The 235,128-nt window shown below is 43.5% G+C and overlaps 1 protein-coding gene and 1 long non-coding RNA gene across 2 annotated transcripts; both read left to right on the top strand.

Annotated features, from left to right (window-relative positions):
• Positions 1-17,877: 17,877 nt before the first annotated feature.
• On the top strand, positions 17,878-187,182 carry ROR1 (receptor tyrosine kinase like orphan receptor 1). Its single transcript, XM_075759182.1, has 9 exons — positions 17,878-18,224; positions 131,970-132,041; positions 144,260-144,547; positions 145,890-145,920; positions 173,168-173,295; positions 174,465-174,782; positions 175,685-175,930; positions 180,224-180,435; positions 184,193-187,182. Exons 1-9 carry the CDS (start codon positions 18,125-18,127, stop codon positions 185,615-185,617), a joined length of 2,820 nt encoding a protein of 939 aa, XP_075615297.1. The 5' UTR covers positions 17,878-18,124; the 3' UTR covers positions 185,618-187,182.
• A 5,817-nt stretch (positions 187,183-192,999) lies between these two features.
• Positions 193,000-202,712, top strand: LOC142602714 (uncharacterized). The gene is made up of 6 exons (XR_012836476.1): positions 193,000-194,874; positions 196,311-196,437; positions 196,865-197,477; positions 197,588-197,669; positions 201,507-201,806; positions 202,312-202,712. It is a non-coding gene; the product is annotated as an uncharacterized LOC142602714 (long non-coding RNA).
• Positions 202,713-235,128: the final 32,416 nt, after the last annotated feature.

Genomic DNA, 235,128 nt, shown 5'->3' with positions numbered 1-235,128 from the left:
TGCACGGGGAAAGCTGCAGCTGCGCCACTTCCACCACAGCCCTGTCCACCCTGCGCTCCGGTTTTGGACTGGCCGTGGCCTCTGGCTTGGATTCAGGTCAGCAATGCAGAAGAATACCAGATTATCTGAATAAACCCTGCGTCACCTGTCTGAGGGAGCAACACTTGTGCTCATGGTCTGGCCACAAACTGTAGCAGCAAGGATTCCTGTTTAAAGTGAAAAAAGAGCAGTGGTAGCATTTGGGTTTCTTCCACTCCAAGCAAAAAGGAAAAACCAAACCCAAACAACCCATCTGCGTGGAGACAGACGGGAATTTCCACCGTAGCACGTGGTGGGGGAGAGGAGGTTTGGTGCTCAGGAGCCCGGGAGCCTCTCATGTGTAAATCCTTGCTTCCAGCCTTTCTCTGGGTGCCATCAACCACTCGTCCCCCTCGTGTGCTGTCTCGTGGGGCGCATCAGCCCAGCTCTGCTGTGGTGGTGCTTGGACCAGAGAAGCATCAGGGAGATGGGACCAAGCCCGGCTGCTTTTCACTGCTGTTGTTGGATCTCTGCTCCCTCCACTCTCCCTGGCCCGAGCGCACAGGGGACTCATCCACTCCTTTTTCTATTCAAGCAAATCACTGCTGTGAAACCCCTTTTCTGATCTTTTCCAGCATTTTTACTGTCAAATATGGATTTCAGTCCTCTTAGAGAAGCCCTTGTTCCCTGAGAGCCCTTAGTGCTGGGCCATGATAAAAACACCTCTCTGCTGCTCCTGTGCAGCACCGTGCTGGTTCTTGCTCCTCTTTTTAATTTGCAGAGGAGGTTTGTAATTGTTTTAGTGGAGAAAATGTGTGGAGTACGTGGGGCTGTAATGAAGGACTCCATTTCCATACCATGTGTCAGGCATCGTTAGCACAGACGCTGCTGTGACTTCGGCCAAATGAATCGGGCTGGAAGCGTGAGCCGCCCGGCCAGGAAAGGGCAGATGCAGTCAGCAAAGAAAGTTCCAAATTAATCTGGGGAGTCTCCTTTCTTCTGAGCGCTTGAAAGACCAAGTCTAAATCTACTTGACAACTGCTTCTGTAGGGACACGTATGGCACAGAAACGTTTGATCTCTCAGTCAGCTAATAACAAACTTGAAAACAATGTAAATTGGTGATTATAAAATATGCGAAGAGGCAAAAGAAGATTTTACATTTGCACCAGAGAGCTTCAGTCTGATTTGATTATAAAAACAAACTAGAATTGCAAATAATACATTCTGTAAATTGTGTCAGCACCCTAATAACTGCTCAATGAAATGATCTGGGTCAGTTTTAGAGAAAAAAGGAGATCTCAATAAACACTAAAAGCTAAAGCAGGAAACGCTGCTGCCCACGGGCAGGCTGGGCTAAGCTGCTGTTTGCGGGCTGTGTTCTGCGTTGGGCCATTGGTGAGTGTGCGAGCGTGAGCGTGTGCGTGCGAGCGTGTGTGTGTGTACACAGCATCATCACCCAGCAGCACGGCAGCTGCTGACACGGGGAAGCTTGTGCCCGAGGTTGGGAGAGCCGTGTGTTTTCTGTGGCTTGGTCCTGGGAGCCCAGCGCTTCCCCTGGCAGGGTCGCGTCCCGGAGGTTTTCCCCGCTGCTGCAGAGCACTAAACCAGAAAGCTGGGCTTAGTGGAGGAAAAACAATTTGGCTGTGCTAATTTGCCTTTTAAGCGTTGCGTGAACAAGTGACCCCATAGTTTATGGTTGGCCTCTTTTTAAAGCAGGTCAGTCCTGAGTTCCTTCTAATGAAACCACGGGCGCTTTTCAGTCAAACTCTGTGTATTAAAAACTGCTCTCTTGCCCTTAACGGTGGTAAGAGCCCAACGGCAGCACACAGCTGTCCTCTCCTGGGGCTCCCGACTTATTTCAGCATCTTCAGCATGAGACGCCAAGCTTCCTGCACTCTCGTGGCTTTATCCCAGCTACAGTTCCTCCAACCGGTCCTTTCCGCTGCGCCTACAAGTGCTGCAAAACGGAGTCCGAACTGTTCCCTCCTGCCCCCGTGACAAACAATTTGTGCCTGTGCGGGTTCAGCTCGTGGGATTTGGAGCCTCGCGTGGGAGAGGGGGACGGTGCAGCCAGGGATTGCTCTTGGGGGAGCCCAGGCAGATTTGCCCGCGGGGTGGCTGAGCGGGATGTAGCTCTCGGCAGCTGCCCGAGTGCCAGCACGTCTCTGAATATCCAGCAAAAGAAGGAAAAGTGGCTGGTGAAGGGTAACTGGTACAGCTCTGAATACGGGAGGCTTCCGTTCTACGTGCCAAGGTTCAGTTAGGCATAATTTTGTCAGGAAATTCACTTTTACTCCTGGGCTGTATTATAGCGGATTCTTTCCAAGTCAGTGATTGTGTGTGCAACAACAGAGAAACACGGTCAGCCCGTAGGGCTCTGAGTGGGCTACCCATGCCAAAGACAGGGCGATGGAGGTGTTTGCAGAGACTCAGCCCCTCTGCGCAGATGGGTATTCGCATGAAAAATTACTCCTGCTCGCTCTTTGCTTCTCTTCAGACTAAAGCTATAGCCTCCTGTCCTGGAGGAACCCAATTAGATCCAGATGTCTCACTAGCTGTACGCATTTTAATCTTTACCCTGAGTTTACGTAATGCAATATCTGATTTCTGCGTGCAGTTTCCACTGCACAAAAATGAAAATACATCACAAGAGCTCACCGACAAAAGCAAGTGCAGGCCATACACTGAGCAGAAATCAGCCCAGCCGCCGAAGTGCCGCTCAGTGATTTCTTGTCCCAGGCTGGTGGGTCTCGCAGAGCTGCCATTGCCAGAAGTAAGGCAGCGGCAGCAGCCGGGGTGACTCCCAGCACCTGGGGTGATGGTTTTACTGGCTGGTGTCAGCACCAGAGGCCGAACCCTTGTGCTAGAGGCAGAAAAGCTCTGAAATCCTGTTCTTCTGTAGGCTCTGCTAATGCTCCACCCATGGAAGATGGAATGTTTCTCTCTAGATGGCAGCATTGGTAAGGAGTCTCGGGGCAGGCTCCAAGGACCCAGGGTCTTGCTACACCTCACTTGAGCGTGATTTCATCTCTAATCTGGGCATTCATTCACAATTCAAAATTACTGCGTCCTTGAAGCCCTCAGTGAGTACGCAGACCGCCAAGCTGTTCCCTAAGCGTAGTCTCCGGGGCTAAGTATTGGCACAAAGCTGAAGCTCAGCCTGGTAAAGCAGTGGTTGCTTTGAGATTGGCTAAAACAAATCAGGAAAATGCTGCCCAATGCTGTCTTTTGTGGGGTATTTCCATGTGATAAATCCAAAGTCTAATTCCCACATCTTCAGCATGCAGAGTTTTGGGCAAAATTTCCATTGAAAAAAAAAATCCGTTCGTTCAGCTTTGCCATGAAGAGTGTATGTTATTCAGCGTGTTTCCATCACAGCACTGACAGCTATGCCCGCACTCAGGTGAGGAAAGTGGCTGCCAATGAAATAAGACAATTACCAAATCAAATAAACCAATTATCTTTTTTTTCCCCCCCTCAGTGTTTTCACATGCTCTCCTGGCACGTGGGACCACCAGAACGTCCCGGTGTCTCTGTGCACTTTCTCCACCGTCAGAAGAGTTTCTTCTCATCCCTTCCCTTAGTATTCCCTCGCCCTCCCCGGCTCTGGGAGTGAAACCAGGAGCTGGGAGCAGCGAGGAGCCGGGCCAGGCCGGGGCGAAGGAGCAGGGTCCGGGAAGCATGGCAAGAACGAGACGGGGTCAGGAGCTGGCGCTGGGGCGGAGGTGAGGGGAGTGGGGTGCTACGTATGGAGGCTGGAAGGGATAAAAGCTTCAAAACAGTGGCAGATTTGGGTTTACTGCCTTTGTTTTTACAGGGGGCGGTTACAAGCCAGAATTAACAGAGATAACGGCCCTATCTCCGGCATGGGAAATGGCGTTATATGCCAGCGCAGAACCTGCTGCGCACAGCATCCCCCTGCACTTCAGTTCTGTAAACGCAGATTTTCCTCTGTGGCTAAGTGCTCGAATACACTCCCATAGAGCTTGATTACAGGGACCAAATTAATTTTTAATCAGGAAGAGGAATCTTAGCGAGGAGCAACGGTCCAGATCTGAAATTCACCCAGGCTTTGTGGCAGTGTGTGAGAGGAGCCAAAGCTGCAGCCGTTAGGATGGATTCGTACGGCATCCGAAGTCATTATTAAATATCCATCCTCCCATTTCCCACAGCATGGGTGATAAATTGCATCATTTTGGTAAACGAAGCCCAGCACAACATCCCTCTGCGCACCGGGGCTGGGCACTGGTAACGTCTCCCGGCATCCCCACAGCTCCTGGACAAAGCAGCAACGCTGCCGCTCTTCACCAGCAAAAGTCCTTCACCAGGGAGTTCTCGGGGTGTTTCCGCCGGTCTTTCAGGTCCCGGTGCACCTCCTTGATCCACAGCAGAAAGGAAGGTTAAAAAAAAAGTTAGAGGGAATAAACAGGCAAAATCCTGTGTCACAGGAGTGAGTGTGCGAAGCTTTGAATCATTTGACTCCGTGTTTATCCATCGCTCCTGGGAGACGGGGGGAGCTGGAGGGAAGCGGAGGAGTTTAGGAAGTTCGCAAGCAGAGTGCTTGTGTTGTTTCTGGCACAAAATTACCAGTCATGTGTGTCCCTTCACAATGCCATTAACCTCCCACGGCGAGGCCGGGAGACCTTCAGAAACGCTCAGCTCCACCACTTCCACGAAGGATGACTTAGGCGGTTGTTCCTGGCAGCAGCACGGCTCGAACTGTGGATAGGAGCCACAGGCAAGGTGGGGTCGGATCCAGTTATGCAGAATAAATCTGATATGTGCGGGTTAAAACGCTGGAGACAGCCGCTATTGAAATGAGAAACAGCTTTTATTTATCTCTGAAGGGTGCTGAGAGCTGGGGGATGACTTGCTCGGAGATACGTACATAATCCAGCCATTCGTTTGGCATCACGGCAGCAGATGTTGAAGACTTGCCCTGGCCAGGGGATCCCTTGCGTGAGGAAGCGCTGACAAGGGGGAGCAGCACATGGGGCTTTGCCTTCTCCTTTGGGGTCACCTCCCCGCAAGGATCCTTGCCAAAAGAGAGGCTTTCCTCAGTTGTTTCAAGGCAACCATGTCTATAAGGTTAGATTGGATGTTAGGCAAATTTTCTTCCCCAAAAGGGTTGTCGAGCACTGGAACAGGCTGCCCAGGGAAGTGATGGAGCCACCACCCCTGGAGGTATTTAAAAGCCGTGGAGATGTGGTGCTTGGGGACATGGTTTGGTGGTGGCCTTGGCAGTGCTGGGTTAACAGTTGGACTCGGTGATCCCCAAGGTCCTTTCCAAGCTGAACGATTCTGTGATTCTATAAGCATTTTCCTGCTCAGGTCACAAATGTTGCTCCCTCCCCGAGCCGAGTGTATCACTGCAGCCTGGTTTTGGCTACGCTAATGCTACACACTCATCCAGAAAAAGGGGAAGGAGAGAGAAAGTTTTCTATATTTTTCCCTTCTGACCATGCAAAACTGGATGAAACAGGAGACAGACACTACAAACCTATCCTGTCCCACTGTAGCCCAAAGATAAAAGCATGAAAATGCTCTGTAATTATAGTCAGCCTCAAAGAAGAAATTTTATGATGGCAGTAATCAGATGCTCAGCTCTTACAATCCATGGTACTAAATGAAAGAACGTGATTTTTAAACAATGCTGAGGTTTAATTTGGCTCAGCAACAGTTTAGAGGTGTTTCTGCCTTCGGAAGAAATTTGAACTGTTTGAGGGTCTGAACACTTGGGTGACAGAGAAAAAATAATAATATTTAAATGACGGTCCTGTCTACATGCCTACATTTTTCAGGGTGAAGCAAAATGAAAGCATCGGTTATATGCAGCTTAGGCTGAAGAAGTTAATTAGTATGTAAGTGTTATTTTAAATAGCTAAATTGGAGTTTATTAGCATGCTAAAATGGATATGGCCCAGTTAGGTCCCGACTGCCTTGTTCAGGAATACATCAGCTCCTACCAATTTCAAGAGGTTTTTAACTTTGAGTGTCCTCCTGATAAAGTTGTTTTTGTGGAAGGTGGAACACTAGGTTATATGGAAAGTAGAGAAGTCAGTAAATTTAGACACTTTAAGGACAGATTTCCTAATGCAGGATGGCAGCATTCAGCCTGTATGATTTAACCAACTAGTCAAGCTTATTAAAAATTAAAAAACATTCTGTTAAACATTCTTAAAACGTTCTGGTTTTCAGTGTTCAGACAAAACCCCTATTATCAGAGATTCCCTCAGACTTCCTGCAATCAAAGGAAACTTATTTTCCTGAGTTTAACTTCTTAATGGGCACTGCGTGGGTATCACGCCTGCCTGCACATCGCTGCTGTGAATTGTTCAGCATGGTTTCCTACAGAGTCACCCCGCCTTTGCCTGTCTCTTCTAGGTGGCACCAGGAAATCTGTTGACATATTTCAAATTGGATATAAACATGGAGTTAGCAAAGATGTTCAATACTGTTGGTTCGATAGTACTTTGCAGCAGAATGGGAGAGAGAGAGAAACCCTGGTGAGACCTTTGCTGAAGAAGGGCAGCTCTGGGAGCTCAGCCCTTCCTAGACACCAGTGAAGCCACACAGGACTCAAAACCACACACCCATAGGAAACCGAGAACCGCCATCTCTCATACCAGTGGAACTACTTGTTTAATAATCGTTCAAAACAAAGGCGTGAGGTTCTGGTGCTTCTCCAGGGTCTTCTTTCCGCTGTTGGGCCCTTGGGGCGTGTGGTGCTGCACGGAGCCCCTGAACCTGAACGCGCTCCTCTCGCCCCTCCTCTCCCAGCAGGAGGGCAGAGCTCACAGAGGTCTGGCTCACGGCAGAGGCCTGACTCATCCTGTCTCTAGTGTTAATGCCAGTTCCTTCTCCATGATCCCTAACACTGAAGGAGCCCTCCACGCTCAGGACTCACACAAAAAGGGGTGCCATCACTCTCTAGCCCCAGAGCAACGGCAGCAGCAGCCCCACTCGGTCAGCTGTGGAAGGATTTGCTGGAAAGCTTTCAGGTTGTTTTTTTTGGTTGGTTTTTTTTTTTTTTTGTTTACTCCTTCTTCTGCTTATTTTCCAAAGAGAAAAGTTGTGCTGTGACCTCAGCCACACCAGCAGCTTTGGGACAAGGAGGGAGGTGGGAGCTCCCCAAGGAAGTGGGAAACTCAGTATATCGGAGTCATGACAGATGCTGGAAGGATCCAGCTGGTGGGAGATGCTTGAGGTGCAATTATAAAGGATGAAGGACACAAAACTGCTGGGTGTCACCACTTGTCCTGTTTGCATCTTGCTTAAACATATATTCGGGGATTCTGATATGGGTCATTAGAATCACAACACAGAAAGAAATACAGCAGCGTGTGGCCAAAGCTGCCCTGGCAGAAGTGAAGGGAATCTACAGGGCTTGAAAGCTGTGCTTGTGCTTTGTAACACACCCAGGTAGTCTATAACTCGCTCTGTTTATAGTAACACGCTGCTGGATGCAAGCTGATGACATTTTAGACTTTTGTGTGTGTGTGCGCTATTAAAATCTGTCTGTATTTAATGTAAATTGAAGGCATTTATTTTTTACTTTATTGCGAAGCAAAATTGCAAGCAAAAACGTTCTGCGTGTTCAGGGCAGTTAATTAGTATCTTACTTGCAGTAGCAGGTGGGACAGTAGAGCTGCTGGCAACATTTCAAGCATTTACAGTTGATAACATTTATGGCAGCACTAGCAATGTAAGACATTTTATTTTTCCGTTTTCACAGGAAAAAAAAAAAGAGATGGAATAGATCCATGCAAATTAAACAGCGGCAGAAACTAAACTAGACATTAGTGGTTTCAAATACCCAGGCTGTACTGGTAAGCTCTCTATCATAGAGGGAATCTAAGTCAATTTTTCAGCAGCTATTGTATGTTCCTCTTTGAACTGATCATTGTAAATGTCTTATAAAAAGCAGCTGAGCTGCATTTTTCAATGTTATATACAGGCTTTGAAAACCCACTAAGTAGCTGAATGCCCTCTTGCATGTATGTTAAACTTATTGTGCGGTAGAGAGAAGGTACAGAATATACCTCAGCTCGTATATAAATAATATACTACTAATTTTTTCTGCCATTACCAAGTGGGTTGATGCTGAGCAGCACAGCCGGTGGCTGTTTCATAGGAATCAGTTTTTAGATCCAGGGAAGTGCTACAGATTCCACTCACTGTGTACTAATTCCTGCAAAATCATGTGTAATGGTTTTGTAGCTTAATGCTTGCATTCTGGATCTTTCTTTCATCCTAACTTTTGAAGTTTCTTCTCCTGTCTTTTTTCCCCTTCTTTGTTTCCAGCTTTTCCATCACAGGTTTCCAACTTGCCACCATCTCTGTACATACTTTTTTCCCCTCTAAATTTCTTTACTCCTTTGTGGAACTGTGTGGGAACACAAGACTTCAAGATCAATGTTTAACTTCAACATCTGCAAACCTTTCTCTGGTCTGTGCCTTCAGCATTGACTAAAATTCCCTTTGTGGAACTCCAGCGTGGATGTCAGGAGTTACTGTAGGATGAGATGAGCTTGCAGAAAAGGCAGATGCAGTTTTTGTAGCATGCCTGGAGAGTGCCCATGGGAGAAGACCGAGACAGTGGCTCCTCCAGCTCCCCTTGGCTGTGGTGGCTCCTTCTGGGCTGGCTGAGGGTGGCTGAGGGCCTAGGAGTTTTGGCCACGTAGCCTGAGCTGTGTAGGTTTGCCCTAGTAAAAGATGTTGTAATGTGTAAGGCTGTGGTAAAGCAAAGAACATCTTCCATAGCAACTGTGGTGTTTGTGGTAGTGATAGCACTCAGGACTGCCTTGCTCCTGCACTTTACGGCACTGCAGTGATTGTCCATTGCAAGGAACGCTGAAGCCATGAAGCACTGACTGGAAAAAAAAAAAAAAGAAATTACATAAATCCCAATTTTCAGAGCTGGTATAAGCAATTTATGAATGAATCACACTGAGAAACGAAGGGAAAGAGGCTCATCGGTCACTGCATACCTGAGCTGGATGGATTAAACCATGTCCTGTCTGGCCACATGGCAGCTACCTGGCCACGATGCTGTGCACAAACCAGCGTGCTCTGCTGCAGAGCCCGGGTGAGCAGGCAGCGGTGTGATGCGAGCAGCTTGGCACTCGCCCAGGGCACCTGGGAATATTTAACGAAGAAGAAGTAGAAGCAGAAGTAGAAGCAAGGGTGTTTGTGCTCTGCACGTGGTCTATTCCCCGAGCTCCAGCACTCCTGCCAGCTGCGGGGCTCAGTCATACCTGGTACCAACGCAAACCCCACAGGTCTTCTTAAAAGTTAGTCTTGTTGTGGGACTCACCTCCCTCAAAACAATATTTAAAAGCATATGGGATGTCCTTCAAATACAAATTTTCTTTATTTTGACACTGTTCATTTTTCCCCCCGTTAATAATGGTTAGCGTTATTTTAAATCTGCGTAGAGACGTTGAGTCCAAATAGAAGACACGATGTGAATGCCAAAAGCAGAAAGGATGTATCAGTGGGAGGAGGAGGAGATGACATGGGGAGGTGCAGGCTACTTTATAAGAAAAATTTTTTAACAGTAAGAGATTTTGCTAAGGGTTATTTGATGCAATTTGTGATGGAACATGCTGGAAAACATCTCTAATTTTTTTTTAATGCATTTAAACTCTGTAGATTTTCAGTTTAATTTACTCCATAGAGTATGATAGAAATGTAAAGGATGCTTTAATAAGCATCTTTTAGCATAAGTGATACACTAGAAACGTTACAAAATACCAAGTATTCAGTTACATCCCAGGGCCCCATTGCTTTTATTCCGTACACAATGAAACGTATACAAGTCCTGAAGCAGTCTGAGAGGTAAAGGTTAAATTATGGATATGTATTCAGCATTTTAAAAGTCTAAGAAGCTGTCAAGCTCTGCAGTGCCTTTTACATGAAAGGCTTGTCAGCACGTGTGGCTGAGGTCGGCAGAAGATCTGTGTTGGCAACCCAGAGGAGACAAGCAGACATGGCATGAGCTGAAAGGATGAAGAAGAATAGAACTAGTAGTGGTCTATAAACGCAAGATAACTTGTATTTGTTCCTTTGGCATTGCAATACCGCTCCAAAACAGCGGCCAACTGTTAACAGAGGCAAAGCCAACTTCAGCTTTTGCAGGCTGACAAACGGTCATGTAAGTTACCAAATAACCCGAGACCTCAGGATTAAACTTCTCCAATTGTTTTCACATGATGCAACTTTAAATCTCTCTTTTGAACAGTATTAAATTTCCTTTCATTCCCATAAACTTCAGAAAAAGTTGACTGCTCTCACATTTCAGACTGTGACCCAGCTAACTTGCACTTTTCCCCTCTGCTAGTCTGGAGAACAGAATAATGGAATTCAGACAACAGTGACCAAATGTTGCTCCGTAGAACTTTCCTTTTACAAAACAGATGAATACTCCTGGGCTCCAAAACACTGCAGGGAACAAAACTTTCAGACCTTATGGAAATAAAATAGTAAGCCTATGCAGTGACTTCATCTCCTTTATCAGATCAGAGTAATTTTCACTGGAATTGAAATGGATTTTAAAAAAACCTCTAAGTAGAGCAAAAGAATTAAAAAATCCCACTGAAGCCATTACTGAAATACTGCTTTATTTAAAAAAACCCACACCCATGTGAGTGAAAGCTAAATTTCACAGAACTATAGAGAAACTCCCCCCCCCCTAATTTACATAATTCTTTGCTGCAGATAGAGGTGTGCTTTTATAAGAGCCAGGAAAATAAATATTTTAGCTTTTGTGTTTGTGATTAAAGAGATGATAAGCAAATGTATTGTGTACTCTGATTTGGACAAAGGGCTATAGAAAATGACCACAGACACGCTGTGTGGAGGTTCAGTTGCTGCGAGGTCTGGAATTTCTCCCTCGAGGTGCTGAGCACTCTCAGATCTCACAAAATCCGAACGAGTCAGTCCACTCAGCATCTTGCCAGATGAGGCCCTATATTTATATAACAAGAAATACCCACTGTGCTGCAGATTTGCTGCTGGTGTGAGTGGAATTGCATTCGCTTAAGCCCATTGCAAATTTAGCCACTAGAGTCAAAATAAAAGGAGCCAAAATATATAAATCCAGCAGACGAAGTTTATGGGGGAACTAAACCAAACATTCAACATCAAGATTTAGTGCAGCCAAATTGTTATAACTAAACATGGTACCTTACATCATTTTGTGTCCTAGGGGCATAGTCTCCATTTTAGTGGCGTGCTAAACTCACGCTGATATCAATAAAAGTTTTACATGCAAAATGAGTGGAAAATACGAGATGTTAGATAGTACGATACAAGTCTATAAACCTGATACCTAAAACCTGCTATCATGGCTTTGCCAACCCCCCGCTAACTTCCATGCAAATTCCACCGATGGATCTCTAGTTCAGTTCGTCTTAATTGAAAGTCTTAAAGGTAAATTGAAATGTTGTTGGAATAAAAACCTGTTTAAGATGCCAAATCCCTAACAAAAATCCCTGTGTAGACTTGCAAGTAAATAAATTGTAAAGGCAAATGTATGGGCCTTCTTATTAACCTGTCAAACCATGAATTCTGGAATCTGTTTTCTCCTGCAAAAATTGTGACACTCTTCTTCCTCTAATGACCAAAGTATTTTATTGCTTTGCATACCTGGCAACAGAGATGATATTGTCCAGGAAGGTGGTGAGATCTCCCTTGTTCATGCTGATGACTGCTGTGGCCTGTCTTGGCAGGACTACTTACTACACGTTGGTCTGGGGCTACCTGCAAATGGTGTGAAATCATGGATTAAGTCACTTGAGTGTAATATCAGTTGTTTTCTGAACTATTGTCTTAACAATCTTCTATTTAAATCAGGTTTTTGAGGATTAAGTGATTCCTTTCAGAAAACACAAACAAACTCTGCAAGAGGAATCATGGCCCCTTTGAAGTTAATGAGGAGTTTCACCTGAAATTACCTGAGATATTTTGCAAAAATACAACCCGGTCAGGCCTAACCTAAGTGGTAAATCCATTGCCGCCTTTTCAAGACTCACTTCTGGGGCTAATGAGAAAGTCAGAGACAAAACAATTGCAACCCTTTCCTCCCGAGGGATAATTACAACGCTCAGCATCTGAAATGTAAATAACTAGCCTGTGCAACTATTTGGAAGCATCGCTGTTACACATTTCTCCTGTTGCCCATCCTGCTCTGTACCATGTCTCGTTGTTAAATTAACACTTTGAAAGTGCCCAGCACAATGGATGTCAAATGTAATTAAATGCTGGGGTGCCAACACATGGTTACAAAAATAAAGTAATAACAACAACAAAAATAATGTATAATATGTGTGCCAATATTTGCATATGTTACTAAGTAGTTGCTGGTGTTTGTGTCCCATTATATCACCCTCCTTCTTCCAGAAGGGTAACATCTTATGGAGGTATGTAAGTCAAGGATATAAAGAACAGAGTCCTTCTGCTATATATATATAAAATTCCAGTGTAACACACATATGAAAGGGAGAGAATTGTGGTCTATTTCAAGGCTTTTGCTTTTATCTTTTCCACAGTCTCCTGCCAATTTTCAAAGTACTCCCAGATCACAGACTGAACTAGATTATCTGAACAAGATTGTACTGCACCTCCTGATACTCCCTCCATCATTCCCCAGGGCTACAACCTGTCCTCTGACCCCTGACGGTGCTCTCTTCCACTGCTCCCTACAGCTAGCCAGTCCTTCGCTTTTCTCTTAAGGCAAAGAAAAAAATTCAGCCTGAGAAGAAGGAGACAGAGCTGTTGCAAAGACTGGCCCAAATGCACCTACTCACTGGCCAAACCTGTTGCCTTTGGAATAAAAAGAGGTCTCCGGGGGCAGGGGGTGTGTATCCTGCGAGCTATGGATATACCTTGAGCTACTCCACCATCTCTGTAGCTGACCCGTCTGACTCAGGCAGAGAGAGGCAACTCAGGAAACATCCTGACAAGGACCAGCGCTGGATTTAACTCTTAACTAAAACAAGGCATCAAGTGCAATCCATTACCTCCCTGTCTTTGGTGTCTTTCCTCACCCCTGCTGAAAACACAAATCCTGAAACCAGCCTTAATTGCTTAACAGTGTTCTGTCACGATCACCAGGTTTATCAACCATTTTCTCAGGCAACAATGAACAAAAGGGAAAGCTTTTGCTACATGATTGCATAAAGTAATTTTTTTCACATGCATGTTGGCCAAGATCTGTATTTTTTAAACTGTCTGCAACAGACTTTTACAAGAAATCTAACTTGCTGGAAAAAATTGCCTAGTAAGATATATGTCTTTGTTGTACAGGCCTATTCTCTATAGAGTGGATGATTTTTTTTTTTAGAGAATTCAGAAAATTTACACTCATATCTCCCAGTCCTTTTAAAGAAACGTGCTATTATTTATACTGCACTTGCTCCTGAAAACTCAGCTAGAAAACGAAGGATGCATCAAGTGATACAATGTCTCTGTGTAAGTTAGAATTCCTGAAAAATTGCCAGTGTAAGAAAAGATGTATGTAAATCTCCAATCTTTAAGTACCAGCAACTGTTGTTTTCCATGTTATGTCAGCATTTAAAAATCAGCGGTGAAATCAGATTTACACACAGTCTTTCCATGGATGCACAGTTTCTAGGAATCTACGAGTACTTCTAGCCTTACCCCCAGGTTCCACTCTGGAAGCCTTAACACATCGTTGTAATTCTAGTTGAATTTCAAATGGGCAAAGGATGATTGATACGGCCTGAAATGGTTGAATGAAAAAAATCTGGTATAGATTAATAGGAGTATTAGTGAAAGATGGAAAGGAAAACAAAGATTCTTTTATAATGTGACATGATACTTAGGAACACACATTTTCAGTAACTACAAATATGTAATGTTTCTCTTTTATTTTGCTGTACTTCTGACACCATTCTCTTACAATATTTTGCTTATCATCCTCTTGTGAGGTTTATTGTACTTACAAATCATTCCCAGACAGTTACCCTCTTTGCTATCTTTTCATTAAAAAAAAAAAAAAAAGAATAAAGTTTTGTGTGCAATACATTTTCCCTGCTGGAACTAATTCCACAAAGATATTGACTACAAGCCTTTCGTTGTTTTAAAATATGGAGACATGCATCAAACAGTTGATTCTTCTCCCCCCAGAGTCACCTTCTCAAGCTTTATCTGTGCATTATATCTCTGAAGCATCCTGCAGACCATGGAGAAGAAACTCTAATTTTTCCTCCCAAGCCAGAGTTTATCCTTACCTCAACTACTTTTTGCCATCGGATCATTATGAATAATCTGTGCTATTCATTTTACAGTGTTTAGGGCTGCGTCCACTCTAGTTCCTTTGTTTAATATATTTTTAGTTCTTCCACTGTGGTATGGCAGACTGCAGCATGTTAAAGGAAAAGTAGGGAGAATATTTGTATTGATTTCAAAATGCTGCAGATTGAGAGCAGATGTACCATGTATTCCCAAAACGTATGCTTTAACTTTCATTTATGTGCTGTGCTGAACAGTCTTCAAGCCAGGAAGTGATTTATATTTGCTAATTGCATGCACTTTGGTAGATTTGCAGCTAAAAATAAGTGGCTTGTTTTTTAATTATAAATGATTTATCCTTTCACACTGCATGTATCTAACACTTAGAAGCTAACTTGGGGAATCTGCATTTCATTTCCCCATCTGCCATAGGCTTCTTCAGTATCCTTAGGAACTCACCGTGCGTTATCCCTGTGCCCAGCCCAGAGGTATCACCTCATGGACATCTTGCTTCATTACATAACAAACAGAGAGATTAAGGAAACAATTTTGTGTTGCAGCAAACAAGTCTAACAGAAGGCTGCTCCCAAAAGCAGTGGTTCAACTGCTCCTACCCCACCCCTGAACAAGGGTCCCACTCGCCTTTGCTGGATCTGACGCCCCAGCAGCTGCGGGGGGGAGCTGACCCAGCTGGCTGATCTGCAGGAACGCTGCTCTTCTTTTCTCTCATCAGAGGGTTAGTTTTCCACAGGACCAGCTGGCTGAATGGACTTGCCTGGACGAATGTACAGGAAACAAAAAATGTTTTTTTATTGTGGGCAGCTTGCTGTTAGATCAGCTTAGAAGTAACTTGAAATGCCACCTTAGAGGGTCAGGGCACACAAGTCTGGGCTGGTACTGCAGAAATCCTACCCCAACCATATGGCCCGACCTTCCCACCAGCATTAGCTCTAGTATTCCTGTATCTGGACAATAAGTGCCAGGACCCTGGAGGCACTCATATCTCTTAATGACTGACCAGCCTCATCTGGGGCCTCCAACCCCACCCTTGCCTTGGGGCTCTATTTAAGCTTAGCTCTGGCCACCCATTAGTTTCTGCCTGAGCTATGCTGGAGAACTAGTAGACTGTAACTCTATCATCCCTGTGCTGGACTGTGGACCCTGGTGAGCTCTGACTTCCTTGCTTGACCTCAGACCTGTCTTACCACTATGGACCTGACTGGCAATCACAGGGCTGTCTCCCAGTGACTGCTGCTGGAATGGACCCTGACCTGATATCTCAGCTTGATCTTGGACCTGCCTCACCACTGTGAGCTTGCCTGATGATTTAGACTCTTGGTTGGACCTGGGTCTGCCTTGTTCACCTGGCTTGGGGGTAGCAGGGCAGGCTCTGGCTGGTGAGGCTCTTCTCTGCTGGCTGTGGCACCTCTTCAAGTCCCTGTCCCTTGTGGTTCAAGGATCTAAATTGGCTGAAACATCTCTACTCTGAAGAGGTAACTTGACTATATCTGTCAGCTTAGCTCTTGAACTGTCTCAGCTCCTGGTTCTGTGTCAGAAACAATGTGCAGTACTGGGAAGACCAGGTAGCTGCCTGGGGAAGCCAACGGTGTGGGTCCTTCCAAACTTTGACTTTAATCATCTCTGGCTGGTACAGAGGAGCTTGGCTTTGTGGCTGGTTTGAGCTGGCCTAAGCTCACACTGCTGCTGAAAGGCCAGGTCCTGTGCGGCTGTGCAACTGCTAGAGCTGAGACAAAGAATGTACCGGGAAAGGGGGGAGGTGGCAGCATGGCTGCCTTCAGCCAGTTGTGAAACTGCATCTTAAGGCATCTTGGAGCAAGGTGGCAAAAAGTCCTGCACCTCAAACAAGGAGCTACTTCATCTAATGCTGTAGAAATTAAACCCCACTGTACTGCAGAGGCACCCAGGTCCCAGCAGCAGACAGTCCCTTCTATGTGTCACATCCAGATCCCGCAACAGCTCTGGCAGTATCAAGCTTGGTTTGCCCCTTCCATTTAATCCCTGTTTGTAAATTGGTCACTCTTCACTAGGGAGTGGGTGATCTCTTGTCATTGTCCTCCTTGGGCTGAGGCGGAATATGTGCATGTTTCTATGTGCGAGGAGAAGACGGTTTCAGCCCTCAATCTGCTTCCCTAACATGCAGCCAGATGCTTATCTGGGTTTGTTCCTCCTCTTGAAACTTTATTAGTGTCTGACAAGAAATACAAGATTCATATGGCAGAAGCAAATCTAAGAGGGGTGGGATCCGATCTAGCCGGAAGCGAGGAGGAAATTCCTTTAATCTTGTCCTTGTTTCCACTCTGCTTATGAACTTTTTATTAAACAGTTGCTGACTTTTGAAATCTTAAATGTAATCTAAGCATCCCAGGAATGTGATCATTATCCTGAATGCAAAGTAGCTATCACTTCTGGTAGCTTCAACCAGCTTTGGCAGCACCCTTCAACTCCAAGACAGTGATACCTGCTATCAAATCTGCCTGACCACAGTTACAGCTGTGATATAATGTATGGTTACATACATTATAGAATGTATGGTTACAGAGGGAAGTAAACTGCAACCCTCCTGTCCACAAAGCTCAGCTTCCTATCACCAGCCAGAGGGAAAATTGTGTTTGGGGTCCATTGTGGGTACCATGCCTTGGGCTGATCCTATAAAAGCTTAACTAGGAGAAATGAGTATGTTAAATGTTGATTTCACTAAGGCAGAGAGGCTTGAAAATGATTCCTAAGATGCACACTGGACTTCTGAGGTCCTGACTGACAGGAAAAGTAGGAGAGATCCAGTAAATTGGAAATGTTGTGAGGAGAAGATTATTAGGAGCTCTTGACTATCAACCCACATATGAAGAATGGTTGAGAAATCACTTTTCTACACTGCTAGTTCTGTTTCTTTGCTTTGTTTCAACAGAAATGGTCTAAAAAGTAGAACACTACATCCACAGAGCTCAGTGGGATAAACTGTAAATTATGCAATTTCACCACCTTTTAATGACATGGTATCCTTTACTTTTGTGACTGGGGAGCTTCCACAGTGGTTTGTCAACAGGGTATTCTGGCTCTCCTGCATGACAGGAGATGGCCAGGAAGAGACTTGGGAAGGTTAGGAATGGAGGTAGCAAGTAACAAAACTAGACTCTGCCTGGAAAAGTGGTGTCCCCCCCCTCAAGTGCAATAATCCCACAGATAGCATTTACTGTATGAGCTGCTAGACCCTTGAAAAATGAGGCAGGGAGAGGAAGGGATGGTAACCCCAACTAGTGCCCTCAGAAATCCACCTGCTCTGAAAGGGAAGGTGTGCGGTGGGCTGTGAGGAAGGGCACGGCGGCCAGGGCCTGCCCTTCGCATGGCCGCAGGCTCACGGGGCTGGGAGGCGGCAGCCACCCCTCGGGGCTGCCAGGTGAGAGCCGGCGGGCTGAGCGGGGGAAGATGGCGCCCGGCGGGGAGAGCGAGGCGAGCGCCCCCCTGCGGCGCGCGGCAGCCGGGTCCGGGAGGGGCGGCAAGAGGCGGCGGCGCGGGCGGGACAGTAGGGGGCGCTGCTCGGCCGGGCTGCGGCGGGGCCGGGGCGGGGTGGGGGGGGGGGAGCTCGGCCGGGGCCGGGCCGGTCTGTGAGCGGAGCTGGCGGAAAGTGACAAGTGAGGGGCTGAGGGCGGCAGAGGCGGCGGCCGCCCGCCCTCGCTTCCCCGCCCGCCAGGAGAGCGCAGCCCCGAGGGCGCGGCGTGGGACGGGTCGGCGGCGCGGGAGGAGACGCGGCCCCGCGGTGGTGCGCGGGCTCGGCCCGGGACGCCGGCGCTGCGCGGTGGATGTGGGAGTAGCGCGGCGCCGGCTCAGGAATGCAGCAGCCGGGCGGCGGGGACGGGAGCCTCTTGCTGCTCCCGCTGCTCCTGCTGCTGCGGGCGGGCAGCCGGGCGGAGCTGGGGGACGCCACGCAAGGTAAGGGGTGTGCGGGGCCGCGTCCGGGCTTTTGTCCCGCGGCGGGACGGGGGTGATACCGGGGACACACGCACGTCTGTGAGGGGGGGCCGGGACCGAGCCGCCGCTGGTGCCGCCTCACGGGCCGCCCGCGTGGGGTCCGTCGCGGCGGGGCCGGCCCTGAGGCGCGGCCGGGCGCCCTGCCCCGGCTGTGGGGGGGAGCGGAGCGGAGCGCGGCGCTGCCCGCCGGCGGGACGCCGCCCTGCTGAGGGGGGCTGCGCGGCCCCTCCACCCGCCGCAGAGCCGGCGGCTCCAGCGCCGCTGCCCCTTCTGCCGCCCCCGTTAACGAACTCCGAGTTTTATACTCGATCTGTGTTTAATTGCTTCGTAAAAAGCCCTTCCAAGTGCTCGGCCGAGTTATTAGCTAAGTGTAACCATTCCCAGGCAATCCCGCTTTTGATAGGTGATTCATGGTTCCCGAGGTGGTGTTATCAATGATGACTTGTCCTTCAGCTCCAGCTTTGGGGGATGTTTTGCCATCTCATCGCGCTTGCAGTCTTCCAAGAAGTTTTTAATTTTTTTTTGTTTTAAACAATAACCTTAAAGCCACTTTGATTTAGCTTTAACAAGTAATATTTATTTTGCGATCCTTCTGTTTTATTAGGGTTTTGATTTCAGCCTTTTGCAAATGATTTATGTTTAAAGCGTAGCACATGCATAAAGAGACCTAGATGGAATTAGGCAAGAAGGACTGATTTCTGAGGCCAAGTCAGTAAAAACTGAGCAGTGTTTTTGGACGCCTGCATGAGAATTTCAGTAAGAGGTGGATACTCATGAACTCCTTCTCCTTGAAGGTATTTTATGGTGGGTACTTAAATCACAAGCCACTTCTGAAAAGTCCTGGTTGATAATATGGCCATACTTAGTATTTAAAGAAGGGAGAAAAGTGAACGCTAAAGAGAGAAAGCTGATTGGGTTTAAACACTTAGCAGGTCAGAACTGAAAAAGCTGTGGTTATAAAACCTCTAAGCCAAATTACAGATATTGTAGGATAACTGCCTTGGAAAAAAAAATCAGTCGCAGCTAACAGATACAGCGCTCTTGTCGTATGCCTGTGCCTGAATTTCTCTCTGTGTCTCAGTGTGCCCCTAATGATGCCATTACCCGGGACTGTGTGTTAGGCAGTGGATCTGTTTGAATGACTGCCAGATATCAGAGTGCGACTCTGTGGGACACAGGAGTCTCCTGGTGCAGATTCAATGGCTGGATGATGTTCTAGCTTAGGGTAGGAATTCTCCATGACATCTCAGTGGGAAAATTTTCAAACGTCGTTCTGTAGTGTCTCCAGGGAATGCTGTATTGTGCGTAACAAATAGACGTACTTTTCAAAGGGGGGAGAAAAAGACAGGCCATCTTTTTTCCTATTTTTCAGTTAATTTCAAAACTTTAGGGTGGGTTTGTAGGAGCCTGGAGGGACCCCTCCTCCCTGGACATAAAGCAACTGGTCACATTGGGTCCAAAACTGGCTGGTTTTTATTTACTATGAATTCTGCTGGGAAGTACCTTTCATTATATTAATTCACCTTTATGTATAACTATTAATATAGTCATTATGCACAATTACTTTCCACGGTGAAATATTTCCTGTATTTTAACTAGTGTCTTTGGCAAAAACTTACAATGCTGATTTGCGGGCAGATGAAGTGATTTATTTATTTATTTTATAGGTAGACATGTGTCACATATGTTACAACCACATACTACATTTTCCACCAAACTTGTTTAAGATCTAGGTTCTGCAGAAGAATAAGGAAACCCGAACATCTAACATTCTAATTAAACAACAAACAAACAAACTCTATTAAAAAGTGTTTTACAAATTTCTTTAAGATAACTGTAGTGGCTGGGTGAATAGATTTTGCTCCATCAGAAACCCACCCAACCATACAGAGCCCTTCAATCCCTCCCCTCTTACCCTCATATTTGTCGAAAAGGTAGAATATGGACCACTAAATATGTAAAAGACCTTTTTTTTTTTTTTCCCCAGGCATGTCACATAAGGACTGCAATGAAAGTCCATCTCTGGTAGTAGCCTAACTTCTACTACCAGAAAAGATGGGCTGTGAGTCCAAGATCTGACGGTCTAACACGATGAAAATATTGGAGAGTAGTTTGGGCTGTTAGCTCCCTGAGGTCCAGAAGGATCAGAGCCTCATTGTGCTGTGCTTGGTCCAAACATCTGTGAGGACATGACTCCCACTCCCGAGACTTCCCAGTTTGACACTCTGATCCAGTAAACGTATACAGATGTGCACAAACAGCCTCATGTGAGTAGGCTGATACAGCTCAGTAGGACAAGTCAGATGTGTATCTGCTCGGTGGCCAGGAACCTGCGCAGCTATTGTCACATCTCTTCTGGGGGGATTATTACCAAATCGTCCATTTAGCTGAGATATTGTCAAGTAACCAAAACCGTTTTGCCGTGTTGCCTTCCAAAAGCTCTTTTTTTGGCTTTTCCTCTTCACTTTTCCCCCTGTCTCCTGCTGCTTCCTTTTTGTCAATGACCTTTCCTTGTAGAGAGCAAAACAAAAAGCGCATTTCCCTTTGTACATTCATGCTGTCTTTAATGCGCACTCTTCCCAAGGGTGCTCAATGGCTGGCCCAAATGTTCTGAATAAACCCACAAAGTTAACGTGAATATAAGCAACAGGAACTCTCTAACTTGGATATTTTTTCATTCTTTGCAGTATCTGACTATGAATATTACCATTTCAGCTTTATTGTTATTCTGTATCATGTATCTTTGTGAGGAGTCACAATGGAAGAAGCACAAATAGCATAAAAGCATATAGTAAAACCGCAGATCTCTAGATTATGTTTCAGATTATACTGTTGATTTCCTTGAAAGTTGCCTCTTGTGAGATAAAGTTCCGCAGCTCTTGATAAGTCCTTTTAATACCCCGGTGGTTAATTGTTTCGTCCCTGGGTCAACAGGCTGCTATTTCAGCCAGTATCCACTTATGAGTTTACAAACAAATGCTTTTGTTGCCATAATCCTATAAGAGGATGAGAGTAGATGTCACTGATTCACCGTGATTGCAGTCTCGCATTTCTTGACAAAAGTTCTTGAAGTATTAGCAAATTATCTTCAGGGCATCACTTCTTTGTTTCTATAATTAATGTCTATTGAAATTGCTGTGTTGATTACGTATGCACAGGAACTTTAAGTTAAAGCATTGCAAATAAGATTGGGCAGGGGAGCATTTTAAAGCTTGTGTATGGATTTTAAATACAAATACTTAAATCTAGGCAAAGGGGGTGGGGGTGGGGGGGGGAAGCTTCCCTGAGGTGTGACACTAGATACCGCTCTTTGGAAACACATGTAGAAATGCAGCAGTCTTCTGAGACTCAAAGGAGCACTTCAGAGTTGAAAACTCTTTAAAAAAGTCTCTAACTAAATGCAGCTGCTTTCCACATAGCGATTGTCTTGCATGCCAGAAATATCTAGAAAGTTAACAAATACAAAATAAAAAGTGTAAACCTTTTCTTCCCAAAGCCCTGGAAGAAAACCTGTCACCCTCAGTTGCAAATGTAATGTTCACACAATTGTGCATGTTTTTGATATTTTTCTATCTTAAGAAACAATTTTTAGTAATCTGGTAGATTGTGAGCTGCAGTTATTTTTGGCTGCAAAGTCATGTGTTTTTATCTACTGTTTCAGTGTGTCTTGCTGTAGGTACCCAGGTAATATGTGTTGGTACTTCACTGGTCAAGTTGTGCCCTCAACCAAAAACGCAGCCTGTATCGGGGCCGGCCTTGGCAAAGCTGCACAGTCTCACACCCAGCCTTGCGTAGGTAGAGGCTGACAGTGATAATGCGGCTTATGTTTTTGACAGTGACTCCTGTGTATTGAAATGCTGAAATGAATATAAAATGAAGTTATTTTATTGTTAAGATGCTATCTTTGATCCAAGTTTCTGCTTTTAAAAATTAGCAAACCGGGGCTGTTGTCTTAGAATAGTCTCTTGCACTTGAAAGCAGAGGGAAAGTTTATGTGAAATCGGGTAGGAAGCGGTTTCTAGAGGTAAGGGTAGTGCAGCACTTGGGAGGGCTGTGGAACCTACTCCCTAAAGCAGAGCTTAAAGAAATTTTGGGTTGATTGGCGTTGGGGCAGCAGTTCAATAGTTAAGTGACTTTTAGGGCTTCTTCTGTCCTGGTTGCTTTTTCATTTTAATTGTGGAGATATTGAAAGTCAATGAATCTGCTCATTTATAAATGAAACAATGGTGAAATGAATAAATGAGAGCAATTGTCTATGATTCTTTGGAAATAGTAACAAAATACTGGTGTTAGCTGAAGGATGCTTCTGTAGGCTTGGTAAGTGCAGTTTTACACACTTTGTGATGAATAAAAAGTACTCTAAAATTCCTGAAATTCTACATTTAGTGTAAAATTTCATTTGGTCAGGCGCTGCAGAAGGAGTTATAATTTTTTCTGTCTGTTTACAAGCAGAGTCACTGCACCCCCTCACCAGGAGTGTGGCATGTGAGAGGCTTGGTCATGTTTAATGTCCTTTAATTGGGCTGAAATGACAGAATGCATGGAAAGGCTGTGAAGTTTGCTAAGGTGAAAAAATGGAGTAATTTCAGCTTAAATAGATACTATTAGCATGTTATGTAATAATAAAGCTCTAAATATTACCATTATTTTGTAGTAAAGTTCTTTTAGATCCCTTTGGGAATATAACGTAAAAGAACTTGCATATATTTGGAATCTAATGCAATGTGCTATTGAAAATGGTGCTCTGCCAAAGTTAGACAGCTTGGGAAAAAGTAGATTTAGAAGGGAACCGTTTAGCGAGGGAAAGCAATAACGCAGGCTTCTCAACATACTTCCATGCCAGCATCCTGTAGTGAGGAAGATTGCTTTCCAGGATCTCCTCCTGAAGTGGAGACATTGGAGTGCCACTGTTTCCAAGTAAATCTGCAGAGCAGTATATGAAAGGAAATGGCTAGTGACTTGTGAAAAGAATCCCACGGTGCGTATTGCTGGGATGGACGCAAATTTGGAGGATGATTAGTTAGATAATGATTCCTGAAAAAATAATGCGGAACGTTCACCAACAGGAACAGAAAGCCACATCACTCCCGTTGAGGAGGAACCGAGAGGTGTAAATTAATTGTGGGGCCAGTACTGTGTTTCAGCAGTGCTGTGTACAATGCTAGGCTTTTTCTGATGTATTTCAACAAGTCATTAGCGGGAGTTCATGCTGGAGGCATGAAATAGGCTCTAAAGCAGAAGAAAGCCTAGGTCAAGTCTGCTTTGTTACTTCTACCAAGTTCCACGGGGTGATTGTACTTGATAGCCTCTTTTAACAAAATCCCTTCAGAGAGCTGCATCTCTATGCGCTGGTTGTGTTTGATCAGTGAGGTGCTGCAGAGCACCTTCACAGGAGATTGAAGAACAACAAAAAATTGTCTCTTGCAGGAAGTATTATCCTGTGTTGCTGACGGTGGCAAGATCTGGGCAGCATGTCCCTGTTACCTGGATCGGGACAATTACACGCCGGTTCAGTAGTGCTGGTCCAGGCATGGCTTAACCCACCTGGGACCTGCGTTGGAGGCAGGGAGCCTGGGCACGCTCATGGCGCTTTGGGAACGTTGAAGGGAAAGGAGATCTGTCTCGCCTTGGTGTCAGGGAATGTTAAAATATAATAGAGGCAAGTCACCACGTGTAGAGGCAAGACACACTCCTCCTAAAGAGTTCGAGCAAAAGTGCTGGTAACTTTGTGCAGATGTTGCGTGTTTTTTATAACTGCTGCTGATGTTCTGCGTTGTGTTGTACAAAGGCGTGCTTTCACTCTGCAACAGATATTTGGGACTAGGTTTACATTAAGGCTTAGCCATCCCGATATGCAATGGTAAAGTTTCATACCTAGATGAGTTCTTGCGAAAACAGTTAGTGGAGGCCCCAGTGGAAGCCTGCATTTTATTAAAAGTTTTTTTTCAAACTGGTCAGGTCATATGTTGAAACTGATACTCCACGATGGCTTCCTGTGACCTTCTGCTCCTTTCCTCCAAGGGGTGTCAGTTGTGCCTACTCCTGCCCCGTTCCCAGATGCTCTGCTCCGTCTGCAGCAGAGGTCTGAACATCTGCTCTGCGCGGAGCTGGGAAAGAGACGGGGTGGTGAAGCTCTGCGTCGGAGCACAGCAGCAGGCCATGGGAAATTGAAACATCAGAGATAAGCAAGGAAAAAATGCTCAGCAACTTTATAACCTCATCGCGCATTCCCTCCAGAGACTGGAAATGTATGAGGGTATGCTTTTCTTACCCTTAGAACTTGAGATTATCTTTGGAAGGATACGCACTTCCAGATTCACAGCGAGAGCATTCCTCTTAAGAGATATTTTGTCTTCCTCTGAAGGAGGTGGCACAGTCCCTCCTGAAGATGCTAGGCCATGCTTTAAGGGATTAATGGCGCAAGTGTCACGCGCTGCCTGAGAGAACATAATGGCTACTCATTCAGAGAAACTGTGTGCTGCAGTGCTGAGAATACATGCTGGAGAAGAAGGCATTTTATGATCTCTGTGGCCTTATTTTCAAAACTCACGAGGACCTTTAGCTCTTACCATGTTTACATGGGAGAGCCGAGCACTTCTCAAGATCTCATCAGAAAGGGCATAGGGGGCAGATCAGTCCAAAGGCTTCAGAAGCCTGCTCAGGAGAAATGAAGCTGCTTGAGATGATGCCATGAGTGAGAAGTTTTACTACAGCCCTTTCTAAATCTTGATGTTCTTCAAGGTGAGTCTGTTGGTTATGTCGAGGACTTCTCTTTATTCTTTGACTTGGTACCAGCTTTTGTTACACAACATTATGCACTGGGTATGTTTGGATAATATAAACCAGCTTGCCAGAGACATTTTATTGTGAATATGAACATGTTATGGAATGGCAATCACAGTCCTTGAGATAGATGTCTGGAAAAAGCCAGGAAGGATTAATCCAGACTCAGTACACCTGGTGAGGTCAGGCAGGTGTGTTCCTGTTCTTCTCTCGCTACAAATTGAAAGGGATTTGAATGTTTTCAGATGCTTCTTGTAGTTGATGAAGCTTTGAAGTTTTCATCCCACTTGCAGAAAAAATTATCTATGCCTGCACTTGTTATTGCTCTGAGCTACGAAGTCACCTTTTTGCCATCGTTGCAGGAAGAGAAATGCTGTGTCATAATGCTGTCGTTGTGTTTGTAGCAGCAGCCGAATAAAATACACGAGCCTGTCTCACCACCTCAGAATCCGTATCTTTGAACATTTGTGGAATATGTAACTTGGAGAGGGGGTTTGGTTTCTTTCTGTTGAATTCAGTTTCAGTAATTTTGTCCGCAAAGCTAAGTGTGATTGTGTACACAGAGTGGTCTCTAGGAGAAGCCAGAAGCTTGGCCAAATGATAAACCAAATCAGTGTTAGAACTAAGATTAGATCTGGTTTTGATCGAGTGAAGTCCTCTTTGCAAAACTTCTGATACCTCACCTTTCTCTTCCTGGAGAGGTATCATCTTTATTGTACGGTGAATATTGCTGTCATCTGTGACACCTTTATAGAGTTATTGAATAGCTCAGCGCTGTGGAGTCTACACTGTATTTACAACAGGTTTTGCCTCTCCCAGTTTTTCCTGTAAGAGGTCAGTTATCATGGTTGAACATCTCTTCTCCAAAATTAACTTGGCTTCAAATAAAAGGAAGCATCTTTGTAATTGTTTTGTTTACTCTGAAATATTTGATGTGCTGTATAAGTAACAAGCGTTCTGTACATTTTAGTTTTTAATTTTATTTTATATGTTAACTATTCATTCCATATGTTTTGATTATTGTTTTAAATACATTATCTCTCTCTGAATTTAGTGAAAATTTGTAGCATGATGGAGACATCTCTTTTTCTCCTGAGCAACCTGAGTGTAGAGAGCACTATGATGAGCTTTCAGTGTGTGTCCCCAGAATGACAAGAGGTCATTTAATTCCCAGTTGGTTGTCAGGGAAATGGATTTATGTCATTAAATGCTTTCAGAAGGTCACAGAATAGCACTAGGTGGCTCTTTGCTTCTGACCATTGACTTACTATTCTAGCATCTTGAGTCATTTTATCTCCCTATGTTTAAAGCTGTCTTCCAAATGAAAAGACTGGTTCCCAGTTTTGGTTTGTGTGCCCTTTGCTTTTTTTATGAAGAGTAGAAGCACAGAGCTCCCCCGAGAGCTGAGTAGCCCTGGAGGGCTAGTAATATCCCACAGCTGAGAAGCTGGCAGCAAGAGAAGAGCTGGTAATTAGAAGTGAGAATGTGGTAGTTCAGAAGTAACTATCAGCCAGCAATTAAATCTGAAATTCCACGTGGGTTCTTCTTTTGTTCAGGCCCTGTCTGGGCAGTTGGTGCATTTTGCTGCTGCTGGGCAGGAGAGTTGCATTTGCTCTAATTAGCAGTCCGTCAGAAGTCCTCCCAGAAACTCTGGCCATGCAAAGCCGGCCCCCTTCTATCTGATGTAGATGCTCATGAGGCTTGAGCCTCATCATCGATTTCCTTTTAATATCTGGGGCAACTTAGTAGCGTTGCTGATGTTTTTTACAGCTCTGAATGGTCCAGAGTTGTGGTTTGAGAGCATGGTCCCTTTGCCTGGTATCGCATGAAGCAGTTATGATTAACTTGGGAATGCCGTGTTGCTGGCATCTCTGAGGTTGAAACACTTCATGTTCACGATAGGACGTTTCTGAACTGAGGGCCCCTTACTTTGAAATTCACTTTTCTTGGCAGTCTGTCAGAGCCCAAGTCTGGCAACCTTTGTAAGTGAGATGCAACAAGCCTCGCTTATTTTAGCTATTGGTCTGTCACTGTGTTTTTAATTTACTGTAATTTAATAACTGACACAATGCTGGAATAAATAAATGGGCTGTGAACATTCTCATAGACTTTGGAAGTCCAGCTCAGGGCAAGATTTAGCTTTTAATTAACACTGTCCATGAGATTTATTGTTAAAATTTTATCCTTTTAAATAAGTAAATCTGAAGTTGAGTAAGAGATGAATAATTGAAACCTGGTGTGGGGTAACAGAATGCCTTCTAGTGCATGCAGTAGTGGAGCGCACTGCCTTCCCCAGCAGAGGCCCATCATAGCTCTGGACTCTGTTTCTCATAAGTTATGGGTCATTCCACTGCCGGGCCATAAGTTGGATGTTGTCGTTATTTATCCTCTCCCTTTATTTTTCCTGTGTACGATATGTTGCTTTATGTTGAAAAACACATGTCTTCGTGACATTAAGGACAGTAGTATTTTACATGTGTATAAACCAGATTTTTAGTACAGCAAAGAGCTTTAGGAAGGCCTTTGGATGCCCAGCTAAAAAGAACTGTTGAAGGGGTTTTGCTTCTTTTAGCCCATACTGCTACCCCTACATAAATTCTCCAAAAAGAGGCCCAGGCAAGGGAAGAAGCTGTAAAGGCATCCTCTCACTGTAGAGGAATCTTTCTCATTAGCAAAATTCTCATTTATCAGGGATCAGAAGAAGATGTTCTCCTGATTTTCTTCTGTTATGTAGGGGGAGATGGTATCTGATTTACCATTTTTCCTTTGAGAGTCTGTTTGTAGAATGTGATTTATGTTCTTGCATTCTGGTTTTGTGATTTATTTATTAATGCACAATCTTCTTTTAAATCATAATGAGTGTTTCTGACTCTTACGACTGGTTGTGTAGTGAACCCTGAGCAGTAGTAAAAGGTTCACAAAACTTGAGAATATTTTATGTGCAGAAATTTGACATTCCATATGGATTCCTCTTAAGATCTTTGGTCTCCTGCTTTTCATAGCAGCAAATACGGTCCAGATATGAGGAGCTCTGTGATCAACCCTTTTCACTTCAGGCTGAAAATCTACAGGGAATGTCAAAGACAGACTGATTTGTTCTTGGTTTACTTTGTTGGTTGTGCTATTCGGGGCAAGACAGATTAGGTTGGACATTAAGCTAACTGTCCCATTCCTTTCTTCCTGAGCTGGTTTTTATGGGGAGCCAGATTTGGCAGTGGTCACACTTGTCTCTCTGGTTTCAAAATCTATTTATCTGTGAAGGTCCTAATAGTTCTGGGGAAGTTCTTTGATCTGTCTTGAAAATTTAAAAAGTTGGTAGTGGGGGAAGGAGAAAAAGGTTTTCTCAATATAGATAGCAGATAATTTTTAGTGAATCTGTTCAGTCAAGATGTCTTAACCGGCATCGTTCTTCCTGTTGTGTCAGTAAATGACTGAAGCTGTTGCCTCGGGCATCACAGACCATCCAGCACGGGTCATAGCAGGGAGGAATGCTACCACTGCCTTTGGTTTGGGAAAATTGCAGTGTGTAGGGTTCAGCACGGTTGTGTACATTAGGTAATTTTTTTTTGTCAGCTCTACAGAAATCCCCTACCCAAACCCTGTAATTGTCGGATGTTCTGTTATACTATTCCCCCTGCCAGTTATTATCTCCTAAGATTATCAAGGGTAACTTCACATGGACTAATTGTAATAACTGAAAAGGCCTAAGGGGAAGAATTTTGTCTCGACATTGCGAGTAGGGGATTAAGTGTGTATATATTCAATGTAATTTGCTGAGAGGTGTCTATGTACGTATCTGTCAGAAGAACTGTAAAATCATTTAAAATATTGCAAAGGATAGATATGTGGTGATATGGAGGCTCAACTTTCTTTTGCTTTTGTTGCGTTATCCCATTGAAGCTAATTTTATGCACTTTATTCTCCTCTTGCCTGTATAAGCTCGTGTCAGGCTCCTTGAGGAAGCACTTATGTTCTTGAAGGATTATTGTGCTAATTTAGCTTTCATTTCATCAGGTATCAAGGGCTGATATTATCCTCCTATTTGTTACTGTACTTTTACTGTAAATTACTGACATCAGAGATGGTCGGTGATCACAGTGAAGATGACTGAGTTGCAGGAAGGAAACACTAGTTTTTAATCTCTACTCGCTTTGCTGTCTTAAAGGTCCTACAAGTGGTTATGATCCTCTGGGGCTCAGTCATTCAGTAATGCTGATTAAAATAGTCAATCTGAGCAACAGACCCTGACAGATTTTCTGCCAGAGTCCTTTAAAGAATACATGTAATGCATCTTTTAGGAAATTTAGCGGGCAATTGCTTTCAGTCAGCCGAAATATTTCCCAAATAAAAGAATGCCTCCAATGCTGGACTTGCAATGGGAAGTACTGCCGTATCAGAAATAACAGGCTGGATTCATTGCATCTTTTCCTTATAAATACATTTTTTTTTTCCTAATGATCAATGTTTTTTGTTAAAAATAATGTTAAGAGTACTAGAACTGTATTTGTACTATAGTATTCTAAGTTGTTTCTTCTGAACTGGAGCATATTAAGTAATACAGGCATCTGAAGCTATTCAGGATATGTGTTTTATTTAAATAAGGGGTAAAAAGCGAATTATCTAAATGTTCAAAAAAGATTTACCTGTCTTAATTTTGGCCTCAGTGGAATCACTTGAAGTTTTTCTTAGGACTTCTGGGTAAAATAGAGCTGCTTTCAACGTGAAAGTGATGACGTGCAGTGCAAGCCCACCCCGCGAGTGTGACGTTATCACCCTAAAAGATGCATCTTTAAACAGTTAGCATGAACTCATTCCTGTTAATGATGGTACTTGTCTACGACTAGACTTAGAGAGTAAATGGAAAAGGTACTTTGACATATTTTCCTTAATTTTAAAATAAAATAATATTTTTTTTTATAGAAAATAATTTTGCTACTTTGTTTCCAGGCACGCTTCATCTAGCTGTGAACAAGGGGAAACCTTTTACAGAAAGCAATTTTAATGCTGAATGCCCTACAGTATCTTATCCTGAAGAACAGAGGAGTGCAATTCTTCTCATTGACTTCACTGGGACTTAAAGAAACAAGAGAAGTGTTTTGGTTTGTTTTGCCACATTGCTCTGTTACGCTGGTACAAGTCCTGAGTATTTCCCATCAAGTTCAGTGTTGTTCAAATGTACGGTGGTAGCACTGAGATGGTTATTCTTCAGCAGGGTTGCGCAGCAAAGTAACACTAATGGACAAATAATGTGGAGTTCTGCTAGTGCCCCTTTTCCCATGGATTTTAAGTGTCCACTGCAGAACGTGTGAAATCTGAATACTTTGGGTTTTGTCTTCAAGCAGAATATAGTGTTGCTTTTGCTTCCTGCACCAAATGCCATGGGAGAAAGGATAGTTTTGATCTGTGCTGTCCGTACTGTGATGTGTAGCTGTCTCAGCTTTCAGGGATGAAAGACGACTGTCATTTAAAGTGCTTGCCATATGAGAAAACAGTGTCTATCCTTGCATAGCTGTTTGGGGGAAGGGAGGAAGCAAATGCTTTGCATACAGGAAAATATCTGCTCAGGGGGTATTTGATTTCACTAAACAAAATATTATGCAGCCTCCTTTGCATGACTTTCATACCTTAATGGGGTTAAGAGGAACAGCCAAATGCAAATGGTTACACTTCTTGTTCCATATATGTTCTCATGCCCTCTACCAACCTTAACCATAATATCCTGTCTTTTCTCTTAAAGAAATATATACTAGGAAATTAAAAGTCATCTCATTTGCCTAGTAATAAATAGTGTAGAATTTAGTCAAATCCTAGTGAAAAGGTACTGTTTGTTTCTACTAGAAAGATTTCTCAGACTGAATGTATGACTTGAAATAAGTGGTTTCATTTCCAAATTTTAAATCCATTTGTATGTCAGGAAAGCATTTACAGTATTTGATGAAAGCCGTTGCTACTTGAGACAATATTTTTTCTTGAAGCCTATATTTAGTAATTGCATGTGCAATTCAAGGAGAGTAATAGGAGTTCTCTGAGCATGAACATACTTTTCACATTTTGGAGGAATATAAAGATATAAAAAAGGAAATGTTTAATGCTGTGCATTTAAATTAGCTCTCTTGATTGGGAAACAAGTCCTGGTTTTAGTCTCCTATGTGGTTTCTTTGGCTTTTATTAGTTTTCTCATTGCTTTATAGAGTTCTGAAATGGGTGATTTTTGTGTATATAGAAAAAGGATTTTGTAAGCTTCGGGATTTTTCTGTTTTGCCTGAATCGATCAAACATTTGTTCAGATGAAGTGAAAGGGAAGACAGCTTAAAGTGTCTTTTTCCTGTTGCACAAGATTTGATCCTTGCTTGAGTTCTGCAGAATTTACTAGTTTGAGCCAAACTAGGAAACACTTTGGATATTTTATGTTCATTTATCTTTGATGTTTGGGATTTGGGACTTCAGTGGTTTATTTTGGCTATAAGCCCAGGTGAAAATGTGCTGGAAAAGGGGTGCACCTGGCAGATGAGGTTCTGGCAGCCCTTTTCTGGCCTGCACCAACAGGTTCTGTCCTGGGCCAATTTTAATCCGAGGCATTTCTAGGGTTTCCATCTCCCTTGTATCTGGATAGTGGCATGTCTGAAGATACAATATTCAGGAGGGTCAGCCCTGCAGAGCACAAACACTGAAGGTTTGGAAATTCAGGGTTAGTGCCTGCTTTCCAGGGTGGGGTGTTTTGTTTTTTTTTTTTTTTGTCTGTGTTTTTTAATGATGAACTTGCCCTCTGTGGAACTCTGTTGAGATTTGGAGGTGAAATGGCGTACACTGAACTTTGTGATTTATATTGTCTTTGGTAGAAGGCTTATTCAAAGATGCCAGGAGTATTTGGAAACATCATCTGATCCAGAATGCAGCTGCATTTTCCCTCACATTCTTTTATGAGGAGCAGAGCGCACTTTGGGGCTCTACTCTGACAAATCATTTCTATTGGCAATTCGAAGTCCTGGAGTTTTGTTTGGGTTTGAGTGTATTCCTGTGTCAGCCACCATCTGCTTAGATGTTTTCTGTTAACATCTCTTTAATTTTGGGATATGCTTTGCTTAATTGAAACTTTGAAGTCACAGGAAGATATTTTGACCAAACCTGTTCTGCCTTACACTAATGTAAATGCAGAAGAAATGCATAGTGTGACCAGTGCTGTTAAGAAGTTGTTTTTGTTGAAGAGTCCATGATTTGAAAGTTTCCAGTTCCTTTGGTTCGGCAAGACTCCAAATTTCTTGCCTTGCCAAGCATGCTGCAAAGCTTACCTGCACATCTGAGCTGCTTAATAAAAAGTAGATGGAAGGAAGGATAGCTCTTAGAAAACATGAATGGGCAGCGGTAGTCACTGAGCAGTGCTCCATGACATCCTTTGTATGCATTGTTTTAAAAAATGTATTTAAATGCATTTTTTGGTACATGTGCCAAAGGCATAGGGCAGATATAGTTTTAAATGAACAGCCTGATAGGGTGTTAGAAATGTGCTGTGGTTCAATTCTTACGTGCACATGATGAACACCAGAGAGATACAACATACATGAAGTTATGCAGCAGTGCCAGCTCTTCGGTTGTTTTGTATTTATAAGCAGATGCTTATTTTTTAATCTAGGGAATGATTGATATATTATCCACAGTATGACTGATTTACCAAGAGATTCAATCACTTTGTTTCCAAGCAGACACATGTCTGGTCTAATACAATACAGGCACGCTAATGACAATGCAATCACCAGTGCTTTTTCTTATTTTCCAGTTTTTAGTGAGTAGGGTTATTAAAAAAAATCCATCTGTACCAATTTACTTCTTCAGGGGAGAATGTACTGGGGACCACAATTACAGGTGTTCGTATGCCCGAACCCCGGGATGGTATTAACAAATGACAGAGCTGCAATGCTATTTGGCATGGCAGCTAAAATGATCAACCTATTTTTCTTTCAGAAACTTTGTTTACATTAGAAGCTTTATATCTCATATAAAATTAGCTTTATATGAATGAGAACTATACTTGTAATGGTTTAGTTTAGAAAAGTAATGTCAACACCCCAAAGGATTTCTGGCCTTTGATTTTTCCAGTGTCCAATGGAAGCCTTGCATAGGGGCTGGAAAATGTCTCATTTTGACTTCTGTGGCAGCACACAGAGAGAAGTGTCTTGACAGCTTCCAAGCCAATAATATCTTACTGATGTTTCAATACATGAATAACAGCACAGGCTTTCTAGAGATTATCTTTTTGTAATGTCTTTAGTTCTGTAACATGCTGTAGCCAGATGAATGTAAATCCTTCAGCATTTTGAAGAACAGGAATGTATCCCTGTTAAAAATGTGTGTTATAGCAAGGATGTGCAGTAACATTAATTCACTGAGCCACAGTTGTATTCTTTTAATTAAGAGGTGCAGTTAGCAGAGCACATGATACTTCTTCCTCCTCATGCTGTTTCTTTCCTCTTTTCTAATCTCTGTTCTCCAGTGTGTTTTTTTCACAGTCCTTGGGAGTCTTGTTTTTTCAAAGTGATCCCCTGCTGATGATTTTGAGGTCTGTCTAAGCAGTTTCTTCAGCTCTGATTTAAAAGGAGTTGTTTCCTTTGATTACTTAAATAATTCCATTGCTGCCTGTGTGATTAGTTTCTTTGTGGTGGAAGAGCCAGGAGAAGAGGCCGAAGAGCTGCCCCTGCTTTTTGGTCCATCTGCTGCGATGATGTCTCATCCAACCAGGATGCATCTTTGTGCATCCCTGGTTCGTCACCCTAGGCTGGGGACTTTGTAAACGAGTCTTTGCATCAGAACGTGCAAGGAGAGACCGGTGGAGAAGCCATTCTGTGCAAACTGGTGCTGGAAATGCGCTGCTTCTGTTGAAAAAGCTGTTCCGCGCGGCGTTGCTGCAGATGTCTCTGATCTTTCTCAGCAGGCAAGTCCTATGGCGAGTTCTGGTGCTTTATCAGCTTCAGTGAGAAGTGAGAACTCCTGCTAATCTTCTTACAGAGGCAATTGCTGTGGTGAGGAAAAACGCCTCAAGCTGTTACCTCCTCCGCAGGGCTGGTTTGTTTTCCCCTTTTCTGTCATCTCCCTTTGCCCCATGGCATAGGCACCACTGCCTGTGTTTGCCTTTTTTCTTCTGTTGACAGTGAATGTTGCTTATTTATTCTAGTCTTGAGGAAAACTTTGAGAATAGTCTTTTAATTTAATATCTGCCGGTTCCTAGATTACTGTGGTGGCAGAATCTGAAGCGTTCAGACTGGGGACATCTGTGTTTGTTCAAGAAACAACAGGAGATGCAGTGGATGGAAAATCGATGAAGTTTGTTGAGGCACAAGAAACTGGCAAGATACCTTGAAGAAAGTGTTAAATAACAATCTCTGCTTAAGGCCCCAATCCAGCAAAGCACTTAAACATATATTGTAACTGTAAACAGTCGAGATGTCCAGTTGATTTAAATGGGACTAGTTTTGTGTTTAAAGTTAGATACGCGCTTGAGTGCCTTTCTGGATCAGGGCCTAAGTGAGTGAGAGTTTGAGTTGTTTTTCATTTACAAGAGTGAGACTTGAAAGTGAGACCTGACCAGTGGTTAGTGGTGTCCTGGGGCATCTGAGATCTTAGAGACGCTTTTTAAGGCTGCTTCTACTTTTCCTGCCACTTGCAAATAGGCTTCTTTTTCCTTGCTTATTTTTCTGTTCACAAGTCAAATGAGTTATGCAAAATGTGAACCTAAAAGATGCAAATAATTCATTGCATGCCAGGGTCATGGTGTCACTGATCACATTTTTCAAGGGCCTCAACCCATCTTGTGTGGTGGAAGAGAAAGAAGGGAAGGAGCAATAAAAGTAGTGATGTAGAGGTATCTTTCTACTTCACTGGCATTATGTACATGTAAAACTGTAAGTTTTAGCTAAGTACACATAAAACTACAGGTGACGTTTTAAAATATAAAGATCCTCTGTAGATAATCTGCATCTTTCTCTGAATCTTTAGTCTATCCAGGAAGTGTTTCTTAGGGAAACAGGATTTTTTTTCAAGCAATTATTCCCATATGACTTTCATTACTGGGAGGAACTTGCTTAGTGGGCTTGATCCCACAAACTGTTTCTCTTGCAAGTTGTCTTTACTCCAGAGAGCTGACTGCTGACTCGAGAGGAGACTGCTGTGCAGAGAACGCTGTTCTGCTTCAGGTTAGCCGTTGACTTACTCTGCAACAATTTGTCTCCTTCCCGATCTGGGTGAAGTAGGATAATAATGTTTACCCACCTGTGTAATACAAGTTCAGATGCTTGAATGAAAGGCTCTACTGTGCAGAAATACTAGGTAGCACTATTGGGGGGGGGAAGTATTCTATCCCTGCAACTGTAGACTATTTACAGTGAATGTAGTGAAGCTTTCATTAACAAATAAGTAAGGTGTACTTGGTTTGCACTAGTGCAAGGTGTCGCTTTAAAAAGAAATAATATTAGGAAATAATGCTACATTGTCACTATCTTAGTATTGGCAAAAATGTGAAGGACAACGTTCTAATCCTTTAGGTGTGGAAATTCTGCTGCTGCTATTCCTGGTTATTGATCTATTCTGCTTCTGGCTAACATGCTGCCTACCTCCTATTAGTCTCCTGGCTTGCGTGTCCATGTGGTTTCTGACCCTAAATGTCATAGTGCTTTGCAGGAGTTGGTGGAGGAAAAAGGTTGCAATAGCAGGGTGATGAAGAGGAATGAAGAGGAGAATCAAATTTGCTAAAGAATAATACTTAAAGAATAGTATTGTTTTTACTGTGTATTGCACCTGCAGGGCCTGGACAAGATTTATGCCACAGTTCAGGTTGTGTACAAATGCCTGGTAAGGAACAGGCTCCTTTTGCTGGTACTTTTATACTCTGGGTCGCAGTGGTGGTGATGTTGGTGATAAAACTCCATTGACTTCAGCGAGGACTGGGGTATGCCTCTCCCTTCGATATATAATGAAGTGCGAGAGGAGGAACAGTAGCCCAGAGCAGAGATTAGACCAAAAGTCATACAACAGGTTAAAAATGAAGCACAGACTCTCCCAAGTCTCCAGCCAGCAGTTTATAAGCTGCCCAAAACACTTCTCAAGAAGTAAATTGAAAGAATATAGAAAATTGTGAAATAAGCAACTCTTCTGTTAATCTTCAGTCATCGGCCATGGGTGTGGGGTTGTGTGTACAGTGTGTGGGGGGGTGTGTACAGCATACTCGGTGAAGACCCTTCTAATTGTTCCTACATAAGCCTTAGGTCAGGAAATACACCTGACAAAGCTATAATTTGTAGACCTGCGCAAAACACCTTTTCATAAGGCTTTGTTTCATATTCATTTGGCTAAATCTTACCAATTTTCCTAGCGTTTTATGTGCACAAACTATATCATTGTTTTGGAAAATGCAAGTCTGACCACTGTAAATGGGTTTATATTTCCAACAGGGCAGTTATTTAATTTCCTGTTGGAAGTCTGCAAATGTTGGCACTGTTCATTTGTTGGCAGGAAGCCAAAAGAGAGTATGGTATCATTAACGTGCTACAGTCCATTCCAGATTTCACTTGGTTTCATCCAAATTTTAAGACTGGGCTACATCACAATATATTTTTTTGATTAAACTTCATAAAAGCAGTCAGAGGTGAAAGGAGGGTGATAGGGTATACTCTAGCACAAGAACAGCTTTTGTTCTTCCTTACCTAGTCTTGCACCGGAGGAATCCTCATTTTGCTGCAGACTTAACTTCACTTTGTAGCTTTCCATTAAAGCAATGCAAAATGAAGGCTGAGGTCTGATCCTGACATCGGCTTTTTCAGTAAAACCACGTTCCCTGATGCACTTACCTTCCTTGGGATCCATCTGCACGGTCCCTGCAGAAGGACGGGTGCCAAGGTTTGAACGTCTGATGGTCACGGTGACGTGACTGAAGGTCCTGAAGTCACCCAGGTGGATTTCCAAAGGATTCAGCAGCATCCAGAGGACTGAGCTGTTTGGAAAATGCTATCTTTAGAAGCAAGTGCTTAGAAATTATTTGGAAGGCATACTCTTATAAACAAGAAAGATATTTTTGTTCAGAGTTTGTTTTAAATACAGAGACTTAACTCTGCAAAAATGAATCAGACTAGTTTAGTGTAAAAACACATAATTTACCTTAGGTGCCTGGCATAGGCTATCTATAGCTGCATGATGCTTCAGGCAAGGCAGTTTCCTCTGTGTAGCAGTTAACAGCTCATGTGGACCTTCTGATGCACCATTTCTGGTGCCCAACTTGCTCACGGAATTCTCCATTTTACAGTGGTTTGCAATGGAGATATACTGTTAACAACATCTACAGCTTGAAATAAAGGGAGCCAACTTCAATTTTCTTCTGCAAGTTTTTTTACTTTGAAAGGAACTCTGTGTTGAAAACAAATGATCAAATGATGTGGCAGACTCTTCATCACTTGGAAGCCTTTAAATCAAGGCCGACTTTCTGAACAATATGCTCACAGTCGCGGTGGACTATGTACAAGAATTGCTGGATGTAGGAAATTGTGGCATGTGTTGTGCAGGGAATCAGACTTATGATTATTGTGGTCTCTACTAAATCTCGCATAAGGCAGTACTTCAGTGTAATCTGTTTGGATTTACCCTGTTCTGAACTGCAGCAGCTGCTTTTTCTCAGTGGTTTGGATGTGGAAGAGGAGGCGCTCGTAGAGAAACGTGCACAATTTCTGTATTATAGTTAATATTGCACTCACTTTTTCTGGCTTATCTGAAGCTGTAGTAGGTAAAGCTATATGATGGAAAGCAGGAGGAGAATAAAAAGCATGTTTTGAACACCTGTCATACTTTGATATTGTTTCTTGAATGATATTCTTGGCTGCTGCTAATATGTAGCTGAGGCCATTGATATGTATTCAATTAGAATGGGGAGTACCTGAATAACTTGTGTGTGTCAGAAGATCATGTTCTTTTTTTCATTGGGTCCTGAGAAATAACACAGTGCAGCTAACGGAAAATGCACATAAACCCCAAAGCATATAAAGCCTGTTAAAAATGATATGCCTGAACTTATGTACTGCAATAATGTATCTCTGCCACTTTCATATTTTTTGTGATAACTTATTTAATAAGATCTGTAGGTTTTCTCTCCCTGCTCCTTTTTTTTTTGAAGCATACAGATGAATGCACTTATCTGTATTTACATCCCAAAAGGCAAACTAGAGTGTGTTCTTTCCATATGCTCATGGAGCTTAGAGCAGTAATAAGTGTATAGGGACAGGAGACCCTCTGGTCCTTTACAGTTTCTTCTGGGTGTTAAATTTCATGCAGAAAATATGGTTCTTATTGCAGTTTGGCAGGCTTTAGAAAAAAGCAAATCTTTTCAATGTCCCATCTAAAAGAAATAGTGTACTCAATTTTTATTTCTTTGCTGTCTCATAGTGATAGTATCCAGAAGTTATCAATCTTTTTATAGTAGGTTTGAGCATGGGATCTCAGAACTGTTTATAAACAATTTTTAATTTTTCACTGTGTCTTCCTACAAGTTATTTATGTATTTTCTCTTTTAAATACATGTAGAGGAGCACAGGTGAAATAGCTTGTTTTAGAACCCAAAAGAGACCCCGTAGCACATCTGGGAATAAAAGCCAGGGATCTTCTCTTCCACATGCTTCTGTTTTACCAAAATTTTAAGATTTCCCCCCGCCCCTTTCTTTTTTTTCTCAGTAGTCTGGAATCTTGCCTATGTGTGCCTCTCTTTCACACTGTACGTATGCACCATCTTACATACATTAATCTTTATTCTTGGGCTTGCCCAAACTCCTCAATCACTGCCTCCTACCCATGCATCTCCCAAATCCTGCAGAAGTCTTCTGCTGTTCCCAGCTGTCTGCCTCCCAGGTTTGTAGATTTGGGGAGTGGGATGTTGACAGAAAGAAATCATTGCCAGTTCGGTTTGGGAGTTGCTAATGATTTCAAAAGTTGTTACCTTCATGAAATATATTTGCTAGCATTTCTTGAAATTGCGTGACTTTGGGTTGAAATACTCTTTTCTACACCACGTTGCATGCAGGTTCGTTAACTCCAGTTGCAATCAAAGGCTTGCTCTGCTGCTGGTGGAGATAGTCCCAGAGTTCTGACTGCCACCTCAGCATCAAGAAAAAGCGTGAAGTGGTCATGGTGTGCAGCAATCTGACGAGAATGAGGTCCTGTGTGGTGCTTTGTGCATTTCAAATCAATATAAGATGTCACCTGTTTTAAATGCAAATTTAGACTAAGAAATAAATCTATATTTAGCATCTAAAAAAATCACGTTGATGTGGCAAAGGGAGAATAAAAGAACACCAATCAGCCACACAACAAACAGTGATATCTTACCTATGTGCTAATATATCCTGCTAAAAAAATGAAAGCACACCATGTAAGTAGCATGAAACGCTTTTCAAGTGTAACAGCTAAGATGCTGTGTAAAAAAACAACCCTCCAAAACAGCAGTCCTTCCCCCAAACCCCAACTTGACATATACCTACATGATAAATAACTTGATGCTGAATATATTTTTCCAAGGACCAGTTCCATTTGTCATGCAATGTTAAAATTTTAGCTGAATGTATAGCTATCAAATATAAAATGACAAAGTGCTTTTAAATTTGCCATCTTGACTTTGAAAAGTATTTTGATTAACAGTCTTGAATGATGGAGTTCAAAATCCTTAGGAAATAGAGATGATATAAAAAAATACTGTGATTTGGTAGACTAAGGACTGAAGTTCATAAGTAAGATCCTGTGGGAAGCAAATCTAAAAAGTATTTTTAGGGAATACTTGGATAAATTAGACGTTTTCAGATTGTTCCTGTCAATTCTTTAACCTCTGAGGAAGTTGTTCAGTCCCGGTCACTCTCAGGAGCAAGAGCTGCTTTGTCTTCTGATGGGGGCAGGCCTAGAAAATTAGGAAGAAAAGGGAAGGAAAAAAAGAAGGACTTATGTAAAGCCTGTTCAGAAGAGAAGTGCCAAGGAATTATACATCAATCTGCGTGACAACAGGTAAATTACTTGCAAGCAGCTGGGAGATAACAAGGAGATAAATAGCAAGCTAAAATGGTTTTGTCAAGAACAAATCCTGTCACACCAGTCACCTTTCCTGAGTCCTGTGGAGAACACAAGATGACGTATCTTGAGTTCATGTAAACTTTTGATGTCACATCTCACGTGCCGTTCCTACAAGTCATCTATAGACAGAGGGTCTTAGCGGCAGTGGTACAGCGTAAAAGCAGAACAGGAGCAATTGCACGCCAAGGATAGCTCTCGGGGGTTAGCAGGGAAGGTGAGGAGCCTCTAAATAAATGGAAAGCCCAGTGGTTTGGTGCTTCTGGTAGCAACCTGGGAAACGGAACAGCAGTCGTGCTGGAGCACACGCAGGCAGGAGGGACTGCGAGGGTATGGGCGGGCAGGTTTTGAAATGATCTTGCTAAACGGGAGAAATAGAAGAAATATGATGAAATGGAGTAAGTGCAATACATTAAACTTCTAAAGGAGTCATCGGCTGTATAAATTACAGAATAGGAATGTGGTTAGGTTGCAGCTCTTCTAAAATGATTTGGGAGTTTTCACGGAACAGAAATGGAGCAGAGTCAACAGCGGCGTACTGTGAGGAGAAGGCAAACATTGTGTTTGGCTGCGTCAACAGCAATAGAACCAGCGGGGTACAAGAAGTCGTCTGTCCCTCTGCTCAGCATGGGCGAGACCTCAACTGGAGCAATACTGTGCCTAGTTTTGGGAAGCGTATCTTGGGAAAGGTATGGATCAGCTGGAGAAAGGCCAGTGAGAACAGCAAGAATCATCATGGAGCTAATAAAACGTGACCTGTGAGGATGAACTGCTGTATCGCCAAGAAGGGGGAATAAAAAAAAAAAAAAAAAGCAGATATTATGCGTTGTTAGTACATAAGCTGTTACAGGGAGGAAGAGAACAGCTTATTCCTAATGGCAGTGATTGCTAGGACAAAAGATATTTAGCTTAATTTACAGCAGAATAGATTTAATTTAGATATGAGGAAAAAACTTCCCAGGGTAAGGAGAATAAAGTCCTTCACAGTCCTGGGAGGCTGTGAAGTCTGTGCAGCTAGAGGTCTTTAACAAGAGATTAGGTTTACATTTACATTTAGGTTAGGACTGGGTTTGGAGAGGGAGATGGCAAGAGGACTCCGCCACATCTCTTTTACCCTGGTTAACGTAGTGACTCGAAAGGTATCCTAGAGAAACTAGCCTCCCTAGGCTCCATTTAGGCTTTGTGAATACTTCCCTCCCCTATTCTTCAGGCTTTTACAAATATACACATTAATTAAAGCAATAGTAGTATCACACCTAAATTGTTTCTCACCTAAGACCTAAGGGAATATAAAATGTTTTTTGATTGTAGTACATGATCCTGGAACCCTCTTCTGTACTTGCTCACGGGACTTCTTGGAAAGGGAAGGGTGCTTCTGCACCGCATGTCTCTCGCACGTTGGGGAGGACAGCAGTGCTGTAGGTGGTATTCACCTGTGGCATTTCTCTAAAAGCCTGTTAGTCTTTCCTGGTAACAAAGTACATTTTTAGGTCTGTCCAAGGAGATGATAAATATTTCTGCTTTATTAATCACGAGTCACTTGAGAACAGCAAAACATCAAACATTTTGAAAGGATTGAGTATGTCAGAATCTCTAATGCTTTTTTTCTGTATCTGTGCAATAGTCTTTGATTCACTTCTGACTTCCCAAGTAGTTCAAGTCTGCCAAGAAGCCTAATCACTCAACACCAACCCACAAAACTGAATAGACTTAGGTTCGCTGTCGTTTTGAGTTAATACATCAGTGATGAGTTTAGTCCAAGAGCAGAAAAAAAAAAAAAATCCGTTTTCCAAAGTTGTGTGAGCCATTAAGAGGGGTAGCTCTGCTGGGACTAGTTTACATATAAGTTAAATACCAGATATGAGGGGTTGTCTGTACTGAAAAATAAGTAGTCTGTCGTTATACAGAAAACAGAGGCCCATTTCTCTGTGTACATGTGTCCAACTCACAATTTAGGCCCCAAAGGATGTGTCTGTTGAAAAGAGAAGGCAGAGATTGCCAAGAAAAAAAGGCATGCCCTGCTCAAATAACAAGTATTACTTTCCCCTTTCTCCTTCTCCCCAAAATACATATATACACATACTGCCCCCTCTCTTTTTTTAATACTCAGTGGACTGAACTGTAATCTCACGAGTGCTATGTTTAGCTTTTCTTACTTCCATTGGAAACCCCAGCATGTTTTTTTGCCACAGTAACTTCCATCTAACATCACCCTCTTTGTGAAGTCTGCTGCTGCTCACTGTTCTGTAAGGATCAAACTCTGCCTTTTAATATTTATTAATTAGACTTCAGGTAAGAAGTTTTGTGTCGTGTGTAATAGTGCCAGAATCATGCTATTTTCCAGGATGCAGAATGTCTGAATTTTATAGAATCATGGAATCCTCATAATGGCGCTCAAAGGGACTTGGGGTCACCTAGTCCAACCTCCCGCTTGGAGTGGGACTGTTTTCCCTTCTGTTACATTATGCACATGTGCTCTACTTCTCTCGGTGGGTTTTGCTATTTTTCTTACAGTAATTCCTCAAGGCCTTGTTAAGCTGCACATGATGCAAAGACATTTTCTGTAGGCCAGTGCTCCTGGTAAGCTCATGACCTGGGTAATAAAGCAGAGAGAAAGGAAACATCCAAGAGTAAGTTGTCTGAACAGAGCTGCAGTTTAACCTCTCCTGGTTCTCTGTGCCAGCCTCATCTCTTGCCCTAACTGCTCATTAACATGGTGGCTGCTAACATGAAACTTGCACGTCGTTTAGTCAAGTGTGTTTGCATATAGATGCTACACTGGGGAGCATTGCAGAGGTGTTTGGGTTTTTCTCCTAATTCTGAACGTTTTTTGTTCTTCTGTGCATGGAAGGAACCAGCTCATCAGGGAGGCACTGCTAAAAATGTTTAGTTTTTTCTTCCCCTTTTATTATTAGTCTATAATGTATCCAGGTTTTCAAATATTGCTTAAATATAGTTCATTCACACGCTGTGTCCCATGAAGGCAACGCACTTTTAATGCAGTCTGACCGGCTGCAGTTCCGTTGAGTACTTAACTGTAACCTTTGGGGGAAACTCTACAGGGTATTGTGGAAGGAAAAGGGACTTGGTCAACAATAAATAGACACTTATTTGTGTGTAAAACCCACACCCAAACCTGATTTCTGATACTCACCTGAAAGGAATCTGAAAATGAATATAGGAGCACACCTATAATATTTTATGCAACAGTGGGAAAGTTAATACTAGAAAAGTTTCCAACAAACTGAGGTGAAACCTTAGAAGAAAAAAATAATTCTGTGGTTTGTTTTTATTTGGGGGAAACGAAAACATGTTGAAGTTAAGAGGGATGATCTTTTGTGCGCATGTATTTGATTCACGTTACCAGCAGGGAAAAGGACATTATTTAGAGCAATGCGAAGGAAGACATGCTTAAAATTAGAGGAAGGAAAAGCAGACAAGGAAGCCTCAGCTAAATTTCGGAGGCAGTTACCTAAGAGTAAAATCTGTTGAACTGAATAATATTGCAAGGGAGGTTATTGAAGCTACGTTGCTTGAGATGTTTAAATTGGACTGGGCAGAACTCCGGGGGAATATATTTCTGGCAGCAAGTCCTCCTTGGCAGTGGATTGGATGTACGGGTTGGTCCAGCACCTTGGGAAGTCAATGGGAGTCTTTCAGCTTGCTCTGGATCAGACCTCTACTGACTGAAGATGTCGCTTCTGTTTCTGTGATCTTAGTCGTGTTTAAATGTCTGTGCAGATTTTCACGTTTCCTAGGCTGGAGGAGGGGACGAGTGGTGGGACCACGTTTGCTGTCGTTCTTTAATTATCTCAGACTGCTGCCTGTAAACGCTGCCTCAGAGAGTATTTTTTTTTAATACGAGATTAGAAGAGGTTCCCCTTTTGAGGTGGGAATGTATCTTTTTTCCCCTCCTGGATTTTCATAAGCATGTTTTTAAGTTGCATCCATTTCATTAATATTAACATTGCGAGATTTTTCTGGTTTTCATGTTTCTCTACTGAATGTGAAGTGCCTGTAATATGAGCCTTGTTGGTGGTCTTGAAAGAACCCCAAATATAGATTTGGTTGATAATGTGTAATGTAAATACAATTAGTAGCATGTGCTTGCTTGCTTGTTTGTTTGTTTTACTAAGGGAAAAAGGTCTGCAGAAAAATAATGCATACGAAATTCAGGTCACAGGAAGGAACCACGATATATCCTTAGGTTTGTTACCTCCCATCATGTAACTGCTTGTAGTCTTTAAATTCCAGAGCAATAAAGAACAGTATTTTTAGTCTCACAAATTTAAATAACACAGTATGATCCCTTGATATTGCTAAGTCTCAGTGGGAAAGAGCTGTGGCATATTGTGTTTTTCCTCCCTCATTTCCCTGCCATATGTAGTTAATAGAGCAATAGTTGGTGCTACGCCTATGCCTAGATGCGGCTACCACGCTGGAGGAAAGTTGCAGGGCCTTTGGCTTTCGCACTTTGCCTATCTCAGCAAATCAGTTGCTTAAACAATGGAGCAGGTTCTTCACAGAGACGTGAACCTCTTATACTGGCACGTGGCAGCCTGCCTGCCGCTTAGCTTGTTGGCATAAAAATCTGTTGCTTAGGTATTTAAAGCTTTCCTCTTTGAAATTAGCTTTTGTTGAAGTTTATAGAAGTCTTTGGTATCAGAGCACTCTTTTTTTTCCATTAAGAAAAATTACTTAAGTCTATGAAACCATAATTGTATTCCTAGAATTGTTTGGGAAAATAGCAACTGATTTTTGTTGTTGTTGTTGGATTTTGTTGGTTTCTTTGTCATCCTCTTGAGTTTTGGCACCATTGACACTTTACTACTTATTTCTGTGGTAAATGGGACAACACTTTTTCAGTCATTGCACAGCATGCTGCAGCTCCACAGAAACAGAGACAGCCTGAACTCTTCTTCTGCCTTGCCCGAAATCCACAGGGCAGATTTGTGGCCACCATTTTGGATCGTCTCCTGAAGGCAAATTCTTTCCCACAGCCATTTAAGCCTTTCTAAATGTGGGTTTTTTTTCCATTGGAAAGACACATTTGGGCATTAAAACATGTGCTTAGAGTGTAGTTTTAACTGAGTATAAAGGAGAGGAAGAAAGTATTTTAAATGGGTGCAGCAGACTCATTTCTTCTTTCCCTCAGGGAGCATCCCCTGAGGACGCTGTGTGTGTGCATCCCCTCAGCTGGCACCCGGGGGGGAAGCAAAAAACTCTGCAGGGGACCATGCATCACTGTGTTGGGATGCCAAAATCTTACTAAAGTGAGGGGTTGTTCTGAGTTTCAGCCTAGAAAGGCGTTGTTCAGAAGCAGTTCGCTTTCTGTGCAGGTATTTGTTTGCTGACAGTGCAAGGAGGGATGAAGAAGGTTAGTAATCATCCATTTTGTTAAATACTTCTGCTGAAATGAACCTGTGCTCCCCTTCAAAGCACTGTTCAGTGATTTCTGTATTGATTTTTGGCTGAGACGCAGTTTTTTCCCATCCTCTGGTACTTTCACGGTTCTTATGGCCTGAAGCTGCAGGAGGGGAGATGGAGATGAGATGTGAGGCAGAAATCCTTCCCTGTGAGGGTGCTGAGGCCCTGGCACAGGGTGCCCCGAGAAGCTGTGGCTGCCCCTGGCTCCCTGGCAGTGTTCAAGGGCAGGTTGGATGGGGCTTTGGGCAACCTGGGCTAGTGGAGGGTGTCCCTGCCCATGGCAGGGGGTTGGAACTGGATGGGCTTTGAGGTTCCTTCCAACCCAAACCAGTCTGTGATTCTATGAAATACCCAAAGCCCTACAATCTTTGACATAATTTTCCTTGTTACGTTTCTTCTGAGGCAGGCAAAACCTGCTATTCCCATTGTACAGTTGGGAAATGCAGACATAGATAGGCTAAATAACTTTGTCTAGGGTGACACTGGACAGAGAGATGATTAGTCAAGATTCAAACCTTGAGCTCTCCTTGCTCAGATGGCTACTGTCACCTCCAGGCCGCTCGCATGGAACCTGCTGGTCACACTGGTATCTGAGAGTACCATTGTCATTTGAGATATTGAATCCTGGTTTTCTACTCAGGGTGCCAATGCACCAAAGACCACCCAGACTGCCTACCACCCTCCTTCTCTACCCAAGTTCTGTACTTCCACCTCCTTATTTTTGCCTTGTAACATGATTTTGCTGTGTGTGGCGTGTCATTGTCAAAATATTTGAAGCCATGAAATATTTCTGGCACTGTAGAAAAATGTAAGGGGGCACAAAACCCCAAAGGTCCAGAGCACGTGCAGTTCTCCAGGTCCAGTCTGGCCCATGGAAATGTCTGTATTCCCAGTACCACCAGCTCCAGCTTAACCACTCCTTGGCTCTGCCAGTCTGGTGTGTCTCTTTCTAGCTTGTTACTCCCACCCGGTATGCTCTGGTTGATGATCAAGGCATCTTTTTCTGTGTTCCTCTAAGATAGTTCCCAGGGGTTTCTTCCGTTTATTTTCCAAGCTGTTAACTCGGCAATGGACGGCAGTTTGTCAGGTTGTGGTGGCGAGGTATTGGCGATGGATGCAGATGAGGAGGATGAAGGAGTCTTTTGCCTCCGGCTGTCTCTTCTCCAGGTGAAACTGCCTCATCCTGCTGTCATCTTACTCCAAACTGTGCTAAACTAAAACCATAAGCATGACTTAGTGTTTATGAAATGCTGCATTTTACATTTTTTAAGCAGCTGCGCAATACTTAACATGCAGCACGAACACCCCATTCCTCCATCAGGTGTGCTTGAAGCAATTTTGTCGTGTACTTTGGGCTAACTGTTCCTGTTTTGAGCACTTTGTGTTTTACATGTTCTGTTCTGCAATGAAAAAACAATGAATTATTTCCAATAAGTTATAAGCTGCTCTTACTCTGTCAACACGGAGTAGAAATCCTGGTCATCTTTCTGTGTGACACAAATTTTCTCACTTTCTACAGTTAATGTAATGACAAACGGTGCCAGATAATGGCCTGCTTTCTGGGCATGGGACTGAGAATTATCTCATATTTTAAAATAATTGGCCTGTACAAGTTACAGAGTTTGGAGCTTAATTTTGGAAAGCAGCATTGCTTCTTGGCACCAAGCAGTGTGCATTTTTGTCCGCAGCAGCTCTGTTGAGCGGCGTGAAGAGGGTTAATGCTGATAACGCTGGAAAAGTCTCCTGGCTGCGTGGTGGGGAATTGACCTCGCCTGGCTGAAACAGCGGGGAACTAATAGAAGTTTTCTACTCTATTCAGAGCAGGGTAGTCAAGCATCTGAACTTCCCACCAAACTCTGTTTTCTATTGTACTTTTGATGCCAGTTTTTTGTAGCACTCGGCACTAAAAGACAAACATTTGCAACTCTGTTGGTCCAATTCTAACTATATGGCATTTAGTCTTAAAAAAAAAAAAATTAAATCTGTAACAGTGTTAGTCTTATTTAAACAGACTGTTTGGGAGAAAGGAACTTTGCTATTTACAACTAAGAACATTCAATAGGTTTCAGGATAGAGTATGTAAATAAATAGAGCGCACTTACGCTTGTGTGCTGAGATAATGCTACTGAGTTAATCTTATCTCGAGTTTTCTTTAGAAGTCAAGCTTCTAAGTTTTGATTAGGGTGAATGTCATCTTTATCTCTCTTTAAAGCACCTATTGGATTGCAGGGGTCTATGTAAACAGCAAAGGCAGAGGACCTAATTTCTGCTGTCAGCTTCTCACTGTAGTCTGAGCACTGCTGTTCACTTAGTTCAGCTATTTTAGATGAACATCCCAATAAAACAGAAAATAGTTCACTTTCAAGTTAATGAAGCCCCAAGCTCATTTTCCTTTGTGACATTTCCCTTCCTTATTTTTTTCTCAGTACATGCTTTGCTTTTGCACATAATTTTTATTTTTAAACGAGTACCCAAAGAAATTTGTTATAAATTGTTATAAATTTTGTATAGATGTAGAGATGAGGATGAATTGTCTGTATACTGGAAGTCCACCATTGGGTGGATTGCTAAACTTGTATATTGCAAAAATTTTGTAATCCGTGCCTGGATACGGACCAGTGTGTAGCACATTTTGCCTCTGTGAGCAGGGCAAGACGACAGCCGCTCTGTAAAATGTATATTGCATCTGGATCTATGAGTAACTCTTGACCTAGCCCAGACAACTGATTGACATAACGAACAGGGGGGATCTGAGCTCAAATACTTGGCAGAAACAAAACTGCCTTGTCCTGACTTTCTGTGATCCCTCAGTTGGAGTCTTTTCGAGAATCATAAGGATGGAGACCCTGTGTTGAAAGACTGTCTGGTAAGATACTGTTGAAAAGAGGCAGGGGGAAAACAGTTTCTGAAGAATTTAGAGCCCTGTTGATCTACTAACCCCATTGAACAGACTAGCTGAAGCAGAAAGTCCCAAAAGGGTTAAGTGGAGGCAGGTGTTCAGTGGACATGATAAACTATATCCCTTTCAGCTCCCAAGAAATATCTCATTTCTGCTGTGGGATGGAGACAGCAATGACTCTATGCACCTCTTTATACCTAAATACTTTCTAAGGACTGATTAAGTTTCCCTGATACCTGTTAGAAATATTCTCATTAAAAAAAAAAAAAAAAGAAAAGCTTTCTTCCAAGGGACAAATGCTTACTAATTAGATAGCGAAGGATTTTTTTTTTAATATAAGGAAAACTTAATTTGTTTGATAGCAGCAGATATTTGTGTACAGCTGCCCCCAAGCAATTCTTGTGTGTGTCTCGCTGTAACGAAGGCAGTTCGGGTCTCCTGCTGCAAGCCAGCACAGCCATGCAGCATTCTGTGAAACGTTTCGTGTGAAGTGCGGCCCTACATCCACGACAAGACTGTATCCCTTCCGGATGAGCAATATCAGTATACTAGTTTGCAGTGTGTTTGAACGCACGTCAACAGGAATGGTTATTTTAGGCTACGGAAAGTTTATCTTGAAATAAGCATGATAAAAAAAATATCCTTTTTGTTCTTTTTTTCCCTCCTGCCTATACAAGCTCTGATTCCTGTGCTATCCTTCTCTCCTAGAGCAAAGTGCAGGGTCTGGGCTGCGTTCACTCTTCCTGTGCTTATTTTACATGCAAGCTGTTTTCCTTTGTCTCCTTGTTCTCCTTCCCCTGTTCCAGGCATGGCAAAATGAAGGAGTCGAATCCAGGCTTGTGAGGGCTTCTCCCTTGTTCCTCCCTGCCGTTAACACGTGTCTCCTAGTTTTACTGGACCTGAGAAGGTTGCCAGATGACACGTATGGAAATACTGAGGAGGTTAACGGGACATCAGGAGAAATATTAAAAATCCTGATTTATATTGGGACATCTGGCAAATCTTATTTCCAGAACCTTATTTGGTCTGTAGGTGAATCCTGAAAACTCTTAAAACTTCATATGATGTGCTTGTACGCTACAAGATCTACGCTGTCCTTCACAGCATTGTCCCCACATGGCAAGTATTTGGTGCTGTGTACCCAGAGACAGAGCTGAGTTTGGACAGAGCGTGTTCGGACTTCATCTGGCACAGGACATTAGCTTATTTCTGTTCTTTTCCTCTCCCTTTCCATTTCTCCAGCACTTTTAGGGTTGGTTGCATTTAGTTTTCCTTTCTTATAGTAGGCTCAGTAAAAAGTAATAGAACATCTTAAACTTTTAAAAAATGAGAGGTTTGTGCAATTTTTGGAAGGACCGACTCATTTTTAAACTTGTTTTTGTGTAATTTATTTAAATTTGAAATATTACTGCACATGTTAGCATGAACAAAAGATTCCAGGAATTTTTCATTTACCAAAATGAATTTTAATTTATCAAAAGCTCCTGACTTCTTGAGGCAAGCACGATGCGTTCTTTGTGTTTCAGTCTAATGCTGGCTCCCAGCCATGAGGCTGTGAAGGATCGTTTACACCCGAGGCCTCTTGTAGTTGGAGGAAATCAATCTTGTGTGATACAAAACGTCTGAGCATCGGAGGCATGTCCATCTTCAGGAACTTCAAACTCATTCCCTTCCTTTCAGGGACTTGGCTTGAAGGCAAAGGCTGAACTCCCTTCTTGTCCAAGAAAAATGAACAAGCCTTGTAAAGATGCTTTCTCCTCTGACTGGATGTCTATTGAGCTGGAAGATTTTGACTTCTCTCTGGAGTAGGGAAGATGTGGGTGGCCTTCAGCAGAGATGAGGCCGCTGAACAATGCAGCCATTGTTCGAGCTCCTCCAGGAGGTAGTGGAGTGTTGCTTTAACATGGTGGTTCTGTTTCTGGTGGGCTGGTAATACTGAGGCGTTGCTTTTTGTCTTGTAATTATAACAGTATTAGCTAAAGTTTTCTCCCTTGCTAATACTAATTAATCAGTAATGTTGATGGGATAGTATTTGGGTGACTCTTTTTTTCATGTTCGAGGGAAGAAATCTGTAAGAAATAAGTGTGGAATAAGAAAACAAGCGTTTTCCTAGGGAATACACTCTCTGCGATATGATTAAAAAGGAATAATAACAACAACAACAACAACAAAAATCAACCTGCCATCTTAATAGCCCATTGCACCATCATGACTGAGGCACTGGTTTCTGTGCTGTGTCCTAGTGACGAGTTACTCCATCCACAACAGGGGCTGGAGTAAGGATTCAGCTGGTCTTTGCAAAGTGGATTGGCTTAGTAGTTACTCCCTTTTCTCTTTTTTTTTTTATTACAATATGTTTCATTTGGGAAATGATTTGACACAGACTTCTGTTTTCTAGTCGTAATGTCTCTCTGCTGTTATTTGGGGAAGAGTGTTGTGTTCTCTGCTCAGGAGATAGGAAGACACCTGACTGAAGGCCTCCATGATTGAAGTCTTTATTTTTGTGAGATATTCTGCAGTTTGTTCTGTTTCCCCACAGCTGCTTTTTGGAAAAAGTGTAATTCCTTCAAGTTGGTATTAAAATGAGTGAATACGAAGTCTGTTTTCTCTTTGTTGGCTTACATGGCATTTTACCTTATAAATCTTCTGTTTGAAGCATGTGGAATCTGGACCAATATTCATGGTGACACATTGTGCACACATTGCACAGCTGTAAGTCTACGAGAGGTGAAATCTGGATGTCACTGAAGTGCATGCAAAAGTCCGGTATGCAGTGGGTCTGAGATTTCACGCTGCCTCTCCAAAGCTCTGCTGGATGAATTTTTCAGTGCTGGGTTTTGGGGGTGTTGGGGTGGGCTTTGTTTGTTTGTTTGGGTTTTGCTTTTCAAATAAGGTAAGACCAGGCAGCTGCTGCTGCTGGAGTAATTCAGAATGAGTCATAAGGGGATAGAGATGGAAAATATTTTTAAATAATTGCAATTTGATTAAGAAAAACATACACATAATTTTGGGGTGATTCAGGGCATAATGAATGTGTGGCCCTGTTTTCTCAGATGTACAGAGCCTGTACCTTTCTCTAGAGTGTGTATCATTAAAGATGCTCTGCACTTCTGCGAAGTATTCAACCCCTGCACCCCTTCACAGAGAATGCTGTGCACGTGATGCTATGTTCAGTGGGAGGAAAGGAAGATTTGCCTGAGGATTATCCTGCAGGAGGGCTGAAATCAGAGCGAAGGGCTTACAGCTGAAGGTGGGATGCATTGCTTTCCTGGGAGGGTAACGGGCTACAGGCGTTGGAATGGTGCTGCTAGTGTTACTAGCTACGATTCTTGGTCTTGCAGAATTATCTGGACTTTGCTTCAGCTCTAGTGACTAGTCTAGTGCTTCTAATCTCTGTGACTGGGGGCAAAATTAAGAGAACTGAACAGCAAAGCAGTTGTTATTAAATTTAATTTATTACACGCAGACGTGAGAGGGCAGACTTGATAATGTGCTTCCAATATGTTAAGGAGCTGCCACAAAAAGGAAGGCAGTAGTTGTTCTTGTCCACTGAAAATTAGGACTAGCTATGGTCTGAAAGAACAGCAAGGCATATATAGACCAAACCATTAGTTAGATGGTGGAATAGCTTTCACAGAATTGCTGTTATTCATGGTCTTTAAGCATGTTCAGCCACTTGTGGTACGGCTGATCCTGCTTTGAGCTGAAGGGAGGGAAGAGGCGATGTCTCCAGCATAACCTCAGCTCTGCTCTGGGCAGCACCCTTGTGAAGATCTACAGAATGGGAGTTGCCATACTTAGAATGGTGGAAATAAGGTTGCAGAAAGTATAGGTTTGTTAGGTTTCCCTTAGCAAAAAGGTGAGGGTCCTCATTGCTTCTCCGGTGACTCTCCTGCTCGTTTTTGTTGGACCCACTGTTGAAGACCATATCTGCAGGGTAACTGTTGTTTTTTCTTTGCTTTGAGTGGGAAGTCACTCAAGTGCCAACTCATTTCTCTTTGTTCACTGAAGTGGTCCTCTGCATTGTTACAGTGGAGGTTGTGTCACTGCCTGTCTACCACAGCTTTTTCTTCTGCCATTTATTTTCCAGAAGAAAATAAAGGATATAGTGGATAAATGAGCAAGAGCATGAACATCAGCATTGAGTTAAATGAACAGAGAGATGGTTTTTTCGCTGTGCTTGTGTCAGATAAGTTGGGCAAAATGTCATGGCACTTGGATCCATTCTTTTCTTTCTGCCATTGGCAAATGTCACAGTCACGTGCCTGTCTGCAGTGCTGGTTTGATAACAATAATTCAAAGAACTTGCATGGTGAGACTGCAGCTTCTAAAGCATGTTGCAAATATTAGTTGAAGCACACAGCCTCTGAACGGTAGGTAAGCCCTGGCCTCTTCTCGCTGCGGCACAAGTGGAGCAATGACTTGGCAAGGGCAACAAAAGAAGTTATTGTTAAAAGCAGCACAAGAAACTAGAGGCTCCTGACTCAGAAGCCAGTGCCCAGACTGCCAGGCACAATTTACCAACATGCAGCCTGGTTTTAGCAGTTTTAATGTCAAGCATATATCATCATTAGTCTCACTCCAGCAGCCTATGTATTTTCCTTTTCTTTATTTTCTTCCTGAGAGCTGTGAGCAGCTCCAGTAATTCTTGAGAATAAATCTTATTTCATCAAAGTGAGTGGCTCGTCAAAAGCACTGTTTATCTTTGCAGCTCTGTCTGGGCTTTAATGCTTGCAAGGAGTCAGGAGTGGCTGTATTGTGCTTCCTGACCAGATGTACAAATAGCAATCGTGCGGGCACTCGGATGAGGCGCATTCCTATCATTATTTTGCAATGATAAGATCTATTAAGCTACTAGGACAGTCGTTGTTTGTTATGTTGATTCATAACTTTATTCATTCCCAAGGAGCTCGTTGATTTGATAAATTCTGTCAGGAGCACAGCGCTGTGAAAAGAACTAGCAAGCACATGTAGTTCAAATGACTTTCACATGAAAACTAAGTGTGTGCTCATAGCCTCTTTGGTGATTTTTTTCCAATGGACTTTTAACTATGAAGCTTTAAGTGATAAAAATGCCGTAATTATCTGCATGTCTATATAAAGATGAAAATATGCAAATGATATTAAATGTCATTGCAGTGTGGCTTTTGCTGGTGGTGTGTCAATGGAAAAAACCTAGTGTTTTGTAAAGGCAGTATTTTAAAGCAAGCTTTAAAGGAAAAGAATGACATTGTTTTGAACCTTTTTACCTAATATTGCTATGAATAATGCTGAAGACGATGATCGCAGGGTTACTACCTGTACTTTTCCTTATTTTTTCAATTTAAAAAAAGTGATAAGAATGATGAAGTTAGCGTAACTTGGACATGCCTCTCTTGAAATAAAACAATGGAGACTTTCAGATGGAGAGTTTTTCTTTACAGTGTTCAAACTGAGATTTCGATTTATAAGAATGTGATTTTGTTCATATCACTTGATCAATTTGTTATTACAGATGCTTACATTTAATTAACCATTGTGCATGGTTTGCTTGCAGTCTGTTTGTGTACGTAAGCATAACTAAATCCAGATCTGTTGTTAATTACAGATAAGCTCTGTGTAACACACACAGCTTTGTATGACCCAACAGTCACAAAATCTGAGTGTGTTATGTTCGGCTTGATGGGGTTTTCCTCACTTACGGATTGTTTCTTTCCATTTGTATAAAAAGGAAAATGAATGAAGTCAGTTAATGCCCAACTTTAGTGTTCAGGTTAAGTGACTTGCTGTAGATGGTTTAAATGGAATGTTAAATGTTCAGGGGTTTTTATGCCAGGAAAGTACCTCTTTATTGTAAAATAAGACATGATGGGATGGAATACTAGTTCATCTTTTGTAATTTGCACAGTGGTACAGAAATTGTTGCTTAGTTTTCTTTTGAGGTCAGACTGAAGTACAGCGGTGAGGTGTTATTACTGATTGCAAAGAGTGTTTTCATAAAAATAAAGATATACCTAGATGAATTCATGCTTTTGTGTTCACTTTAAAAATAGTACTGCAATGGAAATATCAGGGCCATGGTTTAAATTAATTAATGTAATTTAGAAGCATATAGAGGATAAACTGAAATCCTATGTTATTTGTGTGGTTGTCTTTTGTCATGTAAGGCAATGCTGGTTATATGCCTAAATAATTTTAATACTTTGAGTTTTGTAAATGTGCCTTTTGTTCCTGCGTAGTTTTGAAGTAGTCCATGTTATGATTAAGAAATTAACTCTGAATAAATACTAGACAATGGAGGTGTCTCAGTACATTCAGGGAAGAGCAAAGTGCATGTTGCTCTCAGCGGTTGGTTGCATTGATTGAAACAGAGGAGTGAGTGCTTTAGATCCTTCCCAGCCACTGCTTCTGTCTGTACACGTGCGCCTTTGTTACTGTAGGATATGAAAACTCAGTTTGTGTAGGTTCCTGTGCTTGGGATGGTGATGAGCAGTCACTGCTGGCATCAAGTCTAGATGCCCAAATAAAGGGAGGGCATGTGGATTATATGGGTAAACCCCCCACCCCCCCAATTCTTTGCAATTCAGATACATAAAGCAAAAATTACCCAGCAGGAAACAATAGTTTGTCTAGATTTATTAGCCTGGGTCTTTGGGTGCTGTTACAACAAAAAGGACACCAAAGAACCGTATGGATGCTGATGGTCCCAGCGGAAGTGGTGGCATCCAGAAGCAGCTTGCGATAGCACTTTCCATTTTAGCAATCCGTCTTGCAATTAAAATAGGCTCAGTCCTTCTCTCAGATTTGAAGTAATTAAGTGATACAAGCAGCCTACTAATTGGAGGATGTAGTTAGTAATATTTAAAATCCTTTTCAGTTCTGCTGGTTTTATTAGCTCTAAAATACAGGGAGGCAGAAATCACAATTCCTTTGAAGTTTGTGGCAAAACTGTTGATTTCAGCAGAGCTGGAATTAAGCTTCAGGTTTTTGTCTAGAAATTTCTTTTCCCTTCTATCTGTAATATTTTGAAATAGTGATGGCATTCAGGTGCAGCTGTGGTATTACACCAGGTGTGATCACTTTCTACCCTGATCCTACCTGCTTTCAGAGACAGGAATCACACGATCATCAACTTTGCTTGAATTTCTTTAGGATACAGGAGAAAAAAATTTTGAAATATCGGAGGATTTTTTTTTTAATATTGCTGGGTTTTTGTGATTCTCTTTAAAACAAGAATTAAAATTCTTACATGATCTCATGACCCCTGGTGCACAGCACAGCTGGCAGTCTTTAGCACAAATTTCCTTCTGTAAGGACTGGCATGACATCACCCTTTTCACCATTAACAGCAAGGTGGTTTTGCAGATGGAATAACTGAAGCTGAACTCTCTGGTGGACTTGCCCTAAATTTCTCTGCCAGTAAACTCGAGAAGATGCTTCTCTGTGAACATGGTGGTTGTGCAGGCAGAGTGCTGTCCTGAACTGAGTCTGATCGAAGCGTATAAATGATTTTTCCTGAGTTTATGAGAGTCTCTTGGGCACAACAACTTAATAAATATTTGACCTACCCTGGGGGAGGTTTATCGTAGCTTAGACTGTCTTAACTCAGTGACTCGGGAGACACCAGTCCAACAAACTGTTGATACTTTTAATGTAGCCTTTTCTGAATTTCTATCAGTGGTCTGAACCTAGCCAGAATGGCTGCCTACCTCCTCCCTTGACAGATTATTTAATTGTGGTCAGTTCTGGATAGTTACGATTTATGATCTGTTGGTTGTGTTCATGAATGCTTTGGGAATGGTGCTCTTTTCTTGGACTGAGTTTGTCCAGATGTATCAATATTTTGGTTTGGATGATATAAAATAAATGGTCAAGATTAACTGTCTGCGACATTCTCTTTTTAACAACGAAGTAGAACCATTTTTCACATCAGGAGATGTCTTTAAAACAAATATTGAGGTTTGCAAAATGGTTATAGCAGCCCATGCACAAGTGGTTTTCCATTAGCCTTTGCTGCGTCTTCTTGGCGTCTCTGTTAGACTGTGAGAAGGTGGTGGGGAATCCACTTGTGATGCTCCGTGATAAAGACTTCAACCTGTGTAACAATGACCTAAGTGTGAAAGGATAGGTGAAATCTTTTCAGTGCGTGCTCTCAGGCGACTGGTACTGCTCTAATAGGAGATGAGCTGGGAAACGGTTTGGAGAATTTTGTGATGAGAATGGAATAGCTGTAGTGTGAATTATTTTTTTATTTTATTTTATTTTATTTTATTTTATTTTATTTTATTTTATTTTATTTTATTTTATTTTATTTTATTTTATTTTATTTCTCTGATCAAGCGGAGCAGGTCAGACCTCCAAATGCTGATGTAACCTTGAGCTCCTCACAGCCTGCTCCTTTGTTGCTGCTGTTACTTAGGGTAATGCCGCTCTGTTATGTGCAAGGGGCTTCTGAACAGAGAAGTGTGAAGGTGATTGCATTACAAAAACGTGAAGCTGACAGCTGTTAATGGGAATAGAAGAGCCCATTTCCCCTTAGTACCCGTCTCTGCCGTGGGTGTGAACAGCACAGCAGAAATGGGTCGTTCAGAGCTTCCAAAAAAAGGGTGAAAACTCAGCTGGGTAGTGTCTGGCAACGGAAGACATGCAGATACCCATCAGTGGGTGTGAACTGCCAATTCCCTGCTAAAGATCTGTTCTTCAGTGTGTATTTGTTGTTTGTGGAACCAGGGTAGTTTACTTGATTTCCATGGGATGCTTGATCACTTAATATTCCTTGGGTTCGGAAGACTAGGCTGGACCAAAGACCCCTGTAACCCATGTCTCTCTCTGGTGATGGATAGCCAGTAGACGACACTTGGGAAACAGGGTAAGAAACAGGGCAGGCATAGGATCCTCCCACGTTCAGATAGGGAACTTCTTGAGCTGGAAGCAGGGTATTAGTTTTGTAATTTGATGTAATAAAATCTGGTACAACAGAAATGAATGTAGGATACAGAGATATAATAAACCTATTGTAACGGAGTTAGTATAAAAGAGGACACATGGTTTCGTTTGGGGAACAGTAAGAGCTGTAAGCTTTTTGATACATTAATTTGTGTGTTTAAAATGATTCCAACTAGGTAGGAAGGATTTTCTGCATAAGGCATTAACTGGGTCAGGCTGGCCTCCAAAGGCGACATTTGACAACACGCCTTGAGTTTGACGTGGAGGATACTGGAAACGAGGTGATGTAAGTATAAGTTAGCCAGACTGGGCTATAGAAAGTCCTGACTTGTGCTGTACTTTACAAATGTATAAGTAAATTGGCTACTGTAGGGTTGAAAACAGATTTTTCAAAGAAAAGAGCTGTTTCCACAGGATTAGGTCTTTGATATTTCTCAATTAATTTGTTTTTCTAAGCTACAGAAACCTTTGAGTATGTAATACCTGCAGAGCTGGGGTTTTTTTTGTAGAAAGCCAATCTGATAGTAATAAAACAACAAATGCAGCAAAAGACACTTTATTTTCTTGTGCAAGTATATAATATTTCATATAACTTTCATGTGCACTTCCAGTAGGATGGAGGTAATTGAAGACCAAACACTTGTTTTGTCTCTGTCTAATAATCAACACTGATAAACCAGCCTCAACTCTTAAATTGTGGGGGAAAAAAAAAAAGTAGTTTTCTGTAGGAAACATGCATATCTCATTCTGAACTCTTGAGGCTGATGTAGCTACAGCCAATGAATTTGCTTCTAAAGTGGATTTTCACCTTTTTAAAGAATTTTTAAAGAGAAAAACTGGTTAACCTAATCTTTCATTGTGTAAGCTTTCTGGTGTATTACCCATACCCTTGGTGTGTTGTAGTGTTTTGGTGGCAATGCCTTGTCTAAATCAGGGTGTTTTATTGCTCATTTTTAAAAATAAAATGTTGCTTGAGTTACTAAAGGTATGGCTGTAGTGAGAAGTTGCATATTTCATTTGAAGCTGATTACTTTGACTTTGAAAATATTTGCGTAAGCTTTCATTTGGTTTGCTAACTCATTATATAGAAGTGACAGTAGTTTAATTAGAAAACACAGTTTGTATTTATGGAAAGTGTTCACATGCTGTCTTTTGTGAAAGCTGAAGAATTCAAGAAGGAACACAATGTTTCCCACAAACCATACATCTCCGCAATTCCACAGTCTCTCAGCAGCTGGACTAAAAAGGCTTTTAATACAAGTTATGTGTTTAATTAGGGAAGGGAGCCTTGGCAGATCTTCTGACTTATAGTTCATTTTAAAGTCTTCCAAAAAAAAAAAAAAAAAAAAATCAATCCAATTTGGTTTAATTGTCATATATAAATTAAGAACTCATTTTTTTCCACTTCACAAAGATATCTTCTCTGGCCCCTCCTGATGGATTGCACAGGGCAATTACTTCCAAATGAGGAACGCCGGGCTGGAGCTGAGCGGTGAGTTCTCATGGTCTCCCAGAAAGCCCCGCGCTGTCCTGGCCCCGCTGCAGATCCCTCCGTCGCAGCCCTGCGGTTTCGTGGTGCTCTGCAAGAATTTGCCTCTGCAGTTCCTCCCACAAGACAGTTGCCCAGCCCAGAGAGAAGGGCTTCTTCCAAAAGCTCAAACCCTCTTGAGAGTGGACTGCGGGTAAGAAAATATCTTGCAGGAGATTCCCGCCTGGAGTGTCCATCCTGCCTGTTCAGCAGGAGGCAAGGGCAGGCTCTTCCAGGCTCTGGCTGTGGGGTTTTCCACCACTCCCTCTTCCCTTTTCAAACTGGTAAATCATTTTGGGTAATAGAAGCAATTGTAGCAGTTCTGCATGGGAGAAGATTAGTGTGACAAGATCAAAATAAATGGGTTTAAACCACAATAATTTAATGCGAGAGTACAAATTGCCTACCGGTTCCTTCTGTTAGGTTTAAACTCTTGGTAAGAAAGCTAAAACAAATTGGAAAGGGAAGAGTTGCCTCAAGCTGACAGAAATTTCTTTAGTGTCTTCATGGGGAAATACGCCGTGGATTTGAGCTCTGGGATTATTACATGGCAAGCTGGACTTAAAAAAAATATTTATATTTCTATATCTATCTCTTAGCAGCTCTCATTTTCAGGATATAGGGTTGAATACAGCTAAGGATGGACGATTTTTTTTTTTTTTTTTTAAAATCTAAAATAGGAAAGTTTCAGGGGTTGCAGAGGTTAGTAGCCTCATTCATTAACTTCCTTTTAAGAACAGCCATGTGTCCCTGGGCTGCTGCAAGGCACCGTTGCTGTCTCACTGTCTCCTCCTTGCCCTCAAGAAGCCAAAATGTTAAACTGGTGGAGTTTACTAGATCTGACAGAGAAATTCTTCACGTCTGGCCTAGATGTCTAACTAAATTTGGTATGTATCTTGTGGGCTGGGGCAAGTGCTGGAAGCTATTAGAACGCTGAACAAAAAGCTCTATTCAAGGACTATCGCCTTCCTGCCGGGGTAATCCAAGTATCAAAAATTTAAAAATATGGGGTAGGAGACTGTGGCTGCCACAGACAAGAACTTTTAAAGGTGTCAAGAACATCCACTCACTTTAAAATGTTGCTTCTATGATATATGATTAATTTGAAAAATGCAACAAAGCTGCCCAATATAACATATATATCCAATTAAATAAAATTGAACACTTTTAATAAAGTGGGGTTGCAAGCTGGTAAAAATTTTCTCTTGTCACTCAAAGTTAGGACAGGAAAACATTTTTCTTTCCCTTGAAATAGCTGTATTTATTATATCTGACCTGTTTAACATTGCTGGTTTTACTTAAGAACTGGAAAGAAACAAATGCTTTTCATTGTTTGATGCCCTTTTGTAGCATGAAATTGTGTTACCAAGAAAAATAAGGTAGAAATGGTTTCTAAAACACAGCCCAGAATAATCAAACATTCTTTTAAAAAATAGAAAATGAAGCTGGTTAATCCTAATTGAATCTATTATAAATTATTTACTTTCTGAACAGCAGCTTGTTCTCATTTTTAAGCTTTGAAAGAGCTATACGTGGTTTTTAGTTTTCAGTAGTTTCTTCAGGAAAGGTGAAAATGCGGTGAAAATACTTGCAGTGCTTAGAGAAAACCAGACCATATAAACTGATTCAGCTTCGAGCAGAGTTATCCTGTCTGTTAGTTGCTTTTAGTTGTTTCCTAATGAAGAAGTTCTAGACGGCAGGAGAGCCGCTGAAGTCCATTCTGCGCTCAGTTTACTTTTAGTTTATACTTTTGGCTATATTTTTTAGATATTTATACAGAAATATTTTTTTTGGTGTTGTACTGTAATGGATTTGCCTGAAGAGCAGACCTGCTCCATGCTTGGCTGGGCTAAACATCTTTAGTCATTCCACAGCCAGAAGCGTGGGTTATTTATATTATTTGTCTTTCATTTTACTTTAACATTTTTTCATGCTAGCCAACGAACTGTGCAGCCAGTACCGGGCAAATCAAGGGAAAAATCAGCAATGTTGTGGCTCCAGCAGGCAGATGCTGAGGGTGTTGGAGTAAAGAGGGAGTATTTCTGTTGGAATCACAGAAAATGGGCAAAGATAAAGGAGTCAAAGCCCTCGATGGGATGGGGTTGTGCACACTGAGTTGCAGCACATCATTTCACAGGAAAATCCAGTTGTAGCAGACTCCCAAGGATGTTCCCAGGAGGGCCGGATTCTCTCCTTTCTGTCTTTTTCCCCAGTCCGTCGTCCAAACAAACCTTGAATGAACATTGCATTAATTGCTTATTTCCCTCCCTGTTTTTCCAGTTTACTTTAAATGTGAGAGACTTTGCTTATCTCCCTGGGGATTTTGAAGTGAGAAATCGCATTTATTCCACATTGCTACGCCATTCTCATTGCACAGAATTTGTTCCTGTGTTTACATTTCGCATTATGCTTGTGCACACAAGAAAAAAAAATCTTCCTTTTTAGTAAAAGTCAGATCTAATGTATTTACTACCTCTGGCCGCTGACTTGTCTGTCTTGCTGCCCTTTAAGGTTCAAAGGCAGCTGAAACAGCATAAACTCTGCTCGTAGGGCAGTGCCTTTACACTCACCCTGTCTTCTCTAGGAGGAAGGTGAGCAGAAGCCTGTTCAAGTCAATAGGTGGTGGATTAGGTCTGTAGCGTGACTATTGAGATTGGCTGAGACAGAAGGCTTTAGTATATAAATTTCTTTTGTTTTTCTTCCATAAATGGCCATGAGCTGTGTTACAAATAAAATAGTAATAGACTTGCGTTACTGAGCTCCTTTCATCTGCTGAGCTCAAAGTACTTTCAAGTTTGCATGGAATTCCCAGCTTTCTTGTTGGAGAAACTGAGACACGTGGAAATCAAATTCAAAATAACACGGTGCAATAGCAAGATTGAGAATAGCGCTTGGCCTAGTTTTCATTCATATAAAGTATCCTTAGTTTTCATTAGTTTTCAGATGAATCAAACCCTAAGTATTTCTTGCCAACTCGATGCCCGAGTACAGCATTAGTGAAAGACAGTAAGTGAAAGCCCTGGCTAGAGACTTCGTAAACGTACAAAGGGTGATGGTCTCCTATTTCCGTTGTATTTGTGTTCAATGTCGGAACATAAAAATATTCTATAAACCATAGCAAAAGCTATGAAAAGCAGTAATGTATTAAGCTGTTCCTTTCCAATTTTCCTTCTTTACTGCCTGCTTTTCTCTTTGTCCTTAGTAGCTTCCTTGAAGCATATTTCTTATTTCTGTTCTCCGGAATTTGCAACTGTACTGATGCAGACTGACAAATGCATTTTAGGCTCTCTGTTGTGAGAGGGTTAAAATCGAGGTGATTTCCTGACCTGAACTTGGGGTGCCATGTAGTGGGAAGAGCATCAACATGGTCTCAGTTCCAAGCGGTTTCTCCTTAGTTACAAATTGGAGATTCTGAATTCTTTAAAAAAAAAATTAAAGTTATATATGAAATTATATTTGTCATTTAAAATTCCTATATAATGGATATTAATACTTGTTCAGCTTTGTGCTTCTGCATCAGTGGACCCATACAGTATTTCTCTTTCCTGCCTAAACATGGGGAGTTTTTTTGCTTTGTTTTTCCTTCTTTAGCTCCTGTCTTGGTAGCCGGGTTTGAGAGGTGATTGCCGTATTGCTCTGATCTCTCCGTTGGGTCTCGGCAGTTGCACGTTTTTCTGTGCATGAAACTGTTGGAAAACTTCTCTTTTGTAAAAGTCTTTATTTAGTACTTCTGTGATATCAACGTAAGTAGGAAGATTGAAAGTCTAATTTGATCCTAGTAATTTTTAAGTAGAAAACTGTAAGGATTCACTTTCAAACCAGATGCCAAAAAATGTGACTGCTTGGCACTGATTTTATATTGAAAAATATAATATGTGAGAAAAAGGAAGAGTTGTAATAATTCGCTGTTTGCTGTGGCAATCTGTTGTAGCTGAAGGGAATAATTTTTCTCATGGGACAAGCAGTATGATTTCTGGGTCTGTGACCTAGTTGCTAGGTACTTGGTACGTGAACAGTGGGAACTGACTTTAACTTTTATCAGTTTTGTTCTTGCAATTCTTGTCTTTGAGACTGTGTTTGCTCTGATAGGGTCACATTTGCTCTAGCTGTAAGTTGGTAAATCTTTATGGCCTCCAGTAATTTGTACGTGGCTCCACACTGTTTCTGTAGAACAGACATGGGATAGTTTGGCAATTTTGATCATCTTCAGTGTAGTGTTAGGGCAGGTGGTGCTTTTTGTGTTACATTCTACTTCCATCTTTTGTGGAAATAATGAAAAAATAGTATCAGAAAGCACCCCCCCTGCTTAAGAGAAATGTGGTTTTAATTTCTTTACAAGTTAATATTTCATTACTTTGTTTCTGTCTGTACAACTATTAGTGAAATGTGCTGTAAAGATCTACCTGATGGCCTGAAGAAAGCTGTTATATGTAACCATGCATAAAGAAATGAAAAGCACCTGCCACGTCTTACGTAATGCAGGCCTGGCTTTAAACTCCAAAACAAGGAGAGCAAATGGTATTAAAGTGCTTCACTGGGACCAGCTGATAATCCAGTGCCGAATCAAATTTCCAGATTTCACTTCTCACGACAATGATATTGTAGGATTGCTTTATGCTTTTTCCATTCCACAATAAATGTATATTTTCCTTACTGGTTTTGTTCTCAGTTTTAAATCCGTAGTGTGACTGAGTCAAACAGGGAGATTCCACCAAGCATCAGAAATTTGGTATTTTCATCCTGAAAACTTAGGCACTCTGAATGCCAAGGTTGAAATTAAGTAACTGCTTAAAAGCTTGACCCAAGGTCTGTTGGGTCAACATAAAGACTCGCGTTGAATTTTAGTGGGCTTTGATCAGGCTTTAAGTAACGTACAATTTATCAAGTTATTTCCATGCTATTCTTTTTCTTTTCTGTAAGCTTCACAGAGGAAATAGGTTTTGTTAGTGACAAGAATAAATCTGAAAGATGAATGGAGGGGGGAAAAAGGTATGCGTACGCTGAGGGCTTGCTCCTGCTTTCAGCAGTGCAGGTGTGGGTCTTGGTATCTTGTAAGATCAGCTGCACCGCTGATTTTACAAGAGATCTGATGATTTACATCGGGTGCTTTTGTGAAGGGGGTCGGCCTTAGTGATGCACACCTGTGTACCTGGGACCGGGGTGGGCTGCCGTTGATTGGAAGCGCAGGTATTTTTCGTGTATCTGTCATTTGCTAGTGTTAAGCTGATTTGAAGAACGTTTAGGAAGAGTTTGCTATTTGGCAAGCACTTAAACCCCAACCAACCAAATACAGAAAATACACCTTTCCACTGCCAGTCGTCTTGCACTGTCTTTCAGTCCTTGGCTCGCACGCTGGAACCTCTTGCCAAAGTCGTGTGCAGGGGCAGGTTCTGGCGTAACTAAGAATACACAGTGGAAATCTGTCTGTATACAGGGTAAAACTAACCAGAAGAACTCCTTTCTTTTGACTTCTGTTAACCAGAGCTCCCTGTGTATCTGTTGTGGAGTAGTGCTTTCATGTAGACACCATTTTTGTGTTTCAAAACCTGTCTGTGTAGATGCCTTATTTACAAAATAAACTAAGGCAACTGCTACAGAGTAAAAGCTTGAGCTAGTGGTTGGGAAAAGTGTGGAAAGTCTTATTACTTAGGAAGTTCTCATGGATTTTGTGTCCTGTTTCAGGGTAACTCCCTATTTATTCCTGCAAATATTAATAGTGACATCATCTGTTTTTGTGGCGTTCAGGGAAGAACTACAATGGCTGGGTTAGGTGATACACGGCAGTGTGGACTGCTGGTGGATGCCCAGAGATGTCCATTTATACCAGTACCTACGCTGCACGCAAAGTTGTTTATGAGAAAGAATCCACAGTAGCGGTGTTGGCACGCAAGGGTAAGGTATTTTTCCTTTTTCCAAGCTGGCAGCCTTTAGTAACTCACTTCAAAAGTAAAACCAAGTCTTTATTCCTGTTTTCATCCCTCTGCTAATCCATAGGTTTGGGAGACTTATCCCATGACTACAACACACAAACTGCTATATGATACAGAAAAAAGTAAAAAAAAAAAAAAAACCAAACAAACCAAAAACAAAACCAAACAACAAAAAAAGAACTTGAAGGGCACAGTTCTATAGGTGGATTTTATTTCTGCCTTGAGATAGCTTTCTCCTCATTTTGATTGAAGAATGGAGCTGGAAAGCATCATGAAAACTTCCTTTGTCCTGCAGAGCCTGCAGCACAGATAACACCCCCTTTGATCTGAGCCCCCGTTGATGTTTAGAGCTCAGGCTGGAGAGGTGACGTTACAAGTGAACCCATCATTTTGGGGGAGCTGCCAGATAAGAGTATAAGCAGCAGCAGTTACTGTTCGAGAGTGATACGCTCTTTGCTTACCTTGCAGCAACTTGCTTTCATGTCCGTTTCCTGAAGTGGTTTTCCTTGTTTCTGCTGCTTTCTCATAGCTGTTTTTCCTGAGGGTTTCTTAGGTTTTGTGTTTTTGTTTGTTCTGCTTAATTATTTTTTGAGTTTGGTTTTTTGTTTTGAATGAATCACTCCGTTTCACTGGAGTTAATAACTCTTTTCTTTTTGAATAACCACAAGTGGTTAAGACCTGTCTCCTCTGGTAAGCAGCACATGCAAAACCACAGTAACTTACGCCGCTGTTGACTTGCTTTTTCCGCTGCCTCCTGGAGTCATGAACCTCTGCAGTGCTGCTCGGAGGGCTGCATGTCACCTTCGGGGAATCGCCCTCAATATTCCCTGCAGCATTTTGCCTTCTCTTGGAGGTCTCACATCAAGGTACTGACCTGATCTGACCTCTGTCACCTTCTTTGACCCAAAAGCATCACAGCCTGAGGTGGTATTATTGCAGGAACACCTGCGACATGCATTTTTTTCCAACTGGAAAAAAAAAGGTTGAGGTTTTTTTCCACACTAATTCCATCTAAGCACCATATTTTCATCATTCCAGAGGTAATGATTTGAAATGACTTAATTTTGCTTCCAAGGTTAGCAATCAGGATTTAACAACGACTAACTTGACAGAATTTACTGCCTCATCATATGGTATTTTTTGGATTGTGGAGAAAAATAGAGAAGTGTAAGTCCCTGTGTACTCTTAAGTAGCACAAGGCCTGTGTAAGGTCATGGCATGTTTTATCCTTGTTTGAACTTGTTAGGAAACTCATGATTTTAAAGCCCACTTAGATGTTTTCTTATTGTTCTTGCCTCTTGATGTTTGCTAGCCAGTGGGAGATCATTATCCTTTGGGTATAATATATATGTATGCGATGCACAATTGCAAGTCATTATTAACCCTGGCAGCTTATTTACAATTCCACGTTTTGCTCTTTTTTTTTTTCTCTCCTCCCCCTGTACTAAAAGCAAGTTAAACCGATGAGCAGTGTTTGGAAGGTTTGTTTTTAAAGGCCTGTGATTTGCATATCTGATATATTCAACGTCTTTAAAGATTTCTGGTGGATAAACATAAAATCACAGAGCAGCTTAGGCTGAAAGGTAGGTCATCTCATCTAAGCCCCTGCTCAAAGCAATGCCTGCTTTGAAGTTAGATCCAGCTTTGGCGTTAGATCACGTTGCTCATAGGTTGAATGGACTTTGAGGGGTTAAAATCTATTTGCTAAATGATAATACTTGAGGTTAATAATATTTCTTGAACACTTAGTACCTTGAAGTAAAACTTCTGGATGTGTCCCGTGTTTCAGTACGAGTCTATATTGTCACTAATAGGCTTTCAATAATACAGCATTTTCTCCTAACAATGGATTAGAGAGAAAGAAGGCTGCTTCTCAGTGATTAAATGACACTTATTCTTGTGCTCTTTATTCAGCTATTCCCCAGCTGCTGACAAAAGGTGCTTTCTCTGAATACAGAGCAGCAAGCCATCTCCTCTGCATTAGTAAAATACTGTAAATTCCAAATGCCTTACAAATAAGCTTGGCTGAAACATTGCATTCAGGAAAAAAGTCAAGCAAAGTTTTGTAGGAAATGATACATTTCAGAGGGTTTTTTCCATTTTTCCTTAAAAGTATGTTGTTTTGATTTTAAATTCTAGTGAAATACTGAAAACTCTTATGGAAAGATTTCCATCATTAAAGATGATACATAGGAAGAAAAATGTTTCCCGCCCTGTTATGATTTTAACCTGTGCTCCCCCAATTCCCAAGGCTAGTGTTTCTCTGTAGTCCTTGTTCCCTGAGAATTTTCACAGAGCTAATTTTTTTTAATTAGCCATTTGCAAGCACACATATGTTTGCATCAGCGAGTGCGTTTTTATCCGCTTCACGCGCGTGCCCTTGAACACAAATTTTTGTGGGTCTGTATATTTAACGCGTGTTTGAAAACTCTTGCTCTTACCGGAGCTGCTTTTCGAGCGCTGGCGCCGTAATTTCCTAAGGGAGATGTGCTGCGGCACTCGCTCCGATCTGATCACCGGGACGGTGATTGCGGTTAGAGATAACTGGCAATCTCTTTAATTAAAAGGCTTGCTGGAGAGCAAAGGGCGCTCTGCCAGTCACCGTAACAACTGTTGCTGCTGAGAAATTATAACTGCGTGCTTTGGCACAAATGGCGTGTGCCCGCCCACCCCCATGCTTTCAGGTATGGGGCTTTATCTCCTCATGACTTAATTGTTTGTGTTCACAAAGGATGTGGCAATTTTTTTGTTTTTCTTTCACTGTCATGTGGTTTTCATTCTGCTGTTCCCATTGTGTCTAGGGATTTTTTTAGCCTTTTGCAGCAGGCAGCAAGAATTTTTGCTTTAGTTTCTAATGCTCTGTCAGGCTTGTGGCCATAAATAATCCATGGTGGAGCAGCGATTACGCTGCATTTCCCCCGGAGCTGCAGGCTACTTTTGCACTGGACATACACCCACTGCGTTGCTTTAGGCATTTGAGTGATTCTTATTTTCACTTTGTTTTAAAAAGTTGCAAATGGACAATTTTTTAAATGGTTTGTTATTGTTATTTAAGTTGATTTAGTATTTAGACTTTTGCGTTTGTGCTTTAAAGGGACTGCAAATTAAAACCAGTTTGAGTCAGGAATGTATATTCACTACAGCTTTGGAACATGTATGGAATCTGAAGTTTATGGCTTTGAAAGCACTTGCCCTCTTTCAAATGTTTCTAATAAGACCGAGCGTGGTGATTTACACCTCTTGAGATATTGAACTGCTATCCAGGAATGTTGTTTGGCTCTTAAAGAAAGCAAGCATTGGTGGGCCTGATTTTTGGGAAAAAGAAAAAAGCTGATGTGATTTCATTGAGACTTAAGCATTACGTGTGTAAAAGAATTAATTATTTAACACTTTCTCTGCACACCACGAAAACATTTGGGATCCATCAGCTGATAGTTTCTGGAGAGGACAGAGGAGAGCAGAGCCCTCGCATGACCTGCTTTTCCTCCCGCTCCAAAAGGCGTTGTTGTACCAGGAAAAGAAAATTTGCCTCGTCTCCCAAAGGCGACTCTTTGTCTCTCCGTTCCTGGGCTCTGCTAGCCGGTAGCACGCAGACTCCGGGGCCGAGGCTGTGCCTTGGTTATACAGCACGGCGTAACGCGGGTGGATCCCGACGGGGCTCCTGGCACTGCTGTATCGCAGTGCTAGGAGAGAAGACATTTGGAAACAGTGAGCTGGGATTTTTTTTATTTATTTAATATCTGTATATATTTTAATATAAAACAGGGTGTGTAGCTCTCAAGTGTTCAAGGGTGTGTTTCAGGCTAGATGCAAAAAATGAAGCATGGGTAGGGAACGCGAAGGGAGAGAGGGAGCAGGGTGAGATCTCTCATCGCTTGTCGGGAGAGGAAGGACTTGTAAAAGGGCGTTTTGGAAGAGGTTCTAGGAATAAGAAATAGAGTCTTAACTTGGGAACCTGTAATGTGTTTCTCAAGGTGATTTTTTTCTTCTAATGTTACAATGATTTTTAAGGTGTTGTTTTCTTACATAAAATTGAGACTGTTGTGATTTTTATAATTACCTGCTCTCACCCCATCCTTGTGGGCCAGCACCGCTTCCACCCACGCTCTCCCTGACTTTCATTAGAGGTTATCAAATTACATTTGCCAATCCCGAGATGAGTTACAAACGATGTTTGCCCATTCATTTGAAAAGAACAACTGGGGAGGAGGTTCGAGTCTGTCCTGGCGAGCATGGTTCAAGTTTTAATCAGCATGGTATTTCCTCTTCCTGCGGGCCAGAAGAACACCTGTGTTTTTCTTTACGTATCACAAGGGACAGTTGATGGGTTCTGTCGTTTTGAAGGGAAAGGTATTAGAGCCCATCTGCACACGTTGGCTTCAAAGGGTGTGCACAGTGCTCTGGCTGATAATTAAAAAAAATGGGAGCGAGATGTCTTGAGGGAGCTAATAGGGCTCCAGTTGAACTGCTTTAACAAAGCAGCCATGCTGGAGAGCAGACCTCGGGGTTGATATAAAAAGGTCAGGGAGGTTTTGTGTGAGGAAGTTTTAAAGCATTTCTTAACCTTCAGGGCTGGTCTCTTGTTTTGAGGTTATCTTGTATTTCAAAGGACAAACACTATTCTTAATTTCATTCTTTGTTTCATATAAACCTATTTTAGAAAGCTGTAAAATTACATAGACTCTTTTTTTCTGTCCTGGATCTTTTTTCCATTCCCGAGAACTTTAATGGGAATTGTCACTCCCAGGGCCATTTTGCAGCTTGGCTGGTGTGTAGCAGTGCAGCATTGCCCGGACGTCTCTGGCACCTTTACTGGCACACGTCGGGAGTTTGGCAGGTGAGCGCAAGAAAAGCGTAGCAGGCAGTGCTGTAATCACGTTCTGGAGGCAGCTCCGTGAAAGCTACAGGGCCACAAATGTGCAAGCAGAGAATCTCTCTAATCTACAAAATTGGGAACTGTTTGCTCCTGTTCTCCCCTCATGAATTAACTTGTTTGTGTTGTGAAAGAATTAAAATTTGAGTTGTGTGGAGAAAGACGATTACCACTCGCGGAGCACTAGAGCATTTAAAAGCTGTGGTTTTGTTCAGTGTTGCACTGAAAGCCAAACCTGTGAAATTCTCGGTAAAGGGAATGTGGGGCCCTAACTCAGGGCAAGCTGCCTGGGGGGTGCGTGGAGCCATTGGCCTGGAGAGCCGGGGCTCCTTACGAGACACCGTCCTGGGAACGATGTTTCCAAGCTCTGGGCTGCCCTTTAATCTGCCAGGTGGGCTGAAGGGAAGCCAGGAAACTGGAAGTCTTAGGAGCCACGGCTCCAAAGTGTCTGGCTGGGCTATGGTTGCAGGCTCTGGCTCCACGTCAGCTACTGATGGGGAGCCAGAGAGCCCTGCTTCCCAGCAGCCCCCCAAGGGAGCTGCACTGGAGGGGGGGGCATGCCGGCAACTGGGAGCTGTGGGAACTGGAAGGCACGTTGCCAAAGGGCTGGGAGCTGGAAGGGTGAACTCCCCATTAAGCTAGCAAGGCTGCTTGGTGGGGTTGTCGTCAGCAGTGAGGGTCCCATCATAACGCTGGTGGGGCTCCGCAGCAAATATTTCAGAACTGAACCATCTCCAGGTAATGTTTTGATTGTGCAGGACATTCTCCAGTGGAAGCTCACTCTCTGAAAGGATTTCTGACCAGCATTTGTAAAATCCAAGGATTTTCTCCTTTTTAAACATAGATTTATTTTTTTGATTAAAATCTTGCTTTTGTAGCAGTAAGGTCACCTGGGTTTGGGGTTTTTTTTGTTTGGTTTTTTTGTGTGCCTTTGTTGCTGTTTGTTATTCAGGATTTCTGGTTAGCTTTCTATATCAGCTGTCCAGCGGGGGTGATCAATACATCTTTCACATGGTAGAGTATAAATTCAGTCACGTACAACATGGGGAAAATCTGGTTTCCACAGAAGTCAGTACAAATTTGAGACAAATGAACTTTACTGCAGCATGCCAGGACTAGAACTTTAGGCCCTGGTCATGTCATCAGATTGACTTATGTGGCATTGTAATGAAATTTAGTCCTTTTAAAGTGTGTTGATTGGATCTTAGAGAAGATGCATCTTCAGTTGGACCGTGTATTGGAAACACTGATTGTAATCATCTGCTATTATATTAAGAAATTGCATATTACACCTGAATTGAGGAGAGCAAAACAAAAACAACAACCCCAAAACCAAAAAAACAAACCCCAAGGATCCAGGGAAAACCACTACCTTTACAAACCTCTATAAACTCATATTCAAAGACCTCCTTACATTATTTGCTGTTATTGCATAAACATGTTGCACAACAGCTATACTGTTAGCAAAATACATAAACACATACTTACAATATTTCTCAGAGCAGATCATACCACAGGGGCTCCTAACGTTCTCTGGGACTTTGCTAGCTCAGCCAGCCAGCCCGTTCACAGCTCTGAAGGGAGGAGAAAGACAAGGAGCTAGGAAACCCCCAATGTGCAGCCACGTAGAAAGTGCGTGCTGCGATTTCTTGGATAGGCAGTCTTCCCAGGGTTGCAGATTTCCTTTCCCAGCATCATGATGATGATCTTGGCTTTTTTCTTCAGCTGCTGCTGTTGTGCCTCTGTCCAGCCCATCTCACGTGTTCTCATTTAGCAATATGGTCCCCCTCTTCATTTCACGCTGTTCTTTCTAGTACCCATCCTGATTTTCTTTTTCTCGTAACCAAGCTCTAAATCTCATTTGTGTCCACCATGTAAGTTGGTGTTTCTTGATGGAAATTCTTGGTCCAGCCCAAGTTCTGTCCCCTTGAAAGAAGCTTTTTATATCTCACATTTGGTTTTCCGAGGAACCCTTTTCCTTTGCCTGCTTATTGTCACAGGTAAATAGGAATTTTGTGCCCACTTTCTCTAAGGTAAGATTCTATCCTCTGTGTTTTTTCCATTTTGGAACATGTGGAGAACTTGGAAGGAAGCAGAACAGAAAGGGGAGTGTGTCAACCAACAGGATATTGACTGGGAATCATCAGTGTGGGGAGGCAGCTGAAAAGGCAGATGTTGTCCTAGGCTGTATCAGGTAACTGATATGAACAGTGGAGCTAGGGAAGTTTCAGTGTAAAAGGAACAGGTTCTGGAAAGACCTCGTCTGGAATTCTTTGCTTTATGGCTCTGAGGACCATCACTGATACGGACAGGCTCCTTGGTGAGGCTGCAGATGCGGCTTGTTCAGTCACGCCGAGCGCTTGTACAGTGAATGTTACTGCTCTGTATGAATAACGCATTTATCCTCATAAATGCCAGAAAGGCAGGGAATGTAACTGACGCAGAGATTAATGCTGATGCAAAATTAAATTTGTCTAAACTGGCCATCAGTAAATGTAAGTTAATGTTTTCGAAGTGGAAAAGCTGTGAGGCACTGGAATAGCTTTCCAGCAGGAGCAGTTTGGGCAAGAAACTTAATTAGCTCAAAGATGGCACTCATTCAGTTCAGAAGTAGTACAGCGTGCCTGCAACAAAAGGAGGCTGCACCACATCACCCTACGTGTCACTTTAAGCCACTCTTGCTGGAGGTTATCCCGCACCCCTGGAACCCCCTGGCATTCCCCGCAGCGGCCGTCGACTCCTCGGCCCGTTCTGGTGCTGCTCAATGAAAGGATGTTTTGTGGAGCTGATTCACTGCTGTGTTTTCACTCTTTGCTCCCTTGTATAATCCTTGCTCTTTCAAGCTAACAGCTTCCCGTCAGATGGCTTGCCAATAGCAATTGTGATCTTAATATTTCATGCCAGGTTCATCTCGCTGTCCTTGCAGGATAAATGAGGTTTATGAGTACTCCAGAGAGCGCATCTTTCCTTTTGTAAGGCCACAGTTAATTGCAATTAAACAGTCGGCCTTTGTAAAATTAATATTATTATTGCTGTGCTATGCATGTGCTATAACTTTTGGAATGGCTAACAAATGTCAAGCGAATACAAACGTAGCCCTTTGCGTACTGGGGTTTTTAATATATTTTAATCACCTGTTTGCCTTGGCAAAAATGTACATTTTAGATATTCAAATCAGTGGGAAAATAAACTAGTAACTTTGCTTTAAGTATAATCTGACATCTGTTCCTTTCTTCTTTTCTGCTCAGCTTCCTTCATTATGCTTTTTCACAGGTCTCTTTGTTCTCAAATATGTTAATTTCTTGGGTTGTTTATACCACATACCTAAAACATGGATTCTAAAGAGTCCTTTAAAGTTGCTCTCATTATCCCAAACCCCAGTTCTACCACTGCTTGGACATGTCCAAACCGAGCTTGTGGGAGTAACCCACACAGCAGAGTTACCAACCTTGAGCGTTTCCAGGCCGGTGGAAGTTTGTGTTGTGTGTTGGATGTGACAGGGCTGACCATCCGAATGAGCTCTGCGTGCTTCTGCTTGCGAGCGCAAACCGAGCAGCTGATGTTCCCGGGCTGGGCTCCCTTTTCTCAGCATCTGCTGCTGCTGCACGGGGCCGTGGTTGGACTGCGCCAAGCAGACGCCCTTGTGATGGCGGGATCCTAATATTGAGATTAATTTCCCGCAGTCGTGGTCTTCAGCAGAGCCAGCGTGAGCACAGGTAGGCCATAGGAGGTAGATCTCTGTGGATTACCCTGTGGATTATTTGATCTGTTCTCTGGCACAAGTGATGAGACAGTGTGATTTTTCCCTAATAAATACAGGTACGATGTAATCTTGCTTAATGAATTGTGAGCAATTCTGCTTACTGAAAGACCTGTTTGGAACAGAAGGAAATTCTTTTTATCATTACTGCTTTAATTGCGGCTGCAGTCTCTCACCTTTGAGCAAGGGGTCTCCCAAGATACTTAAATTGTTCGTAATTATTAGCACCCCATGTGAAACAAAGTGGGTGTTGCTGCCTCGGTCGCAAATGGCCTATTGTGTCCCTCTGAATTAGTGCCTGATGTAGTTCCCCACGTGTGCCCCCATTGGAAATGAGCATTGCTTAGAAAGAAAAAGCCAGAAATACCCTTCTGACTGCAGGCCCTCTCATCTCAATTGTACATGTGGTTAGGTTGGAGGTCACGGATGCGTTGCAGAAGGAGCAGGGCTCTTTGCCGAGGCTGGAGATAGAAAGGATTTCAGTTCTTCTCATGACTGGTTCCTAATGTTTCACAAGTACACGTTTCTTTCAAAATTTAAGAGAAGAAAAACTGTATTTTGACTCAGGAATGTAATTCCCTCTCCCCCAAAAGAGATATTTATTCAAAAGCTGGAGCAGGTCCAGTTCAAATGTTGAATACTGAGCCAGTACAGAGACATATAGCACATGTTCATCACCATGCAGGTGCGAGGGGAAAGGGAGTTTAGGCTTGAGCCATTTTGAAATATTACTTTTACCTACATGTTTGACATTTTCTAGCCCTTTTATAAGGAGTGATGGAAATATACGTTTTTCCTCCCTTAATAAAACGAACTTCTTGCTCGTTAAAGGTGCTAGATTGACAACCGTGGAGACTGAAGTCTTCTGTTTACCCAGGGAATGAGCGCAGCATGGGAAAGCTGCAGTACAGACTTCCTTCAGGTGCTGCCTAAACTAATGCTCCTCAGCCTTGACCTGGTGAGAAATTCATCCACTCGCGTTACAGCTCTAGCTTTTGTGATCACACTTTGCAAGGGAGGAGTCAGTTCAGGCTGGTTCTAATGATGCTGTTATTCCTTTAAGAAATTTTTTGGACCTAAACAGACCACCCCACAAGCTACCTCCGGAGCGTGTGCAGTAAGCAGAATAACCTCATCATCTTCTCTTTCGCTTTGTACACACAAAACTGAACACGTCTTTGATGAACCCTGGGTGAAAATTCAGAGCTTGCCATGAAAAATATGTAGCAGGAAAAGATGACTAACTGAACACATACATTGAGAAAACCTCAAACGACTCCTCATTTTCCTCTTCAAGTCTTAATCACTGGTGTATTTGTCCTTCACAATTAGGGAATGTCTGAACATGTGTGTTTCGGGACAATAATAAATAGTGGCTTTGCATTAAGAGAGGTTTGGTCTACATGTCCCAGAAAAAGTGAAGGAGAGAAACCGAAAGTTAAGTACAAAAATCATTGCACTTCTCTTGTTTTTATGGCTAGCAAAATTCAGACAATTTAGCTTTGGAAAAATATATTACATATTACCTAATAGGTCTTCTTCAAAAACGGTTTGTAATGATTGACTAGCTTCCAAGAAGAGAAGTATACAAACACTCCAATTCAACAAATTACTTAAGGATATAAATTTATGCGTAATGGTAATACTACTGACCTCAAAAACGTAACTTGCCACTTAATGTTCATGTAGACAACATTTTCATTACTGTCCTGTCCTATAACCCATTTTTCTTTTTTTCATATTACCAGTTCTGTGGAGAAATAAACTTTGGTAAACTCACTTGTGATGAAACTGGTAACAGTGAGATAGTAGCATGTTAAATAGCAGATTCTTTACACACAGGTTTAGATTTTAATGTAGTGCTGGAAATGATTATTTTAGTGGGTTTGCAATAAATAGTGGAATCACTAGGTGCTTTTCTTACTGGAAAACACTCTTTTCTTCTGAAAACACACCTGCGCTGTGCTGTTGGTCTCTGCGAGCACACTTGTTCTGATAATCTCAAGCACTGTCCTGCTATCTTCCCAATAAGGAGACAACTGGACTGTAAAACCAGATCTTCTTTGCTTTATGTTAGTAAATGTTGTCTTTGAGGAAGAGCGATTAGTTCTTTGGATGTACTACAACTAGATCAGCTCTATGGGTGTAACCCCAATAGAAATGCCATTGGGGAAAACATTTGTGCCAACGTGACCCTGAAGGACAGGAGTCCTGTGAATGACCTGACACACTTTTTTAGGTTTCTCCAGTGGAAGAAAGTCAAGCAGGATAATTTACTTCTGTGAAAAGGTTAAAGCATCAAATTGGGACACAGAGGAGGTGGAGATAATGGCAAAGTATGAAGATGGTTTCCTATCAAGTATTAAGCAATTTAGGGGTGGGAAAAAAGTTTAAAAACCCCAAGATGTATAAAGGACACTGCTAGAGGATAGTGAAGATCTGTTTGAGGAGACAAACAGGGGAAAATGAGCCTCTTGACGGTAGTTATGTACCTGTTAATGTGGGAGCTCAGAAGCAACCTGAAGTCTTTTGGGAGCTGTGCTACTTGGAGTTGGCTACCGTGTAGTTTTCTGTGCTCCTGTGAAAGAGGGGTAATGTCCCTTAGAGTTTCCCATCTTGGCTCGAGCCTGTAACTCTCCAACGGTGCATCTTTTCATTTGTAGTGCAGTTAGGTTTCCTTTCAGCCTGTTGATATCCTCAGACTGTAGGTAAGTAACACACTGACCTACAATCTCACCTGGGCAATTGCAATCCAGTTTCACTGAACTCAGCGTAAGTCTTGATCTTTTTAAATCAAAAGAAAAGCTTGTGTTCCTATAACGTTATTTGGGGAGTTTATCAAGAGTCAAGATTTGGTGCCCGCGTGCTGTGACAGTGTGGTTGAAGAACCCTGCAAAGCTGTTCTTCGCTTGGAGTACGTGTACTCAGAATGCTTAACTCAGGCTTTTAATGGTGGAACACGATATTGCGCTATTGGGGCAGTAATTTTCAGATAAGGTTTCCAGACATGATTTCTGTGTCAGGCTTTGCCAGTACTAACATTAAACAAGCTTAAGTATACGTCTATTTTTTTTAATATCATCTAGATATGTGGTGTTATTAACATAACTTTCAATTTACATGTCAGAGTAGAGATAAAACCCATTTGGATTAGTATCACCATGAAACTGCTGAGATGGCGAATTTTAGGTGGGTGACTGTGTCACACTAGGGAAGGGGAAAAGCAATCAAATGTAAGAGGGCTAAAACACTTCAGGGTTGTTACAGATTCCATATGGTGAGAAATAACTTTTTTGGCAATTTTCAAAAGATAGTGATATGATTTCTTCCCTTCGTGTCTGTCACCACATCATCTAGTGTGGAGAACAGCACAGAGGAATGTGAGACAGAGTTAGCATTAATTTAACTCTTCTGAATTTAGTGTGTTCGTGCAAATTGAGTTAATATTATACTTTGAAAACTGCCTTTTATTGAAATGTTTAAGGTCATTTTGGTTTGAAAGTATGTGTTACATGCTTTTAAGAAACCCTTCGGTGATTACTTAGGAAAAACGTATTTCATTGTTTTATTTTTGTTATCTTTCAGTGCGTGGTAGTCATTACTGGTTCAGTTTTGTTGAAGCTCTGAAGGAACGATGCATTCATTTCTTTTCATGACACCTGGTTATTTTTTCTTCTTATTACTCTTGGAGTACAAGAAAGTAATTTGCACAGATCCACAAGTCTCTCAAATTCTTCTGCATCAAAACATTCCCCATAGAAACTATTCACGCTGCTGCTGAACCGGGAAGGAAGGAGTTCCTTTTAATTAGAGTAGACCTGAAGCCATAAGGATTTTTGAAGTCACTTGGCTCTCTAGAGTCCACATATTTTGGTAGAGCACTGGAAGTCCTTGTCAGTGCCTAGACCGATTTCCTGCAGGCTTCGAAGGAGCTGTTGGCAGCACCGGGGCAGCACTGAGCAGTGTGTGATATTGGATGGCACCAGTGCTGCTTTCAAACCAGCAAAATGCTAACAAACAGGACCAGTAGGAACTGATTCATTACTACAGATGAAGTTTACCTTCTGTGGACGGCTGCATAAGGCAGGATCGCCACTCAAATCCCAAGTAGACCCATTTGAGAATGGGGAGGAAAGGGTGTCCTCCTGTGAGAAAATTTACTTCCCAGTAATTCCTACTAGTACAGCATGTACTAGTAACTGTTTGTGTTTATATGATGACACACAGAGATGGAATTGAAACACTAATTAAGTTTGCGGATTGCCAGTGATGTGGTAATCCGGTGACTTTTACATCATACTTCATTTAATAGCGTCGTCAACAAACTTGTGTTCAATCTCAGTCATCAAGTTGCTTTGTTGGTCTTCCCTTATTCTACCCACCTTATTTTACTATGCTATAATAGTTAGCTTTAGTAAGTGGTATTGGATTAAAGGTAGTCAAAAAAAGGCAAGAATGTTAAAAGTTATAAAAATGGGATTGTCTGTTTCTTAATTTGTACAGAAGTAGAACATCTATTATTTCTTACACATATGTGCATCATTTTATATCACCTAGGGAGTAAAATGCAGCATCGTATTGTCCTTAACCTTCAGAAATCCTGTTTTGATTAATCAGAGCTAAGCATCTAAAACTCTACAGTCTGCTGTGAAATTCTTTAGAGAAAATTGTGTTTTACATAGCGTTTCTCCAGTGAGGTACTAGTGACTTCTTTTTAGTATTTGGGAATATGCGGTTCAGGATCAGGCATTCAGCTTTGGCTAACTGGAGCTATTTTCTTAATTCTCTGTGCAATATGTTGATAATTTGTACTTTGGTGCCTGAGGTGATTTCTACAAAAGATAACTTTTAATGAAAGTATTTATTATGAATTGGAGTTACTATTGCTAGTGGGCTGTAGATTTTTAGCTTTTATGCTCTTGGCTCGGTTGTCTGTGTGGTACAGACGATTACCTTTTTTTTTTCCTTCATAGAATGATATTTAGTACATATTATCTCCTCTCACTATTTATCCCCCAAGTCCTCCTTTTGCTTTATAAACAAGTGCTTACACATGTAATGGTACCTGCAACCATGAACCCACTGACCATATATATTTACATAATATTTAATGTGGCTGTGGTATTACCAGGGATCATTTTGCTGGGACTGGATAGCAATTTAAATAGCTCAGCATGCTGAAGAAGAGAAAATGAATGTCCTTCAATGTGGTTCTTTATTGTACGTCCCTAAGGAGCAAGATTTTATGTTAGCAATTCATACTGTGCAGGAGAGTACCATTTAACATAGTATAAATAATAGCACAGTAGACTTGGGATTGCCCGATTTAGCTTAAAATCGAAGTGATTGAGCATTTTCTCTCTAAGCACCGTGGGAGTTAGTGAGCCCAAGATCAATGCCTAAGTCGGTAGTTTATATTCTGCACCCAGGTCTGTGAGTATATTAATATCGATAAAGTTTCCTTCACTGGCACCAGTTTATTCAGCAATGCAAAAAGTCCGTTTTGTGACTTGTCCAAACATTCGACTGTTACTTGCTCTGGGCAAATGAGTATTCAGCAAACCAGCTGGTTGTTCCGAGTGCAAGTCTGAAGTTCCCAAGTTGCACAAACCGGTGTCCTGTCACTTACCAATTATCCTCTAGGTCAGCAGATTGATGCTCAAGAGTTTGTACAAAAATATACGAAAGAAAATTCATAATATTTTTTGTAAAGCACTCTGCTGCTTCTTACAGAAGAAATGAATATTTTAAAAATTTCCTCATACTTGTCTAGTGACTTTATTCAGATTTGATTTCCTGAAGGTTTCTAACTCCACTTTTATGCTTTATCCATTGATAGCTTCTTTCTTGTTCCTTCCTGCTCTTCCTTATACATTTTTTTGAGAATTAATCAGAATGCAGCGCTCAGAATGAGCTCACTTGTGTTTTCCTTGGGAGGAAACGTGTACTGCGGAGTATGGAGCAGTCTGGTTATTTGTACTCTGCATGTTGACTTGTTAGTGGTCTGATTATGTTGAGCACTTTCTTAGATATATTCTCCTTCTCTAGTATAGTGGAGAATTTAAGCATCTACTTAAGTACTGTGTTGAATCCATAGTATGCTTGTTGTTAAACTTCCACGGGTCCTTATGCAGATGATATAGATAATATGAAATATATGCATAGGTGAAAAACACTGACTCAGGAATCTAAATATGTAGAGGATGCAAAGGAATGTCCTACCTTTAGGACACCAACCCCCCCATATCTTTTTTGTTATAATTTTGCTTAAGGGAATGCACAGAGTAAAGGAGCTATTAGAAATATGCCGCAGTGTATGCACAGTGTGTATTTGTGTGATGCTGTGAAACACATAAGGGCCCTGGACGTTGAGAAGACTGGAGGAAGCGAACAAAGGAAAGGACCTAAGCCTGAAGTCATAGTTCCCACCGCGCGGTCGTTTACCCTGAATTGCTTCTACAGACCGTGACTGACTGTTGGGGCTGAGTCTCCCCTTGTGCACTTGTTGCAGGAGTTCCTCTGTGCTTTTCAGCCCCGTTGGGTTTTCCTTGAGCAAGAGTCATCAGAAGTTTTTAGGATGCGGCTCTTTATTATTCGATGAAGAGATGCTGGAAACCACAAGTATCCATCCAGTATCAGACAATGCAAAGAACAGTAAAATAGAGTATTTGGCTATTTCTTATGCTTGTAAACCAGTTGGTAACTATTCCTTTGCTCGTAGATGAATCGCTTAATTTATGAAACAGGCTTTCTTATTTTAGTAGGGGTGTAGGGAGCTCAGAAATCTTTGCACGCTGGGAGCAGTGAAGTCTCTTGAAACAAATGCGTGCAGGCAAAGTGTTTAGATACATTTTGCCTTAGAGTGACCTTGCAAAGAATTTCACACAGGTTCTGAGCACTGGGTTTCTTTCCATGGGTTCACCCTTAAGTGCAAAGCCATATGTTTTAGGTAAGGTTAAGCAATCAACAGTTTGTACACTTAACCCTTAAGTACCGTATCTGGGAATAGACATTTTTATTACATTGCTTCAGTATCTGTATTACTCTACTACCAAGTGAGAATTTAAAAGGTTGATACAAGTGCCTCTTGAATAGTATGGGTTTTTTTAGCTCGTTGATTGATATTTATTCCAGATGTAGGTTGTGAATTATTTATTTATTTATTCAATGTATTTCATAACTGAGAATCAGTACCCGATTCTGGAAGGTGGTCCTCCTGGGGGGGCTTGAATACATTTCAGCCTGTTGAAGTAAATGGCAAGTGAAAGTGCCTGCGCTGTGTGATTAGGCCCTCGTTTCATGGGACAGATGCTATCCAGCTTTTATTTACCAGAGTTGTCTTAGCGGTTACTCTACAGCCTGCCAGCTGCTAGCAGGATGCTAGCTGAGGAGCTGTGTAGTGTCCTTAGGAAAATATGTCGATACTTCCCTGTTGCTTCTCCGACAAGGAAGTGTCAGAGTTTAGCAAACCAGTTGTAACAGCATTGAGAGCTGCCCCAAACCTCCCGACTGCTCGGGGGGGGCACATCTCCCAGGTTTTTGTGGTTGTACTTCACGGACTTCAAAAAAGACAGGTCTTATCCCCACACGGTGGCTGGTGTTACCACCTCAATTAAGGTCACAGTATGCTTTGATTTCTAGCAGTACTCAGATGGAGAATATTTGTAATAAAATGTGGCAAACTTTATGGCTTTTTGTTGGCAGTATGAAAGTCATGGCCTCTTCCCCTGCCTCTGAAAGAGAAGTGCCCGCTCTGTACCTTCCAAGAGTATTTTGATTTTACAACGGCTGTAAAGCAGTGGCATAAGTTGATTAATGGCAAGGCTCACCAGAACTGACGTTTGGTGTTACATTTTTGAAAGACACTTCTGAAATTGAGCCGCTAATGTTATTTTACAGCCTTTTTTATGCTTTGAAATTCCTCTAGCAATACAGAATGTTATTTTTCCTTTTTATCAAAGTTTAAGGGTATTTCAGCAATTAAATTTAGTGTGCTTCAGCCAAAAAGCATACTACAGATAGCTTCTTTGACTTGATAAATAACAATTCTTCCTGTATTAGCAACAGACTGAATACTGCTTTGTTTGGCGTCTTGTGAAAATAAAATTTCAGAAGATGATGGGAAAAATATGCAAGATTGCTTGGGAGAATTTTTAACATGTAAGTGGATGGTGAATACAAATTGTTACAGTCCTACTAAATTTAGCAGAGGCTATCTCAGCGTACAGTTGGTGAGGATCCATCTTGTACTTCCAAACACATCCTGGAAGATACATTCTGCCAAGTGCCCGCTTTTGAATTAATTGTTAATCCTGGACTTGCAGGTTTGTTGTTCATGATCAGAAAAAGGAAAGATGGAAATGGAAAACACTGGCAGTAGTTATCCAGTATTGCCCACAGAGCCAACCTGCGCAAGGATAAGCCTTCTCCTGGAGATGCTTCTATCTGCCGAGGCACGATGAATGTTAGCCATCCTAGGGAGATTCTGCTCTACCTGAAAGGGCTGGGCAGTTTTACACCACCATTTTTATTTTTACGTTTACTTCAGTAACATAAGATTTAGTAGAAAGCCAAGAAGACACCTCCGTATGTAGGTCAGAAGCTCATCTGGATTTGTTTCATTTACTGAACCATCAGGCAGAGCACCGCAGAGATATCAGAGAGGGATTTGGGTGGTGAGTGTCATTAAGCCCTTTCTGCACCTTGCCACGTGTATTGTTTTCTAAGCTTGCTGACACTTCTTCTACTATTTTGAAAGAAATAATTTCATTTAGGGGCATGTTTGGGACGATGTGAAGAATGTGATGTTCTGTTAAATTTGACTTGCAGTGCGCTTTTTGAAGGCGATATTAGCTATCTGGCAAAGTGATGCTTTCATTTGTCTTCCATATAATGAAATCACATTTCATTGTATTCATTTCACGGTAATGGGCCCATCAGATGCTCTGTCAGGTGCTATACTCAAAGAGATGCATTGTCGGTTATTCTTTAAGCATAGTAAGACTGTGTGATTATTTAGCTAATTTAGCAGTTTTCATTTAAGTTTTTAAATGTATCTTAATTTTTTTCCTGCTGCAGTGAAAGGAGTAGGTAAGGATGGTGCTTTTCCACTTAGCACGTGGCTTTCTTTTTGTATAGACATTTTCTGCTAAATTCCTGTCAGCTTTTCCAGTTTAAATGCTATTTTCAGAGATTCTTGTGTTACGTGTGTGGCAAAAGCAGAAATTATTTCCTAGTTTTATGAGGGATTGTCTTTTTAAAAAAAGTTTTGTAAATCCTATAAAAATGAGTTTGTGTTTAGCGAGTTTGAAGCTTTCCAGGCAGTTAGCTCACCATATGGACCGATGCCTTTTGAATAATTTGGACAAGGAAAACAATTTGAGACTTAAGATGCTCTCTTCTTTTTTTGGGGGAGTCACATGGTCTTCCTGCTTTTCAGCAAACATTTAATCAGGCTTTGTGAGTCTTGGGAGTTGTGTGCGTGCACAACAGCCAAATAGTCTCTGGATTTAAAACTCCCTAAATACTCATTGGCATGATAGACTGTAACTATTTAAGTGCTGCAAAACCTGAAGGTCAAAAACTGCCTTCATAAAAATCCCCAAAATACAGGTTTAAAATTCAGTGTTTGTAATGTCTGCTGGGTAAATACTACCTGTTAGGAAAGATCTCCTAATACAGCTGGGCCAGACAGGTTTTTTTTTTTGTGTCGGCCCTGAGTTCCTGGTGAGCAGTCGCCTAAGTGCTTTCCCTGCAGAGCAGCCTTGGGAAGGAGCTGACTTGGAGGAGCCACGGTTCATTGCCTGACCCCGTCTCGCTTAGACGTAAGAGGGAACAGCCCAGGAAAAGGCATTACTGCTGTCTTCTCTCTCTTCTCTTCCATCTCTCAAGAGCCTGCTCAGCTGCCTCTTACCCCTTTCCCCCCTCCCCTTAATCACAGTTTTTCTGTGCAGAAGATGTAAAGCTGCTTTGAACCACAGCCAAGATCTGCATGGGGTGGGAAATCCTTTTTGCCCAGATCCAAAGACGACAAGGGCATGGCTGATCTATGTCTAACAACTGTTGGTAGAAAGACTGTTTCTTTTCTAGCATTCTTCTCCATCAGCAGGTTCAGTATTACATTTGCTTAATCATATTTTAAAATTTAAAGACATATGAAAGGTTGAACTTATTTGAGCTCAACAAAACCACTGTAGCACTGAAAAAGGAAATTGTATTTCTTCATAGCTCCTTGCCTTGTTCACAGAACTACAGAATCAGTTCCAGTTCTAGCATTGCCTCTTCCAACTCCATTCTTTTCAGGTTATGCCCTCAGCTGTAATTGTGCATCCTCACGCGTAGCAAGAGGTTTACTATTTTAAGGCTGAAGGATGAATGAAGTCAAGGTCAGCGTTTGACCTGTAGGCTCTTCAGAACAGGCATGAAGCAAAGCTAAAGCACATTCCTGGGAAGTTAATGATACAGTTTTAGTTTGGAGTAGAAATTCTCTGGCTTGTTTAGCTTCTTGGAGTCCTGCAGCAATGCTCTAACACTGTATTTAAATGTGGGTTCAGTACGAAATTTCAGCATCTCAGCATGTGCTTGCTATTGTAGTACTGAGCTATAAAAATCTTTTATGATCTCATTTAAAAGGCTCCATCTTATATGTAGTTCTTAAAAGCCCCTAAATTGTCTTAAAAAAGCTATTTTTAATTATTGCTTTTAATAACCATGTTATCCATGTTAAGCTCTATAGACGAAAACCTAACCTTATTGAGGAACTTCAGCAAGGCAAAGCTTTCACTCTGCGTTTATAAGTGTATTTTAAAAGTGTTGTTAAAGGCGAGCGGCCAAGCGAGCTATCCCCGAGTGATAGCCATGTTAGAGGTGCTGCGATGATCTTTTGGAAAGCAACTGTTGAGTCTAGTTCAGAGCTATTAGTAAATCGGAGTTCCTTCAGATGACTGATGATACATCTAAAGTAAGTTTGGGGTTGTCTTAATTCAGTGTCTTCGTTAAACAGCTCCCATGGCCACGTGGCATTGAACAGACTACCTTCTTGAGAAGGTCTGGAACTGAAGCTACCTTTCATCTTCCCCAAGCGCTCCTCTGGGTAAACGATGAGGATATTAATGGGGTAGTACTTGAGAAAGCAGAACTGCTGCAACTTGTGCTGTTAATGTATCATGGATAAAAACATGCCCTTTTTGGTCAGGACTGAACATTTTCCCAAAATCAAACTTCAAAAAAGTTTAGCTGTCTAGAAAACAACATATGTATGTTGTTATACAAATATAGAGAGAGACTGTTATATGTAACGTATAAAAATACATATAACTGTTGAATAACTTCACTGAATATATGAACATTTATATCTCTGCTTTAACGGAACTTCAGCAGAAGGGGAATCATGAGTTCTACTTAAAAATCCCACAGGCAGAGGTTTTTATGGGTGGATTTTATGTTGCCTGATATATTTGATGATATAATAACAAATTGAAAGATGTCACATGTAACATTTCAAGTAGAAATCCTAACTAATCGACAGTGAGCCACTAGAGAATCTTTTACAGTCTTGTCCACAAATTAAACAGTTTGCTCCTGTGATTTTTTTTTTTTTTTAATATATATTATTTTTAAATTCAGGCTGTAGTTAGAGATTTTCCGTGATGCTGTCACCAGCACGCTTTGCGTAGGTAGACCTCTACAGAGCTCTCAATAAACAAACTGTCAGGACTGTTTGGATAAGAGCTAGGGAAAGGACAATAATAAACCAAATGTACAAGAAGGTTTGAAAAGCCAAGTTATCTCAGACTGTTTATTTTTAATGGGCTTCCACAAATAGAAGGTACTTTATTGTCTGCGATACAAATAAATATTAAGAAGTGTGCAGGTCTTTAGTCACTGCTGAACTTTGGAAGCTGAGTAATTTGCAAAATACAATGAAATATCTGATATTCCTTCAAAAGATCCTGCCTGGTGCAGGAGAAAATGACTTGTACACTCTTTCATTTAAAAGATAAATAAAGATAGGAATTCCCTGTGGTTGCTTGAGAAAGCGCAGGTAAATACGATGTTGTAGAGGGGGAAAGGGGTTGTGGCATCTGCAGCTGCCCTTTTTTAAAATGAGGTGAAGTCCGCTCTTAACTCAAAGGTTGTCAGGTCTGTTTCTTATCATTTCCCTGCATAGACTAAATAGCACGAAATCCAAAATGAATGCCACGTTAATCAAAAGAAACAGTAAGATGTTTGCCGTGTTATTAAAACCAGGCTTTCCTGTTGTGACAAATCACCTGTATTCCCCGGTCCGAGGCCTGAAGTCCTGCCGCTTCCACGAGCCCCGAGCTGCAGATGTGGGCTGGAAATCCCCGCAACACCTTTTGCGGATTGAGGCTTGCCGTTCCAGACCAGCTTTGCAGACCATCTCAAGAAGATGTGTTTTAAAACTCCAGCCTCTGCCCTTGGCAATGACCCTTCTGGAGTTGGCCCTTAGGAGTCGGTCCCGTAGCCGTCGCCTGCTGCCTGCGTTTTGTGTGGGTCGTCTTGTATCCCTGTCTTCTCCATAACGTACGGTGGAGATTTTTGGCGGCTGAGTTAGGAATGAACTCAGCTGGACCAAGTCTGATACACGCAATGCGACTCCTGGGTGACTTCTATTTGAATTTGACTGTATGATTTTTCTATTCTTTGGTTGCATGTGAACGAGGGACTTACAACTGTGTTGGGGGTAGTGCAGTTACACAAGTACTTGCCTGTTGCTTTCATTTTTCTTTGAGAGAGACTCAAATAGCCACATGTGAGGTGCTTCTTTTTGTTTTGAGATGCCTGATTTCTTCTTGAGAAGGAGGAGTGTGGTCTTGGGGAGCACAAGGGGAAATTACAGGGACCGGATCTGGTGGACGTGGCCCGGGTGTTCATCACACAAAACCAGCTAATGAATCTGAGTATTCCTCAAGTGCAAAAGTTTATGTCCTCAATTAAACCCTTTCAGAGTAGCTGTTCTCTTGCTGCTAGACCTTTACCTGGCTTCTCCCCGGTCTGCTCCCCATTCCCTCTGTCTTGCTTCTCTCCATTCCCGTTGGTTCCTCTGCCCTTTCTCAGCCATAGCTAGAAGGGATGCAAGTGGGATACAGCTACAATAACAAATCACTTGTGGAGTTTGAGGTTTGGAGCTGAACTTGGATTGCTCAGTTTTTTCTTTGAGCAAAGTACGTGGCTGAGAATTGGCATATAGTAGATTTTTTTGAGAAGTAAAGCGTTTAGTGTGGAGCAGACGGAAAATTTATAAATAATCGTTAAAACATTGGAAAAAAGATTCACTTTGTATCAAAGTATTTTATTAGAGAAAAACAAACCATCTTGCTTGGTTTCAACTGTTTTAAGTTTTCAATTGTATTCAGCAACAATTTGAAATGAAAGGTCATTTCAAATTAAATAATTGCTCTTTCCCTGAAGTCATCTAAAGAGGATTCAGAATGGTATGAAGCTTTTGTTTTTACATAAACAATTCATTAAGATCAACATGAACCTGCAAAAAAATTGTGTCATCAATCAACATGTGTTTTTGCTTTTTAAAAAAAAAAAAAAAGAGCCTGTTCTAACCAAGAGATCTGGGTTGATTATTTTGCACCAGTGCAGATTTATGGGTGGCTGTAAATCAGCTGCCCCCTCCCAAGTTGTAAAGTAGTGATAATACTGCTCTTGTTCAAATTTTTTATTTAGATAGTAAACCCTGTTGGGGGGGGGGGGGGTGGTATATATGAGAGGCCGTGCTGAAGTCTGCTCGGGCAGGTATCGGACATGGATGATGTAAGAAAGTAATGCGGTTTAGTTCCCTTTGGAGATGGCGTAACATGGAGATGTCTGCCATAATCCAAAAGAGGACTGTTGTAGATTTTTAGCTTTATTTAATGAAAACAGTGCAAATGGTGAGAAACGCGGTATCTTTTGATTCATTGCCTCTGCAGCCTTCTGCTGGGAATTAATTAATAACTCTTGTAGGTTATTTTTCTAGGTCTTAAGTAGCAGGATATTATCTAGTCTGTCTCGGGACTTCACCTCCTTGGAGTGGTAGCCAGGATGTCTGAGAGGGTTTTGAGGGCTTTTTCCCCCCTTGCAGCCCATCTGGTCCCTTGAGGAGCTGTACTGGGAGTGGGTTAGTCTTTGAAGTTTGTTTGGAGTCCTGTCTAGACTCCCCCAAAAATTCCCTCCTCCCTAGCTTTGCTTTTGTAATTTTTTAAAACTTTTGTCTGTGAAAAAAATCTTTTCTCATGCCAGGACCAGCTAAACTTGTCTGAAAGCTGTGTGGTTACATCGGAGAGGTACTGGACTCATTTTAGGTGACTAAAGCTTTTGAAATTCATGTGGTGGCCTCTAAACTGCTTTCTCCCTCGAAGTTTCATATACCCACCCTGAATGACTTTCTTTGCAGGCAGAAATAAAATCACTATATCTGTACGAAGGCAATCTGTTATATTTGGATGGCATATCCAAGTTAGTAATCTGTCAAAGAAACACCACATTTTAATCTATATAGTTTTGCTTATTTTTATTTTAGGTAACGCTCATGGTTAATCTAATGCACAGATGCTGTGGGAAGATATGCTTTACTGCTTGAAAAATGTGCGTAGTAACACACTATACATTTTTTTCTCAATCATTGCTCATTTTTCTGGCATTTGTTCACATTGCCAAAGAGATTTTGGCTTTTTTTTATGATAATGAACTGGAGATTTCAGAGGCAAGTATAGTATTTTCTTTTATTGATGACTACTCTTGATTTTCCTTTTAATGTTTTTTACCTTTTACGTGCAGTCGTGTCCTTGAGCTTAATGTTCCTAGTGTTCATTCTAGATTTATGTTTAATCCTAGTTTCAAATAATCCTACAAATTAGGAATACATTTCTTTCAACCAAGTTTTCATTGCTAGGAAACACTGTGCTTATTGGATCTGATATACAAAATAACACTCATTGTTCCAGTGCCTATCTTCTTTTAAAAGAAGAGACTTTGTTAAGAAGCTGTGCGGGTTTTGCACACTTAAAGAAACGCAGAGACCATGAGGGATTGTGGTATAGCTTTTTATCAGACTGAGACAGATATTCCCAGAAGCTCTCTTTTACTCCTCGGATGTGCAGAAATCATGGTAAATTTTTGAAGTGAATTCTGTTTTGTATCTTAAAAAAAAAAAAAAAAAAAAGCTGTGAACTTTTCCTGACCCTTCACATAGACCATACTTGAAACTGGCACAAATTTCATCTCATAAATCTCGTAAGAGAGTAAAATGTCTTTACTTTTCCCCTCCCCTCTCCTTCTTCTCCCCAGCCAAAACTTGTCACAGGTCCAAGGACAATGTTACTCGAGTCGAACATATGCGCCAGGTTAGGGGACAGAGGATCCTGAAAGCCAAAAGCACGTACAAGAGCATTAGCAGCTCAGCATTAGTTTTGGGTTAATGTGCAAAGGTCTAAAAGGCAGCAAAGGAATTGATTCTCATCTCTACTAATCAAGTAGAATCAACGATTATGTGATCACCTCTATGCCTACGTTATTTGGAGAGTAAAAAGTACTTTGTGGGGCTCTCCTTTGGTGGAAACCTGATGGACGCTCCTATCCTGGCCAAAGCCAAATGGTGGGAAAGGAGTTTGTCTGCAGTGTGACTCGGGGAGATTTTTGAGAGTGTTTTGTACCTGAGCTCTCTCCCCTTCTTGGGAATGTAATACTGCCTGGGAATAAAACTCCGCTTAAGGTTTTTCAAAATTTCTCCTTCAATGAAACTAGTTTTATTTTCCCCAGCTGAGTACTTTTCTCCAGCTGCTCACTCATGCAGGTTTCCCAGGTGGCAAAAGCTTACTCTCCATTGAATCTCTAAGGTCAGAATAAAAATAAGGCTACTTTTTAGTTTGGTAGATGAATCGGTAATTAGAGAATTTGTGCAGATGTATCTAAACCTTGCCAATGAAAAGCATTTCCAGTTCCTTAGCTTTAGAAAGGCATTTTTTGTCATGAACAATGGCATAGGTGGGGCTGACGTACCGCATGCCAAGTGGGAAATAAGTTTTGCTGGAGGGAAAAATCTACTCGGTCTCCTAAACGTGGGGCTCCCGTTGCAGCTCAGGCAGGCTGTTTGCTTCTGTAGATCGGATGAGAGACCGGGTGAACTCAGGGGAGTATGTTTTAATAGCCAGATATGTCAGAGCAACTGTCACCCTGAATAGCAGGAATTTCCCAGTTCCTTCCCATATTTCCAGGTACCTCTTTCCTTGGTGACACCAGTGGGCTCTCTTTTTGTATCTTTACAGGGGAAAGTACACGGAGTCATGTTTTACAGCAAAAAAACCAGTCCCAAGAGCCGTCCGGGGGCAGACCAGCTGGGCTGGGGCTTACGCCTTGTGAAGAAACTCCTTTTAGTGCTGAAAGATGTAGGGAAAAAGGGAGCCTGGCAAAACCGCAGCAGGACAGTAGAAGGGAAGAGAAAGTGTTGGATAAATCCCTACACATAAGGATAAATAATTAAAACTTTTTTTTTTTTTTTGCAAAGTAGGACCATTTAAATGAGTGTATTTCCTTCTTGAAAAATTTAAAAATATAAATTTATGAAAAAGATTGATTTGGTTTATATTTTTTTTTAAAGTCATATAGGTTTTTAGTCTGGATCCAAGTACTATGTTTTTAAAAAAATAAATGTAATAGTAGGATGCATTCTTAGTTAAACCAACTGACTTATGCCTTGCTCTTGGGTAAAGCAGAGAGCTTATTATATACGTTCTATTTTTCTGTCATTTGTAAGTCAGAGGCAAGCAGTTGTAATTCTTGGTGCATATATAGCACGTATTTTCCTTAGGATAGTTTTCGGAATCTCTTATAAAAGGATGTTGGCGAGGTAAAATGAGGGCTCCAGCTTTAGCGTCAACTTTCACAGAAGTGGGATTTGGCCTCCTGGTTTATTGCCGATGTTTAGTTCGATGTCTCAGCTTGCAGCATGCTGACTGGGAAAGGACGAGATCTTCCTGCGCAGGCTGTTGAGTCAGGGAGTAGCGGCTTGGTAACCTGCTTGCAGTGTTCTGCTGATCTGGTGTTACAGTAATTAAACACAAAGGGTTCGGGATAGCAAACATATGGACTGAAATCTTCCCTGGGTGTCAAATGCAATCTGTCTTACATCAATCGCTCTGGGCTGTTTCAGTCATGTGATGTCATAACCCCGATGACATGATCTGGTGTGACAGCCAACCTGATTGAGGCACATGCTAGAGAAAGATGTTTGGGGGGGGGGAGGTAGATGGATCGCTTCTCCCCCGCAACTGGACTGTGCATGGAAAAGTTTTGGCCAGCTTTTTCTGTTGAAAGCTGTGTGGGATCTTAGCCCTGGAGCTCTCTGGAAGCTGATGTTCTGACACGTTGCCAGAGCAACATTGCTCACTACAATGTATTTTTGGACATATTTTCATCTCAAAAACCAGTACTTCTGGAAGAGATATGTGGGATGGGGATAACTTTTTTGCATGAACACACAGCAAAAATCTGTTGCGAGTAGTGCCTTTGCCTAGGAACTTGCCATTTTGTGCGGTGCCCGAGACACAACAAACTGAAACCTTGACCACTGCTTTGTGAAAGTGTTAGGGGATTAAGAACAAACGACAGCAGAAGTGTCACGTTGCTCATGGACCTGCCTTTCACACATACTTTGCTTCTGCTACCTGTGTAAGCAAAGTAAAATGATGTGTAGAAGTTAGAAATTATAGAAAAGGGTAGGTGGGAAGGAGCTGCTGGAGGTCAGCTCGTCCAACCTCCTAACAAGCCAAGGCTGCCTTCAAACTGGTCTCAAGTTGCTCAGGACCTTGTCCAGTCTGATGTTGAAAGTATCCAAAGGCGGAGGTGCACCAGCCTCTCTGGGCCCCTGTTCAGGGCTGAGCCATTCTCATCAAGGATTTTATTTCCAACTGGCATGACTCTTTCTGCAACTTGTGGGAGTTATCTCCTGTCCTTTTGCAGTTGCACTTCCAAGAGGAGCCTGGTTCTGTCTCCTTTGCTCTGTGATCTCTCCTGCGCTTTCTCTTCTCCAGGTGACACAAGTCCACATCCCTGGGACTCCCCTCCTACATCATGGAACTCGATCCTCTGACCACCTTGGCTGCTAAACCCTCTCCCGTCTGCTGTTCTCTCTCACATGAAAGGTGTGTGGGAAGGCAAAATGGGGCTCCAGATGTGGAGCCTCACAGGTTCCAAGTCACAGGGAACGATGGCTTCCCGTAGCCAGCTGGCTAATAGCCTGCTGCTAATGGCAGTCCCGTAGGTGAGTGGTCTGCAAGGATGTGCTGCTGCCATGTGCTCAGCTCGTTGTCCGGGTCCGGGTGAGAAGAAAAATTATCAGCTTGTTTAGCTGGCAAGGAAAAGTGGCTTTATGGTTCAAGTGCTGGACTACAACTACAAGAACATCATATCATTCCTCATGGGAACCTGTACGCTATATGACCTGGGTAAAATGCTGAATTTTAGTGTGCTTCTCTCGCGCATCTGCAAAACTGATGATAACACTTCATTCCTTTTTTTTTGTACTGCCCATTAAACTGCAAGCCTGTGAGATTGGGAACTGTCTCTTAATATGTTTAGACAGTACCCACGGCTTCACTGGGGATCTTCAGGTATGACTCTGATCTGAAATGACAGCACGGAAGAGACCACAAGACAAAATATTGTGCAAATATTTCTAAAATGATCTGAAAATACCCTCATTTTTTAGCAAAGTAAAAGTCAAATGCCTTAACTGCATACCTTCTAATTGAACCAAGCAATTGGTCCAGCTATGTACATTTAAAGCTTTTTTTAATATGGGCAGATCTAAGAATTTTCATCTCTTTAGTAATTGTTAGGAATGTTTTAACCCTTCTTACTTCCCCTTTCAGTTTTCCAAGGAAAATGAGTTGGAAGCTAGTATTTAGGCAAGGAAGGGAAAAGATGCAGTCTGCTTCAGGTTATTACGAATACAATAGTACGGAACTGGTTTTCCTTTATATAGGGAACTGCTAATTGGATGTTAGAGGCTGTTAACTTTATAGTCTTGTAAAACTGCAATGACTGAAGCTGACACTTGTATAAAGTCTCTGGGGAGAAAAGAAGGTTTTCACGTCACTAAAGAAAAGGTTGGGAAACAAACTGAAAGAACAGTTGTTTTGGTGTTTGTGTTTCAGTAATTCTCAGTTCTGGAATTTAAACAAGATTTCAGACATCCTCATGGTGTTTGCAAAATAGTTGTAAGTGCTCATGCTGAAAACAGTGGAACAAATTTTTAAATGGCGTAGATTTAATTTGCATATGGCCAGAGCCCATATCTAAGTTCCCATTCCCTCTCTTGTTTTCAGGCTCAGCAAGTTGAAATACATCTCCTGCAAGTTTGTACCAGTGGAACGCAGGTGGCTGCACAATCCACTGTTTGTGTCTTGCACACAAAACCAGATTAATTTCTTGCATCTACAAAACACAGTGTGTACTGGTCTGAAAAGCAAACCAAAAATATTTACTGTAGATGTTTTCCAGAAGCAGCTAGCTCTATGGGTGTCCGTCTGCAGCACCTGTTTTCGTTGTTAGTTGAATCCCAATGAACCATCATTCCCAGGAGAGGGCACAGTGGAAGTTCTGCTTGGAGGTGCTGTTCCCCATCCTGCCCGGGTCCAAGTGATAACGTAAAATACAGTGTCAATATTTTCTACCCACAGAGGCGAAAAGAACCTGTTGTTTTAAATATAGGCCACTCGTAGTTTGTACCTTTTTTCTGGCATAAATAACAGAAATGACAGTGAAAGGGTCTTTAGGATTTTTAGAAATCAAATCCCTCCGAAAGAAAAATGCATCATTTCCTTAACTTTTAAGATGTGTTAAGAGTGTATAAATCTGTGTATTGGGCCTTGAGGGACTGCACTCCTAGACTTCTGCAGGTGCACACAGTAGTAAAAGCAATAAAACACGCTAAGTGGTCGGTACGCTGTTGTTTCACTCGAATCAATTACTGTGTTTTCATGTAGGGAAACTGCCGTGCCAAAGATGACCTAGTTCCTTTTAAACGATATAACAAAGTGCAGTGTTTCTGAAGGCTGCGTGCGAAAAACTCAACGTGGTGAGGTTAGAATAATCGGGCATTTCTAGGTGCCTGATTTAACCTTCAGGTTTTTCTGAGATAGCCCCTGAAGGCGTCAGTTTTATAAATAAAGTCTCGTTGTTAGAGGTATTGCGTACTTCCCTCCCTCTCCACTTACAGAGGTGCTGCGAAAGGGACATGGTCAGCTCTGGTTTTAAATGGAGTGCCTGATCCTTTGCAGCAGCACGTGGCGATTTATGGTCTTGAAGTGACACGGTCAAGTATCTTGAGCTCAGAAAGAAAGAGAGTGCCATTAGAAAATGAGCGTGAGGTGACGAGTGTTCTCTAGATGACGCATATCTCTGTGTTCCCTTCTATCAGTCCCTTTGTATTTGAGAAATTAGAAACAACTAACTGATGCGTTGTACGGTGGAAAAGTGGTTTTGTACACATTTGCGGGGGGGACGCCCCAAACCATGTCCTGCTTCTGGGCAGTGCAAATCCTGGATTCTGCTTCAGCTATAAAGCCCCTGCTATGTAGCTATGGAGAAATGGTGTCAGCAGCAGAAGCATAACTACAAATACAACTCCAGATTTATCATGGTTATGAGGAAGGGTCTTTCCAGCACCCCACATCTGTCTGGCACGAGAAGGCTGGCCGGCTGTGTGTGCAAGAGCCGGTGGTGGTCCAGGCTGAGCATGGGAGAGGAAGATCATCACCCAGCTGATGCTGACACACTTCTTCCTAGCAAAATCCCCTCCGGCAGGGGAGGGAGGGATGAGGTTTCCTGGCCAAGCTGGAGGTGAAAGTGCTCTTTTTCCCCATTCCCTGCTATGAGGTTATCCAAATTCTGCAAGGATTCAAATGGGACTGTGAATTAGGCTCTGCATAGCTTAGATTAATAGAGGCAGGCTGCTTGCAGCAGAATGTGGAGACAGTGCCTTGGCTAGCTCCAGAGGGGTCAGGCAGTCTTGGTCATGCAGAGTTCTCTGAGTCTCCCGAGCTCTGAAATACCTCTGTAGCTGAAGGAGATTTTCTTTCCATCAGTTATGCAGGCAACAGTAATCTTCTCATCAGTTACGTAGCCTTCAGACCTCCTTCCCCATCCCTCAAAGCCTCACCGTGGTCCTTCTGCTTCAGAAGTGCCACTCCCTGGATGTGTGCCAGATGTCTTGGAAGAAATAGGGGGTAAAGCGCCGTAAATTATGCCGGTATTATTCTTAGTCATTGAAGGAAATGAGTGATTAAGTGTACATGGGACCCACGAGTGTCCAACATACTATCAGCGCTGGTATTTAAACTATGTACGGCGTATCAGAGAGAAGTCAAAGTATTTCCTTATATCTGTGTCTGCCTTTCTTCTTAACTTTGATACAAAGATAAGGCCTGTGCTCTAATGAATCGCTATTGTGGGAGATAGTAAGATTGATTAGGCCTATTACTGAGTGAATAGGTCAGATACTTGCGGTACAAAGCTAAATTTCAACTTTGATAGCTCTCAAGCTATGCTTTTATGTTCCCCCCTCCCCCCCCCCCCCCCCCCCCCCCCCCCAAAATATAGCTTTTCTATCTACAAAGAGATATTGAACTTCTTAAGAAAAGTCTGTTTGCAAAATCAAGACGGACTAAATAAAACAGTGCCTGTGCTGACGGTTTACCTACTAATCTTCATAGCTTTTGTAATTACATTTAGTCTACTTTTGAAAGTCAGCTAGCTTACCAAGGTGATGAGCATCTTACATAGATCTCCTTTTAATTGTGGAATTAAACAAGAATATAGAGGAAATATTTAACTCAGACATTAAACAGAGATAATTACGGTGTTTAAATAACTTGAAGATGTCTGCAGTTGTATTTTTAAGGTTTTTTCTTAAAGGGCTGCTCTCTTTTGAAAGCGTTAGGGCTGCACTGTGACGAGCTGCTCTGAAAACACCGAGGGGACAGCCGGGAGGGCATGAGTAGCCTTCTGCACGGGAGCTGTTTGTCCCCCGAGGGTCAGATCGTGCAGGAGTTAACCCCATCACACAGGGTTAGACCCTTGGTACGCTGCACACCCACCTAATTATGACACCCTTGATCTTTGCATTGCTGAAAAGGACAGTTACCCAGTTTTCAGTATGTCCCAGTGCAGGAACATTTAGCTGGCACCTACCTTGGAAATATTTCTTACTTGTCTTTCAGGGGCAGAAGTTTTACTGGGGAGGGTCTGAGGACACCAGGCTTTGAGCACTGCATGAGCATTGCCACCAGTGCGTTCCTGCCCTCCTCTTCCCCGCCATTCAGGCTGAGGCCATATCCATTAGTTTTTAAAATCCTTACATATGGACTCTTCAAAAATAAAATTAGGAGGACCTGTTTAAGGATGGAAATATTACCCTTTCAGGACAATCCTGCAAGTCTTGGGCAGTAAAGTGAGTAGATAATTAGTGAACTCTATTAAGGAATTAATGTGTTTGGTGGAGATCAGAGTTCCTGAGCATTCCCTCAGGATTTCTGTCAATAGATATGTGTCTTGTTCAATTCATTATGAACTGTTCATGGCGTAGCCCGGCAGCTTACCGAGTGATTTTTAGCTGACTTTAAGGTTTGTGTCCCACTCCAACTGAATTCACGATTCCAAATATAGTTTTGGAGAGTGGAGGAGATTTCGTAAGTTGTTGACCAGTGCTTCACTGAGAGCCAGCGGAAGCCCACTCTCAGCACTGTCCGGACGGTATCTTTGGGCTTGCTTTTATAGGTTTTCCAACACTGAGTATATTGAACTGGTTTGTGATTCCTCAAGACGTACCCTGTGGTGCCAACATGTCTTGCAGGAATAGTTGTCCTTGATGCAGCTGCTTTGGCTAAATCTCAGACTACAGTTCTTCTGAAACTTTAAAAGCACTGTCAGAATTTACAAGAACCTTTACTTTGATTCTTAGCAACTGAATGGCAGCACCTCTTATCAGCAAATGGTTCTTGTAGTACACAGGGAGACTATGAGCTGAATTCAGGAACCACATTGCTGTTTGATGAAGAGGATCCAAGGAAGCCTATTGAAAGGTAGCAAGGAGTCCGCAAGCTAACAAGGTTTGGAATCCACAGCTTTCACTGTCTGTATTCAGTGATGGGAAATGCCTTTTGTGAACCAGCGTGGCTGGTAAAGTCATTTTCTTTATTACCAGTGAGAATAATTTACTGCTGTGCTGCTTATTATCATACTGGGGAATATGGGGGCGAGTGCTCTGCTGTCCCTAAAAAGTAACGGGATTTCAGAACATTTCTGTGTAAATGGAGTTGAGTTTACATGGCACAGATGGTGATAATTAAAGTACTTTGAGCAAGTCTCATTTTTGTTAACTCTGAAGGCTACTGTGGTAATGATAGAGTTCCCTTTGTAATACCTGTTTTGGCAGTTCTGGGAATGCCTTCGTAGCTTGCTTTGGCATACTTTGGTCTTTTGTGGTTTTGTTTGCTTTCCATCTCACGTGCCTGTTTCTGAAAGATGCGTAGTTGTTTATCTTGATGATCAGGGAATATCAAATCCGTTGACATATAAATAAAGGAAGCTATTATTTGTAGAGCTGTTGTGGTCGGTGATCTACAAATTATTATGCAGTTAGCATCTTTGCTGTTGTATTTCAGTGCTGCGTTCTTCACTTCTTTTGAAAACTAGATTTATGTGATTTTAATATTTCCTATACATATATAAAAAAAAAGCAGTAGTGAAAAGTAATCAAATTATGCAATTAAAAAAGGCATTTCACAACTGATCAGATCTCTAACCTAATACTACCTTGGAGCTGTCCTCACAAAAAAAGTGTTATCCATGAATATGGTATCTGTGAATATATATATCGTTCTGCTGTGCAGCAGTCATCGTTTGGGTAGCTTTCTCCAACCCTGAACCCCAGCCAGCCTTCCTGGAGTGGTGGCTGCAACCACCAAAAGGATGTGGCTCTCCCTGGCTTCTCTGGAGAGATGCATGGAAGAGGGAAATTACTCTGACAGAATTTACTGAGAGTTGCTTTTTGGTGTCCTACAGCAGTCTTTGAAAGCATGGAGACAGATGGAAACGGATGAGAAATGCTCAAGTTGCTGTTGAGATTAGGCATTACTTTTAGCCGCTGTGGAGTAAGAACCTAGCTGCTGAATTGCACTGCCGAAGCCAAGTTTTGTAACCAGCTCCTCAGTTTTTCCCTTTCATCCATTATCTTCACCTCAAGGAGACATGTAGGTAAATGTTACTGATGTGAATCAGGTTTGTAGGGCCAGGTCCGTAGACCCCATGTTTGTGTTGCTCTTAGATTGCAGTTCCATTTCACGGGGCAGCGTTAAATACGACGCTGTTGCAACATGTTAAATTGCTTTAAATATAATCAACCTTCACATCATGCTCTGGGTTGATCATTGCCATATTTGTAAAAGTAAGGCTGAAGACATTTTCTTGGCATGTTCCAAGCTACGTTATACAATCCGTAATGCAATCGTGTATTGGAAGGGCTTTAGTACTTTTAGGGAAATGATTCCGGGCCTGGGAGCCTCAGCGTGGAGATGCTGTCACGCGGAACACTGAAATCAACGATGATGTAAAGGCTTTTAAACCAAGCTCATGCCGTAATTTTAACTTTGAACTAGATTTAGACTAGATTCTAAGATCTTTTAGGTTACATTCTAACTATTTCCAACGCCCGGTGTGAGACAACGGGGATAACACTAAGTGGTTGTAGTTTACTTTTGCTGTTAGACTCTGCATTTAAAGAGAGCTCGCAGGTATATGTTTGTTTTCCTTGACACTTGGCGTAGCCAGAAATGCAGAGTCTTGATAAAGACAGGATGGCTGAGGCGGCTGTTAACTGGAGAGGTTTCTATATTTGTTTTCCATACATCCCTAGCAGATTCTGCAAGGGGAGAGCTCCAGCTGGCTTGCGAAGTTCAAGCCGTAAAAGAGAAGCTCTGAAGTGGTACTTATCCTGTAAACCTCAAATCTCATTTGTCAACTCAGGTTTTTAAACACGTTATCAAAATTGAACTGTGAGCAAGAGATTTCTAGGTAAAATTCTAGCTTTCTTCAGATTTTGTTGTACAATAAATATTTCAAAAAATCACTCCACTGAGCTGAACAGCAACTTTTCAAATCTCTGCACTGTCGAACACCACCAATATGTATTTATAAAACTTCACGTAGATTTGAACAATGAAGTCGGTCATTCCGTGAGCAGCTTCTGAAATACCATTGTTCCCAACCATGGCGTTATTTTGTAGGTAGCTATCACGTTTCAAAGTTACTAAACGTTATTCAGCCCTCCTCTTACTTCCCCCCTCGAAATTCTCTCGGCGAGCATGTGCCACTCTGCAGTCCCACTTGATTAAACTCTGTTGAGAAATGTGTAGGTGAATGATCTTTTTGTATTCTTGCCCACTGCCATGCAGTATTTGAGAAACTAGGAATGAAGGCTGATATTGCCCCAGCGGGTTGTTGTTAACTCTCTGAATTCCTGGGTTATAACAACATGAGTTCAGCGTATCCTTTTGTGTTTGCTTCTCTACAAAACATTGCGATGGAGTCTCTTCTCTGCTAGGGTGAGAGGGCAGTTCTGTAGGAAAATTTATTCTGGCTGCTTGGACTTCAGCCACTTGGGCAGGAGAGTTTCAGATTCCAACCAGTTTAATAATTTTTTGGTTTTTTTCCTCCTGAAACACAGAGCAAAGGGACGGGGCGTTAAAGAGCAGCCTCTCAATAAGGTTTCAGGCCTTGATTTGGGAATTGTGTTAGCAGGTAGGTGATGAGCGCGGGGGTTTGTAACGCAGGATGGCACAAAGATTCCCCAACTGGATTAGAAAGGAGGGAAGGAGAAAGCAGATTACACTGTAGTCTTTCTAATGCCTTTAGAAGTGCCTAAAAGCGATACATATAAACTATAGGTAAGATATCATGCAACCGGCTGCAGAAAACATCTTTTCCTCTTTTTCCTTAAAATCACTTAAGAGACTTCACAAAACGGTCTAGAAGCCCTGAGAAACTCATTTGACTGGAGAAAGTAAAAAAACCCAAACCCAAACCAACACCTATCACTCAGCCTCAAGTACACGCAGTTTGCCTAAACAGCAAGGACTCGGAGAGAGGGAAGGAATGTATTATCTCAAAGTACATTTGTAATTATTACAATTCAGCCTTTGCTAATAGTTACCACACAATGTCATTTCAGATGCCACGTTCTCCCCTCCAAGTTTAGAACGGCAAATAGCTCTGTGGGAAACGCTGACTCCCTTGAAGTGGGCGGTATTGGATGGTAAAGGGAAAAACCAAGAAAAGAGAACTGTTTTAACGTAGTCCAAGGGAATGATGGGTGAAACTGAGAAATGGAAAATACAGAGCAAACGGCAGGAATGAAGTCCTTATTGCAGAATGTTTTAGCCTCGAGGATTAACTATGAAAGCAAGTGGTGGGAACTCTGGTGATTGGGTCAGCTGCGGTACCGTGAAATAAGGTTTTAGAGAGTGCAATAGGGAATAATATCGCAGAGGTAAGAGACAAGAGTAGATGAAAATGTTAATGTGATTTCCCATCATAGAGGGGAAAGTTACACTCAGAATGCTCTGTTGAAGTCCCAACATGATTTATCTTCATGAGTGTTGCCAGGTTAACTTGGCAGTTGTTGATCAAACAAAATAAAAAGCATTCTTCTGGCCCAGTCTGACCATGTCACAATTTTGGGGGCTTTTTATAAGCTGTTAAATGAGATGCAGACACCCTGTGTCTAGTATCTACAGATAGGCTGATCTGAAAGCCTTGGAGACCCCGAGGGTCTGACCTACATTACTGGTACTGTCAGTACACCAGGCTCATATGTCTTTCAAGCTTTTTGACAATTTTAAGGGCAGCCAGCCTAGCCCAAATAGTTAATATCTCTCTCTCTGTCTCTCTTTTTCTCTCTCTTCCCCCTGCCTAAGATTCAAAGAGAAGGGAGAGTGCCAAGGAAAAATTTATTAGAGCACAGCATGCCCGTTTCTTTTTTTAAGTTAAATAAAAGAGTGTTGGATTTAGTTAAAATATGTTTTTGTTAAAATGGAAAGGAATTTAACCTCTTACTTTCCAAGAGTGAAGAGGGAAGAATCTACACAATGCCTGTGCCAACGAGAGCCAATTTGTTGGTTTTAGGTTAAAAAACGCACATTGTCATCTGAAGGTAGAGTGGCTTCACCCTGAGAATCGCCATTCAAAAGGAGATGAGCTCCTTAGCCAGCAAAAAAAAAAAAAAAAAAAAAAAAAAAAATCATTAAAGGCTCTGGAAGCCAAACTGTGGAGCATCGAAACCCATGTGGGGTGTGGGGGCCAGAGAGCCTCCTGACCTGCAGATGAAAGGCTGATTGAACCCTTTCTCCATGCCCCCTTGGGAAATCAAAAGTCAGCACCTACACCGTGACTCCTCCAAAAACATCAGTAAGAAAGCATGATGCGCGCTCTCTTCCTCCCCCATTTTTTTGTGGAACAGCATGTCCGTTGTAGGGAAACGAAACAAACATCCATCACTAAATCTGCATCCCGTTGTTCTTCTACCTGTTTCCTTTGATCAAAGCGTTTGATCATTATACATGCCTCTATGGTTTTCCATCCAAAGATGACACCAAGGCACGTTTTTCATCATTCCTCTCTTTACTGTGAGACAAGAAAAGCGTATAAGAATCTATTACATGTAAGAAGTCTATAAATAGCTGAACAGAAGAATTGTTGCATGAAGGTTTGTGGCTTGCTCCTGATGTGCACTGAACCAGGCTGACAGACAACTTCAGAATTACCATGGTTTGGAAGAAGAGGCAACCTCTGTGAAAATCAAAACCGCCCAGCCCCTGCTGTGCGCCGGCTCTCTGGGAAGCAGCCTCGTGCGAAGGCAGGTATTAGTGATAAGGACATCGGTGCTATCTGGCGTCCTTCAGAGGCAGCGTCCCCCAGCTCTTGCTGGGTTTCAGCTGGAGCCACGCAGCCGGTGGGAATCACCGGAACACGCCGCTCTTCCCTTGCAGTTTCTGGCCAGATTTAGCTGTTTTCTTCCCCCAGGAACTGTATAGCACGAGCAATGTGAAATAGAACTGAGTTATGAGCGCATGAACTAGGGAAACCTGGTTTCCTGGGGATTTATGCCTTACGGCATTGACTGCAAGCTCAAATGGAAAGATCTTTTCACAGCTGGAGCGTTTATAAAGCGCTCTTTGCCATGGAGACTCTGTGGTGGTTGTAAGGGCTGAGCTCGTAGTTCTGCCTCTCCTCCGTCAGGGCGTGGAGGATTTATTGCCTTTATCCACCCATTTATATTAACGCACAGGAATTTAATTCTAAAGCCCTTATGCTCATAGGGGAATACACACTCGACTAAGAGCCAGCCCAAAAGGGGTTAAATGGGACTTGTGTTCTGTGGTATAGTAAAAATAAGTTCTTTAGCCCGTCGCTTTGCCTAGCTCCATTTTCTCCATGTGCTTTCAACTGCCTCTTCTTCCTCTGCCATATCAAATGCAAGCTGCTGCCCTTCATTTTCAAAGTCCATCCCAGCCTGTTCTGTTCTCTATCACATTTCCTCGGGCTGAGAAGGGGAGCGCCTGCCTTTTGCTGGCTCAGCCTTCATCATCTACTCATTAAATTTTCAAACAAATGACTTTGTGTTTTCTCGTACCTCTCCCCTCATGCGTGGAAGGAGCTCCCCATCAGTATCTGCAAAGCTATTTCATTATACTGCTTCAGAAATCCTTCCTTAAAGCTTTCCTTTGCTGAGATGCTGACAAAAAAAGCCTTGTTATCAGTGGGGCTGCGAAGGCGCTGAGCCTGCCGCCGGTCACACTGACCCTACTGTTTCCTTGAGTCTCCCTCTGTCCGGGTCGCAGAGGCTTTCTAATTCTTGCTGGCAGAGAATGCAATGAAAATGCAAGCTGCTTAACCCCATCCCCCTTTTGATAAGGCATGAGAGGCGAGAGCAGCGATGCTAGAGGTAGATTGTAATGTCCCGAGATATTCGTGGTGGGGAGGAAGGAGGATGGGAAAGCAGATGCCTCGTTTGGATGTATGTTACCTCGTTAGTCTGAATAAATGGGGAATTTAAATCAGGCGATAAAGGAGTATTCAGTGTCTGGGATGCTTCATGGGGAAATCACGCTATACGGATCCAATCCCAAAGTCTCAGTGTGAAACATCTTTCTTTTTTTTTTTTTTTTTTTTTGTTTTGGTCGACTCAAGATATTTGAAGACTAAGCATTTGTTTTTAAAATTATATAAAATCATTTAAAAAAAAAAAGTTTTAAAAAATATCCAGGCCAAATCATTTGGGCAGGTAGTATGAACAGCCTGCAAGACAAGTGACATTTCCTAAGGACTTCTCAAAACCCAACCCAAATGCGAAAGGGATGAATTGTTATCAATTGCTGTGACTTCTTGTTCTCGTTGACTTGACTCCCTCACCAGCGTAGCCGTGCTCCCTAAAATCCAGCAAGTTGGAGCAGAGGAAGCAGCTGCAGGATAGTTTTCACAATCCAGGAAACAAGTTCAAATAGTCTGGATAGTTATCAGTCAATGTCAGGATAAATTTATTTGCGAGTTTAACGTAAATTATGATAGATCCATTCTATTCCTGTTGTTTCTCTTCCTGCACTGTGTGCTTTTTTCATTCCTGAAGGTATTAAATTGCTACATAAATCCTGGTAATCCTTCATTCATGGGATTTAAGGAAGAAATCCAGGAAGAAAGTTGTCAGGAGAATGGACAGTTAAGCAGATATTTTCAGAGTACGTGCTGCCAAAAAGCTAATTGTTCTAGTGTTAGAATAGCTTCTGTCACATTACGGAATTAGCTAAATAAGGTGGTTTCTTGTAACAACTTTTGCTAAAACATTTGACCACTTGAATCAGGTCTCCCAACAAACTTTTCAGATGGAAAAATACACATCCTCCTTAGTTAAGGAGATTTTTTTCCTAAATGTTTTAGACAGCCTGGAAATCTCTTTTAGGGTGGGAATGAACGGCCTCACTAATTTTAGTGATTCTTGACTTTTAAAAAATTATTATACCACTTTTTCCAGAAGTTTTGCACATTGCTTGGGTTAACACTAGGACTCTTCTTTGGCTGTGCGATTACTGCAAATCTGGGTGATGACCAGGTGTTACGATAGTGAAATTCCTAAGAATGCCTTGCATCAATACGGCCATTAAAAAAACCAAATCTGAATAATTACATAAAGCCTATAATCTACTTTATGAGCTATGTTTCTTGTATTGCCGTAAGTGTGAGCTAGGCAGAGCAACCTGGCACTCTAATATTACAGCCCAATCAACAAGCTTAATTAAAAATGTGATCTTTAGTTTAATCATAGTTCTGAATTATTTTTACCTTTATGATTCTTTCCCAGATTTGTATCCCCAAAATCAGTGTAATTAAAATGAAGGGTTCTTTATCTCTGTGATGATGGTTAAAGAGTATAGAAAGTCCAATTGGACCCTGGTATTTACTTTTATTCAAAGAAGCTGCAGGTAGTACTTCCGAAGCCTAACCTGTCATCTAAAGCTGTAGCTAAGCTGTCTTTTCCCCTCTCTGTTACAATATCAGTTAAAATGGATGCTATAAATAAAGTCATAGCACTAAACGCCAAAAAGTGTGAAAATAATTCTTCTCGTCTCTATCCTCTGCTACGCACATTTCTCAAGGATATTTTTTATTTTGTATGCAGAAGGTTTTTTTTCCCCCCATAAATCTTTCATTTCCTTGAATCTTGTTGCGCGTAATTCTTTAGAGCTTGTGTAGGATATGTGAGGGAAACCGTGAATGTGATCCCAGAGAACAGTGGAATCGAGGAGCTCTGAGCTGTGTGTTGGAAGCAGCCTGGCCGGAGCGATCCTGATTCAAAGCCAGTCGTAGTCCATGGAAAAGCTCCTGTGCCTTCAATGATTTTTGGATCTTGGCCCATGGTTCTGGCTTCCCACCTTGTTTCCAGCTGCTAAAGTGCATTAAAAGAGGCTAAAAATACATCAAATAGTTTTCTAACATTATTTTTTCTATGTAAGCAACTGCAGTAGTTGCCATTTTGTCTTGTGGGTGGTCCATGACCCTGTCTATTGATACTACAGTTAATGCTGTAAAGAAACTAGAAGACTCTGGAGTGGATACTTTTCCAGTTAGCAAGTATAATTTAGAGATAGAGGAACTGTATCAAAAAAAAAAAAAAGAAAAGAAAAAAGGAAAAAGTGAGTTTCAGCAGCTGTTACTGGTCTCGTTGTGCTCATGCAGATGTCTAAAGGGATGGTGTAGAAAGGAAAGAAAGAAAAAGATAAAAAGGTTTATGTTTTAAGATGTAATTTTTATTACCTTCACTGTATGATAATGTATGCAGGGTCTGATTGATTGAACATGTGTAATGCTACATGGGTGTCTCTGAGCTTTTGTATCTAACATCCTTTTCTCCAGGGTATTTCTCTTTCTGAGTGATAGAGGCATAAAGACTTTATTTCTCCCTATCCAAACAAAAGATGTTGATATGGGCATTAGCATCCAAAGCGTGAATTTCAGTTTCAATGAATCTGTTTAACTCAGTAGCGAATTCCCTGATTTCAACAGAACTTGGGTAAGGCTTCAGATTCTCTTTGTTTTTGAGGAAGATAAGTGACCAGCCTCTCTCTGCTCTGCTCTCCCTTGGAGAGCACAGGTCGGCAGGGCTAATGCGGTACAGCGGGTAGCACCCTCTGCTTTGGGGCAGTGGTTACCTCCATCATTTTGCTTGAGTGCTGCTCCATCCTTTCCCCTTCCTGTGTTTTACCTATTCAGACCATGAATTCTTTTAAGCAGGGGTGAATCCTACTCTGTATCAACATGATTTTTTAAACTTGCAATAACTGTCGGTAGCAGCGGTAGTGATATTTTTCTCGAGCATTGTCCAAGGAAATGCTTGACCAAAGCCAGCTGTATCAGTTTGCAGCTCACAGGATTTCAGATTCGTTTTAGTAATGTATCAGAACAAAACCCAAGGATTTGGGATAACTCTGAGCTTTGGAAAAAGTTTGATTCTGCTCTAAACTTGAGCACTGATGCTTTACTTTCTGGAATAAAAGCCCTGCCTGTGAGCATCTGTGAACTCTGTACAAGTTCAAAAACCAGAACCAGACTCACATTTTGTGGCTTCAGCCCATCTTTCATTCATTAATTTCTAAAGTATTTTATGGTCTTGGTTATCTGGCTGCTTCCTGATGCCTTTTACAGCTTCCTCATAGCAAGTGAAGCTAATAAATTTACAGTCACCATTCTTATGGAAGTCTTAAGTGGAGTCACTTTCTTTAAAAAAAAAAAAAAAAAAAAAGGGGAGGGGGGCTTCATTGTTTGAAGTCTCTAATGTCTGGCAGTTGGTAGGGAAACAATGCAAATAATAATTATGACTGATGAAATGTATAGGAAGAAAATTTCATAATTGGGCGTGCAGGAAAATGTATGACCTGGAAGATGCTGGATCAGTCCCTGGAACTCACGGCGCGGCTTAGGAAGCGATATTCCCAGCAGCATTCCCAGCTCAGGGCCCTCTATGGCAGCACAACTTGTTAATCATCACACCATCAGGCTGGCCAGAATGCAGCTATATAACTTAGGCTTTTGTGTTGCCGTGGATGCTATCTAAGCATTCCTGGAACAGTAATTTCCTTTTTGACCTCCATGGAAACAGTCATAAAACAATTCTTAAAATGTCAGGAGAAACTGCATCTAATGGTGGTGTTTTAGCCAAAGAAAACATACTTCAGTTTTGAAGCATTCCCACCAAAACACTGAAATCTTAAAGCTACTAATAGGCTGTGCATCAGTGCCTGAGCACTTTACCATGACATTTAATAAAATGTAACTCATATACCAGCTTTACTGAAATCACAGTATTCACCAAGGTACACTAAAAACTTTCCAAAAGAAATCAGACGAAGAGAGAAGGGCACTGGCGACAGCCGAGCTGGAGGCAGAGAAGGACCAGCTGGCTTGCATGCTCCAACCCTATTGCACCATCATAACTGGTAAATATTTAAAACCATGACCTGCTCCTTAAATATCTGTTCACTAGTGGAAGGACTGTTGGTGCTATTAATAAATGTATCACACAGTCGATTTCAGAACAAGAAAGATGTGACATCTCTGGGCAAGTCAATAGGAGCAGTGGTGCTTTCTTAGAATTATTTGAATTTTTTTCTGATACTGCTGTTTGGCAGCAGTGAAAAGGAGAAGATTCCTCATGCATTTTTATGGCTAAGTTGCCTCTTGAATGGCAGGTCTCTTGTGCTTTAGTGAATCTGAGGAAGGGAGGGACGATCGAATGTGTCAGGTGAGCAGTTGCACCTCACTTTGTACCTTACCGAAATCATTCGTTGCAATCAACGGTCGATGGCTGAGAAACCTTTGATGGTTGTTGCCTTGTGTCAGATTGGATCCAGCACTCAGTTCTCTGTTTCCTCTGAAGTGGGATTACCATGCTTAATTTAATTTGGTACCAGTGCCAGGAGCAGAGTCATCCCTGGCCTTATGCTGGGCGGTATGACCAGGAGAGCTGGCACGGTAATGCCAGGCACTGCCCTGTGCTGGGAGGTGCTGGGCTTCCGCCGCTTCTGTAGAAGTTGCATGTTGGGCTTATTACTGGACTTTCAGTTCTGGAGATGCTTGTTCCCTTTACACTAGGAAAATATGTCAGCTATTTCAGAGATCCTGACACCACGGTGAGCAGCTGGCTGGCCTTCCTCCTCTCTAACGTTGATGTACATCAATAATCTGGTAAGACAAACTTCAAAAGATTCCGTGAGTGAGTTCATGCCAGCACACAAAGTTCAACTGCTTATGGGAAGCCTATCCAAACATGTCAAATGCTTTTGGGCTGGAATTTGGACTGTGGATCTTACAGGATTAGGCTCTCTCTCGTCTGCTGGGGGACAGTAATTCCTGGTTCCAGGAAGGCTGGAATACCATGAGAGCAGGCGCCTTTGAAATTTTCTGAGACTTGAGTTTCCATCCCGAAGATTATTGCCTGAAATCAAGTTGTGCTGATAGATATGGGAAAGAAGAGAAAAGAGCACTTAACCAAATTTCTTCGATGTTGGGTATGGCTTGGGCGTATTTCAAGTTTTTGATGAAAGCCAAAGTCAGCTCTTTATTAAAACTGGCTCACGCATCCCCAGCTTGTGAGTGGCTGTCATGTGGATTCCTGCTCATGCCCCATGTTTCTTTAATTCACGGGTGTTTTCAGATTGCCTTCAGCTTTTCACCCTGGAATATTTTATTTTAATACACTATTTTAATCAAACCAAAGTGTGGAAAGCTTTGAAAAATTCTACATGAAACTATTTGTACAATATTTTAAACTCCACTTTAAAACCTTCCAAATTTCTTTAAATATTTCTTCCTTCCTAAGCCTTTCTGCACTTTGGAACGTACCACAGTTTTGAAAGATGCTGCCTGTTCATTCTGGTTTTATAGTTTTATTTTGCTAATTTTTTCTTTTAGTTAGGACTGAGCTAAGCTCATTCTCTGTAAGTGATACGGATATCATTTAACTGATGTGGGTGTAAACTTTCACCCTTAAGACAATTTTAAAATTATATTTCTAATCCTCTTATCTCTTCCGTGAATCATCAGTCTTGCTTGTAGGTTTTCTGGAGAGAATGATTTAATTATGAATGAATTCTTTCCATTTGGATTTGTTTATTTTTAAGAAAGATAAGTTATCTTTCTTTCCATGGGAGAGAGAGATTAAAATATTTCTAATTATAAATTTGAGAGTGGTGCAATTCAAAGTACTTCACTGACTGTTTGCTAGTGTAGCAGAAATATCACTAATGAAAATGTATCAGAAAATTGATAAGCCTGTGAATTTGAACAACGATACGAAAGGGAAAAGTAACCGAAAATTGCAGGAATAGTGAAATAAACAGAGATATGTAATCAGTGCATCTTTCCTCTTCAGTTACCATTTAATTTGTGGTATTTATAGTGGTATTTACTTTTCGGCCAAGCCACTTGCTTGGTGTAGACAGGCGAGTTCTTTAGAAACCTACCTGGAGAATGTCTTTTACTTGGTTCTTGCTGCTTTGCGTCTGAGAATAAAAGCTTTAGGATATATGAGATCCAATAAGGAATAAAGTGCTAAACGCCCACCTGGGGCTGGACGTGTGTCAGAAGTAAGCCTGAAGGGAGAGGGAGTGCTGTGGGATGCAATTTTGGTATCTGAAGGGGAGGAGGTATCTGTCGCAGAGGACCGGTGGAGTATTTACTGGGTGGTGATAACGTGGAGGAGCTGGGGTGGTTGGGAAGTCAGGCCAGAGCAAAGAGGTAGTAACTCCTGATAAATGTTGTTACGATCCTGTGTGATCGTCAGCTCGTGGAAGCGGGAATCTAAATATTCTTTTTGTCCGCATGGATAGAGACTCGGTGTCCATAAAGAGTGATGCGCAGTGTCCCAGAGGTGGAAAATTTCTTCCTGCAAAGGATGAGCCAAGGCAATACGGTGAGGGGCCCCACGTCAACCTTCTCCCACACTTCCCTGCTTTAAGAGCTGTGATTTCACCATCGAGGGCCTCTTTCTAGTGGAGAAAAGGTTTCTGCATCTGTGCTGCCTTCTCTGTGCTCCTGGATGGGGCTAAGCCGTGGCAGCTATGAAGAAATCCCAGTTTTCCACATTTGCCCTGTGTTCACAGGGAACCAACATCCCAGCAGCAGCATTTACAACCAAGAGGTCTGAAATGAAGTGGGTGATCTGATTCCCAACCAAGTATAGCACGTCCCAAGGCTTTCCCTGTGAAATCGTCTGTGATAACGCATTTCACCTGATGGTGCTGTTTCCCTTTTATTTTTGCAAGTTATTTTTCAACTGAAGACACTGTTTTTGCTTGTGCCATCATTTCATGAATTCACCGGACACGTTCTGATAATCCCTACGTTCAAAGCTCGGGGAGGGAAGCCGATGGCAGGGACCGTCCAGCAAAAAGTCTTCCAAGTTTCCATGTTGGCTTCACTTGAAAAGGAGGATCAACAAGACTGCACTGGCATTTGGGATTTACTGCAATGCAAATTTCAGGCCATCTTCTGGAAAAATAACTAAGGGATGTTTTGTCTGCTTTTTCTGATACACTTTGAGCCTTTTCAAGGTGGTGATGTATTAATTACATGGTGAAAACCTTCCTTAGATACACATGGTTTCTTTCTCCAAAAAAGAAAAAGTGGTCAGTATTTGCATTGTTAATGGAAAAGGAATTTAAATTGGAACTTTTTGGACAAACTGTCTCTAAGTTCTTCTATAATCAATATTTTTTTACATAAACAAGAACCTGGAAACACCCCAACGTTATAAATAACAGAAGTTTTGGAAGAAATGCGTTCACCATTTGTGTCACTGCAGACAGTTACAAATCGAGAAGGTCCATGAATACTCAGAAACAACGCTCCTGCATTCACACATGGGCTTAATAAAAAATCAGTGTGTGGGTAAAACCAGAAAATATTAGTGTGCTATTTCAGTATGTTAGGGTTTAATGATACTCAAAATAAATCATGTCTTTTGCCATCCTTTGGAAGTAATCACTTGATGGGATCAGATTACAATGTGCTTTTAAAAATTGATGCAGAATTTTGCCTTTTCTCACCAGCAGTTATTTTGATGGATGAGCAGTACGTTTTTATCAGATAGGGAAAAGGACTGTATATTAACATTTTCAATTAACGTCGTACATTTTCATAACAAATATACTGTGAGATGTTCATAAAACAGATACAGAGAGGCAGTAATTTGCGATAACTCTTTCTCTAGAGCTCAGGGACTCAGGATCACCTGGTATCCTTGGTGTTTTGGACTGGTTCTTGACTGGTTCTAGTCCCTGTATGGTATGGACCATGAGCCCCTCTTACAGCAGAGTATTTAAGCACATGCTTAAGTCTAGTTAAACTTGCTGGGCCCTGAGACGCGTTCAGGAAAAATGGATTTGAGGCTTTTTTGTGAAAGTTTTACCGGGCACTTGGCACGTTGAGCGTATATCATGCGCAACTCCGAGTAATTAACATTCCTGTTAAGGTTCCTTTAAAAGTTCAGCAGTATGGGACTCTGCAAAGAATTGGCTTTAAACCTTTGACCTTTCAGAGTATTTCTAAGGAATTACAAGGATGGATACTTTTAAACTGATTGGAGATGTTCCTTCAAGAGTAGAATGTGTTATATTGATCAGAGTGGCCCAGAAGGTCTGCTTTTGGGGAGAAGAAGTATACAAAGGGACTTTGGTGACTGGTAAAAGGCCCTGGGCAGGTTCTTTATGGCGAACGTCTAACTGCTGGAGGAGAGACAGCAGAGGTGGGCTCCTTGCCTTCACAGTGGAATACCTTCCTCTTCTCCTGGCTCAGGTCTGTATTTCAGGGAATACACAACATTAGGCTAGGGCTGCTATTCTTCTGGAAAAAAACCTCGCACCTCCAGAAGAACTAACTCTAGGTGACACGAGAGGAAGAACAGCATTTCTGTGCAGCATAAAGCATTTTAAATTGTTATCAAAGCCTGGCTTGTAGCTATCACAATGAGTTACGAGCTGTGGGCTTGCAGGAGTGGGGACGCTCCACGGCAGAGCTGAGCAGCTTTGTCAAGGCAGCATTGTCCTTTGAAAAACAAGAACCAGCTTCTCCAGCACTTCCAATCTCACACGCTTCTCCCAGAGAGCGGTGCTGGAAGGGGCGTTAATGTGGTATCTGATGGACTCAAACACATAAAGAGCAACGGGGTGAAATTTTACTATATTTGGATAATCCTCTAGCACTGAGGCAATCCAATATTTTGTTTCAGATGGCTGAATTTTTTTTCCCTTTCCTATGCAAGCGAATTGGTGCTTTCTTAAATATTGACATTAATCTCCTCAGTTGGAAGGAAACCAAGCTTCTGTATTTCTTATCCTCCCAAATCGTCTGTACTTCAGATCTGTTTACCAAACGGACTATATTGCATTCCCATAAATCCTGTAATTCAAGTTTGCTGTGATATTAATTTATTAGTACGCATGCATTTTCAACATCAATTACGCTCTATCTCAACAGACATAATTCTCTCTTCAAAGGAGGTAGAAAGCTCTGCAGCTCTTGGGTTTCCACATCCCCTGCACCGCTACGGAGCGGCTGAGCTCAACCAGGCTTTGAGGCACCGGGATCCTGCATCTGTACAGCATCTAATAAATGACCGAGAAGAATCACTACTGCAGCGTTATTTTGGGTTTCCTGATATTTTGCTTAAATGCTGTGCTTGCACAGAAGGCGGTTTTCCCTGAAAGCGAAAGCACCACGGCTGTGTTTGTAGGAAGGTGCTTGAAATTCTGATGGGAGTGCAAATTTCTGAGTCGGAGAGCTGAAGAGAGCATTAGCTTTCAAAATACTGTAATTTGAAATCAGTTTTGAGAATTTTAGAGAGAAGGAAGAACGGCAACTTTTTTTTTTAGTGGAACAGCTGGAATAAATGTCCAGAGATGTACACATCTTCATTTATACCCAGAGCTTCCCACTGCACCAAACATTGCCTGTTAAGGGAAAACAATACCCAATGTTTATTTCTTAAAAAGAAAAATGACAAAAGACAATTATTTGAAAAGACCTTCTCATCACATCTACTCTCCCTGTCCTAATATTGCAGTATTTGAGGGCAAATGGCAATGGAAAGGAAAAACTGCTTTAGTGAAGAAGAGTTAAGTGCTTTCATTTTCTTCCTTAGATTGGGCTGGAATGTAAGCGCTGCCTTGTAAATGAAAAATAACTTCTCTTTTAGGTGACCTGTTTAAAACTGGAAGGACTGTTACAGTTTTAAGAAATGCTTGTCAGCCCCTGTCACTGATGCAGAGGGGAAAAAAATGAGAAGCACGTGGGACTTTGATCCAGAATGTTACAGTTTTACCTGCATCCCTATGCTTGTAGGTACGCGGGCTTGTTCCTCAGACCTCAATCCTGCAAAATGTGTTTGACGCTGTTAATGGAGGTTTCCAAAATGACAAACTGTGCTTTCCCTTCATCACCCATTAGATGGTTTAGTGAACTTGCATGTAAAAGTGGGAGCATTTCTCTGGTGCTTTTTGCCAGAAATAATTATAATAATCACCCCTGGTTTTTTCACTGAACATTTCAGAAGTTTTCAATACTTGATAGTGAAATGAGAGAGCCCATTTTTCCATTTTTTTCAAACAAATCAACGAATAACTGCAATCCAAATCACTTCCTCCCGTGATGAGACACGCAAGGGCTGTGAGGGGCTTCTAGATACAAAAAAAACCAAATATTTTTCTCACTTTCTCCCCCCCCCTCCCAGTTGCCCACTTAGCCCAGCCAGGGCAGCTCTGAATCCCATGGATCTCATCCCTTTGAGATTTGTTCCTGTGCAAGCTGCCACAGGAATTCCAGCCTCCCTTTTATTTTTTCTAATTTTTTTCCTGATTTCTCCCCTGTTTCTATATTTTTAATTTAAATCCCCCCCCCCTTTTTTTTTTTACAATAGTTAGTGTTTAGTAGGTTATTAATTCAAATGGAAACTAAGTGATTTTTTCAAGTCCCTTTCCATCAGGATACCTTTCCAACTTGCCACACTAAACTGCAGCACAGATGTTAAGCACATTTAACTGTACAGTCAGTGTGTGCATATTTTTAACATAACTTGTCTTGAAAATATTTATTCAAGCCAAGACAACAGAAAATTAGAGTAATTTGATTGCTCAGGCTTAAGGAATAGATTACTACTGTTCCAGATGTAAGAAACAACACACTACTTACTCTTTCTAGGCTGAAAAAAACGTCTTTGGCTCCTGATACCAACCATATTTGTTATTATGTTCATAGTAAATCTTTTAAAAGTTGAATACCTTTAAAGATTTTCAGTTTAAACTTTTGCCAGCTAGCATTACGAGAATTTCACCCCAAAATAAGCTCATTATGAAGGGTTTCAAAATACCCAGTGCTCCAAAGGTGCAATATTACAAAGCAGAGTTATAAATCATCTTTGCTGTGAAAGAAGGGTGCCAGATACCTCTATGGCAGACTGGGTACTTGGACTGCGCAGGGCTTTCAGCAGTCATTACTGATTAACTTTAAAGACCAGGCAGTTGGCACAAAAGATGTGTGATCTGGGTTGTAGGATTGGTTTGGGTTTTTTTTTCCTTCTGGTCTTCAACTAAATCTTCTTTGTTTAGATTTTGCAATTATCACTCAACATTTTGAACCTTTATTTTTTGTTTTTAACTGAGATTTTTCCCCCCTCTTTTTATATAATATGAAGACTTACATGCAATTACCATTTTTATGCTTATTCTTTGTATCACTTACCATGTTTCTGAATGTACAGAAATAGGCAAAAGGACAGCCAGATAGAAATGCTTGCGCTCTTACCCAGGGTTTAAAATACATATTCCTAATAGCTTGTGTTAGTAACTGTATAATCAGATGGTCAAAGTACTACGGCACCACAGAAGGATAATTTAAGACATTTTTCTGCAACTGTGGCTTCTGTATCTGTCCTTCAAAAGTGTGTTTTGAGATGTAAGTTTATAATCCAGCTTAACATACAAGTACCTGAGCTATTTTTACGTGAACTGACCATATGTGACGCGATGGTCCAGTGTGCAAGCGGGGCTACGGCTTTGTGTCTGCTCACTTTTCCACTCGTGTGTGTAAACTGCCTTTATACAGTTCACTTGGATGTGTTATATCTAGATGCCTTTTTGACTCGTTAGCCTAAATGTGGTGTCCACAGACGTAAAGTTTTCTTTGTGTGAGAACTGCTTATGCGGACATAGATGCCAGATTGACAGCTCCCGAAGAGCGTTACCTCCAAGTTGAGTATAATCAAATGGAGCTGGGCTGGTACACTTGATGAAATTAGTATTTTGCAATGGGTCTCTTCTCCATTTTCTCTAGGTACCATTTTTATTTAATCTTTTATTTCTGGTGGTATTTGCCGTTTTATGACCTTTTCAAAGTCAGATAGTCAATGATAAGTAGAGAGAGAACCAAGGTGCTGGGGTTGCGTACTGTTAAAGAAATGATCCTTCTCAAGCTCCGTCTCTGCTGGTTCCCTCCAAACGGTGTGCTGGCCCTTTCTCCACAGGCTGCTCTAGGTTTTTTTCCATCCCCTTTTTTAAACACCCCCTCCTCCCCACGTCTAGGGCTTTTCAGAAACTTTACCATGCAACTTAATGCGTGCTTCGTTACAGATCTTCCCTTTCTGTCCCACCAGCTGTCTCTGCTCCAGTACTACATGGAGAAGAGACTATAAAACCTTCGGTCCAGTGTCTGGTTTTACTTAAGTATCTTATTATTTTAGGGTGAAGGTGAGCGTGAGGGAATAGTCTTTGTAATTGCTCTGGTACAACAGCTGCCTGTGTTTGAAATTACTTCCTTAAACTTGTCCTCCTTCTCTCTTTTCTGGACAGCAAAGAATGTCATATTTTCACTTCTCTTTCTGCAGTAATGCCATGTATTTTTCCTGTCACAGCTGGATGGAAGGAGTCATTCAGCAGTCAAGTAAAGCACCATTTCCGCTCCCTTTTGGATCAAACCCCGTGCCTCCGTTAACCTGGGCACAACTATGGATACCCTTATGGTCCAACCAGCGTACGCCTTAAAGCCAGTCTTAGTCATCAGTGTTTGCAAAGAACAGCACTTTGAATCATGGTTCCCTAAAATTGAGGTAATGAAAGCAAAATCTTTAAGTGGATAAATGTTTTTGGGCTGCTAATCAAGTAGCGCGGAGCTCTAATAGTGCTGCGTATACACTAGCCGCTGGAAATCTAGTTTAGTTGTCTAAAGGGAGATTTCCTTCATTCCTTTCCTTCTACGTTCACCTTTTGAAGAATACAAATGTTTGTGTATAAAAGGTCATTAGGGGCTGACTTACTGCTTAAATAACAGCACCTTGTGTCATTTTTCACATAATAGCCAGGAGGGAGCACAGCACCCTTTAAAAGGCAACTTGAGCCATACTGCTAAATGTTAACTGACAGCCTAGTAAAAACAAAAGTCTTCATTTTTCTCATTTGTCTGCTTTCTAACCAGCCAGAAACTGCGCAGAGTGCTCTTATTAGATCTCCAAGCATGCAACGCGGAGAAATCCTTGGATTCTAAAATTGCTGAGTACACAGAAATGGTGCCACAGTGTCCTCGCCCTGTGCCAAAGCAAATCTCTGAGTTATGTAATTCTCCTCCTCCGTATTTGAGTTAGGTAAAATGTTCAGCGTGTCTGAGTTGCTTGTAAGACTGCGTAATCTGTAGGGTCCTGCATTTTATCAAGGTGCCACCAGCAGACACGGTGGCATTGGATTTCCCACAGCCCTCCGGAGCCGGTCTTGGCCGTGCTGGCTTGTGCTCGCCGTCACGGGAATGCCCTGGATCAGCGCGTGCTGCTGATTTCTACTAACATGGTTCTGCGTGAAATCTAAGTTGTGTCTTTTAGGTCAGTCAGAACTCACGGGCCAGAGAACGCCTTGTTCATGTGCTAATCCTGTTTAGCCCAGGAGGTTTTTCATGGGCAAGAATGCTCCAAACCAACCATCAGTCTAAGTCAAGGGGCCACGAGCCCATGCCACAAGACCAGTTAAATTCCAGTTAAATCAGTCCTGGCCTTATTTTAGGTCTGCAATTTGTGAAAGCGCCAGCTATTTAGGTTGCACATACTTCGGTAAGGTGACTCTGGTGCCTGCAGAGCAGGGGTTTTTTCCCTCTCCCAAATTATCATATACCTAGCATGTGCAAATAAACATTAAATTAAATTAAAGCCCAGGCCAAGATGAAGTGGCCTTCAGTAGATCGTGTGAAGATGAAAGGGACTGCGAGGGAATTTTAGCTGCTTATCTAATGCAGGCAGTCAGCGTGTGATCGTTTAAGAAGGGCTTTCAAACATTTTCTACCTCTTTCTTTGCTTTTACTTTTCTTTCTTTATTTTCATTGCTTGTAACTTGTAGAGCAGTTGAGAGCTAACAGCTTTGTAAGGCACTTTTCATCCACTTGTGCAACCTTCGGAAGTGCTCAGCATTTCCTAATTCAATAGCAGCTTTACTGTTGACTTCAATGGAAGCACAAGTGAGACCAAGTGCCTCTTGAAAAAACCACACTGGGTTCCCCTCAGTTTCCTCTTTTTGACTCTTAGTTCACAGAATAAAGCTAGTGGCATCATCAAGTGATAATTGTTACAGTTAAAATTTCAGCATGTTCCTCGATTTCCGTGGTTGATCCTAGTGTCACTAGACAGTCTTTTCGATGGGGTGGGGACATGCAGATATTAATTAGCTGTTAAGAGTTAATTGTTAAGGAAAAATGCCCACTCAAATCAAATATATCCGTTTGCATATATGAGAAAATTTGTCTTTGCTAATTCTGCATGTTGGTTTTGCTCTGCGTTTGAGTGCTCGGTGAAGGGGAATCTCCTGCTTCCCTTGGTGGCCTCTGTCTAGCCTGGCTCTTCCCCTCCATCAGTGACACTTGTTACTGCCGGGACTTTCTTCTCAGCCCGGTACATGAGAACCTAATTCCACCACACTGTTCGCTGCTGACTTCCAAGTATTATGAAGTATTTTTGTATTTATTTCTTTGAAAAGTAAACCCACCTGCACTGCTTTACATAAATACATGCTGAGATCTCCAAGACTCCTGTGTCTGCAGTGCAGTGTTTACCCACTTGGAGCAGAGATCAAGTTCTCCTTGTCTGGCACAACGTCAAGCATAATGGCAATAAGTAAGCCAAATCCTGAAAGCTTTGGGCAGTCTTTTATTTATCCTTGTTAGTCAGAACTCCCTCGACCACAGTGGGAACCCTCTCAGAACTGGGAAGCAACGTATGGATATGGATAGTAGCCTCCAGCAGAAGATCTCACAGCAATACATGCAGAGCTGGCGAGATGTCCCTGATCCCAGAAGGTCAGCTGTGCTAATGTCTGGAGGTTTGCCAGAAAAATAAATCAGCTTTTTGGTTCTGAGAAACCGACAGTCTCTTTAAGGTGCCACGGTGTGTGCTGCACAGAGTGTAAATGCCATGATTATACAGCTTTTCTTTTCCCCTGCCACGCTTAAAGATCTCTAGATGCAAAGAGAGACCTCTTCCAAGAGTCAGCTGGAAGGCTGGAAAATTTACAGGGTCCTCATCCCCTTCATCACCTCCATGTCCTCTCGTGCCTGGGAAGTAAGAGTGTATCGTTGCTCATCAATGGAAATAACAATTGCACGTTACTAAAACTCCAGGCTAACACTGTTGTTGAAGAGCTCAGGTAGAGGTAGATAAAGTTTAGTGCAGTAACTCCTTGTTTTCAACCAGTTTTAGCTTGAAAGAGCAGCAGCAAAGCTCTGATCAGTAAAAATTTCCACACTGTCTGCATCAGCCACATAACTGAAATGCAGTTTATTAAGTAGTCAGAGCTTTTGGCCACCAGGCAGGACTTCAGGGTTCCTCATTGTCTAGTAGAACTTCATAACCGCTTTGCTCACCAGGGAATGACTTGAGTGGGTATTTACCCCCGATGATTCACATCAGATCTGTTTTCCATGTTTGCACCCACCATAGCTCCTGGATTCCCAGTGTTGGAGAATGCTGGGAATTAATACCTCACCCCAGGTAGCATCTAAGGCATTTGGATGCGTACCTTCCCCTGGCTGCGTTTGAAGACCATGTCTAGAGCTGTGGTGCTGTTGCCTGGTACGTCAGTCAGCGGCTCGGTTTATTAGAACGAAATTACGTCGCTCGCCGCAAGAAATGCTTCTCAGTGAACATTGTGCTGTGATTTCTGCTGTGAAATTCATCACAGTTGATATGTTCGGGAGGTGCGGTCTGTGATGTGACACTGTGTGTGCAGGATTTTGTATCTGAATTCAAGATCTGTATCAGCTTAGTTGCGTGTGCATGCATGTGTATCTGTGCGTATATGTATGTATGTGTATTAAATGGTTTCAGAGCTTTAAGTCAGTAATGCAAGGAAACCAAAATCACAGGGCATGATTTGCTCTGTGGTTTGGAGAGAACCACATCTTCTGAGAATTCCTGCCTTTGGCATACCAAGCCCATGCATTTCAAACAAGACACGATTTGCTGAGAAATGTGGTGAAAAAAGACACTTTCGCATGATTGATATTTACGGGTTGTCTAAGTTTGCTTGTAGAGGTAGGATGTTTCTTCGTACCATCTCGATGGCCCTCAATGCGACAGAAGTGATCGGATCACTTTACCCAGAATATACCTCTCTGATGAATCCAGTTCTGGTCTACTCACATCTTTTTGTGAATGTGCCTCCTCCTGCAGGTCAGTTTTATCCTGCCTTTGTCGTAAATTGAGAACATTTGCAATTTGGATTCCTATGAGAACGGTGAGACTTGACCCATTCACAGGCTTAGGACTAACCTGAAGTTCACGGTCCCTCCAGGCTGGGTTGTTAATATCCCGGAGGAGTACTGGCACTGAGAGGTCAGTGAGCACTCGCTGGAGTGATCTTGGGAGTTTCCAAGAGGGTTACTACCTCTGCTAGTTGTGCTTTCTGTGACTGGGGTGTTTGGCTGCTGGGAGCTGGACTGAGAGCACCGAATATAATGTCATTATCGAATCAGGTAACCCACAAGAAAATCTCTTCTCTTACTTCTGTTTCACCCCTTCTGAGTCTTTAATAGCTAAATTTTTGAAAGATTATTGTAATGCTATAATCTCTTATCCCTGGCCTTATGTAAACAGCATGACTAACAGCGGCACACAAACCCACTGTCAAAGTCAATTAATTTGGGAATCTGGGTAAGAAAATACACAACTTAGCAGTGCAGTGTTTCAGGAGGATTAAAGACATGCAGAAACCTGAGACAGCATCCAAAATCATTAATCGATGCTGGATTTTCCAGGTAGCTCAGTAAAGCCTGGATTAGGTTCAAATATTCCTCAAGCATCCGTGTAGTAAATAATGGAAAGTTTTTAGTCTTGTACAGACACAGGATCAGGAATTTTATTACCTCAGCATCTTAATTTAAACTAGATTGATTGTGATATTTGACCAGAATCACGAAAATGAGAAGGTAATTTGCCAGAATAAAAACCAAGTATTTCCAACATCTTTCTCATGTCACTGATGGAGTGTTTAGCCGTTGTGCAATCAATGCTCCGTATCTCTCAGATAGGAACCCCCCTCCCAAAACTGCAGCCACCCCCCAAGAGACCAAAATTAGAGTTGCGCATGGTCTCTCTCCATCATTCATTCAGAAACCCCTCTGGTAGCATCAAAACTTTGGGGTTTTTTGGTGAAATGGTGTCCTGTACAAGATGGTCAGAGCTGAGAAGTGGGACAAAACAGAGGGTGTAGCTCCTGGCGTAGTGAGGAAGGGGTCCGCGAAAGAACTTTCGGAGAGCTGAAAAATTAAATAGCAGAAAAATTTGGTTTGACCATAAGGAGTAGTTTGGGAACTAATTACAGATGAGTGGAGAAAAATTGGAGGAGCAGTCTGTAAATACTAAGTACGAAACTAATGAGAAGCCTACGGGATGTTCTGCTGTTTCAGTTTCCCAATGTCCTGTTTGCTTTGAAGCTTTCAAGGAGAAACTGTGTTTTCCTTTACTTGTAAATAGTCTGTACAAAATATTTCAAGTGTGTCTGGATGCTGTCAGAGCTGACTGATGCTAATGAACCCACTAGTCAAACGTAGCCCTGTAATCAGTATGTGCTCATTTGAACTCAGCAGAATCTGCACGCACTCGGGCTTACTTTGGCAGACGCTCGCTCTTATCACCTGCTGAGCTTGATATTACTGCAGTCCTTTGGCCTGAAGAACAAGAAATTAGGAACAGCTAGGAAAAGCTTCTGCGCAGCTGTGTGGTTTGCAGCTACTAGGCAAGCCGTTGGTCCACTGGAACTTCATCTGGTTGTACTGCGCTCAGCATGTTTATTTGGATTGCCCTGCCTTTCAGAGAAAACCTATATCCATTTCCAAGCTAACTAGTTTCTTAAAGTATGGCAGTTGCCACGACTTTGAAACATAATCTCTGTAGATCTGCAGTAGCATTACATCAAATGCCTAGCTTCTTGTTTGTTGAGCTAATAAAAAAATCATCAGTGGTTTATCCTTCCATGAGGCTTCAGCGGCTGCAAAAGCAGTTAAGACTGAACAAGCCAACGTTGCCCTGCTCCTGGTGATTTCCTATTGTACAGGCTATTAACTTTTAGAGACTCTGGTGGGGTTTTTTGCGGCAAAGCCATTACGGGGTCATGAAGACTACAGACATTTGTACTTCTGGGTGCAATTAAGACGAAGGCTTGCTAAGTCTTAGTTGTGTTGTTTAGAAGCGGCTCTTTTGCACCGAGCATTTCCTTAGTCCTGGCTGTGCTTGAGAAAGTGCGTAAGGATTGCTGCATAATTTAAGGATTCAGGAGACTGACTTCATCAAACTTGTGGATTCGGTGCCCATTGTGAAGCTGCCAGCATGAGGCTTGCGGTGCTGAGGTCTGCACACCCGTCATGGGATGTTCAGTCGCCCCTGGAAGTGTGCATAATTCTGCATCTGTTGAGAGCATGGGGAATCTACTACAAGAGCATGTTTAAGCCACTGATGAAACAATTTGAGATCCTCCAAAAAGTAAAAATGAAAATAAATTTGATCCTATTGTTAAGTTTGGATTTAATTTTTCTTAATGTTAGAGAGTATCTGAATCCAGGAGTTCCTGATGAACCTTGGATTCCGGAAACTTCCCTATAGTAAATTAGTTGTAACTGTGGCTAAATCAGTACATTAACTCATTTCAGCAATGAAGGGATTAAAAATAAACCTCCAAAGCATTGCTGTAAACCTTTTGTGCAGACTAATTGTTACATAATTGCTTTCGTTAGCTAGCATGTGGACAGCCCTGATCTGGAGTCCCACGAGGGCAGGACAAGGACAGATGTGCCTGTGTTGGGTCACCGTTGTGTCTGAAACCCAACCTGGAGCCATGAAAAAGGAGTTCAGTCTTCACCTCCAAGAGACCTTGCTCTCTCTTGAGACTGCTAATAAACACAAATTAGCTGGAGGGTCTTGGTTTGGTTTTGGTCTCTCGAGGATGTTGTGCCTGCGTGCGCCGGAGACGGAGGGATCTGGGTCAGGATCCTGCCTCCCGGCGCTTCCCTCGGTGCTCCCAGCTGAGCCCTGAGCTAAGCCCAGTTCTCCAGACGCACGCTCATCGGTTCTTACTCAGGAGGGTCATCTGGTTGACTTCAAGGAAAATTTTAAAACCCAGCCTTTTAGCAGAAGAAATTAAGTTTTAAATCTACCTTCTAAAATGTACAGACTTTAAGCCTGTCTGAGATCAGGCTTGTGTGAGTTTAGACCAGGGTGTAAGTTCCTCTTGAACAATCAATGTAGCTCAGTCCCGTCTTGGCCAAAGCATCTAGCTCTGGCATCAGTTAAATATTTACATTCCCTCCTTTTTATATAAATTGTGCTCTATTAGCATACGTTTCACAGTGTATCCTTGTGTTTCAGCCTCTTTATAAATTTGGCAGTTTGTACATTAATCAACATCAACCCATGTAAAATCCTAGGCATGAGGTTGAAGCCGTCAAACGTGCAACATTTACTGTTTCATCATATGCAGCCAATAAGTCATGTTGCAATGTATGCCTTGTACCAAGAGGATATGGTATAAAATAGAGCGTGTTTACACTAGGGAGACTTCTGTGTATTTAAGAAGTAATTGTTTCAGGACCGTTCATTAATTCATGAGCTGACATGTGTACATTTTTCCTCACTGCAACAAAAATAATTATCGAGCTCAAAAAAATAATAATGAATTTGCACATGGCAGACTTCTACTGTAATTTTCTTCACAAGTTATAAGGGTTTAATTGTAGATTGCTAGTAGCCTTATCCATTTCAATCATTTCTGGCCCTCAAGTGCTGAGGTGCAAGGAGTTACGGTGTGCTGCGATTTATGGTGGATGTAAATGATTTCTTGTTTGCCCTCCCCGTACTTGGCTAGGTTTGCCTTCTTTAAAGCTTTTGCGGGTGGATTTAGTGCAGTGGCACTGATGGAAGCCAGGGACAAGCGAGCAGGTGCAATGCAAAGCCCTGTCCAGGCACTTCATCCTTCGTCTGCAAACACTTCTATCCCAACCGTGCACTTGTGAGCATTGCTCAGTCTGCTATTTTGTGAGATAAATAAACGGGACCCTGTGTGGAGGTTGTGTCAGTAGAGGGGCAGGCTCCCCAAAATGCTTGTGCGTGGCGTTGATGCCTTCAGGAAAGCAAGCATCCATCGTAGGTGTGGGCTGGGTGATACAGATTGCTCAGAGTCGCAAGAAGACACAGAGCCTTTTCTCTCTGCTTGGAGGGATCTCGGTGCTCTTTAGATTCAGAGCCTTTCAAGGATGTTGTTAGGCAACCCAGACGTTGCCACCACACTGTTGCCCCCAGAAAGTGCCTAACAGAATGTTGCCGCCTCCTATTCCTCCCTGGACCCTCTGCCACTATTCCTGGCCTTGAAATGTCTTCACCTAACAGCGTCTCAAGATGTCTTTCTCTGCCTCCCTGTCCTCTTGATACTGTGATGGGGTTTTGTTTCCTCTGTTTCTTGTCGCATCCTCTTACCCCAGACTAGCCACCCAGTAAATTCTTGCTGCCACTGTTAGTTTTTTGCTTTCTTCTCTTGCAGTCATCCAGTTTCCTTTGTGTGGTTCCCACTTCCACTTTCTCTTCTGTCTTTCCGCCAATCAGAGGTGCTCAGAAGAGAATAGCTCAGGGCATGGAAAAAAAAATCTAGTATTATCTCTGGTAGGTTTAGAGAGATGGGGAAAATTGCATTTATTATGCAAATTCCAAACCTTTGTAGGTTTGCATGACGAAGAGCTGTGGTGTGCTCCCTTCCAGGGTGATTATTACTACCAAAGAACAACCAGATTCTCTGACATCCGTGTCCAATAAAACCTGCCTTTATGGGCAGGAAAACGATGTCTTCCTCCAGTGTCTTGCCTCCACATCCCTTGTGTTTCAGACTGTGCGGAGTACAAATAGCTCTTCCTAGAAAAAGCACTGAAGGATGTTCAGAGGCTGCCAGCTTTAGTGAGACGGACATGTTCCTTCTGGATCCTGGTCTCTGCACTGCCAATAGGGTCAGGATAGTTCAAGGTACCGGTCACTTGTCTACAAAGTTCTTTAGCTTCAAGTGAACTTAGAAGCCCAACCTTTATTTTTTCTCGAGATCTGCGCCTGCTTCCTTGGCAGTAGAGGTGGAGTTCCCATGAGTTTGTGCAGCGCAGGACCATGCCCGGTCCACCTGAGCGGTACCATTCCCAGGAATGCCGAGCAGAGGGTTTTCTGCGCGAGGCTAATGCACCTGAGGTTCACGTCTGGTTGACGTACGTGGAAGTGCCATTGTAGCCACGTTTCTACGTTTCTACAGTTCCTAAGCACAAAGACTCAACTGTGAGCTATGAAATGCTGGCGTTCAGCCAACTGGCCATTTCTTTTCTTCGTTCCCTGTCATTAAAGCTGTGGGTTGCTCCAGGGTGCAGTGTTTTGCTCTTCTTAAGTGGAACTGTTAACGACCCAATTTAGAGCAATGTAAAGTGCACCCAGATTCCACAGTGACTTCTAAATCCATATAACATTAATGATAATCTGTAATTAATAGCTGCAATCAAAAGGAATTGTAGTTCAGTAATTAGAAATTTAGGATTAAAGTATTAGCATATAAAAAAGGCCTCTTAAGAACTCTTCTTCCAAGATCCCATGGAAGAAAACAGTTTTTAACTGATATGACCTTAGCCGAAGACCGAGTTACTAAAAATAATTACAGTCAGCCCTGACTTGTGTAGTCATTAGACTACTGCCAAAACATTTAAAGGCACTTTAAGAGTTTGCAGGTATTCAGTACGTATCAATCACAGAATTTTCTGACGACGTCGCCTATTGATATTCCAGAACAAATCTAAAGAAGGGTGTGTTTGAGAATAAGCTTTAATCTCCCCTGCAGGCCTTTTGGGGTGGGTGTTACTGGTATCCTGTATGTACAGGAAACCCCAGTGACTGCCCAGCTTTGAGCCAAAAGCTTTCCTGGTGTATCCTCATGGAAGAGAGCAAGAAAAGGTAAGGCAGAGGTGTCAGGTGCATGCAGCGCTCTTGGCTTCCTGCCCTGTAATCACAAATAATGCACTGGGATTCTTCCTGATGAGGCATCATAAATGGGCTAATCCTTCAATTTATCTCTAGCCCCCGGGAGCTTGAGGCATTGAGAAAGACTCCCAGGTAGAGAGGTTGTTCCTTGCGTACGTGCTAATGAAAGTGCCGGTAGCGGTGATGAGGTGCTCTGATAGATAGAATGGGCTGTGGTATAAATGAAGTTCCTAACAATTTCCAGTACAGCACTAAATTAAATCATCCTGCTGCACGTCTCACTTTTGAAGCTGAAAATTAATGTATTGTATGTTTGAAATACACAGAGCTCAAATTGCTCTTTGGTGTTGAAAATTTCCCCATCTAATGCTACTTATTAACCTACCCCAGGCTATCAATAATGATATACTACTGATAAATAACAGATAGATGTACTTGGAAGTTTTACATTCTAAGAGTGTGAGGAAAATTAACCATCTGAAAGTTATTGGCATCACACAGTATCATCTCTGCCCCTATCTGCATGGAACGGCCTGAAAAGCTCCAGCGAGTCCTTTGCCAGCAGAAAGTGCAGTTTCCGACACAGCGATGGCAGGAATCGTCTGGTAAACTCTTATCTCTCGGATCTGCCTATGCAAGGTTTTGGCAGAACAAGCTTTGCCTGTGCTTTTTCAGCCATAGAGTAACCAGGTGGAGTAAAGCTAACTAGTTAATGTTAAGCACTGGAAGGAGAAATGCCATCACGCAGCATTTCATCTTGCTTACCAAACAGATCTTTAGTTAAGGTCTGTTCTCGGGCACTTTTTATTGCATGTAATTTGTAGGCGGTTCTCTTTCAGAGGATGTAAAGTGACAGTGCAGAGGCCAGCAGCTTCACCTGAACGTGCAAGGTTGAGCCTTTGTGCAGGAATGTTTTCAGCGTGGACTGTATTTGCTGTAGACTATATATACCATATTTTTTGCACATCATTGTGTACTGAAATTGCTATATCCATAACTAATCAATGGAAGGTCTGCCATTGACCTATGGTATTGCATACCATTAAAGGCAGTATATCCTTGAGAGGCACCTGCCTTACTTGAAGAGCAGAAATGCTCTCAACAATTTCCTGTCTTCATGCAGTTTTGCCTCATTCAGCTGATTGAAGTATTTATGATTCCTGCCTCCTTTTGAAACCCAAGAATTGTATAATGCAGACATGTCTACTGACACGCAGAGATACTGATGTCATGAAAATAAAATCCTTTTGCGCATAAAAGATATAAGCAAAATTTGATGTCTGTATTATGGAAATTTCAGGACGGTGCCAATTTTTAAACAGACAAGAAAATTGGTAAATAATAGGTCGTATCCATTACAGTCTGCAGAAAGTATGTCTAGATTTCCTTCAGCACCTCCAGGGTGGGCTGTGGATAGGCTGGTAGCTGGCTGATTGCAAAACGTAGTATCTTGGGAGATCAGATGAAAATGTGTGTGGAACTTAACAAAGGATCAGTGAAACAGAAAACGCAAAAAGGCAAAAAAGGAAGATGAGGGAGATAAGACTGAGAAGAAAAACAGCCGTGAGGCATATCTGTGGGAAGATCCTGGAAGAGATCAGTCAGGTAGGAACTAGACAGAGGGAAAGATGAAGTGTCGGTCTGGAATGTGCAGAAAAGCAAAAAATACTGAGCACTTAGTATAATTAGGTTTTGCTCTAAATCTGTATAACTTTATCTACGATGCCTATTTTCCTAATATTACATCCAAGTAGGATAGTTGAAGAGTCTATTTTCTGAAGATTTTTATTCACCTCTTTAAGGGGCGTTGATGTTCCTAGTAGATCTGGTACTATAGAACATTTATCGGTGGTTTGGCCAAACCACTTGTGCCCAAGTGTCCTGTTAAGTTATCCTGTCTTGACCCTCTTGTGAGCGTGAGATAGCTCCCCATTTGTGTCTGTAGTAACGTCTTGCCCAATGTTGTTTTTAGTGTCTCGCAAAATTGGGGTTTTATCACTTCCTTAAGCAAATTCCTTCATAGGATAACGAATCTCACTTGGGGTAGGCTTTCTGTGCAGCTTCAGAAAGAGATTCACAAATGGAAAACTTCTTTTTTTATTTGGTATAAACATTCATTTTGTATAGTTTGTCTTTTTACTCAGACTTCTAACTCCTTGGTTACCCTCTTTTTGATATTTTGGGTATTCTACAGTAAGGTCTGAATTGCATACATTGCAGTCACATTCATATTTGTATCAGAAAAAATAGCTTATTCCCGATTATATATATATAATTATATAATTAGGGTATAGAATGACCCACTGGTGTGATATAAAGTAAGACAGAGGATGCCCATTAAGAAGGCAGTTAGAATTTTTTGTTTGCGTGTTTTAACTAGCCATTGCCTTCCACCTGACAAAGATGTGTTCCTGCAAGACCTGGGTTTTTCATCTCTGCTCCCGAGAAGAAAGCCTGTCCCAGGCAACACTTCTGCTGACTGTGTACGTTGCTACGCGTAGCAGCCGTACAGACCTCATGCATTCCTCGTAGGTCCTTGCAAGCAGAAATCCACATTCTTAGACTTATTTTGCTCTCTGCTTTGTTTCAGCGTAGCAGATTTATTCCCCATTAAAATCTTCAAGCATTTCTGGGTTTGGTATCATCTTAGTTATCTGCCTTCTTCCTGTTTTGACTTATATTCTCTTTACTTCTCGTTACAAATGCATCACATCGAGATATTAATTAGCCTGGGCACGGGGCCTGGATCTTCTCCTTTTTGGTTCTGTGGCTGGGGGATGAGGCTGCCCGATCCTTTGATGGGTCTGTAACCGTGACAGTACAAACACTGGAGCACTGAGTGATGGTTGCTTCTGGTGAGAAAATGAGACAGTAGTGTGTGCCTGTGATAAGAACTAGCTCTGTAGTTTTTCTTCAGAGGCAGGCTTTTATAAACCTTACTGAAGTTTATTTAATCACAAAGGCTTTAAAAGGACTGACTTGTGTGAAATTCACTCTGCACTTATGCAATATGGTAATAAAATCAGCTATTAGCCAACTTCTCTGTGGGGAGTGTGTTTGAATATACTTTTCTTGGCTTTTCACAGGGGTTATAATTGACTGTTGTGTTTTCTCATTAACTTAAGACCAACATTTCTTAATAGCAATAGAGATTTGAACAGATACTTATCTTTCCAGTATTAAGGATAAGATTCGTCATTCATCTGGAATGATTTCATCTATATATAAAATCTTAATGGGATAATGGTTCTCTCTGCTGATCACATTTCTCAGGTTGATTTTTTTCAAAACAAATCTTATTGTTCAAATAGTTAAGGTGGGGCATAAGAGGGCATTTTTAACAATTAAGGACTAATTTTTAAACTCCTCATTTGAAATCCAGTGGCACTATTAAGCTGATTTTTTTTTTCTTTTTTTTTTTTTTTAATGGTGACAGCAAATGGGCAAGCCTGGTCCAGTGTCCCAAGTGCAGGTCGCTGTGTGTAAATCCTGTCTCTAGGATTTACGGAATAAAGGGAGCAATTGATCTATGGGAAGTTCAGAGGTAGGATGCGTGGCTGAAGTGAGTGGATGGGCCATTGACGAGTGGAGTGATGGATGCCGAGCGCTGCTCCCTCATCTCCTCCCAGCCTCCGAGCTGTCGTGCAGGAATAGCTGGTGTGACCTTCTCGGTGCTCCGGCTTTGACGTGCTGGCACAGTGTGGGTCCCAAAAGAGAAAAAACTCCTACTCATTCCCAATCTGGTTTTTTAAACACATTTTCCTCCTGGAGGCAGAGTTACTGAGTGAGGTGGATCAGGCAGGAGCAGGAGGTGAGTTTGGTTCCAGGGGAGGAAGGAGTTTGCTCAGATGAGGCTTTGATCCTTCTCCCATCCGTGATTCACCTCTCTCCACGGGCTGGCTGGGAGCTCACCTTCTGACAGAGCGCGCTTTGGATTTGGCGTGAAGGTCATAACATCATTTTTCCAAGGCGAGGTATCACTGCTGTCACTTTCACACACAGCAATCCGAAGTCATTGCAGTTAGAAATTAAATTCATGCGTGTCTCACGGACTTCTTTTTTGGGATTCTTTTGTTTTCTGCATTACCTTTGAATCGGTGATATGTTTCTGTGCTGTGTAGCTGCTTTGCACGTTCCTTTCAAACTAAGGGCACAGTAATACTTTGCTCTTAAATTGGAGCTTTAATTCAGGACTATCAGAAAATTACCAGTTACCAGCCTGGAGACCTATCTCACAAATAGTAAAGTTTGGTCTTCTAATGCAGTTTCTTCTGTAGATCAGGTGATGGATGTCTGCTCTGTGACATTTGCGGTCATGTTTTCAAAGCCTGTTTAAGAAAGCATTAATATGAACATTCTGGAGTTTTAAATAGCAAAATACAGTATTCGGTCATGGTATTGTTTGTACTTTTTCTTTCATTTTGGTTAACGTCCATTAGCTGTTTGCAGAAAACGCTTCATTTGTGGGCTCTTAATACTAGAGTATTTCAGGTGAACAAAAGTAACATTACCTCCAGAAAATACACAGTCGAGTGCAAAACTGGAATATGTGAGCAGTGTGAATGACATAACGTACTGCCCGTAGGTTTGAGTGGTGCCCTGTGGACATAAGAGATGAACCTGATTGGTCTCAACGGGAGATGTGAGAGGCAATGACACCTCAAATCTCTGTCTCGAGGGCTTTCATCACAAGCCTACAGGAGCTGCCCCGTTTTTTGGGTAGGAGGGATGGAAGGGGAGGCGTAGGAGATCGAGCATCCCAACCTCTGGTACCAGCCTGACACTGGCCAGGTCCTGGTCAGCGTTTGGCCTGCTGGTCATTTGCCACCTACCCCACATCTCAGGTTTAGCCTCAGAGCAAACCCGCCGACCACAGTGTCCTGCTGCCTGGGTGATCGTGGTCACCACGAAGGTGAATTTAGCGCTGGATCCATTCTGTTTTCCTTAAAGCTTTCAGGTCTTTCAGCCATGTGGTCCCTAACATTTGAGTTAGGTAAGAAGGTCGACTGTTAAAAAGTAAAAATGGAGAGGGATGGACACAGTGGGCCAAAATCTCAGCTTGTGTAAACAGGTGTCACTGCTGACTTCAGAGCGATGTTGTTTCACGTGGGCTCAGGATCTGTCCTCGTCAGTGGGTTTCTGCCCTGTGTATCTGCGCAGGCCAGGGGCCGTGTTTGTAGGTGAGTTATAATGCCTTCAAATTCCATGTTTACATTGGAAATACTTGACAGAGTCTTAAATAAGCACTGCTACCAGGTGGGCTTTTAAGAAAGACGATATTTATAAAAAGTGTAGTAGCTGTATCTGAACTTAACAGCTTCAGGCATTTGTATGACTTTGTGTTTACAATTTTCTCGTGAATTTTTAATGAAATAGAATAGTTGCTAACTGGTCAAATAAACGCAGAACATCTTTGCATATCATTGCACTGCCACAGTTTTATGAGTGAAATTGCTTTGTAGTTAAAAGATGTCTAGGAACAAGCTAAAGGGATAGTGTCAAAATAAAAATAATACAGTTTAAAACAGTCCTGTTCTCAGTCGGGATCCCGCTGAAGCTCAGCATCCTGACTCTGCCCTCGCTGTGCACCTACGGGACCATGAAATCACTGGGGGTCCAACCAGGGTGCAGGATCAGGCCACAGGGTGCTAATTTATAGTGAGTCTTTTTAGCATCTCACTCAGATCAGGTGCTAGCGTTGCGCAGTGCTTGGTTTTATTTCAAATTCACTCCCGCTTTCGGTGCCGCAGCACTCCTGTCCGGCATCGCTCTCCTCCTTTTCCAGGTCAGGTTTCCTGGGGGTGGGTGGACACAGGGAATTCGGAGGTGCACTGCGTTTCTGAGCCATGTAATGGGTGTGCACACTCTTTCTTCCCACCCTTCCCACCATCACTCACTGAAGCTCGTATATATGTGTATTAATCCCTGGGGCTAACTCTGGGAGCTGGTGCTCCAAAAGCAATCCTTCCCCCGTGCCTGAAGAGCCTTGTGAAGCGCTCGTAGGTCGGCTGTTACAAGGGGACAGTAATTCCCCTCCCCACCACTGCGAGACGATGGCTTTACACCGCTGACTGCGGTTTTGGAAAGACCCTCTGGGATCCCAACAACCATCTCAGCGGAGGGCTACAAAGGTGATTAAGGGACTGGAGCATCTCCCTCATGAGGAAAGGCTGAGAGAGCTGGGTCTGTTTAGCCTGGAGAAGACTGAGAGGGGATCTCATCAACGCTTATAAATATCTAAAGGGTGGATGTCCAGAGGAAGGGGCCAGACTCTTCTCTGTGGTGCCCAGTGACAGGACAAGGGGCAACGGGCACAAACTGGAACGCAGCAAGTTCCATCTGAACATGAGGAAAAACTTCCTCACTTTGAGAGTGACCGAGCCCTGGGACAGGCTGCCCAGAGAGGTTGTGGAGTCTCCTTGTCTGGGGAGATTCAAAACCCACCTGGACGCCATCCTGTGCAACCTGCTCTGGGTGATCCTGCTTTAGCAGGGGGGTTGGGCTAGGTGGTCTCTAGAGGTCCCATCCAACCCCTACCAATCTGTGAATCTGTGAGTCATGGATACTGCACCTGGCCACCGCAGCCTGTTGGGATGTGTTCTCATATGGGTGTTTGATGAAATCATCGACCTTCAGATATGGGGAGATGTTTTACCATGACCTGTAGCTGAGGCTGGAAGTTTGTTGGCAGTTCCCTCACCACCCTTCTCTGTACAACTTACTGTTTGCATATTTAAAAAAAAAAAAAAGGTAAAAATATAAATGAAGACTAAGGTCACCATTCAACTTTTTCTTGAAAAGGAAAAAAAAAATTGTAGCAATGAGAAAATGCTACTGATGATCCACTCAGTCTTTCCAGCCTGTGTTTACATGAGCCGTAGGCGGATTTTTCATACACGTAACCCTATTAACTTCAGTGCATAAACTGTGTCTCTTCTTGTGCGCATGGGCTTGCAGGATTAAAATCGCTTGTAAATGTTAATAGATAACACGTTCAGCAACCTCATAGCGTTTGTGTTTTGTAGCACTGCAGAGTCATTCTACCTCTGTAAAACTCGTGGAGAGATTTTAAGGTGGGCCAAGTACATCTCAAAGATCGGTTGCTTAATTAACACAAGGCCTCGCAGTGACAGCATTGCAAAACAAACTCCAGCGCTGGCCCCGTGCCTTTTTCCACTTCACTGGTTCTGCTACCCATATGTCTCAGCCTGCCAACGCAGAGCATCGACTGCCTTTTAATAGCTGCTGTTCTTCAAATAATTTTATTACTGTGACAGCCTCTTTATAAATGCCTCTTGTTCTCCTGATGATACAGAATCCATATATTAACAGCATCTTCTTTTTTTTATTTCTTTTCTATTTTTCCCTTCCAGGAGCAAATTCATCAGTTGTTGCTGATTTCATGCCTACATCATCATGGAACATCTCAAGTGAATTAGATAAAGGTAAGTGGACAGAAAAAATAGAAAGATGTGGAATCAGATTTAAAAATCTCCATTCTTCTTGACTTGGCCAAATCAGCAAGCAAAGGGGTGCGGGGGCATTTAAGATAAACTTTGTTTGCCTTGTGGTCGTTTGACATTTAATTATGTGTGGTTCTGTGATTTCTGGAGAATGCTGTGTGCGTTTCTTGTACTAGTAAAATGTTCCACATGGCAAAAATATTTCAAGATGTGAGTTCTGTTAGTTTATGAACTGCTTGACATTTTGTCTGGTGGATCTTAGGATTTGAACTCAGAATTAACAAGCATCGGGCAGTCAGTTTGCCTCAATGTGTTTTATTATGAAATTTTGAGGCTTTAAATTAATAGATGGGGAAAATACATTTGCAGGTGGTAATTATGGGTGATTTGGAGCTCTCCGAAGGGTATATATTGTGAAAAAAAGGGATGTATTTCTCATTCCCCTTCATTTTGTAACTTATGCACTACCAATTATTGAAGCCAAATTGCTTAGCTTCCTCTAGCCCTTATTGCAAGGCAGTGGCCTGCAACTCCTGAGTCAATCTGGTCTTTGAAATGCTTCTAACCTAACGTTTACAATGCAGGATCTGTTAGCCACACGAACTGTGCAGTTTGTCAGCCACTCTTTTTGTTTGCTTATAACTTTGCCAACCCTTAACTATTTAGACTGAAATCTCCCATAGTGGAGTTCTGCCACAGATGGTTTTTCCAAATGGTTTTGTCTGTATTTCGTTAATGTTTTTTATGAACATGTGTTCAGAATGTTTTATGTTTATGCATAAATATGTTTTCTGTGCTTAAGTATGAAGAGAACGTGTAGTTCTGAGTACTTTAAGGCAAGGTTGACTCTTTCACATCTGCCTTTCCACCAGGGAAGGAGCAGCACTTTCTGGTGGACACATTGGAGAAGGCAAAAGTCGAAGGGCTTGTGCTTGCTGGTGGGAAAGGGAGAAAAGCACGTAGTCATTAAGGCAGAGAATTCCCAATTCACAGCAAATTGCTGAAAGGAGGCGTCGACAGAATGGATGTCTTATCCCACTGCAGGGATTCATCCAGGTGCCCGTGGCAGGTCCACAGGTTGGGCTGTGCGCTGGGGACGTCCTGAAGCTGCGGAGAAGTGAGGGCAGTGGTTCCCCTAAACAGGATGCCTGTGTGTTTCTTTACTTGTTTGGCAGCTTTGTTTGGTTTTTCAAAAAGTAAGGAATAAATAAGTGGCCTAGAAAAAGCAAGTTAAGGCCACAAAGCCACACACTCAAGTGTTAGGAAATGCCGGAGAGAAGGCAGTTAGACAGTCTTAATTCAGGCCTCTTAAAATATCCATGGCAGCCAACCTTTACGAACCTACAGGGTAGATTTTTCTCTAGGAACCTACCCCATGATCACAGGAGACAGGGTCACGCTTTGTTGAGGTGGTGGAGATACTTTTTGCAAATGATCACAACTCCACTGTGAGCCCAAGGGTTCAATTGGTAAGGCACCCATAGATCACTGTATATTGCAGGGAAAGCTGTGTGCCTCCAACCAAAACTTAGAGGGGGGGAAGGTACAGAAACGATATTAATTTTACAGTAAATTGTATCTGATCTGTGCTGAAAAATAGCCGCCACGAGCTTCTTTGTTGTTATTCCTAATGGGAGGGTTTGCGTAGACTGATTTCTTATGACCAGGGTGATTTTCGACCCATATTTTGGTTAGTCTTACCATCAGCTTGTAGTTCAAATGTTCCTTTTTTTTCAGCAGCACGTGCCCCAGGTGGGCACTCTCCAAAGCCCGGGTTTGACTTACGTAGGTAGGAAACAGAGGAAAGTGCCTGGTGGCAGCACGGACTGCCTGCCTTTGGCATCTGCTTTCTTCAAAACACCCTCCGCACCAGGATGGATCGGCCAGGGTTCAGACGCCCGGCTCTGTCGGAAAGCAGCAGCTCCAGAGCTAGCAGAGGTAAAACTTGGGGTGACTGCCACCGTCCCGGGCATTGAGTCATCTTATTGCACAACGCGGAGCTTACACTTTCCGTGCCAGCGCTGAGCCTTGCCTCAACGTTAGCAGTTCAGCCATTTTCTGTGTGACTTCCATGGCACCTGCTCCTGAGCTGTATTGTCAGAAACAGGTAAAATGAAGTTTCACGCTTCTAATCCACCTGGAATGTGGCAATTACCCCTCATTGGGCTGAATCCTGCATTCCTGGGGGATTACCGGCCCCTTTGCTCGCTCTGATTAGCATTTAGACTGCTGTAAAGCTTACACACCTAAACATGGATTTACATATGTGATTAAAATGCATTTGCTGCCCAAAAAGCTTAGTCAGAGGGGCGGATTCTCCGAGTGTGCCTACAAGCAAAGTAAGACACACACGTTTTGTCTTGTCTAAGAGAGAAGCAGGGGCTTTAATGTGGGAGCTGCTGGTTCTACTAAAGGTCTTTGAAACTCTGGCTCGTATAAAGCAAAATATTCTGCAGCGCATGCTGACTTGTTGAGTTGAAACCTCAGAGGGGAAAATTAGGCGTGCACTTAGTTGCCATTTCTTTTGCAAACAAGCATCGCAAGAAATCAACATCCAGTTGTCTTTGCTGCAGTCAGCCATGAGGTCACCAGGCATCCCAGTAAAACTCATTTTAAAGCCTATTAAGTTCACCACATGAAAGTGGTTTCCAGCCAAATATCCCAATTAAATGGCTGTCTGCATTAAGTGCCTCTAACTCTACCTGCTGCCTTGAGCATCTCTTCCTTGAATATGTCTCCTGTGTTTGGAGAGGAGGAAAAGCTCGTAGACTTGCTAGACAATATTCTGCATTTTGAAATAATTACTTAATATGGTACTTTACCTAGCTCAGTGAGTTCTGCAGTGATTATCTTACAACTGAGCCCTATTCAGGTTTCAATTTCTATTAAATAAGCTAAATCGACAGCATTAAACAGTTGCCTGTTTATTCTTTTTAACAGGAAATGAATTTAAAAGAGACGCAGCCACCCGTGAAGAGCTGTTGAAAGCAACGATTGATGGGAGGGAGGAGGTGGTTTCTCACCAAAACCTTAAAAAAACAAACAAACTGTGCATAAAAAAATAAAAAATAATCACTTTTAAAATAGGAGAAATTTAGCTACGAGGAGTTCTCTCTCTTTTCCGACTGGTAAATCATGGTGTGCAGAGGGAATGACACCAGGGAAAAAGAGAAATGAAAATGTGATCAAATAAATATTTACTTGTATAAGGAAAAATAAGCAAACTTCAGGGGAAAAAAGGGGGGCTCTGACTGTAGGAAAGGGTCCATATCTCAGGGGGTCAGTGGCAGGATGCGAAGCCTTTCACCCCCAGGTTGCTGGCTGAGATTTCCCTTGGAGCCTGCAGCTGCCCGGCGGGCGGGAGACGTCCAGCGGGGACCATATCGGAGAAGTCCCCTTTGTGTGTGCTCCTCCATGGCCCCGTTGCAGCAGGCTTTGTAACCGCTCCTGACCCTCGCCATGGCTCGGCCATTTGCTCTTGGTGGCTTAAAACGATTTCCTTATCCGGAAATTGTCTGACGTTGGCTGCGGCAAAACAAAAAGGCCAGCTGAAATGGGAGTAAGTGGAGTTCACAGGGATGCTCTGCCCTGGTGCCGGCTTTTAGGGTCCGTGCTCCCTTCTTTAATGCGACTCTTTTTTGGGGCACGCCAGTGGGCGAGGGAGCAAGGCAGGTGGCCCCGGGCACTTTTTAATCGTTCTTTCTTCCTGCTGTTTGAGGTTTCTCATTTCTCCTTGCCTGTGCGTTGCCTCCCCTCTCTCCCCTTACATCATGGGAAAAGCTCCTGCTCCAGCTCTTTGTTTGAGAAAGCCTCCAGTTTACCATGAGCTCTTCTTTTCCCTGATCCTTATTTAAAGAGGTGAAGAGCCCTTCATTCAGCTGCTTCTCTTCCACAAAAATGATTGTGGATGGGTAAGCTTTTCCTTCCGTCAGATGTCGGTATATTTACAAAGAAATAGATAGGTCTGAATTTGAATGAGAGCCTATTTACATCTAGTACAGTAGAGGAATTGTTTGGGAACTCTTCATCCTTAGGCAAAGATAATATTGGAGTCTCTGCCAAGAAAGAGTCAGCTTTGAAATGTTATTTTCTTTTAACTGTAAGTAGAATTCAACTTGAGTGGACGTTCACTAGAATAGGACTCTACGGGATTGATAAGAGAGCCATGCTGTCTCCGTGGCTTCCCCTGACCAGGCCCTCCGCGGTCTCCCCGTGCCCACCTGCAGCCTCCCCGGGAGCTCGTTTCATCACAGCAGCTCCCTGACCGGGCACAGGGATGTGTCCTGGCCGTGGGTTTTTGCAGATACTGCCTATTTTCCTTTCCCATCTCATGGCTTATCTGCTTTGGCAAGCAAGTATAAAACGTTAGAATGAGTCAGGGCTTGGGAACCATTTTCATATCCAGAGATCCGTGATCCCGAGCCCGGGCTTCGAGCTCCCCACCGCTCACAGCCTCTCTGCGTGGCGTAGAACTTGTGGTCGCTGCTGCGGCAGCACTTAGCAGTCTCGTGGTGCTCCAGGTGTTGTGCAGAAAGCAAACCTTCCCTGGAGAGTTTGGCAGCAAGAGTCAGGATTTTACAAAACGCACCTCAAATCAGTCAGCAGTTTAAGGTTAAGCTGGGATTTATCCTCAAGTATTCAAAGGCATAGCACTACAAGGATCACCTATAGCAAGCATCCCTCCCCTGGGATGGTCTGAGGATCCACAGCAGAAAATAACTGGGGAATGCCAAAACAAAGGATTGTAGAACTGCAGTATTTGCTCCAGTACCCTGTGCATGGGACTGCGTGTCATTACCTTCTTGGAGATCCTTGTGTGGCAGAACATCCCCTGGCAGGGTGGGCTGGACGGCAGCTACAGCGCAAGAAGAGGCCACGGAGCGCAGACGGGGCTGCGGGACATCCCGGTGGGTACACGCTGGTGATGGACCCGGTGGGTCTGGGGGCTTCCCGAGGGGAGAAGCAAGCCTTGCCGTCCCTACTGATGAATCCAGGCTAAAGCTGTCGCCTTGGCAAGGCTTTCCCGGCAGGGAAATGACTCGGCTACGAGTTCTTATAGGGAAAATCTTTCTGATGTCCCAGGGAGAATTTGACTCTTAGGCAAACTACATCTTAAAAAACATAAACAAAACCAAACGTGGAGAAAGCCAGGTGGATCGAGGCCTCCTAACTTTAGCCCCAGTTCTTTAGAGATTTCCAGATTTTCTTTTGAAATCACTGGATGTGAATTTGATACGCGTGGTGAAAGGGGAAGAATTACAGCTTTCACATTCATGCACAATTTACCTTTTTATTTTCCTGTATTATCTGGGGGATATTCGGTAAATCAAACTCCCCTGATGGGGCTCAGGATTCTGATTCTATTTGTGGGGTCCCGTTAGTAGCGAGGCAGTAAATTACTGCTACTTTGTTTGAAAATTTTTTTAGCCACAGTACATTAGCTCCTTTTGTTTGCTTTTCCACTGACGGAGTGTAAGTTTTTATTTGAGAATTTGTGTTTCTTGAATGTCTCATTTATAAATAATACAGGGTGTGAAATTTGAAGGTCACAGAACACAACCTGAAAAGGAAACCACCCCAAGTAACGTTGGGCATTCATGGCAAAAATCTTTCACAAAATGCTTCACTTAGGTTGGATTTTTTTATATAAACTCAGTGTGTGCAGTGAATATCTGACCATTAAACATAAGGTAACTATATATAATAACCTTTTCCTGGCTCATCCAGCTATCTTTGTTTATTTGAAAGATTGATAGATGAGAGGGTCAAGGGACGTGTTTTATTGTAAGTTTCTGTTCCAAATTTCCTGACATTTTTGGTTTAAAAAAAAAAAAAAAAGACCTTTAAAAGGCACAGAAAGGGCTAATAAGAACCAGATCCTAAAGTGATGCTATGTCAAAATGTCAAAAATAACAGCTTTTCTTTGACTCTACAGCATTAATCTTCAGGCACATACTTCTCTGTACACCCGTCCTTTAATAGCTTGAGTTTTTTTGTATGTGGCTCTTTACTGCAGAGCAGCTTCTAAAGTGACAACAAAATCCCTTGATGGTTTTCAGTAGTTGGGTTTATAGCTGGATGTGGACATTTGTTTACCTATTCCAAATCACTTTTTTTGTGATAAAGTTTAGAGGCTTCCTACTTGTGCTATAAAACTGGTTCCTGAGTAAGGAAAAGCTTCATTTCCCCTTGCCAGATTATAGCGTCAAATCTATCACCAAGACATCTGTCCTTAAACCTGAAAGTTGCCTCATAAAAGGAGAGGCAGATGTGAACTCTCAAATGCATATTAAGAATTCACATAGGTATGAAGGGCAGTGAGTTGTCCAGTTCCTCTCCAAAAGCGATGGAATTCAGGTGCTCAGCCCCAAATAATTTTTTGGAAGTCCTCAGACATCCATGCTCCGGTTTCCCTCCACAAGCTCTCCCTCCCCTATGGCCCAGAGCGATCTTTAATCTGCTAATTATCAGAAAGTAGCAAATAATTCTGAGAATCCCAATTACAGTGAGTGTCACAGGCGGACATCTGAAAAGCCGTAAAGCCTCGGGCAACGGTCAGCCTGTTCCGGGTCAGTAAATTATCCTCAGGTGGCAGTAAACCCTCTAGACAGTGTCTGGGAAGAGAAAGCCCAACGCACAGCTGCAGCGTGTCCCAAATTGAGTCTTGCGCATACACACTGCTGAAGGAACTCATTTGAAAATAAGCTGGGCAAACAAAGGCAGTCGAGGATTTCCTTTTGTCCCAAGACAGTTGACACTGAATATTTCTGCTTGATTGTCTGGACTTCTTTAACTGTGATATTCTTCATATGGGTTGCCCGATCATGGGCTGAGTCTGGTATCCCTTTCCTCCCACTGTCATTCTTCTACTTATATTCATTTTAAATAAGTGAAATTCCAGCCAGGAGTCTTCCTTTTGCCCCTTTTAATAACAAGGGTCTGTTGATCAGACCCACAGATCGGACCTGCCGGGAGTTGTCTTCCTTTGTGAGTTATGGGCAAATCAAGCGATCAACGGTTAATCCTTTTTCCAACGGAGAAGTATGTGCTCTGTCTGTGGCCACACTTCAGTAAGAGATCCTGCCGGTTCCTTCTGTAACTGAACTGGAATAGCTTAAACCTCAAGTCGATGGAACATATGGAACAGCCAGGAAGCCCCTGCAGCGTCTTCAGGCTGGGTGGGCTCTGGGTTGTTGACTTTCTCCAAAGAGAACAATTCCATACAGAAAATTTCCAGCGGTCTGCGCTTGGTGGGGATGCTGATACATGTGGGTACGGGACTAACGTGGATAATGCAAAGCTCTGAATGAATGAAAGTGCTTCTTTCCAGACTAGTATATTAAATCGGACAGACTGTGTCAGACCCTCTGATGTGCCTAACGGGCTCTTTCCCTTTGGACAAAGGTTATCAACTCTTTAAGTCACCAATCACTAAACGTACCTGTCTTGCTCTCACTGACTGAGATACTTCTTGCGTTTCTTTTTGCCAGTGTATGCTATGACAAGGAACCGGTGAGCTGCTGAACCTTTTGATGCAAGAGGATAAATGCGATAAGCAGTCTATGACCGGTGTCCCAACTGCCTTACTCCAACGGGGTCGGGTCGTTACTTTACGTGCTGCAATGCAGGTTTCAACTTTCAAATCCAGAATTAAACTTCCTCTCTAGTCCACCAGCTGGAAACGCTGTCCCCACGGGTGTAGGTTTGCTTGAGAAAAGATTTGGAGATGTTCCTTTCCAGAGGAGTGTGTTGTTGCACGTCTATTGTGGGAGGTAACTTGGTACGCTGGCCTCTCTGCTGCACCTGCTTTAAAGCTGTTTTCAGGCTCGTGATGTCTTGAATGGAGACTTTAATTTTAGCTTTTCTTTAAAGTATTCCGAAAGATCGGAAGGGCATAAAGAAAAGGATAAATGAAACAAGAATTCTTCACATAAAATGACCATTTCAAGGTCTAATCCTGCATCCCCATCATGATAGTGAAATCAGAAACGCATAGCACACACGGCGCTTGGGGGGAAAAAAGGTCCCGCTGTGGCCAGCAAAATCCTCGTCCAAGCAAAGAGGGTGTTACTGCTCTAAGACGTGTCTTTGGTAATTTAAGATAGAGTAACCGTGTGGTTAGAGATTAACATTCCTTGCCAGAGAGGACGAGCTTTTATTTTGAAAGCCACCTGGGTTCCACTTAAAAAGTAGTAGAATACTTCAGGATTTATTAGGACCGGGCAGGCTCCTATTTAACAATGTCAAGACGTAGCTGTGGAAATACACACGCTTTTCTTCTTTCGAGACACGCAACGCACTACATTTCGTCCTTGCACAGCTGTTGCTGTTCTGTAACATCAAACCAGCAAAAAGTTTGGCCATGAAGGATACCTAATGTTTGGATTTTATATGCAGTGTCTCCAATTTATGCGCTTAGAATCATGAAGATGACTTATGATGTGTTGTGTTTGCATTGGCAACGGCTCAAAACCAGAAATATATTTCAGGCTTGGCTTTCCAGATATTATCTCAAGTCATTTAAAAGTTCATTATAGGGCACCCGCTAGTGCTGCTATAGTAAAGGGGCTGTCAGCATTTTTCAAGGGTTTATAACTCAGCCATTAAAAAAAAAATCTCTGTGGGCTGAAACTTGGCATTCAGGGTCGAGGCCCAGCAGTAAATTGTTTTTACAAATTAAAAAAAAATCAGCTTGACTATTATTAAATTATAGGTGGGCTAAATTTTATTTAGAACTTTTTCAGGCTGTTCTCCCATACCTTTGTAAATTAAAATGTTTCCAAAATGTTTTTATAGAGTGCTACTCTAAAATATGGACCAGCTTTTGTTATGTTCTTGGAACCCTGAGATTTAACTTAAAATATAATAACAGTGCTTATCCCAGCATAGCACTTTTCACCTTCAAAGTGCTTTACGAGCATTATCTCATTAATGTACATAACAGCCTCCCCATGATGTAAGAGGGATTATTATCCTCACTTTATAGCTGGAGAGATTGAGCCAAAAGGTTTAAGGCTGTTTTTAAAAGGACTTAGTTGCACAAATCCCATGTGAGCTTTGGGTGTCTACTTCCCTTTGGCTCTTCTAAAATTCACAACTGAAGTGATTCACCCAAAGCTACTCCGAGCCAGGATTAAAACTCAGACTTTCCAATGGCCAGTGCCACTAGACTGTTTAATTCTCAGAAGCGCAGTCATTACTTTGTACGTAAGAACAGAATTTCTAAGAAATTATTCTTTAGGTCAGAGGGAGTCGACGGTGGGTATCTGGGGAGCCCCTCGAGGGCAGGGAGGCTGTCAAACGAAACATGGCAAAACGCGGCGTGCCGGAAGACCGTGCGACAAGGTGTCTTCATCGCGTGTGCAAGCAGCGGGTCCGTCCCCGTGTTGTCGGCCCTGTTCGCCTCCTGCCGAAAGCACGAAAGGAGGATTTTGGGGCCTTTGGGGCCGGAAGGAGGAGATGTTAATGGTGATGGCACCAGAGGGTGGCTGACGGGGGGTGACCCGGGCAGAGACCTGGCCGCAGGCGGGAACTATTTGATACGTTCTTTGCATAGGTGTTGTTAAAGGGGGAGGATGGTGGCAGTAGCTTTGGGGGTTTGATGGGCTTTAGTTGGTGAGAGTTAGACACAAGTATTAAAAATAAAACCGGGATTCTCTTTGGCCCCTCCACGCCAGGTCAGGGCAGCAGTGGATGGCTTTTGTGCGTGCCGGGGCAGGAATGCTTATCGTTTTGTATGCCTCAGCAACAGTCCAAGGCTTTTTGAAGCACTGTTAGACCTTCAGCCCCTTTTCAATTCCAGAGCTGCTTTATCTGTGAGAAATGTCTTCTCATGAAGCTTCCCATTTCCTTGAAACCTGCCCTGTGTAAATCTCATCTCAAGTGATCTGCTTGGTCTGATTTATGATTTGGATGCAAAATTTATGGATTTGAGGACTAAGCTAAGCTGAATTTAGCAGCTGCACTTTGTTTTAGGGTTTCTGTCGTAGTTCGTGGAGGAAGTTGGAGAACACTTACAGAAGAGTTAGAAGCTCCTGACACTGAGAGGCTACTTCTGTTTGGACCTATAGAGAGGTTGCATCATAGCTCTTGCATTACAGCCATACTTTTTCACTGACTTGCTGTTGCTGCTGGTACTTTAAAATCCTTCTCCAGCCTTCAGAAACCTACCCTATATCCATACTCCTTTATTTGCCTCTGCTGTATGCATAGGACCTTTAAAATATTATATTTACTGTGGTGTTTGTCAGTAAGACCATTGCAGGACTGAGGCCATTCTGTTCTCTGCCTGTGTTATACTGTAGATGTCTGAACCAGTCTTTGAAATGTTATCAGGAATTATATAAATGACTGTGGTATAGAAATGTTACGTTGGATAATTAAATGCGGTTATCCAGTTCCCTGCTATTAGTGCAATTTTATTAAACCCAGATTGCGGAGAGAACCCAAGAATACGTGTGCTGACTTAGATTACGCTTCCCGGTGAGGTTATTAAGATAGCAAGTCAGAAACGTCTCTAGTCTTGCAGTGAAGCATGCAGAAATGATTCTGGAGAGCCGAAAGGCCAGTCTGACACTTCTGGTGAGAGACATCGAACCCTCTTGTCCGTCTTCACCGGGGGCTGGGATCTCTGCCCCGTTTACCCCATACATAGATTTCCTAATTAATTACATCCATGGGAACGTAGGTAAAAGTAGGGGTTTTTTGCACAGTGTCGTACCTGCACATTAAAAGCTGGTTGATCGGTGAAAATAATTATGTGTGGGCAGCACCTTTGTGCTAAACATTTATCCTGATAGCTCCTCGGGACCGAATGAGAACAGGGACGCATTGTATAAAGTGCTATGCAAACACAGGGTAACAGCTTACATGCTAAGCAGATTAAATACAGAGGAAAGAGATATTGATATACTCAAAACATAATGAGGGGTGTAGCTAGTGAAGACGTGATTAAAATAAATAATTAGGGAAGTGGATTAGTTAGGCAAGTTAGTTGGATAAGCTGTTTCTATACACGCTAGAGATTTTTTTCATACTTTTAGGCAGGCTTATTGCTGGAGTTAGCAGATGTACCTGAGGATGGTGGAGCATAAGCAGCACAGCCCAAGTTTACTTACTGGTAGGCTTTTCTTGACCTCCTGGGCTGGCTCTGAGAGTGCAGGAGCAGAGCACAGCCTCTGGATTTCTCGTTCCTCGGGCGCCCTGCTGAGACAGCCGGCAGATGATAATGGGGTTTGGCCACTAATGACCGCTGTTAAGGTTGGAACCTGCAACATGGAGATGAAAGCCTGTGTATTCCGTTCCCCGTACCCAATCCATCTCGCTCTCCACCTTTAAAGGATTTAATTAAATGTCGAATACAGTTAACTAGAAATAGTCCTCTTCCTGAATGATGCAGGATGAAATAGCGCTTGGCAGGAGAAGGCAATGCTTAAGAATGGATTCGAAGAGATTAATTTTGCCAAATTTTGATTTGACGTTCTCCGTCTTAAGAAAAGAATTCACGATCTTCTACTCGCACCTATCATGAGACCTATTTCAGATTTAAGATAAAGTTTAGTACTCTTAGCAAGGGAAATAATACTGAATGAGAAAAAAGTCCTCATCTCCTAGATATGATCCTTATTCCTCATCTATGCAGTTAGTTACAAAGTCGTTGACTACGTATTGTCTGTACTGGTCTGCAAATAAATTAAAAATGGCTCTGAGATCTTTACTTCTGAGCGATTCATTTCATATATTGCTAGATTTTGTGTATCCTGATGTGAGCAGGGGCGTATCTGCATAGGCAGAGGCATCAAAATGGGTAGCTGGATTTCTGATACATGTTTTTCATGTTTATTGGAAAAATAAAAGAGAAGCAGTGTTACCTCCTTTTTCTGTGTTGAATGAAGCCAAATAGGATGGTGTTGAGAAAGTAGAATCTGTGGGTGTATGAAGGAAGAGAAGTTTTCAAGAAATACAACATTTTACTGTAGTGCAATGGAAATTCACAAATTTGTTCCTTTTATTACCATGCAAAACTGTGTGGGACCTATTGCCTGCCCTGAAACATCACTTAACAAGTGTTATCATTTTCCACTAAACCTGATAGCCACTTCCTTGGTTTCCCTCTCAAAGACAAGCATGAGCTTTCTTCAAAATGACATTTCCTGAGCTGGAGTTCTTTATTCACCCTTTTTTTGCTTTTTACGTAACAGATTACTTCTTGACACTTGATGAACCTATGAATAACATAACTACCACCCTTGGCCAGACCGCAGAGCTGCACTGTAAAGTCTCTGGCAATCCTCCTCCGACGGTCCGTTGGCTGAAGAACGATGCTCCGGTTGTCCAAGAACCCCGGAGGATCTCCTTCCGTGCCACAAGCTATGGATCTCGACTGCGAATAAGGAACCTTGACACTACAGATACCGGCTACTTCCAGTGCGTTGCAACTAACGGCAGAAAGACTGTTTCTACAACTGGCGTGCTGTTTGTAAAATTCGGTAAGTTTTCTCTTTTTAAAGCGTTCAAACTGTTTCTTAGAAAAACAACTGTGGAGAGAGGTGTGTTTGTCCACTGAAAAGGAGTACGCTGCTGTCGTGGTATCAGCCGGTCTGATTCAGCCTATTTCTGGGACCATCTCCAGGATGGCACCTTTTCCTCTCTGCCTGTTCACTCCCTGCTCAGCTGAGATTGTTGCCAGCTGTAACAGTGGCTTTTTCTGTGTAAAACCTACTGGAAGCAGGACTGAAACACCGGACTCACTAAACAGCAATGTTTGTTAATATGCTACCTGAGTGAATTCAGAGCAGACGAGAAAAAGTAGTTTATTCTCAAGTGCCTGAGTGCCTGAGTGACCTCCTTTGTCTTGAGTAAGTGAGAAATTTCAGCTTGCAGTATAGGTCGGAGGCATTAGTGATGTACATACACACATACACCTGTCAGGTAAAATAAGCACTTTTTCTTCAAACTTTATATGAGATAATTGCCCTCAGAGCTGATCTTATGACTGAGAAGATTCCAAACAAGAAACAGGTTTTGTGCATCTTCTCCGCCACCTCCTCGTTCAGAGGGAAATAATGCACTGAGATGAAGATGGTTGCACAGAGTCCTTGTTAATCCTCTTAGGAACTGGCCACATAACACAATGAATCATATCTGTGATGAATGTCATAGTCTTTTTTTCATAAATCTCCCCAATTTTCTAAATTCTAATAAGAAATTGATCATTAGAGTTACTCTCATAAGGCAGTTGTCCTTTAGCCTGGATCTGAAATGTAGGAGATTTTTATCTGATCAATGATACTTTTATAGATGCTCCTGTAGAAAACAGCAAGTATTTTTCTTTTTTGTGATTGGAGCAATATTTAATCTCACAATTCAGTTTCTAGAGCAAATACTCGTTAGTGTGAACTTCCCTGAAGTCTGCTGCAGCCGACTCTTCAGTCTGTGCTGTGTGTCAGAACAAATTTGATCAATGCATCTGAATCGGGCTGAGGATGAATTCCCTGATAAATAATGAAGATTAATGCTGTTTTCTCCCAGTTATAGTTACAAGCCTCCTGTGGTTTGCTGTAACCTTTTCTATGACGGCCCGAGAGACAGATGAATTGCAGGATGAGTCCCTCACCTGTTTATTGTCCTTGTCTACGGCATTTTGCAGTCATTGCTCCAGGATACAGTATTGTCTTTGGTACTGAGAAACTGCGACTCGTCTGTTAAACTACATAAACCACATCCAACATGACAGACTGTTACTTTTATCTTTTAAAAGGTTTTCGAAAGCTTCCTGCTTGCTACCTCGCCATAACTCATCACACTGTTTTTCTTCTGTCACTTTTCCAGGTCCCCCGCCAACAGCAAGTCCGGGATCATCGTAAGTTGTTTCATGTCTGTTATGTCAGTTCATTAATCTTGCGTTTTAGCAGTCAGAAGTTCATTTTTCATTTTGTGTGACAGGAGAACTTTTACATTCCACTTTAAGTCAGATAGTATGGTAATTTATTGTAACTGAATTATCTATCTCGTAGATATATTTTCATGTTATCATGTCAGCTCCGATTTCTTACACTAGACTTCTTAATTTCCATTATTATTACCTTTAGATCCTCTGGTGCCTTCAGTCTTTGATTTCAGTGTACATACAGGTATGAGTAGAGACTGATCTTCATACATGTCACAGCCCAATCTGGAAAATATTTGTTTCTATAAGTAGATTTTACTATTTAGGGGCTTCTTACTCATTTTAAGGGGACTGATGGTCATAAGCTGTATCTCTATCTGTACCTGTATTAGTAAGCTGTCTTAAAACTGAGTTTTTAAGGATTGAGTACGTGGGTGGGAGTAGTGGCTGTTTTTACAACAGCTCCCTGTATCCTGGAGCTCGGGTCTGGTTCCTGCTGCTGGGATCGTGCTCTGGGATCCGAGCAGTTGCCACGTTGTTGTATTTTGGGAGCGGAGCGTCTGTCTTCGGTAGCTTTTGAGAACATATATTTATCTTCCCCTCTAGTTTCAAGATACAGGATCAATCCTGCTCACCTTTTATAGTCCCTTATTGTTTTCAAGTGTGATCTTCAACTGTTCTGAAATTTGAAATTAATTTTGTGATATTGTGTCGGGCTTATTCACATCTTACACGCATGGAACAATACAGAAAACCCGCCTCTCCTGGTGAGGGAAGCTGCACCACTAGAAGAGAAATACAGTACCAAATAAAACATAAAATGAAACCATTAATACAATTATAAGGGTTGTAGAAGTTTGGGGATGTGAATATTCCTGACTGTCCTTATAGAAGATCGTTCACGAAGTATTGCAGGTGATATAAATTAGGGGAAGCATCTGACCACAAAAGGACATGCTAGGATGCCCTCTAATGGAACATCATAAAATTTTTAATGTTTTTTTCTTTCCTTTTGAAGGTACCTGACATAAAGTTACTGAGTTTGTTTTGGAAGGGGAGCTCTTTGCTCGGATTTAGACTCCTTTTTGTGATTGCGGTGTTCTGGGGAGGAAAGCTTGGCGTCGCTGTGGGGGCTGTTGTGCTCTTTATCAGTTTGGAGACTGAATGGGTTGTAAAAATCTGTATTTTGTGTCTGCTTCCACCTAGTTTGGGGCTTCTGAAATTTGTGAGGTTAAGCAACACATCCTTGAGGGTCAGCAACCCATGGGAGAGCAGCGTGAGCACAGAAGTGGAGAGCTGTGCCGGAATTTCACTGTCTAGGCCACTCTGGATTGCCTCACTTTTTTAAAACAAAATAGATTGGGGACCTTTTTCCCATTTTTCTTTCTGGCAGGGTTTTGGGTTAAAGACCACAACTTAACTAGCTAAAAGCCTCACTCGGTTATGGAAAAGCAACAGCAAATGATCCCCCTAATTCAGGGAGTGTTGGGCTGAGCTCTAAGGCGACGTCTGCACAGCATCATCCAGACCATGAGGAAAAACCAGCCTAGTGTCAGGAGTGCTAGTCTGGAGACTGGGAGGGTTATATTCTGCCTGAGCTAAGCACCCTTCTTCTAGCTTAACGTGGCCCTGTCTTATTCTGCATTCAAAGCCCGTATATCCAGGGAACAAACAATCACTGTTTTCTGTATGCTCTGTATCAAACATTAAATTGGCTTTAGAGTGATTTAATCTGAGATTTTAATTTTGTTTTCAGCATTCACTGCCCATCGGCACACATGGGTACAAACACAAAGAGTGTGAAAAGGTGAAAATAAAGCGAGACTTCCTCTTTAATAGTTGACTTTATAATTTTGTAACCAAAAAAGATATTTAATCACACTTCATTGCCGCTGGAGGTTGTGGCTCTGTCTAGTAAGAGGTCACGTTGTACCGAACATTGGAGAGGAACATAGCCAAAGAAATGTGCAGAGGGATCTCTGTTTTACTGAATGGAGAACATTTACATTCCTGTAGAAGCTAACCAGATTTAATCGATGAAATAAGAGAATCAGGAAGGAGTTTATGACAAAGAAATTATAAACTTGGAACTCCTACTAAATTAGAGTAAAAAAAAAAAAGTCAGTGTATGTTATCTTGAACCTAGTTCGTATCTGCTGCCAGTGGCGTGAGTGCGAGAGCCTTACGGATAGCAGCAGCGGGTTAGACCCAGCTGTGCAAAGTGACATTGCAAAGAGAAATTGCGCGTTGTGGAACGCCGGAGGGACAGTGCCTGGAAATCTGTTCCTTGCTGTTTGCTGTTCTTTCTGTGCAAACAATACCTTGAGTACTGTATAGACTACTCATGCATAGCCTTCTCTCCGTACAAGTTGGCAAACAGATTTCCAGCTATGAAATTAATGAAAATTTGGTGGAAGTGCCTGTGGTAAAAGTGATCCCACATCACTTATCTACGTATCACAAAAAAGCATTTGAAGAGTATTGGTGAGAGGCAGCAGTGCTCTTCAGCACAGGGGAGCAGAGCATTTTGTGCAGCTCTGCTATATCTTCTTGTCTGAAAAACAAATTTATTTATGTTGTTCTAGAGATTAAAACATAATTTTTCTGGTATTTTGATTGGAAATTTCTTCAAATATGAAGAGAACTTGGAGCCTGCCCCCTGTGAGACCCTTTGAATGCATCAAGCCCCCCAGGCTATTATATTGTTCCGTAGTCTTGATGCCATTTTAGGACTCCTCATTGCTATTAGAAGAGCAATAGCTATAGTCATGAGAAATACCTGATCTTAGCTGTGAAAACCCACCCCATCTACGGCAGCCTTAATTTGCAGGGTCCAGAGTGATAGATGTACACCACGGTCAACCTCCCTTCCCATCGTTTAAGACTCACAGGAGTCCCATGGGGAAACACTTCCTTCAAGGAGTAGTCCTGGAAGCTGAGTCAGAAAATATCTTCCTGATTTTTTCTCAAAGTTTAGGGCATTGGCCATGGGTCTGTGGGTTCAGCTGATTTCGGTTCCCCAAAATACATTCAGAGGAACCTACGTCTCCCTTCCCTTGCTGTGGAGGCTGACCGCTGGTGTTGCTCTGAACCAATAGACTCTTCCCAGACGTCATCGTAGGGACATACCATATGATTTTACAGTGGTTAAATGAAGGCTAAATGTGGAAAGCACTTCGAAGGATGTTGTGGAAATGAAAACGCGTACTTGGGTAGTGCTTGTGCCTTATCAGCATGTTTCTTCTCCTGTGATAAAGCAATGAACAAAATTGATGGCAAGGAGCAGCCTTGATCATTGGGCATGCTTTTCCCATGTTGTCTTTATCAATCTACCATGAGTGGAAGGTTCAGTTCATTTAAGGATTTAATTTGAGGATCATGTTTTTAAAAAAATCCATATGCTCAGCACTTTTTCTTCCCATAATTTATAGGTGCAGAGTTCCGCACTGATGTGATGGCAGAAAAATAGATGGTCTGACTGTAGCTTAAAAATATAAAGGTTAAAGGGATGACTTCTGTAAAAGATGACAGGCAATGCTAGATAACATAGTAATTCATGTGTGTGTTGCATCCATATCCTTTCTGCTTTCCTTAAGTGCTGTTACAATTAGCTAGAGCCAAAAGTCTGACATGCAGATCAGTCTGAAACGAATGAAAGAAACTCCGGCAGAAACATTCCACTGCAGTCCATAAGGAAATCAAGAACCCGAGGTATTGCCGCAGTGTAAAACACTGGCTGACCTCCACGTCCTTCCTTTAACTCTTTTGCGTTTGGCAAAGGTCAGCTTTAAAGCCCTTATCTGCGAGGCCGTGGAGTTACATTCCATTACCGTGCTCTGCGTCTCTGACATAGCTTGAAGAAGCTTCTTTTGTTTAAGAAAAGAAAAAAAAAAAACAACCAACACATTCCTGTTTTATAAATAAATCATTATTTTATCTCTCGTTTTGCCGGAAGGTGCTACAGATAGAGCGCCAGCTACAAGCAGCTCAGGGAGCTGGGGGGAGAGTGCCAACGCCTCCGTCCCGCAGGCGGGGTGCGTGCCCGGCAGCTGGGCGGCTCTGCCGGCTCCGGCCCTCGCACTGCTGGAATAGTTTCCGTAAAGTAGATGGTGTCAAGGGCACCTCGGCCGCAGGCAGGAGGAGTCTGGGGAGCTCTTCTGGCAGATCAGTCAGGTTCTGCTGGCTCTTGGTGTAACAAGCTGCCAGCAGCCAATTTAGCCCTTTTTTTTTTTTCCCCGTGGAATTTATGAATGCAAACTCGAATTGAATTGATTGAATAATTTGAGGAAGATCAAAGGGAGAATTTTGCCAGGTAACTCATGTGTCGGTGTATACGTTTGCATTGCTTATTTCTATGTGTGTATATATCTTGTACACACATATACACACTGCTGTAGCCATCGCTTCTAAAAATTTCCTGAAAGACCATAACTTGAACATTATTTTTGAAGTTCCCATGCTTCACGTCACTTTGCAACTCACTTTTTATCCGTGATCCATGGCAAGGTTTGGTTCTTTAAGGACATAGCAGTGTGTATCTTAACCTCAGGTCTCTCCGGTTGCTACAGAGATCGAAATCAGAAAGGGCTGAGGTCAGAGCCCAGCAGATTCGTGGAGATGAGAGAATTTAATATAACAATAGAAAATGGTTGTGTGCCCAGTCTTTTCCATTATTATTATTATTATTATTGTCCTTTTTTTCTCATTCTGTATTGTTTCCTCTACCTGGAGCGATGGCCCCGTGCTTGCCCTGAGCTTCCCCCACTCCAGGAGAAATCAGGCACTGAAATCGGAGGAGGTGGAGCACACTTGCGCTCTGTTTGAGAACTGCCGCAACAGCTATGGTGGGAAAGAAAACGAAAATACCTTTTTACGTGGTCCAGTCTAAAAGCAAGGTAGACAAACCCTGCTGGAATGAAGTCCAGTGGGAAGGGTTCAGGAAAATGCTCTGGATATTCTGTGTCGGAGCTGTACAAAAACCACACGCAATTTATTGTGTTGTGAGTACATTTCAAAAAGGCTTAACCTGCAGGTGAAATATTTCACTCAACAACGCAGACTTCTGACTTGATTACGGTGGAAATGTCGGAAGAAGGGCACGGCACCTGTTGGAAGTATTCTGTAAGTTCGCAAGACGTGGTGTTTTAGGTTTTAGAGGAGAAAAACGTCTAGCTCATCCGTATTACTGCTCTTGGATGTGCAGTGGTTACTGTGCAGCGGAGAGACAATGGCGTGAATGTAAATCAGACTGGATGTGTGTACCACGGACTGGCACCTCCTGAGCAGAGTATACACAGTCCTTGTGTCAGTATTGCTCTTGAACAGTCCTTTTATTCTTAACGGAGCCTTTTCTGTATATATAACCTAAATATGATACTGTTTTGTTCTTTATTTAACCACTGGGAATGAGGAGAGGAGAGGAGGAAAAGAGGAGAGGAGAGGGCTGTAATTTTAAGGGGCATTTGATTCATAAAATCAAATGGGGTTTGTGATTCCCAGAAAAAGCTTGCAAGGCTTGTGAAACCACAAACCCCACAGGATTCTCCCATCCTCTTTTTCAGTGATTAAGATTTTTTTTTTTTTTTCTAGTTAAACACATCTGGGTTTTTTAGTAAAACAGATCTTTTATACAGTGGCTCTGTGTGGCTGGATGTCAGCATGGTTCTTTCACCGAGAAAACGCATAACCCCTGGCCAGCATCCAGGTGAGACTTGGCCAACTGTGTATTTGATTGTGGATTCCAAAGAGTAACACAGAGACTTTCCCCTTTTGGCCAGAGAAGCTAAATTTTATGGAAGAAAAAATGCCGATAAAGAGGCAAGAGTAGATTCACCAGAGAGCCGGTCCAGCAGCATCCTGAGCCCGACCTCCCTGCTGCTGCCCGCTGCTGGCCCACAGCACCCCAGGGCTGGGGCACCGGGCTTGACCCCCGGGATCTTGGTGAAGGAGATGTATTGATTTCCAGTCCTGTGACACGTTTTGTTGCTGTCGTAGAAACTGCCTCCGTGTTGCTTAGTGACGGTGGAAATTTTGAATGAGGACTGAAGGCAAGTCCCCTGAGTTTCGGCACAGGATCTTTTATAGCCCCGCTGCGTGGTGATGCAACAGCCTGTGCATACAGCGTGTAGGATCTGAGACGCAAACTTGAAGTGGGATATGCTATGTGGAGGCCAATATAAATATATTTGTACCAAAAAATCATGCGGTATGAAGATGAAGTCTGAGTGGCTGATGCTGACAGAAACCATGTTACGTTCTGTTGCATTACTTCATTCGAGTGAAAATAATACTCCCTTGGTTTTGCCAGGGCCTGAGAGTCAGATTATCTGCTGTGAGCGTGCCAGTCCTGGAAATGAAATTGTTTCCAGGGAGAGCTGGACTTGTCCTCTTCACTGGGTCTTTGATCTGGCGCGCACTTATCTGCTATGCCGCTGTCTCACCTTTTCCCTTCTCCTGATTATTCTGCTGCTGTTTTCCTTGCGACATTCCTGTAGCGTCACGGGCAGTAAGGTGTACGGTTTACCAGGGGGGCATGCTCTGGGACTTTCCCGAGCAAGCAAAAATAAATTAAAACCTCTGGGTAACTGTAGTACAGAATTTGGGAAGCCATATTTGTGTCTTGTATTAAATTAATTGGTTATAGGCAGCATCCTAGTGCTTTTTATCTACCTCAGGGTACTTACGTAGCTAAACATACATGTTACCTGAGAATGCCAGGTTCCTTTGCCTCTTTACCTTCTCTTATATGCCAGGCCACGTATGGGAAACTGAGCCAGAGTAAGATTAAAGGTGTGTTTCGTTGCCTTAACGGCAGCTGGTTGTGCTACTTGAGATGCAGCTCAAGTGACGCTGGTCCCCTGGTCTGGGTTGGACACGCTGGGGTGGGTTGCCCAACCTGTTGCATGGGTAGCCTGTAACGAAATAGAGACTTGAGCTCCATCTCTGGAGGCGCAGACCAAAACCTGTGCCGCTGGATTCTTCTTGTCTGCTGTGGCCGGGCATCGTCCACTGGTTTTTTATGTGAGCAATGCTGCAAAAATCCGAGTTCTTTGCCACAGAGCTCTTACCCCGGTGCTTACTCATGAAGTGTGTTAAATTGTGTTTTGTTGTGCTGTGGTAAGTCTACAGAAAAGAAACTGGCCTCTAGTTTGGAGAAAGATTGACCTTACAAAGTGCTTTTCACTTTTGAAAGGGTATCTGATAAATATTTTTACCAATTTTAGCTGAAGTGTTCCACCCTTATCTGCCTGTAGAGCAAACAGAAAGCCCTTCTGTCGTCAGGCGGCATGAAGGAAAGGCATGACACAAAACGGAGACATAGTTGTACTATCTAAAAACAAATTAATTACACCGATGTCAATATTTTTTTAAGTGGGGAGGGAAAAATGAATAAGGTACATTATGACTTGGGCATGGGGAGCCAGAGTTCCCTAATGCATTCTTGTAATATAAAGGAAAAGACAATGTGCTATTAAGAACTGGATTTGTTTTCGTTCTGTGCAGGATCACCCATAGCAACTACATATGCAAATAAATGTTTGGTATAGAAATGGCCTTTGTGGAATGCTACAGTCAGAATTTGAAGAGTATTTGGCCTTTTATTTCTACGAGGCTTTAGTACGACCCAGTTGCATAGCCAGTAACCCCTGACATTGCACCCAGGATTTGTAGCAGGACCCCAGGAGACTGGGGGAGTCGAAACCTTGACGCCAGCATTTCATTCCCCTCGTCCTGAAGCCAACTTGTCCGCTTACGAGCGGCACCGTTGCCTGCTCACCACGTCTTTTTCAAGCACAAGTCTAGGCAGGCGGCTTTGCTCAGGAGGCGTCAGCGTCCTGCTACACCCAGCTCGCTTGAGCAGCTGCTCGGTGGGACCTCAGGACAGGAACTCGGGCACTGCTATTTCATTTCCTGGCAAAATCAGTTCTCGGCTCTGCCTGGTGGCCTTCCTCAAGAAGTGGTAAACGCAGTTCTTGTGCTAATTCCCACTGCACATCCAAACAGAGGGGGAAAATAGTTTGAACGGTGCATTTTCTACGGTGCAAGAGTTTCCTGACGTGCCCGAAGGAGGCAGGCGGTGTGGATTGCGCGTGTATTACAACCCACGGTGCAGACATGAAAAAGTGCTCAGCTTTCAGCATTTTGGAAACACTGGACCAGGTCTTGTGCCTTTTTATATTTAGCTGCTTTTTAGTACGTCAATTTGGCCTTGCTGCATTACTCCTCTTGCACTGGGCTTGTTTGACCATGTTTGATAAAGGCTGAGGATAACACTGAGAGGTGAATTTACGCTGTCGTTCTGAACTGGGCTCAGGTACCGTATTGTAATTTTTTGACACTGTGGATCTGAGAACATTTCAAATCCCACACAGGAACCTGTGGGGAGGGGGCTGATACATACAGTGCAGGTAGAGGATAGATTTTCCTTTCTCTAATTGGTGATCTCAATTGTCAGTGTTTATAGAAATACTTAAAGAAATCCTGTAATTATATAATTTGAGCCTGAGTTACAGACTGTGTGCATATTTTCCTGATTTGTTTAAAAAAGGAGCAAAGTGAGGATCACCAAAGTTTCTTCAGTTTGGCAACAGAAAGGTTAAAAAAAAAAAAAATTAGGAAAGGCTGAAAAGTTGCATTACTTACCCTGATCATCTTCTGCAGCCTTTGGGGTGTTGAGGTTAGTGAGATATTCTTTAACTGTTGCAAAAAAAAAAAAAAAAAAAAAAAATCATTACGTACAGTTGGCAGTCTGTGTCTGACTAAGTCTGATAATAAACTGAGTCTTGTGAGTTAAACCAAATAGTCAGAGCTGCCAAGGATTGTTCCTATTAATGCTATATATCCTTAATGTCACAAGGAGGCCTTTTTCCCACTGAACTCTCTGGCAGAAGTTGTCTGGGTAGGAGTTCAATCCACCCAGGACAGAGGACCCATGCTACTAAGCTCCACTTAGCTGCAGCTAAGACTAGTTGAAAAAAAAGTATTGAACGTGATTAAAAATATTGAGCCTTCAATATTTGGTTTTATTCCATGCTGAAATGAAGCTGAGACCGTCGAGCATTTTTCTCAGAAAATAAATGTTGCATAGCCGCTAGCCCAGAATATACTTGCTTGAGAGGAGGAAGATCTGCTTTAGAGCAGAGGTATAACCTGGTTTTCCCATTTTTCATGTGGTCATTCCAGATAACAGCTATTTTGAAGCCAAACCAAAAATTCCTTCTGGAGCTGCTGAAAGATTGCAGCAACAATTTTGCCTAAACCACTGTGGTTTTGCGAAACATTCCAGTTTTCAGAAGATGATGTTTTCTCTTAAGCAGTTAAAAAACCCACAACAAAAAGCTAAAAGGTACTTCTGGGGAGATGGTCTTTAGATGTAGAAGGAAAGAAGGGAAATAATTGTATAACCTGTGTTATGTAGTTACGGTATAAAGTGATTTCTAGCTGTCATGGAATGGGTTAAATGTAACTGAGTCAGAAAGCTGACAAATGAAATTGTCAATCAGTCATCTTTATTAGGATTTTCTGAAAGAGAAAATTGAACTTCTGTCATGTGGAGCAAGTGTGTATGGTCTCGTTTTACTTAAAACCCTGCAACTTCTGGGGGTTCAGTGTCCTCACAGCACTTTCCTGGGCTTCTGGCAGTTTGCACAGTCACGGGAGTTGGTCAGGGGTAAGGGAGGCAATAAAGAAATAGTCAAACATTTCAGAAACCAGTTAATGTCTGAGGTCATCTCCAAGGTACAGTGAGATTCCCCGACGCCGTAAGGCCTTTAATTATAAGGGAAATCCTATTTAAAGGCCTATAATGTTTCTGTGGTTGTAATAAAACATCCTGCGCAACCAGGTAGTAAAACCTCAGTGGGCAAATCTCAGTCTCGTTCGCATTTTGTTCTTCTTTCACTTTAGTGCTCGGCTGTTGTTGGTGTTCCTTAAACAAATCCTCTTCTGCTATTTTCAGTTTGTGTCGATGGGGGACCAAGAAAAGGAGGAGCAGTGAGGGATCTGTTGGAGGTTCGTCAGATCGTGATGGCTCAAGTCTGGGCACAACTTCCAGCAGGTTTTTGTTTCAGCTGCCAGCTGCCAGCAGGCTGAAAAGTGAATTAAGATGAAGCATTTGAAACGTTAGGGTAGTGAAAGCTCCGGTTGCTTGTGGTAGAAATTATTCAAGAGAACAAAAAATAGTAATAATAATAATTACAGTATTACAAAGAGAGCGTGGGCACTGGAGGGTGGAGAGGCAGTGTCTGTGGCCGCTGCCTGATGGATTCGTTTCCTGTCCTGGGCTCTCTTGCACCTAAGTGAAGAGTTGTCTCTGTCCATCTGTAGCCCCCTTCTTCCCACCCCTCTTCCCGTAGGCAGTTCTCCTGCCCAGTCAGATGGACTCAGCACTGAGCCTTTGCTTTTTCCCCTCACCAGACATCCCAGGACTGGGACCCGGAGCCACGTGCTGCACCACAGCTTGTCTCTCAAAATCGCTGACCCAGCCAGGAGCTGGGCAGCTGCAAAATTTCCTTCCTTAATCACCCCCCATGTATCTTTACATCTTCTGATTGCATAAATGGTTCCGTGATTATGGGGTGTTTCTCCTTCCACCTTGAATAGTGTCCTACCTCCCTTGGCCTGGCCCGGTGTGCCTGTGGGGAGCAAGCTCCTCCGCTCCCGAGGGAAGATGAGTAGAGGCATGCTTCAGGCATCCCCATGCTCAAACGGGTTCCTCTTGTGAAGACCACCTGAAAATCAGCAATTTAGAAGGGCCACCCAATGCCATTGGCCACCACACCACAATCAGCCAACGTCAGGAGTGTTGTGAGCAAGAGCCCCGTAACGACGGGGCTGTGAAAGCCCACGTGAAGCTGGGGGGAACGATCCTCACCCTGAACTAACAGTGCGGCTCCTTGTTGCAAGGATGTGTCAATCACACCGAACTCAACTTAAGAGTTTACCCTGGACTTCCGCAGCCTTTCGGAGAACCGGTGGTTTCAGGCTTGGGGCAGGTGTTTATTCAGTCTAGTAAAAACATTAAAAATGGGAATAAATCTTTATTGACCCAAGGTGCTTTCACTGCGGCAATATGGTGTAAAACCTATAGGAAAATGAGTTTTCCTATAAAGATAACATCGCTGCACAGCTTGCCTGTATGTAGTTACCTACTCAAGTGCCGTTTGTGTTCCTTCATCACAAAATCATTAAGTGCGAGGAAGAAGATTATAAGGTGTTACATTATTTATCCTGATAATTAAAAACACGCATGACGCTCTAGCTTTGGCTGTTCAGAGCAATAACCCTGGGCGACTTCAAATACTGTAAAAGGAGTTAATCATAGATTTCAGAATGTGTCAAGTTTATTGATCTTGTTAACAAGAAAATATGTGTGTGGTTACCTCGGCGGGGACGGAAAACAGTTATCATCTCACCTGTAATTAGTTGGATACCATTATTGATGCCTGAGCCAACAAAGATCTGTGTTAAGCAAAAATTAATCACAAATGTTACCCTGCCATAGTTGTCCAGGCAAATTTCTTGTGTCAGTAAATTTACTTTAAATAAATACATTTTCTCTCGGTCCTGATTTTGCTCGAGATGAATGGGCACATTCTTTTGCTGCAGTTCTGCCCGGCAGTTAGCACCAAGAACGCTTTGCAAGCTGATCCCCTTTCAAGGTTTGCAGCTAGTTTAGAGATTTGGAGGTTTTAGAGGTGAGAAGAGACTGTTAGACTCCATCTAACCATCCCGGGGACAGCACAGGCTGTCGTACTTCTCTCAGGTACGTTATGTTCCAAATCTGGTGGTTTTGAATTAACTAGGGCACATCCTTGGGAAAAAAAAAAAGAAGTGTCACGTTGATTTTATCTGTCTTTAACATCTGAACATGCTTGTGCTGTGTCAAGTCAAATGCCTTTACAAGATTCTAAATATACAAACGTTGTCTTCACAACCCAACTCTTGACTTCGCCAAAGCTCGTCTGAGAGGTCTCTTTTCCATCAGCTCCTGGGAATTGCCACCAGCTCTGTTACCGCCTCAGATCCTGTGTTCTTTGGGCTTCCTTTCAGGCATTGCACTGGTTTTTTCTTGGACGGCGTAAGGTCGGCAGACGTGGAGTCGCTTGGGTCTTTCCATGATGTGTGGCTGCCAGGCAGTCGGTTAGGTCGGTCATAGAAACATTGTCTTCTGTAATTCTTGGATGCAAGCTGACTCAATCTATGTTTAAAAGATCTGGGTTTAGTAGGTGCTATCTAATGTCTTCTTCAGTTCCTTTTGGAATAGAAACTATTTTGTTATATTTATATAATAAATAAATAAATAAATGTGTTTTCTCTGCATTATTGTTGATGGTTCCACCATTTCCATCCTGCAAGAAACAAATATGAATTATAGGAGAATCTCTTAATCTTGGCCTTAAAAGCATAGTAAAAGCCTCTTCTGTACTGTTTGCAGCTATGCTAGTTTCAGAAGGCTTCTTGTTTGACTTTTGCTTCTTGTGGTAATTTTTTAGAATTTATTTAAAATTTGGCGGTGTCAGATTTTCCTCCTCAACAGATGCAAATTAGCCCAGACACAAGGAGCAGATGAGGATTTGACCTTCCGTAAGGGTACTGTCTTTTGCGCATTCGAAAGGAACAAAAGATAATGAAGGAAAATATTATTCTAGCAATGATAAATGTGAAGGAATGATCTGGAGAATGTTTGCATTGCGTTGGGGCAATAGTTGGCATCAGGAGCTCTGACCGTTTCAGAGTCATCTCGGTTGTATGGGGATAAACCCAGAGGAACTCCGTAGGTTTCTGTGGGACTGCTCTGTATTTTTTTCCTCAGAATAACATAGGAATGTTGCTCCATCCTTGGCCTATAAGGCGTTTTTGTGGGACAGAGTAGGCAATCGTGGTCTCGCCGACGTAAAGTTCCTCGGCTGGATGAAAGGAGATAAATACCAGTGTTTCCTTTGATTTCCGTCTGGCGCACACTGTGCGTAAATGGCTTTGCTACGTGGATGGTATGTGTGCATGCCTTTTTAAATGATCTTTGGCTTAATCCTTATTTAATTTTTTGTGCCGTTGTAAAATACATGTTTTATGTTACCAGACCACGATAAGAGTTAGTATTGATACAAAACAGCATTTCACCTACTCAAAGATAGAAACCAGCTTTTAGATTTGATAAAGTACAACTGCAAAAGTATGCCAGGACAGCCTTGATTGAAGCAAGGCTCTAGAAACAGTTCTATTATCTTAAATAATATTATTCCAGTGGGGGAATGCATTAATATAATACATAACAGGCATATAACCTTATCAATACCAATTAATTTCAGAATTGCAGCTAAAATTTTGGTGTCATGAGGCTCAGCCCATCGTACCGTGGAGGCGGGTAGGAAGTTTGGCAGAGAGGGCTGCGCTTTCTTACTGAGAAATGGTGAAGCCGGATGCTCTAAGTACCCTGAACATAGTTTGCATCAAAGTACGCAAGTCATCGTGTGTAAAATGGCTTAGAAATTCGTTATCCCTTCACAGTGGCAAGTTGGCATGATTACTTCTAATGCAAAATTCTGTCAAATTACTGTTCTCAATTGCTGACACACTGGAATAACTTAAAACTAGATAAAGCAATTGGGATAGTTTTATTTGTTGCATATGCAAGAATTGCATATCCTGCAAACTTGGACAAGTCTAGAAAAATACGTACCTTTGCTTTCTTCTGCCACTTGAATTGTAAAAAACGTGGTGCTGGTTATGTGTGTGTGTGGGGGAAATGTTTTTTCACCTTGAATACCAATTATTGGCTGTAAATGAGCTGCACAGTGGCATTATCTTACATGCTTTCTACAGACACCCTCCTGCAAGCAAGCTGGGCTTTCCTTTGAGTTGCCCAAACACTTTAAGCTGGTAGTGTTTCCAGGTGCTTGGCCTTGCAAAATTACATGTTTCCATCTTTATTTACGACAATAAAAAAATAAGGAAAAAACCCACAAATGGAGGACAGAATTTACTTAATAATTCTTTTAATGCTGTTGCCAGAAAATAGGCAGGAAGGTGTGTTGCAACGTCTTCACTCTTTTTTGGGGTAGCAGGAGGAAAAGGCAGTGATTGCTTGCTTTTTTTTTTTTAAGAACAAATGTTTTAGAAGGGATTTGGCCCATTTCTGAGTAGAAAGCTGCCATTTTTACACAGTTCTTCCTTCAAATCAGGATTTTCAGAATTTAGGGCTAGGCATCCTTCTCAAGACTAACCAAAATTGGAATCTTTTGGTCCCAAGACAGTTACTGGAGTGTGGTTGCTTCACGCTGGTCTCTGCAGCCTAGGTAGAGAGGGAAAATGCTTTTAAAGAAAACAGACACATTCTCCATACCTTATCCGATTACCATTAGGGAATGGATGGGCGGATCTTAATTTTCACTGAAGCATATTTTCACTCATGTTTGTTGTCTTAAGAATGAGTTTCTTATCTGGAAAGCAATCTTTTTCACAAGACGTTCTCAGTTTAATATAACTCATGATACCCTTTAAAGCAGACTGGCTATTCCCAGCTGAGGAGCCTCTATTTATGTGCGTCTGTCAGGAGCAGAATTTATGATAGACCTGCAAGTTATGTGAACTTTAAATGTTTTCACAGTTGTTAAACTTGACCAACTATTTCAGTAAGACTAACTGCTTAAAACGGTTTTGGACTTACCAGCTCTCCCCAGCCGAAGTATGAGTATTATGCTCATAAACCCAGCAACCCCCAGACTGCTCGTCAGCAGAGAAAAACGCTGTATTCCTCCCCGACATAATTCCTAGGAAGGCCGTTTAGAAAAATATGTTTTCTGCTAGACTGTTTTTTAAAGGAGTCTGGAATTTGAAATCATCTTTTTCAATGTAGTAGCTCTCCATCCGCTGTCCTTACTTTGTAGCGCCTGCCCTCTCCCCGGTCCCATCAAAGGGAACCACGGATACGTATTTCAGGATAGGTATTTTTACATGCCTGTAAAATTAGCTCTCTGCATCTAATTATTGGTATCTGACTTGATACTGGGGCATCTAAGAGCGAGGCAGAATGCTGAGCCGGAACAGGGCTCATGTTGGGGTACCGGTGTGCCTCCGTGCTCAGACAGCCCTCGCACACGCCGTCTGCTCCAGCGTCTCTTGGGGCAGAGCTCGGCAATTCAGCTCAGCAGCTTCGGCAGGACCTTTGAAAACTTTTGCTCAATAAAAGGAGAAGCAATATAGCTAATTTGTGCAGTGAATTTGTGCTTATGGTGGTTACTGTTATTTTTGTAGCAGTTGTGGACTATAGTAGTTAGGGGTGCAAACTTTTGGTCAAATAATAGTTTAAACAAGCTAACATTATACATATTATTTTTAATTAACTTGTGCTGAGGCATGTGATTCACTTTTAATTCAAGTGTCAGATTTGCGCAGCCTGTTTTTCGTCATGCTTAAGGTTAAAATATTAGGTCACCAGAAGAAAGACCTATTTGAGTCACGTAAGACAAATTAAATGTTAGAAGGAAGGGGAGGGGAGGAAGGAGCAGAAATAAAGCTGTGACTTCTAGAAAATAAGGTAAAGCAGGAAGGAGTTAGTGAGAGATAAAATGGGCTGCAGAAGTCCTGAAACTCATTTTGTAGTGCTCAATATTGATTCTTGGTGCTTACAAGTTTTGTATCGGTTAGGAATAAATAATTCAAAGCTGAATTTGCAGAGTCCTGAGGCCCAGGAAGGAGCAGGGTATGGCCTTCCGTAAGAAGTCCCTCCGGGGCAAAGAACAATCTGCAATAATTTTATCAGGGAATAAAGCAGGGCTTTAAGACACTTTGCTGGAGAACGGGAAGTTTGGATGTCTTTTCGTAGGAGAGAAAGAAAAAACCGCATAGGATGGAAAAATAGTTTGAAAACAAAGATACTTTCCCATGTTACTTAAATAGTCTATGTGTTAACTCCATAAAAGTTGTCTTTTGCTTTAGATTGGTTTTGATGTTCCCAGCAGTTATGAATGTTATTTCCTGTGTATCGCAGAAGACTTGGCTATCCTGGAGCACCAGGAGGTGTGTATCATACAGCAGCAAGCAAAAGCTCTTTGCAGAGCACTGGAGCGTTTTCGGTCCTCGGCAGTGAATAAGCAGTGGTTGGAGGGAAGGGAATCATGAGCAATGCTAACTGCAAAAGTTAAAATGTTAATTTTTCCTTAGAAAAGGGACATCTGACTAAAGAGATTTAATGTCAGGCAAACAGAAAGGTGTTACTTAAAACTTTGTTATTATTCTCACCCCCTTCTAATCACAGGGGTTCAAAGTACCCCTGTCCCCGCTGTTTCCTCAAACCAGTGCTCCTCGGAGGGCCCAGCTCCCTGTGCGTTAGAGCCTGGTTATGCCGCGCTTCTGGTGTAAAGAGACTTTCTCACGTGCTATCAGCTGCACGAACACTCGCTCTGAGGCCCCATTATGCCTGCAGAGAGGCAGCAAAATATTTGGGAATAAAGCCCTTCACATCCAGATCGAGCCATTTGAACGGTGTCTTAACTTTGATTGTATTTCTCTTATATTTAAAAAGTTCCTTTTTTTTCTAAAATGTATCACAGAGGTGCACTTTTCTGTATATTATGAGGGGGGAAAATCAAATTTGTGGGAGAGAGAGACAATGTAATCTGGAGCTTATTTTATTGCTTAATGAAGTCTAAACAACCTCCTTAACTTCATGTAACTAAATAATGAATAAATTCCTTAGTAGTGGGGATTTTTATCTGACTGGAGACTGAATACAATCTAAGTATGTACTTTGTGATACGACTAATTTGTAGTCCTGTGAATATTCTCCTGGCAGACCCCACAGAGGCAGAAAGGTGAGTTATTCTCCCCTTCCTATGTCAAAAAGTGCCGGCCTCATGCCACACCAAACAAACCTGGACTAATTCTCCCATATGGCAATGCTATAGATGGAGAACGGTCTCGGGGGAATATCAGCTTCCCGGTCAAACAGGTCACTTAAATACTTTTTGTGCATGTGAAAGTGTCGTGGTTTAGGCCCAGCCGGCAGCTGAGCGCCACGCGGCCGCTCACTCACTCCTTCCCCAGAATGGTGGGGAGGAGAAGTTAACAAAAGGCTCGGGTCGAGGTAAGGACAGGGAGAGCTAATTATCATCACGAGCAAAACAAACTGAACTTAGAAAGAGGGATTCATCTAATTTATTACTAAACAGAATAGAGCAAAAAAAAAAAAAACCAAAAACCAAGTAACATCAAGCCTTAAAACACCTCCCCCACCCCTCCCCCCTTCCCGGGCTCAACTTCACTCCCGGCTTCAACCTCCTCCCCCCCCTCAGTGGCGGGGGGGGGGGGGGGGGAGGGGGATGGGGGTTGCGGTCAGTGCAGCGCACGTTGTTTCTGCCGCTTCGTTGTCCTCGGGGGGAGGACTCCTCTCATCCTTCCCCTGCTCCAAAATGGAGTCTCTCCCACGGGCTACAGTCCTTCCCGAACTGCTCCGGCGTGGTCTCTTCCATGGGGTGCAGACCTTTAGGAGAAAACTGTTGCAGCGTGGGTCTCCCACGGGGTCACAAGTCCTGCCACCAAAACCTGCCCTGGCGTGGGCTCCCCTCTTCACGGGTCTACCGGTCCGGCCAGGGACTTGCTTCAGCCCGGGCTTCCCACAGGCCACAGCCTCCCTCGGGTACCTCCACCTGCTCCAGCGTAGGGTCCTCCACGGGCTGCAGGTGGAATCTCTACACCCCCTCATCGGTCCTCCATGGGCTGCAGGGGAACAGCCTGCTTCCCCATGGTTTTCACCACGGGCTGCAGGGGGATCTCTGCTCCGGTGTCTGGAGCACCTCCACCTCCCCCCTCCTCCTGCACTGACCTTGATGTTACATCTCCGCACCTCCCCCTCCAGAAGTAAAAAAAAACTTCCCACCTTCTTAAATATGTTATCACAGAGGCGCTGATTGGCTTGGCCTTGGCCAGGGGCGGGCCCATCTTGGGGCTGGCTGGCATTGGCTCTACCAGACACTGTGGAAGCTTCTAGAAGCTCCTCACAGGAGCCACCCCTATAGCCCATGCCCCCACCCACTACCAAAACCTTGCCACACAAACCCAACACAGAAAGCAATGAGAAGTTTGCCTAGGGAGCTCCATGAGATCCGGTGGTTTGATATCACTTGTACAAATACAGCTGCGCCGAGCCGTGATGGTTGGGCACGGGTGGCTGATGGAGATGCAGCAGTCGGGCTGTAGAACACTTAGAGGCTGCTCGTAAAACCTGTGTTCAAAGAGGTCCCAGTTAATAAGGATTTGGACAAAAATCTGAGGGATGGGGCTGAGGCGCTGGGACAGAGGAAATCTCTTCCCTTTGCCTGTCTCTCGTATTTTGCGTCCAGCTTCCCGGCGCAGTGCCCGAGGGTTGCGCTCTCGCCACGTGGGAGATGGATGTGGATGTGACGTGGTCCAGTCCTGTCCATCTGCTCCCGAGGGCAGGGGCTCAGGCCCTCGGGATACCGAGGAGTCTGGTATCGCTCAGGGCAGAGCGGCTGCAGCCGATTTATGGGGTGAAGCCGATGATTGTTCCATCAAAACCTCCTTATCTAAAGGTTAATGCCTGATGAGAGGCGGATAAGGAACGTGTGTGTGAGATCATTGCAGCTCCATGAGGGAAACCAGGAGGAGGGAGTGTGTTTTTCTGTGCAGTACAAAGGTTTGATAGAAGAGGCAACGTTTAGCACTTGTAATCTTATCCTGCTTGACTGGTCTTCAAAAACATATTACTTTTTTTTTCCTCTGCATCTAGAAACTTGGATGAACCGACCTTCTAAACGTAACCTTAAAATAGCTTTGTCAAACAAAACATAAGTGCAAGAAGTTTCCTGCCGTTTCCATAACTACGAGCATATGATTTGCCGTTCATCTTGAATAATGATGTCAGAAATCTGCCAGGAAAGATCCAAACCCCGTTACCAGGGTTGTTTCCTAACCAGCTGCAGCTGCTGAGCAAGCACGGCCGGCTCGCGCCCTCGCTTGCAGGAATGCCCGTTGACTTTGCAGGAGGAGTTTTGGTAGGGAAGGGGTTGTTAGAAGGTGTTTAAGAGGAGAAAAAGAGTGAATCTCAGAAGCTAACGTCCCAGCTAGTTTATTTAGTTTCGGTCAATATCTAAATCAAATTCATGGCCGTTGTTATCGAGCTTTTCTAGGCAGCTTTTGCTTCCCCGAAAGGAGTCATTTTGATAGAGACACTAAAACTTTCTTATGATGACAAAGAAAAACACGCAGTAATTGCTTCGGTGCGTCCTTGCCAAGGGATTAATTGCATGAGAGATGTATTTTATTAAGCTTCCAAAACTGTGGATGCTGCCGCGCTGCCCAGATGAGGTTAGTAGAAAACACATGTCAGCTCTCACCAGAGATGTTTATGTCTCTGCACAAACCTGCCTCCTTTCAGCACCAAAATCCTCTGCGGAGAAGCGACTGGGGGAAGGGAGTGCAACGATACGCAGCCCCGAGAAACTCACATTAATTTTGGATGCTTTATCCGTCTCTGGATCAGAGGCATCATGTTAAACCCGCTATCAGTCTGGAATGTGAGATAACGAGTAAGCAAGCAGTTACTTAAGCAGGTTATATTTGCTTATTGAATTTTATTATTATTTTTAGGAGCCAGGTGTATTAGTGGTGGTATGGGACTCTGTAAATTTAATGATGTCAAAGGACAGCATTATTGATTTTTTATTTTATGCCTATGCTTTTCTAGTGAACCATTTAAACCCTAGCTGCCCTGCAACTTTAAAGTTGTCAGAACAGCAATAGCTTATATTGCACAGAACTTTTCCTTAAATTGCTCAGCGACGTGCAAGTCTGGGCAATTCTTTCCTTTTTACAAAGTAAAATGCAGCCTTCGCATTTCTGAAATATTGTTATGAAACAGAGCCAACGTGTTCCCATTTTCAAAGCGAGGCACAAGCAACTGGGTTTTGCTTTGTGGAAAGTATGACTGAACATTATTCATCTGTTTGCTTTAAGGGATATCTGCCAAGTAAAAACTCTTTTCATTTTATTCTGTGTGAAGCTGGAACATGAGTACGGAACCAAATACAATTTATTTAACAATGTACAAATAATTTACACAGCATTAATGCATGTACAGAGGGTGTATTGGAGATATGTAATAATAACAATAATTTATTGATGCACCTTTTAATTAACTGCAAAATTTTCTAGAGCACGTTTGTTCCATCCGTGCTGTCACCTATCAGCATTCATTACGAACCCAACTTCCCTAAAGCGACACCCTCCATAACCCCAGTTTTAAGTCGCCAATCTGTGGGTGCATGAGTCGGGCGTTGAGCAAGACCTTTTCGCTGCAGCTCTTGAGGGAGCACCAGAGTGTCCCCAGGCGCCGTGTCATCCCCGGCTGTGCCAGGAGGACTTACCCGTGCCAGGGAGACGGGAGCTGAGCCATCCCCTCGCATTTCTGTTGTCCCGTTGCAGCAAGCAGCGGTTTTTCCTTGGAAGAGAAGGGTATGAAGCACTTGGTTGTCTGAACTAGGCAACGTTGGCGGCATTTTCCCATCAGTACTCTGCTGTTGGATATAAATTATTTAGATAAACGGCTCTGACTGGTTTAGTGCTATAGTAGAACATATTTTTTTTAAGCGAGACAAAACGCTTTTCACTTTGTAAGTGAAAAAAATGTCTGGACGGTCTTCACACAGAGCCAAAGATACTCCATCTCCACTCAGTAGATCTTGGATATAGTACACCATTTATTTGCTTTGCTCTTCAAATCGGTTAATCTTCATAAATCAGTCTGGCTCTGCACGCACACCTTAATCCCGTGCTGGCTTTACACGGCCATCTTCCGGTGTCGCTGAACGCTACGATGTCCTTTCCCTGCTGCTTTTATTAAACCCTCCCTGCCTCTTTGTTCACTCCCCTGTTGACATTGCTGTCACTTAGAGATTTGCTTACCAAAATAACGGTAATCCAGTGATCCCATCTAACCAACTAACTAACTGACCCGCGCGTAAGGAAGTGTGTAGCCTAGCAGGCTGCTGTTGGAGCAGGCATCGGGAGGGAGGGCAATGCTCCTACCGCTGGTCTTGGGATGCTCAAAGCGTTTGGGACTTTGTCCTGCCTTGTCCTACATCTCTCCTTTGCCCGTTTTCGCTCAAGATATCAAAATTAGTCCTGTATTTATGATTTTTTTCTCATTGGGTACTCATGTAAATCCTTCTTAAAGCAAAGGTGGGGGGGGGGAAGAAAAAACAAAAAAAAGAAATCCATGGGGCGTGGTAGAAATGACCACACAATTACACCATCTTTGAAATATGTGTTTTTAATACATTGGATGTTCTAAAAATGAATACAACATGATCTCACAAGGTTCAGTTTTTATATTAATTTATTAAATACTTCTAAGTGAGCTCATGTTCAAGCCTGGTTACAAAGCTTTTGCTAAACTAAGTCCTGGACCTGTTGTTGACATTTGCTGGGAATGTTGTTTATATTCGGGTAATTTCTGGTAATTTAGAAAAAGATTGGCAGAGAAAAGTCAGGATGTTGGGAAGCGGACTTTGACAGCAAATCCTGCAGAAATGGTTTGTATTTAGAAACCAGACTGCAGAGATGCATTTGGATGAGGTGGATACTGCGCAGGTTTAGTGCGAGCCGATAAGAAACAAATTGCAAACTGATTGTTACTGCTTCTCCGCTGCTGCGAGCTACTTTGCCTGCTTTGCGTGGGGATGCCTGAAAAGCTGGGCAGATATATCCCAAATTCAAGGCAGAGGCAAGCAGAAGTGCTCCCCGGTTTCAGGCTGCAACAGGAAGGCGCTGCGCTGGGAGGCAAATCAACCTTTCCGTTCGCTGGAGCTGTCACACCGTGAGCAGAAGAGATACAGAGATGTCTGCAGATACGGCCCGTGTAACTACCTCCTCTGGGATCCCAGTGCAGAGTCAGAGATTTTGGTCCTCCCTTCCTTTCCTTCCACGTTTCTGTGCGTTACTGTGTCTGCCATAAGAAACAACCCTCTGGGGAGCTGCCACGAACGAAGCGCTGTCTCGGGAGAGCCTGCTGCGCTCTGTCCTGCTGCCTCTGCCGCTGCTGCATCCGCCGGGAAAAGGGCCGGGGCGGTTGTGGCACGCGGGAAGCGGCGGGCATCAGTAACGGGGTGACCCTTGCAGAGAGCAGCACCTCCATCGCACGCACAAAGCCGCGGCGGTCCCAGACCCAGTGATGGCTGGCGTTCCGGTCTCAAACCCCTCTGCCTTTCCATCCACCGTAAGACCTTTGCACGTGGAGCTGTAAACGCTCTTTTGCTTTCATGTTTACCTCTTCAGTGTGCCGAATCGGGGCGAAAGAGAATATACCAGGCAGAAGAGAAGGAGCTTGCTGTGAAGTTAGACAGCACCCAGAAAATCTCACTCAGACCCATGGGGAGGGTCTGAGTGAGAAGCAAAGGGAAGGAGGAGAAGCATGAACTTGCACTGGCTGTTCTTTGGTTTAGGGTTGGTTTATTATTTTGATACCATTTCAGTATGTGAAAAGCTGCCGGTGACCCAGGGTTGACAGGTGTAAATATTGCTAGCGCAAACCAAAAGAAAATTAAAGAGGGGAAAGTGAACCCAAGCGGTGACAGTGAATTCTTTGTCAGTTGTTGGCAATTTTTTTGGTGTGCTGTGACTTGGTTTCTCCTACTGGCTCTGTCGAGGTGACCCTTGGTGAGACCTTTGCTATCTTAAACTGTATGTGAAGGACAGGGTCCTTTTACTCCTACAGGCACTTCCTTGTGTTTGGATGTACAGAGACATGAAGTACGTTATTACAGTGCTGATCTTTCCGTGCAGCCTCTGTGATCCGTAGAAAGAAAGATGCTGGTCAAGTTTGGGCTGCATGAAGACCCAGAGCATCCCATGTTGATGCAGGCTCTAGGTTAGGACAGATTACGTTAGTGAATTGGTGTGGATGCCCTTCAAAGCTCTTACTCAGTCTTCTGTAAACCTTGTGCAATCAGATACTTAAAGACACCTGAGTATATTGTAAATTTAATCCGCGGTACTATTATTACATGAAGCCAGAAGTATTGTCGCAGGGGGAACGGGAGCAAGATCTAAATGGGCAAGGTCCAAGATAAACATCAATGCTAGAAAGATTTAAAGACTCAAACAGAAAACAGAGTGGAAACCAAATCTGAAAAGAAATAATCTTAAAACGCTACAGCGCTGTATCATCTGTCTGTCATTAAAATCCAGCGCTTTCCTTTTTCCTGTGTTGTCTTCACTGAACGGTCGCCAGGGCTTTGTGGCCAGGGCTTTGTGGGGCGCAGGGGGGGACAGCACCCAGAGCCCCGGCTCTGAGGCTGGGAGGCTGAGCTGCCCTGCGAATATCGCTGAAGTTGCTCCTGCGAGCTGGCGGCCGTGGTTTTTACCTGCTGACTGCTTGTCTCTCCGGTTCAGCGGAGAATTCGCACAAGCGATTAAGTCCATTCCAATCAGCGATGCCTAGGGCTTAGATTGACTTCCATTTCATTAGGATTTAAGCTTGTCTGTAAATTTTAACACATTAATTGTTGAATCAGGCCTAATTTACCTCCTGTTTGAGCCAAAGGGACCCATCCTTTTGCTGTGGGTAGCGTCGGATCAGGACCGTGAAGCAGGTACACGTTTGAGCAGTGCTGCTGTGATTCGCTTACAAAAAGCACGTGAGGTATGCAAACCGTGAACGATGTAAAAGGAATCGGCGATCTCAGCCTCGATCCCAAGCAACCGATAGCTGCGGTTCAAAGCCAGCCGCCGAAGCGGCTGCCAGTTGGCAGCGGGAGGTGGGGAATGCGTTTAAGCCGTGTAGGAGCTCTGCATGCTATTGTGGGCTCTGTGTCAGGCTACGGCTCTGGTTTTGGATGCAACGTCTGGCGAGCAGAGGGTGTTCAGCCTCGGCGGCGATCTGTTCAGCGGGAAATGATCTTAGATGGAGAGCTGGCGACCGCCCCCCCCCCCCCCAAAAAAAAACCAAACCCTGTTGTATTGTGGGGAGCAGCGGTGCAGGGAATGTCAGTCTGGCAGAGTTGCAGCTGCGTCGGCAGCAGCGTTGTCTCCAGCACTGCCCTGGATATCGCTGGGTACAGCTCCAGTTCTTCCAGTCAAGGAACAAAGGGCTGATGCCCGGGGAGGCCCTAGGTACTCGGTGTAGGCATTTCCATCCTGAGCTTTCTCACAGAAAAGAGCTGCAGGAGTGAGGGAGGGGAAGAGACATCATGAGGAGATGCAGAGGCAAGAGAGGATTTCGTGTGACCCCGAATGGCTGACGAAGGATGATACGGAAACGGAGCCAGGGAGTGAGACGTGGCCACTTGTTCACTGACGAGCGTGTGCCAGTACCACAGCGACATGTTACCAGCCTACGATCAGGACTCCTGGCGTGGGCGCTGCTATTTTGGGCTCCTGATAGCTGTTGGGAGTAACAGATGAACCTCACAGCCCAGCACTTCCCTTCTTTATCACCGTGGCCCGGCGGAGCAGGTCTGGGAGTGGAGACCAGGGTACTGCTGTCATACTCTGGTGCTTCTGTTCCTTGCCTTTCACTTATCCTTCTGCCCCATTATGGAGCTGATTGCCAAAACAATTCCAAGTGGTGCCTGCTCCCTTTGAGCTACTAATCTCATGTTTTACCTCTGTGTATTCAAGGCTGGCATGCAGCCCCGGGGGCAGAGGTGGCCAAATCCAGGCTCCCCTCTCTAATCTTCACCTTCTGAGATTATCTCCAAAATCCTGCTCCTCCGGGCGTTTCCATCCAGGTAAACTGGTGTCCCTGCTCACTCGCAATCCTTGCTGCGTGCAGCTATTGCGGTTAAATCTTCTTAGTTCAAAGGTGAGCCTCGGAGTGAGGTGGGTTTGCTTTGTTGATATGTTAATCACATTCCTCCTGGTTTTGTCTTCTCTATGTAGTTGTGTGCTTAAATTGCAATGCTTGGTCGCCTTCAAGAGCAGTTGCTGTGAGGTGTTGTCCCTGAGTTAAATTCTGTAATAAATTACAATAAATGAATAATAAATTATATGCCATTGATTAGAAGATGGAGAATAGACCTCCAGAGCCTTCAGTAGCTTTTGTGGTTTTTCAGCTCAGGTTTCAGCTGTTTCGTCTTCTCTTCAAGAACCAACAGAGTAAAAATATTTTCGCCAGAGCTGGCTCCATGCAGAAACACATGGATGTGGTTGTATGTCTCTGTTTACGTATCAGAGTATCTGTGTTGGCTGGGTACTCTCTGTTATCCGAGGCATCTCAGCTTGCCATTGCTCTAGTTAACGAAGAGTTTAATTGGCAATTTAAGGGTTGTGCTTTTGCAATCCAATTTTCAATGTGCTTGGGAACATCTTGGGACCATCATCCAACGAAGCCTGGCCCCCTTCCCATTGATTTCTCGATTGAAGCGAGATGTTTGTGGAAGGAGGTTTCCATCTCTACCATCCCTCTTTCCCACCCCCCTGTCTTCACAGTCATAAATTACTGCAGTTAATTCATGGTGTCTAGCTTTTCCCTGTGAACTGGAAAACAACGCTGTGTGAATCCTGGGACGGTGCTCTGGGGCTGAGGAGTGCCGGGAGATGTTCAGGGTGTCCTGGAAGGCGATCCCAGCACTTCTTCTCGCTAATCCCATTAGCTCGCCCCGGCCGCTGTGACAGGGCGCTGGGGAGCCGGGCTGCAGGCTGGCCGAGCGCTGAGCCATGCACACAATGCAAGGGTGACTTCAAAGGGGCTCCCTGCAATTTGCATTTCCAAGCTCACACAGCCAAGGTCTGCAGGAGGGGATGAAAGTGTCTTTTGTTAAACTTAATGGCAGAGTTGATTAAAAAAGCTCTGATTTTGCCCTATTAGTGGCATAGCCTGATTCCACTGTTAGGCTTTCAGCATCTGGGGGAGGATGAATTCTGGGGAAAAAAAAAAGCACACAACAAAAGTAACATGTTGCCTACCCGGCTGTGTTTGTACTCAGGGATATTCCAATATCGTTTGTCCTAATTTGAGAGCTATGTAGTAGCTGTCTTGGGTGGGTACATGCATGAATAACAAAGAAATTATTAGCAAATTTTCATTAGGCATCTCCCTTTGCCGGGGCCTCAGCAGAGCCGCGGTGTCTGCCTTGTCAGAAAATGGGTCCCAAATATCTCCAACTGGATTCTCAAAGCGAGAAAGTAAAAGGGCTGATTCACGCGGTTGGGTGCGTGTTTCAGTGATCACATATGTAAAGCCCTCCTCAAAACATCCCTGAAACGATCTGCCGTGTGCCAGCACGTAGCTGTTGATTATCTGTTCAAAATAAGCAGTGACTGGTCTGGTCTTCAGAGGTTTAGTAATTTCCTTTCTTTGCTTTGTTTGAAGAATATTGGCAAATAATTTCACATCTGGATTTATGTATTAAATGTCTCCTATATTGCATAAAACAAAGCACCTAATGAAAGAAATCTGTCTATTTAACTCCTGTCTTAGCTTTGGTTCTGTTTTAGCAGTAACTCTTACCGCACTCGTGGAAGATTGAAGAAACATTTCCTATTTCAGGGCTATCAGTGCTGGGAGTGGTTTGATTTTCTATATACACTTTAAATTCTGTCTCTGCTAGCATGACTCTTCCTGCTATGTTTATCAATATTAAGTACAAATTTGGTTCAGAAATAGAAAACAGTATGTTAGCTGCTTTAAATAAACATCAATCTTTTTTTTTTTTTTTTTTTCCCCAGCTGTTTATGTTTTCTCTTCTAATCAAGGCTGGGTATATTCCTGAATATACCCTTCCCCCTCATGCGAAAAGCATTCATTTCATACCCGTTAATGCATATTCCGTCTAACCTGAAATGCCGCTGCCTGGGTTTACCAGGCAGCGGAAGGGGTTTTTTTGTGTTTGTTTTTTTTTTAAAATAATATTCAAGATCTTGTTGAATATAAGGATTATTTGTGAGATACTGAGAACTACCTGCAGCAGTGTGGGAATCCTTGAAGGTTAAAATCACGCGGGGCACAAAGGCCGTGCCGTGCCCCCTGCGTTACCTAAGGACCATATAATCCCTTATCACAGGCTTTTAATGGAAGGGAAGGCGGGATACGGGCTCCTGCCCCGGGTGAGCCTCACCCAGAACGAATCGCGGAGTGAAGACAAACGCAGTAAGCCCCTCGCGTCGGCCTCTCGTCGTACCAGTGCCAGCTCCCCGTAGTGACGTTTTGTTGCGAAGTCGCATGTGAAGTGTTTCACCCTTTTGTGTTTATGATTGATTTCAGGGACGAGTATGAAGAGGATGGGTTTTGCCAGCCCTACAGGGGGATCGCTTGCGCACGGTTTATTGGAAATCGAACCATTTATATGGAGTCTTTGCATATGCAAGGGGAAATAGAAAATCAGATTACAGGTGGGTAAACAATGCGCTTGCTTCTTCCCCACAAAGCTGTCTTTTCCCAAAAAGCTGCTAGAGTTTTATAAACTGCAATTCTATTTTTATTTGCTCTTTATCCTCTCTCGCCGTGAGCTTCCCACCACAAAGCTGACTCCTGCGTTGCGCGGTGTCAGTGGAGGGAGTCATCTGAAGAGTGACGATCTGAGCAGCCTTCATGTCTCTGCTCAGCCAGCTCCCCCAAAACAAACTAAAAAATGTTTTTCCAAGGAGAAGGGCCTGTGTATTGGCAACTTCTGGGAGGCTCATAGCCAGGCTACCTGGTGCTGCTGTTACTCAAGAAGATTTTAAAAGTGAAGGGAGACCAGATTTAGTTGCTTTTTACGTGGTTGAGATCATTTAGGTGCTGGAAGAGGCTGCATGAATAATCCAGCAGGTAGTGGTTTTCCTTCAGGTTTAGTAAAGAACCGGTTTTCATGATTTTTGTGGGAGATGCTGTGCTGAGGGGGATGCTGAATTCAAGCTGAGGCCTCATAGATACCATGATACTTCTCTGTCTTTTTATATAAATTAACCTTGGCCAGACCCTAGCCACGTTAATCATCTTCTCTATATGCAGATTTTCTCTCGCTGTCAGAATATTCCAAATTTCTCTTCCCTTAGAGCTTTCTTCCTTTGTCTCTAAACACATCAGCATGGCGAAAAAGGCTTTTGCATTGCTCACAGGAAAGGCCGACGGTTTCTATACAGCCAACGGTTCATAATCTTATGCTATTTTGTTTGAAAAGTCATTTGGGATAGTATGAAAGCTGTCATCTTCCACGAAGGAACTGGTACTGTCATCCTGCCACCTGCAGCCACTTTAGTTTTTACCTGTTGGGTAACAGGCATCCATAGAAATTACTTGGGGGGTGGGGGGGAAGTATAATTAGGTTTGGGGTTTTGGTAATGTGCTTAACATTAATCCCATGTTGAATACATCCCAGATGTATTTTCTCTGTCAGCGAAATCAGCATCGTTAATAACTTTTAATGTAATTAGTCGTCTGTATTTCTGGAAGGCCCGTTCATCACCTGAACATCTGAAAATAATAGTCGCAATGGGAAGTGAGGGTTATACTGGGAAGGCAAGAGCACAGGAATAAAATTCCCACCGGGTCAAGTAAAATCCTTTTGTATATTTTACAGCTGCCTTCACCATGATTGGCACTTCCAGCCATTTGTCGGATAAATGCTCCCAGTTTGCTATTCCTTCGCTGTGCCATTACGCCTTCCCCTACTGCGATGAGACTTCATCGGCTCCCAAGCCACGAGACCTCTGCCGCGATGAATGTGAAATTCTGGAAAATGTCCTGTGTCAGACAGAGTATATTTTTGCAAGGTCTAATCCCATGATTCTGATGAGATTAAAGCTGCCCAACTGCGAAGATCTTCCCCAGCCAGATAGCCCCGAAGCTGTCAATTGTATCCGGATTGGGATTCCAATGGCAGATCCCATAAATAAAAGTAAGTTAAAACCGTCTGTGCCTCCGTGCAAAAAACGCTGTTGTGAAAAGGTTGACTGTAAGGGCTTGCACATCAAAGTTGGAGCTAGAGCTGGGCTTTGAAAGCTCGCAGGCGCCGCGCTCTGGAATTACCCCGCTCCCGCACTTCTCCCCTACCTAGTCCAGAGTGGGTAGAAATTCAGCAATACTTTTTCAGTTTTTTTCTTTAGCTGCCTGTGGGCTCGCACTAAATGCTGTTGATTGGTTTCAGGTCTTTTCGAATTAATATGAAGTAGAAAACAAGGACAGTGTAAGCATTTGAATACTGAAGAACGTCGTAGCTTCAGCCTCCCTGTCCTCGCACAGCCGCCGATGTGCTCCAGCAAGACCAGGGGTGCAGTGTAGGGGTGCTCGGCAGGAGGAACATCTGTAGGGGCCGGGGCCGGGGCCGGGGCCGTCCTTGTCTAATACAGCCAAATTTTAGACCGCGGCTGAGCTTACTCTTTGATCAAGCTGGGCTGCAGCCTGTTCACAGCCCTTATACATCTGAATAGTCAAATATAAAACGTGGCTCCCACAAATTCTCCACCTTTATATGAAAATAATGGTTGCAATTCAGGTTCCCACTGTAGTTTTTACTTCTTTTGTGTATCTTATATTAAAAACGCTTGGCATAAGCTGTTTTCATTACAGAAGCATAAGCTTTAAATCCTCCCAGGAATGTGAATGCAAAGCAGGCCCTGCGTTACGGCCGCAGCAAATTGGGAGCCCGCGCTCCCAAACTGGGTTTCCCGGCCCTGAGCCAGCAGCAGCACGCTGGGGCTGGGGGATGCCGGCAGCTCGCCACCCCCGGGTGCTGCGGCCGTCTGCCTTGCCGACGCCAACTGTGGCTTTGGGGTTTTATTTCTTTATTTTTATTTTCAGATCACAAATGCTACAACGGCACAGGAGTAGATTACCGGGGGACGGTGAGCGTGACCAGGTCGGGGCGGCAGTGCCAGCCGTGGAACTCGCAGTACCCCCACACGCACACCTTCACCGCCATCAGGTACCCCGAGCTCAACGGGGGCCACTCCTACTGCCGCAACCCAGGGAACCAGAAGGACGCCCCGTGGTGCTTCACCTTGGATGAGAACTTTAAATCTGAGCTTTGTGACGTCCCGGCATGTGGTAATTACTGACCTTTTTTTACCTTTCGCTTGGAATAAAGAGGGAAACCGTTTTGTCACAGCCGTACAGCCGTCCTGCAAAACAGGAGCTCAGGGGAGCTGTGCCCAACGTGTCTTTTTGGAATCCCTGAAAAGAGAGCTGTAGGACAGGCTAACTACAGAAAAGCAAACACAGCAGCCCTGCCCCGGGGACGCCTTCGAACATTCGTTGCCCGTGCAGCTGGCAAAGTGGTGGCAGGAAAATATTTCACTAGGGAATGAATACCTGAGCTCTCCCCCGAAGGTGATGAAGCTGCGGCATGTTACCAGCCCGAGCGTCCCAGGCTTTCCAGGTTGCCGTTACGATCAGTACAACTCCTGTGTCCAAATTAAATCGGATCACAGAAGTTGTACTGTTGACGCTGATCCACAAAGTGGTTATAAAACGTTCTCCATTTCACTTGGTTTATTAAGAGCCATTTTAATAAATGCAAACCTCGCTTAACAGAGCTCAGGCCTTGTTTAAAAAACAGAGATGATCTTGCCAGATCCTCTTAGCTGTATTTTAGGTTTGTGTTTACAGAACCACCCTGGCTGCATTTTGGTTTTGCAAAATGAACAAAAATGGAGATTTAGCTCTCATTTTATTCTGCTTTTCTGAGACCCAGGGGGAGTGGATGGAAGACCTGAAGAAATGGTCCCTAATTGTTTATCTGCATTTAAAAATAACAATATTGATACACGCCGAGAAAAAAATACAGCTATTTGCATGGACATGCCAAAAATGCACCCAGAAATGTTCTGGAAATTCACGGTACAAAGTTTCACACAAAATTTTATGTTGCCTACAAGTTGTCACAGTAACATTACCTTTCCCCTTGGAAAGGAGATACCTTTTGATGTTACTGTTCAATAGCCAGAACCAAATTAAATTATTTCTGGTTATGGTTATGAACATTCCTGCAGTGAGACATGTTTGGAGCCTGCTCCAAAGTCTTTTTCAATTAATGGAAAGATGGGAATCAATGCCAAAATGGGATCTAAATTATGGTCTTACTGAAAGAGTAGATCAGGGGAAAGGCAGACAGTCTGGGCTACATCATGTGCATCTCAAACCCTCTCTAACATTCGTATACGCTTTTTAGAGCCCCGTATCTCTTCTGCTATTAGTTCAGTGCATTTAACTTCTGTTATTTTTCTTGTTAATTAGGCACAGTGATAGATTGACTACACAAGAATAGCTCAAGCTATATAAACTGTTCTGAAGATCTTTTTCAGCCCTTCAGTACAAAAATCTGGATCCGAGTAGCAGTCAGCAGGACTCCCCTTAGCGTACTGTCGGCTCTTGGCTCTCCATGCCGGGAGCTGCACGGCTGCAGGCGCAGCCGTGGCTCAGCCCCAGGGGATTTCGGCAGCTCGTTTTGGGCAAGTTCAGGGGTCTCTGCGTGATGCTGTTGAGCTTTCTGTACTCCGCTGCGCTGTCACTGTACGACCTTTCAGCCGTGTGCATTTTGTGTTGCCCACAACTTCTGGATAATTGGGTAATTAAGAGTTGGGAGAGGGAGGGGACACGACACTTGCCAGGCCCCCTCTAGATGGGCTCTGAGATCCCAGGACTGGCTCAGTCTTTTGATCTGAAATAACTGAAAGCAGGACGCTTTTGGACGTGTTGCAAAAGTCTCTGATTTGAACGTTTTACTAGATAATAAATGAGATCGGTTGGCTGGCTTGAAGAATTCCTGACAAGGGTTTTAATTACCTCTCACCACTGCCTTAAATGGTACTCGCTGGGTTTTATGGCATTATTATTCTAAATACAGACAAATAGAGCTATATCAGGTGAGTAGTAATTTGATTGTTAAATGCTAATCTGCATATTAAACCCAAAATACCACGTGGGACTTGCATTCTGCTGGTTTTGCACTGGCTGAAAGAGCCGTTTCAGGCACATTTCAATAAGCATTGTGCATTCTGCCTCACCAGGACATGCCTAGATGGGAAATGGATTTAATTAGGGTGGCTCCCAAGAAACCTATTAACCTAATGAGGCTTCACGGTAGGGGCTGCTACTTAATAAGAATAATAATTCCTTTTGACTGGAATAGCTCAGGTGATGAACTAGTGCCCAGGTCTCCGTCTGCCTCGTGCTGATGCTTTCTTTTCCTTTCTTCAACTGTATCTTTCAGTTGTCTCGCAAGCCGCAATAGATTCGTTTCATAAAGATTTGTCAGCCTGAATATAGGAAGACGTGAAACACGGAGCAATTCAAGCATGAGGCTTAGCAAAGACAAATGTAAGAAGGTTTTGAAGGAGAGGGGAGAGGCACTGGTTGTGTGTCCGTGCTGGAGGGCAGCAGCTCACGAAGGAAACCCGCAGTAGGTCCACGCTGTAGAGCTGGACGTTCACTGAAGACAGGGCGAGAGCACACACTGCCCTTCTGCTGCACACAGGGAGACCGTAACGGGGACAGTCTGTAGTCCTCTCTTGTTTCCCAAAGGCCATAGAAACATTTGGATTACCTCTCCTCTCAATTAAAACCCAGATGGCACGACTTAATCTAAAAAGAATGGTCCAAAAGGAGTGGGGGGGGGGGATCAGAGGGACAGCGCGAGCCTGTAAGAGGAGAGGGGTTATGCAAAGTGACATCTAGAACCATTTGAACTTTGCCTCTGTCACAATTTGAGTCAAACCCAAGCTTCAGATCAAGTTCATGTTTAATTAAGTGCATAAAAGATATCTGTGTGGGCTGCTAAGCACTTCTACAAATCCAGCCTGGAAAACACAGACAAACAAACTGAAATGACCCTGTAGGAATAATAAAACGCTCCCTGTTCTGCCAGAATCCGCTAAGCCCGATGCTGCCGCAGACACTCGCCATCTCCCTTGGAAACACCCAGGCTATGGCCACCAGTCCTGCAGCTCGAGGTGATCTTCAAAATTCCCGGAGTGCCCTATAGTTCGTGTGTTAATCCGTGCGTAATTACACCCTAAACTTTATGAATGCTCCTGGGAAATGCGAGAGCAAAGCAGGCTCCAGCGTCCCCGTGCCCAGAGCAGTCCAGCTGGAAGCTGTGTCCCTGTCAACGCAAGTGGGTGCTGCGTGAATGCGAGGACGTGAGCTCCTTCCCGCAGCCCCTCTCTCCTCTCCCATCGCACCTTTGCTCTAAGCACGGTGTCTGTGAAACCAGAGCCAGCTGGACGGAGGTGGACGGCTGATGTCCCGGCTGTGCCTAGCTCGGAACTGGCCGAAGAAGGTTTCATGTTCCTAAAATTAATCCCTCGCTCCATAGCCGTGAAGAGAACGATGTGCAGAGGGAGTGAGTATTGCAGCTCGCATTCGCACTGTGTTAAATAAAGCGGCTTCCCAGCCTCCTTGGGATCCTTCTTTTTTTACCCCTGCTCCAGCTTTCCTTCCAGCTCTCTTGGCTGCGTCCTTTGTGCCAGCGTTTGCCACCCTGCTCCGATGCCATGCTATTAGTGTGTAGTTGGTAGAGGGGTGGGGTTTCCCACTTGCCCATTAATCCCATTGGGACCAAGTCCTCAGTAGGTAAGATTTTTCGTTTTAAGGTTATGCTGCAGCTTTTGTCTGTGTTCAGACTTTTTCAACCCCGTTTCTGACTTCCTGGGGTAAAAGCCAGGACCGTTTTCTCTATTTCTTGCCATTTCCGTGCATTTCCTCCCGTTTCCCAAGTCTTCTCCATTTCTTCTGCTCTAGAGTCCCTAATCGTCCTGCGTCTGCACCTAAAACTAAGTAGAAAATAAGTTTTGAGTTGCACGTGTTGGTTGTTCCAGTGCCCTGGGTGGCCACACAAATGCTTTGCCCAGTGCTAGGGGAGATGTTGAGAACAGGAGACTGGAAATAACTAAGTGGATAAAACTCCCCACGTTTTTCTTGGATTAAGAGAACTATGGCAGAAAACCTGATGTACATCTTAAAATAAGGAGTCTGTAATCCTGCCAGAGCCTTTTTTCCATAAGCTATTTTAGGAATTAACTTTCCTGCATTAGACCATTACTTCATTTCACCCCAAGCAATTGCCACCTCACAGGATTCAGCTATTTCACAACCATAAGTAGGTTTGAACTGACACGCTGCAGGGAAATTGTTCCTGGCCGTTTCGTGTTCTTACAGAAATCTTACACAACCAAATTAGTTGCTCTGTTAATATTAAGGAAATAAAACAGCATTCAAGGTGAATTGCAGTAGTATTACCTGGATGTTTTATTCTTCTTAACACTTCTAGCTGACCCAGGGATGTATTTGACTCTGTGGGATACTTCATTGTTTTGGTGTTTGTTTTTTTTTCTGAACCAGATTATAAGGATTCCAAGGAAAAGAATAAAATGGAAATCCTGTATATCCTGGTGCCAAGTGTTACTATTCCCCTGGCCATAGCCTTGCTCTTCTTCTTCATCTGCATCTGTCGCAACAATCAGAAGTCTTCCTCCCCTCCCGTGCAAAGACAGCCGAAGCACGTAAGAGGGCAGAATGTGGAGATGTCGATGCTCAACGCCTATAAACCAAAGGTAATCCCTCATTTCTGCTTCGACATTCGCTGTCTGTAAAGGCAGAGTGAAATGCTTCGATCAACTCAGCGCTGAAATATTAAGCTGATTTCCAACTTGCAGTTTCTGCTGGTGCCTTTAGCTGTGATTTTTGTAAGGGCTTTTCTCAGCAGCAGCGTAGCAAGTGTGCTGGACCTGTGGAGGTAATGCCATGTGTCATGTAGCTGGATAAATAGGAGCTGGAGGACTTTTTTTATAATAAAGCAACCCATTACTGAAGCATCTCTAAACTACCTCATTTAAGGTAGAAAGTAGTGCAGATAAAGATGCGATTCAGCATTTTCTCAAGAGAGTTTTTTCACGGGTCTGCTCTAGTCATACGTCATCTTTCACTCCGCTGAAATCACTTTGGAAAGATTTGTTCTGTGTTTTTTCAGGCTTGGCCATTCTCTCAGTTAAAAAGAGAAATTACCGAAACAGAGCCTCAAAAATCTGCCTGCAGTTCTGGCCAGCACAGCTGATGCATTGCGGCTCTTGTTGCTGGTATTGTTTTGCTTCACTGTAGTCCCAGGTTCATGAAGCATTTATAAAAATCATTTAAGATTTAAGTGTGACTAACCTAGAGCTCCTTCTTTTTTAATTTGCAAACCTGTATGTATCCCCCATTTCGGGGCTGTAACTGCCTTCTGCCACCTACGGGCAGAATGCTGCCCTGCAAAGAGTATCTGCCTTGTTTGTCACCCCGTGCCACGGCTTGACAGAGATGGTTCTTTTGAAGCATTTCAGAATTAAAATCAATATCTACAAGTCATTAGAATAGAAACTGTGTAGACTGAGGACCTGAAACAGTCAGAGGTGCCTTTGAGTAAGCTGTTATTTTTCTCAGAAAATGACATGGCAAAATGATTCCAAATTTGGATTTTAGTGAGTTTCAGCAATGTGAATTCTAACCTTCAAATATTGCTGCCGTAGGTGTTCTGTCGGCAGAGCTAATCCCTCGGCATCAGGAAAGGTTACACTTGTACTTCAGGACCTCTGCACTCCATCTCTGAATAAATTCTGGTCTAGTTTCCTTCTTAAGTTCAACAAAGCAGCCATGGGATGCCGCTATTGCTTTCTCTTAAATATCAAGTTTATAGAATTAGGTCATAAAGAGTTAATTGTGGCAGCCTAGGGAAAATGATGCAGGGAGAACGCTACAAGGGGCAGGGATGGATGGAGCCGTGCCACCCAGGCACCACTTGCAGTCTCACCGTGGCAGGGACAGACACAGAAAGTTATTGCAGAGGAAAATTCCAGCTCACAGAAAGTGCAGGAGACTCCTTTTAAGTCGGCGATAGAAGTAAACCCGCCGTGCGGCTGTGCTGGAAAATGCAGTGCTGCTTTTGCCCGTGAGTAAGACAGGCTGCATACAGAGATGTTTTTACACGGCGTAATGCTAACACTAGGATTCCTGGTTTAAACAGCTTTCCGGGCCCGTGATGCCGCAGCGTGACTGTTGTGCCAGGTGGTCAGACAGAGTTGGGTCTATTGTCGTATTTTAATTCCTCGGTCTCACGCACGCTGGCCCAGTGAATATACCTTGATTTTCCTTTCGAGTTCTTGATTTCAGCTTTCACATACAGCTTAGAGTAGCTGCACATCCAACTATTGGTAATAGCACAAAGAGTGTTTAATTAGGCAAGTGTCAAAACTACATCTTGCATCCAACCTCCATGGAATATTTTGTTAAATTTGGGTTTGTTTCTTGGTCCCCCATTCTACTAGGTATTTGGGTACAGTCCTGGCTAAACTGAAGATAACGGGAATGTCAGCATCGTGTTAATGAGGTCACAATTTCCACCTAGACTGCTGACGCGCTGATGCCTTACGCACACAGCGTAGGAAAGCAACTTGCCCAGAAACGTCTGCAAATACAGACCGCGCTGTTTTCTTTTTATGTTCAAAGTCATATGCTGCAAAAAGCTTTCCATCTTCTTTATGCTAATTCTGGCTTTTCCCAGTGGGAAACCCAGCTCTCCCTGTCTCAAATGTTGTGATTGCCTTTCAAACAAAATTTTAAAAGAAAGGAAGTAGAATCCTATTTTTAAATACTGTATCCAGTATTAATGTCAACTTTGGGTAAAAGCACGCTTAGGCTTCAAGCTCCAACTGAGGTGGATGTGTGTTTGCTCATCCAAATAAAAACGTTAGCATTTCATCCAAAAACCTGTTTCAGTTTTAAGGGCTTTTAATTGCCTTCAAAAATATAATAAACTAAGCTCTTCTTGTCATTCACCTAATGGAAGGAGCCGATAAAGAGATAGAGGCGGTGGGCTTCGCTCTTACCGCTTTCCCTTTGTACTCGGTTTACTTTGGCGTGCTGCCTCCTGTGTATTTTACACTTCTTTACATTTCGTACACCGATGTATGACAAATACTTGTCAAACAAAAACTAAGCAGATTTATAACCGCTTAACTTGAAATGAGCCCTTCCTGCCAAAACTTTATGACTTCATTTTCTTTCATAGTTTTCCACTCTGTTGGTTCAAACAGACGAACCCAGCCTCAGGTCAGACAGAGGTCATTTCACTTTCATTACTAAAATATAATTTACAATATGCCAGACCTAAACAAGTTTTAGCCTAAAGGATTTGTATAATATAAACCATCTGTTCCTCAGCAATATAGCTAATTTCCTGCCATCACCGTACAGTCTACTGGCTGCCTGCTTAAATGGCATTATTATTATTATTATTATTATTATTATTATTATATTTGTCTAAAAGTCGCAAGTGGTCAATATGATTAGTATTCATTTATTCTAAAATGTCATTTTTTAAAAATGTCAGTTCTTTTCCTATATTGCCACTGTAAAGCTGCCGTTACATTATTTCAGGAATGCAAATGCTAATGTTTACACTAATTTATAAAACATAGATCCCAAACTCATTAGCCTTAAATCGCTACCTATGGCTCTACTGAGGACCCTAAATGAGTGGGTTTGGCTGTAGGTGTTACAAGCACGCGTGGAAGCTACCGTCTGAAAACTTCTTTGTGGCCTAAGAGTGAATACACGCACCCAGAATAACAACAGGGTTTTGCAAAAGTTTCCCTTTCTTCTTTGACCGTTATCTCATTTTTCCAGCTGCCTCTGTCCTGCATGTTTCAGGACCGAACATTCAGTCAAGCGTGAGCAGAAATAGTCTCTACATTGAAGGGTTAATAGCAAAGTCCAGGAAGAATTTGCTACAAAGACGTAGTTCTTAAAAAAACCCCACTTTTCTGCTAAAAACTTTCAGCCCTGGCCCAGAAAACGCTTCAGCATGTGCTTACTTAAAGTATGTGAATTGCCTCAATTCCTGAAATTAGTCAGATTCAATTTTAAATATATAAATGCCCAAGCCCACGTATAGAAACGCCTTTGCTGAAATGCTGACAGTTCCTGCATATATTTAGATCTAATACTTACTACTTTTATCTGGTCTTGTGTAGAGGGTAAAAAGTAATTCTGAATTTAGTTTTGGAGCACGGTGCACAGAGATGAGGCGGCACTCAGCCCTGAGCTTTGCTGATGCGGGGATACTGGTGATACTGGTGTCACACAGGCTGTGATGGGGCCTGATGCCGTCACACCAGTGCCGCGTCTCAGGATCGTCTCCAAACGGATCTGTGTCCCAAGGAGTTCCTCTGTCGGTCTGCTTGGCTTTCAGACATCCTCTGCCAAAAGGTCTTTTACTTAAAAATATGTTTTCCGTCCTGTTTTTCTGACATGTTTTTGCTGTCGTTTCGTTAACAGAGTAAAGCTAAGGAGCTGCCCCTGTCGGCTGTTCGTTTCATGGAAGAACTGGGTGAATGTGCTTTCGGCAAGATCTACAAGGGACACCTCTACCTTCCAGGCATGGATCACGCTCAGCTCGTTGCTATCAAGACACTGAAAGACTTCAACAACCCCCAGCAGTGGGCAGAGTTCCAGCAAGAAGCATCTCTCATGGCCGAGCTCCATCACCCGAACATCGTTTGCCTCTTGGGCGTTGTGACCCAGGAACAACCTGTCTGCATGCTTTTCGAGTACATGAACCAAGGAGACCTCCACGAGTTTCTCATCATGCGATCGCCGCATTCAGATGTTGGATGCAGCAGCGATGAGGATGGGACTGTAAAATCCAGCCTGGACCATGGGGATTTCCTGCATATTGCGGTCCAGATTGCAGCAGGGATGGAGTACTTAGCGAGTCATTTTTTTGTCCATAAAGATCTCGCCGCTCGTAACATTTTAATAGGAGAACAACTTCATGTGAAAATTTCAGACCTTGGACTCTCGAGAGAAATCTACTCGGCAGATTATTACAGAGTTCAAAACAAATCTCTCCTGCCAATTCGCTGGATGCCACCAGAGGCAATTATGTACGGCAAGTTCTCTTCAGATTCCGATATTTGGTCATTTGGAGTTGTTTTATGGGAAATCTTCAGCTTTGGACTTCAACCATATTACGGATTTAGTAATCAAGAAGTCATAGAGATGATCAGGAAAAGACAACTGCTGCCATGCTCTGAAGACTGTCCTCCCAGAATGTATAGCCTGATGACAGAGTGCTGGCATGATCTGCCATCCCGGAGGCCACGATTTAAAGAAATCCACGCCAGGCTGCGCTCGTGGGAGGGTCTTTCCAGTCACACTAGTTCTACTACCCCCTCCGGTGGGAATGCCACCACTCAAACGACTTCCCTCAGCGCGAGTCCGGTTAGTAATCTCAGTAATCCTAGGTACCCCAACTACATGTTTCCAGCACAAGGTATACCACAAGGCCAAATCGCCGGGTTCATCGGACCACCAATACCTCAAAACCAGCGATACATCCCCATCAACGGGTACCCGATTCCACCAGGATATGCTGCTTTCCCAGCTGCCCACTATCAACCCCAAGGTCCACCCAGGGTAATCCAGCACTGTCCTCCTCCAAAGAGTCGTTCTCCGAGCAGCGCCAGTGGGTCGACTAGCACAGGTCACGTCACTAGTTTGCCATCTTCGGGATCCAACCAGGAAGCGAATATTCCTTTGCTATCTCATATGTCAATTCCTAGTCATCCGGGGGGAATCGGTATCACAGTTTTTGGAAATAAAACTCAAAAACCGTACAAAATTGACTCAAAGCAGTCTTCCCTACTAGGAGACTCCAGCATCCATGGACCTAATGAATCTATGATTTCAGCTGAATTGTAAATAAGCAAGGCCTTTGTAAATATAACTATTTACAATACAAACTAGAAAGTGGTAGAAAAGATTTATATTCAAATATTTTATTAAAGATTCTTCTGGTTGTTTAACAGACATTGCAGCAAGTATCTTCTGTGAAGTTTAACTGCTTAACAGGATGGGCAGACTCAACCAGACAAAGATCATTGTGGTATGAATACTCACCTTTGGCAACGGACGCGTTCTTTCTTTAAGTGCCACCGACAATTCAAAAAGGGGAAGGGGGATTTTTTTTTTTTTTTTAAATAAAAACATTTTATCATACGCTTTTTTCACAGCTTTTTAAACCTCTGTTGTGGCTTAAATCGCAGAAACTTTTTTATACTGAAAACATATTTTAATATTTGTCTCTTTTTTAGGAGATGCAAATATTCGGAGATCTGCTGGGTGTGCAATTTCAGTTCCAATAGATAGTTAAAATATTTGTAAATTTTGCAGTCAAGGATTATGTTTCAAATATGTGATCTGAAAGCTGAATAAATTACTTCAGGTAGGATTTTGGTCTTTCGTTAAGTTGGGAGTCTGAGTTCAGATTCAGACAAAAAAAAAGTCATTTATCTGACAGCACGATAGCTTGAGTTATCAACTTGCAGTCTACAACAATCACCTGCTATTGGCTGCTAAAGACGGCTGGAGTTCTAAGAAATTGCCTTAAAGGAAATGAAATTAAAGTGTTTTAATTTCAGAACCTGAATCAACTCATTCAAAGATAACATTTCCTAATCTAGTAGTGAAAGCAGAAATTTTATATCCTTTTGTTGCTATGCAACTGTTTAATGGAAAGGCTCCAAACCACGATTTGATATATGACAATCAGTTTTCCCGGGAATATTTATTGTTTCAGATCAATGTGTGATTTCAGTGACTCTGACTCCAGTAACCCTGACAAAAGGGGAACTCACATTCCACCACGCAGCAAATCCATTGACAGCAGTTCTGTCTGTCGCTTCTAATAATGTGAATTAGTGTTAACTTTCGACTTAGAAGTACGACATTTGTGTAATTACTAAAAATTCATTCAGGTATAAGCAATCTAGGCTATTCATTTGAAACCACTTTACTGAGTTACAAAAGTGCTGTGTACGTGACGGTTTTTCACAGGCTCGTTTTTGTACTGAAGAGTATTTTTATTGTACACGGAACGAAAACAATCTTTTTGCTCGGTTGACAATGTTGTATAATATGACTTTATTTTTATCTTTTTGCACAAAAGTGTGATAATGTTTTGTACAGCAGAAGTGAAAATACATCTCTGCATTTTATATCTTGGTCTGTTTCTTTTTATTTTTAACCTGATGTAGATGTTCTTGAAATATATTATGGTGATATTCAGCCACTACCTTATACAAATATTTTTCTTTGTTTTCACTGCATGCGTTTAATCACTGTATTACTTGATGATTGATTTATTAATTATGGGCATTTCAATTAGGCAAGCATGAAAATGTAATAACAAAGGCTATTTTATAATTAAGATATGTGCATTTTTGTATTTCACATGCCAGAGATGATATTAAACACTGATTATTTTATGCTGCTGTTTATTAAAACATTGTTTTAACATAAACATATCGGTATTTCCTCCATCTTGGTGTAAGATATTTGAAAAGTTTCATAATTAAAGAGCACTAAAATCTGCTCACTCGGCTCAGGTAGGGAGTCTGCTGAAATGCTCACTTGAATGGGACACGAGAGTTTTGCAAATAATATCTTTTAAAGTTTTATGTCCTGCTGCGTCGTATGAATTTTCATGGTATGTTGTGCTGCTGCAGCATCCAGAGCGGTCAAGCTTCCTCTCCATTGCACAGGCGCGAAACCGTACTCGCGGATTGCGAACGACCTGTAGTGATGTAGCGAGGACTTCTGTGACTTCTGACATACTTTATGAACCTGAGATGTCACCTTCCGTGTGGGTTGAATTTGCGTCTGGATCGGTAATGACAATATGTTACATGTTAGCTAAAATTTAGTTTTGGCTGAAGATTCGGGCAATAATTAATCTTATTAGCTCCGATATCTGCGTCAGGTTATTGGACTCAAATGCTAAAAAATCCCTGTTGAGCAGAGGTGTTTTGCAGGACCGGATGAGATGTTTTTTCTCTGAGCCGTAGCTGTTAACACAAGCAGAGGCTGGGGAATTGCTCTTTCTCACTTAGACACGTACACAGCTTTGCAGCGCTCGCTTGGCATCTTGTATTGTCATTCTTGATCCATCCTTTCTCCCATCTTCTCCTGCCTGCTTTTTTGAGTGGTTGCATCGGTGCACACAATTCTTTTGCATCAAATGCACTGAGAAGGAAGAAGATCCCATTTTTCCTATGGGATTTCTTAGCCTGTACCATTAAGGGCTTGAAATTTCAACAGTGGCAATTTAAAGACAGTTTGCCACTTCATAAGTATCTTGGTTTGAGAAACAGAAGAAACTCTATGCAGCCAAACACGTCTGTGGTCCTTAGGTTTTGCTGTTACTGCAAAATCTGCAGTGAAGACGACGCTGGAGGTGAAGTCAATGGAGAAAGGAGAGTCTCTGCGCCACAGTTGACACACAGACATTTGCGCAAAACTGAAAAATTGAGATATCGTGATCAATGATATCAAAGTGTTTGCTCATCGCTGTCAAGCAACAGCCTTCAGTGAGTGAACGTGTGAAGAAAATGGAAGGTTCTTCAGGAGGTTCTCCTTTTGTCTACGCAGCCTGGAAAAGACAGCCATGGAACCAGCTCACGAGATGGTCTCTGCCAGTCGGGATGACAAGCCATGCGCGTCCCGTCGGGTCCAATCTGAACGCATTAGGCATGATGCCGTCATTCGGTTCAGTTCTGTACAGACGCGCGTGAGCCGCGCTCGAGTCAAACCTGCCTCGCACCAGGACTGCACGCGCTGAGCTCCCGTGGGACGGCCGCCTCGCGCAGGTAAGCTTAGCTGTGAATGTGCGCGCTCAGCTTTAATCGCCCTGATAGCAAAGCAGTTACCTAATGCTTACTGGAGCAGCAACGGGAGTTGTAAAATAGTCCCCGACACACTTTGTGGTTTTCTGTTAAAAAACCAGGAGCTACAGCGCGAGCCGGCTCCCAGCTCAATTTAGGGGGTTTCCTTTATTTCAAAGTAAGCCGGGTCCTTAAGGTTAAAATATTTTTAGACTCACAGATGTAAACCAGGACTGAACAATACACCTGAAAACTCTGGCGGACACCTCTTCTTGCCCTCCGCTCCCTCTCTCTGCGGGTGAAGTTTGTGAACTGTGAGGCTGAAATCACAGCCTGGCTCACGACCCGTGCACAGGGAGCAACGGGAACGCAGAGAGGCAGGAATCCATCGGGGAGAGATTAGAGGGGGAAAATCTTCTAAAAACCAATTAGATAATGCGGAAAATACGTGTTGTCAGAAATTAAGGAATTACTCCTCAGGAGGGAATGCAGACATACAGATGAAAGCCGATTTTGTGGCAAACGAAGGAAGAGGGACTTTTCCAGATTCCTAATGCTATATGCTAGAATCATCATCCCTTCTTCCTTCAAAGAGATAGGACAGCCAGGACTGTTGGAAATGCAGTAATGGATTGAGAAGCTCTAGAGGATTGGAAATAAAACTGAATAAACACTGGTTAGTAAGCCCTCGATCTGGAGAACCTCATTCTCTCCAGGTTAGCTTATATTTCTGTGAAAGAGAATAAATATCTGCTGATTTAAAGACCAAAATGCAGAGACCGAAATGGATGTTTGTATCCTTTGTTCCCACAGAGGAGTGATTGTAGTGGGGTCCTGCGTTCTCTGGATTGAAAGCAGAAGGTAAAGCAGAGAAGTACTTGTCCAGAAATCTGGGCTGGAAGACTCAAAAATACCAACATATGTTTATCCAGAGCATGAGAAATTATCAGAAAGAAATCTATTACTTGCTTTGCATGACTAAGAATATCCAAGAAGACTGCAGGCTTGGAAATACTCTGTTAGATTTGCTCGTTGTTCCAATACTGTTCTGTAACCTGCCTTCTCCAGGAGGACTTTAAAACGTCCACCTAACTCAAAACATTCCTGATGGTCCAGCAGGTGACACAAAAACTCTCTCAAGTACAAACACACGCTGTTCCCTGAGGACCCATTCTGTGGGACGAGTACCTTCAGCATCTCTTGGCTCCAGTTTCCATATTTATCAGAAGGCGTTTGGCTCCATGGCAGGAGTCACTCTTTTCAATATGTCTGAGCGTTGTCTTTGCCTCCTCCTGGAGTCATTTGACCAAAGGATTCCTATCTTCTTCTGTTTCATACCCTTAAGCCTGGCTTGGTCAAGGTAGGCTCAGACTAGAAGAGAGAACGTAGCCGGGACTGGGTAGTGCTGGTGGGAAGAGGGTGATGGGCTAAGCCACCCTGCGGCCTCGCACACCAGGTCACACCAGGGGTTGGGTACGTCAAAGCACTAAGGTAGCTCTGACTTTATCACCCGCCCTCCCCGTGCCAGCATAACATACAATAACTGGTTAACGGATATATATTAATTAGAAATACATGAACACGATAAAGCTGCAAGCAGGCGGGGAGGGGTGTCTACATGTGGCAAAGATGGTAATCGCATAGGAAGGCCAGTTTTGAAAAAAAAAAACCACCAACCTCATTGTTCCTCATGGCTTGGGATAAAATTCACCGAAATCCACGGAGTCTTTGCACTGATTTTAGTGGTGGCTGCATCAGGCTTTCTGCCTTCTGGAGAGTCCTTAGGAGTTTTAACGAGCTTGATGAAACCCTGAACCTTCAGTCTGTACCTGTGAGAAATTTGGTCTTGCAGCACGAGTTCACAAGCGGTTCTGATGCACGCACAGTTTGTTACACAGCAGGTTCCCAAACCAGCAAAAAGAGACGTTAACACATTTGTGCAAAAGAACGATTTTGTTCAAAACCTGACTTTTGTTCCAAAGTACTACAATAAACCAAAAAAGGTCAATTTTTTTATTTGCCTGAAAAAATGACAGCATCTTTACTGTATGTTACAATATTTTAAGCGGTATTTCCGTAGAATATGAATTCATCGTTCTGTGGTCAGGTCTCGTGAGCTGGTTCCCTATGGTTGGGGAACTGAACGAGCGGCCGTGCTCAGCTGAATTTCATCTCTGGTTCTGCTGGAGAACCTCGGTGGAAATCTGAGGAAGCTGATGGAGACCAAACGTCTTTTAGAGAGGCAGCACCAGCTGCATTTTGGAAGAGCACCTCCTTTGTGTCCGTAAGATCTGCGTACTGATTCCTCAATTCCCTTCCCTAGATACCACAACGTCTTCGTGCTACGTAAACGTGCACCTTTGTCCCAGACATTTCTTTGGCTTGAGCCAGAGCCAGCGCATTTATTCCAGTGAAAAGACAGTAGCCAAACGATTCTCGGCTGTTGGACTCGGCAGAGCACGGCTAAACTGAGGAGGTCTGAGGGTGCTGGGACCGATCCTAAAGCATGTAGTCACCCAAACCACATCCTCGAGCTCTGTGAGAGCGTGCTTGCTTTTGGCTGCATCCTCAGGGGCTGTGGGGTTTTTGTGGCCCCACGGCTGCTCTCCCCGTGGGCCTGAAAGCCTCTCTTCAAGATGTGATGGTTCGTGGAATCCGAGAGGCAATTTTTATCTTGCTGTGGGCTGTCTTTTATAGGAAGAGAGAATATTGCCCCCGAGTCAGTCACTCTCTATCCCATCATATTTCTTCCTGTTTGATCTCTTAAAGATTAAAGTTCAGTATATTTCAGGACAGTTATATTGCTGAGGTAATATAAAATTATTAAAAACAGAGAGAGAGAGACAATATTGTGACTACACATCAAAAGCTCTTTAAGACAAAGGAGGGAAAATTGACTCGAAACTGGAATTATTAGAAGCATCTGTGGTGTCCTTTATTTTCCATTTAACAGCGCAACGCACTTTGGAATGGGGTCTAACTGTTTCGAACTGGCAACCTGGTATTGCCTCAATTTTCAGATTTGTACCCTAAACCCCGTGGTTTATCTGCTCCTGCCGAGGGGAACAGCGACCGGTGGTTCAGGAGTTGGGCCCTCAAGACACAAAGGAACATTTTTGCAACCTGTAGCCTGCGTGAAGAAGAACTTGGCTTATTTTCTTGCTCATCTGAGGAATTTAAGACAAAACAGAAATACCTATTAGATTCATGAGAGGCACATGAGTTTTTAAACCACAAGCGGTGCGTGGAATACGATGCACATATGTTTATATATGTGGTACATGTATCTATACACACTCAAATGTTTAGGTACTTCCATAGTTTAAAAAAAAAAATCCAGTAACATTTTGGAACGGTAACTAACAGGAACAAGCAAGGTTTTTTTGGGTCAGCCCCGAGCTGCGGAAGGCAGAAAGCGCTGCCTTTACAGTGCGGTCTGTGAGCGATGGGTGAGGAGCCGGGCAGCCGGAGCCGTGGGGATCATCCTCTTCCTCTCCATATGGGATGGAGCGGCCGCCGCCATGGTTCCTGGGGGTACGGGCACGTACAGGGATGGATCCTGTGGAGCTGCAGAAGATCGACAGTCCCTCTGCGATGTACGCCTCACGCCAGGGAGGTACGGCGCAGGAAAAGGGTGGGCTAAGTCCGGGTCTGGGAAAATGAGGTGGACATCTGAGGGAAGCTGGGGAGCGCGGGTGAGGCGGCGAGGGCTGAGGTGGGAGGCAGGTGAGGAAGACGGGAGGGTGGAGGAGACGGGGTGGAGGACTGCAGGGGGCTGAGCACCGCAGCGTGGCGGATGCGAAGGGATGGGAAACGAAGGCGGGGGACCTCTGCAACCAGGGAGGAGAGTGAGGACTCCCCGGTCCAGATAGAGGAACGCTGCTGGGCCTGGTCACACGGACCGTGGCCAGCATGACCCTCCGAGCTCCCTCGGCAGCTGCAGGGAAGGCGATCAGCATCCGAAGGTGTCTCCATCGTGGCTCAGTGCTGGTTCTGGTTTGTCTCACCTTGCTTGTGCAGGGCGATTCGGGCTATCAGGAGCCACCTTAGAAGTCATACTTGCTGTTCTGTTGCTGTTACATTTCAGAGCACGTTTTCTTGCCTCTGAATGCTTTCATGCACCAGAATCACAGAATCATAGAACCCCGGACTGGTTTGGGTGTGAAGGGACCTCCCAGCCCATCCAGTCCCACCCCTGCCATGGGCAGGGACACCCTCCACTAGCCCAGGTTGCCCAAAGCCCCATCCAACCTGATCTTAAACACTTCCAGGGATGGGGCATCCACAACCTCTCTGGGCACCCTGTTCCAGTACCTCACCAGAACTTGAACCCTTTATTTTTTTAGAGGCAAATTAGTAGTTAAAGGCAGTGCAAAGGCTTGGCAGAAGCTCTGCTGAGTATCCTCCTCCCGTACGGTGGCTCTCCTGGCTCTGCACATATTCTGGCTACGCGTGCAGCGTCCAGAACAGAAATCTTCCCTTTCCTCCCAGGATCTACCAGGGTCTGGGACAGGCTCAAACCAGCGCGTTGCTATAATTCCTCCCACGTCGTGCCGTGATTCGTTTGGACTTCTACGGGCGCAGTACAGGAGGACAGCTGCCGGGCAGTGCGAACCTAGCTCTTGTTTACCGTGAATATGCTTTGCTGGGCATTGGAGCAGCTACTTTTTTGGGTGGCCACGTTTGCCTTGAAAAATACCTGTGCCAGTGCAATAAGGCTATTGCTAGTCAAGGAGAAGGAGGAAACGGAATAATTAGGGTTTTAACATAGTCAGAAGTACAGCTGTGGCTGTGGATAGTCCTGTTTGTAGAGATCTGTACAGAGTTCGCTGGTGAGCAGGAGCCATGTGAGTGCTCCTCTTCCTCTGGAAGGTCACTGCCTCTTCTCCCTTGGCTCCCTGAGAGCAGCTTGCAGAGCCTGGCGATTCCAGTAACAACTCCCGTTAGGAGTTCAGGCTGTGCAGAGGGCGGCGGGTCCCAGCGGGAACAGCAAAACCCCTGGTCAAACAGCAAAACCCCTGGTCAAACAGCAAACCCCCGGTCAAACAGCAAAACCCCTGGTCAAACAGCAAAACCCCTGGCCAAATAGCAAAACCCCTGGCCGAGCATCCGTGCCAAGGCTGGGTGGGATGCTGAGCGTGTAAAACCACCATTAGTGCCAGCCGTAAAGCGGTGTACGTGTCGTGTGTGCTAGCATTTCCAAGAGGTCAAATCCAGGCAAACTATCTTAGGAGCATTAGAGAAGACACAAATAAACAGATGGTCTAGACACTGTATTATGGTATCGCAGGAAACAGTGCCAGAAATGGAATAATTATTCCAGAGTAGATGCACATAAGCTGTATCCAAAGATAGCTGGCATCAAATGGATTAGACATTTGATAAAAAAGTGAAAGTTACTTTTGTATCTGGGCATGAGTTAGTTTATGCTGAAAAAACCTCCAGTCCTAAGGAAGCTAGTCCTCCTAAATAGCCAAACCATGAAGATTGCACAAGAAGCCATAAATCTGGCATTTCCTAATTTCTGAGCGCTCAGCATTGCGGCATAAATAATACTCCTTTCAAACATTGCTTCGTAGGCAATTTCTTTGCAATATAATTTATGTATTTATTTTCTTATCTGGTAGTTAGTCTCGGCCCTGAAAATATGCAGACCACTTAACAGAGCAGGATCAAGTCTTAACACTGCTGTCGGTTTGCATCATACACAAGCCGCCGCGGTGCGTGGCGCGCTGGCTGGCTGGGGTGCAAATGCCGGATCGTTCCCCGCCGGTGCGGCAAGAAGGGTGGGGTGCTCTTTCTCCCCGCTTCTTGCTGTTGCAGCAGCTGGCAGGGGCATGGGGAGAGCCCGGGTTGCACGTCGTTGGTTTTCACCGTGCTGACTGTAAGGCAGTTGTGTTTATTCACTGCTGGCTGCTTCATGAGGGCTTGTTCAGCTCCTCAAAATGGTGTTCTGCCGAGTGACTTGCGGAGGGAGGGTGGCAGGAACCCGGCTGACGGTAGCGTCCGGTTCCTGGTTTGGTCCTACAGTGATTCAAAATATTTAGGCTGTCGTTAACACGAGGTGGACGCTCTCAACCTAACAGCTCTTTGCCATGGAGCAGAGGAGGACAGAGGCACCACATTGCTGTGGCAATGGCCACGGCGACACGCTGTTAACTAGAACCTCGGAGAAGAATGTGGGAATTCCTGAAAAATCAGAAAGAACAGAGGAGAAGGGGGAAGATAACGGTCATGGGTCACCTGGGTAGTGTTGCCATATCTCTCTCCAGGATAAGAAGCAGGGACACCTTCCAGGTAGGACTTGCTGCATACCACTGTTCGTTTTATCAGTGCCTTTGTCATCAAAATTTGTCAGACTGAAATACAACAGGCTGGTAGGACCTGTTGAGCTGTTGTTCTAGCCTGGCCATTAAACGTCCAAAAGTCTTGGACAAATAAGAAATTTTAACAGTTTTTTGCCAGGACAGATTTTTTTCTGGGTAGACAAATGAGAACATATCTGGGAAACCATGCAAATAGTCCCATAGACAGGAAGTCTGCAGATAGGTTTTTGAGTCATTTAAAATTACAAGATATACAGGGCAAAGAGTAATGATCCTTTAGTGCCTAGCAACAAAGCTGCCCTATCTCAAAAGTTACGCAGCATCTGAATGGTTTCCCTTCGGGCAGTGGATCAGTATTGACAACCCTGAGAAGTGGAAAGCTAAGTTAACCATGAATAACATTTTGCTTGCCATCCAGGTAGGGAAAAAGACGGAGGTTTACATGTCTTCTCTGTCAGAAAATATTAAAATATGCTTTATATGGTGCTTGTGAATCTTAAACCACAAACTCCCGGATGACTCCCGAGGTTGGGTAAATAGGATGTGTTGGCCGTTCTCTTTGCAAAGAGGAATCATTTCTTTTCACTTCTGCACTTCTTCACCAGTGGCAATTTTGGCAGCTCCTTAACTCTGATGAAAACAGATGATGAAATGAATGACTATCATTGGAGTTGTTACCAATGCTAATTTTTAGATAGACCAGGCTAACTGCCTCCTTTGATCTTTAGGCTTTACGCTCTTTTATCTTGTGTAAAAGTCAACTGCTCCAGAGGCATGGACCCACCCAGGTCTTTGCACTCAGAAAAATGCTTTAGAGCAGCTGATAATTTTAAGTTTTCTGAGCTATCGTATTATCAGTCTTGACGAGTCTTTTAAGACGAGTGATAACTCATCTGCCACACAGGCCTCTAGGTTTCAGATTTACTGACCCCTTTGGTTTTTTGTTGTTTGGGGTTTTTTTTAAAGACAAATTAATCCAGATTTTTTTTTTTTTTTGTGGAGCACTCTTTGCCCTTCTTTATGTCTTCGTTTCTCACTGTCTGCCATCACTTTAAATGGTACTACACTCTCCACTCATAAGTGAGTACGTCCCCCAGGTGTATGCTTGATTTTCCCAGACAATTTCATATTGATTATGAGTAAAAGGAATGGCAAAGGCCTGTACCACTTACGGCTGTCTGCTGGGATTTATAAAAGGATGAAGAGGAACATTGAAAGGAGCAAGAAGAGCAAAAGTGTCCTTTTTTTCACCCCAAAACCCAAAATTAAAAGGCTACTCTGATAATTCTGGCCACAAAGCAACCAGTTTAACAGAATAGAGTTGTGTAATTTTGCTAATTAAGTATGAAATCAAGGTTTTGATAGCTTATGCTTTAGAGGCTCCTGTGTATGTTCGTGTTCCCTTAGGTGACGCTTTCAAATCCGGTGACAGAAAATGCAGTCAACATGGACGCAGCCGAAGTGGTGAAAACCAATATATCATAATATAGGGAAATGCTTCTGCGGTGCGTTAGAAAGAGCCTGTCCCCAGAAGGTAACGCTCTTTTTTTTCTTGTTATTATTCATAAATAAATGTTAAGAATTTTTAGAACTCTTTAACCAATTCTAGAACCCGCTTAACAAGTAAATTTGAACGTTGATTTGATTTTAATGAACAAGAAGGAGATTTTTGAAAGCCAGTGCGTGGCCTGATCTTACAAATGGTGTAGGGGTGACTGAGTCCCCGCGCAGTTCATGCGTTCTGGTGAACACAGCTGAGATAAAGCAGGGAAGCGCGGATGATTTCTCTCTGACACACCAGCTGGTTTCTCTACCCTCCAGTCTAAGCATAGCACAGCCGCCCAACAAGTATTGGCTTTATTTCAAGGAAACAAACAGAAAACAAAACTCTGTCCATTCAAACCATCCAGCGAAAGCAGCCAGAAACCCTCATTCAAGTCTCCTTCTCCTCCTCTGCTCAGATATTTCTGGAATGAAGAAAAAAAAAAACCTTCTTTCCCAAAGGAAGTTCCCTGAAAGTTCTCCACCTCCAGAGAAGCCCATTTCTGCCATTCCTTCCCGGCTGGCCCTGTAGCCAATTCCGCAGCGATTCCCAGCAGCAGCATGCTGTTTCTCAACAGGCTGTCCTCCCGGCTTTTTAAAGGACGCGTTGTGTGGTACTCGGGGCACAGGGGCTGAGTAAGCCCAGCGCTGCTGTTTTACACCGATAGCTCCCAGGATGGGTTGCCCGGAGGGTAAAACTTGTGGCAGAACTCCTCTCAGTTTGCTTATGAAGTGCCAACAATTTTTTTTTTTTTTTCTACTCAGCAAATGAGATGCTTTAGCCCGTGCCAGAGGCAGAAAGCATCCGGAGTCTGGTGATGATAAAGAAGTTCCCGTTATCCCGAAGGCAGGAAAGCTGTGCTTCCAGAAGCCCATCAGCTCATGGGTCAGCGGCCTCTCCATGTTCTCACATTCCCCTTTGTCTCTTCATTTTCTGCTGGGGTGAGATATACTGCACGCAAACAAAAAACCCAAGCCCGACCTCTATGCGACTGCGTGCGCAGCCAGTTCTCGCCTACGTGACTGTTAAAGGTAGGGAAGGAGGGCAAGGTCCTCCTCTGTTACACAGTCAGAACAGCTTCAGTTTCCACCGGTAGGATCTGGATGAGAAATGTTTGTCCAGCCCCTGCTTTGCATTGCAGAGCTTCCTGGTATTGAGGAGGACCGTCTGTCTTCTCTGAAGCCCTACCAGCCAGCTAAAGGGTCTCCTCTCGGCTCTGCCAGGTAACGAATTACAACGAACGTTCTACTTTCACTGCCACTATTTCAGGAAAAGCAACGCAAGTCCAGGACGTTGGGGTTTGTATACTAAAGAGAGCGATTATTTTCTTTTTCCTGTTAGTGAATATTCTCAATTATTTAATTTCCTATGGAGACATTTGGCAAGCAGTTTCCTTCCCAGCTAGTGCCAGCAACTCTTGTTCCTAAATGAAACAAGTTCTTGGTCTACAGGAGCACAGCCAGGAAATTTGTCATTGTTTGGCCAAGTGATATTTTCATTTGACCTAATCAATGACATTTATTTCAGGCAATACATATTTTAAGGTTATTTTTTATGTTCATAAATAGCATAGGGAAACCAGTGAATTCACTCTAAGAACAAAAAAAAAAAAAAAAAAAAGGATCATTTTTAACGATGTATTTCTTTTTGTGCTGCTAAGGTTGTACGTGGCATCACTGTTGAGATATTTCTGAAGCTACCTTTCAAGCTAGCAGATAGAGCCAGCTTCTTTTTCTCAGTTCAGTTGCCTTCACTTCCCTCCAGGATTTGGCAGTACTTGGCCTGCTGACACTTTTCTTAAGGACAAGAAGTTCTCAGCCCCAGTAATACTAGTGCAGTGGATTCCTAACTCATTCTATTTCCAGCCCGTAGCAATGGGGATGTGCCTGGGACAGTAAGGATAACATTTTGGCCCTGCTGAAGTTAAATTCTAATTCCCGCTGGTGGAAACAGGATTTCACTGTAGAGGTACCGAATCTGATTGCAAACCCCAAACAAGTATCTTCGGTTTGTCTTCAAAGTATGGTTGATCTCGTTGTGCCTTCGATGCTGAGGTGCAACTTCCACCGGTTTCATCACAAATTCCAAGTGTGGAATGGAAGGAAATTGAGATCTGTAACGGAATTGTTTCCTTTTATGGACACAGCTTTAAATATTGCTAAAGGCAAAAGGCCTCTGGCAAGCAGCTTGTGACATTTTACAGCACTACAAGGTTGGAAGGATATCAAAGAGACAAAAATATTGTTGATCATTGAGCTCAAGAGTCGATGTTTTTTCATAACTGGTGTCTTCCTCTCGCTTTCATTGTTACTTCCTGAAAGGTAATAGAAAGTAGTGGGATCACGGGGGATTTCATCACTCAGGCACTGGCTGATTCGGTGTTCCGTTATGTATAAAATTGCATTGGCCCAATATGTTTTGTTTACAGTTGAATCTGCCCCCCCCCCCCGCAATCAATGATTTTTATAGAAGCAGGAGCAATAAGAATGAGATAATGCAGAGCCTTAGGAGGGCGCCGAGTCAGACAATGCTGGCAAGCCGGGAGTAGACAAGAGGCTCGTGCAAGTTTGCCAGGTTTCTGGTGGAGGCCACTAAAGGGGATGCAATTTTTAATTTTCCTCCTTCCCATAAAAACGTCTTGCTAAGGAAATCTTCAGTATTCCGAGTTGTTTCAGAAGAAGTGTCCTAAGATGGGATTTAGGAAAGTGATCGGTGCTGGCTTCCAGGGCTCTTGACAGCTACTTAGTTTTACGGTGATGGAGCCACAGAGCCACGGTCTTCAGCCAGCCCCGCTGATGTGGGAGTCCTCTGAGCAGCGCGGGAGGAAAAGCGTTTCCTCTGCTCTCGTGGGCACGCTGGGCCTCAGGAACTGCTGTCTTGCCTTACTCTAGAATAGACGCACACCTAATCAAAAATCTCATCTCATGAAGTCAGTGGTAAAACTGTGACATAAAACCATGCAGGGCCGGGGTGGTGGCAAGGAGGGTTGTTCTGGATGAGATGATGAGATGAGGTGAGATGAGATGAGATGAGGTGAGGTGAGATAAGATGAGATGATGAGATGAGCCAATGTGACCTCTGTCAAAAAGACGAGGGCTCATTTCCCTTCCCGTTCCCAGAGACGCAGCCCCGCTGTGTGCCCGTACCAGCTCTCTTGCAAGCTGCACCTTCCCACGAACCACGTCTGCTCGCTGACCATCCCAGCCCCAAGCCCAGAGAAGGAAGCGGCTCGTTCCCTGCTTTGCCTGCGGACAGAATGAGCCGACAGAAAGATCCCGCGGATGCCAGAACTGGCCCTGAGGGGAACGGGAATGTGCTGCCCGAGACTTTCTGATTAAAGATGACGGTCCATGGGAGTTGAAACGTCCCTAAAGCAGTTGTGGTCCTGCCCCTACCCTAACCCCAGCGCTGACGCCTGCCTGACCCTGCGGTGTCCCGGCTCAGGAAGCCAAACGAGGAGAAAACGATCCTTTTTTTTAATTTTATTTTATTGGTTTTCTGATGGCTTCCCTCTCAGTTCACAGCAGGATCAGATGAACCCTGGGGAGGGACAGGAATGTGTGGACAAAAGCACAAGGGACGGTGGGGTCGCGGCAGCACCGGCTTGGGCTCTTCTAAGCTGTCACGAAGCTGAGCATTGCCTTACCTTCCTTAGGCTGGGGTCACTCTCACTTGGTTTAGTAAAAGATAACGTAGGTAGAGAGTGTATCTGAGGTGGGAACAAGTCCTACAGCGTGACCAGCCCGCGCAGCAATATGGCGAACCATCAAGGAATCGCATTTGAAGGGGCACTTTGCTTCATTTCTTTTCAATGTTTGTGTAGTGACCTTGAAACTAAGGCAGAAAACTCATGCAAAAATTCCAAATGGATTTTACAAAATGCTACCTAATGGCAAAAATATTTCTTCCCTTAGTAAGATTTGCTTTATAAACAATTTAAAACAATATTTTATTGTCCTTGGAGTAGAAGGGAAGGACAGAATATTAAAATAATCTTTGCTTTTTCTTTTAACAGCAGTAATGAACAGACATACCGATTGCTTGTGGAATTGATTATCTTCTTTTGTGAAAGTTATACACGAGTGCCTGCGTTAACTATCACATTCTGTAATGGCCAGAAACTCCTCCCTTGTTCCGTATTTATGTTTTCAGAGGGATTAGAAGCATTTTGTTTGAAGATTACCACAGGACATGGTCTAGAATAGCTCTATCAAAAGCAAGAGAGCATTTTAAAGATCCGTGTAAGATGATATATGCCTGGTTTAGCAAAAGGGAACATAATGGACTTGCTGCTGTCCTCCTGCCAGATGTATCCCAGTGTAACCAGGATAGTGTCTGTAATCAGGCTGGTTTAGCCCAAAACTTGCGGTCAAGATGATGTGTTGTGAGCTCGTGTGTCTTGGGACAGCCGTGTCTGTTAACTCCTGCCGGAGATCCAGCCTGCAGCATCTGGTTTGGAGTCAGGCAGCGTGCTGGCATTGTACAAACCCAGCACAAGGGATGATCCTCACCTCAAAGACCTTCCGGTCGGAGAACGTCCTTGTTGGCCAGGGACGGTTTTGGAAGCTGGAATTTGAATGGGGCACCATCGAATTGAGAAGCCGTTAATGACAAGTATTAAAGCATCAAGCGGGGATGAGAAAAGTGTCTATGATGTCAGCTGCGGCCTTTGTGAAGACCAACACTCTACTGCTGGATTTTGCTGGGCCTAAGTTACAAACCAAACTGAGCAGTTGCTAGTGTCTTACAAGGGGTATATGGGCCCATTACTAACCTGGGTTTGCAGCACGGGGGTTTTATGATGGTTTTTTTTGTACTGTATGGAAAAGAAATAGCAGGCAGTCCCCATTTTCTGTTTTCCTCCTGCCAAGCAACTCAGTGCTACCGTGAAGACAAAGCTAACCAGTTCTCTGTTGTTCAGGAGACCGGGGTGATGAAGGGTGAGGAAGCCAAGCAGCACAACTAAAGCAAAAACTCTAAGTAGCACTGCTGCTGCTAGACCCAGGTAGCTCCCAATAAAGCCACCTCGATACTCAAGTCCCCAGTGTGTTTGGTTCCAGGAAAACCTACTGACAGATCCGGCTGGGGTCCAGAACCAGCATATCAAGTGCAATTACAGTGGAGACCAAAGAGACCAGATCATCCATCCCTTTCCTTTGCCTGCCCACACTTTCTCTTCGGAGAAGTCTATTTGTGCAAGGCTGATGGAGAGAACCCAAACTCGGTTGGAAGCACAGATCCTGCAGAGCTTGATGAGGGACATAATTCCGAACAAAGGCAGCTGCCCTTCCTCTCATCCTCTGGTGTCTTCAGAAGTAGCTGAGCTGCTTTTACACGGAGCAGTGGCTGAGCTAAGGAGCGTAGACTGTTCCGGAATGATTTTTGGCAACCCAAAAAAAATCCCTTCACAGGCAGAGGAGACTGACTGTGCTTCAATTGCATCTGCGCTGTTTTGCCACCCCCCTTAAGTGCAAGTGGCCAAATTCAATGCCAAACTACGCTAGAAAGTGCTAAGGTGATTTCTATAAAGCGACGGGGTGACTTTGATAAAGTTCCTCGGAATTTGCCAGCCATGGGTGTGAGATCAGCGGTACAGCATGGGGGGGGTCCCGTGTTTAATAACAGTACTCAGCTGTAAATTGATTTGGTCCTGAACTATCCTCATTGAAATGTAAAGGAAAATTGATAGTGACCTATAAGAAAATAAAATATGTATTTAAAAGTATAACAAAAATGGGATTTTATTATGAGCACCACAAATATCAGGAGGACTTATGTAGTCACTAGTTTTGGAGAATTTAATGTTTGGTCTATAATTCTCTCTAAATGTAATTTTTGGTAATTTTGCCATTTTAGTTTCTGAAGACCCAGAATTCACAGGGAACTACCATGACTGGAAGGCAAAACCTGTGAAAAGATCCGAAGACTGGGATGAGGGTATGTAAGTTAATGGATGGAGAGCAGCCCTGAGCAGAAGGACTTGATGGTGTTGGTGGACGAGAAGCTCAACATGGCCCAGCAGTGTGCGCTTGCAGCCCAGAAACCCACCCGTGTCCTGGGCTGCATGTCCAGCAGTGTGACCAGCAGGTCGAGGGAGGGGATTCTGCCCCTCCACTCCCCTCTGGTGATACCCCCCTGCAGTGCTGCGTCCAGCTCTGGGGTCCCCAGGACAAGAAGGACATGGAGCTGGTGGAGCGAGTCCAGAGGAGGCCGTGGAGATGATCTGAGGGCTGGAGCACCTCTGCTATGGAGCCAGGCTGAGAGAGTTGGGCTTGTTCAGCCTGGAGAAGAGAAGGCTGTGGGGAGACCTCAGAGCCCCTTCCAGTCCCTGCAGGGGCTCCAGGAAAGCTGGAGAGGGGCTGGTGCCAAGGGCAGGGAGGGACAGGCCAAGGGGAATGGCCTGAAGCTGCAGGAGGGGAGATGGAGATGGGATGGGAGGCAGCAATCCTTCCCTGTGAGGGTGCTGAGGCCCTGGCACAGGGTGCCCAGAGAAGCTGTGGCTGCCCCTGGCTCCCTGGCAGTGTTGAAGGGCAGGTTGGATGGGGCTTTGGGCAACCTGGGCTAGTGGAGGGTGTCCCTGCCCATGGCAGGGGTGGCACTGGATGGGCTGGGAGGTCCCTTCCAACCCAAACCAGTCTGGGGTTCTACGATTCTATGAAGTTTAAATTGCTGAACATTTACACCTGGGGATCGTTGTAAGTGCAGTGGCAGTATTTAGTATCACCATATTTTCAGATTCTGGATGTTTGTCCCTGTGTGTCCTTAAAATACACCAGTTCTCACCTTATCTTAAATTTCAACTCCTAAGTCAGATGTTCCCTTGTAAGGTGCATCGATGGGAGGAGACAAGTTGGGGAGGGAAGGACAGACGGTAGCCAGGAGGGTACCCGTCCGAACCAGCAGCTTCGCTCCTCAGAAAGGACACGCTCTCTACCGAGCACAGCTCTGACTCACTGCAACAAATTCCTTGTTGTAACTGTGAAGTTACTCACGCTTCAAATCAGCTGAAGATGTGATCAAGGTTCTTCAAATTTACTCTGGAATTCTCCTGTGACTTAGTGGAAAATATTTAGGGAGGTTGTAAAGCTGGGATGCTGCTTGTGTCTCAGAGGTGACTGGAGTTTTCTTCCTTCTTATTTCTTACGTGGATACTCCACAACAGCTTAAAAAAAAAATAATAATCCCTTTTTCCCTTTGAATCCCATTTGTTTTCAACATCAATTAGCAGGGAAAGGACTGTTTCGTTGAATTTGAAGGACAGCAAGTCCTGAATTCAAATTAAGAGTATTTTTCCTTTCACAAGAAGTCCCTAGAACATGGGATTAATTTTCCTTTGACATTGCTTCCTTGTTTTTACGTCCTTTAACAGCACTCCTTTGTTTTATAGGTTTGATAATTGTTTCATTATGCAGCGGCACACCATCCTACGAGGCCGCAGAAAATGCTGCGAATGTCCCTTTTTTTTTGCGCGTACAACTCACGCAACCCGGCGATGCTTTAGGGTGGTGTCTTCATCTCCCACTGCAGTGATCCCACACCCCACCAATTAAATCCATAAGAACTAGAGAGGAAACTGCAAAGGTGAACTTTCTGGTTTGGGGGGTTTGGTGAAAGCCAGATGCCTGGTGATGGGCAACGGGGACATCCCGGTGCCACCTGGTGGCAGCAGATTATGGGTTTCTAACAGATTTCTTCTTGCCTTTGAACCCGCTGGGTCTGACGGATCAAAGACAGGGCCAAGCATTCAGCTGCAGGTTCAAACACAAGGCTGCCCCTCATTTTGTATTCCACACCCCCCCAATGGCAAACAGCTCACAAAACATGCTTGGTTTTTTTAAAAGCTTGCAGTCTGTTCTTAACTCCTGGCATGGGATTAGAGAGGAAAGAGGCCAAAAATTTGCTGACATAAGTGCAGCAGCAGCAATCTTAATTTCAGTTATATAATAAGGCAAATGTTCAGACTTAAACGTGTTTTCTTCATAAAATTGGATCTCTAAATTCAATTACTTCTATAAAAGAGATTTGAAGTACAGCTTGGGTTTGTGTAATATGCTGTTTGCTTTACTGTGAGCACTTTGCCCCTGTTGAGTTTTTACATGTTCACTAATTACGGTGGCACTGAGTCAATTTTTACATCGTTAAATCAGTGTAAGCCTCCAGGGACTAGCGATTTGTCCTGGTGTAATGAGCAGTTTGTTGCACATCATCCTTAGGAAGAACTGAATATTGTTAAAGAAATGACGGTGAAACCCAGGGAAATGCGGAGGTGGAAGGTACAAAAAATGCGATTGTAATTTGGTGAGCTTTAGGAATTACAGGACAAGAAGCGGAGTGGCTCTTGAAGCAGCACTTGAGCAATCACAACAGAGACCGGGGGTTTTGTTTTCTGCTGGTGAAGGGCAGAAGTGGCACTTATGGTGCAGGGACAAAAGAATAAAACAAAAAATAGATGTTGCCCAGGCGCTTGTTGAACAAGCGGAGGAGACTGGCAAAGGAACTGGTAGTGGGCATGTCTCTGTTGCAGCGACCGTCGTTCGTGCCAATAGCGTAAGGTAGAGAGGGACACCTTCCTTCAGAAGCGTGGCCGTCATGACGTGAGGTTCGATACGGGTTGAAATATCCATCTGAGAGGCTGGCTGGGTATTCAGGCAGCCAGACACGCTATCTGCAGCACCCGAGGCAGTGCTACAAGCCGCTTTCCAGCGGGCTGGACTATTTCTGCAGCAGCCGTGCTTACAGCAACGGGGTAGGTGTTCTACTGACCAAGAAAGGCACACACGCACCAGAGCCTCCGGTTCCCAGCGAGCCTTCACGCCGCAGGCCTTCGCCTTCCTGGAGCTCCCCTCCTCGCTCACGACCACCGATGAAACCCACAAACCCAAACCGCGCAGAGTAGCAACGTACTTCGAGCTTTTAGCTCTTCCTTCATTCCCCCTCTCTGACAGAGCAGGCGTTCTCGGCGTAGCGCTCGCCTGCCCTCTGCTCTCTTAAACCACTCCTGCTGAGAGAAGACCGTAAAGAATATACAGTTAGAATTTGTGTTTGTGTTCTGCTAAGCTCCTTCAAGCCCAGAGGTGCTGTGATTTAATTGCATGTTAAAAGCTAGTTTGCCATCTTGTGGCTGGAAAGAGAAAGCAGTGACCAGATGCTCTCCCTGTTTTAAGGGCTCCTTGGTTTTTCGTTTTGCAAGAGATAAATTCAACATCTGATGAACAGCAGAATATTTAGGAACCATTTCCCCCCCCCCCCCTACTCTACAAAAATAAATGTTCCAGGAAGCATGATCATAAAGAGTATAAAAGTCAAAGCAGAGAGACAGGTATTAGGCAAGTTACTGGGTTGGTTTGTGTTTTAAAAGATGTTACTCTCTGATTCTTTTTTTCTTTACGGTAGTTTTCTCTCCAGTTCTAGTTATATTTTGACACAGCAGAGAAGAAATGATGAGAAGTCAAACTGAAGAGTAGTACTTGGCTGAAGGGGAACGAAAGTGGAGGACATGGATGATTTTTAAGAATTTTTGTTTAATCTCTCTTTAGTACTATTTCACCCCTAGTACACCACTGCTTTTCAGAATTGTGGGGGGTTTTAAAACCAATTTAAAATAGAAAGCTAGGTTGTTTTATTTCCTAAAACTGGAAGGGATGTGGCAAGGCTGAGAACCGTATCGTGTGATAGAACAAAGTTGTGCGTACAAATGTAATTAGTATCACCTCTTTTTTTTTAAAAAAAAAAAAAAAGTATGGCTACAAGCAACATAGTACATTGGTGTTTTCTCATGGTTATCTTTTACACTTCTCATCTTTTGGAGAACGTAAGTTGTTTCAGTCCGTTGCATGTGCTTCTGAGCCGCGGGCCTGAAAGGTGTTCAGCAATCTAGTCACGAGCCAGCAAAGCTCTTACCACATAATTATCTTCAAAATTGACAAGTTGGCGATTAATTCCAAGCTATTAACTCCAGAGTGCCTTAATAGTGCTGGTACAGTTAGTTGTGCGATTAGTGCCTTACGGAGGCTGGGTCAAAGCTCCCGGCGCTTTACGGGACGAGGCCTTGCCATGAGCTCCAGCTGCTCAGCCCTCCAGAGGGTTCACATTTAAAAAAATGTTCCTAGGAAGAGATGGGAGAAGGAGACCTGTACACATCCTGTATTGCTGGCCTAGGATAGAGGGTTTCGTAGTCTAATTCTCTGCTGTGACTCAAGCACTAACTCTGAACTCCGAGGCCAAAGGGTGGGGAGAAAGCTGGGCACAGAAGGGGACGGAAGTTGTCTTCAATTGAGGCAAATCAAGAGATGGAGATGTCAACAGGAATGACATCCTGGTCAGAACGAGAGAGAGAGCGAGAGAGCGCGCGCGCGTGTGTGTGTGTGTGTCCCCCTTCAAGTTTGGTTCATGAATAAAGAGCAAAATCAAAAATCAAACACATTTCTTCAGAAAACTCTCACTCACCCCTGTCTCCAGACAAGCACTTGTTTGAAGTGAAGACCAGCTGCCGTGTGCCTTGCATCTGTTACGTAAAACTGTCTTAAAGAAGTGTAGGCTAAACTGATGTTTTGTCCATCAAGTTATATTTTTGCTGACGGATGCAACGCTACCATCTCTCTGCTCGTCAGGAAGCAAAGGAAAGAAACGGCCACAGGATTGTTTGAAAGGAGCAAACCAGAGCTCGAAAATTACCCACCTCCAGGTACAGAGCCGCTACCACGTAAATGGCTCTTTCCTATGAATATGTATGACACGGATTTTCCCCTCTTTCTTTCACCAGTGTAAATCTGCCACAACTTCATTGTAATGTAATGCTATTGGGAGTCTCGAATTAAGTATCTTAATGTTGTCGTTTGTGGATTTAAATGTGCTTCCACCCAGGGGAAAAAAAAAAATCACGTTGGTACTTATGGACAGAACCAGATGGCGTGGAAGAAAAATCGATGTCGTTATAAACACACGTGCAGCTCCCTAGCACATTAGTGATGGTCACATGTTATTTTTTGACCTATTCAGAAGTGTAAATGTTAACAATAAATTACTGTTTCTTCGGTGAGAATTGCCCAGGAGCCTGCTCTAAACCGCACAGCGGAGCAGGTTTTGGCTGGAGTTTGTCGGTTTGATTTTTTTTTCCCCGCTAACCAAAGGAAATCAGGATCAACTCACCTGAAACATGTAGAAGCTTTACCAAAATAGAAGAGAGATAAATGAAAGAAGAATTGGGTTCTACATATCTAAAGTCAGGAGGTGGGTTACACACTTTTATTAGCATCAGGTTTCATTTTTATTTTTTTTCCCCATTTTTTTCCAAAAGAGAAGAAAGCACAGATGGAAAGCTGTTACATAGGGATACTCTTGGAATACAGCTGTTACACATTGATTTTAAATATTTATCACTTCATGGGAGCACCGATGATGGCTCTCCAAAGTTTAGGGAACTCAGCTATCTATTTCCAAAGATACTAGGGAATCTTCCTAGTATTTCTGATACTTTGACCCAAACTAACACTTCCTAAGATTGCTAAAATATCTGATCATCAGAGACCCAATAGTATTGCATTAGATGTATTTATTTCAAATGACTTGATGTCTAAATCGGGAAGGGGGGGGAATTTAAAAATAGAATATTGAGACCAGATTTTCTTATCGCGAGTTAGACCTAGAGGAGAATTTGACGCTTGAAGATCTCCTGAAATGTCAATTTTTTTGACGGAAGAGGCTGAAAACTGTAAAATCCTGCGCAGCAAATCACTGCAGCTGCAGTAAGAGAAGGAGCAGGACTTAAGGTTGGCGGTCCGAGAGAGGGGAAGCTGTTTATCGAGAGCACGCGAGTGAGCAGTGAACTCCGTAGCTTGATTACACCATCTTATGATTGCTTTTTTCCTTATAAGCTTCTTTTTGTTACCAAGCTTGTTCTTGGAAAGAAAATAGGTGATACATTGAAAAGGACATTTTTGTCAGTACCTTAAAGGAAAAATGCCATACATGTTCTTCGTAAGTGTATGGGCTCTTGTTTCATAACCCAAACCATTTTAGCCACGTGTTTTGCATTTGTATAAGCTTCCCAAGTTCTTTTTTTTAATTTTTTTCTTTTTTTTTTTTTTTTTTTCCCCCCCAGAAGAGTATACAAAGCAAGAGTTTAGTGGTTTGGAGCATTGTGATTTTCTAACATTCAAAGTAGATGACATCACTAACTGGCTGCAAATTAGTCAGAAAAAAGGTTTTAAAATAGCACTATTTTCTCAATAAATCTGTTCCTTGTTTGTATTAGGGGCATATGGGCTCACTTAACTGACAAAACCAAATTATAATACTGTTAACACAGCAGAGTCCTAGAGCTATAAAAGAGCAAATGGGAATCCTGCTGACAGAATCGTTAATATTGATAATGCTGGGAGTGGTGGAAAGGATATTTCACCAACACAACATCGTCATTCAGAGCCTCAGAAAGAAACTTTGGTTTTGACAGGTTAAAAAGCAGTTGTCCAGAATAGTTTGGAAAATCTATAAAGTTTGAGTTTAAATGGATTAGTGGCCAGGTTTCAGGCAGAACTGTCAGGCAGATGAAAAATGTAGTTTATTACACTATTCTGCAACTTGTTATACAAATACTTCTCTATTTATAGTGCATGTGAATCTGCATATTCCCTGTACATTCCCAGCAGATGCAGTTTCATCTATTATGACAAATTTGGGTCTGCATTTAAAATGAAAAATATGTTTTGGCTCGTTTTAGAAGCATCCTTTCTACTCGGTTTCCTTCAGTCGTTATTGATCTTCCTTGTTCCAAACCACAGCTGTCCCTGAGCTCCTATCAGAAAGGCAAGCAGCTGATAAAGATGGCCATGACGATGAAGAAGAACTTTGGAGAAGGCAGGGGACCATCTAGTAGCTTGGGCTAACGCTAACAAAAGATGACAGGATTGAATCAGGGAGACTGCATGTACAGATAAGCAAGTACTTTATTACCTTTTAAACAATCTAAGGATTTTTGTACCATTCCTACAGGCAAACCTTCAGTTGTTATATGGTTGGGGGGGGGTTTTGTTTGTTTGTTCATTTTGCTGGCATGGTCCTATCAGCTGCGGTTAGAGATTGAGTAGGAAGGGAATAAGAATCTGCTTTGTGCGTGCAAGCTTGGCTTTTTACCAGGATTTGTATCTTCCTCTGGCCTTTGGTGGTTTGTTGCTGCGTAACTTATTGTCTAAGTAACTTGGTGTTTGTAGGTGTTCTGACCTCTGCTGGGCCTAGAGCAATGGCAAGAGGTAGGAACTACTATGAAGAAACCTCCAGTTTTGGATGCCCAGGAGAGCATATCTATTGAGTGAGAAGATGCTGTTGCTTGTATCAAAATCAGACTATGGTGGTGTCCAGAACTGAAAAACCATCCATGCTAAAGTTGCTGTGTTCTTCTGGTCTTCACCCTGGGTACGACATGTCTGAATGTGGCGTATTGTAGGGTTCCTCAAAGAACTGTACGGCTCTCAACTCTTCCGGGCTTATCAGTTGTAGCCATCACTGGGTAATTCACACAGCTCTGTTGAGACCCTATAAAAAGGGCAGATGACGTGTAGGTAGACAGGACCGTAAAGATTCATACAGCTTGATCCTGATCCAGGCTCAGGGTTCAAGAGCCAGCCAGGTACAGCCATGAAGTAAACAAGAGCCACAGTGTTACAAAGCCTGCAGAATCACCTTCACAGATCTCTGAGATTACAAAAGAAATTTATTTTGTCAGTCTTCAAGTCACTGGCCTCTTAACATGGCTGTACACTGCCTAAAGAGAGATGCGAGTGTCTTTTATACTTGCACACTGTGTCCCGTAAAGAAACCCAACCCGTAGGACTGGAGCACAACGGTGAAAGACGCAAGCGCTTTGGTGTAGGAATCTATTAGAAATGTCGGCTGTGTAATAAAACTTCAAAAATATTTATTATCTGAATACCTAGAGATAAAAAAGATACGAATGCCCCACCTCTGAAACCTGTTCCCTACGTGTAGCTGTCATAAAGCAACCCCGCTCCGTGGCTCCATGGCTTGCTCCGTGGGTGTGCGCACGTGTGTGTGTAACACGCATGACGTTTCTCAGTAACAGGGGTCTTGTGATCTTTAGGTCTTGAAAGAATAAAACCATTGAAGACTGCGAAACGTGCACATGTAACGGTGCTTGCAGGCATCAGTCTCTAAGAGAAGAGCATGGGCCTGGAGGGTAATAATAATAATTAATAATTAATAACCCATCACCTCTCTTCATGGCTGTACCACTACGATGTGACCATGGTCAAGTCGTTTCACCTTTCTGAGACTTCTTTCTCATTTGACTTGTCTCTGACTTATGAGGGTAGTAAAGTTTGGACCAGAATTTGTTTCTCTGATGCGCTCGCGTGTTTATAGTCAGTCCGGTCCTGCTCTGAAAATATCGCACTGAATATCTCTGAAGCAAAGCAGGATCCTCAAAACCTGTCAACAAACTCACTTTTCTAAGCAAATTCCGCAATGGCCTTGCACTATGTGAGGAATTATTGTATCTTGTGTGTATTGCAATCTGTTCAGTTCTGACATCTGCTTAATTTGGGCAACGAAGGTAACTAGGGCTTTGGTAAACAAGGGACAAAGTGGCATCCTGTAGAGATCTATAGACATACGTCTGGAAAAAGTGATAAACATTCGTGATCTGAAAGAGGTGCTGATGGCACAAAAGATGGAACAGGTCTGAACGGGTATCGGCATCCGAAGGGACGGAAGGTCGCTGCACCGTGTCTTTCTAGAACCAGTTTGCGGCCTGGAGCGCAAACAATATACAGCTGAGGGAAGCTGCAGTTTGTACTTCAGTCTGGGGGCAGATGATATCACTTCAATCCTATCGACCATGTGTGGAAAATGATCTCCAGCTACAAACGCCTCGCATCTTTTCCAATGAAACTCCAGCTCCGGATGTTCCTGCGTGCAGGGTAATAGGATGCCGAACTGCAGTCCTTTAAATTTCACACTTCTTTACGGGCTCTTACCCGTGACCTTTGCTTCGTATAACATATTAGAGGCAGAGCGTAGTTCAAACTACATGTGCCCTCTGTGAGAAAAAGCAGTGTATATCCCAGGATGGTTTTATTAATGGGGAAGAACCAGCCCGTTGCTGGTGCGGCAGCTCCTTCTCCTCTAGACGGCCCCGGGGGGGTTCCGCTTTCCAGCGGGCAGGCGTGCTGAGGGGGGGGTTAATGCAGCAGAGGGGGAACCCCCTTGGCAAAAATTGTCCTTGGAAGGTTGTCTAGGCCGGTGCAGAAGGAATTGCCCCACGGACATCGCTGTGGTTTTGGGGTACGTGCTCTGCTTGTTTGGGGGAGTGTCAGTCTGTACGGTCAGCAGCTCGCAGAGCACTGGCAGAAGAGGTACGCTGAGTGCTGCCGTCCCCCGTAAGCGTCCAAGGTACGTACACCGCGCAGCCCCGCAGCAAGTGCCGTGCCTGAAGAAACTGGGTAAAGGACAACATACGAGTCCCAGCGGCTGCGCTGAAGGGGACATAAATGGGAAAGCAGGAAACACGGTGACTGATTTTTCCATGTGGGTAACTGACACTGCTGTCACACAGCTTCAGAGACGTGCTTGTACGTAAGCACAGAAGTATAGCGGAGACCGTGTGCTGTCTTCACTCCACAGTACAGATCAGTGACGTGACGCGCCATGCTCACACGGAGCTCAAGGTGCTTTGTCTCCTGGCTGCTGTCCTTTCTATGTTGTGCTATTCTCATTTTCAATAATATTCTTTAAATAATCCTGAGAAAACCAGCAGGGTTACATGCAGAGGAAGGTACTGCTTGCTCTATACTACTGTATCACAATGGCATTTCATATTAAGGACAGGTTAAAAATAGTTTAGAAAGGGTTAGTAAAGTACAGAAGACCTTGTTCATGGTAAGACCGATCTTGGAGTCAAACGAGACAATAAATGTTTTTTTTCACCCCCGGTAGCAACTTCCACTGCTAGAGAATGTGTAACCGTTCTATTACACTGCCTATTTAGGTTCCTAAGATGTTTATAACAAACGTGTACTCCTTTTTACAATTATGCTTTTCTTAACATTAAGGGTGACCTCTCTCAGAGCCTGCCCGTGAGCTTGGGTGACTTCAAAGTGCTGCCCTAGCTCAGCAGAAAATTCTGATGGCAAGGGATTGCTGAAAGGCTTCCTCCTGATCCTTTTCTCACTAGGGGTGTCCTGTGGTTTAACATCCGACAAGCAGGTTGATCAAAGGTATCCAGTGAGAAACAACATGACTGGCTCAACCAAGGGGCGAGAGAATGAAAGTTGAAAGATCTCTTTTATCTTGAGCACACTGTAAAATATGTTAATAATTTAGAGCATCCAAGGACAAAAAGATAGCACTTGAAAGGGAGGTGAGAGAATGGCAGAAGTTTATAAGGGTTGTTTGCAAAGCAGCTAAATCAAACAAATCTTTCATTTGACTCTAAGCATAAGAAAGAGGCGTGAACAAATTCTTAATTAGATTGATGCCCAAGGCAAAGTGCTTTATGCTAAAGTTAGGCTGCCTGGTTCTTTTGTGTTCTTGTGTTTTTTGTTTTTTTTTTTTCTTTTTACATAAAAAAATAAAGTAAGGAATGATCCTAAAATCTTGAGGCCAGGTGCCCAGTTCTGTTGGTTGCTGGTCTGAGCAGCCCTAAAGGTTGCAAGGTTTGCTTCAAAATGAAGCCCAGGCTGTGGGGAATCTCTGCCCCACCACAGCTCCCACCTCGCCCCTCTCTCCCCGCCGCTCTGAGCGGCTGCCGGCAGCCGGGGCTGTGCTGCTTCCGAGGAGGAGCAGCCTTCCTTGCGTGCTGCTTTTCCACACCATTGAGTCAGGGATTTTGGAAACTCTTCGTATCGCTCTGCTAGCCAGAGAATGCTCCTCGGATGCTCTGTAGAAGCCACATGGCCTGCTTAGAGAGCCCCGCGATTTGGGACATGAATAGCAAGGTAGTCATTCTGTTTTGTTCTGTTTTCCCGAGACCAGCATTCCCTGTTCTCCTGATAGCAACACCTTAGTAATGATCCATACGGCACCCTGAATTTGTTTTGTAGCCCCACCCCACCCCAAAATACCTTCCACAGGTCAGTCACTTCTACAAGAGGTGGCTCCGAACCTTTTAATCTGACCAGTTGAGCGGCTCCGAATTTGAAGCGTGCTAAAGAGCTTTCCTCTGCAGTGCTTGCTATTAATGAAAAATCTAGGCTTTCAGCGTGATGGGTGAGTTGAGAACAACTTTACAACCTCTCTGGCTTTTGTCTGTATTTAATCATCCCCTGGATATAGCTAATACTACTTCTCCAATGTGTTTGAGTACGGTGGTTTGAAGAACCTGAACGCGCACACTTCTCGCGGTTAGTGAAAAATAGTACCGGCCAATACGCGATCAGGTGCAGGCAACGTTGTTCTGCCCTGCAGACAGTCATAGTCCGAAGGAGGTTGGGGAGAGGGTGGGGGACAAAACCGAAATGCTCATAGCTGGGCAGATGAGCCTCCCAGAACTCCGGGCTTTGAAAACCTTCCAACTATTATCCCATCTCTGTTGGGTGTTGTGGCTCTGATGATTTCCGTGTGTCTGCAGAGCAAGGACAGCTGCAATTCGAAATGATGCCACATTAATTGTTAAATTACATTGGAGAGCCCAGGAAATGCATGCTAGTGCCACATTAAAGCCACATTAATTTATCATGATTAATTGCACAAGGAATATCAAATGAATTATTGATTGGTTTCTTACTACCGCAACAGCTGTCTGTCATTACTGTGCGTGGTGGTTTGTGATAACTATTACCCGTGTCATTTTCTGGGCTAAAACTCTGTGATGAATCACAATCTACATTCCCACAACTAACAGATGCCAATTTTCCTGCTTTCAGTGGTCAAATGAGTAGGTATTAAAGTTTAGTGTAGACACGGACTAAATAATCTCATAGCATTTCATATGTTGGTAAGGATTGAAGAATTAAACTGTCCTGGAAATACCCCTACACGTACCTATTGCGGCAGCCTTTGCAGAAGGAAACAGCCAGGTTCTGCAGGGTAAGGTCACCTTTGGTTTTGACCGTGCTTGCCTTGAGCTCAACGCTACGCAGCATGGCTCGAGTCTGCACGTAAGGCGTAGCTGGGGATACACTGGGGTGAAATTTGTGCTTACGCCAATGCTTTCTCTCCGACTGGAGCGAGGTGCAAGAGCCTCTCACCCAGCCGAGCACTGTTTCTACGTGTTGACAAGTCGTACCTTGTGCCCAGCTCGGAGCAGGCAGAGGAAAGTTTAGTCCTCGCCTTGAGCGGCAGAGTCCTGCGTTCACAGAAGACACCAGCACGTTCTCAATGTTGAACTGTAGGTTAACGTTAGCGCAAATCGCCCACTTCTGGTGCATCTCACCCAACACTGCGCCCGGCAGTCGCTTCCACTGGATGCTTCTCTTTGGCGATGTTCATGAGTGAGCTTTGTTCCTATGGGAAGGGCTCGGTGAGATGCGATATGTGAGGATTATAATGCGCTGAGAGGGTGTGACTAATCGCAATGACAGGGCAGAGCTGGTGGATTCATTGCGGAGAAATTAAATAGCGCATTCCGCATCACTGTCTGATCAGCTGTCGGCAAGAGAGGAAGGCACGTACAATGGGAAAGAAAGGCCAGGCTCCAGAGACAGCGCCCAGATCCCCTCCTCAGCCAATCGTCCTTTCATACTGGGAATTATACCAGTGTGCGTGTGTCAGAGGAAGCCAAGCTGACATAATGGCCATTGGTGATTGATTAGTGAAATCAAAAGAAAAATGCAGGAGCGAAGACAAGCAAAAGCATCTCCTCGGGGCAGGTATTCTTTGGGCTGTGCTGAATCCAGCGTGGTTTTGTCCTTGCCCACCATTCTAAATTGATTTTGAGTAAAACTCTGTTAATTCTTGCAAGTCTCAAACTAAAGCGATAGCTGCAGTTTCCAATGACTATACACAGAAAATCATTGTACGCTTTACGAGACAAAGCATCATCTCCAAAGCTGAAGCCAGAAGAGGTGAATTAACTTACTCACGGTCACTGCAATAGAAACCATTCCTTAAATCCTGCAGGGACAGACTGCAACATCCACCAACACTGCTGCTTCTAACACCCGTGATGGTATCGTACCCCAAACTGTATCCGTGCAAACCCCAAAGGAACCCCTCAGAGTAACAGGATTACCAGTTTTTGTGTAACGGAATTTGGAGGGTGACAGCTGCCAGGCTGTGGCACTAAATTTAAAACAAATAAGATGCTGGGTAAATGAGGCCAATTTGGCAGACGTCTTCCCCTTTCTCTAAGGAGTACGTGTCTGGCAGTCGAAAAAGAGTTCTGCGTAGAGTTGCCGCTGAGTGCCGACAGCAAGGGGGTCAGTGCGCATGACACAGCCTCACACATAGTTTGAAACCATTTTAAATGGCATGCTATTATAGAAGATAATATTTTCGCTTGCAGTGAAAAGAAAGGTGAAGGAAAATTCAAATGCAACTAATTTATTTGCTGAAAAATGCAATTTAAGTTTAGCCCAGATTGTTAGTAAATCTGCATTAAATTCAGTGTTCTGTTACAATGTTGAGGGGCTGCCATACTCCGGTTAGTAGAAGAATGCAGATAAACGGAGTAGTATCACCCAGCAGCAAACCATTCAGGTCTGTCAGGGCTGTTAGCTGCAAATCGGCTCCATCCCCACCGGCTCCGTGTCTTTTTTGACCATTCTCTGCTTGCGCTCTGCCTCCTGGGTCTCTTGGCCCTCCGGGCACCGGGACCGCGCTGGCTTTGGGGACAGCATGGCTTCAATTAAGTCCAAAGAAATGATCCGCTAAGCAAAGAAATAAAAATCATATAACCCTAAAGCTCTTGATATAAAACCTCCAGATCGCGTAGTCAACACTACCTCCAGATCGTGTAGTCAACACTGCCTCCAGATCAAGGAGAAACATGGGTGAAGGAAATGGGAAGAAATGATTCCATTCTATCTGAAGAAATGGTTTGGAGGCAAGAGCATGGCGCTGGGAAGATGAAAGCTCTCTTCTTGCTTCTGCTAGAGGCCAGGAGTATCCTGCAACGTGCCCTGCTCTCCATACTGCGTTTTCCCAAATTTGAGAAGGGAGGTGATCGCTTTGACATCTCAGAAGGCTTTTAAAGCTATGGATGAAAATTGCGACTTGAGAGTTCTGTGGTGCTATCCATACCTAAACATCTCTGGCTTGCCTTGATAACACCCATGAAATCTTTTCCAGGCTCCCTCTCCTTATCCATGAATTTAGCTGCAGAAAGGAAGCTGAGCAGGCTTAAAGGATGCAGGAAGGGAACTTGTAGTATTGCAGAAGACCACGGGAAGAGAGTTTGGGTGGAAGGATGGGGCCATAGACACAAACCTGTCAGAAACGCTCTGTTAGTTCTGCTGCTGCTCACAGTACAACTTATTTTTATCAGAAATTTCATCCAAAGACTTTGGAAATAACCGAATGAACTAGTTGAATTTTAAAAGTGAATTGATGTACATGCTTTTGATTTACCATGACAGCTTAATTTATTAAAGAAAAAAACCTTGGTCTCACAGTAACTTTTCCCTTCCCGTATAAGGCTAAAAAAAGGGGGCAATTAAATATTTAAATGTCTCCATCTCCTTTGCCGTGCAATGATACTAACACATGCAAATGTAGACTCTACCTAATGGTATGATATTTTTAAAATGCCTTGATGTATAGTATTGCAGCAACCGGATCCTAATTGGTGTGAATGGATGTATTTGCATTTAGCTGGATGGAGCGGTGCCAGTTCTGGCCCTCTGTTTCGGAAGACGCACCTCTGTCTCTTAAGGAGAACAGAATACCTTCCTGTGCTCAAAAGCAGATGACAAAGCGCAGACCTTTTCTTTTTGAAATCAGCAGCTGAAGTCCGAGCGAGTTAAATGAGAGCCAAACTGTGCCCAGATGTGCTTTGAGAGCTGGAAATGGAGAAGCTCTCCTCAGTCACGCCGCACAGCCCTGCTGCGTGGCAGCCAGAAGAAGTGTCCTGCAGAGAGACCCCCAGAGCTCCCCGGGGCTCATTGCCTGGGGGGTCCTGTCCTCCTCGCCCGCCTGCAGCAGAATTGGGCAGGCAGCCCCGGGCTCACCCTCCCCGAGCCCCCGTGCCTGGCAGCAGCGGGATGCTCGCTCAGCACACCCTGCCCTGCCACAGCCCTCGCCGGTTCCCACCGGGAAGGGGAGGTTTTTATTTCCCTACGTTTGATTCAAAAGTCATTTGTGCTGATAGGGCTCTCGATCCAGACGCTCTGTACCCACCTCGGTGGTTAGATGGCTGTAATTGGGTTACAGGCAGAGGGAAAAAACCCACACGACTGGGAGAAGAGGGAAGACACGTAAATGAGACATTTCTGTGCCGCTTTGTCAAAACGAGATTTAAGAAGTAACGGAGCCCGGCCGCTTTTTCTAGAGCACCACAGTGAGGAGTAGGCTAGTGCGAAGCGGGAGGGAGAGCTGCGGGCGAAATAACAGCTCAGGTGAAGTCTGCCAAGGGTGTTGTTAAATGATGACCCGCTCCCAAGGCGGGGGACGGCTGGCTGCGGCGGCTGCAAGGGCTGCGGGACAGGCAGAGCCCGGCTGCAGCGAGCAGCAGGAGGAGCCGACGTGGAGCTGGGCGAGAGCAGAGCTGGCCAGAAGCACTTTACATTTTAGAAGCTGAAGCTTTAGGTGAAGCTTAAATCTTAGTTCAGCCATTTATGCCAAGGATCTGGAGATCTGGCGCCCTGACTATATTTGCAGGCAGTCGCTCACCCATGTGGGAACCAACCGATAGGATCTGCCCGCACCCGGTGCAGATGAAGGATCATATAAAAATGTCCCAGCATCCTTATGTCCGCGAAGGCTTACTGCAAAGTCAGCGGGCCCAGCTCTTCGTTAGGAACGATGTTATGCTAATGGCAACGACTGGATTTTGAGTAAAGACTTGAGGAATCAAAGAAGGTTCACTCGGTTGGGGAGGAGATGTGCTAGCACCTGCCTGGCAGGCTGGCAGCAAACTCTGCTCCCAGAAGCCTGTACGCTCGTCTCCGCATTCTGGGGAGACTAATTTAATTTTGAATGTCTTCAGCTCTGCTTGCAGGGATTAGCAGATAGAGAAGGAAAAAGAGCAGGAAAAAGAAGTGGGGAAAAACATATGCATGAGGCAGAGAGAACATTTCTGTTCGGTACGTCCCCTTGATGTGGTCGGTATTTTCTTAAGAGGCATCGTATAGACGTGAACGTACCTTTCTGGCCTTCCTGTGGGATTGGGAAGGCTGCTATCCAAGATAGTGTTTAGGCTTTTGTTCCTTACGTAAAACACCTGGCTTGGACTCAGTGAGGTGCCTTGGGTTCTTTTCTTTGGTGTGGAAAGCCTTACAGTCTCCTCTGCCTTTGGTAGAACTATTAGGGTGAGCTGCTGTTTCAAAGAACATCACATGTAATGAAACAAGCTACTAAGTGTTCGCAGCCAGAGGTTAAAGGATCATTAAAGAGTCTTTACCAAAAAAATCCCAACCAAACAGTTACGCCCTCAGCCACAAAATATACAAAATATCCCAAATCTCCACCAAGGGCCTCTCTTTTCTGGAATAAAAAAAGGTATTTGGCCACAAAGAAAAGACTTTCACCTCCTGGAATCATCTTTCGGGTGCCTGGTTTTGTAACACAGGAAGGAGAGAGAAGGGAATTGAAGGTTTGAGTGCATTAGTATGGTTGAGAACAGAGCGATTCATTGCAATTCTTGTTCGTAAGCTGTGCAATATTCTCACGTCGGGACAGATTTTAGCTGGGGTTTGTCTTTCCTCCACCAAACTCTTTCTCTCCCCTTCAAAACTTTCTCCAACAGCCAATTCTTTCGACAATAGTTCCTCTTCCTTTTCCTTGCTATTCGTTTTTCCACACTTCTTTCTTTTTTCCTGCTCTTTCCCCCCTCTGTGTTTCATGCCCTGTGTTTATGGTACCTGTTTGGCTGTGAGACCTGCAGGGGAGAGGTCCCCTGTCCTACGTCCGTAAAGCGCTGCGTACGTGCCTGGAGCTGCCTCAATGCTTTGCTGTAATGACATCTCTCAAGGGGTTGGGGGTTTTTTTTGGTTTTTTTTTTAGTTGGTTGGTTGGTTTTTCCACTCTTCCAATATGATTCCCTCCATCATGAGATCATGAGCTTGCAGATTAAAGCCAAACTAGCTAGTCCACGTTTTGCTGATGGTTTAATGTTTGATTATTTGGTCCTTCTCTTGTCTTCCATATATGTAAATTTAAAAATGTCAGTCCTGGGGATATGATAAGATGATGTTCAATCTTAGCCCCTAGATGTCACATTATTTTAAATCATGCAAGAGAAAAACTTATCTAGAGGAGGGAAATCTGTGGTCTAGATGTCTTTATAACTCTAGCATAGAAATCTCCATGGATCAGAGATATTTTACATGAGCAAGTTTGCATGCAAAAGTTTCAGGGTGGATTTCTCCCACTCGCACTCTTCCATCCCTCCCCTGCTAAATGCCAGGCAGCTTATTCCTATTATTCCAGAAGACGGGAATCATCATAGCGATCCTCGTAAGGATTACCTAATGCTGCAGATAAGCAGGCCAGAACACTTAGCTGGTGCTGCGGGTTCATGCTCTTTTTCATCTCATTTTTAACTTCCGAGAGGAACTTGGTCCATCATTTCTCGTTTTTTTTTCCAAAAAAAAAAAAAAAAAAGAGCAATTCTTTCTGGCTTGGGCGGTTGCAAAGACCTCATGGTATCTTTCCTGTATATGCAATTTGTTCTCATGTCAGTGCAGCACAGCTGCCATTTCGACTGTCAGCCGTTCTGTGTCAATCGGTGGTTGTGTTTCTGGCTGGAGGTGAAGGTATTTCCTCGCGACCCTGCATGTGCGTTTGTGAGGGTACGGCGTGCTGACTCAGCGAGGCTGCTTCAATAGTTGGGTGTCATCAGAAGGGCTGGTTCTCCTCTTCTTCTCCTTGGATCGGGCTGCTTGCTCCTGGTCCTTCTCTTGTACCGACACAGATGCTTCTCTGACCTCATAGGTCATTAAATTGGCAGAAAATGAATTGTATTAATAGCAAAAAAACCCCTATGAAACCTAGGCTGCTTTTCTTCTGAGAGCAAGTTTTTTTGCCCCTGCAGTGAACTGAAGGGTCAGTGTAGGGTTGGGTGAGTACAGAGTTGGTGCGAGGGCAACAGGAGGAAGGTAGGCGGGGGGATCACCCTTTGAGATGACGTGGGGAGAACGTGGGGCAACGAAAGAGCGTAAGGAGAAGGATTTGCAAATGACAGGAGAGAAATGACGGAAACAAGCTGGGGGGAGCACTTGGAGACACTACATCAGAGAGGTAGGCTTCTCAGGATGTGGATCCAGCTCTTGCAAGGAAAAGGTCTCGTTTCGATAGCGTAAAGCACTTTATTAACAATTGAAAGAATATAATCTAATTTCATCCCGTTGCTTTCATTCCTTCAGTAATGAAGATAGGCTTGTCAGCACAGATTTTTAATATACTGTTTTTGGTCATTTTGCTTCAAGTGCTTTTTGCACCTCTGTGATGAAGGACAGCAGCGTAAGTGGCTTTTACTCCTTTGCCTTGGAATGAGAGCAGCAACTTGAAAATACACTTATTTTTCTGGTGTATTGGAAAAGTTCACCAACAGGAACCCTACCATTTAGGCTGAAGAATTTGGATTGTGTTTTTAAAAATCTGTTAAACTAGTGCCTCTACAATTGAATCAGAAGAAAGAAGAAGGAGGAAGTTTTGAAATCATTAGATGAAAGCCAGATTATCAGACGAGTTTAGAGGGCGAGCTTCCTTCCAGATCACTTTTACAAGTTTACGTTTTCCGAAAAGTAGACAAAAAAATAGCGCAGTCTGCATTGCTACCAGAAATACTCCCCTTTTGTTGCCCGCTGGCTTTGGTAAGAGCTCGCAAGAACGGCAAGAGGGAAGGGAAAGAAGTCATTATATGGATTTTTCTGGTGCAGATTGGGCTGTGGCAGTGGGACACCCCTCTAAAGCCAATCTATTCCGAGCACAACGCTGCTGAGCCCATCTGCCTCTGCTAAAATCATCTTTTACCACCGCGGTGATTCATGAACCGAGTTTTGCCATATGTTCTGCTACTCACATATTTTTGGGAGGACGGAAGGCAAATTCATGGGTTTAGCGTAGAAGACCTCTCTCTCCGTACCAGCCTGGAAATGGTGCTGGCTGGGCTCCCCGCGCCTGCCGCCCCTGGGCTTTCTTCACAAATGCGGTCTCGGTTCAGGCAAGCAAAGCGTTGACTCGTGAGGACGTGCCAGACCTGGTATGCACATTTGTAACCCCCAAACCCTGGGGTACTGCCTGCCAGACCCACGAGAGCAATTCTTCACACTTAAACCAGGCAGAGGGCAGCAAGCTTTAAAAACGAGGTTTTTAACACCCAAACCACCTTTGCGAAGTAAAATATTCTTTTGGAAGCCAGAAACCTGCATCGGCAGGAACCCGGAGCGATTCTGCCAGACCTGGTGGCGCAAACCTGAGGCCTTCTCCTCCGTGCACTGCCTGCGGTCTGGGTTCAAGATCTACACGTTTTGATCAAGTTTGCTGCGGCCGCCTTAGTCTCTTGATTAAAACCTCGTGTTGCCAGCAATCCTCTCCTCCTCTCTTCTGAAACAGGAATTTGCAGAACAATCAGAAGAATTTCTACTGGTTTCCATCTGTCTGGGACCCAAAGCCTTGAAAAGGAAACCCTTTGTCATGGTCTATCGCCTGTCCTTTCAAAGATCCCTCATATTTATCTAGCTATACCTTTTATTCATAGATCCGAAAGCATTTCGTATTTGCTTAAGCGATTTATAAGCTGCTGTGAAAACTGGCATGTGAGCTTTGTACTGTCATTAAACGAAATGCCTGGAAAGCCAGGGAGCTGAGAAATTCCCGTTCATCTTGTACTAGCTAACTAGCTATTTAGAAATAGGTTTAGCTAACTATTCGGACTAATTATAAAGCTACATATAGAGAAAACTATATAGCATTTAATACTTTTTTATGTGTTTTATTTTAAGTTGTGGATTGAAAAAAAAATATCCTTACCAATTCTGACAGTTAAGTGGCTCTTCTGTAAATGTGTTTGTTAGTACACGGTATAATTAGCTACATCTATCTGTAGAGCAAACTGACTTCTGCAGGTTTTCTATCACTTGCAAATCAAAGCTTGTTTTCATAAATATTCAAATATGACAAAAATAATTTGCTAGCAGCTAATGTAAAGGCACTTTAGGTCATGCCATAATAGTTGGACAAAGTCAGGTCTATCGATTTTCTCTTACTGTTTCTAGCATTTAATCAAGAATAGTTATCTTTTACCTTTTCTTTTTTTACAAAATGTTTCTAGCTCTGAGTCATTGTATTTCCTGAATGTCTCTGTATGACAGAAAATTGAAGAGCAATTTTGCTTTTCCGAAAGAAATACAGACAAACACGCTTTAATAAAGACTCTCCTTCACGTCGGGATGTGCTACTCTGCACGTTCTGCTCGAAACACACAAACAGCCTGGCCGTAACAGCAGGAAAATCGTTATTAGAGATCAGTATTAACTGCAAAACTCCATCTTGCATTTGATTTTTGAACGCTCTCTCCTTCCAAAAATGAGATAATGAAGGGTAACTAATGAATATGAGCTTGCTTCTGTATTTCTTAGCATGTCAGTGGCTTCCAAGCCAATCCCAGCTGTAGTTGCATACCTACTGCATAAGCGATGCGGATACTCTTCATAAATAATTCACACTTTATCAGCAGATATCTGGGCTCCATCGGAAAGTTTGGACCTAATACAAACTGTATTGCAGCATCTAATGAAGCTGAGCGCCCCGGAGAAAGGGGGGACCACCCTACTTCAGCTCATACTCTGTATGTGCATAGATATCAAAATATAATCTGGTATATCTGAGGAAAGTTTGATACTGTGGGAGCTCAAGCACTGTACGTGGATTACTGACGCATCGCCTATTGCTGACGGCCTTGTCTATGTAAATGATATTAGGCACTAACAGGGAAAAAAAAGTATGAAATGAAAAACTGTGATTATGCTCTTCATCTGTAAAGTAGTTTTAATAGTATCATTCCAGTCTGAACATGTAATTTGGCATTAAAATCTCATAACAGGATTAGCCCATCACTCAGACCCTGCAAGAGTAATCTTAAAGGAAGTTATTTATATGGCGAAGCCAAGACACTTGCGCTTTTTACGGGCAGATAATGGAGACTAGAGAATGATTTATGCCAAATGGAAACAATTCCTCATAACTGTATGAAGTACTTAATATTCCATCTCCGCCCCATGAACAGGAAACTGTCCGGGTTTCAATTTATGGTTAATTTGTAATAATCATGTATTAAATCTATCACGTGTTCAGTTGCACTCTGAAATACAATGAAGACTTTTCCCCTGAGAGTCGTCTTCCAAACCCTCCCCAACCCCTCGCTGTCAGTAGCATCGCTTCCTTTCTTTACTTCATGCGCCTCTAATCAATCAGCCTCTAACCGGGAGCCACACACTTAATTCGGCTAATATTTGGAAACGAAACCCGTGCATCTCCAGCAGAACAAGAATTCCTGACTACCCTATCCATCCCAGGAGGGGAAAATACGCTTCCTTTCTGTTACAAGCTGGGAAGCAGCAACAGGTATAGAGCAGGGCAGCGAGAGCTATTGTTCACACCATCCTCTGCCGGCAGGATTTTGTTGCCGTATCGGAGCGGAAGAGGCTGGATGCGGAGCAGAAAGTGCCGGCGCGTGTCCCCGGGCTGCTGCGCAGGGTCACCCACCGCCGAGCGCAGCCGGGAGCTCCGGCTCTTTAAAGGCACGACTTGAAGATAAATTGGCATCTATTCTATATCCAGCACCGGTGTTGGAGGAATTCGCCTGGAAATCGGTTTAGGTGACAGTAGCATGTTCATGGAGGTTAAGGATCTTGGCTTGAGCTCTGAATAAAAACCCACAAACTTTAATTTAGTGGGATGGCTTGAAATCAGGACTCTGCTCTCCAGCAGACCTTGACGTTAACCAGCTTCCCCACCGGCTCTTCTCACCAGCATAATTACAACCTGAAATGTTGCCAGAGTACGGGTGCCCAAGAGGGCAAGGGACCGATTTTGGTCCTCGATAGCCAGAAATATCAGAGCTGGAAACGCACCGGTTAGATTCAGCATTAGGAAACGAAAGCAGAGGCTGGCAGTGAGGTCTATGAGTTTCCCTTCATAATTTTCACCAGAAGTGGAGGAAGGAAGCAAAAAGCAAAGATTCTTTCAATTAGATGTGAAGATGAAAAGCCCTGGACGGTGCGCTGAAGGAAACAAGTCTGCGCTGACCCCGGGCTGACGTAGCAGGCTTCCTGCGCGGGGAGACCCGGTGGGTATTCCTGCAGGCTCTAAATAAGACTCTGCGTGTTTATTCCAAGCAAACCGAGTATAAACATGGAGCCAAGTCTGGAAAAATCCACCATCGATATTTTGTGAGAAACCAGGTTCCTGCCAACCTGTTGCCTACGGAGCCAGACCAACGCTGTGCGGTGAGGGTACCGCAGTGACAGGGTTAACGTGGGAGGGAGACGAGCAGGGATGGGTGCCGGGTGGACGAGTTCAGTGCGAAGTTTGACCCAAGACAAACAACTAATCCTTTATCCTCAGCTAGGAGGAAGCCAAAGCTGAAGCGTGGCGCAGTCAGGCTGCTCAGCGCTTCCCCCAGCACTGGCAGATTACTACGGGCTGGGGCACAGGACCACGCGTGGGGGGGACACGGGTGGGGTGCAGGACAGGGGCTCCACTTTTCCCTTTGCCTCTAACAGCTGCTGCTGACATCCTGATCTGATAGATGTGATGCCCAGAAGTCAAATAAACCTTTATAAACCATCCACAGAGGTTGAGGGATTTTCTTTTTTTTTTTTTTTTTAATTAAGTTTGGGAAGAAAAAGAGCAGTTCTGCATAAACATTTATTTATGAATGAATCTTTTGGAACCCAGTGCAAAATGATCAGAGCGTTTCAACCCACTGCAAAGAGCAAATATGCCAAGTCTCTCCTATTCCTTCATTTTTCTAGGTCAAAGAAATACAGCCTGAAATCTTAAAGGTCATTCCTGAATGTTCATAGCAAAAGCCAGATACAGAGAATGTACTTGGTCACAGTCAGATAAGCGATTTGCTTTATCAATGAATTCTCTGTGAGCCCAAAGAGACCAAAAATGTCTGTATTCTAAATAATCCCCCTGTGGAACCTAACTAGGCTGAGCAATAGACACTTTCCAGACATTTAAGCAGTTTTTGAGGATGACGGCTAGCTGCAATCCAGGAGTCTGCTGATTTTGAAGCACTGCTTATTTTTAGAAAACATCTGAAGGAACTGGCTGTTTAAAACCCAGTAAATTCTTCTTGCTTTGTCTTGGATTAATGAGATACCTGGAAAATAGCTTTGCGACCATCGTTGTGCTCGCAGGCAGGCTCTGTCTGTACGGCAGACTGCTGCCCCTTGGCTTCCCACAGCTTTCTCCGGGCTGTTTTATCACCACAAAGTCTCCTGCAGCCCAGCAGTGGGACGGGGCTTGGAGCAGGATGAGCATTTTATATTGACATTGCACAGTAAGTAACAAGAGCGAGTATGTCGGGAAGAGTCTTATGAAAAAAGCCTGAGCGATGCAGCTGAATTAAGGAGCTCCATTACCGAGTACACACACGTTGCAATTATATTCGCCAGGAATCTGGGGGAACGCTTCTCTCCAGGCACAGAAATGTTGGAAGAGAATGGCTTGCAATAAAAGCCTGAGCGTCGGGAATTAACCACCCGTGTTTCCTGCCAACAGGAGTCTTCCATCTTTCTTCTTCTCCTTCAAGCAACTCCTCTCCCCAGAGACAGGCAAGTGACGCATTCGCAATATTGATTACATGCGACATGGAGCATCATTTGTAACGCCCGAATGCAGTAGGAATCCGTCACTGTTAATAACGATGAGGTTTGGCACTATACCGTGGTCCTTTTCTTGACCCTCCCTTTGCCGTTGCCCTGGTGACTTTTCCAGCCGTGGCTGATCCCGGCTACGTCCATCTGTTAACGCTATTTCCCAAGCAGTCCCTCAGCTCTGCTCGTTCCCGGGAAGGGCAAGGCTGAACACGAGTCAGAAATCCAGCTGTTGTCAGCAGGCAGTAGTCATGATGAATGAAAACTTAACTTTTCCCGTCTGCTCTCCCATTCTTTCCAGTTTCCCCGTCTCCTGTCCTTCGCCTTCACCAACCCTTTCGTCCTGCTGCTGTCTTTAAGACGGTGCCTACGGTCAGAAGAGCGCCGGGCTCGCCGAGTTTGCGGAATGGATGTTGACAGGGAACTGAGCACTAAAGGGAGAGATTCAGCGCACGGCCACGGCCTGAGCGGGAAGTTTGATGGTTCAAAGACATCAAGACGGCCTCTGCGCAAGGGGAGCATCTGGAAGAAATAATAATCAGAGGTTTAGGCAGCTGGTGAGCACACCAGCACTGGTTGGCATGTTCTGAGCAGGTTGGACAGGACGGTAACGTTAAAATTGCCCTCTAATTTTGGACTGCTCTTGTGGATGCTAAAGCAGAAGCTTACCAGCCAACGTGCCTCCTCAGCCGCTCAGAAACCTGCTGTCAGGCCTTAGCTCCTCGTGAGGATTTACTAGTACAGCTTGGAATCAGTCCTATTATTTCGTTTATTTATGTTTTTCCAAAACATACGCAGAAGCAGTTGCTAGAACAAAAGGCAGCATTTATAAATGATGAAAATTGAATTATACAGGCATGCATATGTAGCTAATCATGTCATACATTGGGTTTGTATTAATGTATTATACGATATTATAGACTAGTACAGCCGTACTTATGTACAGCATGTATGTGCGCACACACACATATATACTTACGTATGGTCTATATACACAAACCATAACTGTGCTGTATATCTGACCCCAGTTGTTGCGAGGCTGGTCCAGGCAGAGGGCAGACAGCAAAGGGACGCAGGAGCACAAGGGCTCTGCGTAGCAACGCGTTCTTCAGCTCTGCCTCTCTCAGGCTCGGCCCCTGCAAAATAAAACTCCCCAAGTTTCCTGCTGCCACATCCAGCCTCGTCCTGCTCAGCACCTCTGCCAGCAGCAGAGCTGTCCTGGGAGCCAAGAGGCTGCCCGGGTCCCCGGCGTGCCACCCAGACGGGGGAAGAGGAGCCCTTCCGTCCGCACGCTGGGTAGAACAATTTGGATTGTCCGTGCCAGTAAGTCCTCTGATGCTTTCTTTCCCCTAAGAACGCAGTCGCCCCAGTGCAGCTTTCAGCATATATCCCTGACAAATTAATATTTTTCTCTTTTTCTCCAGCCACTAAATTTTGAGTGATGCTTCCCGTCACCTCTGTGCCCCTGGCTGCCCTGCAGCCCGGTGTCCGTCCCGGTTTTGCAGTCTGCGGTTCAAGTGCCGTCACACGAGGGTTTGCTGGTGCACGTGGCCACCCTCTCCCCCAGCTGTGGATTGACACGGGGACCGTGTTTCCAGCTGTGCGGTGGGGATCGGGGGCTGCATCCTTTGCCAGCGCACGTTAGCCGAGCTCCCTTCGCCTCTGCAAAGTGATGCTATTTTACACCAGCAGAATATATGCGTCGTTAAAGCTAAATACCAGTGGGAGTTGTTTGATTTGATCCTACAGGCATTGTCTCGCTGTTGATAGCTGTGATCATGGGCTGCAGATTGCCGTTATTCCCTTCTTGTGGGGAAATCCTGTTTCCAATAAGGAAGTCTCATTGATCCTTGCTCCAACACGGCACATCAGCTGGGTCGTATCCTGCCCAGTGGGCTGTCTCTCAGCCTGAGCGTAGGAACACATCTGAGGGCGTTGCACTGTATTTTCCCCAGCTTTTTTGCAGATGCACCCAACCCAAAATGTGATCTCAATTATTTTTGTCATCATCAATGGCAGTTGTGATTAATCATCTAGTTTTATTTTCTTGCACATAATAACTTCTATGGAGCAGAAATATACTTCAGCTGCACATCTGTCAGCAAACCATGGTTCCTTACCCAAGTAAACAAAATAACTTCATTTATTCTTACTAACAAAGACATTTTCTAAAATGTGCTGTAAATATTTAGAATGAGCTGTGTTGCTGTGTGATCTTTATATGCCTCCCGAATCTTTCCGTCGTTATGATCTATACTGGAGAACTGGATTGTGCCATTAAAGGAGCAAATAATAGCATCAAAGCCCTTCACGGATGTGTAGGGTAATTGCTCTGAGCACACTTTAGAAGTCAAACTGTCGTAGCTCGGCTGTAATTGCCGTATATGTACTCAAATAAATAACAACCCTTGTAACGCAGAAAAGAAATGATGTAAAAAAGCCGTGCGTGTTGCCTGGGCTGTTTTATGTGAGCTGGACTTCATGAAGGCCTGTTTTCATGAAGTCTGTTTTCAGACTAACGCTACGTCCCTTCCCTGCGTACGCTGAGGTCTCGGGACAGGCGCAGCCGACTCCGAGCAGCTTTTCTCTCCTCTAACACGTCTGCGGGACGGTACGCGGCACGGTTCTGCTCCAGCGCATCACACAGCGCTCGAGCCGCAGCGCGTGGCCTCACCCACACGGTCTGGAAGATTTAATATGTGGGGACGGGGAAAAAAATAAACCCGAATGGTAATTGGATTTAAACATGATATTGTAGCAAGAAAGAGTAAAGCGTAAATATTCAAAACACATGAAACACGATGCTTAGGTATAAACACAAATGTCGTTTATCTTTGACCTCTACAAAAAAAGACGACGTCATCTCTGCTGTTACCGCTGATGAAGCTCTTTGACTGCAATACCTGGGCTGGCTTCGGGGTTTTGCTACATCCTGTGATCTGTGTTCTGTTCGCCGATGCTTGGCCCTTTGCATGTGGTGATTCGTGTATTCTGGGAACACCGGCACCACATTACAACATTAAATAACATAACAAGGTTATTTTTAATTTCTCCTTTCTTTAATTTTGCCACTTAAAACCACTGTCGCACTCAGCAGACAGATTATTTGTGGTGGGTTGACCCTGGCTGAGGGCCAGGTGCCCACCAGAGCCGCTCTATCACTCCCCTCTTTCATTAGACAGGGGAGAAAAGGTACAATGAAAAAAAAACGTACGGGTCGAGATAAGGACAGGGAGAGATCATTCTCTAATTATCATCACGAGCAAAACAGACCGAACTTAGAGAGGGAATTCATCTTATTTATTACTAAGCAAAACAGAGTAGAGGAATGAGAAATAAAACCAAATCTTAAAAACACCTCCCCCCACCCCTCCCATCTTCCCGGGCTCAACTTCACTCCCGGCTTCAACCTCCGCCCCCCCCAGCGGCACAGGGGGACGGGGAGTGGGGGTTACGGTCAGTTCATCACGCGGTGTTTCTGCCGCTTCTTCATCCTCAGGGGGAGGACTCCTCTCATCATTCCCCTGCTCCAGCATGGAGTCCCTCTCACGGGAGACAGTCCTTCACGGCCTTCTCCAACGTGAGTCTCCTCCACGGGGTGCAGACCTTCAGGAGCAAACTGCTCCAGCGTGGGTCCCCCACGGGGTCACAAGTCCTGCCAGCAAACCTGCTCTGGCGTGGGCTCCTCTCTCCACGGGTCCACAGGTCCTGCCAGGAGCTTGCTCCAGCGCGGGCTTCCCACGGGGTCACAGCCTCCTTCAGGTGTCTCCACCTGCTCCGGCATGGGGTCCTCCACGGGCTGCAGGTGGAATCTCTACACCCCCTCATCCTCCCTCCATGGGCTGCAGGGGAACAGCCTGCTTCACCATGGTCTTCACCACGGGCTGCAGGGGGATCTTGCTCCGGCGCCTGGAGCACCTCCTGCCCCTCCTTCTGCACTGACCTTGGTGTCTGCAGATGTTCTTACATCTTCTCCCTCCTCTCTCTGGCTGCAAAAAGCTCTCTCTAACTGTTTTTGTCTTTCTTAAATATGTTATCACAGAGGCGCTGATTGGCTTGGCCTTGGCCAGCGGCGGGTCCATCTTGGAGCCGGCTGGCATTGGCTCTGTCAGACACAGGGGAAGCTTCTAGCAGCTTCTCACAGAAGCCACCCCTGTAGCCCCCCCGCTACCAAAACCTTGCCACGCAAAACCAACACATTATTTAAATCATCAGTTGTCCATTAGCTTAATTCCAAATTTCTATAAAATAAAGCCAGTGTTCAAGAGCTATATTGTAACAGTACCCTCTTTTTTTTTTTAATGTTACAGTAAGGTACATTTTATAAAATAATAACTTTCTGCCCTGGCGTTGTTTAAAAACTAGCTATTACAGCCCTGCACATCTGAGATGAGGCTGACTTCAAAGGTTCCCATCGTCTGAACCGAAACGTAAAATACAGCCAAAGAGCAAAATTAATGACAAATAAACCAGAGGTTGCAAAGTTATTCACCATTAGGCTGACAGTTTCTCTTCATTTAAAGTGTTGCGGCTTGAATAATTTGGAGGCGAGTCAATAACGAAGCACCGGCAAGGAAACGCTGGGTCTGTGTTCGAGCGGCAGCAGCGGGGTCCTGCGCGGGTTGCACCGGGGGGATGCCACTGGCACCCCAGGGACATTAATTGTTGGAGCGAGTCCAGAGGAGGCCACGGAGATGATCCGAGGGCTGGAGCACCTCTGCTATGGAGCCAGGCTGAGAGAGTTGGGCTGGTTCAGCCTGGAGAAGAGAAGGCTGTGGGGAGACCTCAGAGCCCCTTCCAGTCCCTGCAGGGGCTCCAGGAAAGCTGGAGAGGGGCTGGTGACAAGGGCAGGGAGTGACAGGCCAAGGGGAATGGCCTGAAGCTGCAGGAGGGGAGATGGAGATGGGATGGGAGGCAGAAATCCTTCCCTGTGAGGGTGCTGAGGCCCTGGCACAGGGTGCCCCGAGAAGCTGTGGCTGCCCCTGGCTCCCTGGCAGTGTTGAAGGGCAGGTTGGATGGGGCTTTGGGCAACCTGGGCTAGTGGAGGGTGTCCCTGCCCATGGCAGGGGTGGCACTGGATGGGCTGGGAGGTCCCTGCCCACCCAAACCATTCTGTGATTCTCTGATTCTATGATTAATTGGACATCGTGCCAATGAGTAGTGTGGAGCCAGAGGAGCGAAACCCGGTGCGTTGCCGCATCCCCCCCCATCTGCCTCTCAGGGCAGGGTTTGCCCTACCCTGTGCTACAGCTTGTGCCCAACGTAAGGGGTTTTCACATGCTCAGGTGACTGCTAGTGTTGCCTGAGTTTAAATTTTGTTCTTATGGAAATTCATTGTGGAGTTAAACAGCAGAGTTTGACTATGATGTGATTTTTTTTTTTTTACTACAGTTGGCAAAGTCAATTGACTAAAATATTTTCCAGTGGAAATGAGATTTTTGCTTGTGTAAGTAATTCAGCAAAATCTGCTTCCTACACATTCTTCATTTTTAAAAGCAAAATCAAAATTTGGTTTTGAATTTAATGGGAAGGTTTTGTTTGGGAAACCCTGCCCCAATCCCTCCTTGGAGCTGGCACTGCCATCTTTCCCATCTTGGTCCTCCTGGTTTGGTGTCTCCCGTCCTGTACCGGTGACTTTTCAGAGAGGAGACACTGGGGTACCTGGCAGCAGATGCAGTCTGAGCGCAAAGCCCGGCACAAAATAAAAGGGAGAACAGGGATGACGGTGAACTTCAGCCCTTGGAGGGTGACTTATGATGCTCTGGGCATTCAGAGGACAAATGAGGCTTTGCAAATGGTGGTGGGGTGTGGGGACAAGTTAGGGCCAGGCGGGTTTTTGGCAGAGATAGAAGTGTCAGATGGTACAAAGGGAAGAGCCTGTACCCACTCTGAAGGATGCAGAGACGTTAATGGTACCAGACAAGCATTGAGTTTGGGGCTGCAAGAGTATATTGACCATAAGAATAGAATAAAATATTAAATGGCTGCTTGTTAAATGCGCACTAAACTAGATAGCGAATGAGTCAATGGTATTTTGAAGAGAAAATATAAATTATAGTGTCACATAAATTAAGTGCCATATTCCAGCAGGGCTCAGCTGAGATTGCACACAGCCTCAGTTCTGGCATTTTCTTTGTTTTGAATATTTATTTTTACAGTTTCAGTTCATTATATGCCGCATGTATCTGGGATGTGCGTACATGCATAGGTACACAGGCATGGACTATGTATGGATTCATTAACAGGCCAATAGTGTTTGTGTTCCAGAAATTGGCCCCGTTAATCACTACACCAAGGAGGGGAGTGAGTCAGTATGTTTGGCCGGTCTCCTTCTCCACTTTTTTTCTTTTTTATTGAGTAAAAAACCAGATAATGGTACACCTACTGATATCTATTGATCACCTTTAATAGATGTGTGTCTCACCCACTCTTAAATACCGGTGATGGGATCCACAAGCTCCATATTGTCTACTGCCGTACTTCGTTGTATTCTATTTACTATGTTTTTTCTAGGTATCTAACATAAATCTCTCTTGCTGTGAATTGAACTGATTCCTTCTAGTTTTATTCTTAGTGGACATGGAAAGTAGTTGATAATGGTCTTATGTAAAATAACCTATGAGGATTGTTACTGTCTTTTATCTGTCTTCCTTTTTTTTGTAAGAAGCAAAGACAATACTTCCCAACTTTCCTTATACATCTTATTTTAGAAATCTCTCAGCATTTCTCTGAACCTTTTGCTGGTTATCTGTTGTGTGGGTGCAGAATAACTATATCAATATGGATACGACATTCCTCCTAATACCTGCCAGGCCAAGCTCTACTGGAAATACTACAGCAATACTCTGCTCACGCCTGGCTCAAAAGCAGAACTAATGAGCGGTGGATCTCTGTTGCAAAGCTCCCTCCTCCTCTGCCAAGGTACTCGTAGTTGCTTCTGGTCTCTTCATCTGGTGTTTGCTTTTGGGGAAATCTTTGCATATCAGACGCAGCCCAGCAGAGGGGGTGCAGATCTCCTTTTTAAAATAGGGTTAAGAGATGATTTGGCTTGAAATGCATTGATTGCTTTTTATTCTTGCACCACCAAAGTTTCACTTTATAAAATAACGTTGGACCTGTATACATGACCAGACGGCTGCTGTCACCCAATGTCACCCATGTGAATGTCGGTTGAAATATTTGGTTTGCTGAAACTTGGAAACAGTCAGAGGAGCAGAGGCGCCTCATCAATGTTTAATCAGTGCTTAATGGGGCAATATTCTCTGTGACCTCTGATAGCGCTGCTTGAGCAAGAATTACAAAATTCAGCCTTTGGAGAACAGCCTAGTGATGGTGCAGGTTCTTATTACGTGTCAAAGACAGGCAATTTATAAAGCAAGCTGAGAGCAGAGGCGAGCCTGCGAGACAGAAAGAGATTCTGAACTTCTCCAGAGGCCAGGAAGCCGTTTCAGGCTTTGGATACGTTCCTCCCAGAGAAGTACCTGCAGCAATAGAGTTCAGGCTCTCGACTGAAGACAAGTAACGACTAGAAAGAGTCCTCAGGGCTGCTTTTTCCACATATACGCAGCGATGGTGAGCCTGGGAGAAATGGGTACTGTATTAATTATCAAAGGAAATATCCCCTGAACTGAAACAGAAAATGTTTGGTAGACTCAAATCGGTTCTACCAGAATATCGCAAAACATAAACAGACCTGGATCGTCCTCTGAATACAGTGGCAGATATCAGTGAAATTGTCTGCTGGTGCAAATGAAAAGGGACTGTGGATCATCAGATAAAATAAACCTGGAGTTTGCCTACATTGACTGAGCCCCTGAAGTCCCTGAGATGCTTCCCGGTTAAGTGTGCAGGCTACGAGCTAAATTAACAGTGGGATACATGTGAACTTTGACCGTTCCTCTGAATGGAGAGTTAAGAGAACAAGTGGCCTGACCGGACAGCTTCTCAAGCTGATGCTTGTTAAAAAGGCAGACATGTGCTATAACATGAAACACTCGGCTATAAACTACGGCAGGACCCATTTGTGCCTTGCAGCTCGCGTCGTCCCTTGTGGCGGTATCTCGGCAGGGCTGGAGCAGCCGGAGGTTGGGAAGTCGGGTCCAGCTCTTCCCTTCCATGTGCAGTCAAGCATCGAGAAGCTGAAGATTTCTTCTGCAGGGACCCAATTAAACACGGGGAAACACTTCACCAGGCAGTGAAAGTTTTCACCTTCCTGGTTTTGAAGCTGCATTCCTTTGAATGCAGATGATTTAAAATAAACAACAACTTGTCCCACCTTTGGCATTGAACAAAAGGGGATTTAGCGTAAACCAAGAAGCGAGTCCTCAGGACAAGCCAGAACACGCTGCCAACGCCCCCGTCCTCACCTGCCCTGGGAGAGCTCAAGCAGCCAAGAAACCGAATGCAGTTTGGAGCACAGATGCTTTATCTTGCCTTATACGCAAATGATGGAAACACATCTCTCAACCTTTTTTTCCGCAGCAAGGCAGCTGCTATTGGGCAACTGCAGTTCTTGCCAGGCACTCTGCAGGATGATCCCCACATCCTTCTCGCCTCCAAACTCACCACATCGTTGTCCTCTGTCTTACACAGAGAACCTCAACGCTCCAACAAGCTTGATCTACTTTTGCTTTGCCCCGACACAAGTCATCGCAAGATGCATTGCAGGGATGGTTTGCGTCCTCGGCAGAGAAAGCCGAGGTGTATTTGCACACCAAAGTAAGCCGTAGTTGTAGCGCGTGTA

Source organism: Balearica regulorum, chromosome 8 (assembly GCF_011004875.1).
Source record: "Balearica regulorum gibbericeps isolate bBalReg1 chromosome 8, bBalReg1.pri, whole genome shotgun sequence".
In the NCBI taxonomy this organism is placed as follows: domain Eukaryota; kingdom Metazoa; phylum Chordata; class Aves; order Gruiformes; family Gruidae; genus Balearica; species Balearica regulorum.
Note: the sequence above shows the minus strand (reverse complement) of the source record. Positions and strands in the feature narration are given on the sequence as shown.

Bases quoted from the DNA above. Each gene is read 5' to 3' on its own strand.
- ROR1 (XM_075759182.1), top strand. From the start codon at position 18,125: ATGCAGCAGCCGGGCGGCGGGGACGGGAGCCTCTTGCTGCTCCCGCTG. The intron at 18,225-131,969 runs GTAAGGGGTGTG...TTTCCCTTCCAG, and splicing joins GCTGGGGGACGCCACGCAAG to GAGCAAATTCATCAGTTGTT. The intron at 144,548-145,889 runs GTAAGTTTTCTC...TCACTTTTCCAG, and splicing joins CGTGCTGTTTGTAAAATTCG to GTCCCCCGCCAACAGCAAGT.